The 288,358-nt window shown below is 37.1% G+C and overlaps 3 protein-coding genes across 3 annotated transcripts; 1 reads left to right on the top strand and 2 right to left on the bottom strand.

Moving 5' to 3' along the window:
* Positions 1 to 52,712: 52,712 nt before the first annotated feature.
* LOC149210546 (uncharacterized) lies at positions 52,713 to 53,468 on the bottom strand. The gene has a single exon (XM_089398993.1). It carries the CDS (start codon positions 53,466 to 53,468, stop codon positions 52,713 to 52,715), a length of 756 nt encoding a protein of 251 aa, XP_089255119.1.
* A 581-nt stretch (positions 53,469 to 54,049) lies between these two features.
* Positions 54,050 to 55,024, bottom strand: LOC149210545 (uncharacterized). The gene has a single exon (XM_089398992.1). The coding sequence runs from the start codon at positions 55,022 to 55,024 to the stop codon at positions 54,050 to 54,052; it is 975 nt and encodes a 324-aa protein (XP_089255118.1).
* A 192,897-nt stretch (positions 55,025 to 247,921) lies between these two features.
* On the top strand, positions 247,922 to 250,104 carry LOC149210544 (FCS-Like Zinc finger 10-like). Its single transcript, XM_089394444.1, has 2 exons — positions 247,922 to 249,330; positions 249,443 to 250,104. Exons 1-2 carry the CDS (start codon positions 248,768 to 248,770, stop codon positions 249,540 to 249,542), a joined length of 663 nt encoding a protein of 220 aa, XP_089250570.1. The 5' UTR covers positions 247,922 to 248,767; the 3' UTR covers positions 249,543 to 250,104.
* Positions 250,105 to 288,358: the final 38,254 nt, after the last annotated feature.

Below are 288,358 nucleotides of genomic sequence, written 5' to 3'. Positions count from 1 at the left end.
AATTAGCTTCTCTTTTTCATTGATAGCACTGCATTTTCCATTTGCTGCAACAAACTAGTTAGAAATGGGTAATATTTACTTGAAAATGAGATTAACTTACAATATCTACCTTGAATTACGTAAGAAAGCAAAATAAAAAAGGGTTTTACCTCTCATTTTACCATTTCATTTGCACTTTGCTTGTTGGAGCTTTGGAGGAGCCTCTTTCCCCTCGATTTTCACCAGCTGATTCCGGAGGATTCTGCGGACGATTTTCGGCGCCGTTCGGACCAGGTAGGAGCTAAACCTTAGCTCTTCATTTTCATGGTTTCATTTTCCTGTTTTATGCCTGTTTTGCTGCTTTGTTGAGCCTCTGGGGTTTTGCCAGGGCGCCCCCTGATCAACGCAGGTACCCCATTCGAAACCTGCGTTGGGATTCAAGCTGCTTGAAGGCAGCTTGTCCCCCAACGCAGGTAGTACACTGGGCACCTGCTTTGGGGCATAAAAGCAACAATTTTTCACAGTTTTTGATGAAATTTTCGCCAGTTTTTCATCAATTTCAGGAGCTGACTCATCCTCTTGTTTGTTTTGCAGGGATTCTTGAGCAAGATGGCCCTAACATGGCGAGAACGAGAACACGAAGAAGAAGATATGATTGCCCTTCATGATCCTGTTACGGTGGGCGCATTGCGAGACTGTGGTTTACTGAAGTTTTTCCGTATCTCTAGCATGAGAGCACAGATTTCACTACTGCAGTATTTACTTGATGCTTGGGATCCTGTTAACCAAGTATTCCAGATCATGAACAAACCCATTCCATTGACTGTGACAAATATTTACTTCTTGACTGGCCTGTCAAGGCGGGGCGCTCCCATTTCTTTATCAGGTACAGTTTGGGGGAATGATTCCGTGAGAGATTATGTTCGCCAGTATTGCAGGGAGGGGTCCCAGCCGAGCAGAGACGGCAAGGTGGTTATCCGTGATGTTACTAGCAGGCCTCTCAGGTCCATTCTGTATACTCTTGGTAGGATGGCCGGTAGCGCATCTTTACATGTTGCCAACAGGTCTCACATGCAGCATGCCTTGGAATGCCTCCAACCGAAAATCTTCAACTGGAGTGATGCAGTGCTTAGTCAGATGAAAAATCAATTGAACAAGGTGAAGGACGGGAAGCTGAAGAACTTTGGTTTTGGTTCAATTCTGACTGCCTTTGCCTTGGAGAAGATCCCTCTGATGCAGCCTCAGTACATTGATCTCGGAGTGCCTTCTCCTACCGAGCCACGTATGCAGCGATGGGTTGATCACATGTCCAGGCATGCCGGTCAATCCCAGATTTCTTTCAATGCTGCTTTCTTTAGGTGGTTCGATCGCCAGGAGATGGCTTTTTCCGAGTTCCCATATGTTGGTATGGATTTCCGGGGCGATCCGGATATGGTACTGCCAGACGGTGCTCAGTGGGATGCTACTGGTAAGAACTTCAACCATATTACCGTTCATTGTTTTCATTCATAATGTTCTTGTGCTTTATTCTTTCAAGACTTTAATTAAACTCATGTGCGCTTGCAGATGTCGGTCCTGTTCGTCCGGCATTTCGTCCGAGGCCACCTGTTACTGTTCCGGCAGAGGAACCTGCTCGGAGAGTTATTATCCGTGATCTTAGCGACACAGAGACCCTTACAGCTGTGCAGGGGCAGGTTGAGAACCTTACCCGTGGTCTTCCGGATGTACAGGTTGACGAGTTACCTTTACCGATGCAGCAGCATACTATCGGTGTACCTAGACGATGGACCCGTCTTCTGCGCATGATCGCACATACTGTGGCTTACTATCAGGAGCATCACTAGGCTAGGGTGCCCCCTAGCATTTTGAGTTTTTAGGTCATATGACCAATTTTGTCTTGGTTGCAGAACATCATGTGTGAACTTTATGAACAGTTTATATATATTTTGATTTTCGAGTCTTATTCTGGTTGTTTTGGATGATTCATATGTACACTTTTTATGATGTGTCCTTTATAAATGTTGCAAATGTCTGTCTAACACATAGTTCGCCAATGAGTCTGTTAATGTGTTTAGATTTCTTGAAATATGTTGATATTGAATTGAATCAAATCGTCTTTCCAAGATCTTTACTCTTAGGAACATGCGATAAATAGCTGGATTACGAACAGAATATATACCATTGAGTTGTAGTACTACGAGCTGTGAGTCTAGCCTGACAATTAGTCGGCGTATGCCTCGTGCGATGGCATCAGAGAGTAGTTCAATCAACGCGCTATATTCAGCGATGTTATTCGTTGATTGCCCAATACATATACCTCTGAAACTTACTAACTCGCCATTTGGATTAAAAATGGCCCACGCTGCGGAGGATAGGTTTCACGAACTACGACTTGCTCCGTCGGCATATCCAACACATGTCTCCATGAGGTTTGACATCTGCAACGAATGCAAAAAAGGGAATCACTCAACCAGAGTAAGAACTTTGGCGAAAAAAAAATATAACAAAAGCACGCAGGTTACTATTTAAGCATAGTAACGCTTGAGGTACAGCCCGTTCCGGGGCTGTGCCAGTGGAATTCCGTCGTAATCTATTAACTCGTAGGCTCCTTTTGCTAATACTCTTTTAACAATATAGGGGCCCATCCATAAGGAATTGAATTTACCTGCTCCTAATTTATCGGATTCTTGGTCATAAAGCAAGACCAAATCACCTTCTGAGAAGACACGGGGTTTGACATTTTTGTCGAACTGAGCCTTGACTCGTTTCTTATGGGCTTCGTTAGCCAAAGCGGCATCACAACGGGTTTCATCCAATTGGATTAATTCCATGAAATGAGCCTCTTCTTCCGAAGTTCCGGGGAGGAGATCAATTGCGAGTTTAAGCGACGAAATTTCACACTGGATCGGTAAGACTGCTTCTAGACCGTACACCAATTGAAAAGGTGTGAAACCGGTCGCGTTTCTTACCGAGGTTCGGTAGGCCCACAAGGCTGCATATAGGATTAGGTGCCATCTTCTTTTATGAACTCCGATCATCCTCTGCAACATACACTTCAGGACCTTGTTGATTGCTTCAACTTGTCCGTTGGCTTGTGGATAATACGGAGTAGAGCTGTCGTGAGATAGCCCTAGTTTGGCAGCTAATTCGACCATCATGTGATTGCGGAAGTGCGATCCATGATCTGTAACTATAGCCTGGGGTACACCGAACCTGGCGACTACATGATTGAAAAAGAAAAGGGCAGCTGTTTCACCAGTATTGTCCAATGTAGGCATCGCCTCGGCCCATTTGGTAAAATAGTCAACTGCGACTATAATATACCCATGCCCCCCGGTCGAGGTGGGGTTACATTGCATGAAATCGATGCCCCATTTGGCGAAAGGCCCAACCGCAACTATTGGTTGCAGCGGTGCGGGTGGTCTTCTAGTTTTGCTATCAAAGATTTGGCAGGAATGACAACTTCGGACTGCGATTATGCAATCTTTGAACATCGTTGGCCAAAAATATCCTGCTCTTAATATCTTTTGGGCTGTAGCGAAACCTGATTGATGCCCCCCACACGCGCCTGAATGACACTCATTCAAGGCTTTTTCTGCTTCTTCATGGGTGAGACACCTCCTCAGAACGGTATCGATACCCCGATGGTAAAGAGTATCACCGACGATCATGTAGTCTTTTGCTTGGTATCGTATACGTTTCTGTTCGGAGTGAGAGGTGTCAGGCCGAAACTTTTGGGTTTGGAGATAGATAATTATATCTCCATACAATTCATCGCTTGCAGATATCATAAATAAAGTCTCGTCCACTATAGACTCCTTGGAAGTTTCGTCATTGAACGATGACGGGAGATCGCATAATAATTCTGCGAATACTAGAGCTTTCTTTGACTTGGATTTCACAAATTCCAAATCAAACTCTTGAAGGATTGCTATCCATTTGGAATATTTTCCCCCCAACAATTGTCGCGACAGTATATAAGTCATGGGGTTGCAATCTGACAGAATGGTAGTTTTCCTAAAGAGGATATAATGCCGAAATCTCTGTACCGCTTGAACAGTAGCGAGCGCTAGCTTTTCAACGTAAGAATATTTACTTTCTGTATCATTTAAGTTTTTACTTAAATAATATACAGGATGTTCAACTCCATCGACTTCTTGTACTAAAACCATTGCAATGGTTGTATCTGCTGCAGCTAGATACAGGTTAAAATCCCTAAGATAATCTGGGGCGTACATTAATGATGCTTTTACTAGGGACTCTTTCAAAGCGTCAAAGGAAGCTTGCGCAACCTGGTCCCAATCGAAGGGTACATCTTTTTTCAAAAGACGTGTATAACCTTTAGCAAGTTCTGCGTAATTTGGAATGAACCTCCTCAGAAAGTTTGCTTTCCCTTGGAGTTTCTGAATCTGAAGCAAATTCGAAGGTGGAGGCAAATTAACGATTGCCTGAACCTTACAGGGGTCGAGACGAATCCCATCTTTAGAGACTACAAAGCCAATTAAACGACCAGAACCGACGCAAAACACACATTTGTGAGGATTGAGTCTTATCTTGTAGTGTCGGCAACGTAAAAATATTGCTTTTAAATGCTGCGGATGATCAGTCCGCTTTCGCGAATGGGCCAGAAGATCGTCGAGATATGGTTGAACAATGCTCTTGATGTCATGGAAGGCGTAATTCATAGCCCTCTGAAAAGTTGCCCCTGCGTTCTTCAAGCCAAAGGGTAATTTTCGGTAAGCGAACGTGCCCCACGGACATATAAATGCAGTCTTTGACTGGTCCTGTGGGCGGATATTTATTTGATTATACCCGGAAAATCCATCCATAAAGGAAAAGATTTCACATCCAGCGCATTCATCAATTATCTGGTCGATGAAGGGTGTAGGGTAGTTGTCCTTCGGACAAGCTTGGTTTACATCCCTATAATCGACGCACACTCTTATCGTCCCTTGTTTCTTCATAACAGGGACAATATTCGATACCCAATCGGTTAGAGGAACCGGGTAGATGAATCCAGCATGGAGAAGTTTCTCAACTTCTGCTTTAATGGCAGCGGCTTTCTTAGGGTGCACCTGTCGAAGCCGTTGTCTTACTGGTTTGACATCAGGATACATTTTAATTTCATGTTCAACGATACTCGAGTCGATGCCTGGCATTTCATCATATGACCAAGCAAAGACATCTCTAAATTCACGAAAGAGAGCGTTATATATTTTCAGTTCTGAAGGGGAACAACCTTTGCCAACATGAATATTCTCTACAACATCAGGTTTTGTGGAGATATTTATGGCTATAGTCTCTTCAATATTTGATAAGTTTCGCTCGGAATCCACCGTGTTTACAGTATTTGTTAGGAATTCAAAGACTGAAGGGTGGTAAAGATCTTTCTGAGTATCCTCCTCGTATTCTGGAAGAAGGGAACGATGGTGGTGATCATTCCATGGTGCCCCCTCAATCATCATTGATTGTAAGATTCCTTCGTCAGTCCCATGTACTTTCGACCAAGGATCTAACGGGGTACCATATTCCCTAGATCTATCTACCCAAACGCTCGAAGAGCGTTGATTTGGGTTTGCCTCCCATGCATGAAACATTGATTGCTACAATATTTCAATGGGGCTTGGTGGCAAAACCATTGCATGATCCATAGCGACTCTGCCATCTGTGACTTTCAAGGTGGATACCATATTGCATGTTGCTACAAATGGTACATTTCCTATGCATATAGGAGGTGGTAGCGCGAAAGTTCCCATCATAGTGGGGTCTTTCAACAGACCTACTCCGATGTCTTGAATCGACCGGTCGCTGCCATGGATCATGGGAACGCTTCCTGTAACTTGTGAACCATTAGGGAGGAAGTTTTGTTGATCGACGACCGTAATCCCTCCTTCAAAGGGGAATGCGATCTTCCTAAAATAAGTCGACACAACAGCTTGCATGGCATAAATCCATGGCCTTCCCAGTAGGATGTTATAGTCAAGATTGCCATCGATGACTTCAACGTCTATTTCTACTGTTTTGCCCCCTAGTTCAACCTTCAGGTTACTAAGGATACCGTAAGGGGTATATATCATCCCGTCGAATGCTTTTAATGTTGTCGATGATCGCGACAAGGTTGGAGATCCTAAAGTTTTCCAGCAACTCATCGACATAATACATGTCGATGCTCCCTCATCAATAATCGTTCTATGAACTGTTTTGTTGAGGGCTTTCACTTGGACGAGGAAAGCTAATTGAGCCGGCAACTGAGGATCATACCCTTTGTGATCAAAGGATACCAGATTGGAATCTTTCGGATCCACCCCACCAATTGCTGATAACAATGCCTGCCTTTGGGATGGGCAATGCTGTAATACCTCAAGAGTCGACATAGCAGATGGCGATTGCGCCAAATCTTCTACTATGTTGTAATGCTGTGCCGCTTTGGCACGAGGATTGAATGTCGACTTGTGTACTACTCCCTTTGGCGGTTTTATTGTTAATTCATGTGTGATGGGGGGTACAACTTCTGCCGAAGTTGTCGTCGAACTGCTAGGTTGATCTGTCCCTTTATCGCTCGACACCTGTGGATTTCCATAATCTTTGCTCCTTGTCGAAATCAAAGCATCATTTTGCTGTTTCGAAATCGACAACATAAGTACTTGGGACGGGGAAGCGTTTCCACTATCAACCAGATTTTGACCTGGGTTAGGAAATTGATCACTTGACACAGTTGAGGTATGAGGACTTTTAAAGAACCTCTTTAGCTCAGCTTTTAATGGGCAATCCTTAGTGTAGTGATCTTTGTCATCGCATATCTGACACGGAGACCGTTTCCTATTTCCAGGAGGGTTTGAAGAATTTTTCTTAGGGGATGACCCACCTTGTTTATTCTTCCTCCCTTTGTTTTGATTCTTCTTGCTTCCTGGTTGATTGGTTTCTTTGCCTTTATCTGTCGATACGGCATTTACTTCCGAAGCAAGAACTTCTTCATGCGCATTTTGATTCGAATCCTTACGGGCCTTCTTTTGATTGGTCCTTTTCGGATTCGTGTTTGCCGTGCCAATCACGCCATCGCCGGCATGAGAGTCACTGTTTGATTTAGGAGGAGGAGGGATTGAAAACTCTGGTCTAGGGGCGTCTGGTATTTTGTCATAGAGCGTGCCGGACTGAGTATATACTAAATCCAAGTATTGTGCACGAGCGATAACTTGCTCTTCTGTTACGACTCCTCCCTTTGCTACATCTTCCGTTATAGCCGGAAGTAATGACTTTATAAACCACTCAGCTAAAAGCTGATCAGGAACGTATGTTTTAACCATTCTTCGTCGACGTCGCCACTCATGTATATGATCTGATATATGAGCTGCGGTTGTCTGTTTGAAGTTAGTCAATATCTCTGTTCCTGTTTCATACCTTATTGGTAATTGAAAGTGGGTCAAAAATGTCGTGGCAAGGGAGCCAAAATTGTCGAACGAAGCTCTAGGCAATTCTATATACCATTTTGCCGCTGGACCTGTCAATGTCCTCTGAAAGAGGCAAAGCCTTATCGAATCGTCATTCAAAGTGTTCGACGAACACCATAGATGAAATGTCATTACATGATTCGACGGGTCTTCACCTGGATTTCCATTGAATTTAGGAATGTCGGATGGGAGTTTGTGTGGAATCACTGGCCACCAAGGGGCGTAAGCAATTGGATCGTTTGTTAACCGATGTAAATCAGGCAACTCTAAAGTCGCCACGAATGGTAACTGCTGGTTCAAGTTAGGTGAAGCGTAACCAGGATACGATGGAATCGCCTGAACAGTCGGTCTTTGCATACCAGCATAATGGAGTTGATGTTGGTATGATGAATACGGTTGATGGACTTGACCACTATAAAGTGGTTGATTTTGACCATTTTGAATATATGGTTGTCCAGTATTCGCAAATATTTGCTGTTCAGAACCTTGGTACACTTGTTGGAATTGCGGCTGTTGGTATTGCATTATCCACGGTTGCGACACCATGGGTTGTTGCGCTACACTAACCATTGGACCAAGATGTGGGGTAGTTGTACCCAACTGTACTTGTGTTGTCCCACCAGTAGGTGATTGTGGTTGGGTCGCAGGGTCAAGTGGCTGTTGCATGAGAACCTGAGCAATCTGAGGTTGACATACAACAGGCATTGTTTGAACTTGCGACACGGTCACAATAGCCGGTGTAGTTGGGATGTTTGTCACAGGTACACACTGTTGCATAGAATATACAACTCTCGGTGGCTGGGATAGCACAGGTACCCAACTACTCGTTGCAATTCCGCCATAACTTGAATAAGGTTGAGAGCTCCCGTATGGGTACTGCCCCCCATACGGTAGCAACCCAGAACTCAAGGCAACTGCTTGCCTTGGAGGACTGGATGGCCTAATTAGATTCCCAAAAGGGTCAATTTGATGAGCCTCACCATGAGAGTTACCAGACATTACTCCGGAACAAACAGGAACAGACCATACTGTCGAGATAGTCTCTTGCTGGACTCCTTCTAGCGACTGCGAGCTAGTTGGGACAGATGGTATGCCGGCGAACATTGTTGGATTTGCAGCAGGTAATTCTGCCGTTGCCGTGTCATTCGACACAGTCCTAGATGTCGACGGTTGTTCAGTCATTTTTAGTCTATCCAATTGATCACCTAGTGATTCTACAGGAACTTCCACTGGTGATGGACAAACTTCTGTTGTAGCCGGAAATAGAGCGACCCCTACTCCAAACTGACTTGGAGTGGATACTTGCGGTTATTCTATAATTTCCTCTATCGCAATCAGACCAGGTGGAAGAGGAAGACCGTCAGGTCCGTAAAAGATTTCTGGTGCCGAAGAAGGGGTTGTATCGACTGCGACGGATGTTTGAGGAACAAAACTCTCTGGACCGGTTACAGATGGAACTGGTTCAGTCATACAAGTATTTGCCCCCAGACTAGGATCAGTATTACTGTCCCTCTGTGGCGGTTGAACTTCTTCTATAGAGGCAGGGTTTCCGGAAATGTTTGGAGTGACCAGAATCTCAGATGTTGTCGGAACGCTTGTTCTAACTTTTAAAGGATATTTTGAACTGGTTCGACGAGCTCGCTTTGTCCGGATTGTTTTCGTTTCCGGAGACAAAGATTGTTGACTCGCAAGCCTCCGAGAACGACGGATATTCAATTGACTTTCTTCCACGATTGCGGATTACTCGATCAACTAAAATATAAAGGGGAAAATTGTGTTTCCGATTTGAATGAATTTTATTAGACGCTTTTAAACATAACTTTGCTTTTTCATGTTTTAAGAGTCGAGAAAAAGCTAAAGATGACTCTAGTCGCCTTCGATGTATTAACGAGCCCGAAGTGACAAATGCTCGGTTGGACCTTTTCAGTTATAGAGTTTGAAAAGGGCCAAAAGAAACTGCTCTGGAGATCTAGGCAGAGGGTGTGCCAAACCTTTCGCGAAACCACAGAATACGTTTTACGGTACGGGTGGTCGATCTTCGTGAATGCTGTGTTCACTGCATCGCGATCAGTAGGGCGGTCGACACGGCTTCCTATGGATAAAGGATAATTGCCTATAGGGGTCTCCCAATATATACGCGACGGTACGTGGGAGCACAAGTCCGTATTAGTGCCACCGACTCTCAGGAGGAATCACCCACCTTCGTAGAGATCGACAGTCACTATGTTTAACGACGCCGGAACACGTCTCTACCTAGACCTCTAGATGTTTGCGTTATGTTTCAAATGCGTTGTTAGGTTCATTCAGTATATTTTAAGTTGATCTTTTTAAAGTTTGCCTTTCAAGGTTCACCACGAGATGTATATGACAAATTCCTAAATGCAGCCTAAGATGAGAAGCAAGCTTTTTCAAATCTTTTTGACTGATGAAAATCTTAACTACTGAGGGAGAAGAAAAGCAAATTCTTTTCACACAGTTCATACAGCACAAACTAATGCACTTTCTCCTAAATCATCATGCAAACTTTTTCAAATGCAAAATGCACAATGCATGTATTTTCTTTTCCCTTTCTTAATGTGGATGGATTACAAAAAGAAAGTGGTTATATAACTTTGATTTCGATTTAAAGCGAAAGTAAACAAGTTTGTCCAAAATCAAAAGACACCTTAAGATTCACTTGCTTAATCACTGGAAATACATGAAATCAAACCAAACTAACGAAATTAAAATGACTAATCAGCTATGGACAGCAAACAAGCTAACTCTTTAGACCAGCAAAACGCCTAACACAGGTTCAGATCTAAGAGGCCAAAAGCATGACTAGTTTACTTTTCGTTATGGGAAATTGTAAATGAGCAAGAAATACAAAGAACAAGTACAATTTCGTTATATAACAGAGGCAGAATGATGGCAAGTAATATTGGTTTCAAAACAGGCACAAGACTGACACCTAGCAGCAAAACTAAGTGAAAACAGGCAAGAGAAAGGAGGAAACCCCAAATGCACTAAGCAAATTTGGGTCAACGCAGGCTCTGCACAGTCAAACTGGCTCTCAGCGCAGGTAGCTAGTTCGGGACCTGCGTTGCAAAGCAGGTAGCCTGTGTACTACCTGCTTTTGAAAACGAGAGTTGCGTTTTCACAATCTCCGGGTCATAATTTTCTCAAAAATGCACGGTTTTTGCTCAAATCAGAAGCATTCAGTCAAGCATACTCAAAGGGATGATTTAGAAGGTGTAAAGCTATCACTAAGAGCTTACAAGGATCTTTGTAGATCAGCTCTTCAAATCATGAATCTGCTCAGACAATGAGCAAGAGTAGCAGCCCCTCTACTTCGCTTTTGATATAGTCAAAAGCTTTTCGATTTGGTACTCTTTTGTTCAGGAAATGAATAGCAAAGATACTACAAACACAATCAAACGGATACGATCCCCAGTGGAGTCGCCAGTTTGTTGTAGGGAAAAGTATCCGACTCGGATGACCCTAACCCACTCTAAGGGTGACAGTTCCTTAGCAACAACTGTAAAACAAACTAATGAAAGTTTACTTCTTTATGAAAGCAAAAGAGAATGGAGGAAGCACTAACCATTGCCTTGCGCTTAATGTTGAATCCAAACTCTCCTCTTTGGCCGCTTGCTCCTAGCTCTTTGTCCTTCTGCTCGCCCAGCTACAATGAGATCTTGCACAATGACAAAGAAGGAAACTACAAGAGGCATGCAATCATAACTGGTTCATGGATTAGTGTAAACCAAACATGCAATCATCACAATATATAATTGAAAAAAAGCACATAGAAGAACCTCAATAGCTTTTATTAATGAAGAAATAAAGGTTCTGAGAGTATTACAACCATTGCAGGCTCCAACCCAGAAACACCTCCCAGCAGAAAGAATTGCTCTTCTTCACCTCTCTCAAACAATCACCCAATAACTCAATGATGAAACCAACAGCATATCATTACTTTGCACAAAATTCCAGCCTCCTTGAGCTCATAGGAGAGAGCTCAATATATAGATGAACTGAGAAAGGATGAGTCAGCTTGCAACTGATGTGGAGCTGCCTTGTGTCCTCTCTCTCTTCAGTTAATCTTTAGTTGATCTTCAGTTCTTGAATCCACTTGGTGAACCTTGCTTCCACTTGGAGAAACAAAGCCTCTGACTCATCACAAGGCGAAATACCTGATCCAAGTGTCATTTTTGGAAGATTCCAAAGCAATGACACACTGTGCCACATGTCCAAACTCGCCCAACGCAGGTGGGCTTTGTTCTACCTACTTTGCAACGCAGGTACACCATGGAGCAGTTGTGTTTCAGCGCAGAAACCCAGTGGAGCACCTGCTTTGATTTCATGATTGCTTGTTTTTGAGTGTTTTCAGGTGGAGAACTGATCTGAGAGCTGTTGGTTTGCTGACCTTGTTCCTCTAGGGGTAGGAACATCATGTTTAGGGAACTTTGGATCCCTTGGATTATTGACAATTCATGCTTATTGCTGTAAGGCACAAAATTGTCTATAACAAACACCTTTTATCGGATCTGAAATATTATCAATTCCACCCTATAATCCTTTCGGATCTGTCTTCGGGCGCTATCACAAGTGATCATTGATCCAACGGTTATTATTGATTTCGGGTGGCTTATGCGCACAGAGATTACCCGCCCGAAAAGGGTGGTTTTCTCTCTTCGGCGCCTGGCCACGTGGCAGCCAGTGTATGGGCTCAGGTGGAGCCCGCCCAATACCGCTTACCGCCTAAGGCCCGCCCGAAATCCCACTTGTTACGGAACTCAAAATATCTATCGTTGCATGTATAAACCTTTTCGGGTCTCTTTTTATTGCCCAATTCACATTTCCTTTGTTTTTCATTTATTTAATGAAAACGCGAATTTACATTGAAAAACTCCCTTTTACGGAACTCAAAATATATTAAATTCCATTCATAACCCCGTCGGGTTCGGCTATCGCAAGTCGCAAGTATATCAGCCCCACTCCTTTGTATTGCTCCGATGTGATAATGCGATGCGATATATCGCAATCGCATATCGCATAGTCCCCAGGCCATTGGTAAGCGCTCCTTTGTATTCTTCTAATGTGATATCGTGAGTTAACGTGGGCCATCGATCTGCGCTCTTGATTGACGGTCCTCGTTGACTTGCATTGATCGTTATCGCAACTATCATATGGTTGCCTCTGATAACCTCCACTTATCACTGCCAATTGCGATATGCCAATCAGATCTGGACTATTTATCGGCCAGATCCGATGGCTCCTGTGCATCATTGTTCAAGCCTCCGATACCCCTGTTTTTCACTGTTTCTTCATGTTTTTCAGGCCCGATAGTGTAATCTACCATTTTTAAAAGTTCATCCTTTGCAGTTGTTTTTTAATTTTTGAATACTTAGAGGGTATTTTGGATCCATTTTGGATCAAAAGCCTTCCTGCCTTAGTACTTGCCCAAGACAACAAAACCATCCAGCATACCCAATTCTCTATGAAACGTTATCCCTAAGAATTTCTATGGCTGGACTATTTATAGCTTTCCTTCATACAATACCATGGTCTGCAAACCATGGGAGAATCTAAAAACCAACCCAAACAAGGGGCTAAGACCCCTTTGACTCCTATCTACCTACGCGCTCCTCATCCACATTTCATGGAGACTTTACATCTTTTACAAAAACGTTTTCAAAAACTTTTACAAAATTGGGTTGAATTAACCGCAAAACTAACCCTAAGGACCCTAACCCCTACATAGTGACCTCTTTTCACTCCTCCATGGGCTTCAGATAATATACTAGTGTGTTCAAACTCTGGAACATACCTTTGCAATATCTCATCCGACCCCATCTTATATAAATGACCCTACCAAAAAATCTGCAGCGCGAACTACTAATTCCTTCTTTTGTTGAGTGGAGTAGCCTTCCAGAGCAGTTCCTGTTGTTAAAAACTAAATAATGTCAGTGAAATGATCGTCTGTGACGCACACCACAAAGATCTAAACATTTGGAAATCCTTCCTCCAAATTACTTGGCTCTTCCCTTGTTTCAATTCGTGACAGATGGTCAAATCTAGCATTCAACCTACCCGACTTCACGATCACTTCAAAATCGTACTCTTGGAATAGCAATAGCCATCGGCATATCTTCCCCCCCAACACAGGCTCATTGACTAGGTATTTCAGCACGGAGTGATCCGTATACATCTTGAAGTGTCCACCCAATAAATAATGTCTGCATTTCTGCAATGCGTAGACAATCATAAACCCTTCGCACTCCGTGGTGGAGTAATTATTTTCTACTTTGGATAACTTCCTGCTCGTGAAAGCTATCAGATGATCAATCTCTACCTCACTATCATGCGTTAAAACTGCTTCCAACACAATACATGAGGCATTAACATGCACATGAAACTCCTTTTTCTAGTCTGGAAACACAAAGATAAACGTTGTCACCATTTTCTCTTTCAAAACATCCAAGCTACGCTGACAATATTCATCCTAGAAAAACATTGCATATTTCTTTCACAATTTCTCCATCGGCGTGGTGATCTGGGCATATGCCTTGATAAACTTCCTGTAGTACCTAGTGTGTCCCAATGTCACATGCAACTATTTCACATTCCTAAGGGGTTCCAAATTCACAATAACAGCAATCTTCGTAGGGTCCACCATCAATTCTTATTTACATACAACGTGGCCGAGTAAAATCCAAAAAGGCACACAAAATATACACTTTTTGAGGTTCAACGCGACGTGATACCTTCGACAGGTATCTAGCATGAGGCGAAGACTTTCAAAATGTCATTTCACCAACCCGAGAACGATCCAATCATCAAAATATACTTCTAGGAACTTGTGAATAAATCCCTTGAACACTGTGATCACTACCCATGAAACAATTGCAGACGCATTCTTCAATCCGAATGGCATAACTCTATATTGGAAGCACCTCCACTCAACCGCGAAGGTTGTTTTTCTTTGATCCTCCAGTGCGATCTTATTTGATGATAACCTGAAAACCCATCATTGAACCAATATGCCTCGTCAATAAATGGTGTCGAAAACAAATCATGCACACAAGCATCATTCTACTTCTGCAGATCCACACATATGCGGATTTCACCCTTCTGTTTCTTTTCTTGGACTAGCATTGGGCTTACCCAATAAAATTATTCTACAGGCTCAATAATTCCAGCCTCTAGCATCTTATCCAGTTCGAGGTGCTCCTTGTCCTTATACTTTGGATTCAATCAATAAGGGCACTATTTAACAGCCTTCACATCTGGTTTTAATGCAATCTTCATAACACCTAAATCTCTGACAATACCTTTAAAATATGAGAACTTTGTTGGAAATAAGTCTTAGTACTCATGTAGCAACTCAACTACCTTATCCACCGTATCTTCATCCCAATAATCTCTTATCTTCACAAACTTAGGTTCTTCTTCAAATCCGTTGTTTACCTGCCGATTTTTCAGCGGTTCTGATATATCCGAGTTTTCCACCTTCGGTCCTTAGACCTCGCGCTATCCTTCGATTTCAGGAATGTTAATATTCCGCGAATCATCCTCTTCTTCAACAGTCAATGATCCGGATTTAAGCAAGAACGCAACAAATTACAGAGATAACCATAAATACAGAGATGCAATAACCATAAACACATAGATGCAGCGGAAATAATGATTCATTTCATTAATGGAAAATACTGAATACAACCAGAAATGGAAATAAACCAGCTAGGGCGATGGTAGCTATCTCTGAGAAGAGATGTGCGGCTACATGCCTCTGAACTGTTCCAAACTGTATTACAATGAGGCTCGAAGGCCTATTTATAATGGAAAACCCTTCACATACCGAAACCTAACCCTAGAAGATGAAACGCCAAATTGTGGGCCCCGTTTGGGTAAATTGGTACATCAATTTCCCGGGGTCGTAACTTTGGCATACGATCTCCGTTTGACGCGTACGATAGCTCGTTAGAAAGATCTATCCGAGTACTACCACTTTGGGAGGGGGAGGCAACATAGGGCTCGGTCGCCCCAGAATTCCAAAAAAACGTCGTTTAGGGCCTCAAAACGGCTCCGGAAGTTCAGGACCCGAAAAACTGCTAAAAATAGTAAACTGTGCTACAATTAAGGAAACTGAAAATGCTGAGAAAGACAATGGTGGGGGTCCAGGTGGACTTGGCAGGTGGCCACCAATATCCACCTGGATCATTCCTCCCCCCTTAGGAAGCAATGGTCCCCATTGCGTTGAGTTCCTCCATCTGCTGAACTTGTCCTGCAATCTTTGATGTGTCCAGTGATGGTGGGAAGCATGGTCGACGATGGTCCACATTGAACATTCGGTGCAAGCGAAGGAATGGAGGAAGGCTGTGCTTCAAAGCATTGTTGCCCGTAGCCTTGGTACTGGTGTAAGGACCATGTCGGAGTGGTCTGAGTTTCTGATGGGTTCTGGTAAGGCGTTCTTTCTGTCGATGCAACCAGACTTTGTTGCCCACCTGAAACTTGTGTGGTACCCATGTGGGTGAGGAGAAGTTGTTCCTGTGTTTTGTTATGACCGTATCCCTTTGCTGCTGCTGCTGCGTGGAGGAACCCTTTGCAGGAGTCATGGATGTAGCAACGATCTTCCCCTTACTTTGGGAGTGAACCATACAGATGAATTTCCTAGTCTGTGATATGAGCTTGCTGCCTTTCTTGGTAGTGATCAAGGATGTGGCAGTAGGTGGGGCTACCTCCGGTATCCTGTATAATCAATTATTCAAAGAAATAATGACAGCACGAGGCCTTGACTCATACACAGCATGTCGCCTCCACAAGTATGGCTAGCCTAATAATACATCGCAAACATCCAGAGGTGTAACATCACACAATACCTCGTCTGTGAAGGGTTTGATGCTGTAGGGAAGGCGGCACTGCTGGCGAACTTTGAGATCTCGTCCTTCATGAAGCCACCCGATACTGTACGGTTGTGGGTGTGGTGTAGTCGGTAGGCCCAACCGCTTCACGACCTCTGCTGAAACCAGGTTCTTTTGGCTACCACTGTCGACAATGAATCGCAGCGGTGAACCCTTCACCCACATCTGTGAGTGGAAAAGGCGCTCCCCCTCCTCTGGATCTTCGGGCTCATTTTTCTTGATCTTGGCAGTGGCAACAGTGGCACTAGGATCCGCATCAATGATCTGCTTCCCTTTGCCATTCCCCTTGTCGGGTTCTGGCTCAGGATCGGAACATGCATCTGATTCGGAAGCCTTCAACTCGGCCACCAGCGACTGCTTGGTCCGACACTCACTTGTGTTATGAGTGGGACTCTTGTGGAACTCACACTACTTTCCTGTGTCCTTCTTCGGCTTCGTGGTGTTGTTCTTTTCTTGTGGCTTCGACGGGTTGTCTTGGGTCACCCCGCCTTGGCTTTGTCCTTTGGGCTTCGGATTTGCAGATCCAAAGTCTCGCTTCTTCTGTTTGAACTTTTGCTCGATTTTGACAGCGTATCGGTATGCTGTGCCGAGTGAGGGGATGTTCAAGAACCCCATCTCTTCCTGGATGTATCTGTGTAGGCAGCCGCGGTATTTGAGTACCAGATGCAGCTCAGAATCTTTGATACCCAACTATGTGCGAAGGGTATGAAAAATGTTTGTGAACTCCGGCACATCTTGGTCTCGTCCCTGCCGCAATGTGGTCCATTTGATGTATTTGTCCTCATAGGTTCCGACAGGGTAGTACTGCTCCTTGATGGCATCCCGGAAGTCATTCCAAGTGGGTGCGACTGAAAATAGTGAGCCTGTACTTTCATCATTCTGCTCGCAGTAGGTTTCCCACCAGTCCTTGACGTGGGGGCCTGCTTTGAGAAGAGCAAAAACAATCTTTTCCCGACTTGAAAATTCATGAACAGAAAAATACCCATCTAGCAGATTTAACCATTTATCTACGGCATTTGCGTCTATTTGACCCTCGAAGATGGGGATTTCAAAATTAACTTGTACCTTAAACGGTGTGGCGTTTCCAGAGTCGCTGTTGGAAGCCGATGCGTCGCCTCTGGGTAGCCGTTGAAGGATCTGCGCAAAGCTATCCATCATCACGTTCCTTTGCCGCTCGAGCGCTTCTTCGAGCAAGATTTTGATAGGATCTCCTGCCCCCTCGTCTTTCTTCTCATCCGCCATGGGAGGCCGTCGGGATTTGCGAGGCTGGTCTTGCAAAGGTTCGACCAGTTCAAGCCCTAACTCCTTATATCCCGACCTCGTTGGGGAAATGCAAAGAAAAACAGAGAAAAAGCAGACCGCTCTGATACCACTGATCCGGATTTAAGCAGGAACGCACCAAATTACAGAGATAACCATAAATACAGAGATGCAATAACCATAAACACATAGATGCAGCGGAAATAATGATTCATTTCATTAATGGAAAATACTGAATACAACCAGAAATGGAAATAAACCAGCTAGGGCGATGGTAGCTATCTCTGAGAAGAGATGTGCGGCTACATGCCTCTGAACTGTTCCGAACTGTATTACAATGAGGCTCGAAGGCCTATTTATAATGGAAAACCCTTCACATACCGAAACCTAACCCTAGAAGATGAAACGCCAAATTGTGGGCCCCGTTTGGGTAAATTGGTACATCAATTTCCCGGGGTCGTAACTTTGGCATACGATCTCCGTTTGACGCTTACGATAGCTCGTTAGAAAGATCTATCCGAGTACTACCACTTTGGGAGGGGGAGGCAACATAGGGCTTGGTCGCCCCAGAATTCCAAAAAAACGTCGTTTAGGGCCTCAAAACGGCTCCGGAAGTTCAGGACCCGAAAAACTGCTAAAAATAGTAAACTGTGCTACAATTAAGGAAACTGAAAATGCTGAGAAAGACAATGGTGGGGGTCCAGGTGGACTTGGCAGGTGGCCACCAATATCCACCTGGATCAGTCAAATTATAGAATTCCAGTGTGTGGCATAGCTATGTACTCCAATCTAGCTGAGTCCATTCGACTAGTTCCTTCGGCATTCTAAATATAGATGTTTTAATTTCTTGTAGCACTTCATCAATGCTCTCAAACGCATCCTCGAAGCTGAACATTAATAAAAATATCTCCCTTAAAATGTCGCATTCAGTAGTTCCATGGCAAAGCTCCATCTTCAAATAACAGTTCTTTGGGATTGTATTTAGTGTATGGCAGAATATATGCACCCATTCTAGTTGAGGTTTTCTTCCCCGCGCCTTACTCCATCGTGCTAAATGATTACGTGGATCATCCTTTCAGTTGTATTTTTCTTTCATGTGAGTATTAACATTCCTGAACCTTAACTTCATCATTCTTCGGTATTCTCTCCATCCAGAAAAGCTCTCCTTGTGCGTACCCCACCAATGGGCATGCGTAGTGCACAGTTCCAATTCTAGTGCCTGGAAATGATGTTCTTCAGCGACTTGGTCATCATGTTGCAGCACAACATAGACACTTCATGAAGTTGATTATGCCAATTCTCAAGCTCTTCATTAGAATCTGAGGTGCAGGCATTATCCCTATCCCACGCAATTCGTCCATCCATGGTAGGATTGATCCAATCCTCGTCTCTCGTTGTTATCTTGTATATTTGATCCAGGTCATCATCACTTTCTACATAGGCATAGACAGGTTCAATATACCGCACTCCCTCTAGAGGGTCTATTGGTACTATAACCCTTAGTGACTTTTGTTCAAATGACAATGTCCGATTCTTCATGTTGATTACCTGTTTCATATCAATAGCCCAGTGAATCCCTAGTAGTGCAGGGTAGGAATTACTGCCATCCACTATTTCGATGACCTTAAAGTCAGCCAACACGCTCGCTCCTTCAATGTCCAGTGTAACACCATATAAGCACCCCATCAGAATAATGTTCTATTGATTTTCCATGTGCAACTGAATAGAAGACCATTGTAGTGCAGGTCACCCCATCCTTTCCCATGTCTTCTTAGGCAAAACGTTCGCATCAGACCCTAAATCCAAGATTACTTGGTCAATTTCGTATTCACTTATCTGCACGGTGAGCCTCATTTTGCGTCTCGTCTGTGCCTTCTGTTTACCAATCTTCCTCACTAGGTGCTACTCTATAGGGGTCTTGTCCTTATTGGCGCACCTGTCAATTAATTCTTGTAACCCTGTTACTACTTTTTGATCATGCAATAACTTCATACAAGTCTCCAGAAATGTAGCTAACACAAAAGGATCCACTTTTTGTGTCGCGCTAGTCTCGGGCGCTTTCTCCTAACTGCCTGAGGTAGAGGCCTCAGCGAAGTTCTTCTTAGCCTCCATAAAGGTCTCCTTAGCCCGATTGAGATAAAAAGTTGCCTCCTTCTCAGTAGCTTTGCGTACCCATCCGTCTTACTTAGGCTGCTTTCCTTTATCTGCACTAGTCGTTATGCCACTACTTAGCACAATGTTTACATTCTGATCCTCTTCACAGGGTTCAGTCCTCATCATCTGAATATTCTGTGTAGGTTGTTGAGGCTACGCCTTCTTTTCTTGCATCTTCACTAAAAGGATTGGACATTCCTCTATGACATGGTCAAACTGTCGACAGTACTGACATGAGGGATGCGTGGGATTTGTATAGTCTCACGAAAAGTGTCTTGCTTTGCCATAGTTATAGCAGATGACTTGCCCATGCCCTCGACCTGGTCCAGCACCTCTTCTTCATCCTCGGCCTTAGGATAACACATGCACTGCTCTTGTTCCTCGATCTAGAGTTTGAGTTTCTGCCTACATCCTATAGGTAAGGGTCCTGTCCATCATTAGCTCATAACTTCTACAATGTCATTCATCGTGCCCTACTGACTTATAGAAATTGTAAAATAAGTGCTGAGAGGTCTGTAAAAATTTCTGCAAGAGATGGTAGTTATCTGTAGCATGTTGTCCCATAACCTGACAAATAGCGCACTAGAGCACAACTCCTACACTTGTCCCAAAATTTCTCTCTGGTTTCAGGGGAACATGTTCTCCCCCTATGATATAGTTCCTAAATATCAGGAAATGATCCTTATCAAGTTCCTTCTATGTCAAAAACCATTTACCACACATCTCTTAAACAAATCGTGGTCCAGACAACAAAACCATTTGTTTGCTTTAGGGGGCCTGATCCAAGTTCAAAGTTATTTGCACCAATCAATAAAACCTTCAATTGCTGGCCCTTTCGGAAACAACCTGCGTAGCACAGGTTGTAGTCTCACCCGAAGCAGTATTGGGGGCTGCTAGAACCAAGTTTCTGCATCCAGGGATATGCGATAAGTAGTTTCTAGGTCTGCACAGCTTCATATCTTCCTTCTCGCAAATCAATATCTTCCTAAGGCCTGTCACTGTAACTAGGGCTAGAAAACTTCTAGACCTTCATGAAGGTCTACGATCAGTCTTTGCACACCTTAAATAAACAGTTCAGTTACTTACGCACATCAATACACAATTCCATATCTGATTTCACGTAGATATATCAACTTATAAGAAAACATAACAGAAATATCTTTTTAACTTCATGAAAGTAGATAACTATTCATATCAAGTATCATAGAGACATGTTAGGTGATTCCGCGCAACATTCATTCATTATTTCATAAAATGATATCATTAAGTGACAAAATATAACATAAACGCATAATAATTCTTCAAAATCGGTCTTTATTGATCTTCCACTTTCATATTACAGACTCTTCTACCCTACACACTCAACTGCAGGGGTCCACGCACTCAGCTGCAGACTTTACCTAGGCCTCCTACGCACTAAGTTACAGGAGCCTTCCCTTCTTCACCTAAGTATAGGACGCAAAGCCTTCCTACCTTAGCACATGCCCAAGGCAACAAAAACCATCTAGCGTACCCAATTCTCTATCAAAAGTTATCCCTAAGACCTGCTATGACGCGACTATTTATAGCTTTCCTTCATACAATACCATGGTCCGCGAACCATGGGAGAATCTAAAAACAAACACAAACAAGGGGCTAAGACCCCATTGACTCCTATCTACTTGCGCACTCCGCATCCACATTTCGCGGAGACTTTACATCTTTTACAAAAACGTTTTTCAAACTTTTTTACAAAATTGGGTTGAATTAACCCCAAAACAAACCCTAGGGACCCTAACCCAACACACGTTATAAGCATCAAACTTATTTATTCAATGCTGCAAAGCTCATTCCTTACATCGATCATGGATCTCTGACATCCCACATTGCATCTAGGAGTCTTCGGCACATTCAACTCACTCATTTCTGGGTAAGTCTGCTTTTCATTTCATTTGTTGTTTTCCTGTCGCTTTGCATATTTCACTTTGTACGAATGTTTTTTCCTTGGTTTTGTTGAATGCCTGCTGTCATTTTAATGTATATTAGCTTTTAGAAGCACAATTTCAGTTTTTATTTGCATCTCACTACTGTTGCATGCATGAAATTGTTTTTGCACTAACGGTCGTCGTTCCGGTGACTCGTTTCACACACATTCATGTGTTCTTGTTTTCTGAATCTTGCATTCACTGTTTGCATGCATGATCATTCACTATTTCTTACATTTAGTCTTGCCATGCATTCAAACCTCTTCGTGTTTTCAGTCGCCTGTTGGCAGGTCTGGGCTGCCTTAGCTTGGACCTTGCCTCACCCGGATAGAAATGCACACTTCTGGAAGTGAAGGCTTTGCCTTCCCTCCATAAATTGCGCAAACCTATCCAGCACTAATCTCCAGGCTTGCATTGCGCAATTATGAGAGGCAGTGCCCTGCTGACCTAGAAAATTGTGTAATGCAGTCTCTGGGCATGCATGACCTTGCTGACTAAAATTGCACATTCCGCAGTTTCAGCCCTTAGCAGGTAGACTGGACTATGCATTGCATAGTTCCAACATTCAGTCAGCGTCCTGATACACCGGACTGTGCCTTGCGCAGTTTTGACAGTTAGTCTCCCAGCCTCCTGGTGGAAATTTCACAATCTTTACTGCCAATCATCCAAGTATGTTGCATGTGAGTCCTCAAATTTGTTTTGGCTTTTAACTGATAGATTTCTTGCCATGAGTGTCTCTATGTATCCAGGTATAGTAGGAATTCATCCGTCTCTCAGTAGTACAGGTAAATGGCCTCCAAGAGAGCAGGGTCAAAGGATACCGTTGGAAGTGAAACTCGAGATGTAATTGAGCAAGTGTCTATGGGCTGGCCCGTTTACGAAGACACCTATTGTAATGTGGCAACACGAATATTCCAATTTAATTTGTCCTTGAATTAAATTGTGAATTAAAATCAAATTTAGTCTTAACAACTACATGGAAATAATTAATTAAGTTAATTTGACTTGATTAGTTGGAGAAATTCAAGTTAGAAGTCTTTCTGAAGTCATGCAAGAGTTATCCCTTAAATTAAGGAGATAAGAATGAGTTATATTTGAGTTATAATTAGTTAATTGAGTTTACTGAGTTAAGTCCAATTAAATTAGTTCCAACCTGTTTGAGGAACTAATAGTGAGTTGACAGTCAGTTAATGCATGCATGCACTCAACTAGTGTACTCCAGTTAACTGAAGATTCCCTCATCAGAAACTCATGCATGTCTATTCTGAGAAAGATCCAGTTGAGATTAAATTCAAGGACAGTGTACTATCAGTTGCATGTGTTTTCTCATAAAGAAAACTCATGCATGTAGAAGGAATTGATTCCTTGAGGATTGCACAGTTCATATAGTGTGTGAGATCAGGAGATCATCCACTTGGTAAATTGGTTTTCCACTTGGTTGAAGGAGATAATCCTAGAGGAATAGTGCAGGGAAATAAGAGCTTGGAGGGCAGAGGAGAAGGCTTGTGAGAAGCCAGGATTGCCTATGAGCATCTGTGAGGATTGTACTGAGAGCTAGCTAGCTGTGAGAGCTAAGGCTTTGTATAATTCCTATGTATTTCCACCTTGTATGATAATACGGATAGTGGGGTTTTTAGCTGAGGCTTTCCCCAAAGTATTCTAAAGTGTATTGTGCATTGATTCTTCTTCTTATGGTTATATGTATTCAACTCGATCTTTAAGCTTCCGCAAATTGATAATAGAAGTAGGTTATAGTATTATGCTTTGATTTATATTGCATTATCGGGTTAAACTACACACGGATTTTCTACATAGGTCTCAGAGCGAGATTTGTAGAGAATTAGAGAATTTTCTACATGGTATTAGAGCCAAGTTTAACAGAGCTGTGAACAGTATACTGAGAAGAGAATTCGAAGTTTGAAGTTTGAGGTTGTAGGTGCAAATCAAATTCTTATCATACTTCAAGGTTGGCCAATGGCGTTCTATGGCTTGAGACTCGAGTATGCCTTAGAAGGTAGCTCAAATTACATAGCATGGAAATATAGAATGGAGGATATATTAGAAGACAATGGCTTGAAAGAATTCATTGATCAAGAAATCCAAAAGCCAAATTCAACTAATGCACAAGAGTTGGCTGAGTGGAAGAAGTGTGTGGTGAAGGCGAGATGGATCATCCTTGAGGGAGTTAGAGACCATATTGTCTCAAGTCTCCATGGGAAGGATACTCCATTTTTAATATGGAAGACATTGAAGGACCTCTACCAGAACAGTAGCGGCCAAAGGAAATTGGCGCTCAAGGATAAGCTTCGAAGAATCAAGATGGAGAAGGGCAATATTATTTCCACATATCTGAACAAACTTACCACCTGTAGAGATGAGCTTAGCAGTGTGGGAATAACTACTGCTGATGATGATATGGTGAGCCTCGCTCTCCTTGGCCTTCCAAAGAGTTGGAATAGCTACCAGTACTTTGTAAATGGAAGGGAGAAACTATCAGATTGGGAACGACTATGGTCAGATATGATGCAGGAGGAGATTAGGAGGAGCACACGAGATGGTTCTTCATCCAAGGATGATGATGAAGAAAATATGTCCTTAGAAAGTAAGGCAAGGAAAGGGAAGGGAAAGCCTTCCCATTCCAAATCGAATTATTCTCATGGAGGGAAGTAGGGTGAGATGTCTAAAGTGAGATTTTAATTGTCACAATATGGGACATTATGCTACTAATTGCCCATCGAAGAAGTCCAAGAAGGGATCCTCGGTAGGATCAGAAGGTGAGGCATTAGCCTCTTAGTTCGAAATGGACTTTACCCTCATCACATGCATGGTGTCATCAATGATGGGTTTTGTTTGGTATCTTGACAGTGGAGCCTCTTTCCACATGACTGGTGATAAAATTTTATTCAATTCCTTGGAGGAGAAAGACCTCAAGATGCACATAGAGATGGATGACGATGGAAGGTATAGTGTTTCAGGAGTGGGCACAATTGCTTTTCAAAGGGAGCATGGAGCTCCTATCACCTTGACAGATGTGAAGTATGTGTCTGGACTAAAGAAGAACTTGGTATCGGTCATGATGTTGGAGGACAAAGGCTACGATGTTGTCTTCAGTAAAGGAAATGCATTCCTAAGACACATAGCCATGGGTCCGACAAAGAGGATAGGGATTCAGGTGAAGAATCTCTATAAGCTAGAGGTATATGATTGTGTAGCATTGAGTATAAAAGCAAAATTGGTGCAAAGCCAAGACATTGGCGAGTTGTGGCACAAGAGGTTGGGCCATTTGCATCATGGGGCTTTGAAGATATCTACAGGACTTCCCAAAGGTAAAATTGAGCAAGTTGACACATGCAAAGGTTGTACCTTGGGAAAGCACACCAAGTATTCCTTTCATGATCGAGATAGTCAAGCAAAGGCTATCTTAGAGCGAGTTCATACTGATGTGTGTGGACCATTCTCGATGGCATCCACAGCGAAGCAAAGGTATTATTTTCTTTTCATTGATGACTATTCTCGTAAATGTTGGATTTATTTCATGCAGAAGAAGGACCAACCCTTCACAAAGTTTTGTGAGTTCAAAGCTTTGGTCGAGAAATAGTCAGGGAAGAAGATCAAGTCCTTGAGAAGCGACAATAGTGGAGAATATGTCTCTCAAGAGTTTTAGGACTTCTGTGCAGTGAAAGGAATTAAACGAGAGTTGACGGTACCTCATAACCCATAGCAGAATGGGGTGGCTGAGAGGAAGAACATAACTATTTTAGGGGCAACACGGGCAATGCTGCATGACCAAGGCCTACCACTTCACTTGTGGGCTGAGGCATGCATCACAATGGTCTATTTGCAAAATAGAAGCCCGCATTGGATACTTGGGATGAAGACACCAGAGGAAGCTTTCTCTAGTAAGAGACCAGATGTGGGTCACTTCAGGATCTTTGGCTGATCGGTATATTTCCATGTGACAAAGGATGCATGGAAGAAGCTTGAACCGACAACAGAGTTGGGGATACTTGTGGGGTATACTGATACACCTCACAACTATTAGGTGTACTTGCCTACCAGTCAGATCACAGTGGTTCGCAGAGATCTCAAGTTTGATGAGCAGAAGGCCATGCGAGTTTCCCTTGAGAATGAGCTCCAACTACAAGTTGTGGAGGAACTGTTGGTTCCTAAGGAATAGGAGCCTCAGACTGATGTGGGGCAACCACATGCAGAGATTCTAAGAGTGGAGACATCCACTCAAGAAGAGTCTTCCAGAGATGGACGAAAGCGCAAAAGAGAAGCTGACAGATTGTTGGAGGATGCAAGAGAGAATGTGGGAGCACCATCTTCTCAACACAGACAGAGGAGGTCACCTGAGAGGCACAATGGATACATGGCCCTTGTTGGGATGTGTGTTGAGACCGAGTCATCTTCCTTTGAGGAAGTTTTCTAGTAGCTGATTTGGGTTGACACTATGGTGGAGGAGTATAACTCCACAGTTCGTAGCAGTGTTTGGGACGTGGTTCTAAGACCAGAGAACAAGTGAGTTGTGAGTTCATGTTGGCTTTACAAGGTAGAGCAAATTGTTTATGATGGGAGGATCATGTTGCTGCAGTATATTTCAATAGAGGAGCAAGATGCTGAAATTTTGAAAAAGGCATTGTCAAAGTGTAAATTCGAGTTCCATAGAGACAGGATCGGGGTGGCAGATAATCCCTTTCTTGTTAAGAGGGAGTGTTCAAATGTGGCAACAAGAATATTCCAATTTAATTTGTCCTTGAATTAAATTATGAATTAAAATCGAATTTAGTCTTAACATCTACTTGGAAATAATTAATTAAGTTATTTTGACTTAATTAGTTGGAGAAATTCAAGTTAGAAGTCTTTCTGAAGTCATGCAAGAGTTATCCCTTAAATTAAGGAGATAAGCCTTAACTTAAGGAGATAATATTGAGTTATATTTGAGTTGTAATTAGTTAACTCAATTCACTGAGTTAAGTCAAGTTAAATTAGTTCCAGTTGATGCATGCATGCACTCAATTAGCGTACTCCAGTTAACTGAAGATTCCCTCATCAGAAACTCATGCATGTCTATTCGGAGAAAGACCCAGTTGAGATTAAATTTAAGGACAATGTACTATGAGTTGCATGTGTTTTCTTATAAAGAAAACTCATGCATGCAGAATGAATCAATTCCTTGAGGATTGTGTAGTTCAGACAGTGTGTGAGATCACGAGATCATCCACTTGGTAAATTTGTTTTCCATTTGGTTGAAGGAGATCATCCCAGAGGAACAGCGCAAGGAAGAAGGAGCTTGGAGGGCAGAGGAGAAGGCTTGTGAGAAGCCAAGATTGCCTGTGAGCATCTGTGAGGATTGTACTGAGAGCTGGCTAGCTATGAGAGCTAACACTTTGTATAATTTCTATGTATTTCCACCTTGTATGATAATACATAGTGGGGTTTTTAGCTGAGGCTTTCCCCAAAGTATTCTCATGTGTATTTTACATTGATTCTTCTTCTTCTGGTTATATGTGTTCATCTCGATCTTTAAGTTTCTGCACATTGATAGTAGAAGTAGGTTATAGTATTTTTCTTTGATTTATATTGCATTATCAGGTTAACCTACAGGAAAATTTTCTACATAGGTCTTAGAGCGATATTTGTAGAGAATTAGAGAATTTTCTACAACACCAAGTTGGTCATAGATAGAGACATCAAGTTGAAATGGCAGGACATCAACGATACATTCTCAAGCATATTTGAGGAATGTATGGAATATCGCGGGGTCTACGTCAACATCCACAAGTCTTCCTTGTATAAGATATCATGCAGGTATCCCATGTTTCCATGCGCAGACATGATACATTGGATTGTCTTGCACACTTATCTTAAGATGATGATGTTGAGCAATGTCAATGGGACAGAGCTTGCTACTTTCAGGGTAAAGTACCATCAGGAGAAGTATCACTTTCTACATCCAATGATCACAATGGAGAAACACTACAACACACGCAACAACGCAAACTCTAGAGGTATCTTGAAGAGTTGGGTGAAAGATCCATCCAAGTTCAGGACAACACCCAGCCTGGTTTACAAGATGAAGATATTGTGGAAGGCATATCAGTATTTGGTCATCTTTTCATGCCACTTATTCTTCCAATAGATCACAGAGACCTTCTTGTAGAAATGGGTGATTGCGTTGGACTGACTAGCCAGCGAAGGAAGGCTATGCAACTGGTCCGACATATTGGCTCTCATGTTGAAGGAACAAGTGATAGGAGCCCAACATCTTCCCGAAGGTCATCAAGCACATATACACATGTCCGCATACATATTGGATGCAATACGTGCCCGTCAGTAGTTCCCAGGCTTGAAGTGGGCATGGACACCTTCAGAAACTGTTGTGCACACTTACTGTAGAATATTCTCCAAATGCAGCTTCCGCGGAGTCATCACACAGTTGTCAGACCACTTTTTCACCCTAGTGTACAAAACGATATTTGACCAGGATCCACCTTGCATGTCATAGGCAACATTGGAGGCATTAATCAACATAGAAGATTGGTATGTCTTGCCCCTTTGCACCTTCATACATATGTACAATGCAGAGAATCCTCTGCATGTTTTACTGAAGCTTGCCATGGAAAATATCGTCACGCAAGAAGTGTCCTATCACATCTCAACATGGTTGTTAGCTATACTGCACAGGAAAAAGAAGGTGCCTTGGCCCACTCTTCCTTTGTGGATCGGGTTGTACGAGATACAGAATCTCGAGCATGTTGATGTTGAGATGGAAGAGTTCAAAAGATTTACTTTTGGCACCAGAAGTTTCAATCAGTACGACACACATTTCTTTGTAAAGGACCACTATGCGAGAGTGCAATTTCCTTGGATCTACGGGGCATGTCATTGGGCTGAGGAAGACCCATGGAGATATTGCCACAGCTTCTCCAGGTTCACTGAACCGGTCAGGATAACTGTGGAATGGTTAGCGAAGCAGCATCTAGGAGATCACCATCATTAGCAGCAATAGAAGGTAACAGGCCTACGCATGAAAAAGGAAAGAGAAAGGATGATGACAATGCAAAGCTAAAACAAAGCCACAAGTTCAAAGTAGATCCACTAGTAATGCAAGCAGCTTTGGATATTGAGGCAAAGAGATGGCAACATGACAAGAGGAATGCGCAAAGGGAAAGAGATAAACGGAGGATGGAGGAAGCACAAAAGGAGTTGCATGAGTTGAAGCATCAACTCCGGGAAGAACAGGGGTTGTGCAGAAGAGAGAAGGAAGCACAACAGAGATAGACACAACAGGAGGCACATCATTCACAGATTGACGAAACTGCGCCCATATAGGTTATAGACTCATCCGAGTAGCTGACACAAAGCAGACAGGGTGAGAAGTTAATTGAACAGATGCTAGAGTAGATGGATATGGATGTGGTGCAGCCAGAGTTAGATCAGGATATAGACCCCATGCCTCATAACCAAGAGGTCACCCCATCTTCTTCACCAGATCTGGAAGTAGAGAAAGTCCCAAATGATCAAAGAGACACAGATATCGTTGAATACAATCCACAAATGGAAATGCACAACATATCTTTTGACGAGTCACAACACAGAGTTGTGCAATCACACAAAGTGCCTACTCTAGATGGCCACATACTTCCTATGCAGTTTGTAGAATGGGTGATTGTATATGATGTGCACAAGAACCTAACAACACTGGCCAATGCCAGAGCATATGCTGAAGCCACCAACTTGAGTGTCTTATTCTTGATAGCAGAGAATGAGCGAATGGCTAAGGAGTTAAAAGTGGTCAAGCAGGGAGGAGAACCGATCACATCATCCAACAAAGCAAAGTTGAAGAGAGTGATACTAGATGAAGTATCATCCCTTGAGACAGTCATGCGGATGTTGTATTCCAAATTCGGTACCATACATAAGGCAATTGTCCATCTCAATGGTTGGCAACGACGTTGTGTTAGGAGAGCACACATCTTGTCAAATCTGCATACTGTTGTCGACCGCATGCAGACATGGACAATGAGATGTAAAGAATCCCCATTGCATTTTCCAAAGATGATGAAGACTAAGGCAGTAGATTTTAAGGCATGCATCCAGAGTCAAAACCAGAACTATGAGGAACTCCCGCAACTCCTCACCAATTTGCAGGCTTCACATGCATGGGTGTTCATAAGCTTGGATGTCATTGTGTGCATGCATGTGATCCCATCTATTGGTACACACACCAAAGCAAAGTCAAAGAACCAAGTCCGAACGGAGTTGGACATGTACTTCAACGCGTTGATGCGTGTAGCCACCATCACAGACTTGAAAATCAGGGCAGACACTATGCATAGGTATGTTGCTGGTCCAGCTGCACTCAAGCCCATGATGCACATGTTAGTAGATGAGTTGGACAGCGGTGCTAGATCAGTGTACCCAGATGCAATAGAAGCAAGAGTTCGCTTTCAGCAAGATGTCACCATTGAGCACGCGGACACCATCACAGACTACCAAGCTTGGCATCAGTTCGCCACCGTCGATCATCACGAGGATGTCAAAGAGTTGGTCTTCCCATAGTCATCCGAGTCATAGTAGTGTCTTACTTGGCTTGATCAAGCCTATTTTTTCTCGCATGGGTGCATGCGCAGATTGTTATGTAACATCTTGTAAAAATGAAAGACCAATTGCCAATGATCGAATGTAACAATCATGTAGTAGTTGAAGAGTCATGAGGGTAGGTGAAGAGTCAAAAAGGGGAATGCCAAGGGTCACCCCACCCTTTGCTATTTATAGAACCTCATAACTCATTATGCAGGATTTTGGAGGCCAATATTTCAATAAGAGTATCTTAGAGAAAGCTTGGAGTGTACTATAACAAGCCTTGGCTTCTCCACAGTGCAGAGCTAGTACATCTCTTTGGAGGAGCGGGCGGCAGTGATTGTAGTGTTCCGGTGTTGGAACTAGTGGTTGGTCATGGTTGTATTGTATGATTGGATATTTCACTCTTAATATAACAGAGTCAGCATGTTTCATGCATATGTTGTTATTGTATTTCAGTTGTCTTGGTTACACTAACGATATATGTATATGTTTGCTTACGCATGTATGTATGGACTCTCTCTATATATGTATGTACAAATATTATTCAAATGTGTTGTTGGTTTAACTATCACTTTGGATTGTTGGCTCACCTCGCTTCTAGCTTGTGATGTATCTTTGCTTGTGTGTTCCCTTCCAAGCTATGTGTTTCCACAGGGTTCCAAGGGGCACACTCATTCCACCTTCCTTGTGTTATAACCCTTCATGCACCTTCCTTGGCTTACTTCATTGATCACACCCTTGCTACCAACAAGGACATCTTTCTTTCCTCTGCCTGCAACTGTGGTCAAGGCGATACTATACGACCAAGTACTGGGACTCCTACACCAAACGGTCTAAGGTCTAGTTGGGACTTCTTACCGGGGAGATACCTTGACATGTTGGCGGGTCGAGCACCATCAACATTTCTAGTGCTAGAAGGAGGTCCAGATGACAAGCTTAGCCCTTACATCTTGTTTTGAATCTTCTCATATCTATCATGGATATCATTAGACTCATCCCTCCACGATTTTTCTCTTATGCCAAACATCTCGACATCACGAGGGAGTTTGTTTATCTCTTGATGGAATTCACTTATGATGGTGAAGCCAAAGTGGCCTGGCCCGAGTACCTATAAGACTTCTATGAATTTAATGATAATGCAAATGACTTCTCTGATGAAGAGGCCAGTTTCTTATTGTCACGCACACTTCACGAATCCCCACAACGATGGTGCCACAACCTGCCTCTAGCAGCATGCACTCACTTGAACAGTTTTGTGATCTCATTGAATCTACTTTCCATCATTTTGATCCGAAACCTCTTGACCAAAAACTGTTAAAACAATGAAGGACTCCGCAAGAATCACCTATGTATTTTTGGCAACACTTCCGTGTATTGCAATTTGAAGCTCCGAAAACTCATATGAAATTCTAGTATCTCATGGACAGATTTGAATATTCCCTTACCAAATTTCTCAATCCTAAGATGAAGTTGAAGTTCAATCCCCGCTCAGAATACTTCGGTGATGGAGTTATGCAATCACAGATAGACACAGTCGCTGTCACAAGTGATTGTCCATCGTCCCCTCATCAAATAGCTTCACCACCGCAGAGTGACATGGGAGAACATGCACACACATATGTTCAACTTTCATATCCTCCCAACATCACTTCTCTCAATTTTGCGCAGATTTGGTTTTGAATCCCATGGATTGTCACGTGCCTTTGTTACCTGAGACTTCATCTTCATGTTCTATTGATCCTTCGGATTGTACTGTTTTGTGTTCTTCCATTCCGAACTCTACACCTGTTGTGAACATGGATCAAGCCATCAACGGAGTTGATGTTTCACAACCAACCTACGATGTCATTCATGATGAGTATGACTGGGAACTTGAAGATCAGCCTACGGTGAAGGATGACCTCCTTCTGTCCGTGCCTCCTCCACTTTTCCCTGACCTCTTCGGTGATTCCTCCATCACTGATTTTTCTTGTGTAAATCCACCAACATATGCACCTATTGTTGATCATTCATATAATACACCGTATGTCAATGCATCATTCAACAGCTGAGAGGACAAATGCTTCATTGAAAATAGACTTGATTTTTCATCTTCTTATTCTAGAAATGCAAAGGGTGAACATTATTGCTTCTCATCTACCCTTCTATTTGGTTTATCTAATCATGAGGATGTCGACAGAATCATTGATTTTTCTAATTGTAGATGTCGTGATCCATTTACTCCTATATTCGATCACGATGATGATTCTATCGTTGTTGATTTTTCAAAACCACTTGTTTATGATGATCTATTTTTCAACGAAGTTGAAACCCCGTAGACTGTCAAGGCACTTCAACTTGACATGACGGTTATGTCAGGCCCTCGCTATCCTAAGGTTGGTTTCACTTCTGGTCAGGGAATTGTTGAAACACCCAAGGCTCCTCATCACTCATCTGTATGCATTGAAGGGCAATCCCACACATAGATTTTGCTTCCCGCACTCAAACTACATGATCCCATCGCTCATGCATTAGAGGAATCTTACACAGCAAGCACATGTGCACAATGTAAGTTGTCTTTGTTTCTCTCATTTGCTTGCATGTCATAGTCAAGAGAATGTGTATGCTTAACATCTGCATGTAGTGTCACACAACACCATGGTAAGTCCACAAATTTCATGTCACGCGCATACACTCATCTATGTTATGTGGACACATTTAGACTCGAAGTGTGTTTGTCTTCATTGTCATATCTTTCATGTTTGCTAGTTCATGCAACTACGTTGTTCGGGAACCATTTGCCTTCACCAACATGGGTCGACCAATGCGTCGATGGCTACATTGGAAATATCACTTCACGTGATCAGGCCCATGCACCATTAGCTTAGGAGTAGGAGTAATGTTTGATTTACCTTGTTTGCTTGCATGCATGTTTGCTTTCTTACTTTGTGTGTTTGTCCACTTGCTTTCTTGTTTTCTTACTTGCATTGCTTTCACATTTTTTCTTCTGCACTTCGCTCTTTTATTTGTTTTTTTTACGTTTGTAGGTTAGTTTCGCATGAAACCATGTATGACTCTTGAAACAAGCAAGGGTAAAGTACAAGAGGACTTATGCAGCTATCAATACTGGGTTATCTATCGTCCTATCTCTACATGTAGAACTTGTTATCTTCAGTCCATGATACACCAATGGAAAACACATAATGTTCGAAGTGAACCTTGATGCAAACACAATGCTTGCACGCTAACTAGCATCACCTACTCTAGTCGGTTGTTTTGGGTTACCCTTGTCAGCCCAGTCAATTAGAGTAAGGAGAGTGGGAAAACCTTAACAAGTATGTAAGAGGTATATACAAAATACTTCTCTAAAGGAACAACCTCTTCTGCTCTCAATAAATTGGGATCCATCTTTCGCCTAGAAATGAATAAGTGCTTATGCACATTTATGAAAAAATGAAAATGTGAATTTTTTTTTAAAATGATAAATGAATAAGATGAAAGAACAGAAAGGCTTCATGTGCAGAGAGGTGATGCAAGTAACTCCACCAACGTATTGACCAAGCTCGCTGGTAGCAGAGTGATGCTTGTGTTCTTGCGTGACTCCGTCGGGGTATTGTCCAAGCCTGCTGGCAGTGGAGCAACACCAGAGATGAAAATCAAACTTTGGCTATCATATTGCTTCTGTACCAATATACCCATCATCCCAATTGAAACAACTATGTTGACTTGGCTTGGAATGTATGCCAACCGACCAAGAGCATGGCAGATGCTACATCTTTAAATCAAGCTAGTGTGGGAGTCAAGATGATAAAAGAACTAAACAATACTTCTGGAGGTGTTAGATTTGTGTTTCAAGAAACAAGGTCCATTCAGAGAACTGGAGTTCTACCAATGTATTGCCAAGTGTTGTAGCGGCTACAACCACCCTCCAAAATTTTTCCTTAGCTTCATTTTGGAGCCTCCCTACCAACCATCCTTAACAGCATGTATTGCACTGTCAAGTACATAGGCTTCAGTTGAGTTTCAAAGGCTTGCCGGCCTGTACATGTCTACTTGCTTGTTTCCCATCACAAATTGCCATTCCAGACTTAGGAAAATTTCTCACTGATATGTTCACTCAAAAAATTGTGCAATTCTGGAGGGGAACCAACCTTCCATCCAAAAATTGCACAATCGTGTTGTGTTGCCTATTGGGCTCCAGATTTGTGCAATCCATCCAGGCAGCCCTCCCTCAAAAAATGCGCAATCTAGCCAGTCACTGGGCTTCAACCCAAAAATTGTGCAATTCTCAGAGGAAGCGACCTGCTAACTGTCGAGCGATAAAAAGGTGCTTTTCAACTCCTAATTACCTTCACATTAATTATCAACCCAGGGACGACTTTTTATTTCAATAGTGTACTCAGTCTGAGGCGGCTATTTACTCAAGAGGAATGTTTTACAGTATAGTGCTTAAAATGCAAAAGTAAATGAAAGCTGGAAAAAAAATCTAATTGGAACAGCAAGAAACAGAAATGTTCTAAACTAAATCATTTACTCAAACAACCATCAATTGAGGATATAGTAGAAATAACTCATTCCTCTAGAGATTGATGCAATTGAAATCAAACCGGAACAAGACAATCAATCTGGGAACGAGGAAGCAATAACCAATCTTCTCTACAGTCGACAGTCCTGCTTTAAAGCAATTAAAAGGAAATAGAAATTGAACTAAAGCTGCCATTGAAAGTAAACTGGGAAAACTCTTTAAAAGAAAACTATTGCAATTAATCAATAGAAATGAACAACAAAGTAAATGGATAGCAAACTGTAATTAAAGGAATCTGAACAGCAAACTCTAATTAATGGAAATCAACAAGAAAATACCTTGAAGCCTAAATCATTCATTCGGAAAAATAAGCAATGTATCAGTCAAGGGTCCAGTAACAATAACTCATCCCTTTGGAAATTGATGTAACCAAAATTAATCAAGGAACAGATCATTAGCCTGGGGACTAGACAACAAATGCCAATGCCCACTACAGTTTCAGACCGTTCTTCACACCAAAGCAAAGATAATGCAAATAACAAGAAATGGAACAGCAGATTAAATATGAATGTACAACAATCCAAATCAAGAACGCAACACACTTATCATTAAAAGGGACAATAATCCGAGCTTCGAAACAATATGCATGAATCACAGCTATAAAGTAACATCAAGTGTAACGGAATAGCAATCCCGAATAAACAACAGTCACAATTTAAGAATACATCATACAGTTGTACCGATTTAGGAACATATAGCGCGGTTAATCTGTAATCGAATGACAATCTGTAACGAACAGCAATGTTATATCAATTATCAAAAGGAATAGCAATGCGATACAAAGTTAAAATGATAAGATAGCATTCCTGTTGTAGATAACGATAGTATCCAATCAAGTATATCTAATAGCGTTGATATGTAAAATAGTAAAGTGTGTGAGATTACTAAACAGAGTAAAAGAAAGAGATAAAACCACACATGCAGAATAAAGATATAATACAGCAGCAGCGTACTTCACCAGAGGCTGGACCCTTAGCTGCCAGCGGATGCTGCTGGGTTACTTCAGGATCAAAGATGGAATGGCAACTAGATTTATATTAAAATATCAAAGCAGAGTTACAGTGGATTACAACAGGAAGTCTCTCAATCTCTCAGCCATTATGCATTATCTCTTCCATTCTCAATTCTGAATCTCTAATTCATCCTCAATTCCATCATTCGAATCCCTCCGAAATCATCCCCATCTCTGATCTATGTTTTCATTTAAATAGAGAGAGATCAGAGAGAAGTTACAATAAAGATAAGTAAAACATGATTTACATTACAAAATTAGATTGTTTCCAACCAATTGATCAACAAGAAGATATATTTCCATCTTTCAACAAAAGCAAGGCGAATTTGGCTTTTGCAGCTGCGATTTGGAAAACGGCCACACAGCGAATCTAAGAAAATTGTTCTCAAAGAACCCTGCGTTTCTCTCAGTACAAGCCGAATTTGGGGAAACCATTGTCTTTTAAAGTTAATTGGGTCCGTTCTGGACAAAACCCATGTTCCGGATTTTCCATATTCTGCCTCATTTGCTCAGAATCTCAACCGCAAAACTGTCACTTCTTATTCTAGCGAATTGTTGAGTTGGCACTTTTAATGATCACATCTTCAATCTGGAAATTATCTTGGAGGCTAAAAATGGTGAATAATGTTACAACCAATTTATTAAAACTATCATTGATAAAATCATGCATAATCATCAATTTATTAGAAATAAAGGAGAATAAATAATATTTGTTCATAAGAGCATAAATTATCATAAAATGGATTTATATAATAAATTATGACAAATGACGTGATGAAGAATGGTAAAAATGGGTGGAATAAGTGTTCACAAGTGATAATAATAATGGCATATTAACGACCCAACATACCCCCACACTCAATATGTTGCATGTCCTCATGCAACGAAAACTGAATATATTGCATGTCCTCATGCAACCCAAAGACAAAAACCCATGTGTTAACCAAGCAATAAAAAATATGTTCATCTCAGCTCATGAAATGGATAGAACAAATGAATTCTTCCTTAATTAATGAATATTCACTTTTAGTAATCTTGATGAAGGCATAACAATTTTTACATTGACATTCAACTATATGTATATATGAAGTTGCAACAAAATATGATATAAGTAACAACAAACTTCATTAACCATTTTCTCAAAAACTACAAACCAGCTTTTGTTGAAATTTGGCAAGTAAATTTATAATATATGAATGCCTTTATGATCCAAAAATCGGACTGTTTTGATGCACGGATCATGAGATATAAACAAAATGGCTGTAGGTGAGAGTGCATGATTTCCGAAATTTTATGAACCAATTTATCTTGAAATTGTCTGGGTTTGTATTAATGATACGTCTGTGTTTTCCAAAAATCATAAGAATTGAGTTCATAGCTTTAAAAATATTATGGAAATCAATTTCTACACTGAAATTGTATTCCTTAAATGAGAAAGAAAATAGAAAACATCCATCATGCGTAGCAATTCCTCCCCCTCTTTGAAAAATTAGCATGCCCTCGTGAGATGCTAGAAAACAAATACAGGTGGTCGCTACTATCTGTTGAAGTCTATGTTTGGTGTAAAACAACATGGAATAAGGGAGGTGTTTAGAATGAATAAGAATAGCAATGGATGATAAAGAATATGAATGACATGGTCATAAGAAAGAAATGAATGAAAGCAACACTCCCCCAAACTGAAAGATGATATGCCGCTGAAAAAGGGGAAGTGGTAAAGATGTGGAATGAAGGATGATAAATAATGCTCAAAATGGATTTCATTAAATTCTCCTAAATTCGTAATAAATCAGAAAATTATGCTATTTTACCTCAAGTTTTACCTCCAAAAAGAAAAATGTGGAATGACATATATGTACTGGCATTTGTTGAAACTGATGTAGGCAGAGTTGGCACTGAAAGTGATGCAAAAGGTGGAATCCAGGTAAGCACATCATGTCTGAAGAATTGTTCACGTTCACGAGTTGCTCGAGCCTCTTCTGTTAGTTGCAATAGTGTGGTCATGCTGTGAATAGAATTCTGCCCATACTTATTGTTCTCCTGTAAACAAAGCACTATTTTGCATACAATGTTCTTGAATCCATAGTGTTAGCTTTGAATAGAAATAGATAAGATGCATGCAAAACTTTCAGTCAGAAAAACTTTTGTCAAATCAACAAGTTATGGCAGGGTGTAGTAATCATAGCGCATGCAATCCCATAATGCATACATTCCCCTGTCCAATTAAAAAAGGGATTTCATGACCATAAAGCCTATGAAAGGTGTTATGCTGATGGCAAGGCAAGGGAATGAACAATACAACAGTGGAGTACACATGTCGATGATAGGACGACGAGAGTTATGGTTATAATGAGAGTAGAGTGTGTAAAGATAGTTATGAATAAGAGATAGGACGCTTTGAATTGATGATAAGTGATGAAAAAGAGAAAAAGAACAACAATATGCCAAAAATATGCTTTACTGATAGTATGCTAGCTGAAAATGATGCGATTGATCATAAAACAATTTCTCATGCATAAAGGTTCAAAACAGGGAGAAAGTTAAGGAAATAACTTCTCTGATAAAAAGAAAAAATAAGAAAAGGGTATTATAATAATAATTGACGATAAGATATAACTTCAATACCATAAGCAGAGCCGTTGCTGCCAGTAGGCGTCCAAAGCCTCGGCAGGGTTGCTTTTTAACGCATATGAGCCAGGATCCTCAATTTATAAATGGAGAGTTATAGTGCTGTTCTACAGAAGAGATCAGTGTGCTGGAGTGGTAACTAGATAACCACACTGCCATTCACTGGGATGTAGCAAAAGTGATCAGGATAATTTGGCTATCCAGTTCCAAGGATAATTTGGCTATCCAATGGATCATAACCCTGGTGTGGTGGCCATAATGGGAATGTCACTTTCTTACAACCTTATGAACATGGTAGGCTGGCTCGTAATGAGACCCCCTAACCTCCATCTGCGAACAAAATTTTGTTGTTATTACACATTTTTATGATAAAAAAAGGGAGGCTCAGTACTCCTTAAGAGCAGGGATGGTGGAAGAAGTTGAACATGTCAATAGAAAAAAAAAATATACCCATAATCTCATTTATTACAGACAGAGAAGATTATAACCAGGGAGGATGGAACCAGCATGGTATTAAGATGATTAATTAGTATCAAGTACAGCAAAAAACAATGCAGTAAAGTAATATATAAATAATTGTGTCCCTTTTGAAAAGAATCTATCATCAAGGAGTTGTCTTGTTAAAGATCATAACGTGAATGATATTAACTCGCTTCAAAAGAATCCATAATTCTTGTCCTCATAAAAGTAGTGTACTTCATGCCATAAAATGGAATCAGTAAAATGTGGTTGAGATGAAGGAGGAATAATCCCACAAGAGGAAGGAAGGGTTGCTCTCGAAAATAATCCCAAAGTGTTTCTCTTTTGAATGAACAGCAAAAGCACTCAAAAAGTGGTGTTCCTTGTAGGGAACAACAAAGAAAATGCACACAAAAAAGCAAAAATACACACAAAAAAAGGTGTGAAAATGCAAATGTTCTTCCTTTGGAAAAATGAACAGCACAAACTAAAAGTGTCGTTTCTTTAGAAAATGGACAACAAAAATAAAAAGTGTCGTTCCTTTGGAAAAGGAACAACAAAAACGCAAGTGTCGTTCCTTTGGAAAAGGAACAGCAAAAATCAAAAGTGTCGTTCCTTTGGAAAAGGAACAACAAAAAACTCAAGTGGCGTTCCTTTGGAAAAGGAACAACAAAAATGAAAAGTGTCGTTACTTTGCAAAAAGAACAACAAAAATGCAAGTGTCGTTCCTTTGGAAAAGGAACAACAAAAATGAAAAGTGTCGTTCCTTTGGAAAAGGAATAGCAAAAACGCAAGTGTCGTTCCTTTGGAAAAGGAACAGCAAAAAGAAAAAGTGCCATTCCTTTGGAAAAGGAACAGCAAAAATGCAAGTGTTGTTCCTTTTCCAAAGGAACGACAACGACGTCAAAATGTCGAGCGATAAAAAGGTGTCTTTTTAACTCCTAATTACCTTCACATTAATTATCAACCCAGGGACGACTTTTTATTTCAAGAGTGTACTCAGTCTGAGGCGGCTATTTACTCAAGAGTAATGTTTTGCAGTATAGTGCTTAAAATGCAAAAGTAAATAAAAGTTGGAAACAAAATCTAATTGGAACAGCAAGAAACTGAAATGTTATAAACTAAATCATTTACTCAAACAACCATCAATTGAGGATACAGTAGCAATAACTCATTCCTCTAGAGATTAATGCAATTGAAATCAAACCGGAACAAGACAATCAATCTGGGAATGAGGAAGCAATAACCAATGTTCTCTACAGTCCACAGTCCTGCTTTAAAGCAATTAAAAGGAAATAGAAATTGAACTAAAGCTGCCATTGAAAGTAAACTAGGAAAACTCTTTAAAAGCAAACTATTGCAATTAATCAACAGAAATGAACAACAAAGTAAATGGGTAGCAAACTGTAATTAAAGGAATCTGAATAGAAAACTCTAATTAATGGAAATCAACAACAAAATACCTTGAATCCTAAATCATTCATTCGGAAAAATAAGCAATGTATCAGTCAAGGGTCCAGTAACAATAACTCATCCCTTTGGAAACTGATGTAACCAAAAGTAATCAAGGAACAGATCATCAGCCTGGGGACTAGACAACAAATGCCAATGCCCACTACAGTTTCGGACCGTTCTTCACACCAAAGCAAAGATAATGCGAATAACAAGAAATGGAACAGCAGATTAAATATGAATGTACAACAATCCAAATCAAGAACGCAACACACTTATCATTAAAAGGGACAATAATCCGAGCTTCGATACAATATGCATGAATCATAGCTATAAAGTAACAGCAAGTGTAACGGAACAACAATCCCGAATAAACAACAGTCACAATTTAAGAATACATCATACAGTTGTACCGATTTAGGAACATACAATGCAGTTAATCTGTAATCGAATGACAATCTGTAAGGAACAACAATGTTATATCAATTATCAAAAGGAACAACAATGTGATACAAAGTTAAAATGATAACATAGCATTCATGTTGTAGATAACGATAGTATCCAATCATGTATATCTAATAGCACTGATATGTAAAACAGTAAAGTGCGTCAGATTACTGAACAAAGTAAAATAAAGAGATCAAACCACACATGCAGCATAAATATATATTACAGCAGCAACGTACTCCACCAGAGGCTGGGCCCTTAGCAGCCAGTGGATGCTGCTGGGTTACTTCAGGATCAGGGATGGAATGGCAACTAGATTTATATTAAAATATCAAAGCAGAGTTACAGTGGATACAACATGAAGTCTCTCAATTTTTCAGCCATTATCCACTCTCACTGCCATCCTCAATTCTGAATCTCTAATTCATCCTCAATTCCATCATTTGAATCCCTCTGAAATCATCCCCATCTCTGATCTCTGTTTTCATTTAAATAGAGAGAGATCAGAGAGAAGTTAAAATAGAGATAAGTACAACATGATTTACATTACAAAATTAGATTGTTTCCAACCAATTGATCAACAAGAAGATATATTTCCATCTTTCAACAAAAGCAAGGCGAATTTGGCTTTTGCAGCTGAGATTTGGAAAACGGCCACACAGCGAATCTGAGAAAATGGTGCTCAAAGAACCCTGCATTTCTCTCCGTACAAGCCGAATTTGGGCAAACCATTCCTCATTAACGTTAATTGGGTCTGTTCTGGACAAAACCCATGTTTTGGATTTTTCATATTCTGCTTCATTTGCTCAGAATCTCAACCGCAAAACTGTCACTTCTTATTCCAGTGAATTGCTGAGTTGGCACTTTTAATGATCAAATCTTCAATCTGGAAATTATCTTGGAGGCTAAAAATGGTGAATAATGTTACAACAAACTTATTAAAACTATCAATTATAAAATCATGCATTATCATCAATTTATTAGAAATAAAGGAGAATAAATAATATTTGTTCATAAGAGCATAAATCATCATAAAATGGATTTATATAATAAATTATGGAAAATGACATGATGAAGAATGGTAAAAATGGGTGGAATAAGTGTTCACAAGTGATAATAATAATGGCATATTAACGACCCAACACTAACCCCTGAAATTACGTAATGTCTGAGGGATAGCAAACCCTGCTCAGCCTAGAAACTGGGCAAATCACTTTCTTGGGTTTGCAGATTGTTGCATGTGCTTGCAGGTTGACGGTTCCTCCAATACTGCGCAATCTTGATTTTCATGCATGGGCTTCTTTTTCCCGAAATAGAAAAATAAACATGAAAAAAGCATCCCTAAATTTTAGGGATCTATTTTAGCAGCTCGAGGTTACATGCAAAGATCATTTTAGAAACTTCCTCCAAGTGTCGTTTTTCCAAGTTTGTGGCATGTGTGTCATAAGCCTCAAACTTATTTATTCAATGCTACAGAGCTCATTGCTTAAATTGATCATGGAGCTATGACATCCCACATTGCATCTATGAGTCTTCGGCACATTTAGCTCAACCATTGCAGGGTAAGTCTAATTTTCATGTCATTTATTGATTTTCTGTCACTTTACATATTTCACTTTGTGTGAATGTTGTTTGCTTGGTTTTGTTGAATGCCTACTGTCATTTTAATGTATATTATCTTGTAGAAGCATCGTTTCAGTTTTTATTTGCATCTCACTATTGTCGCATGCATGACATGGTTTTTCCACTAACAGAAGTCGTTGCGGTGACTCGTTTCACACACATGCATGCGTTCTCGTTTTCTAAATCTTGCATTCACTATTTGCATGCATGGTCATTCACTCTTTCTTACATTCAGTCTCGCCATGCATTCAAACCTCTTCATGTTTTTACTCGCCTGTCGGTGGGTCTGGGCTGCCTTGGATCGGACCTTGCCTCACCTTGACATAAATGTGCATTTCTGGAAGTGAAGGCTCTGCCTTTCCTCTAGAAATTTCACAAACCTAGCCAATAATGGCCTCTAGGCTTTCATTGCACAATTCTAGGAGGCAGTGCCCTGCTGGCCTAGAAAATTGCGCAATGCAGTCTCTATGCATGCATGACCTCACTGGCTGAAATTCTACATTACACAATTTCAGCCCTCAACAAGCATACTAGAATGTGCATTGTGCAGTTCCAGCAATCATTCAGCCTCCTGACAGCCCGTACTATGCCTTGACCAGTTTTGATAGTTAGTCTCCCAAGCTCTCGATGAAAATTGTGAAATCTTTACTGCCAGACACCCAAGTATGTTGTGTGTCAGTCCTCAAATTTATTTTGGTTTTTAACTGACAAATTTCTTGCCATGAGTGTCACTATATCACCAGGTATAGAAGGTGTTTGTCTATTTCTCAGCAGTACAGGGAAATGGTCTCCAAGAGAGTAGGGTCAAAGGACACCGTTGGAAGTGAAACTGGAGATGCAGTTGAACGGGTGTCTATGGGCTGGCCTGTTTACAAAGACATCAGGCTAGTCATAGACAGAGACATCAAGTTGAAATGGCAGGGCATCAACGATACACTCTCAGGCACATCTGAGGAAGATCTAGAAGACTGTAGGGTATATGTCAACATCCATAAGTCTGACTTGTACCGGATTGCATACAGGTATCCCATGTTTCCATGTGCAGACATGATACATTGGACTGTCTCACACACTGATCCTGAGACGATGATGTTGATAAGTGTCAGTGAGATAGAGCTTGCTACCTTCAGGGTGAAGGACCATCAGGAGATGTATCACTTGCTGCAGACGATGATCGTAATGGAGAAACCCTTCAGCACACGTAGCAACGCAAACTCCAGAGATATCTTGAAGAGTTGGGTGAAAGAGCCAGCCAAGTTCAGGAAAATACCCAGCCTGGTTTATAAGATGAAGATACTCCAGAAGGCATATGAGTATTTGGTCATCTTTGCATGTTGCTTATATGGCTAAGAGAGCAGAGAGACCTTCCCGCATAGCTGGGTGATTGCATTGGACTAACTGATCAGTGAAGCAAGGCCATGCAACTGGTCCAACATGTTGGATCTTAGGTTGAAGGAACAAGTGACAGGAGCCCGACATCCACCCAAAGTTCAGCAAGCACAGCTATACTTGACCTCATACAATTCTGGATGGAATCTGTGCCCGTCGACGGTTCCCAAGCTAGAAGTGGGCATGGACACCTTCCGAAACTGCTTTTCACACTTACTATAGATGGTTCTCCGAATGTAGCTTCCATAGAGTCATCACAAAGTTGTCAAACCACCTTGTCACCCTTGTTTACAAAATGACATTTGAGCAGGATCGACCTTGCATGTCATAGGCAACGATGGAGGTATTAATCAACATAGAAAACTGGTATGCCTCACCCTTTGGCACCTTCATATAGATGTACAATGTGGAGAAGCCTTTGCATGTTTTACCGAAGTTTCCCATGGACAAGCTCGTCATGCAAGAAGTGGCATATCACATCTTGACAAGGTTTTTAGCTAGACTGCATAGGAAAAAGAAGGCACCTTTGCCCACTCTTCCTTTATGGATTCGGTTGTACGAGATATGGAATCTCAAGCATGCTGGTGCCGAGACAAAAGAGTTCAAAAGATTTACTTTAGGCACTAGAAGTTTCAATCGATAAGACCCGCATTGCTTTGTGAAGGACCATTGTGTGAGAGTGCAATTTGCTTGGATCCACGGGGCATGTCATTGGGCTGCAGAAGACCCATGGAGATATTGCAACAGCTTCTCCAGGGTCAATGAATGGTCGACATAGCTATGGAATGGTTAGCGAAGCAACATCTAGGAGACCACCATCATTAGCAGTAGAAAAAGGTAACATACCTGCACATGACAAAGGCAAGAGAAAGGTTGATGATAGTGTAGATGCAGAACAAAGCCACAAGTTCAAAGGAGATCCACTAGTAATATAAGCAACTTTAGAGATTGAGGCTAGGAGGTGACAGTGCGACAAGAGGAACACGCAAAGCAAAGAGATAAATGGAGGATGGAGGAAGTATAAAAGGAGTTGCAAGAGTTGAAGCATTAAATCCGAGAAGACCAAGAGTTGTGCAGAAGAGAGAAGGAAACGCAACATGGACAGACATAGGAGGCACAACATGCACACATTGAAAAATATGCACCCATACAGGTTATAGACTCATCCAAGTAGTTGGCACAAAGTAGACAGGGTGAGCAATCGCAAAAGCAGGACTTAGCTCAAGAGATTGACCAGATGCAAGAGTAGATGGATACAAATGTGGTTCATCCAGAGTTAGATCAAGATACAGACCTCATGCCTCATAACCAAGAGGTCCACTGACTTCACCAGATCCAGAAGTGGAGAAAGTCCCAAATGATTAAGGAGACACAGAAATCCTTGAAGACAATCCAAAAGTGGAGATGCACAACATATGTTTCGACGAGTCATAACACAAAGTTGTACAATCACGCAAAGTGCCTACTCCAGATGCCCACACATCTCCTGCATAGTTGGCAGAATGAGTGATCATATTTGATGTGCGCAAGAACCCAGTAGGATTGGCCGATGCTACCAAAGCATATGCCGAAGCCACCAGTTCGAGTGTCTGATTCTTGATAGCAAAGAACGAGCGAATGGCTAAGGAGTTACAAGCGGCCAAGCAGGGAGGAGAACAGGTCACATCATCCGCCAGAGCAAAGTTGAAGAGAGCGATACTGGATGAAGTATCGTCCCTTGAGACAGTCATGCAGATGTTGTATTCTAGATTTGGTACTATGCATAAGGCAGTTGTCCATCTCAACGGTTTCCAACAATGTTGTGCTAGGAGAACACGCATCTTGTCAAATATGCATACTATTGTCGACCGCATGCAGACATGGACAATGAGATAAAAAGGAGCCCCATTGAATTTGCCAAATATGATGAAGCCCAAGGTGGTAGAGTTGAAGGCATGAATCCAAAGTCAGATCCGAAACTATGAGGAACTCCCACAACTCATCACCAGTTTTCAGGCTTCACATGCACGGGTGTTCAGAAGCTTGGATGTCATTGTGTGCATGCACGTGATCCCATCTATTGGTATGCTCACCGAAGCAAAGTCAAAGAACCAAGTCCGAATGGAGCTGGACATGTACTTCGACGAGTTGATGCGTGTAGCCACCAACATAAACTTGGAAATCAATGCAGACACTATGCATATGTTGCTGGTCCAGCTACACTGAAGACCATGATGCGCATGTTAGAAGACGAGTTGGAAAGAGGTTCCATATCAGTGTACCTGGATGCAACGGAAGCAAAAGTTCGCTTTGAGCAAGATGTCACCACTGAGCACACGAACACCATCACATATTACCAAGCTTGGAATCATCTCGCCACCGTCAATCATCCTGAGGATGTCGAAGAGTTGGTCTTCCCACAATTGTCTAAGTCATAGTAGTGTCTTGGATGGCTTACTCAAGCATATTTTGTCTCGCATGGGTACATGCGTAGATTGTAATGTAACATCTTGTAAAAGTGAAAGACCAAGTGTCAATGGTCGAATCTAACAGTCATGTAGTAGTTGAAGAATCATGAGGGTAGGTGAAGAGTCACAAAGGGGAATGTCAAGGGTCACCCCACCCTTTGCTATTTATAGAACCTTATAACTCATTGTATAGGATTTTGGTGGCCATGCTTCCGATAGGAGTATCTTAGAGAAAGCTTGGAGTGTATTGTAACAAGCCTTGGCTTCTCCACAGTGCAGAGCTAGTACATCTCTTTGGAGGAGCGGGCGGTAGTGACTGTAACATTCCGCTGTTGGAACTAGTGCTTGGGCATGGTTTTATTGTGTTATTGAATCTTTCACTCTTAATATAACAGAGCCAATGCGTTTCATGCATATGTTGTTATTGTATTTCAGCTATCTTGGTTACACTAACAATATATGTATCGATTTTCTTATGCATGTATGTATGGACTCTTTCTATATATGTATGTATGAATCTTGTTGAGATTTGTTGTTGGTTTAACCATCACTTTGGATTGTTGGTTCACCTCCCTTCCAGTTTGTGATGTATCTTTGCTTGTGTGTTCCCTTACAAGCTATGTTTTTCCACAGGTTTCCAAGGGGCGCACTCATTCCACCTTCTGTGTGTTAGAACCCTTCATGCAACTTCCCTGGCTTGCTGTGTTGGTCACACCCTTGCTACCAACGAGGACATCCTGCTTGCCTTTATGCATAACCACGGTCAAGACGATACTGTACGACCCATTGCTCATACTCCTACACCAAATGGCCTGAGTTCTAGTTGAGACTTCTTACCAAGGAAATCCCTTGACATGTTGGCGTGCCCAGCACCATCAACACAATGTTAGTGGGTTTCAGTATAGAAGATGAGAAATTTAAAAGAATGGACCAAGAGAATCTACCCTAAAGTACTATCTTATAAGGAAGGATTGACATCAACCTCTATAAAATTATCAGGAACATACAACTTACAAATTTTTTATCTTGAGGATCCAATTTTTGTTCCACTTCACTCTAGGGTTGATTCTAGATTAAAGAAACCTTCTTCAGGATCATCTGCCACATCTTTGCTTCCTTTACCAACTTGGGAGGTCAACCCTCGACTCACTTTTACCTATTTTCGGCTACCTGTCTTGTAACACTTACTTTTTTTAATAATAAAACATAATATATTACAAAATTTCTTTCCAAGATAGAAAATTTAAGTAATGCGGAAAACCAAAAGTTAACTACTTAATAGTTATTACCTAAGTATAATGTTAAAGAATTAGGAATTTTATTTTTTCAATGTTATTTCATTTCAGGCCATATCGAGTGCTCACTTGAATACCAGAACTATTTATTTTGGTAAAACAATTACATTAATAATTTTATTTATATCTTTATATTCTTTGAGAAGCTAAAGTCCTGGTTATATGTTCTTATATGAAAATGGTAAAATTATTGTGTATAAAAATATAACCATATAAGACTCCTCAAATATGTGGTAGCATGTATGGGTATTTATAAATGTATACTATAGGAGTTGTCTATAATGCGACTTTTTGGAGATTCCAGTGACGGAATCCATCGGAAAAAATTCAGGTTAAATCTTGATTTGTATTATTTAAAATGGTTTTTTCACTGCATATTTGGATTCAGCACCCTCAAAAACCCTTGGGACGCTTTGATTGTGCAGAAACTAGCTATCAAACTTGTGATTCCAATAAATTGCTACCGGATTTTGACCGGAAAAACCCACCGGAAAAGATTCCAAAAAATCGCATTATAGGCAACTGCTATACTATAAATCCATTTCACAATTTGTTTTCTGTTATTTTAGATTAATGATTTTGTGGTTATTTGTACTCAACGAATTTGGGTATAAATCAATTATCTATCTATATATCTATATATATATATATATATATATATATATATATATAAAGAGAGTAATCAATGAAATGAATATATAAAAGAGTGAAATGTATATAAAGGAGTGGCCTGAGATATAATAATTTATAATTTTGTTTGTGTAGTGTGATAGTATGAGGAAGTTAAGATTATATTTCATTTAATAATAAACAAGTGCTATATAGTAGTTAGTACCTCCTGCTTAATTTAAATATGGTGAAATTAAAGTAAAAAACAATAAATAACTAAAATTGCATATATCCCATCTTGCAACAAGACAATTGCATTATGCAAAAGAATGTAATTGTCTTTATTGCATTTATTATTTATTTTCTGTGTTTTTCTATACTTACTTGATGTTACGCTTTGCCTTTCACTCCCTGTTGTAACTCCTCCTCTGCAAAGAACTTCCTAATATCAAATTCCTCTTCCGAATCATCCTGTATATCAAGATAAACCCTCTGCATGGCTTCTGCAACAATGCTCTTGCCTTTTTCCATTGGGGTCGCTGTTTTACTCCGCGTCAACCTGCCTACCCCCCGGTCATGGTGCTCCGCCATCTGACAGTCCTCCGGCTTCTGCAATTCCTCTCTGCGCTTCCTCACTCTCTTCAAATGCATATGGAGGTTTGGGCGATTACATGCATTACTTAAACAATCGTGAGGCTGCCACCTTGCCATCGTGAAACTTCGCTGCCTGGCACTATCATTAATGTCCATTCCAGTTACACCTCCATGATGGGAAGGTAGTAGGACGTCGCCGCCATAACCAGCACATCTCCTCAGTACCTTGGCCGACTTTCTTCTTGGTATGCTAAACCTTCCCATGGGTCGAATGCTGCCAACCTTCAGACCATTAATCCCATAATATCGATCTAGTGGATGGATTAATCTCACAATAAGTGCTCTGTCCTTTCCCCACTTTATTATAATCCCAGACCGTCCTCTCCTGAGCGGTCACATTGTCATAATCTTGGTATGAGATCGTGTTTAAATCATTCCAGCAAGTTCCTCTGCTGAGCGATCGCCTCGTCATGATCTTGGTGTAATATAGTGTTTAAATCATTCCAGCTTGGATCGTCTTGCAATGACATCCAGCTACAATCGACAGTCCTATTCAGCCCTCCACAACCCCAATTAGCCAGTAGATCGGCCGCCCGGTTGCCATTGCGTAGTACATGAGTTGTTGTTATGTATTCGATCCTACGCAACAGCTGCTCAATGTCCTGTAGGATCCCTGCTGTCCGCCAGCTCTTCGACACGTGTATCCAACTCTTCCCATCCCGTAAATTCTTCAGCATATCAATGGTAATTTGGGAATCACCCTCTATTTCTAAACTCATATAACCGTTTCTAACTGCGATCCTGAGTCCATGATAAACTGCCCATAATTTCGCTTCATTGTTTGTCATCTCTCCCCCATCTTCAACATAAATCCACCTCGTATGACCACTACTATCCCTAAAAAGACCCCCAAAACCTGCTTGTCCCGGGTTGCCCTTTGAGGGCCCATCGAAATTTAATTTAACTCGTCGCTCACCAGGCATCCTATAATGGTTGGGGCTCGGCACTTCTTTCTTAAGCTTCCGCTCTGGATTGGGATAAATCATTTGAAAATCCATGTTTAACTTAGAAATTATCCTCTGTTCCTCCAAATTCAATCTCCAATCCTCTTTGTCCCAGCCTTCTGATAAAACTGTTTCTTTCAAAGATCGACATATTTCCTCCCAAAGTTGCGGAACTTGCCAACAGTTATCCCTAAAGATTCGTTGGTTCCTCTCTTTCCAAATCGCCCAAATGACAAAACCAGGTGCTAGATTCCAAAGTCTCCTTACAACTTTACTTTGGAAATTTCCTCTGCCCCATTGAAACAAATTATTTCTGATGCTACCAGGATCCCTCCTCGTCATACCAAAGAACACTCTAATTTCCTCCCAAATGCTTAGAGTATGCATACAGTCATTCATCAAATTCTCATGGGTTTCGAAAGCCTTAGTACATAGATGACATCATGATGGACCAATCGTTCCTCGTTTCTGCATATTGTCCCAAGTTAGGATCCTTCCTCTACATACCAGCCAAGCAAAACATGTAACTTTAGGCCACCATTTACCTTCCCAGATATTTTTCCATCCTACTGGTTCCTCCGCTCTAACCTCCTTCGTGGCCCAATAATAGGCTTCTTTTACTGTAAACATTCCAATCATTGCCTTAACCCACCTCAAGATATCGTTACCTTCGCGAAGCTTAATTCTCCGTGTTTCTATTGTTCTGTCAAACGATTGCCTTGCCTCTTGTCCGAGGTTATCCACCCATTCCTCTGGTCTTCGCCATGCTCGCCATACATCATTGTATTCAGCTCTTTTCCAATAATATTTTACATAATTCAATCCTCTTCTTTGCGCTATTTCTTTGACTTTTTGCAGACTTTGTATTCTGTTCAAAATACCCCACTGGTTCCAACTATCCTCCCAAAAACGGGCAGAGTTTCCATCCCGGATTTCCCAAAAGGCATAGTCCTGAACTAGACCCTTATTTCTGCTTGCAAAATCCCAAATATGTGAACCTCTGGGGGTTTCCTCTATTCTCAATCGTTCCATAGTTGACCGAGGCATTCCATATTTGTGGCACCATATTCTTTTCCAGACATCATCTCCTCCCTGGACCCATCTCCACCATAGTTTTGCCCCTAAGATGTTATTTACAATTTCAGGATCTCGCACACCCAGTCCTCCTTCCTCTTTCCGCATAATTACATTCTTCCATGAAACCAAAGTCCATTTCTTCTGCTGCTTAGGGCCACCCCATAAACATTTGCCAAAGATTTCTCGCATTTTAACAAAAACTCCTTTTGGAGCAGCCATAATTGACAAGTGATATATTGGAATAGATAATAGGACAGATTTCAATAGGACAATTCTACTTGGTAAGTTCAGCAATCTGAATGCCCAACTATCTAATCTTTTCCGAACTCGTTCCAACAAACTTTGCCAGTTCTTAATCCTATTGGGGTTTGCATCCAATTGAATACCCAAATACTTCGTGGGTAACTCCCCCTTTTTAAAGCCTAGGACTCTGGTTAAATGGGATTTGATAGATTCATGCGAATTAAAGATAAAAGTACAAGATTTATCATTATTAATCTCCATACCTGATGCGTTCTTGAAGACTTCTAGGATCCTCTTGAAGTTCCTCACCTCCTTCAGCGATGCTTCACCAAATAACATCAAGTCATCTACGAACTGTTGATGTGTGATAGTCAAATTATTCCCCCACGGTCGTATACCCCTGAGTCTCCTTTCAATAACTTCCTTTTTGATTTTCCTGCTTAATCCTTCCATAGCTAAGATGAACAGAAACGGAGAAATTGGGTCCCCTTGCCGAATTCCCCTGCTAGCATTGAATTGAGCTGTAGGAATACCATTAACCAAGATTGAAAAACTTGGGGTAGAGATCATACTAAAAATCCATGCTATCCATCGTCTTTCAAAACCATAGGCTTCCAAAACCGCTCTGAGATAATCCCAATTTAATCTGTCATAGGCCTTGGATAGATCCAATTTCATGAGCATCCCTTTTTGTTTATTCATCTTCAGAGAATGTATAACCTCCTGAGATACCACTATTCCATCCAGGATCTGCTGACCCTCCACAAACCCCGTCTGTTCAGGCGCAATCAAGTTAGGTAAAAGAGGTTTTAGTCTTTTCACTATCAAGGTGGAAATTATCTTATAAATAACGTTACACAGGGCTATGGGTCTAAAACCCTGTGGTTCCTCCGAGCTATTACTTTTTGGAATTAGGGTCAGAAATGTCGAATTTATTCCAGGCCAGATTCTCTGTCTCATTCGGGATTCTTCTACAGCCTCTAGAATATCTTTTCCCATAAACTTCCAACTAGCCTGGAAGAATTCCACCGTATACCCGTCGGGGCTAGGAGCCTTATTCTTGCTCATACTCATAACAACTTCTCCTAATTCTTCCATTGTCACAGCTCGCATTAATGCCAAGTTTTGCTCCACAGTTACTAACCTCGGTATCTCTCTACAAATAGTATTGATAGCTTCTCCTCTATCCCGTTGAGTTTCTGTCAAAATTCCTTTAAAGTAGTCAATTAGAGTTTTTTCGATCTCTTTCTGTTCAATTACTCTGTTTCCCTCAGCATTTTTGATTGAATAGATTCTATTCCTCTGTCTATGTTGAATCATCGCTTGATGAAAAAATTTGGTGTTACTCTCTCCTTCCCTCAGCCATTTAATCCTTGACTTTTGTCGCCACAAGATCTCCTCTTGCTTCCTTCGCTCTTCCAACTGACTTATTATTCTACCTTCCTCCCTACTTGTGACTTCATCCCATCCTTCCAGAATAATCTTTTGTTGGATATCCTCCATATCTTTTTCTAACTTCTGCTTTGCTTCAATAATATTCCCAAATTCTGTCCTGTTCCAGTATTTTATTCACCTTTTAATTTCTTTTAATTTCAGTTGTAGAGTATGCATTTTCCCGGTCCCGTTGATAGTGGTCTGACTCCACCACTCCTCCATTTTCTGAATGAATTTCTGATCTCTCAGCCAAAACAACTCAAATCGGAAAGGCTTCTTCCCCTTAACCCTCTTAATATCAATATCTAAACGTATGGGCCAATGATCTGAACCTAGACTGGGAAGAATATTCGCTTCAATAAACACATCTCTATTCAAAATTTCCTCAGACAACAAAAATCTATCCAGTCTGGAAGCAATTTGGTGTTGTCCTCCTCTGCGATTGTTCCAGGTATGAACTCCATTATTTGTAGGAATATCAACTAACCTTAAGTCCCTAATCATGTCATTGAACGCCTCCATATTCTGGTCCTCTCTCCTTATACCCCCTCTCTTCTCTCGCAGATCTCTAATCATATTGTAGTCCCCTCCTATTATCCATGGGACATTCGGAATTAAGCTTCTCAAATTATAGATATTCTTTAAGAAATCAGGCCTTTCTCTATGATTATGAGGTCCATATACACCTGTGATAAGCACTCTATCACCCATTCCCACAAGTCGAAACAGTCCTGAAAGGATTCTAGGTAGACTATACCAGTGTTCAAAAATTACCTCTTCCGGGTTCCACAAAATAGCCAGACCTCCTGCTGTTGCAATCGCATCCAAAGCCATAACCTCATATCCAATTTTTAATTGTTGAATAATACCTGCCAACTGTTGGCTTTCCATTTTTGTTTCCTGAATGATCATTATACTTGGTTTATCTTTCTTCACTCTATCTTTCAAATATCTCTGTTTTCCTTTACTATTTAAACCCCTAATGTTCCAACTAGTAATAATCATTAAAACTTTTTAGGAGTTTGTTGAAATACCTCTGATAAAGGTATCACCCTTCCTGAATTGACTAAGGTCTCACCCACTGCTTGAATTGACTCATTTAAAGTCTTTCTCCCTTTTTTCCTACCTCCTTTTCCTTGACCTTCCCCTTCTAAAGATTGGGTCACCTGGTTTCCCACTTGATCACTGCTATTTCCTACCAGTGCTTCTTTCTTCTCCTTATATCGTTGAAAGGTTTCTTTATACAATTGTTTCTCTTTCTCCGGAATAAATCTTTCATCTAATTTTATCCATTCATTAAGTAATTTTTTCAATATCCTTTCCTCATCTGCGCCCACTTCCTTAACAGTCTCCGTAATTATCATTGTTTGTTCGTCTGTAATCTCCTTCCTTTCACTCATTTCTCCCTCCATTTCTCTGCTTGGACTCCTACTTTTCCATTTTCCATCCTTAATGATTTCCATTGGAATAATTTATGTACCCATCTTTTCCTGTTTTTCCCCCTCCAACTCTTCTCCTGTCTCTTGAAGGGTAATAAGCTTATTTCGATTCTCATTAGAGGAAGTAGTTGCCTTAAATTGGGGTTTTGAGGTGCCCGGAGCTGGTTTCCTTTTCCTCTGTACCTCTGTGAATTCATGTCCCATCCCTTCTGCTCCCTCTGCTTTTGTTGTTTCCTCCCTATTGGTCTGCTCTGCCACCACTGGTCGATTTTGTGCACATTCTTTGGCAAGGTGTCCGTATACATGACATTTCCTACATCTGAACGGTACATGTTCATAATCCAAGGGTTGTTGCCACAGTTCATCTTGATATTCTAGCTCAATTGATTCCGGCAAAGGGTCTGCAATATTCATATACACGCAAATCCGAGCATATGAATTATACTTACCTCTTTTCGTCGATTCCGCCACTTTGACAAAAGTACCAATAGAGTTTCCTATGCCTTCCAAAATTTCAAGATCCCAAAATTCATCTGGCAAGCCAAACAATCGAACCCATATCGGTGCAGCCATAATCTTCTCCTCATCTGGGTTGTATCTGTCTTCCCAGTATCTTGTGAATAAACCCGCATTGTTCATGAAGTACGGTCCCTCCTCAAAAACCCTATCCTTATCTGCAAGGTTGGCAAAGATGACTGTAAAGAAACCCTTCGCCCCCAATTTGAGGTCGATATTCCCTTTTGGACGCCAACACTGCTGAATCCACTTCGTAAGATCTTTTTCAGATAGCCAATATCCTATACATTTGCAAATTAAGGCATGATCGCGCATATAACACCGGTAATTCTCCAATTTGTTATTAGGTATGACATACATGGGCTTCTTCTGTGCCCTAGGAAGGCATCGGTTAACCAGTCTGGCTTGCCATTTATTGCCCAGTACTGGAGGTTCACTACTCAATTCCGCTTTTCCCCGTTGCCCTTCTGCAATTCCTCTATTTCCTAACATTGTGTTTCTGTAGGAGGAGATTTCTCCCCCCCCCCTGCCTAACTTCCATGGATTCTCTCAGGTCACTCGACACTATACTTATCCTTCAGATTACTGTTGAAATTTCGATTTTACCCAGCCGTGAGCTATAGCAACGCCCACTTGCTGAGACCCGCATGTTTAGTGCGCGTGTTTATTTGCACTGTTGAAACCCTCGACCCAGGTTCAAGTTCCGCTCAGCTCCATTCTCATCGATAGTAAATGAAATATTTTAATAAATATGTGCTCAAGTGATAATACATAATAGCTAGTCCCTACTGCTTAGTTTAAATATAGTTAAATTAAACTTAAAAACAATAAAGACAAAGATTTGGTCAATAGTTTATATTCCATTATTTTTAAAGTTCATAAACCTACTCAAGGTGTTATCCGCACTGGAAAAATATTTCAAACCTTAGTATTCAAGGAGGTTAAAACTTCTGGCCCGTATTGAAAAGCGATAAAATATTGAAAAAAATATTTTATCACGTCAATTCAGTAATTTGATTAAATGTTTTGGTAATAATAATAATAATAATAAACTACTAATGTTGTAAATATGTATTTGTTAATGTTAAATAGTTTGTGTTAGAAATAGGCTTGATATACATGTCTATTTTAATACATAGATAAATGTAATAGTTGTAATATGTTTAATATTTTTTTGTTAAAAATAGATTTTGCATATATATATATATATATATATATATATATATATATATATATATATATATATATATATATATATATATGGGGGTAAAATTATGATGTATACAAAATAATTTGAGTAGATTGAATAATTAAGAGTGTGTATTTTTTATAAAAATTTTAAATTCAAATTAAAAAATAAAATATTTATATTTATTATTAATTATTGATTTATTTTTTAAGGTTTTTTTATTATTTAAAATTTTGTATTTTTAGAATTAAAAAATAATTATTATTATTTATTAAAAAAACAATTTTTTAATTAAATAATAATTAATATTATTAATATATTTTTGTTTTAAATGTTAAATTTCAAACATATAATAACTTTGACATCAGGTAATATCAATAATATTATTTTTACATGTTATCTTTTCAACTCTATATTAAGTGGTGAAGGAATTATGTATCTTCATCATACTAAAAAAAAGAATTAATTTTTTTTAACTTTTAATCACTATCATTATAAAAATTGATGTAAATAGAAGAAATTAAAATATATCTACATTCTTTACTATGTTATTATTATATTTTATGTTAGATATCATTTTGGGATTCAACTGCGTTAAGTAAGTCATTCATGTATGACCATTTCCATGAGAGGTAGTCGTAACTGACTAATTTCTCATGATTTTTGAATAGTTCACTTAGCACTCATTGCATCGTGTTGTTAATATAAATGCATAAATTAATTTATATGCAAGTGTTTTATGAAATCAAATAGGATATAAATTCATATGATCTTTTTTAAATTAATAAAAAATTGTATTACAAATTTTTAATGATCTATTTTTAATAATTAATTTTTAATTTGATTTTTTTTTAATATTTAATTTATAATATTAAAATATTTATAATTTTTGTAATATCTCTATAAATTGTTTTTACGTTGGCATTTATGATGGAAAATATTATTTTTACCATGTTTAATAAAATGGTTGAAAACAAGAACCGTTATGATTTAGTTGGCAACTAATTTGAATCAAATAAAGAAAATGGTAACTCATTGACATAAAGAAAGTCTTATAGGTTCTTTAAATTAATTCATAAATTGGAGTTTATCATGTGAAGTGACCAAGTGAGGAGTGATCGATCAACAAAGACTTAATAACTAAGACGAGCAAACAATAGAATAAAGCTTTGGTGCATTCGAACTTACTTCTGCTTAAATTCGAAGTTTCCTAAACAACGGATCTGAGCTAGGTGATTTCTCCTCAACCAAACATGTGCGCGCACACACGACCTCTCTCCACAGGTCCTCAAACGGCTTCGCCTTACAGCTCAAGGTTCTTTTGGAGTACAGAAACTGTCCTCAGACAGGCGGCCAGTAGGCTTCAATATTAATAAAAACAAGAAGAATACATAAAGCTTATTACAATAAGAGATCTCAAAGTTCTCTGTCAAGCGATGATCTTGAACTTCTGCAGACCCTTTCTTATATAGACTTCCTAACTTCTACTATTCAAAAATAAAATGACAAAACATAAATAATTGAGGGTCCTATCGGCATATTTTCCGCCCATGGTGTCTACTCAACTTTTCTGGTACAAAGATTCTATCCTATCCTACCAGGGTCCCATTGGACTCCTATCTGAATCATAGTCATAATCATAATCAAAAGAATCATGTGTTGGCTCGTACTCATCGAGTATCTTCTTGTAGTGGCATTCCATCAGCCGGTTGTATTCTTCATCGATATCTGCTTCTGGGTCCTGAGCATCTGTCAGATTGTCTTGTAAAGTAGATGTTGTTACTTTTCCTTTGGCATCTTCATCTAAGATTATGTCTTCCTCGAGGCTACTTTTGAAGATTCTCCCTTTTCTGTATTTTTCTTTATCCTGTGGAGACCCGGTTGCTGAGATGTGTACATGGCTTCCTGTTTTTCCCACTTGTTAAGAAAAGGTAAAGCACTGATCTCGATGTCTAGAAAAGAATCTTTAAAGACATTTCTTACTGTGGGTGATCTTTGTACTGCCAATTTGACGTCGTTTAAGAGTTCCTACTTAAAAATTTGAAACATATTTGTGGAAATTTCTATAGCATGTTAGACCCATGATCTACAATTATCACTCATAAAATCTTTATGCTGCCAGCCTAACTCGAAAATCATGGATGTACAGATTCTTTTTGAAATCATCAAACTTATTATATGGATGACATTGCTATTCCAATTAGGTGAGAGAACACTGATAGTTACCAAAGCCTTTTGATTAACCACAAATTTTAGTACTTTGGGTTCTCCCTGTAAATCATCCATTTTTTGTAGAATCTGTATTTTTTCTCCCAACTTTAAATTTCCAAATTCATGGAACCAACCAGCATGCTGCTTAATCATTTCTTCATTGTTGTTGGTCTCGATTTCTCTGATCCTCTCATGACTGAACACTTGTGCAAACAGATTAGGATCAATACTTTCTCTTAATCTGAGACTGTGAAAATCCCAAGGGGATGAGAAAGTTCTGAGATATTGCATCGTCCGTTGAATGCACTGAGATATCCTGGTAGTTGGATTTTTTCTACAGAGGCCATCTTTGATCTCCCAATCAGCAAATCCTTCAAATATCTCGTATTGAGGAAAGGTGTCGTTTGCTGCATAATTCTCATCGACCCTTTGCAGGAAAGAGGCTTCTAATTCTTCAATAATGTCGGGGACTTTTAAAGATAAAATAAATTTTCCTAATTCATGTTTTATAGGAATTTCTTCAAGATCTAGTAGTTTTTCTCCTGTGAAAATGCTTAGGGCAAAATCAAGTCCTCCAATGAGCTGATAAAAATTTAAAACTTTGAGGGTCCAGATCATTTTTTCAGTGTATTCACTAGACCAAAGATCAGATAAACTTCTAAAAAAGAGCTTTATCTTCAAATTGGGAAAAGGATATACCTTTACTAGAGTATCGTCTAGGCCCAGAGAAGTACCTATATTCTTGGACTGCCATGCTTGGTATTTTCTTATCCAAGTATTTCTTCTCAGTCTCATTCCTACAACCTTTTTTATTTCTTCTGCAAGGTGGCTTGCATGTCCTTCAAAAATTCTGAATCTATCAACAAATGTAGAAAAGTTGTCATCCTGTGGACCTTTACCTGGAATGGTAAAGCACGAACCTGTACAAGTCATGAATGCTTTATTCATATCCCTGGTTAATGAATTTGTTAGACAATTTGAATTACCTGGGATCCACTCAACTTCAAAATCAAACTGTTGGAACCAAATATGCCAAGCAAGAATTCTTCCCTTTGCTATCTGTCTTGATATTTTGGCTGATAGAAGATATTTGAAATTCTTAGAGTCTGTTCTGATCAAGAATTTTACAGGAGTAAGATATAACTCAAATCGTTGTATCCTGTTGAATATAGGCAATGTTTCTTTTTCGGCTATGAAATAATTCTTGTGACTGGGTGTAAATTCACCCGAAGCATAAGCACAAAGTTTTTCTTCACCTTTCTCCCTTCGTTATAAAAGAACGACTACCCAAAAATCTAGAGAAGCATCAGTTTGGAGTATAAGCAAACCATCACCTGGTGGATGGAGCTTTGGCAGTTCTTGGCATTCTGCTTTCAATTGTTTGACTTCTACTCTTGCTTCTTGTGACCATCCCTGTTTGAGATGTTTCCTGATCGGTGTTGTTTTCTCTGTCAGATTCGGGATATAATTGTGAAGATAATTCAAAACTCCTAAGAATCTTTGAATTGACTTGGTATCCTTCAGTTCATCTGGAAACTGTGTCAATTTGGTTAATACATGGGGTTTCATTTGAATCGCACCATTGACAACATTAATTCCCAGAAAATCTATATTGTCTTGAAATAAAGACATCTTTCTTTCTGAAAAAACTATACCATGCTGTTGGACTTCTTTTAGAAAAATTTCTAAATGCTCTAAATGGGTTTTTACATCTGGACTATGAATGTGGATGTCATCTACATATGTAACAATGAAATCATATTTAGCAAAAATAAAATCCATTCTTCTCTGGAAGAATGCAGGGGCATTTTTCAAACCAAAGGGAACAACCTTCCATTGGTAAAATCTAGCTGGATAAATAAAAGCAGTTTTATGCCAGTCTTCTACCTGGATCTGAATCTGATAATACCCAGAATTCATGTCAAATTTACTGAATACCTTGTTGTGCTAAATTTTTTGCATTATAGTCTCTGGCCTTGGCAATGGATAGTTAAAGCTCTGAGTGATGGCATTGAGGGGTTTATAGTTTATCACCATTCTATATTTTCCCCTAACTATCTCAGAATGACTCCTTACCAGAAACACTTAGTAAGCATAATGGGACTCGCTTGGCTCAATGAGTTGCATCTGTAGCAATTTTTTTATCTGTTGCTTTATTTCCTGCTCATCTAGGGAGTGCAGGGAATTAGCTTTCCTTTGACTCCATTGTCATGCAAGGTTATAATTTCTTGCATTGGACTTTATGTTTCCCAAAACTGTTGTGGGTTTTCTGAGCAACTTTTTAGAAGTCTTTTTTGGATATCATCTTGTTCTGTAGACCAATTGGGATCTATGCATGCCAACTGCTTTGTTTTAGATTCTGCTCTTGCTTCATAGAACTGCAGGACTTCTTGCCAATCATCAGAATCTTTTAATGGCTTTCTGGCTCCTACTCTTTTTTGGCTATTTTCACGTCTTGCTTATGAGTTTGCAATTTATAACCTAGGGACAGAAATAGCTTTATTTTTCAAATTGATAATCAACTTATCTTGGCTGATTGTCACTAGAAGCACAGAATTTAAAAATGGAATTCCCAACATTAAACTAGCTAAGGGATCAAAATGTTGTATTGCAGAGATCTTAACAATACTCCCTCCAACTTTCAAAGAAATATTGTCTACATAATGAGTTAAACTGACAGATCCTCCAATGGTTTCTGAAACCAGTATATTTTTTAGTGGTTTCCATAGGGATTTAAATAAAGATGGTCTAGCCAAATTATTAGATCCACCGGTATCAATGAATGCATCTACAGATATCCACTCATTTCTTACTTGAACTTGAACCGGGATATAAATAAGGCTATTAGTCTTGACTATCTTTTTTAACAATGTATTTTCTTCTGTTCTCGTAATCTCTGGTTGAGGAAGACTGGTTGAGGCTGTTGTTCTTTTCTGAAATGGGCAAAAAACATTTATTTCAGGAAAAGGTACTAGAGGCTGCTTACCTTTTTGTATCAACTTCTCTGACAGCTCTGACTGTGAAGTTACAGATTCATCATCTGAATCATCTGATGTTTCACTAGTGATTTTAGTGTCACTTTCTTCTTCACTGTAATGGTTTTCTTCTGAAAACTCATCGTTAGAACATGATGGACAAATATTCATCTTTTGAACATTTTCTTCTTCTTCTGCATCTGATATTTCAGTTAGAATATATACATCTGAAATATCATCTTCTGACTCTACTACTCACCAATCATCTTGAAACTCTTCTATATCTATACATGCTTTAAGCTTACTGGATGAATTTTGTGGTACTTACGCACAAAATGTCCTTCTTTTTTACAAATGAAACAACAGTTGTTGTCTGGGTCTCGATCTTTTATTTAAAAATTTATATCTACGAAAAGGCTTTCTTGGATTTGAGACTCTCTTGGGTTTAAATCTACCATACGTTTTTGCTTTCTTCTTCTTTTTGAAAGGTGTCCATAGTAGCATTTTACAGACATCTGAACTGGGTGTGATGTCATGCGCCTTATTCTGCCAGCATAAGTATTTAACTTTCTCTGTAATGCTGAAAATAAGGTCAACCCAATAAACTTGATCTAGTCTTTTGTTCTGTACATCTAGATCTTTCATAATGAGGTCTCCTAGGTTGCCTGGTAACTTTGACAAAAATGAAATTTTTTGAGCCACATCATTTGAGAGATTAGCCTTAAAAACCTTAGCCATGAAATCTTTACTGAATTGATCAAGATATTTAAGATCTTTCAATTCCATTCGACTAAGATATGTTATTAATTGCTTCTTCTCATCAACTGGTTTTGGCACGAACTGTATTTTTAGCAACAATTCCAATGTGGACAGTCCAGCTTCCATAACGGCTCTGCGTTCTACTTCGGATGGTCCCATCCACCAATCATAGACTATACCAATCATGCATTTTTCTGCTAGGACCATGATGGATACATTATCCAATTTTGTAGTAACCTGCATTTGATACAAAGCTCCTATCCAAATCCGAATTGATTCTCCAGGGTTTGAAGAATTATCTAGATCTAAGATATAGCCACTAGTATTGGTTGCATACAGGTCTTATTCAACACGAGGGTATCTATTGACGTCTTTCAAGATGTGCGCCTTATTCTGATTTTTTATAGATGGCAAAATGAAAGAAGGGAATTTAGAGGCAGCTTGTTCAAGGGTCATGATTTCTTTCTTTGACTCAAAAGGTTTATCAGTTTTGTATGTCTCTCTTTCACTGGTTACCTTTCCAGTGTCCTTAGAAGTACCCTCTTCTGCACTAGTTGCAGTTACTGCTTCTTTTGCCTATTCTCCTTCCTCTATATCCCAATAATTGGGTGCACTCATATCTATATGGAACTTTGGAATTTCTTTGGCCTTCTTCTTATGTCACCTTCTTCTCCTTGCTTCTTTCTCTAGCTTCTCTGATTGTTGCTCATCGTAGAGCAGTTTCAGATTTACATTTATCATATCAGTTTGTTTGCCTAAGTCATCTAGAACATCCTCTGTGTGAGCACACCAAGTGGTTAGATAGTTACCTATCTGGTATACTTGGTCCATGTCATTTGGATTTTGTGAATTCTGTTCTAGTAATGGGGCACAGTCAGCTCTTGTGGGTGGTTGTCTGGTATTGGATGAAGAAATACAAGTTCGAATGCACCAAAGCTTTATTCTATTGTCTGCTCGTCTTAATTATTAAGTCTCTATTGATCGATCACTCCTCACTTGGTATCAGATCCATACCCCGTTCCTTGGACGTAATACATTCTATAGACAGAGCCTGAAGTTAGCTAGGTAGCCTTTGAAAAGCATCTTGTTTTACGAGTGCTGAGTAAATAAACGCTGCTTCAATCAATCTCTTGAATAGATTGTAAGAATTGAAGATGGACAATTTCTTGAGATCCTTTTCAACCATAGACAGAAGTTCTATATCTGAAGCAGATAATAGATCTCTTGAATTTGATCTAGTAGAACATGAGAAGGTAGAAGATCCAGAAAGCTGGAATCCTCCCGTGTTGAGTTCTAAAGAAATTTATCCAGTACCGATGTTGTTCAAACTGTCTAGAAAGGTCTATCTCAAAGAAATTGAACTGAAAATAAGGATAAAAGGTCCATCTATACAAATTATAGGTCTAAATTTGTTTTCTGAAGATGAAATCAAAAAATTTAGAAAATATGTTGCTGAAAAGAGATTCTTCTATTTGCACTTTGGGGGAATCAGAATTGGACTAGCTCCATTATTCCTTCATGGCCTTAATACTCCATGTATAGCCGAGGTATTCAATACCAAACACAATGTATATGAACATGCCCGAATTGGAACCATACTGGGAAACCTATCCTCGGGATGTCAACATGGCACTATCTATCCAGACTATGCCATTAGTTTGCCTGATATTCATCTCAAAGACTATTGGAAAGCCTTGATTGGAGTACAAGGTCAAGAAATGGTTGAAGACAGTGAATATTTGTCTGTGATAGTCAAAACCTCATTTCAGTTAACAAATATTGTACATCCTAAGTTAAGACAGCCAGTGTTAAAAGATTGTGTTGTTGTAGGAGTAAGCAATGCACAGGTAGAAGGTGTTCATTATGACAAAGAAGCTTTGCCTAGTGACTGGTACATTAAATATAAGTCTCTGGCAGCTACAGATAGCTCAAATAGTATGCTCAAAAGAATGTTTGTGTCAGATGGTTGTTTTAGAATTATTCCAAATAGACCAAGAATACCACGACCAATAGTTATGCCAGAAAAACATGTACTACCAGCAATCTCAGAAAATGAACCAACTCCTGTCAGTGGAAGAAGATATTTCTATCGCCATATCGGAGCCATACCCCATTCCTTGGATGTAATACATTCTATAGACAGAGCCTGAAGTTAGCCAGGTAGCCTTTGAAAAGCATCTTGTTTTACGAGTGCTGAGTAAATAAGCGCTGCTTGAGTCAATCTCTAGAATAGATTGTAAGAATTCAAGATGGCCAATTTCTTGAGATCCTTTTCAACCATAGACAGACGTTCTATATCTGAAGTAGATAATAGATCTCTTGAATCTGATCTAGTAGAACATGAGAAGGTAGAAGATCCAGAAAGCTGGAATCCTCCCGTGTTGAGTTCTAAAGAAATTTATCCAGTACCGATGTTGTTCAAACTGTCCAGAAAGGTATAGCTCAAAGAAGTTGAACTGAAAATAAGGATAAAAGGTCCATCTGTACAAATTGTAGGTCTAAATTTGTTTTCTGAAGATGAAATCAAAAAATTTAGAAAATATGTTGTTGAAATGAGATTCTTCTATTTGCACTTTGGGGGAATCAGAATTGGACTAGCTCCATTATTCCATCATGGCCTTAATACTCCCTGTATAGCCGAGCTATTCGATACCAGACACAATGTATATGAACATGCCCGAATTGGAACCATACTGGGAAACCTATCCTCGGGATGTCAACATGGCACTATCTATCCAGACTATGCCATTAGTTTGTCTGATATTCATCTCAAAGACTGTTGGAAAGCCTTGATTGGAGTACAAGGTCTAGAAATGGTTGAAGACAGTGAATATTTGTCTGTGATAGTCCAAACCTCATTTCAGTTAACAAATATTGTACATCCTAAGTTAATACAGCCAATGTTAAAAGATTGTGTTGTTGTAGGAGTAAGCAATTCACAGGTAGAAGGGGTTCATTATGACAAAGAAGCTTTCCCTAGTGACTAGTACATTCAATATAAGTCTCTGGCAACTACAGATAGCTCAAATAGTATGCTCAAAAGAATGTCTGTGTCAGATGGTTGTGTTAGAATTATTACAAACATACCAAGAATACCACGACCAATAGTTATGCCAGAAAAATATGTGCTACTAGCAATCTCAGAAAATGAACCAACTCCTCTCAGTGGAAGAAGATATTTCTATCGCCATATCGGAGCCATACCTTGTTCCTTGGACAAATACATTCTATAGAGAGAGCCTAAAGTTAGCCAAGTAGCCTTTGAAAAGCATCTTGTTTTATGAGTGCTGAGTAAATAAACGCCGCTTCAGTCAATCTCTGGAATAAATTGTAAGAATTCAAGATGGCCAATTTCTTGAGATCCTTTTCAAACATAGACAGATGTTCTATATCTGAAGTAGATAATAGGTCTCTTAGATCTGATCTAGTATAACATGATAAGGTAGAATATCCAGAAAGCTGGAATCCTCCCGTGTTGAGTTCTAAAGAAATTTATCCAGTACCGATGTTGCTCAAACTGTCCAGAAAGGTCTATCTCAAATAAGTTGAACTAAAAATAAGGATAAAAGGTCCATCTGTACAAATTGTAGGTCTAAATTTTTTTTCTGAAGATGAAATCAAAAAATTTAGAAAATATGTTGCTAAAAAGAGATTCTTCTATTTGCACTTTGGGGGAATCAGAATTGGACTAGCTCCATTATTCCTTCATGGCCTTAATACTCCCTGTATAGTCGAGCTATTCGATACCAGAGACAATGTATATGAACATGCCCAAATTGGAACCATACTGGGAACCTATCCTCGGGATGTCAACATGGTACTATCTATCCAGACTATGCCATTAGTTTGTCTGATATTCATCTCAAAGACTGTTGGAAAGCCTTGATTGGAGTAAAACGTCTAGAAATGGTTGAAGACAGTGAATATTTGTCTGTGATAGTCCAAACCTCATTTCAGTTAACAAATACTCTACATCTTAAGTTAAGACAGCCAATGTTAAAAGATTGTGTTGCTGCAGGAGTAAGCAATGCATAGGTAGAAGGTGTTCATTATGACAAAGAAGCTTTGCCTAGTGACTGGTACGTTCAATATAAGTCTTTGGCAGCTACAGATAGCTCAAATAGTATGCTCAAAAGAATGTCCGTGTCAGATGGTTGTGTTAGAATTATTCCAAACAGACCAAGAATACCACGACCAATAGTTATGCCAAAAAAACATATGCTACTAGCAATCTCAGAAAATGAACCAACTCCTGTCAGTGGAAGAAGATCTTTCTATCGCCATATTCCTACACCAGAAGAGCCTAGTTCTTCCACCAGTACACCGTTTTCTACAGACCAGTTGTATATACCAAAAGAAAATCGTTCTTTGCTGTAAATAAAATGTTTAGAACATATGTCAATACTACTCCACCTGTAGAGGAATTTCAGTTTGCAAATCGTAGATTTGTAAAAGGAGGAAAGTGGCCGCCTAAAACAAATTTTAGTACTTATTCATCCAATACCAGACAGCCACCCACAAGAGCTGACTATGCCCCATTACTAGAACAGAATTCACAGAATCCAAATGACATGCACCAAGTATGCCAGATAGGTAACAATCTAACCACTTGGTGTGCTCACGCAGAGGATGTTCTAGATGAGTTAGGCAAACAAGCTGATCTGATAAATGCAAATCTGAAACTACTCTACGATAAGCAACAATCAGAGAAGCTAGAGAAAGAAGAAAGGAGAAGAAGGAGACATAAGAAGAAGGCCAAAGAAATTCCAAAGTTCGAAATTATTGGGATCTAGAGGAAGGAGAAGAGGCAAAAGAAGTAGTAATTGCAACTAGTGTAGAAGAGGTTACTTCTAAGGACACTAGAAAGCTAACCAGTGAAAGAGAGAGATACAAAACTGATAAACCTTTTGAGTCAAAGAAAGAAGTCATGACCCTTGAACAAGCTGCCTCTAAATTCCCTTCTTTCATTTTGCCATCTATAAATAATCAGAATAAGGTGCACATCTTGAAAGAAGTCAATAAATACCCTCGTGTTGAAGAAGACCTGTATGCAGCCAATACTAGTGGCTATATCTTAGATCTAGATAATTCTTCAAACCCTGGAGAATCAATCCGGATTTGGATAGGAGCTTTGTATCAAATGCAGGTTACTACAAAATTGGATAATGTATCCATCATGGTCCTAGCAGAAAAACGCATGACTGGTATAGTCTATGATTGGTGGATGGGACCATCCGAAGCAGAAAGAAGAGTCGTTATGGAAGCCGAACTGTCCACATTGGAATTGTTGCTAAAAACACAGTTCGTGCCAGAACTAGTTGATGAGAAGAAGAAATTAATAACAGATCTTAGTCAAATGGAATTGAAAGATCTGAAATATCTTGATCAATTCAGTAAATATTTCATGGCTAAGGTTTTTAAAGCTAATCTCTCAAATGATGTGGCTAAAAAATTTTCATTTTTGTCAAAGTTCCCAGGAAACCTAGGAGACCTCATTATGAAAGATCTAGATGTATAGAACAAAAGACTAGATCAAGTTTATTGGGTTGACCTTCTTTTCAGGGTTACAGAGAAAGTTAAATACTTATGCTAGCAGAAGAAGGCGCATGACATCACACCCAGTTCAAATGTCTACAAAATAATGCTACCATGGACACCTTTCAGAAAGAAGAAGAAAGAAAAAAGGTATGGTAGATTTAAACCCAAGAGAGTCTCAAATCCAAGAAAGCCTTTTCGTAGATATAAATTTTTAAAGAAAAGATCGAGACCCAGAAACAACAATTGTTGTTTCATTTGTAAAAAAGAAAGACATTTTACACGTAAGTGCCCACAAAATTCATCCAGTAAGCTTAAAGCATGTATAGATATAGAAGAGTTTCAAGATGATTGGTCAGTGGTAGAGTCAGAAGATGATATTTCAGATGTATATATTCTAACTAAAATATCAGATGCAGAAGAAGAAGAAAATGTTCAAAAGATACATATTTGTCCATCATGTTCTGACGATGAGTTTTCAGAAGAAAACCATTACAGTGAAGAAGAAAGTGACACTGAAATCACTAGTGAAACATCAGATGATTCAGATGATGAATCTGTAACTTCACAGTCAGAGAAGTTGATACAAAATGGTAAGCAGCCTCTAGTACCTTTTCCTGATGTAAATGCTTTTTTCCCATTTGAGAAAAGAACAACAGCCTCAACCAGTCTTCCACAACCAGAGATTACGAGAACAGAAGAAAATACATTGTTAAAAAAGATAGTCAAGACTAATAGCCTTACTTATATCCCAGTTCAAGTTCAAGTATGAAATGAGGTTTGGACTATCACAGACAAATATTCACTGTCTTCAACCATTTCTAGACCTTGTACTCCAATCAAGGCTTTCCAACAGTCTTTGAGATGAATATCAGACAAACTAATGGCATAGTCTGGATAGATAGTGCCATGTTGACATCCCGAGAATAGGTTTCCCAGTATGGTTCCAATTCAGGCATGTTCATATACATTGTGTCTGGTATTGAATAGCTCGGCTATGCTGGGAGTATTAAGGCCATGATGAAATAATGGAGCTAGTCCAATTATGATTCCCCCAAAGTGCAAATAGAAGAATCTCTTTTCAGCAACATATTTTCTAAATTTTTTGATTTCATCTTCAGAAAACAAATTTAGACCTACAATTTGTACAGATGGACCTTTTATCCTTATTTTAAGTTCAACTTATTTGAGATAGACCTTTCTGGACAGTTTGAACAACATCGATACTGGATAAATTTCTTTAGAACTCAACACGGGAGGATTCCAGCTTTCTAGATCTTCTACCTTCTCATGTTCTACTAGATCAGATTCAAGAGATCTATTATCTACTTCAGATATAGAACGGCTGTCTACGGTTGAAAAGGATCTCAAGAAATTGGCCATCTTGAATTCTTACAATCTATTCCAGAGATTGACTGAAGCAGCGTTTATTTACTCAGCACTCGTAAAACAATATGCTTTTCTAAGGCTACCTGGCTAACTTCAAGCTCTGTTTATAGAATGCATTACATCCAAGGAATGGGGTATGGCTCTAATACCAAGTGAGGAGTGATCGATCAACAGAGACTTAATAATTAAGACGAGCAGAAAATAGAATAAAGCTTTGGTGCATTCAAACTTACTTCTGATTAAATTCGAAGTTTCCTAAACAGCAGATCTGAGCTAGGTGACTACTCCTCAACCGAACATGCGTGTGCACACACAACCTCTCTCCACGGGTATTCAAATGCCTTCGCCTTACAACTCAAGGTTATTTTGGAGTACAAAAACTGTCCTCAGACTGCCAGCCCAATAGGCTTCGATATTAATAAAAACAATAAGAATACATAAAGCTTATTACAATAAGAGATCTCAGAGTTCGCTGTCAAGCAATGATCTTGAACTTCTGAAGACCCTTTCTTATATGGACTTCCTAACTTCTACTATTCAAAAATAAAATGACAAAACAGAAATAATCGAGGGTCCTATCGGCATATTTTCCGCCGATGGTGTTTGCTCCACTTTTTTGGTAAAAAGATTCTATCCTATCCTACCAGGGTCCCATTGGACTCCTATCCGAATCATAGTCATAATCATAATCAGAAGAATCATGTGTTGGCTCGTACTCATCGAGTATCTTCTTGTAGTGGCGTTCCATCAGCTCATTGTATTCTTCATCGATATCTACTTCTGGGTCCTGTTGTGGTAAAAATACAACACCCCCCATTATTGATGTGTCCGCTTCGAATAATGGGGACCCTTTCTATAAAAATTTTGGCTAAGCACCTTTTTGATTTTTATTTTAATTGATTGCCCTACGGTTTCGTTAATTTTTAGTTTTCTTTGGATTCTTGTTTTGATTGCTTTGTTAGAATCGATTTTTTATAAGCTTCACATTGACGCTTGTTTCGCCTCATTTGGTCAACTGGTTTGAAAATGGCACTCATTTGAAAATCTGATTATTTAGCTAGCCTGGGTTAAAAATGTATAAAATGTACAATATTGCATTTTGTAAATAAATTAGTTTAATAAGGCATTCAGTTTAAATATTAACTCGTAGAAGGTTTTACTAACATTTTTCATTATGCAGCCAAATAATTAAGCATCGAGACTTAAGAAATTCACTCCAATTTTGTAATCAAATCTTAATCTCGAAAAACCAAACATTCAAGTGGCTGTAGTTTATTTTTATTATTTTTCATTTATTTTCTAAGTGGCTGTAGTTTTATTTTTAGCTATAGTTTAAAAACTTATGTTCTTAAAAAACAAAATAAAAAAAAATGAAAATTTAAGTTTAAAATTAAATTTTAAATTAATTAAATTAATTAATATATTATATAATTAATTTAATTAAATTAAAATTTAAAACAAACAAATTAAAAAATATATATATATAATAAATAAATAAAAATTCGTATCGGAATTTTTAATCGCATCGGAAGCTTTCAAATAACATGTTTTTAAGAACCCCGATGAACTCATACCCCCGATACCCGATGCCGATATCGCATCGGGACTTTTCATGTGCCAAAGTTTAAAAGGGCCGATATCCCTCGTTGCCCCGATCCGATATCCCAATTGCAAAAGTCAAAGGACATAGGGGTCATTACCTTAGTTTAGTTTTTAAAAAGCTTTGTTTTAAAAGTTTTATCACTCTTACGTATGAGTGGAAAGTAGTGGTGTAGGTTAGTTAATATATATTAATTAGTTAATATGTAATATATATTATATTGTTTAAATTAATATGTATTATTTAATTAATAAATTTTAAACTAATCATATTAATTAATTTATAACAGTTAATTAATTTGATTAATTTAAATTTAAAATATTAGTTAGATTAATATTAATTAGTAATTAGATTAAATTCGTTTATAAATAGTTTACTGATAATTAGTTTAGTTAATGATTAGCAATTAAATTAGAATTAATTAGGGACTAATTTAGGATTTAATTTTTAATTCAAATTCTCAGTCTTTTTAGCCCAGCAACAGAATTTCCAGATTTACATCAGATTTGACCCATCAACTTTGGAAGCTCATAAATTCAGTTCTGCTTGGCCAAATGAAGCCCAGGACGGCTCATTGGAAAGAGAAAATCAAGGAGAATATTTCTGAGGAGATTTCATTGACAGATTTGGTCATTTATTGGGTCAAAAATCAGGCAGAAGATCAAGCTCCGAATTTTGGAAACAAAATCAATTTTCTGAGTTATTGTTTTCAATTTCATTTATCCAAAGCCTCTTCTAATTGCAGATCCATTGGCCAATGATATCCTTTGCCAATCAAATCATTCCAAGCATCAATACGTAGCTTATATTTTGTTTTTAATTATTTATTTAAACAGAATTTGATTGGGTTTGATTTAATTGCCAGAAATGATATTTTGATTGCATTTTGATTTATTTAGATTTCTTTTGCAGGAAAATAGTGGAAGAAATATGGAAAAAGAATCTCAATCAATGAGAAGGCTCCAGCAATTGAAGATAAGAATTAGGAGCAAGTAAAATTGGATTTAGCAGAATTCTCTTGAACAAACTCTCCTCTCTAAACATTCTTTTACAAAGACTATAAATAACAGATTGCAGAATGTAAAAGGGGCTGCTCTCCTCTGCAATTTTAGAGCTTCTAAAAGCACTATTGTAATTGGAATTTAGAGTTGTAGGAGAGAGGAGTGAAAAATCTCAGATCTGGGGATTATTGAGGATTTTCCCTTTGTATATTGAATTATGCATGAAGAACAAAGCTTGCACTATTGTGGCTCTAGTTTTGAAGGCAGAAGTTCAAGCAATGTAAAGGGCTGTTGGAGACCAAGATCAGAGAAATGGATGCAATAAATTGGTATTTTTAATACTACTGTTTTGAATATCAGTTTCATTTTTATGGTAACAGTAATGTGTCATTTTATTCATGTTTGTGCACTATTGTCAATATGGGTGGTTTGTCTCAATATTGTTATCATGTATCTCTGTTCTTATGGATTAATTTCTGATTCTTGAGTAACTATTTACTCAGAAATCTGCCTTGTTAAAACTAATTTATTGAATGGTAATATGTTGTGAACTATTTCCACATATTATTGTTTAGTTATTAGATTTGCTGATTTGATAATCAATATCATTTATGTGAACTACTTCCTGAGTGTTGTTGGTTTATTATTTCAGTTAAAAGGTCTCAATAGGATGTGTTTTGATGACCATAATATCAGTTAATTGAACTACTTCATTAACTTGATATTCATTATAAACAAGACATATCTAAATCCCAATATTTTAATTATCTTGCTCTTAGTTGGGTTAGATCTATATCTGCCTAATTAAGATAGGATTTAGATTAGTTTCTTTTGCTTGCATCATAGAATAAGCTTGTATTTAGAGTAAATTTTACATTCTTTTAAGTCCTCTCCTCAAAGAGGCAAAACTTTAGTTGTGGCTTGGCTGAACCCAAATCAGCTTAAGGGTCATTCTCTTGCCTGATCAGCAAGGAGAAGTGATCTGATGTCCCTGTCTATTGGTAGTTAAAGATACATTATAAACCAATAGCAATAGGGAGAAGGTAACTGGACCTAGATGAACAGTCGGAGCCACCACACCAAACGGAAAAGGAGCTGCTTTTAAGGTCCGGACCGGGTGGTTATCCCCCAATGTTGTTGCAGCGATTTTCGAGGCATCAACATTTTTGGCGCTAGAAGGAGGGCCTGAGATTTTTTGTCTATTGGAGTCTTTTCAATTTTAACATTTTGTTTATGGCTCCTCTCAAACTTCCAATTTGGAGTTGTATTCATGGACGTGCATCCTCCAATACTCCACCCGAAGTGGTAAGACTCTTGTCTCAGGCAAAGTTTAATGGTAAGAGAAATTCTTCTGCTTTTAACCATGTCTTTCAATTTATTCAAAATGTTTCAAATTACAATTTTCAAGGAATTGATGAAGGCATTTTATGCAGAATTTTTACTCTCACATTTACGGCAAAAGCCAGAAATTGGTGCAAAACTCTTCCAGTTGCCTCAATCCATAGCTGGGATCAATTTGTTACAATTTTCATTTATAAATTTGACGGCTACGATTATGAACAGGTATGTCAAGAAATTGAATATCTACGAAGGTTTAAAAATGAATCTGTTAATGATTTTCATATTCGATTTCACTTGAATTGTTTAAGATTTAGCGACGAAGATAAACCTACGGAAGAAGAATCATTAGATTGGTTTGAATATGTATGTTCTCTGCCTCCCATTCCCAATCCATATGAAATTAGTTCAAGTTTTGTTTCATCCCCTTCCAACATAAATGAAAATCCCAACACGGATGTGCAAATAAATGCTGATGAAGCGGTTTCACAAAGCTTGGAAAATATTTCCATTCAAATGCAAGAAGACAACAATAGCAATTTTGGAGAAAAAGCCGCCTTGAAATCTGAAAGCTATTTTGAAGTAAATTCGGAAAATCAAATCGCAAATCAGCAAGTACAAGCAGCAATCAAAGTAAATAAAATGCAAACTGCTGTACAAATTTCTGAATTTCTCCATGATGAACAAATGCCGAAATCAGAGCAGCAAAGCAACGTTCTTCAAGAAAGCATATGCACGCAAAGAAATGATCTGCAATCTGAAATTTACAATAAGCATAATGTACAAAATCTCTCAAACAGAGACAGTTTTAAATGCATTGTTTCAGGTTCACATTTTTCCCTTTATCCTGATATTTTTAATGATGGTAATATTTTTCCTCTTGGTATTAATGATATTCCAGAAATTAAAGAGGCTGATCTAAATAAATTACCATTAAAGTTTTATCAAGATAAAGAAATAATAATTGATCATTCTTTTGCCATTAATGAACATGAAATGTCTGTTCCTCCTTGTTTGGATATATTGGATGAGATTGAAGGGAATTCTAGAGAGTCTTGTGAGGTCATTTATGATGATTACTCTGATATTGAGGATGTTGATTTCAATTTTTCTCAAAAGAATCCTCATGATAAAATTCAAATAACATCTGAGAATGATGAACGCTTCAATTTAGAAATTATCCCGACTAATCCTCATTTTAGAGCAACAAATTATCTTCATGATTTCACCATTCAAGAAAACATTCCAATTTATGATTCATATGAGGATCAAACTCCCATTCCCATTCATAATCATAATTCGTTTTCTAATTCACAAGTTGGAATTCAAAATTTTTTAAATTCCATAATTATGGCCATTCCTTGTGAAAATGAAATCATTTCAAATCGATCCCAAATGTGCTGTAACATTAGTTGTACAAATAGTGACTTCATTTTAGTTTTTCTTTCACAGCTATTTTGTTTAAACTTAGATTTATTTTCTGAATTTATTTTGCAAAATTTTCACATTTTTCGCTGGCATATTGAACACCTTACTATCAAACACTCAATTGATGCATTGTCCGATTGGGAAATCGAAGTTTCATATTATAATCATGAGCATCAAAAGATATTAATATTTCAATTTCAATCAATGCTAATGTTTTATCAAAAGCTTCTATTTTTTCAAAGGCAATGTCAACAAGAGAATGTATTTTTGCAATCTGGCCAGCAATTCAATTCAATTAATAAATTGCCATTTTATTTGAAAAGCTTCCATCCATTTTTCATTGACTCATTTGAAAATTGTTTGGAAATTTCTTCTTCAAATAAAATTGTCAATGATTTAACATTTGTACATAACACTAACAAATTTTTTCAAGTCAAAGAATCTAAAAGCTCATCTTCACATTCTGGCCTGTTATCTCTCCCTTCGAACATTGCTCAATCCTTAATAGAAATCCATCCAGATTTCTATGATCCAATTGGTATTGAATTGGAAAGCAAATTTCAAGAGAAGGAGATTTTAATCAACTTGCTAACAATAACTGTACATTCTTATTTCAGATTTATTTTCCTTAGTTTAGTTAGATTTGTATTCTTATTGCTAACATTTGAACTGTACATAAACGCGGGAATAAAAATGAGAGAATGGTTACACTGGAAATATGACTATACCTAGTCATTCTCATGCATATGGTTAGAATAGGAGTAGGATTAATTTAGTTATTTTGTTTTATGTAGTTAATTTATTTTCAGCAGTTCTGTAGATTAAAAAATAAAACAAAGCAATCAGCCTTCTCATACATGTTCAGTGGAAACATTTTTCCTTATCAAGAAATTTTAATTCTTGCTTTCCTTTTTGAAATTTCTTATAGCGATTTCTCTACTCTGCTTATTTCGAATAATGTCTTGATCAAAGTCAATTAAAATTGCACTTGGCATCGATTGCCTCAAAGCCACTTTTCTTCATTTCGGGATTTCCTTCTAAGATTTTTCTTTGAAATTTATATGGTAAAGATTTGAGGATAAAAAAGCTTCATGACCCCATTATCCTATGAGATGTCTGATTGACTATGATAAGCCTAATTATAATTCAATCATTATTAGTCAATCTAACTTGTCACGGTAATCATATGAAGTTCATATTATATTCCTCGGAATTTGACAAAAGCTGATCTTAAGGATGCCCATTTTGCCAAATGCACACATTCAAATCTGTTTTGATATTTTTCTACAATTAGTGGCTTAATCTCATCTTTAGTTTATTATCTGATGCTGTAAAATGCATCATCTTTATTTACTAAAGGCATTATTAAAAAGTCACTATAACAATACAGATTTTTTTTCTCAAGATTAATTCGGAATGAGCAGAGGTAATAAATTGTTACTTCACTTCGAAAGGGAAGCATAGTTTCATATTTATTTCTGGTAAATTTTATATTCCATGAACATGAATGATTGATTTCATTTAGGCTGATTTCGCACTTAGATTTAAAATAAATAATGAGATGATTTTAATCAAAGGAAGAATTTGAAGATTTATCAGGTAAAATTTACAGACAAATTCCTTTCAGGTACGCATTTACAACTTTATTTTCATCCATTATTAGTTCTGTTTTTCTTAGCTTATTTTTTATTTATGTTCTGTTTTATTTGCAGGTTTTTATTTCTTTTCAAAATCTGAAGTAAGCAGCAAACTCATTTTAAATTTGCAAACAGGTTCAGGGAAATTCAATTCTGATTCGTTAGAGTTTAAGCATTTTTTAGCTTTGCTTTCATTCATTAGAAAACCCAATTGAAATTTCAAGAAATATCATAAGACCATTCGCATCACAACATTTCATCGGAAGTAGCTTTTAGCATTCCTTTTGATCACAAATTGTTCATTAAAGACCTCCGATGTATTATCTTACTCATATGTCATATTGCATTTCGCTTATCGGAGCTTTCCAAGTGAAGTATACTTCCATGAACATGAATCGCCTATCTCCGATAATCGACTTTACCGATATTGCGATGACTAATTCCCGACCCGATATGAAATTCAAATCAAATTCATAAAATATCGCGTCTGTTCAATCGCAATAATGGTAGGAGTATAACTTTAAAGGAGGCTGATGTTTTGGATCCGATATGTTATTAAAATCTTCAACATAAAATTATCGGGTCCACTCTTCATCACATATCGGCGTATTGAGAATTGTTAAATCGTGCGCATAACATTGCCGATCGCGATCGCCGATTAGCCACGTCATTCATCGCATATCGGCATCGCAACAATCATATTGTGTTACATCGGGTGCTTAAGATTGCTGATCGCCGATTTACGTCATCCATCGCATCGCCGATATCGCAATCGCTTCCTTGCAGTTTTATTTATGGCCGATATCTCGGATCCGATATGTTATTAAAATCCCATCATAAAAAGTTATCGGGTCCGCTCTTCATCGCATATCGGCATCGCAAAAAAATATAATGTGTTACATCGGGTACCCAAAGTTTGCCGATTGCCGATTAAGCTACGACATCCATCGCATCGCCGATATTGCAATCATTTCATCACATTCTTACGCTCACATCACTTCTCTGAATCTACAATATGTATTTTGCAATATGGGAAGCACGATGCAATTGATTCTCTGATCCCCGATATAATATTTCTTTAATGATACGATCGCTCTATCTCATAGCACAACTTCTCATCGCATATTTTCATATCGGCGATTCGCCATTGCAACATTTGATGCGAGAACTTCCAATGCATGCCTCTAAGCCGTTAACACTTAATCAATATATGGCATAGCAACAAAAGGTGAAGTCTTGTAAATTAAAATTCAAGCATGGTGAAGAGACATTTGATGCGAATCATCCGATACAACGATGTGTTATTCTAAAAGCGAGCTTGGGTAACCACTATGGTAAGAAAGTAGTTAATGACCAATTTGCAGCATATTTAAACCATTTTGATTTCTCATACATTTCAGTTTAAATATATAATTCCATAATTAAAAATGGAATTCAAGACCTCTCTATCTTCATATTTAAATTTTATTATCGTAGATTTGGTCTTGATTCCGAACTATTTATAAAATCATGGAATTTATATGAAACTTGTGATATTTTGAGAAACAGTCATTGCTGCAAATTCTCATTCTCATTTTTGATGCATTTGCTTTAATTTCAACTCCCTTGAACACTAGGCATTTCATTTTTACGTTTTACTGCTTGCTTTAGTGTAAATAAAATAAATAATGATTTTGGGTTACAAGATTTTGGTTAGTGTGACTTCTTCATGTTTTTAATGATAATTAAAATAAGGAGTCAGCTAGTTTGGAGAAATTGATACCTTTCAGGTAAGATCAAAAGCAAGGATCCAATGGTAAGATTCATGTACCCACTTTCATTAATTTCCATTTCGTCACTCTAGTTTCATTTTTGTTTTTAAATTATGCTGATATAAAACTCTGTTTTGCAGCTCTTCACAAAATTTTTCAATCTTCTGCCGAATCATATTTTCAAAGTCCATACTCTTCTCCTGGCTTTATTTCAATAAGCAGCGATAATCTTCATTGAAACAGCTATACCAGGAAGTTTCTGAACCTTTAATCTGTTTCTTTAAGCATTCCTTTTCTTTTAGAAAATGATTAAGATGATGCTTGGGAACAAGAAGACTCATATCAAACAGAAATTATTCATTGTGGCTGAATTTTACGATCACTGTTATCTAAAAGCCTAAAGCATTCACAACTCTGCAAGGTAAGTTTTTCTAAATCTCAACATGAGAAGAAATGATTACATGCTTATTTTCTTTTTCTTCGTATTGTTTGAGACATTGGTATAAACATTCTTGTTTGAGTTTATCTTGCGAGACTTGGATTTTTCTTTCCATTTTTAGAGATTTCTTTGTTTTAATTTTTGCTTGCTGATTTCTTTTCTCACTTTAGCATAAGACTTCTTTTCTTTTAGTTTTCAGTTTTGATTTTAGTGACTTTGCCGTGATTTATATGGAAGGCCTATTGGTTACTTAACAATAGTCAAGATACGTGGAGAAAAATTGTTAATAGTCACCTATTAGCTTTTTCTTAAAATCTCTTAGTAAAGTTTGATTTTCTTATTATTAAAGTAGATATACTTAAGGAAGAGATTATCAATCAAGAGAAGTTGGCAAAGTATCGTAAAATCTGCAAAAAATCATTTTTCATCAAATTGTAATCATTTTGAGATTTCAAAATTTTATTAAGATCTTTCAGAGTTCTATTATCAGTCAAGAAAAGTTATTTATAACCAAGTAAAGACACTTTACAGCAAAGCACCTTTAACTCTGAAATTGTCATTCTTAACTCTTAAGGAGTCAATGATTCTCCCTGTCTCAAAGAGTCTTATTTTTCTAGAGAATAATCCAGAAATATATTTAAACTTAAAAGATAAGAGGTCTCATCGTGAGCCTGCTTACCATGATCATAGGGGAAAAATAGGCTGACATTACCACCACTGCTAAACAAACCAGGGTAATGGCTTATGATTGCAAACAATTATAAGACAAGGGGTTTCATCACGAGCCAGCTTGTTTAGTCCAATTTTAACCAGTGAATGGCATTGTCAACTATCTGGCTACCATACTAGGACAATGGCTTTTAAGATTTAATAAAAAAATAAAAAATAAAAAATAATATATATGTAAATGGATTTATCTCTAGATCAATAATTCTTAAACAGATGGGATTCTGAATCATTTATGATTAAAAGGTAACCCTGTCGGAACTATAGACGTTTGCTGGCAGCAGTGGCTCTACCTATGACAAACGAGTATATTTTAAAAGCTAAGCTGTAAAGCGACCCCTACTTTATCTCTACAACTAATTAAGGACTGATATAGAGTTTTGAAATATTTTAATTTATGAGAAATTTTAAGAAAAATTACAGTTAGATGATTCTTGTTTTTAGTCAGACTAATGAACTTAGTCAAGCATTTCAAGCATAATCTTCTCTTCTTTAATTATTTTTGCTTTAATTTTAGGAAAATCTCATTCATAACAGAGATAACTGGTTCTTCTCCCGTGTGTCGCCAATTGTTGTGGTAAAAATACAACACCCCCCATTATTGATGTGTCCGCTTCGAATAATGGGGACCCTTTCTATAAAAATTTTGGCTAAGCACCTTTTTTATTTTTATTTTAATTGATTGCCCTACGGTTTCGTTAATTTTTAGTTTTCTTTGGATTCTTGTTTTGATTGCTTTGTTAGAATCGATTTTTTATAAGCTTCACATTGACGCTTGTTTCGCCTCATTTGGTCAACTGGTTTGAAAATGGCACTCATTTGAAAATCTGATTATTTAGCTAGCCTGAGTTAAAAATGTATAAAATGTACAATATTGCATTTTGTAAATAAATTAGTTTAATAAGGCATTCAGTTTAAATATTAACTCGTAGAAGGTTTTACTAACATTTTTCATTATGCAGCCAAATAATTAAGCATCGAGACTTAAGAAATTCACTCCAATTTTGTAATCAAATCTTAATCTCGAAAAACCAAACATTCAAGTGGCTGTAGTTTATTTTTATTATTTTTCATTTATTTTCTAAGTGGCTGTAGTTTTATTTTTAGCTATAGTTTAAAAACTTATGTTCTTAAAAAACAAAATAAAAAAAATGAAAATTTAAGTTTAAAATTAAATTTTAAATTAATTAATATATTATATAATTAATTTAATTAAATTAAAATTTAAAACAAACAAATTAAAAAATATATATATATAATAAATAAATAAAAATTCGTATCGGAATTTTTAATCGCATCGGAAGCTTTCAAATAACATGTTTTTAAGAACCCCGATGAACTCATACCCCCGATACCCGATGCCGATATCGCATCGGGACTTTTCATGTGCCAAAGTTTAAAAGGGCCGATATCCCTCGTTGCCCCGATCCGATATCCCAATTGCAAAAGTCAAAGGACATAGGGGTCATTACCTTAGTTTAGTTTTTAAAAAGCTTTGTTTTAAAAGTTTTATCACTCTTACGTATGAGTGGAAAGTAGTGGTGTAGGTTAGTTAATATATATTAATTAGTTAATATGTAATATATATTATATTGTTTAAATTAATATGTATTATTTAATTAATAAATTTTAAACTAATCATATTAATTAATTTATAACAGTTAATTAATTTGATTAATTTAAATTTAAAATATTAGTTAGATTAATATTAATTAGTAATTAGATTAAATTCGTTTATAAATAGTTTACTGATAATTAGTTTAGTTAATGATTAGCAATTAAATTAGAATTAATTAGGGACTAATTTAGGATTTAATTTTTAATTCAAATTCTCAGTCTTTTTAGCCCAGCAACAGAATTTCCAGATTTACATCAGATTTGACCCATCAACTTTGGAAGCTCATAAATTCAGTTCTACTTGGCCAAATGAAGCCCAGGACGGCTCATTGGAAAGAGAATATCAAGGAGAATATTTCTGAGGAGATTTCATTGACAGATTTGGTCATTTATTGGGTCAAAAATCAGGCAGAAGATCAAGCTCCGAATTTTGGAAACAAAATCAATTTTCTGAGTTATTGTTTTCAATTTCATTTATCCAAAGCCTCTTCTAATTGCAGATCCATTGGCCAATGATATCCTTTGCCAATCAAATCATTCCAAGCATCAATACGTAGCTTATATTTTGTTTTTAATTATTTATTTAAACAGAATTTGATTGGGTTTGATTTAATTGCCAGAAATGATATTTTGATTGCATTTTGATTTATTTAGATTTCTTTTGCAGGAAAATAGTGGAAGAAATATGGAAAAAGAATCTCAATCAATGAGAAGGCTCCAGCAATTGAAGATAAGAATTAGGAGCAAGTAAAATTGGATTTAGCAGAATTCTCTTGAACAAACTCTCCTCTCTAAACATTCTTTTACAAAGACTATAAATAACAGATTGCAGAATGTAAAAGGGGCTGCTCTCCTCTGCAATTTTAGAGCTTCTAAAAGCACTATTGTAATTGGAATTTAGAGTTGTAGGAGAGAGGAGTGAAAAATCTCAGATCTGGGGATTATTGAGGATTTTCCCTTTGTATATTGAATTATGCATGAAGAACAAAGCTTGCACTATTGTGGCTCTAGTTTTGAAGGCAGAAGTTCAAGCAATGTAAAGGGCTGTTGGAGACCAAGATCAGAGAAATGGATGCAATAAATTGGTATTTTTAATACTACTGTTTTGAATATCAGTTTCATTTTTATGGTAACAGTAATGTGTCATTTTATTCATGTTTGTGCACTATTGTCAATATGGGTGGTTTGTCTCAATATTGTTATCATGTATCTCTGTTCTTATGGATTAATTTCTGATTCTTGAGTAACTATTTACTCAGAAATCTGCCTTGTTAAAACTAATTTATTGAATGGTAATATGTTGTGAACTATTTCCACATATTATTGTTTAGTTATTAGATTTGCTGATTTGATAATCAATATCATTTATGTGAACTACTTCCTGAGTGTTGTTGGTTTATTATTTCAGTTAAAAGGTCTCAATAGGATGTGTTTTGATGACCATAATATCAGTTAATTGAACTACTTCATTAACTTGATATTCATTATAAACAAGACATATCTAAATCCCAATATTTTAATTATCTTGCTCTTAGTTGGGTTAGATCTATATCTGCCTAATTAAGATAGGATTTAGATTAGTTTCTTTTGCTTGCATCATAGAATAAGCTTGTATTTAGAGTAAATTTTACATTCTTTTAAGTCCTCTCCTCAAAGAGGCAAAACTTTAGTTGTGGCTTGGCTGAACCCAAATCAGCTTAAGGGTCATTCTCTTGCCTGATCAGCAAGGAGAAGTGATCTGATGTCCCTGTCTATTGGTAGTTAAAGATACATTATAAACCAATAGCAATAGGGAGAAGGTAACTGGACCTAGATGAACAGTCGGAGCCACCACACCAAACGGAAAAGGAGCTGCTTTTAAGGTCCGGACCGGGTGGTTATCCCCCAATGTTGTTGCAGCGATTTTCGAGGCATCAACAGGTCCTGAGCATCTGTCAGATTGTCTTGTAAAGTAGATGATGTTCTTCCTGGAGGCTACTTTTGAATTCTCCCTTTTCTGTATCTGTCTTTATCCTGTGGAGGCCCGGTTGCTGAGGTTTGTACATGGCTTCCTGTTTTTCCCACTTGTTAAGAAAAAGTAAAGCACTGATCTTGATGTCTAGAAAAGAATCTTTAAAGACATTTCTTACTATGGGTGATCTTTGTACTGCCAATTCGATGTCGTTTAAGAGTTCCCACTTAAAAATTTGAAACATGTTTGTGGAACTTTCTACAGCATGTTGAACACATGATCTACAATTATCGCTCATAAAATCTTTATACTGCCAACCTAACTCGAAAATCATGGATGTACAGATTCTTTTAGAAATCATCAAACTTATTATATGGATGACATTGCTATTCCAATTAGGTGAGAGAACACTGATAGTTACCAAAGCCTTTTGATTAAACACAAATTTTATATTTTGGGTTCTCCCTGTAAATCATCCATTTTTTGTAGAATCTGTATTTTTTCTCCCAAGTTTAAATTTCCAAATTCATGGAACCAGCCAACATGCTGCTTAATCATTTCTTCATTGTTGTTGGTCTTGATTTCTCCGATCCTCTCATGACTGAACACTTGTGCAAACGGATTAGGATCAATTGTTGTAGATCTAATACCAATTGTTGTAGATCTAACCCAGAAATACTATAGATCTGATATAAAAATATGAGATAATGCAAATAACCCAGAAATAAGATGAAATGATACTTTATTGATCAAAACCCTTAAGGTAGGGAAACACCATACATTCACTCCTTAAGGAAGGAGAACACTCCACAAGCTATATGCCTGTTCATACAAGAATACTTCTCTTCATCTTCATATCTCTCCATGTGGAGTCTCTAGCCTTTATATAGGCCTCATACATACAATACCATGCATCATTACCATGGTTTCCTCATACCATCAACTAATACCATGAGCCCATTACATTATTATTAACTACTTGTGGTCCCTTACATGACATGGGTTAACCACCTTATTTAGTACTATGGCCCATCCCATTATTACATTATTACCTTGGGTACCCCCCTTGGTACCCCATATTATCCCCCCTAGGTACATAACATTCCACCCCCCTAAACATGTTTCGTCCCCGAAACATGGGAAGAACATAAATAATAAGATCTACTCAAAAGAGTAGTCCACTGATACCATGCACGTGCATCTAGCCATCCAAGAGAAAGGTGAACCCTCGATCTCGCTGGTGCCTCGCTCGCTTGAGATGGAAGTTGACCGTGGCAGCTCTTCTGTGTTGATGTGTAGTAGGTGGATCGTCTCTCCTTTCTATCCATCATGTGACTACTTGGTTTCCATGATGGTTGTCTTGCGGGGTGATGTGGGTGATGATATGTTGAAGTTTTAACCCACGATGGCTTTTGCTTGACTTCACCCTGCTGTGGTGCCTGTTGTGGTGTCTTCTTTTTCAATATGACTTCAACCACTAAGCCCTCCTCTGATGTATCATCACCTGTAACCTTTTCTTCTGCAGCCTCTGTTTGTGTTTGATTGTCGATCATCAAAGGCTCATCATCTGATATGTCAGTCCCTTGAACATCTTCTGCTTCAGCCTCCATGTGCTCTACCTGTTTATGGATGGAAATATCCTGTAATGTAATTTTCTTCTTTTTATACCATAGCTTGAGGAATTTCTTCTGCACATTAATATTGATAGTACCCATGGATTCCATCCAAGGATATCCCAAAACAACATCCATATTATCCATTTCTGAAGCATAAAAATCACCATGCAACACATATTTATCCATAGAAATCTTCAAATCCTTGTACACTTGAACATCCTCATTATCAACTTGTAAAGTTTCAATGTGTTTTGCTGGAACTTGCAATCTTTTTGCCAAATTAACATTGATAAAATTATGTTTGCAACTAGGATTTATAGAAACCTTGATCTTTTCCTTTTGAATCAATCCATGAACCTGTAATAAGGATATACCAGTAGGAAATAGCCCCACATGTTTCTCCTTATCTTGTTTTCTGGCATGAGACCATCTGTCTAAAAGTAATTTTTCAAATTCTTCATCGGGCAGGTTGGAACACTTCTTTTGGTTAAGTAATTCCCACCATGTGGCCGCCTCATCTCTAAATTGCTGCACTACCCACCATTTCCAACTGTTGGTCGATAACCACTTCTGTTTTTTTATGTATTCTTCAATAGTAGGACCATCATCTTTTCCTGTAAAATACTCCATGAAGAGGGTTTGAAAAAAAAAAATTCACTTACTTTGGCGAAAATTTGAAATTGTCACAGTTTCGTCAATATTGCTCAGAATCCCTATTATAACCTGTTTTTAGAAATGGAACAACCATTCTGCATCTGCCCATGTGATAGAAATCCTGATTCAGACACTGGAATTTCAGATCTGCGCTGCTACTCTCCCGACGTCACCCAAAATTTCTGCAAAAAGAGCTGATTTTAAATCAGCGATATCTCCCTCATCCGGACTCCGATTCGACTGATTTTTTTTTTGAAATTGGGTATTTTTTCCCAAAGAATCCAGATCTGCAATTAGATTTTGCAGATCTTGTACCAGGACGTCTAGATCTGCGCCGCAATGTCGCTGCCCTGAAAATTGTCTACAACCCCACTGATTTTTAGATCAGTGATATCTCCTTCATCCGGAATCCGATTCAACCGATTTTTTTTTTTGAAATCGGCTATTTTTGCACAAGGAATACAGATCTGCAATTAGTTTTTTCAGATCTTGCACAAAAACGTACAAATCTGACCTGCAAAGTCGCTGCCCCCGAAACCCTGCAAAAATAAAAAAAAATCTCCACTTTTGTGCCCAAGAAAGTGCTCCGATACCACTTGTTGTAGATCTAACCCAGAAATACTATATATCAGATACGAAAATATAAGATAATGCAAAGAAACCCAGAAATAATATGAAATGATACTTTATTGATCAAAACCCTTAAGGTAGGGAAACACCATACATTCACTCCTTAAGGAAGGAGAACACTCCACAAGCTATATGCCTGTTCATACAAGAATACTTCTCTTCATCTTCATATCTCTCCATGTGGAGTCTCTAGCCTTTATATAGGCCTCATACATACAATACCATGCATCATTACCATGGTTTCCTCATACCATCAACTAATACCATGAGCCCATTACATTATTATTAACTACTTGTGGTCCCTTACATGACATGGGTTAACCACCTTATTTATTACTATGGCCCATCCCATTATTACATTATTACCTTGGGTACCCCCCTTGGTACCCCATATTATCCCCCCTAGGTACATAACATCAATACTTTCTCTTAATCTGAGACTGTGAAAATCCCAAGGGGATGAGAAAGTTCTGAGATATTGCGTCGTCTGTTGAATGCACTGAGATATCCTGGTAGTTGGATTTTTTCTGCAGAGGCCATCTTTGATCTCCCAATCAGCAAATCCTTCAAATATCTTGTATTAAGGAAAGGTGACGTTTGCTGCATAATTCTCATCGACCGCTTCTAATTCTTCAAAAATGTCGAGGACTTTTAAAGATAAAATAAATTTTCCTTATTCAGGTTTTATAGGAATTTCTTCGAGATCTAGTAGTTTTTCTCTTGTGAAAATGCTTAGGGAAAAATCAAGTCCTCCAATGAGCTGATAAAATTTAAAACTTTGAGGGTCCAGATCATTTCGTCAGTGTATTTGCTAGACCAAAGATCAGATAAACTTCTAAAAAAGAGTTTTATCTTCAAATTAGGCAAAGGATATACCTTTACCAGAGTATCGTCTAGGCCCAGAGAAGTACCTATATTCTTGGACTGCCATGCTTGGAATTTTCTTATCCAAGTATTTCTTCTCAGTCTCATTCCTACAACCTTTTTTATTTCTTCTACAAGGTGGCTTACATGTCCTTAAAAAATTCGGAATCTATCAACAAATGTAGAAAATTTGTTATCCTGTGGACCTTTACCTAGAATGGTAAAGCACGAACCTGTACAAGTCATGAATGCTTTATTCATATCCCTGGTTAATGAATCTATTAGAAAATTTGAATTACCTGGGATCCACTCAACTTCAAAATCAAACTGTTGGAACCAAATCTGCCAAGCAAGAATTCTTCCCTTTGCAATTTGTCTTGATATTTTGGCTGATAGAAAATATTTGAAATTCTTAGAGTCTGTTCTGATCAAGAATTTTACGGGAGTAAGATATAAGTCAAATCTTTGTATCCCATTCAATATAGCCAATGTTTCTTTTTCGGTTATGAAATAATTCTTTTGACTAGGTGTAAATTCACCCGAAGCATAAGCACAAAGTTTTTCTTCACCTTTCTCCCTTCGTTATAAAAGAACGACTGCCCAAAAATCTAGAGAAGCATCAGTTTGGAGTATAAGAAAACCATCACCTGGTGGCTGGAGCTTTGGCAGTTGTTGGCATTCTGCTTTCAATTGTTTACCTGCTGTTGTTGCTTCTTGTGACCATCCATGTTTGAGATGTTTTCTGATCAGTGTTGTTTTCTATGTCAGATTTGGGATATACTTGTGAATATAATTCAAAACTCCTAAGAATCTTTGAATTGACTTGGTATCCTTCAGTTCATCTGGAAACTGTGTCAATTTGGTTAATACATGGGGTTGCATTTGAATCGCACCATTGACAAAATTAATTCCCAGAAAAAATCTATACTGTCTTGAAATAAAGACATATTTCTTTCTGACAAAACTATACCATGCTGCTGGACTTCTTTTAGAAAATTTTCCAAAGGCTCTAAATGGGTTTTTACATCTAGACTATGAATGAGGATGTTGTCTATATATGTAACAACGAAATCATATTTAGCAAAAATAAAATCCATTGTTCTCTGGAAGAATGCAGGGTCAGTTTTCAAACCAAAGGGGAAAACCTTCCATTGGTAAAATCCAGCTGGACAAGTAAAAGCAGTTTTATGTCGGTCTTCTGGCTGGATCTGAATCTGATAATACCCAGACTTCATGTCAAATTTACTAAATACCTTGTTGTGCTGAATTTTTTGCATTATAGTCTCTGGCCTTGGAAATAGATAGTTAAAGCTCTGAGTGGTGGCATTGAGGGGTTTATAGTTTATCACCATTCTAGGTTTTCCCCTTACTATCTCAGAATGATTCCTTACCAAAAACGTTGAGCAAGCATAATGGGACTCACTTGGCTCAATGAGCTGCATCTGTAGTAGTTCTTTTATCTGTTTCTTTATTTCCTGCTCATCTGAGTGAGTGCAGGGAATTAGCTTTCCTTTGATTCCATTGTCATGCAAGGTTATAATTTCTTGCATCAGACTTTCCGTTTCCCAAAACTGTTGTGGGTTTTCCGAGCAACTTTTTAGAAGTCTTTTTTGGATATCATATTGTTCTGTAGACCAATTGGGATCTATGCATGCTTTAAGCTTACTGGGTGAATTCTGTGGGGACTTACATGCAAAATGTCCTTCTTTTTTAAAAATGAAACAACAGTTGTTGTTTCTGGGTCTTGATTTTTTTTTTTAATTTATATCTACGAAAATGCTTTCTTGGATTTCAGACTCTCTTGGGTTTAAATCTACCATACCTTTTTCCTTTCTTCTTCTTTTTGAAAGATGTCCATGGTAGCATTATTTTGCAGACATCTGAACTAGGTGTGATGTCATGCACCTTCTTCTGCCAGCATAAGTATTTAACTTTCTTTGTAACCCTGAAAAGAAGGTCAACGCAATAAACTTGATATAGTCTTTTGTTCTGTACATCTAGATCTTTCATAATGAGGTCTCCTAGGTTGCCTGGTAACTTTGACAAAAATGAAATTTTTTGAGCCACACCATTTGAGAGATTAGCTTTAAAAACCTTAGCCATGAAATATTTACTGAATTGATCAATATATTTCAGATCTTTCAATTCCATTCAACTAAGATCTATTATTAATTGCTTCTTCTCATCAACTGGTTCTGGCACGAACTGTGTCTTTACCAACAATTCCAATGTGGACAGTCTGGCTTCCATAACGGCTCTTCTTTCTCCTTCGGATGGTCCCATCCACGAATCATAGACTATACCAGTCATGTGTTTTTCTGCTAGGAACATGATGGATACATTATCCAATTTTGTAGTAAGCTGCATTTGATACAAAGTCCCTATCCAAATCCGGATTGATTCTCCAGGGTTTGAAGAATTATCTAGATCTAAGATATAGCCACTAGTATTGGCTGCATACAGGTCTTCTTCAACACGAGGGTATTTATTGACTTCTTTCAAGATGTGCGCCTTATTCTGATTATTTATAGATGGCAAAATGAAAGAAGTGAATTTAGAGGCAGCTTGTTCAAGGATCATGACTTCTTTCTTTAACTCAAAAGGTTTATCAGTTTTGTATGTCTCTCTTTCACTGGTTAGATTTCCAGTGTCCTTAGAAGTACCCTCTTCTGCACTAGTTGCAGTTACTGCTTCTTTTGCCTCTTCTCCTTCCTCTAGATCCCAATAATTGGGTGCACTCATATCTATATGGAACTTTGGAAATTCTTTGGCCTTCTTCTTATGTCTCCTTCTTCTCCTTTTTTCTTTCTCTAGCTTCTCTGATTGTTGCTCATCGTAAAGCAGTTTCAGATTTGCATTTATCAGATCAACTTGTTTGCCTAAGTCATCTAGAACATCCTCTGCGTGAGCACACCAAGTGGTTAGATAGTTACCTATCTAGTACACTTGGTCCATGTCATTTGGATTCTGTGAATTCTGTTCTAGTAATGGGGAATAATTAGCTCTTGTGGGTGGCTGTCTAGTATTGGATGAAGAAGTACTAAACTTTGGTTTAGGCGGCCACTTTCCTCCTTTTACAAATCTACGATTTGCAAACTGAAATTCCTCTACAGGTGGAGTAGTATTGACATATGTTCTAAACATTTTATTTACAACAAAGAACAGTTTTTCTTTTGGTATATACAACTAGTTTGTAGACAGCGGTGTACTGGTGGAAGAACTAGGCTCTTCTGGTGTAGGAATATGGCGATAGAAAGATCTTCTTCCACTGACAGGAGTTTGTTCATTTTCTGAGATTACTGGTAACACATGTTTTTCTGGCATAACTATTGGTCGTGGTATTCTTGGTCTGTTTGGAATAATTCTAACACAACCATCTGACACAGACATTCTTTTGAGCATACTATTTGAGCTATCTGTAGCTGCCAGAGACTTATATTGAATGTACCAGTCACTAGGCAAAGCTTCTTTTTCATAATGAACACCTTCTACCTCTGCATTGCTTACTCCTACAGCAACACAATCTTTTAACATTTGTTATCTTAACTTAAGATGTACAGTATTTGTTAACTGAAATGAGATTTGGACTATCACAGAAAAATATTCACTGTCTTCAACCATTTCTAGACCTTGTACTCCAATCAAGGCTTTCCAACAGTCTTTGAGATGAATATCAGACAAACTAATAGCATAGTCTGGATAGATAGTGCCATGTTGACATCCCGAGGATAGGTTTCCCAGTATGGTTCCAATTCGGGCATGTTCATATACATTGTGTCTGGTATCGAATAGATCGGCTATACAGGGAGTATTAAGGCCATGACGGAATAATGGAGCTAGTCCAATTCTAATTCCAAACAGGGATGGTCACAAGAAGCAACATCAGCAGTTAAACAATTGAAAGTAGAATGCCAACAACTGCTAAAGCTCCAGCCACCAGGTGATGGTTTGCTTATACTCCAAACTGGTGCTTCTCTAGATTTTTGGGCAGTTGTTCTTTTAGAATGAAGGGAGAAAGGTGAAGAAAACTTTGTGCTTGTGGCATTGATCAACACAAATTTGGTGAGGAATGTTGTGGCTCATGATAGGTTATTTTATTAATTTGAAATATTGATCTAGACTCTTGAAAGTTATCATGCACACAAAAATTTTTAAGAAGTCATACTACTTTTCATAAAGAATACATGTGAACTTTTCATGGTAAAAGATAAATAAATCATATTACTTTTTTGAAAGAAAATTGCATAGTAAAATATAAAGAAATTATATTACTTTACTGAAAGGAAAATTGCATGGTAAAAGATAAATTACAAATGTTGTTCTCTTGGGAAGAAAACACAAAAAGATTTAATGACTCATACTACTTTTCATAAAGAATACATGTGAACTTTCCATGGTAAAAGATAAATAAATCATATTACTTTTTTGAAAGAAAATTGCATAGTAAAATATAGAGAAATCATATTACTTTACTGAAAGAAACATTGCATGCTAAAAGATAAGTTACAGATGTTGTTCTCTTGGGAAGAAAACATGTGAAATGTGCACACAAAAATACAAAAATATTAAATAAATCATGATATTTTTCATGAAAATAACGTATGTAAACTTTTCTTATTAAAAGAGAGAAAATAATTTATTTTATTCAAGAAAAGATTGCGAGGAAATTATGAAAGAAAAATAGATTATTAATTTCTTTGGAGATATTAGCATGATTCTTATATACTCTTAATAGGAATATGTGCACAATAATAATATCCATTATATTGGAATTCTTGAAATAAATTTCTATGTTAGTTCTTGAAAATAAAATATTAATTACATGCATCATTGTACTAGATTTCGAAGTGAAAAGAAATGTTTTTGCATAGATTATCAGATTCTTGGAAAAGAGAAAATTTAATTAGATTGTAAGGTTTTTGATGAATCTATATGCATAAATTACTCATGTTGTTTATTTAAAGACTGCAAGGAATTGAGTGCAGAAAGACTTGCATAAGAGTTGAGTTTTGTGCATGAATGGATGAAAAATAAATATTGTTTTCTTAAAACATGCATATGAATCTTGTTCATACACGAACAAGAAGGCATGCTTGTTTCTTGAAATGATTATGTGCATTGAAGTAAGGGGAATTTCCTTAGAAAATGTTGCATGTACAAAAGGGTAGTCATTGCCATATAGAAAATATGTTTTTGCAAGTAGATAGAGAAAGTTATTTGTTTCTTGAAATGATTATGTGCATTGAAGTAAGGGGCATTGCTTTAGAAAATGTTTCATGTACAAAAAGGTGTATATAGAGAAAGTTATTTGTTTCCTGAAATCATTATATGCATTGAAGGGGCATTGCTTTAGAAAATGTTGCATGTACAAAAGGGTAGTCATTGCAATATAGAAAATATGTTTTTGCATGTAGATGTAGAAAGTTATTATGTTAATTTTCTTGAAAAGAAAATTCTCATGAAAAGATTGCCTAGCTAGATGAATTGTGTTAATTTCTTGATTTAGGTGCAAAAGAGGTTAAGTTAACCTTGTTATTGGTGCCTAGATTTTATGTTTAAAATATGGTAATTTCTTGAAAAGGGAAGCATGAGAAACTTGCATGTAGATATAGGTTTTATGCATAAAAGATGGTTATCTATGGTAATTTCTTGAAGAGGGAAGCATGAGAAACTTGCATGTAGATAGAGAAAATATATGTTAATTTTATTGGTGCCTAGGTTTTATGCATAAAAGATGGTTATCTATGGTAATTTCTTGAAAAGGGAAGCATGAGAAACTTGCATGTAGATATAGAAAATATGTTTCTATGTGTAGATAGAGAAAGTTATTATGTTAATTTTCCTGAAAAGATTGTCTCGCTAGATGAAATGTGTAAATTTCTTGATTTATGTGCAAAAAGGGTTAAGTTAACCTTGTTATTGGTGCCTAGGTTTTATGCATAAAAGATGGTTATCTATGTCAATTTCTTATAAAGGGAAGCATGAGAAAGTTGCATGTAGAAAGATAGAGAAACAAGGTTATAAGTCTTCCTTTTGAAAAAGAAGTATGTATTCACTTACATGAAAATAATAGTTAATGGTGGTAGAATTCTAGAGAATACAATATGTGTTGGGTACATTAAATAAGGGATATTATGATAAAATCTTGCACGCACAAAGAATAGTCAATGTATGATAGAGATATGTTCTTCACATGGATAGAAGAACTATTGAGCTATATTTCTTTTGAAAATAATTTATATGTGATTACTTTTATGTTATCACAACTATTATAACTATTATGTTAGTTTCTTTTGGAATAAGATCATGTATATGCATGCAAGATTTGTATTAGATTTTGTTTGAAAATAATATACATTTGTATGTGGGAAATGATCGCTGTTGTATTATCCTACATTGGAAGAGATTATTTGGGAAAAAATATGAATTTACATGCACAAAAACCATAGTAATGTGTTGGTTTCTTTGGAATATATATGGATAATGTTGGTATGATTTATTGCATTAGTTTTATGGAAAGGAAAACATATTTTTCATGCCCTATTGTGACATATTTCCTCGAAAAGGAAAGATATGTTTGCATGCTCTATTGTCTTAAGCATTCTTTTGCGAAGTATATGCATTTTTATGCATAGCAACAACATTCGTTGTGTTAGTTTTTGTTACATATTTGCATGCACCAAAAGTAATAGCTAAAGGGCTACTTATTTTTTAAAAAATTATGTAATTTGCATGTAGTAACATCATAATTGATGTGTTAGTTTCTTTAAAGGAATGTTTGGACAATTGTAGTATTTTGTCTTGCAAGAATGTGTGCTTATGCGAGGGGAATATTAGTTAATGTGGTATTTGTTTATAGAAATGCATTGATAGTTATATGCTTATAACTAATGCATATGTAGTGTTATTTTGTTTGAATTTCATGATATTACATGAATAGATGGTGAAGCACCACTAGTATATATTATGAATTGGTTTAATTAATACTTGATTAATCATGATATCAAAGGATGTTGACAATAGTAGTCGCACAAAAAGGCTATGACATATAAATATGGATTACGTTACCATTATGGTAGAAAATAAGTTAGTGGTCTATGTAGATTGAAAGAATGTCGATAATCCAATGATGGAAAGAACCAGGCCCTAAAGACACAATGCTTGAGGGTTTGTGGGTAAATGATGCCATGATGATTGTAATAACTTATAAAAAGTTATGTTATTTTTTAGATTATATTCTTTGTAATATTTTATGATGATGGTCAAGGGATAGACTCCCTTATAACCATTGAGTGAGGGGTGAACACTCTTACGAGCTTTTAATAATAAAACATTTGTTGGTTTTCACCATAGGGGTTTCGACGGTATATCGGTGTCTACTGACGTGGTTTCTTATTGTTCCATTTTTATGATGTTGATTCCTTGCATAATGTGACATTTATATTATTAAGAATATGATTAACTAATTGAGTTAAAAGAATCATGGAATTGATGCAAGGTTACATAAGAAATTTTATGTTAATATGCTACAACAGTGGATGTTAATGGTTATGTAATTTACTATTCCCTTACTAAAGTTACTCTATGTAATGATAAAGATTCTATCTAATGGTTAATGAGGAATATGGAATAGTAAATTGGATAGTTACTGTGGGTAAATTGCGTAAAAAAATTTCTAACTCCATACATTTTCATGTGAGGTAAATGGGAGATGTTACAATTTTATTATGTTCAACCTTTTTAAATATATATATATATATATATATACCATTATTTTCTCCATTTATCATTATTAATAAAATGGACAGGAAAATTTATCAAAAAGCAACAAAAAGTACATTGCAATGATGTTGATTTTATTGCGCTTATGGAAATCGGCATAATACATTGATTGCAAACAACTAGGATTTAAAATTATGAATTTGGATGGCCGAGATGTCGAGCTTGACAACCGGTGTTACAAATTGCATTCATAGGTATGTATTATGTGGTGGATAACAGGAAAAAGAAAAAGAATGGTACAAATTTCACTATGTATGGATGCATCTTTTATCTTGTTAACATTAATTAACTTGCAAGATCATCAATTTTATTGTAGTATGGAGTAAATAATGGCGTCAAAGTAACAATTTACACATTATTGAAACTTGATGTGAAATAGGACGATGGCCACATGCCATCATCATTTATAAATAAGATGTGAATGAACGAATCAAATGTGAGAAAAATATATTTAAATAATAATAATAAATTATTAAAGTTAAACTATTACAGAAGTATACGTTTTTTTTCAAAGTTAAATTAATATGCAGTCAATGAAAAAAATGGTGTGTTATACCTGTTGCGGTAGGTATAATAATATAACTAATGTTCCATCACATATAAGTAATTATTTGAAGTTGTATGGATTGAAAAATTAATAAGTAAATAAAATATAATTATAATGAATGTTTCTTTTGTATAATGATGATAATAATAATTATGGTTTATTAACTCTTAAGGTAAGAGATTAATCAAAATTCTTTAAAACATTTTATTTCAATGTTCAAAATAAATTGAGAGAAACATTATTGTATTTTACAGTTGATAAACACAGGTGATAGAATCTTTCATCCTATGGTGTTTTGGGAATTAAGTAATGCCCAATTTTACTTTGAAGCTCATGATAATTAGTCCTTATCTTTGCAATGTTCATTTTATTCTTAACCCAAATTAAGATAGAGATATAATTTTGGTTTTCGATATTGGGGTTAATTGCCTCCTTATAATATCATAGTTTCCTCTTTACCTCTAAATTTTTATTTCCCACAATTTCTCCTTAAATTTGGAATTTATGGATTCTGCAAGATGATCTCCTCTTTCATTCCCCAATGGTCCGCCCAATATTGGGCATCCTTATGCCACCCTTGCTTGAGATGAAGGCAAAGGTTTTGACTAGAGTTATAAGAGATTTTAGCAAAACCTCTTGGCATCCATATCATATAACTTCTTCTTGTACATAAGATACCTAGTCATAAGCATGATTTCAATGGGGAAAAGGTTTGTTTCAATCATGAGTATAAGTTAGGGATTATTTCCTTTAATATTGAGGTTATAAGATATAAACTACTATTGGATCTATGCAATCTTCCTCCATAACTCTTTAAATATCATTCACACATATATAAATTAATATATTAAAAAATTAATAAATCATTGATCTGGGTTCCTTCAACTATCGGAATCATCCAAGATCTTTTACTTTTGTGATGTTTTTAGAATTTTATTTAAAAGAGAATAAAAGAACACATATGCATGCTTACACAAGAGGAAACATGATAACAATCAACAAGTCAAAACACGAGACATTTGATAACGGAGTTTGTCCAGTGTGGACTATGTCTTCTGGCCTGGTGTCAAGATGGTGGAGACCACTTCATATAATGTTGGAAATGATGATGATGTACATGGAAGACTCTTTTTCATATCAAGGTCATACGCCCTCAAAAAAGAGTGGTTTTTCTCTCCCCGAGACATTCCGCTTACAGGAATTCTCACTCAAGAAGGCTTCCTCTCAGCATGACAACTTAACATGATCTCACACAATGTGGCAATGAGTATCCCTTCAACATAGTTACATAGGGATCTCAACAACAATAAATAGCATGAAAAGCTAAATAAATCTCACATAATAGGTAAATTCCCTATTTTCTTGCACAAATCCAAGGGGAATTCATCACCTACTCAATGTAAAATCACTGTGCACTCAACAATATACAATTATAAATAATAAGTAAATTCCCTATTTCCTTACGCAAATCCAAGGGGAATTGATCACCTACTCAGCGCAAAAGCACTATACACTCAACAGTATACAATTATAGATACAAATATGCCTTTTACATACACTCAACTAGGGAATTCAAATTACATTCATCCTTGGGTCTATTTTTAGTTAATTGAGAGATCAGTGGGTTAACAATAATCATAGCTACTCAACTGACCTTCCACTGACTCAAATAATGACTAGATCTCACTTAACTAAGTTCAACTAACAATAAATCAACTAGATTAATAGGTCTTAGCAACCAACTCATGCACAACTCTACTTCTAGCCTACAAACTCAAATTTACTAACTTAACTAGTAGACAAGGCCATGTCATTATAGCTAACTACAATCCAAGTCATCTTGCTTATGCGGAAAATCGAATTTCTCCATTTGACTAAGGCACAAGTCAAATGAAGCCTTTTCTTTCTACAATTCTAACATGTTTACTCAAATCTCATGTGTATACACCCATTGGATGCATAATTAAATTCCAAATCCAACAAGTACCCACTCTGCATACTTCTGAATAGACTCACAAAAAAAAAAAAAAATACATGAAAAAATGTGTAGAAATTTGGCAACAACTGTCTACACCTGACAGATGAGTAAAAATATAAGGATATAAGCCAAAAATAAATAAAAGAGTAATTTCCTTTAATTTTCATTAAAAATATATGACTCTAGTATTTTCCTTAAGCGGCCCATTTTAGACCTCGAAATTCCCCTAATGATAATGTTGGCATGAGTTTCCTTATAACACTCCCTCGCATGTGATTGGATTGTTTTAGGCTGATGGGAGGTGTTATTTTTAATTAACCCAACCTCCATGGTCTCATAATGGAAATGGGGTTACAAAATTTCTGTCTTTCCTGAAGTTAGCATAATCAATATTGGATAACACCATCACATCCAACTCATCAAGAGCTTTCTAACAATATAAAATTTACTTCAATCCAATTAATGCATTGAAAGTCATGCTCTCTTGAAGATATACCAATTAGATAGTTTCGTGTGGCACCCATGTGGCCAATCCCTAAACTCCTTGTAGCTTAAGCCCATGACATGACCGTTTGGATTAGATCAAAGGCCTGTATTCATAGCGGCCCCCCTATCATTCTGAGAATGAAAATTAACAAGGGGTGGGGGAGTGGTGGTGATATTGTCCCATATGTGACTAAACCTATTGTGGTTTCCCCTACTCTAATTTGTTCCACGTGGCCTTCGTAAGATCTAATAACCAATGGGTTATCACGGGCCTCCTCTGCATACCCAACGGTTAATGAAGGCGGGGGGGTTGTTGTCCGTAAATTGCTACCACATTAGTTAATAGACAAGTTTTTGTTGTGTTCTATGTAAATCACACTCAAGTTTAGAAAAGATGCAATTGAGCAAGGTGCTAAATGGAAGGAGCGAATGCGTTAGTTAATAGACAAGTTCTTGTTGCACCTCCTCTTAATCGTGTCAATATATGACAGGAGGATCTTATAAATATTCTAATAGGTGCAGTCCAAGATGATGTGTTGTGTCACATGGCTCTGCTTTGGCATCCACATGGTTGCATAACATCCACATCACCCTGCCTCAACAACATGCTTTTTATCACACCGACATTAGGGTGATGTTATCTCATCATGTAGCATCCTCAAGTGTTGCCATGTGTCATTCAAAAACCATTGACTTAGCCATCCACAAAGGTCATTCTTTTCTGCCATGTATAACAGTTATATTGTGCCATGTTAGTGGTCTTACCACATCATCCAATCCATGTCCTTTGAGGACCCCACATAGAATCCACATAACCTTACCATGCTTCCATGGCACTTGCCATATCATCCTACTTTTCGTGTCCCATAGGGTATGACCCCTTCGTGCAAATCATCAATTTCACAATGTATCTAGTTCTATGAAAAATATGAGCGCACTAGATTTTGCACTTTGGCACACATCCCAAACCCCTAGATCCTCAAACTCCCTTTTGTGCATTCAAAAGTATCTGGCTCTGACCCACATGTAGGGTTCATCTAATTTGCACCATGCATCCACCCCCGGATGTCTAAGATGTTGAATACATCCTCTACCTATGTTGATAACGTATTTACGCAAAGATCCAATCACATCAGTTCCACCCTCGATACACTACACTCTTTAACAAAATCTTAAATCAATTCCATTAAGCATAAAGTCTCATTATTAAACACCCTTCCCAATGTGAGATAACTCATGCCATGGCTACTGCCAACCACACCAACTCACCAAATATTTGTGAAGTGCTCATCATCAATCATCCATTGTGAGAGGGGAAAGTTTGTGTTAGTTGGTAGGTATATTCCCATATAATGCATTCCATTAACTACACCTCCACGTGAAAATGGAATCATCTAAAACTTGGCTCGATGGAGAGACATGAATTTTCTATTCTGTAAATGTTAATATTTTTTGTGAATAATGACTTCTGTCAATTGCACTTTTTGTCAAAACTAATAGGGAACTGAGTTTTTAACATGTTATCTTTTCCATTTAAATCCACATCAACATCACATGACACTCCCAAGTCCATGTGGCACCACAAATTCACTGTTAGGTCCCTATACTACTAGTGTAACCCCTTATTTTTATTAGTACAACCCCCTTATTATATTGTTGTGCCCCTATAGTCCCCATGTTGTTATTATTGTGCCCCCATAAAAGCCCACTATTGTTATTATTATGCCCTTACATTATTATTGTTATGTCGGCTCTGATTATATTATGACCCCTTAGACTCCTATATATAGAAAGGAGGTCTTTTCATTTTTATGATCCAAGAATTGTTCATTTGTGTAATGTAAAGGAGGTTTCCCCCTCGAAGAGGCTTATTTCTAAGGCATTTATCTCTCTTTTCTATCATTTTGTGAGTTGGTTTCATAACATTTGGTATCAGAGCTTTGGATTCTAGGGTTTCGCTGCTCCAAACAGGCCATCATGGAATGTTCACAATAACTTTTTCGCTACGAAGTTTCAGAAACTAAAAAAAAAAAAACCATTTGAGAAGAGCTGGGTTTGAACCTTGGGTCCGAATTTAAGATCTTGTCTTGCTATATTTTCAAAGATATGATCTGAGGAGGTTAGCGTTTTTGCAAGCTCCATAATTTCATCTCAAATAGGTCATCGTGGCATTTGCACTATAACTTTTTTCTGCGAAATTTCAAAAGCTAAAACAAAAACCCATTTGAACCGAAACCATTTTGAAATTCGGGTCTGAATCTCAGAGAATTTATCGCTATATGTTCGGAGATATGATCTAAGGAAGTTAGGATTTTTGCAGACTCCCGAATTACATTCCAAACAAGTGACCTGGGGAAAAACGTCATAAATTTTGTTCTGAGCATCAGATTGAAATTTCGTAAGAGATTTTAGAAAGAGGACAGACTATAGTTTTCTGTGTGTATTTTTCAGATCCGAATGTCGAAATAGTGACACGTGGAATGTCGTACAAGTTCGCTCAACTGAAACATTATATAATCAGGTCATCTTAGGAGATTGGACATAACGATTTCTTGGCGAATCAAATTCTGATCAAACTTGTGGGGTTAGAAAGAGGACTCAGAGGGCTACTGTAGGATGCAATTTCACGACTTGAAGTTCTGAAATTACCGAGTTACAATCGTTTAAAGATGAAGTTCCTAAAATCAAGAAAAGGCGATATGAGGAAGTTTGATGGAAAGGATCCAGTAAATTGGATACTACAAATGGAGCAATATTTTGATCTACATGAGGTTCAACTGTTACAAAAGGTACATATTGCATCTTTATATTTAGAACCAAATCAATTTTTATGGTATAAACGACTTTGTTCTCATAAAGCACTTGTCATTTGGTCAATTTTCACGGAAGAAATGATAGCACATTATGAGGATACAAAGAGTAACACCTTCTTTAGCCAATTGATAAATCTCGAACAAAAGGGTTCAATGGTAGAGCACATTGAGGAATTCCAAAAATTGAATGATAGACTTAAAATAGAATTCAAATTGAATGACAGACTTAAAATAGAGTTCAAATTTCATTCAATTCATAGAGAACAATGATAAATAAAAATGAGTATTAATTTTATTACTCTATTGAAAATGTTCATACAAAATTTTTGAGACCAGTCCCCAGATCCACACATCACTACTTCATAAAAAATATTAATCTATTAACTACTAGTAGAGCCTTTGTTCTTATTCCTTTGAAAAACATTGTTTACTAAGGAAATCACAATTCAAAAGAGATGTTGATCCTTCTCTCCTTTCAAGAGACCCCCCACTCTATTTTATAATAACAAAGCTATCATGTCCAAAAATTGGCTACAAAAATGATAACCAAAAACAAACAATTATCTTCCCAAAAAATATGACAACATCCAAATTTTACCAACTTAACTTCTCATTTTACATAAGGACTTCAAATAATATATAATTCTAACTGATATGGGTACATACCTAGCTCCAATGAAAGCATCACTAATTCGAGGATAATCAAATGGCTTATAAGTATGTTACATTTTTCTTTAAGTTTGGTTCCATATGTCATCAATAGTGAGAAGATCATATATTGATTGATTATATTTACATCGTAAGGTGTTCCCTCTGAGAAAGAAGTCCCTCCCATGCCACCTGTGCAATCATGTGATGTTGATTTTTGTGTTAGATGATTCGAATAACTTCTACCATTAGATCATATTAAAACCATGTTGTCAGTTACAATTAGTTACAATTCGGTAGGGATAAGCCACTGCCCAGAAGATGATATCTCCATTGCACGGAGACTCTTGCTAAGATGTTTTTCCTTGCATTTTTAGTTTTTGTAGTATTTTTGTATGTTGTTTTTCTTTCTCTAGATAAGACTATGATACTCTTGTTCCAGTTATTTTATATAGATTAGAATTATATTATTTCATTGGCCGTTGCAATGTTATTTATATTTAATTTTACATAATGCTTTTTTATTTGTCACAGACCAGGATAAGATTTCAGATTTTGAAATGAAGTTGATGGATATTGACACTGAGAATTTGGGTATTCCTGAGTCTGAGTACCAAGCCATTGTAAGGATGCCATCACCAGAGTTTTCTCGTATTTGCAAATATCTTAGCACTATTGGTGACACAGTTATGAGAAAAAATATGAACAGTTTTATGAGGAATGTGTGTGTATTGCAAAACAAGTTTTGAATTGTTTCTCACATGATACAAACACTATCATCAAAGAAGGATGAGGATCTTGCCAAAGTTATCAGAGAAGGGTTGGCCAAGGCTTTGGTCTTCTATTGTCCCTTTGTCGGAAGACTCAGAGACACACCCGGGGATGTGGATTTCAGATGGGGTAGAGCGGCGTACAGAGGGCCCGCAAAGGGGGGAGTGGGAGCAATGTTAGGCATGTCCAACTTCTTCAATCCACTCCGAAATACAATTGGGGTGCAAGGTATATTGGTTCCCGTTTGCTTGCCCTTTGGCGCTATGAAAAGATTTCATGCAGAAGTCAATGAAGCCATGGAGAAGTACGCTCCTCCTTTTCTACATTCCTCTCTGTGAAAATGAAATAGCCTAGTTTAAATGCTCTACATTTTATTTTTCTCCTTTCCCAAATTTGTTGCAATCTTAGATTTATAAATTTGTATAGTTTTCAATGTTTATAGGGTTTACAGAAGCTGGTTCATTTATGTATTGAAAGATATGATTTAAATAATAAAAATTATCATATTCTCCGACATTAAAAAAACCCCATAAGCTTTGGAATAAAACAAATTGGTTTCCATTGTTAAAAGCAAGTTCTCGTAAATTGTATATAAGCTTTCTTGTTCTTCAGCATTTCTAATTCGAGGTTGGGTTGAAGAATATGTAAGATGCATAGAAACGTACTTAACATAGTTCTCTTTACATGGTCCTAATGTTATGGAATACAATAGAACAGTACAAACTAATCTAACCATTTCATGCTGAAGGTAGGACAATATATCAAATGCATAGAAACTTACTAACTGTGTTCTCTTTATATGGTCCTAATGTTATGGAATACAATAGAACAATACAAACTAATATGCTTAGGGTGGACCACACAAAAACAATCAAGAATGAAGGAATTTGTACAAAAAAAAAAAAAACATTTACCTTTCTTTCCTCTAAAACAAATTATAAAATTGAATTGTTTTCTTTTTAACATTTAGTTTCCTTCATTTAAAACAAAATTATAAAATCAATTTAAAATTTTATTATTTGTACAAATTATAAAATTCTTTTTAACATTTACTTTTCCTTCATCTAAAAAAAATTATAAAATTGATTTGTTTTCTTTTTAACATTTAGTTTTCCTTCATTTAAAACAAATTATAAAATTTCATTACAATTTAAAATTTTATTATTTGTACAAATTATAAAAATTTTAACATTTACTTTTCCTTCATTTAAAATAATAAAAATCTATATTATCGTTACAATTTAAACTTTTATAAAACTAAGCCCACGGGGCTTTGGATTGATGGTGAATGGGTGCATTGTTAAGGCACTCCTTGTTATAGGTCACTGGTTCAAATCCCCCATGGGTGGTTACATACCAGAAAAAAAAAAATTATAAAACTAATATAAATCTATTTTTTGTCAAGAAAATTTACAGTTTAAAATTTTATAAAATAATAAAAATCTAAGAAAATATTTGTCCGCCAAAACTATTGTTTTCTTTTTAACATTTACTTTTCCTTCATCTAAAGCAAACTATAAAATTGAATTGTCTTCTTTTTAACATTTAGTTTTCCTTCATTTAAAAAAAGTTATAAAATTGAATTTCCATCAATTTAAAATTTTATTATTTGTACAAATTAAATTTAAAAAAAAAAAATTAAAATTTTATTATTTGTACAAAATAAATTAAAAAATAAATAAATAAATTACATTTACTTCAGCTAAAACAAATTATAAAATTGAATTGTTTTCTTTTTAACATTTAGTTTTCCTTCATTTAAAACAAATTATAAAATCGATTTAAAATCTTATTATTTGTACAAATTATAAAAACCTTTTTAACATTTACTTTTCCTTCATCTAAAACAAATTTTAAATTTGAATTGTTTTCTTTTTAACATTTAGTTTTCCTTCATTTAAAACAAATTATAAAATTGAATTACAATTTAAAATTTTATTATTTGTACAAATTATAAAATTATTTTTAACATTTACTTTTCCTTCATTTAAAACAAATTATAAAATTGAATGGTTTTCTTTTTAATATTTAGTTTTCCTTCATTTAAGACAAATTATAAAATCAATTTAAAATTTACAATAGTTCTCTTTATATGGTCCTAATGTGATGGAATACAATAGAATAGTACAAACTTATCTAACCATTACAAATTATAAAAATGAATTGTTTTCTTTTTAACATTTAGTTTTCCTTCATTTAAAACAAATTATAAAATCGAATTTGATTTTCATGTTGAAGGCAGGAAAATATAATATGTCATATGCATAGAAAAGTACAATATGTCACATGTATAAAAACATACTTAACATAGTTCTCTTTATATGGTCCTAATGTTATGGAATACAATAGAACAATACAAACTAATCTAACCATTTACAATATGGCATATGCATAGAAACATACTTAACATAGTTCTCTTTATATGGTCCTAATGTTATGGAATACAATAGAACAATACAAACTAATCTAACCATTTACAATATGTCAGATGCATAGAAACGTACTTAACATAGTTCTCTTTATATGGTCCTAATGTTATGGAATACAATAGAATAGTTCAAACTACATACTTAAAAAAGTTCTCTTTATATGGTCATAATGTTATGGAATACAATAGAACAGTATAAACTAATCTAACCATTTGGTCCTAATGTTATGGAATACAATAGAACAGTACAAACTAATCTAACCATTTCATGCTGAAGGTAAGACAATATGTCAGATGCATAGAAAAGTATGCATATAAACGTACTTAACATAGTTCTCTTTATATGGTCCTAATGTTATGGAATACAATATAACAGTACAACTAATCTAACCATTTCATGTTGAAGGAAGGACAATATGTCAAATGCATAGAAATGTACTAACCATATTCTCTTTATATGGTCCTAATGTTATGGAATACAATATAACAATCCAAACTACTATGTCTTGGGTGGAGCACACAAAAACAATCAAGATTGAAGGAAAAAATGTATATTGTAACCATTTCATGTTGAAGGTAGGACAATATGTCAGATGCATAGAAACGTACTTAACAGAGTTCTATTTATATGGTCGTAATGTTATGGAATACAATAGAACAGTACATAACTAATCTAACCATTTCATGCTCAAGGCAGGACAATATGTCAGGTGCATAGAAATGTACTAACTGTGTTCTCTTTATATGGTCTTAATGTTACAAAATACAATAGAACAATACAAACTAATATGTCTCAGGTGGACCACGCAAAAGCAATCAAGATTGAAGGAATTTGTACAAATTATAAAATTCTCTTTAACATTTACTTTTCCTTCTAAAACAAATTATAAAATTGAATTGTTTTCTTTTTAACATTTAATTTTCCTTCGTTTAAAACAAATTATAAAATCAATTTAAAATTTTATTATTTGTACAAATTATAAAATTCTTTTTAACATTTACTTTTCCTTCATCTAAAACAAATTATAAAATTGAATTGTTTTCTTTTTAACATTTATTTTTCCTTCATTTAAAACAAATTATAAAATTGAATTGTTTTCTTTTTAACATTTAGTTTTCCTTCATTTAAAACAAATTATAAAATCAATTTAAAGTTTACAATATGTGAGATGCATAGAAAAGTACTTAACAGAGTTCTCTTTATATGGTCCTAATTTTATGGAATACAATAAAACAGTACAAATTAATCTAACCATTACAAATTATAAAATTGAATAGTTTTCTTTTTAGCATTTAGTTTTCCTTCATTTAAAACAAATTATAAAATTGAATTTCCTTTTCATGCTAAAGGCGAGACAATATGTCAGATGCATAGAAACGTACTATATGTCAGATGCATAGAAGCTTACTTCACAAAGTTCTCTTTATATGGTCCTAATGTTATGGAATACAATAGAACAGTACAAACTAATCTAACCATTTACAATATGTCATATGCATAGAAACATACTTAACAGAGTTATCTTTATATGGTCCTAATGTTATGGTATACAATAGAACAATACAAACTAATCTAACCATTTCATACAGTAGAACAGTACAAACTAATCTAACCATTTCATGCTGAAGGCAGGACAATATGTCAGATGCATAGAAACGTACTTAACTGAGTTCTCTTTATATGGTCCTAATGTTATGGAATACAATAGAACACTACAAACTAATCTAACCATTTCATGTTGAACCGTGTTCTCTTTATATGGTCCTAATGTTATGGAATACAATAGAACACTACAAACTAATCTAACCATTTCATGCTCAAGGCAGGACAATATGTCAAATGCATAGAAATATACTAATCGTGTTCTCTTTATATATTCCTAATGTTATGGAATACAATAGAACAATACAAACTAATATGTCTCGAGTGGACCACCCAAAAACAATCAAGATTGAAGGAAAAAAGTATAGGGATGGCCATAAAACATGCAAAAATAGGACAAAATAGAACAAGCCAGTATCAATAACTGTAAGATCTAGGTCAGTCGAGCAAACAAGCTAAATGTGCAGCCCAATCAGAAAAGAAATAGAGTCAAACTTCATTTAAAACAAATTATAAAATTGAATTTCCATTTTCGTATTATCATTACAATTTAAAATTTTATAAAAATAATAAAATTCTATTTTTTTGTCTAAGGGAAATTATTTGTCCATCAAATATATTGTTTTATTTTTAACATTTAGTTTTCCTTCATTTAAAACAAATTATAAAATTGAATTTCCATTTGCATATTATCATTACAATTTAAAATTTTATAAAAATAATAAAAATCTATTTTTGTCAAGAAAAATATATTTTTATTATTTTTATAAAATTTTAAATTTTAATGATCATGTTTTAATTTGCTTGTAATTATATAATTTAGATGTTCCCTAAATAGGTGGTAATGGGTAAAAGCACTTGTAATTATATAATTTAGATGTTCCCTAAATGGGTGGTAATGGGCAAAAGCATATCTAAGAGAGTAATATCCATCCTCCCTTTTAGGGTGTTCTTTTAAGCGTTTAAGATGGTATGTTTTGTTCTTTTAAGATGGTATATCACGTGCTTTTAAGATGGTATGTCATGTTCTTATGTTGTGTTCTTGAGGAGGAACTATAAGCAAAAAGTGGGATGTATGAGGAGGGGAATGATAGCTATTGAAGAATACAAGATTAAAAACATGATTAAAAAGAAGAAAATATGGTGACAACTAGGCCTGGAATAAGGATTGTTGCGTTCTTTTAAGATGGTATATCATGTTGTGTTCTTTTAAGATGGTATATCATGTGCTTTTAAGATGGTATGTCGTGTTCTTATGTTATGTTCTTGAGGAGGAACTATAAGAAAAGAGTGGGATGTATGAGGAGGGGAACAATAGCTATTGAAGAATACAAGATTAAAAACATGATTAAAAAGAAGAAAATATGGTGACAACTAGGCTCGGAATAGGGATTTTCAATAGATATATGAGATATAGGGTTTAAAAAATGATTAAAAAGAAGAAAATATGGTGACAACTAGGCTACAGGATTAAAAACATGATTAAAAAGAAGAAAGACATTAAAATTAAAGGAATTAGAAAGACATTTAATTGTAATTTAGGTTTATTATTGACAATTTATGCATCTCAAATAAAAATAATAATATTTATATATAAATGATTATTTTTTTAGTTTTGTTGACTTATTGTGTTGTACAATATATTTTTTGGAATTGATTGGATAAATAAAATTAAAGGAATTAGAAAGACATTTAATTGTAATTTAGGTTTATTATTGACAATTTTACTTAGATTAACTAGATCATGAATAAATTTTAGTTAAGGATAGTAATCATTATTGTTTCTTTTGATTGTTTTTTATATATTTGTAAATGTGTTTGCTTTTTGTGTAGGATGTTATGAACTCTAAATTAAAGGAATTAGAAAGACATTTAATTGTAATTTAGGTTTTTTGGAATTGATTGGATAAATAAAATCAAATGAATTAGAAAGACATTTAATTGTAATTTAGGTTTATTATTGACAATTTTCCTTGATCAAAAATTAGATTAACTAGATCATGAATACATTGTAGTTAAGGGTAGTAATCATTATTGTTTATTTTGATTGTTTTTTATATATTTGTAAATGTTCTTGCTTTTTGTGTAGGATGTTATGAACTCTTTTCATAGTAACTAGCAGATCCATCTTACCTCGAGACCTACCACCTCAAGATCTACCAAACATATAGAGGGATCAAATCTCTTTTCACTCATTAAGATGGATCTAGGTCTATATATAAAAGTATTATCACTTTTCATTTTATTAAAACCTGATCTACCAAGCATCAAGAGGGATCAAATCTCTTTTCACTCATTAAGATGTATCTAGGTCTATATATAAAAGTATTATCACTTTTCATTTTATTAAAAACTTAAGATATCTCTCATATGAACTCATTGTACTTTGTCTTCACCCTCCTACCCTTTCACTTTGGTTTTGGTGAAGTCGTGTTTAAGTAGCTCTCAGGATTGCGAGTCTCTATGCTATGCTTTCTATAGAAAGGTACCCAGATTTTGGAAAATCTTGCTCTTTTGCAAGAGCTTCAAATGTGATAAGAGACCCACCATCATCAGATAAGTAGCAAGGGAGCTTCTCTATAAGATAGTTAGCTATAGGAATAGAAATAATAGTATTGGAGTAATAAGAGGAGTTTCATTGTCTAGCAAGGGAGCTTATCTACAAAATAGTTAGGTACAGGAATAGAAAGAATAGTATTGGAAGTAACAAGAGGAGTTTCCTTGTCTGGATCAATAGTAGAGACAAACACATCAATCCCTAGAAGATCATATCTCCCCCTTGGGTTCGAAGGTATCTCCTTGAGAACATTCAAATTAGTCATTCTATTTATAGGATAGAGCTTAGGGAGTTGATCCAGAACCCATGATAAAGAAAACCAAATATCACAAAATTCTATGCTTTCTATAGAAAGGTACCCAGATTTTGGAAAATCTTGCTCTTTTGCAAGAGCTTCAAATCTGATAAGAGACCCACCATCATCAGATAAGTAGCAAGGAATCTTCTCTATAAGATAGTTAGCTATAGGAATAGAATAGTATTGGAAGTAACAATAGGAATTTCCTTGTCTAGCAAGGGAGATTATCTATAGGATAGTTAGGTACAGGAATAGAAAGAATAGTATTGGAAGTAACAAGAGGAGTTTCCTTGTCTGGATCAATAGAGAGACAAACACATCAAACCCTAGAAGATCATATCTCCCACTTGGGTTTGAAGGTATCTCCTTGAGAACATCCAAATTAGTCATTCTATTTATAGGATAGAGCTTGGGGAGTTGATCTAGAACCCATGATAAAGAAAACCAAATCTCACGAACAACTAACAATCCCCATAGCCACATTGCATCATTATTGGGATGGTGAATCCAACATATGAGGAAGAAACAAAGTGCTACAAGACAGATTAACATCAATAATCCACAAACAAAAGAAGGAAAATCATGGAGTTGTAGAATATTGACAAAATAATGTTGGACTATAAATGGAAATGCCTCTCGAGAATACTCATAGATAAATTTGATCTAGAACCATTACCATATGATGGTCAATGGTTTTGTTTGGTTGAGGCGATGAAAGACAAAGGTCCGACTTGTGATGCAATTGTCAATGAAAATAAGCTCTTCGATTGAGCACTTGGGAAGGAAGTTGCACATGTCTATGTTTTGAGTAGATTGTTTGATTGTATTACATTTAACATTAACATTTTTTTCACTCAAATTGGGCTATAGTTATATCACATAACATATCACATCTTTTTTCATCTATGCTCTTCTTCCATATGTGCTACTGACTTACGACATTTTCTTTGCAACATCTGGTGCAAATGCTAGTTAGATATCCAAATGTAAACCACATATCATGGTCAAATCCCACATCACAAATTGGATATATACAAATCACAAAATGGAGAGTGTATCAATAACTTAAATATTTAAAGAATGGCTACAAAATCATAGATTTTGTAGCTATCCTAAATAAAGAAAATTTAGAACTAATTAGAAAATTACATCAAATTAAATCAACTAAAGCCTCATATTCTTGACAACAAATTCATTCCAAATCAAATGCTAAAAATTACAAATATAAACAAATACAAGAAAAACAGTTGATGAATCACTAGACATTTCAATTTGGGACTCATAACGAAATCGGTGGTATTGTTCAGGTTGAACTCGAACTTTTACAAATTTGGGGAACAAGCAGAAGGGTTAGACTTTTATTGATAAAATCAACTTGGCCTCATGCTTGTCAATCATATTTTAAGTGGTTCAAGACTTCACTTTGAACGTTATGTTTACAGCTATTGATTTTTTTGGGTGTATTCATCATTCAAGGTTTCATTAACTCATTTCATTAACAGGTAGAAGTGCATCTTTGCAATCCCATTCACAAAATCGTCATTATAATTACCAAAAATAACTCTCAAGTTATCACTAAGGTAATGAGTATTCTCATTCTTAACATGAATATAACTTTGATTCGCAAAAATTACTTCTTCAGGACACGTTTAATTAAGGCATCCTGAACTCAAATAACATTAAATTAGACCTTAATGAAACAAAGCTTGTAGGAATTTACAGGGTAAGTTCCTTAGAAAGAACACCAAAAGGACACCGCTCACAACCAGATCACAGATCAATACACCAGTATTTTTGACGTGGTTAAAACCCTCAAAGAGGGAAACAGTCCACAGCCTGCGCCAACGTGGCTACTACAGGCAATTTATTAATCAAAGAATGAAAATTTACATAAGCTTCTCTCATGCACGGATTACCCGTACAATGACCCTCCATGCGCTTTAAATAGAACTCATGGACCAATCGGGTGTCAAGCCACGGATCAAGTGTCGGTAATATCGAGGAGAGAGTGAACCGTCGGATCACTACATATCGTGACCGTCAAATTGTAAGTTACAAAATGTACAACGGTAAAGAAACACACTTTACCTAACTCTATACTAGACCAAGTTGAACTTAACTATTTCCTATGTGTCGGAATATCCTAACATCCCCCCTTAAGAACAACTTGGGATAGGATTGAAGGATTTACAAATATGACACAATAGGAGAAGGAAGGAGGAACTAGAGCCTATCCCCCCTTAGTGACAACTTCCTGAACTCCAAGCATATATCGAAGTTTAGTGAACTTCGCCTCTTTGAGAGCCTTTGTGAAGATGTCTGAAACCTGATCATCTGTTGAACAATATTGCACTTCAAGAACATGGTCATGAATGAGCTTTCTGATGAAGTGCATGTGTAGTTCAATGTGTTTGCTGCGCTGATGCTGGACTGGATCTTTGCATAGCTAAATGGCACTTTGATTATCACACCAAAGTGTGGTTGGATGCTGCTGCTCAAAGCCAAACTCTGATAGGATCTGACGAAGCCACAAGGCTTCCTTACTAGCTTCCACAGCACCACGATACTCTGCTTCTGCTGACGAAAGAGAAATGGCAGCCTGTTTCTTACAAGCCCATGTAATAGGTCCTGAACCAAGAGTGAAGACATAACCGGCAGTAGACTTCCGATCATCAGGGTCACCAGCCCAATCAGAATCAGTGAAACCAACTAATAGAGGAGTTGCTTTGGCACTGTAATGAATCCCAACCTGTACTGTACCTCGAACATAACGAAGTATTCTTTTGGTTGATTTCCAATGACTTTCACGGGGGGTTTTGCATAAAACGAGCAACAAGGCCAACAGCAAAGGAAAGGTCAGGACGCGTATGGGTTAAATACAAGAGTTTTCCTACAAGTTGACGGTATAAGGTAGCATCAACTTCAGGAGAAGTACAAGAGACTGAAAGTTTGACTCCAGACTGAAAGGGAGAAGGGGCTAGCTTACAGTCTTCCATGTGAAAATGACGAAGAATATCACAAGCATACTTGGACTGGGAAAGGGAAATACCCTCCTTGGATTGCAAGACTTGAAGACCGAGAAAATAGTGTAAGTGTCCTAAGTCTATCATTTCAAATTTCTTTTTAAGGTTGGACTTCACATGGTTTATAAGGTTGGGATCACTACCAGTAAGAATAAGATCATCAACATAAAGAACAAGGATGATAAGAGAGTTGCCCACTTTCTTGGTGTAGATAGTATTGTCAGAATAACACCTAGAAAAACTAGATTCTAAAAGAAAGCTATCCATTTTGGCATACCAAGCCCGAGGAGCTTGCTTGAGACCATAAAGAGATTTCTTAAGTCGACATACAAGGTTGGAGTCTGTTTGGATGAAGCCAATGGGTTGTTCCATATAGATTTCTTCATGCAAGTCCCCATGCAAAAAGGCAGATTTAACATCCATCTGATGGACTTCCCATTTTAAAGAGGCAGCAAGGGAAAGAACAAGGCGGATAGAGTTCATTTTGGCAACAGGGGAGAAGGTTTCAGTGTAGTCAATGCCTTCAACCTATGAAAAGCCCTTAGCAACAAGACGAGCTTTATGTTTATCAACTTTCCCATCTGGTCCATACTTGGTTCTGTAAACCCATTTACATCTAACAAGTTTGCGTCCCTTTGGTAGAGGAACAAGATCCCATGTATCATTTGCCAACAATGAATGATATTCTTCATTCATAGCTACTTCCCAATGTGGATGGCCTGAAGCTTCTGTAAAAGTGCCAGTATCATGATTTACTGGAGCTTGAGCCAGTAAAGAAGAGGCTCTTTCAAACTGAGAACGTGTACGTCGCTGATCTGTAGGATCACCGGCAAGATCACCTGCTGCATCCCGAGTAGCACAGACCCATCTTGGAAGTTGAGGATCCTGAGAAGGTGGGGGAGGATTGTCATCCTCACTTTCATCATCTGAAGAAGAAATGTTTTCAAAAGTAGAAGAGATAGGAAGAGGTGGCACATCCGCCGGACTAGGCTCGCAGGCCGATTTATTTTCATCAAATTTTACATCTCTTCTAATGATAACATTTTTGGACTTAAATGGAATAAGTCTATAACCTTTTACATCTTCAGAATATCCAACAAAAGTACATTTCTCACTCTTAGGTTCTAAAGCTTTATGCTTTTCATCTGGAATATGGGCCCATGCTTCACTTCCAAAAACACGAAAGTGACTTACATCTGGTTTAATGGAACTCCAAGCTTCTTCTGGAGTGATATTCTTTAGAACCTTAGTAGGAGTGCGATTGATTATATAATTTGCACAATTAATTGATTCGGCCCAAAAACTAAGACTTAGTCTTTTAGATTGCAGCATACAATTAGCCATTTCCTTTAAGGTGCGATTTTTCCTTTCAGCTACACCATTTTGTTGTGGAGTGTATGGAACAGTATGTTGCATTTGAATTCCATTTTCGGTGCAAAAGTTGATGAATGTGTTTTTAACATATTCTCCACCATTATCAGTTCTTAGCTTAAGAATTTGATGTCCAAATTGTTTTTCAACAAAGGCTTTGAAGGCCAAAAATGTGTTAAATACTTCGCTCTTGAGTTTTAAGAAGTATACCCAAGTGCGTCTGGAGAAATCATCAATGAAAGTTAAGAAATACTTGCAGCCATAGAATGAAGCAACAGGAAGTGGACCACATAAATCACTGTGCACAAGCTGTAAAGGGGCTGAGGCATGCCAAGAGGCACGTTTTTCAAAACTGTCCCGATGATGTTTTCCGAGTACACATCCGGAACAAACACCATCTCTGCAAGATACCATAGGAAGACCTGTCACCATATTTTCTTTACATAGATGCTGAAGGGAGCGATAGTTTAAGTGACCAAATCGCTCATGCCAAAGTTTGCTCACTTCATCATTATGAGCAACAAATACTGAGGGAAGATTTGATGACCCAAAGTTGTGAAACTTATACAACCTTGTGGAATCATCAGCAATACCAGTAGCTAGAATCTGTTTAGGATCTCTCAGATCCTTGATTACAACATCATGAGGTGAAAATTCAACAATTTTACCTTCACCTGAATGAGTTATCTGATATACAGATAGAAGGTTGCAGGATAAGGTTGGAACACATAATACATCATTAAACTGACCATTGTCTAGATGAACAGTTCCAAACCCTACAACATTAAGAGATCTATCATCACCAACATATATATTTTTGGTGTTACAATCATTTAAAGAAGAAAACATGGCTTGGTTTTTGGCCATGTGATAAGAGGCTCCAGAATCAATGAGCCACTCATGAGAATGAGAAGAAGAAGATACATTTAATGCATAACCAGACTGAGATGATTGACAGCGACATGCAGAAAGTGCCATTCCTGAAGATGAAGTTGAAGTTGAAGTTGAAAAATGCTCCACATGGATGTTATGTTTCTTCATTGCGGCTTCCAAGGCTTCCATCTTCTTAAAGAATTTAGATTCTAAGTGGCCATCTCGATTACAAAAGTTACAATGTCTATCAGTCTTTTTCCACTTGTTTTTATTGGTCTTATCATTTTGCTGAAATGATCTTTCATTTTGAGGCTGAGTTTGCTTAGGACCCTTGTTTGGTTTAGGACCATTCTTTTTAGGATATGATTTCTTAGGATTCTTTGAATTTGGTTGCTGCTGGGCGGCTAATGCTTTCTTGGAAGAGTTTCCAAGATTAAGAAGACCAAGGTGTAAGAGTTTTTCTTGTTCTCTTATTAAAGAATCACAAAAAGAGTCAAAGGAAGGGGCCTTGTAGTCTTTTCCTTGACAAATGAAAGCTTCCCTTGTAGAATGGAAGGTGGAAACAAATACAGAGTAGGTTGGTCCCAACTTAGTAAGGATGGAATAAATAAGGTTACTATCTTCTTTCTTAACCTTAACACCTTCCAAGAGATATCTAAGGGTCTTGAATTTGGACAAGAAATCTTCAATGCAAGAAAAATTATTAGGATCCAATGTAAGCAACTCATTTTCAATTTGATGGGCTCTAATTTCATTTTTAATCCAAAAAACTTTAGTGATTTGTTCCAATGCTTCATGAGGAGTTTCAAGTTCTGCAATATGGAATCTAAGATCAGGAGAAATAGACATCCCTATCAAACCACATGCTTGATCTTGTCTATTTTCCCATTTTGCAGCCTTGTCTTCATCTTTTGGTTTCTTCTCTTGGCCTATGGCTATTCTGTAGAGACCTTTACTTCTAAGTAAATCTTCCATGTAGGATATCCATTGGAAGTAGTTAGTGCTATCAAGAATGACTTGGCATGGACTTTCCATTTTTTTAAAAACCTGAAGCTGAAGATGCTGAAAGTAAGTGTTCCAATGGATAGATCTCGAAAAATTAGGGTGTTTTAAAAAAAAACGGCTCTGAAAAAGGCTTCCGGATGAAGAAGTTATGGCTTTTTGAAAAAAATTTGTTGAAGTTGCCGGCAAAGTGCGCGAATGTGCGGGAATGAAATAATCCGCCCCCACAAAATGGAGACTTGAACCCAAGACCTCTACTCTCTTAAAATAGCTTTGAACCAATTGATCTATACAAAAAATTTGAGAGAGAGAGAGGGGGGGGGCCTTGGTTTGCGTGCTTGCCTTGAGAAAGCTCTTTTTCCCTACAAAACACAAAACACAAAACCCAACACGGACATGCAAAGAAAACGAACCTTATGGCTCGAAGTTAGCTTTAGCCAAAAAACTAGATATTTTCAAAAATGAACCTTGCGGCTCAAAGTTAGCTTTAGCCGAAAAACTAAATATTTTTCTCAATGTTTCTGATTTTCCGAGATCACACTAAGGTGCAGGGAAAAGAGCATATGCATGAGAAAAATCCTTCCTTTCTGTTTCTGATTTGCCCGGATCGCACAGAGTCGCAGGGCAAAGAGCATACACAGAAATGAAAGGTATAGATCCGGTTAAAAAAAAGCTAAATAAACCGAAACCGAAATAAGCAGAGAGAAAATAACGGTAAACTGCAAATAAACACTGTATACCTCCAGATCTTAAAAATGACGCAGCTAGGGCTACCGGAAACCTTTTCGCGTGAAACGAAAGGGGTTCCTCACTGGAACAGATGTCCGAACACAATAGAGCAGTCCTCTCGGCCTGAAAGCAGTCAGAAACAGCAGATGTAGGAAACGGCAGTCGGATGCAGTTCTACCGGCTTCAGATTTGGATCACCAACGGACGCGGCCCTCAAATAGCTCTGATACCATGTAGGAATTTACAGGGCAAGTTCCTCAGAAAGAACACCAAAAGGACACCGCTCACAACCAGATCACAGATCAATACACTAGTATTTTTGACGTGGTTAAAACCCTCAAAGAGGGAAACAATCCACGGCCTGCGCCAATGTGGCTACTACAGGCAATTTATTAATCAAAGAATGAAAATTTACATAAGCTTCTCTCATGCACAAATTACCCGTACAATGACCCTCCATGCGCTTTAAATAGAACTCATGGACCAATCGGGTTTCAAGCCACGGATAAAATGTCGGTAATACCGAGGAGAGAGTGAACCGTCGGATCACTACATATCGTGACCATCAGATTGTAAGTTACAAAATGTACAACGGTAAAGAAACACACTTTACCTAACTCTATACTAGACCAAGTTGAACTTAACTATTTCCTATGTGTCGGAATATCCTAACAAAGCTCACTGTAAACATTTCTAAGGTAGAAAATCATATTTGATTCATACCCCAAATATACCATAAGAAGAGGAATGTGGCAGCAAAAGACTAAACCACAACAACCCGTATAAGTGAATTTATGGGCATACCTTGATGACGAGTTAAGTGCTCGAGCTTGAATAACATGCACCAAGGGATTATTTTTTCATTGAGGAAGTTTCAAACCATGTTTCTTAATTTAGAGATAGGATGGAAACAATAAAAATAAAAAACCTCATTTATATGGATTTGAAGACCTAGAAACACCATTAGTAGCTAAACATGCTAGTGAATACATCACCTAACAGTGAAAACTAGATTAGCCATTTTCCTTTTAATAAGGTAACGACCATACCTTCCCATTGTAAAACAGATTCTATTCATATCATAGGAGCCATAAAATGTTGCAAAACTCAATAGATAAGGCAAAATGCATTCAGAAGCCAGGAAATCAAGTAAGTGAAAACGACACAATGGAATATAAAAAACCCTTATCTTAAACAAATGACACAAGAAACACTAAGATTCAGAATGATTTTGGAAAAGTCTTGAATTCTAAACAAATGTATTGTGTACATTTCTTGTAGAGCTCAAAACTCTTCACAAATAGGTTAGATTAATTGTATGGTAACATGGCATGGTATAGGATGCCTACAAGATGATCCATATTTGACACAATGACATGTGCATTTGAGTGTTGAAAAAACACAACATTAATACCAACTCATAATGACACACAGGTTATAATAACCAAAGGAACCATAAGTTTGATAACATTTAAAAGTTTAAAATCTCATACAAATCATGAGTTAGTGCTATGACAGGTTATGCATTTAATTTTTATAGCGGTAGGACCATACTGGTATGAGCACAAAACCTCAACTATACTTTGACAACAATCTACTCAGTGAAGAGGTGAAAGTATGTTGTGTTGGTTCATCGAATATAGTGATGTGCAGGGCAATTTGCACTAGTCTTCATGCTATAGGTATAAACGTATAATAAAACATTCATCTCAGCTTTTAAATCACTGTGACAGTACGAACAATGTCTTGTCAAATTGAAATGCATGGGTTGGAACATTTGATCACCTTAGCATGATATTTAAGCATCAAGAGGTTTCATGAAGCATTCATATATCTAGAAGGAATGGTAACTCTAGTGCTCAGTGTGGGAAGTATGGTGTAGATACACAAGGATGATATTGACCAATTGTCATAATCCTCGTAATCGAGTGTTAACTTAAAACAATAATTCGAGTTAATCCATAGTCATGATAGACTTGGGTTGATATAATTTAGAGTTTAAAGATTGATATGACTTATGTGAACGCATAGCCCAATCATTAGCCACAGTGAATTTAGCCATTTAATCCACAGAACTTAGGATAAAGAATGATCGAATGGTTTAGGGTCAATGCATGAGCTTGTGCGCAAATATAAAGTTTGGCTAGGAGTAACAACTTGACTTTTTGTAATAAATAAAAACAAACATACCTCCCATGCCTACGTTCAATTATGCAATTGAAATCAAAACCACAACTCTGCATGTCAATCCAATTCCAAATATATGTCATGATTATTAAACCAAGGTATTCATATTTTAAAGCAAGTGAACATTTAATTTATAAATAAAAGAACCATTACAACTTTTGAAACACAATAATTTGTCAATTTACAAAACAAACCTCAATCATAACTATAAATTACATTTAAAAGAAAATTTAGATTTCATGTTCCCTGAGATCATAAAGAAATTGGCCCAGAAAGATCAACTGTATTAAAAAACATAAATATTTCAATGAAAAACATATTTCTAATTTCTCTCTCGCAGTCATGAAATTCAAAATATTTAACGAAACAAATAACGCATTCATGATGAATTTGAGGGTGAGAAACCTTTCAATATTCATGTGATTTGAAAATAACTATATTTCACAAGACTAAACTAACCAAATTTATAGAAACATAAACAAAATAAGAGAAAACTTCTTAGTAAAATCAAAAGGGACCCAAATTTTTCAAAGAAAATATGGGAATTGTTTTTTGCCACAACAAATGGCAACATATTAGGAAAAAGCAGTTATCTCTGGCTAAGAGATCTAAAAGTTTACAAAAGCAAGGAATTGTAAGATAAAGATCTTCTAGCACTGCTTAATTCTCAATACCATGATTTGGATTTATTAATTCATCTTTTAAAAGTTATCAAAATTAGTAGAAATATCTCCAATACTATCCAAAGAACTTTGAAGAATAAGAAACAAATTTACTGATAACAAGGTACACTTTACAAGGAATCAATCCTAAAAATTACTAGGTCATCAAATGAATAATTAGTATATAAGGATGACCCTAATACCACAGGTATGGCTGTTTCTACCAGCAAGAATTCATAGCCTCGATAGGGATACCTTTTAACTCAGATTAGACGCTCGAATCCCACTATATCGGTTATAGATTCATAGCTAAGCATCCTATCTATTTTCTATTGTTGAAGCAGACTCAGAAGCCCCCTAAAGTCAGAGGATGACATATAGATTCTGACATATTTACATGTAAATTTATAAATAAAAAAAATAGTGATTTGGAATCCCTTATCATAGGTGGAGCCACTACATCTTGCAAGCTTTTATAGCCTTAGCAACGACATCTCTTAAACCCGCTTTACTGGAGTGATTTTATCCCAGGAATACATAATAAAGAGGAGCTATTACCATGAGTAATTATTGCTAATATCAATTGAGATTGTCTAGTAAATGGAGGAGCGGGTCTAAAATCTCCTTAAGGGAGAGGATGATGTAAAAGGTCAAATGATTACTAGAATAATTGATTTCCCTTAGTTTCTTAAAATAGATTCCTTTAAAAGTGAACTTATTTTTGAATTATTTCTAAAAAGATATTGTCTTCGAATAATAATTGAAAATTTTTACTTGATTCTTTAATTGATAAAAACCAAATAAATATTTTATCATGGTAACATCTTTCAACAAAACAAGAATTTCCTTAAAAAGAGTTTCCTTAACATCAAACTTCATATCGCTTTGAAAGAGATGTAGAAATCGACCCAGTAGTTAAACCAAATGTCATTTTTATTTCCAAAAACCTTTCAAACTTCAAGAAACATAATACAAAGCAAAATCAAATTAAGCCTTGAACAAACTAACATCTCAATATGAATCAAAATAATAAATCAAAAGCAATAACTAAATTTTAATAATGAATCTAAATTTAAAACATTTGTATATAGGTAATTCCTTCCCTTAAGATAGAAAAATCCTATTCATGAGATATCAATCTAATCAGGATTTAAAAAAACAAACAAAAAACCAAAATAAATTAAAATGAAAAAGAAAACCGTAAATTAAAAGATGTGCAGTTATGTGTAGTGGTAAGCCAAATTCATGAAATTTTATATTAAGACAAAATCAATGTGAATTTTAAAGATAGATGTCCTTATGTCTTTACTTTCTGCGAAAATATTCTTGCTTCATAATGTTTGAAAATAATTGCTTTGAGTATTTCATAATTAAGTTATGATAACGATTTTTGAGAAGAAATGCTTAACAATTAGACACAAGCATATGAACAACAAAGAGATAAAGAATTTTTAAATGAACTTCTCTTATTGTATTCTAGTAAGGGCTTTTCCTGGGCATTTTCTATCAGCATGTCTTCACAACTACATTATTCAAAAAGAAAAAGTGAAAAACAAACAAAAACTAATTTGCTTCTAAACCTACCCTTAATTACTCCAAAATAAAAATTAAAATTAAGTGAAATGGAATTTCCAACGTAACCATCAAAGTAACTTCAATCCTGCAAAGACAATAAAATTTGTGATTAGTAAGGTTGATAGAGTGTTTCAAAATTAACAATAAACAAGTCATGCTTACCTTAAAAATATTCATTCAAAAACAAAGCAAGTATGACCTTACCATTTTCATGAAATTTTTCAAAATATGAATTCTCAAGTTTTTCCACAATCTTGTCATAGAGATGCAAATTATTGCTTGGATGAGTTAAATTTGCAAATGACAAATGTATCATTTGAGGATTCATTAGAGAATTGAAAACACTATTTTTAGCCTTCCCATTGATTAAATAAATTGGTTCAAGATGTGAAATGGAAGCATGAAGGTTTAATTCAATTGATAGATGAATAAGAAATGTGAGATCTTCAAATTCAACAAGGAAGAGGTTGTGGTCAGAAATAAATGAAATAAATTCATCTTGCAACATACATATTTTCTTTATGAATGGTTGAAGAGAAGGTGTATCATGTTCTACTTCATAAACATCATGTTCAATGGTTTCATCACCTATACTTATCATATCTAAAGAATCATATTGTGATGGCACCATGTCAGATAAAGTAGATAAAGTTCAATGCACATCAATATCTGGAAAAAGATCAGGATATAAAAAGTAAAAAGAATTAGAGAGAAGGAAACGAAAAGATTTTATTGAACTATCATAATTATGATCAATGATCATTTCAATATATCCCTCTTTCTGTACCTCATTGTTTTCATTAAGTTTGGGTAATGAAGAATCGAACATTATATGATCATCAAGATTTGCCTCTTGTATGATAAAAATTTCATTAAATGTATCAAACCATTCTTCTAAATGAGGTAGATTTTGTTGATCATGATTAAAAGTTTCTTCTTCAAGTTGGGAATCAATGTCCTAATCTACCCTATTGAAACATTAGAACACTCAAGATTGATTTCATCATCTATGTGTTCTCTAAGAATTGAATCTGAGAGTTGAATAGAGTAAGAATTAGAAGAAGAAAAAGGTACTTATTGATCTACAATCAAACCTTATTCTGCTATAGTAGTAGAAGATTATTCGAAGGAAAACTAGTTTGCTTGTCAATAAAGTTAACTTAAAATGATTCTACCCCCTTGCACTTTTTTTATGGAACTTGCAGAATGTATCAATAAAGGATCCATTCACTATGAAAACAAGATTCATCTTGCAATTTGATGTTATGATATTTATATAATCTACCAAATTAAATTGAATCTCGATGAATGAAAGGGGAAAAAGCATCAAAAATAATATCTAACATACAAGACAAATCATTAAGACGAAATTTAAAAAGGACATGATTGACATTTCCTAAAACTATTTGCAAAGACGAATCATCCTTGATTAGAAAATCCCTTAATTATTCACATATTTACCATGATCATAAGTTTCAAAGGCAACTAAAAATTCTTCCACATAATGAAACTAATTAAAAATAGAATTAAACGAGAAAGTTTCAAACCAGTCTTTAATTCAACCCCTAAAAGTGAAAGCAAATAACCTGCATAAAACATTTAAATGGGTAATTTTATACTTGATACATTTACACCAAAACTTATCAATATGTTTCATTGCAGATATACTCCCTTCACCATCAAAATGGATTTTTGACAAGAGATCAGTTGTCTCATGTGGCTTGTCTGGTAATGAGAAACCAAAACATTCTCATATACAATGATATGGGAAGAATCCATTGTTCAAATGTGACAATAAAATTCGACTCCAAGTAGGTTAACGTATCATTTAACTTTCCCTGCAATGTGTGGTGAGATGACCAAATAAGGATTAAATCTGGAAATATAAGAGGCAAAGGGATTAAGGATTTGATAATTTACTTCACCTCATGCCCTCCTTCTAGCACCATTTGTTGATGGGGCCTATTGGACCATATGTCAATAAGGGGATGTGGCCTAGACCAAAGTTATTCACACAACCTAAGTCTTTTAAATAGCCACTCCTAATGGGTTTAAGGGCTTCGTTAGCCACAAAAAATGTTTTTCTCCCAAGAGGTGACTTTGTTTAAGCTCAGCAAAGTTCCTAAAAGAAATAGCCTAAACATAAAGATAATATAAATTAAAACTAATCCAAATGTGATCTAGTAACCATATACATACAATTACTAAGTCACAAATAGAAAATAAATGAAAATGAAATATTACTTGCAGGATAAAATCAAATGATCTAAAATCAATTCAGTTTATGTGCATAAATAAATTATAGAAATACAGAATTAGTTCTACATTAATATCATTAACATTTTTGCATATGGATCAAATAACAATCATGAACAACACAAAATAATTTTAATCATGCATGTTCTAGGCCATTTTGTCACATTAACTCAAAATGTCTTCAAACCAGATCAATCGACATCCTTGTACACTTTGTCACAATCCATCCACAAATCCTTAAGCATCTCCTCTCCAAAAAGTATGAGTTTCTGGGACAAATTGCTCAAAAACACTATTTTTAGCCCCAGTTCTCCTTTCACTCTTGGCCACTTTTTTTCAGTGCATGTTTCACCCTTAGACACCACCGTTAATCAGCGCTTGTTTCTCCTTTCTACAGGTGCACTGATTCTAGAAATTCAGAAAAATTAAAAAATATTTCTGAAGCTTCCTCTTCGAGAAGATTCCAATGTAGTTTTAACTATTTAACATGGATAACAGCTCAAATCCCATTCGATCCTATCTTGGAGACTTCACCTCTTATCCCTTGAGCTCATCTTCCCTTCTTAAGTGGATCTCAAGCCTAGATTGGTAAATGGATAAGAATTCCTAAACTACCATACTTCTCCTATAAATGTACTACCTCCCATAAGGTCTGGGTTGGATTTTGGAGATTCATAGTACCCTCATGCTACTGGTTTCAACCTAAGGATTCATCACTTTCATGAATTAGGGTTGGTATTGGAGTTTTCTTTGTGACAAGGAAGGACAAGTCAACTTGAGGAGACATCTACAAAGTCATACTTCTATTTATGGTTGTACTCTATCCTATTTTTGTTAATACAAAGAGCATATTCTTTTCCTATATTTGTTTTGTTTTATTTGCACTCATATATTTCAATGTTTGTCAGACTCATTGAATAAAGGTTTCAGATTATACTACATAGAGCGTCGTTTCTTTTCTTGTTTTAGTCGTGTGTTCAGGTTATAATTACAGCATTTGGAACTACAATTGGAGCCTACAAGCAAGGAAGAAATGAACGCTTTCTAAAAATATGAGGTAGGCCTCTTTCCAATAATCTAATTTCTATAAGGAAAACTTTGAAGTTCTTTGTCTTCTGTTTTTCTATACTAGGCCACTAGGTCTAGGGAATTCACCTTTGTCTACAATAGTGAAATTTCGTATAACAAATTGGATCCCATGTGTTATAGACATTTTTGTGCCTTACAGCTCTAAGCATGAAATGTCCATAAACTAAGGGATCCTAAGTCCCTAAAAGTGTTGTTTCGGCCCCTAAAGGAACAAGGTCAACAAATTACAGCTTCTCCCAGAAGTTCTCCACCAGAAACTGCTCAGAATCAGTCAAATCAGGATCATTTCAGTTGCTCCACTAGCTAGCTACGTTGCATAGCACCCAAGTACACTAGCTAGGTGCATTGCAATGCACCTAAATGCACTACCAGGGTGCGTTGAGCGGAAAATGAAAAATGGCAGTGTCATTCAGCGAGGTGGACAGACAATGGAAGCTTCCAGAGTCTTCCCCAATGACACTTGCCTCACTGCGTTCGACCAAGGATGAATAAGAGGCTCTCAGTCTCCAAGTGGAAGAAAGAACTGATAGAGAGAAGACACTAGTCAGATCATAAGCTGACTCATCCTCTTTGCATACATCTATATATGGATCCCTCATCCCAGAGATCCGGAGGCTGGAATTTTGTACATTGCAGAGAATTGTTGTTGGTTTTGAGATAGATATCAGAGTATTGGGTGATTTATGCTTTGTTGGAGGTGAAGAGGGGATTCCTTTGCTGGGAGGTTGATGCTGGATCAGGAATCATCTGTTGTAACTCCTCCTGGATCTTCTTGTTATATCAATAAAACTATTTGAGTTTCTTCTACATGCTTGTGTATCATTGATGTTTGTTACATTTGTATGTTTAGCTTAAATCTGATCCTAAGCTATTTATGAATATAAATCCATGTCTTTGTGTAGTTTTCTTCTTCTGTGATCTTACAGGAACTTGGTGAAGCTGGGCAAGTAATGGAGCAGGTAGCTGGAAGCTGTCAAAGAGAAGAGAGATTGGATCAAAGGACTAGCGCAAGACACAGGTTGGTTCATCATATTCCTCTTCGTTTATAGTTCATAAAGAAGAATATGAAAGTAGTTTTCCCTGTTTGTTTCTAAGGTCACTGTCACACCTTAGTGGGATAGGATCGTTCTGAGTAAACACTTTTCCCGTTAACAAAATGGCGACTCCACTGGGGAGCGTGTCTAATTAGTTTGTTTGTGTTTCTCTTGTTGTTTGTTTCATAAACATAGAAGTAGCAATCGAACTACATTTTCCATTTACAAATGAAAAGTAGACATCTGCTACTTCAATCCATTCACTGGATTTGTTTATGATTTGAACAGCTGATTCACAAATAATCCGATTACCCTTTGTGATAGCTCTTAGACCTCTTTTAAATCTACCCTCTGATTGTGCATTACTGATTGCTTTTACTCGGCCAAAAACCATAGATTAAACTACAAACCGTGACCCAGAACCCAGATAGAATTCTCGTTTCTGCCCCAGCGCAAGCTCTGTGAAGAGATTCTACATTTCAACGCAGTTCCCGAGAGGACTACCTGCACTGCAATCCAGTTTCTCTGTGTAGCAGGTGCGCTGATCAGCCTAGCCTTGTGCAGCTGAGGTTCTTTGCTTCATTTTTTCAGTTTTGTCTCTGATTTTTGCAGCCTGTGATCAGTGTATGTGTCTGTTTAAAAAACCCCTTTTCTTTGCCTTAATTCCACCTCCTTTGTACAAAAAGACTGTAGATGTTCTTTGTGTGTTTGTTACATCATTTACAGTTTTCCATTGAAAAAGTAGAATAGTCATACTGTCGTCCTTTGATTTAGATCTGTCGTAAGTGTCGATTTTGATCTTAGGAGAAAGTTTATTTGTTGTTGATAGTTGATTATGCTTTTACTTTTTCCTTTGGTTTGAATTTGTGACTTTCTAGTGTCGAAACGAGTAATTATTTCAAAATCATAAAGTGTCGTAATCATCTCTACCTTTGATTTCGAAAAGAAGTTTGTTTGTGTTTGTCACTTGAAAGCAAATTCAGATTTGTACATCAACTTTCTTTTTAGGCATCAATATTAAGAAAGTGAAAAACAAATACATGCACATGTGCATTTTCATATTGACATTCTGTTTGGCTTGATTTAGGAAAAGTGAATTTACAGTGTGCTCTTTGCTCTTTGAGAAAAGATTGTGTCTTTCTTTTCCCCTTGTAGCTAGGATTTTCATTGCTGAAACGAGATAAAAGTTTGCTTATCATCTTTAGATTGCATTTTAGGAATTACATCTACATCTCGTGGTGAACCCAAAAGGCAAACTTCATAAGAAAGATCAACTTAAAATAAATTGAATGAATCTAACAACGCTTTGGAACTTAACGCACAACATTTAGAGGTCTAGGCTAGAGACGTATTCCGGCGTCATAAAGCCTCGTAACTGTTGTCCTCACTGATGGTTGGGTGATTCCTCCACTTTGAGACGATAAGTGCTAGTACGGACTTGTGCTCCCACGTACCATCAAGTATATATTGGGAGACCCCTATAGGCTTAAAACCTTTTATCCATAGGAAGCCGTGTCGACCGCCCTACTGATCGCAATGCACCGAACACAGCATTCGGGAAGATTGACTGCCGTACCGTAAAAAGTATTCTGCAGTTTTGCGATTGGTTTGGTACTCCCTCTACCTAGATCTCCAGAGCAGTCCCTTTCGTTCCTTTTCAGACTCCTTAACGGAAAAGGCCCATCTGAGCACTTGTCACTTCAGGCTCATTAAAAATCGAAGGAGACTAGAGTCATCTTTTGTTTTTTCTCGACTCTTAAAAACTGAAAAAACAAGTTGTGTCAAAGTGTCTAAAAATTTATTTTAAACGGAATATTCATACCCTTTTCCTACGTTGATCTTAGGTTGAGGAAATGGAGTCTACCAACCAAGGAATTCCCCTTGGTGGAAATCCTAGTCCCTTCTCCTCTTGGGGAGATGTTGGTGCACCCCATATGGCCACATTGTCGCTTCCAGGACTGACAATTGGCTTGCCAGTATGGCTCTTCTCAACCAATGTCGTTCAGAACACCACCATTCCTGAACAATCGAAGTAGCAATTAGACGAGTCCAGAGTTGCCCACCAACCTTCTACTTCCTCTAATTCTTCCTCTCCTCCTTCCTCTTCGCTTGATGGGGCTGGAAAAGCCAAAAGTCAAGTTCCTAAGGAGAAGAAGGAGAAGAAGAAGAAAGAGAAGAAGAAGAAGGAGCCAAAGGCGAATGGGGGAAAACGAGTGTCGTCTAACGAAAATCCACACACTGCACCGACCAGGCCTAAATCGCCATGTCTCATTTGCAAAGGAGACCACTTTCACAGAGATTGTCCTTGCATCCCTCGGATACTAAGGGATTGGTCTCCTCGTTTGCACAATCCGGTGTCATCAACCTCTGATGATCATGTTGAAAGCACACCGTCAACTAGCGAAAGTGAAGCCCCATGACAAAAAGGGAAAGCTAGATTTCCTTGTAAACTGTGCGAAGGCAATCATGCCGTCCACCATTGTCCCTTCTTAGATGAAGCGAAAAGAGTTTTGGATGATCGTCTGGTTTCACCGTTACGACTTCCTCCTGGATATAAAAAACTCTTGCCGAGTCCGTCGCTAGTTGAGAATCCAGCTGGCCCACTCAAGTGGTCGGCTGAAGCGCCTATCATCGAAGATAAACCATCTGAATCCATACCGGACGAAAGTCAAAGGGTCGAAGCGGTAGTTGACCCGGTCTTGCCTTCAGAGGTTCTATCTTCGGATGATACAGTCACTGAAGAGAACAAGGATGACATCGTCCAAATTCTCTTCATCAACACAGACTCCGACGAACATGGGGGCAATCTACCCATTCCCTTACCGCAGGAGGGAAGTTCGTCAGAGCCATACCCGGCCGTCTACTCGGTCCCACCTCCAAGAAACCTAGTTGTCTCCTTCGATTGGAATCAACTAGGCAGACCCCGTTTACCAGCAAGCATACCATTCTGAATTATCGTTCAAATATATAGAATGGTCATGGCTGGTACCATCATAGATGAGGGGGCTTCTGTGAGTATCCTTTCCTCTACTGCTTGGAAAGCGCTTGGTTCGCCATCTCTTTTTCCTGAGATGAGAAATCTGACAGCCTTTGATAAAGGAACCAGTCGACCTTTAGGGATCCTTCCCGATGTGCCCATAACATTGAGAAGGAAGATGGTTCAAATGAACGTAATGGTTGTTCAAGGACCCTTGGATTATAACCTACTCCTTGGACGAGACTATATTTATTGCATGGGAGCCACCGTCTCCTCACTCTTTATAGTAATGTGTTTTCCGCACGAAGGAAGAGTGGTCAAGCTCGTGGACCAGCTTTCATTTCCTGGATCACGCATAGCAAATAGTCATACACCATCCCTAAATGGTCTCTTCGCGCAAGAAATGTCTCAATATCCAGTCCATCCTCCCGATGAGCGCGAGTAATTCGGAGGGATATGACTGAAACCCAGGGGGCATGCATCCTGGTCTGCTTCGGCAGGAAAACTTCGGGTATAGGGTAGGTTTCCGCGGGAGAATATGACTAGTCTGTACCCCATCCGTCGGTGGAAGAGGGGTTATTCTAGAATAAGATTCTCTTGTCAAAGTTATGTGAGTTGGCGGGCATCGTCACTCACCTTTGTTTATTTCAAGCAACATCGCCAAAGAAGTGTTTTGTTTGCACCGCGAATAGAACAATCTTTGGGTAACTTGTAAGAGGTAGGCCTTTCCTGATAGAACAAATGTTTTGTCTGCAAATTGAGGGATAACCTTGAAATCATATTTTATACCTGGGGGCATGCAAACCTTTTGGAGTGCAAGAAAAGAGCGATTATTTATCTGTTTTTTGGATTGGTCGTTTCCTAACTTGCATAAAGAAAGGATGTGGGGCAACACTCGAAATATTGTTGAGTTTTTATATGAGACTTTCTTATCATATGACTGGATTAATCGAGCAGTTTTAGCACATAGTTCAAGCTCGTTAAAAAAAAATAAACATAAGACATGAGCAAATGTTTCCACCCGCGTTTAAGCTCGTTAAAAAATGAACTATTCCCTGTTAAATAATCACCGTGAAAGAAGCATTTCAGCCATTAAAGCCTTGGTCGTGTTTGCACTGTCACCTCCACTTTTCCATTGGCCGATCATTCACCTCCATTTGATTATTTACCCATTTTGAGGAACAGCTGTGAAGAGTGATTTCACTAGCCATCCTTGTGACACTGCCGTGATTGGAAAATTCCAAGCCTTACCTGGAATCAGCTGCCACCCATTTTATCACTCGTTCCTCAAAAGACGAGTCTTTTTTAAGCTCTTTTCAACTGACTCGTAAAATATGAAAAGATTGTCGAGTTTTGGCCTTCCAGCTCGTTAAAGCGACCGGAAGTGCTATCCCTCCTCTAGATTTTAATCTTTTTGGACCTGAGGGATTATTGCACAAAAAGATCAAGCGCTTGTTTTGTTCGGCTCGTTAAAACTATCGAAAATTCATCCCTTCTGTATTGTTTTATACTTTTTCGGACTTAAGGGATTAGATGACGAAAAAGGAATTTTGGAGTTACCTTTAAGTACCTTTTCAGACTCTCTAAAAATGAAAAGGACCAAGTTATCTTTTTCGTTAAACTCGTTAAAAAGATTAATAGCGACAAACTTGTCTTTAAACGAGAACGAGTTTCACTATCGCTAGGCTCGTTAAAACATAGCGATGGGTTTGCCCGAAGGGAAAATTATAGAACAAGCATATGTTATCCTCCTCAAGCTTGACAAAAATAAAGAGTTACTGGTCAGCAATGACTCGGGAAAAATTGGGAAGAAAACTCAAAGAACCTTTATTGGTAGCAAGTCGCTCTTGAACATGACACTTCCACTCCGTTCCTGAGTCGGGTTGGGTTGTTTCATTCACCGGTCACATCACCATGGTCATTCCATACCATCCACATTTGGGGTAAATGCTACCAATCCATCACATAAGTGTCGCCGACATGTTCAAGAGACGTCATCCAAAGAAGTCACCCGTGTCCCATCCACTACCATACATTATACTTCATTCTTTCATGACCGCCATCCTGAACCATATATCATCATATCGTTTTCACCTCCATCAAAATCATTTGCTCCATTCCGTGTCATTGATGTGGGATTCATTAAGGCCCTCCTTTGACAGATCGCTTCTTGTCGACATCAGCTCATTATCCAAGAAGTTGATCTAGGAACACCCCCTTCAGTACTTTGAAGCTTGCATGCCTCAATGGCAAGTTTCTCACTTTCGGCGACAGGTATACATCAATGACCTTCGACCGAAAGATTTTGCGTGGTGTTCGACGCCAAGTCCTTTATTCACACCACGTGAATTGTACTGTAGTACCTTGAGGGTCATCATCATTATCGGTGATTCCTCTCGCGCTTGTTAACAGTTTACATCATTGACTGGTAATCAAGCGATGTCTTTCCATGTTCGACTTCAAAACATTTCTCACATGGATCGACTTGTACTTCGAGTGAAGATCGGACGAGATTGAAGACCCCGGATCTAGTTTCATCCATCCGGTCTGCGATATATATTCAGGAAAAATAAAGACATTGAAATGTACAGCATTGCAGCAGAGATAATCATCCTACCAAAAGGATGGTGGCTCTATCAGAATCATCAGTCTACCATCAGACGATTGTCTGTCCTATGTACATGAAAATGAATTTATAAAGCTGAGCATGGGAATGCCCGCATCAGCTAGATCATGAAAAATAGTATGAAGATAATGTATTGTATTGTATCTTATTACAGGTCTCCTCCCAGCATTGAAAGAACTTCGAATCCTCCTAATAAAGCATTTCACCCGATAAACGGCCTCATACTTTAGGGGGCAACTGTTATAGACATTTTTGTGCCTTACAGCTCTAAGCATGAAATTTCCATAAACCAAGGGATCCTAAGTCGCTAAAAGTGTTGTTCCGGCCCCTAAAGGAACAAGGTCAACAAATTACAGCTTCTCTCAGAAGTTCTCCACCAGAAACTGCTCAGAATCAGTCAAATCAGGATCATTTCAGCTGCTCCACTAGCTAGTTGCATTGCATAGCACCCAAGTACACTAGCTAGGTGCGTTGCAACGCACCTAAATGCACTACCAGGGTGCGTTGAGCAGGAAATGACAAATGGCAGTGTCATTCCGCGAGGTGGACAGACAATGGAAGCTTCCAGAGTCTTCCCCAATGACACTTGCCTCACTGAGTTCGACCAAGGATGAGTAAGAGGCTCTCAGTCTCCAAGTGGAAGCAAGAACTAACAGAGAGAAGACACTAGTCAGATCATAAGCTGACTCATCCTCTTTGCATACATCTATATATGGATCCCTCATCCCAGAGATCCGGAGGCTGGAATTTTGTACATTGCAGAGAATTGTTGTTGGTTTTGAGATAGATATCAGAGTATTGGGTGATTTATGCTTTGTTGGAGGTGAAGAGCGGATTCCTTTGCTGGGAGGTTGATGCTGGATCAGGAATCATCGGTTGTAACTCCTCCTGGATCTTCTTGTTATATCAATAAAACTATTTGAGTTTCTTCTACATGCTTGTGTATCATTGATGTTTGTTACATTTGTATGTTTAGCTTAAATCTGATCCTAAGCTATTTATGAATATAAATCCATGTCTTTGTGTAGTTTTCTTCTTCTGTGATCTTACAGGAACTTGGTGAAGCTGGGCAAGTAAGGGAGCAGGTAGCTAGAAGCTGTCAAAGAGAAGAGAGATTGGATCAAAGGACTAACGCAAGACACAGGTTGGTTCATCCTATTCCTCTTCGTTTATAGTTCATAAAGAAGAATACGAAAGTAGTTTTCCCTGTTTGTTTCTAAGGTCACTGTCACACCTTAGTGGGATAGGGTCGTTTTGAGTAGACACTTCTCCCGTTAACACCATGGTTTGACAGATGAGACGATGGATTGATCTCATGTCTCAACATGCGGGTCCATATTTTATGAATTTCACCCCTATTTTCTTCCAATGGTTGTGGATCTAGTTCATCATGATTGATGAGAACCCATATGCCGGAATCGATTTTCGTGGAGACCCAGATCTCGTGCTTCCTAAAGGCGCGAAATGGGGTGAGATAGGTAAAACAAGATCATTTTGAATATTTTTTATTTTTTGGTTTTACAATTTTTTTTATGTTTTTCATGTATCAGAGACTAACTATTGATTTCACATGTAAATGTTGGATTTTTTTGACCAGTAGGCTCTTCGTATCTTCAGCAACCAGGAGAGCATGTACCTTCATAGGTTGAGGAACATGTGGTTGTAGGAGAATACGTTTATCGCCTTTTTGGGCTTTGTAAACTCACGAAAAAGGAACATACTACAGTCCTTTTTCAACTCTTTTCAGACTCATTAAGGTAAATGAAAATACATCTACCCAGTATAAGTTTAACCCTTCTACGAACTGGGATAGACTACTTACAAAAAAGGAATACCTTAGTCGAATATGGCTAAGAGGTTCTCCTGAGTGTTATTTTATGCCTTTTACAAGTCAAGAGACAATTTTACGAAAAGGAATCTTTGGAGTTTTCTATTTCCCTTCTTTTTTAAACTCTCCAAACATGAAAAACATGTCGAGTTTCACCTTTTTTGGGCTCATAAAAACATTATACAACAATGGACTTGTCGAACATGACAGGACCGAACCACTCCTTATGGTTCGTTAAAAATACTCAGAGGATTCATCTGAAGGATGAACTTACATATGAAGCATATTTTATACTCCTCATGCTTGTTAAAAAATAAATAGGTACTAGTAAAAAATGACTCGAAAATTGGGAAAATATGGTACTTTCACCTATTAATGGAAATGAATTACTCTTGGACATGACACTCTTTCACTTCATCTCTGTGACTGTTGGATTTGGTAAACTACTTGCATTTTTGGTTAATCACACACCATAGCCAATAGGCCCTAATTTTGTAGTAAATTTTTTGACACAGTATTTTGATACAAACCTATGATGTATATATCTTTACAGCACTGATTACAGTCCACCCTATAAGGATTTTTTGTACATAACTTATTTCACGGCCACGAGCCCAACATTTTCATATGCCACTCAGGCATCTACAACATGTAATTTTCTTTACTAATAGAAAATTATGATTTTCCCTGGGGAAAAAAGTCACACACCATATCAAAAGCATCCATAATCCATTTTGGGTCAATGTTGCCAACTCCATCCAGTGTCACTGATATGTTCAAGAGACTTAATTTGATATTTTCTACAATACTCCTAAGCCTTCATTCATGTATGTTGTTCCTGGACCAGTTCCACACCAACATCACTCTGTCTCCAAAATCTTGATACCTGTTTTGTGTCATTGATGAGGGATACATCAAGGCCCTCCTGTGATGGGTCACTTCGTGTCAGCATCATCTCATTATCCAAGGAGTTGACTTAGAAACTCCCTTTAGTGCCTTGGAACTTGAATACATCAATGGAAAGTTTCCTCGCTTTTAACAACAAGCTTTCATCATTGCCCCTTAACTAGAAAATTTTGTGTGGTGTTTGACTTTAGGTCATCTATTCACACCACGTAGATTGTACTGTAGTACCTTGAGATCCATTATCATCGTCAATCGTTTCTCTCACATATGTTAACGATTTACATTATTTGTTGATAATGAGATTGTGTCTACCACATTTTCGACTTCAGCTCATTTATTCACATGGTTAGACTCATACTATTCAGTGAATGAGATATAATACCTCTAATCTAGTTTCATCCATCCAGGATTCTTTTTCAAGATTCATACAGAGTCATAAAGTATGATGTCTATAATCATACAGAAGATTATCCAAGCATAGGTCCACACTATATTATTAGTGGACGAGACTTCTTGATCATTGTACATGTAATATGGATTATAAGTTGAGTATGGGTATGCCTCCCTCAGCAATAATATCATGATGAAAATATTTATTGTAATAGATGATGATCTCAACCAGTTGTTCTTGATCTGAACTTGTCACATGGTAAAACACTTCAATCCTCAGCCATTGCTTCTAACTTTGTGTTTTAGGGGGAAATCTATTATAGGTCATTTTGTCACATCAACTCAAAAGGCCTATAAATCAGATCAATCGACATACTTATACACTGCCATAATCCCTTCACAAATCCCTAAGCATCTCATCTCCAAAAAGTCTGATTTTTTGGGACAAATTGCTCAAAAACACTACTTTTAGCCCCAGAGCTCCTTGAACTCTTGTCCCCTTGAATTCAGCGCAGGTTGCACCCTTAGACACTAACGTTGATAAACACTTGTTGTTCCTTTCTCTAGGTGTGTTGATTCTAGAAATTAGGGAAATATAAAAAAGCTTTCTGAAGATTCCTCTTCCTAAATCTTCCAAGGTAGTTTTAACTATTTTCCATGGATAAGACTTCGAATCCCATCTGATCATATATCGGATAATTCACCTCTTATCCCTTAAGCTCATATTCCCCTCTTAAGTGCATCTCAAGCCTAAATTGGTAAATGGATAAGAATTACTAAACTACCATACTTCTCCTATTTACTTACTGCCTCTCATAAGGTATGGGTTGGCTTTTGGAGATTCATAGTACCCTCATATTGTTGGTTTGAACCTAAAGAGTCACCATTTCATGCATTAGGGTTGGTTTTGAAGTGTGCTTTCTGACAAGGAAGGACAATTCAACTTGAGGAGACATCTACAAAGTTAGACTTCTATTTATTGTTGTACTTTCTCCTAATTTTTCTAATACAAAGAGAAGCTTGTTTTCCTTTATTTGTTGTGTTACGTTTGTACTTATATATTTAATTACTTGTATGACTCAACGAATATAGTTTTTAGATTATACTACATAGCTCGTGGTTTCTTTTCTTGTTTTAGTAGCATGTGTAGGTTCTAATTATAGCATTTGGAGCTACAATTGGAGCCTACAAGCAAGGAGGAAAGGAAGGCTTGTTATAGATCCAAGGTAGGCTTCTTTCCAATAATTTAATTTCTCTAAGGAAAACTTTGAAGTTCTTTATATTTTGTTGTTCTAGACCATGCCACTAGGTCTAGGGAATTCACTTTTGTCTGCAATAGTGAAATTCCATATAACAATGCATAATCTGGATCAATTTACAGTTAACTAGATCAATTTGAAATATAACAATAATCTTCTTAAAAATGTTTGAAAAGAGTACTATTATAAGAGATTAAATAGTGGAATGAAAAAAAAAATCATATTTCATTCAACTCATAGAAAGAAATGATAAATAAAAATAAGTATGACTTTTAAAACATTTATACAAAGATTTTGAGACCAATCCCCATATTCACACATCATTGCTTCATAAAAATATTGATATATCAACTGCTAGTAAAGCCTTTATTCTTATTCCTCTTGAAAACATAATTTACTAAGGAAATCAGAATACAGAAAGGATGACAATCATTTTCAGCTTTTAGGAGACACCCACCGCACTCTAAGACTCATCCCACTCTATTTTATAATAGCAAAGTTATGATGCTCAAAAATTAGCTACAAAACTAATAACCAAAAACAAACAATTATTTTCCCAAAAACTTTGGCAACATCTAGATTTTACCAACAATTTAACTTTTCATTTTACATAAGGATTTGTAAGAATAGAGAAGTTTAACTGATATGGGTATGTAACCAGCTGCAATAAAAACATCATTGGTTCGAACATAACTAAATGGCTTATAAATCTATTACATTTTTCTTTAAGTCTAGTTCCATATGCTATCAATAGTTAGAGGATCATATATTGATTGATTATCTTTAGATATCCAGATGTAAACCTCATAACATGGTCAAACCCCACATCACAAATTGGGTATCTGCAAATCATAAAATCAAAACCATATCAATAACTTAAATATTTTAAGAATGGTTACATAATCATAGATTCTATAGCTATTCTAAACAAAGAAAATTTAAAACTAATTAGAAAACTACATCAAATTAAATGCATCGAAGCTTCTTATTCTCGACAATGACTTTAAACCAAATCAAATGCTAAAAATTAGAAATATAAACAGATGCAAGCAGAAAAATTGATGAATCAATGGCCATTTAGATTTTGGACTCTTAACGAAATTGGTGGTCTTGTTCATATTCAACTCAAAATTTTACGAATTTGGGGAACAAGCATATGGGTTTGAATTTTATTGATGAAATGGGCTTGGGCTCGTGTTTCTTAATCATATTTTAAGTGGTTTGAGACTTCACTTTGAACATTATATTTACAACCATTGATTTTGTTGGACTTATTCATCATTCATGGTTTCATTGACTCGTTTCATTAATAGGTAGAAGCGCATCTTTGGTCAATCCCATTCACAAACTCATTATTATAATTCCCAAAAATAACTCTCACGTTATCACCCAAGTAATTATTATTTTCATTCGTAACAAGAGTATAACTTGGATTCACAAAAATTATTTCTTCGGAAAATGTTTAATTGAAGCATCGTTAACTCAACTTACATTCAAATTAGACAATAATGAAATGAATCTTGTTGGAAGAGTTTAAAAGGGAGAAGAGAAGATTTGATTCATAAACCAAAGAGACAGTAAGAAGAGGAATTTGACATCAAAATAATAAGTTATAGCAACCCTTATAAGTGAATTTATGGGCAAACCTTGACGATGAGCTAAGTGGTCGGGCTTGAATAACACACACCAAGGGATTTTTTTTTCATTGAGTAGGTTTTGAACCGTGTTTCTTAATTTAAATATAGGCTAGAAGCAATAGCAAGAAAATCCATCATTTATATGGAGCTTAAGACCTATAAATACCATTAGTAGTCGAATATAGTAGTGATTACATCACTTGATAGTGAAAACTAGATTTCCATTTGCATTTTAATAGGGTAATGACCATACCTTCCCATGGTAAGAGGGCTTCTTGGACTCCGGAAAATTTTAAATGAAATATCCTTAACCGAGCAGTTCTTAAACCATATTTAAATCCTATAAGTGACAAAAGAATAGCTTGAACTATTAGGGCTTCATTTACAAGAATTTTGAGATTACCTATGTGAGTAAATTTTCCACACCAAACGACTGTGTAAAAACTATAATAATCTTGGAACACCTTAAGGAAATATCATCCTCCAACCCATGCAACAAAGGTAATTATTCCTCATAGGCCTCAACGATTATAGATCCAGGAGGTTCTATTCATACCATAGGAGCCATTACATGTTCCAAAACTCAGTAGGTAAAGCAAAAATGTGTTTAGAAGCTAGGAAAACAAGTGAGTGAAAATGTGACTAAACGAAATGTAGAAAACCCTTATCTTGAAGAAATGACACATAAGACACGAACAATCATAATGATATTGGAAAGTCTCGAATTCTAAACAAAATGAATGTATATGTTCATAGTGATATTGGAAATTCTCGAATTCTAAACAAAATGAATGTATATGTTTCTTGTAGAGCTCAAAACTCTTCACATGTAGGTTAGATTAATTGTATGGTAACGTGGTGTGGTATAGGGTGCCTACAAGACGATCCAGATCTGATGCAATGATTTGTGTATTTGAGTGTTCACAAAAAAACATTAAGACCAACCCATAATGACACACAGGTTATAATAACCAAAGGAACCATAATTTTGATAACATTTAAAATTCTTAAAACATCATACATCTCATGCATTCATGCTATGACTAATTATGCGTTAGATTTTTCTAGTTATAGGACCATACTTGTATGAGCACAAAAACTAAACTATACTATAACGATGATCTACTTAGCAAAGAGGTGAAAGTATGGCATGTTGGTTCATCGAATATAGTGGTGTGCAAGACAATTCACACTAGTCCTCAAGCTCTAGGTATAAAAATATAATAAAACATTCATCTCACCTTTTAAATCATTACCACAATACCAACAATGTCTTGTCAAATTGAAATGTAGCAGTTAGAATGTTTGGTCACCTTAGCATGATATTTAAGCATCAATAGGCTCGATAAAGCATTCATATATCCACAACTAATGATAACTCTAGTGCTCAATGTGGGAAGTATGGTGGACACACACATGATGATATTTATCAATGGCCATAATTCTCGTAATGGAGTGTTGATTCGACACAATGTTCAAGCTAATTCATAGTCATGATATCCTTGGGTTGATAGCATTCTGTTGGGTCCCTATAATACTAGTGATTACCCCATTACTATTGTAGTTATACCCCTTATTGATATTGATGTACCCATGTAGTGCCCATATTGTTACTATTGTGCCACATAGAAGCCCACTATTGTTATTTTTGTGCCTTACAATATTATTGTTATGTAGGTTTTGATTGTATTGGGACCACTTAGACTCCTATATATAGAAAGGAGGTATTTTCATTTGTATCATCCAAGAATTGTTCATTTATGTAATGTAAAGGAGGTTGCCCCCTCGAAGAGGCTGAATTCTAAGGCGTGGATCTCTCTTTTCTATCTTTTTGTGAGCTGGTTTCATAACATTTGGTATCAGAGCTTTGGATTCTAGGGTTTCGCTGCTCCAAACAGGTCATCGTGGCATTTTCGCTATAACTTTTTTTCTGTGACGTTTCAGAAGTCGCAAAAAAAACCCATTTGAGAAGAATTGGCGCTGAACCTTGGGTTTGAATTTCAGAGCTTTTACGCGATATTTTCGGAGATATGATCTGAGGAAGTTGGTCTTTTTGCAGACTCCTGAATTACATTCAAAACAGGTGACCTGGGGAAAATCGTCATAACTCTCTCTCTGAGGATCGGATTGAAATTTCGTAATAAGGTACAGAAAGAGGACGGACTTTAGTTTCTTTTTTGTGTGTTTCAGATTCAAAGGTTGAAACAGTGACTCGTGGCACGTCGTACAAGTTTGCTCTACTGAACCAGTCTAAAAGCAAGTCACTGTGGGAGATTTCACATAACTCTTCCTTGGAGAATCCAATTTGGCTCAGACTTGTGGCATTGGAAAGAGGATGCAGAAGGCTACTACAGGTAGCAATTTCAGAATTGGATGATCCGAAATTACAGAGATACATCAGATTCAATATCAGGCTTCTATAAAGTGAAAAAAGGTGTGTAGTTTTTTTTTAATTTTTGTGTAAGCTTGGTTTAACGGAATTCAAAGGGCATAGTAAAACATTATTATCGGTAACTGATGCCCCGAGGAAAGAAAATGCAAACACCTAGTAAGGAACCTGAAAGCTCTAGCATGACTCATGAAGAAGAGGAAGAAATGCTACATGATATATCAAAATTACAAGAACAAGTGCAACAAATGTCACGCTCACAAAAGCTAACAGAAGCTAAGATAAGTGGCGTGGAATCTAAGGTAAATGGCGTGGAATCTAAGATAAAGGGAATGGAAGCTAAGATGGATGGCATGGAAGCTAAGATTGACGCTAAAATTGATGGCATGGACGCTAAAATTGATGGCATGGATGATAAGATGGATGAATTGAAGAAGTTGCTACAAGAAAGGGTCACTAATGGTGAAAAGGTAGTAAAGGAAACTCATGATGAGAACAAAAGAAATGTTAATCATGATTCCATAGACTCTAATGTTGGATCGAAGACTCACCATGTTCCAAAAATCGATATGAGGAAGTTTGATGGCAAGGATCCCGCCACATGGATATTACAGATGGAGCAATTCTTCGATCTCAATAATGTGCAAAACACACAAAAGGTACGTATGGCAACTTTATATTTGGAACCAAATCAGTTTGTATGGTATCAATGGCTTTGTTCTCGTAAACAATTTATCACTTGGGCAATTTTTACGGAAGAATTGATAGCACATTATGAGGATACAAAAAGCAACACTTTTTTTAGCCAATTGATAAGTCTCAAACAAAAGGGTTCAATAATGGAGCACATTGAGGAGTTCCAAAAATTGAACATAAGGGTAAAAGATATTCCAGAGGAGCATAGGATTGATGTGTTCATAGGGTCTTTAAAGGATAATATCCAACATGATGTGCGCCTTTGGGAACCTGATTCATTAGAGAAGGCATTCAGGTTAGCAAGAAAAATGGAAAGCAAAATTATGGCAACTAGGAAGCATACCATTCACAACTATAAAGACGGAAGTGTTGTTGCCCATAGTCTTCCACAACCTACAAGGTTGACACCACAACAATTGGAAGAAAAAAGAGCAAAAGGGCTTTGTTACAATTGTGATAGCAAATACACAAAAGGTCATAAGTGTGCTGAGAAGAAATTATTCTACATAGATTGTGAAGAGGAAGAAGAAAAGGAGCAAGAAAGGTCAAAAGAAGAGGATATATTCCAGGAACAAAGCCTAGATGAAGAACAAATAAATCCGACCATATCTTGTAATGCATTGGCGGGAATTACCACTCCTCAAACCATCAAGATAGAAGGACAAATCAAGAAGAAAAAGGTAATAGTGTTGATTGATTCAGGAAGCACCCACAATTTTATTCATTGTAGGGTAGCAAAAGAATTGAATTGCTTCCTATATCCAGCACCAGAGTGTCAAGTGATGATTGCAAATGGAGGAACAATAAATTGCTCTGGAAAGTGCCATAATATCAAGCTATCCATGGGAGAATATGTATTGACTAGCCCAATGCTTTCCATTCCAATGGGAGGTGCTGATGTTGTACTAGGAGTCCAATGGCTACAATCCTTGGGTACAATAGCTTTTAATTTTCAAGAACTTTTCATGAAATTTTCTGTGGAAGGAAAGGAAGTTGAATTAAGGGGTATTGCAGGGAAACCAGGAAAGATAATCAGCTCTAATGGTATGACAAAGCTTCTAAAAAAGGAGCAAAGAGGTGTAATTGCACAATTATGTTCGCTAGATGTTTCCACATTGGAATCATCTATTTCTCCAGATCTCCAAAAAGTCCTGGACAATCATTCCAAGGTATTTGAGACTCCCAAAGGTCTCCCACCTATGCGTGATCATGATCATGCTATTCATCTGATTCCAGGAAGTGTTCCTCCAAACATCAGGCCGTACAGATATCCCTATGTCCAAAAAAGTGAAATTGAACGTATGGTTGCAGAAATGCTAGAGGCTGGTATAATTCAACCGAGTCAAAGTTCTTTCTCTGCTCCAGTAGTATTGGTGCACAAGAAGGATGGATCATGGCGCATGTGTCCGGATTATAGGGAGCTCAACAAGCTCACTATTAAAGATAAGTTCCCCATTCCTGTCATTGATGAATTACTGGATGAATTGCATGGATCAATTTACTTCACCAAGTTGGATCTTCGTTCAGGATATCATCAAATCAGAATGAAGATTGAAGACATTCCGAAAACGGCATTTAGAACTCATGAGGGTCATTATGAATTTTTGGTCATGCCTTTTGGCCTTACCAATGCACCTTCAACATTTCAAGGTTTGATGAATTCAATTTTCAAACCATTCCTTAGAAAATTTGTGTTAGTATTTTTTGATGATATACTAATCTACAGCAAGTCTTGGAAGGATCATGTTGAACATGTTGACAGGGTGCTACAACTATTGGAGGAGAAACAATTATATGCAAAAAGATCCAAATGTTTCTTTGGAGTCCAGGAGGTGGAATATTTGGGTCATATTGTATCTCATGAAGGAGTTAAGGTAGACCCTAGCAAAATTAAAGCCATTAAGGAATGGAAAATCCCCACATCCATAAAGCATCTGCGAGGATTTCTTGGGTTGACAGGGTATTATCGCAAGTTTGTTAAGAATTATGGGAGAATAGCAGCACCTCTAACAACATTATTGAAGAAAGATGCATTTTCATGGACTCCGGAAGCAACAAAGGCCTTTGAACATCTTAAAGAGGCAATGTGCCAAGCACCGGTCTTAGCTACACCGGACTTCACAAAAACCTTTATTGTGGAATGTGATGCTTCAGGAAATGGAATTGGTGCTGTTCTAATGCAAGATGAAAGACCCATTGCTTTTGAAAGTCGTCCAATCAAGGGAAAGTTTTTAAGCAAAGCTATTTATGAGAAGGAAATGTTGGCAATACTCCATGCACTTAAGAAATGGCGACCCTACCTAATGGGAAGACACTTCAAGGTAAAAACGGATCATGATAGCCTTAAATACTTTTTAGAACAAAGATTATCCTCTGAAGAGCAACAAAAGTGGGTCACAAAGATGTTGGGTTATGACTTTGAAATCATCTACAAAAAAGGGAAGCAAAATGTGGTGGCAGATGCACTCTCAAGAAAGGATGAGGATGTGGAAGCATTGTTGTGCGCCATTTCTATTATCCAACCAGATTGGATAAACGAAGCAAGGGAGGAATGGAAGAATGACGAAGAAGTGTGGGCACTTATTCGAAAGCTACAACAAGATTCCAGTACGTCTGATACATTTAGCTGGAAAAATGATTCGTTATGGTACAAAGATCGCTTATACCTCTGTAAGAATTCCCAGCTAAAACAAAAGATTCTTATGGAATTGCACACTTCTCCCTTAGGAGGGCACTCAGGATTTTTAAAAACTTACCACAGGGTTAAGAAGGAATTTTTTTGGGATGGCCTTAAATCAGATATTCAAAAGTTTGTGGCAGAATGTTTGGTTTGCCAGCAAAATAAAGTTGAAACAATTAAGACACCGGGTCTATTACAACCTTTATCCATTCCAAGCCAACGTTGGGAGGAGGTTTCAATGGATTTTATCACAGGTTTACCCAAGTCTGAGGGAAAGAGTGTCATCATGGTGGTAGTTGACAGACTTACCAAGTATGCACACTTTTGTGCATTATCACATCCATTTAAAGCCAGTACAGTTTCTACTGCATTTATGGAAACAATTCAAAAGCTACATGGAAACCCAAAGATTATTGTAAGTGACAGAGATCCCATTTTCACTGGAAATTTTTGGACAGAATTATTTTCTTGTCTTGGTACTCAGTTAGCTCATAGCTCATCTTATCATCCTCAATCTGATGGGCAAACTGAGATAGTAAACAAATGTTTGGAAGGATATCTTCGTTGCTTTGTATCTGATAAACAGACACAATGGGTCAAATGGTTGCCTCTGGCTGAATGGTGGTATAACACTTCCTTCCATACAGCAACAAAAATGACCCCATTTATGGCACTTTATGGGTATCAACCACCATCCATCACATCATATTTAAGAGAAAATTCTAAGGTTCAGGCAGTGGAACATCACATCGAACATCAACAACAAGTCCTCCAACTCTTAAAGGATAACCTCGTGTTGGCACAGAATAGAATGAAACAACAGGCAGATCAACATCGCAGTGAAAGAAGTTTTGATGTAGGTGATTGGGTATTCCTACGGCTACAACCATATAAGCAAATGTCCCTCAAGCAAGCTAAGAAGGATAATAAATTATCACCAAAGTATTATGGTCCGTACAAGGTGTTGCAAAAGATTGGTACTATGGCATACAAATTGGAGCTTCCTGCAGCTTCTCGATTGCACCCAGTTTTCCATGTTTCATGTTTAAAGAAGGTTATAGGCGACAAGCTCCCAGTTCAAACAATATTGCCAGAACTTGACGAGGAAGGAAAAATTATATTGGAACCGGAAGCAGTTACAGAAACAAGAACTCGACAGCTACGAAATCGATCAATTTCAGAGTACTTTATCAAGTGGAAGAACTTATCCGCTGAAGATTCCACATGGGAGGATGAGAATTTTATGCAGAAGTATCCAGAACTACTCAAGCGTTGAGGACAACACTTTTTTGAAGGAGAGGGGCATGTTGGGTCCCTATAATACTAGTGATTACCCCATTACTATTGTAGTTATACCCCTTATTTATATTGATGTACCCATGTAGTGCCCATATTGTTACTATTGTGCCACATAGAAGCCCTCTATTGTTATTGTTGTGCCCTACAATATTATTTTTATGTAGGTTTTGATTGTATTGGGACCACTTAGACTCCTATATATAGAAAGGAGGTTTTTCATTTGTATCATCCAAGAATTGTTCATTTATGTAATGTAAAGGAGGTTGCCCCCTCGAAGAGGCTGAATTCTAAGGCGTGGATCTCTCTTTTCTATCTTTTTGTGAGCTGGTTTCATAACACATTCAAAGTTTAAATATTGATAAGAATTATGTGAATGCATATCCTGATCATTGGCCATAGAAAAGTTAACCATTTAATATAAAAAAACTTAGGATAAGCATGATTGAATGGTTTAGGGTCGATGTATGAGCTTGTTCACAAATGTAAAGCTTGGCTAGGAGTAACAACATAACATTCTTAATAAATAAAACAAATATACCTCCCATGACTATGTTTGATTATGCAGTTGAAATCAAAACCATGATTCTATAGGTCAATCCAATTCCAAAGATAATTCATGATTATAAAACAAAGGTATTAGTATTTTAAAGCAAGAAAGAGCATTTAATTTATAAAATAAAAGAATCGTTGTAGCTTTTGAAACACAATAATTTATCTAATTTAAAAAACAAACCTCGATCATAACCATAACTTGCATATAAAATTAGAATTAGATATCATGTTCTTTGAGATCATAAATAAATTGGCCTAAAACCATCAATGGTATTGAAAAACGTAAAGATTTCCCTCAAAATCATTTTTTGAATTTCACGCTCACAATCATGAAATTTGAAATATTTAATGAAATAAATAATGCAATCACAATAAATTTGAGGACGAGAATCCTTTCAATACTCATGTGATTTGAAAATAATACTGTCAAGTAAGACTAAACCAACCAAACTTATAGAAACACAAAAAAAATAAGAGAATAATTCTTATTAAAATCAAAAGGGACCCAAATTTTTTATTTCAAAGAAAATATGGGGGATTGTTGTTTGCCACAACAGCATCTCATTGCAAATTACGAGTAATAATGCATTCTCCCATTAACATTATATAGAAAATTAGCATCATGGTTTTGGAAGTGCGTTACTCTTAATTAGTCTTGAGTGATATCGAATCACGAGTCAGGTACATATCAAACAACCTACAAATGATTAAGAAGGTTGCATCCACATAACTCAAACAACTCATAATCACCATATATACATAAGTTAATTGGGCAAACATGTTTAGCATCCAAAACCAACCCATAGTCTTGAGTGATATCAAATCACGAGTCAGGTACGTATCAAACAACCTACAAATGATTAACAAGGTTGCATCCACATAACTCAAACAACTCATAATCACCATATATACATAAGTTAATTGGTCAACCATGTTTATATAGCTAATCATGCATTCTTACACAAGACTAATCATTCATTATAAGCATAGTAATTCATACTATGGCGTGTAGTCTAACATGCATAACCAACAGTACTTATCTATGTATATTGTTTTAGCTAGCAATTGAAGGAGGTACTTCTACATTCCACCCAACCATAGGCTAGCTACAATGCAACCTTTCTTGTAGTTGACCACCCTCGAGCTGGATCTAAGATCTGAGGAAATGCTTGCACAGGAGAAGGGTTCACACAAATGGGTTGAATGAAATTTTAGGAGACGGAGTCCACTGTTCCAATGCTTCACCATATCAACAACCAACATTTAGTGGTCCACTCACATGCTAATATTCACACATGCCACATAGGCTTAGACATAACTCAAAGGTTATAGACACAAGTACACGAATTATCACCCACGATCATAGAGAGAAGGATATTAGTTCAATGGAAAAGTATTGGGAAATAGGAAAACATGACCAATCCAAGGTTGACCTGATCTGGAATTGATCTAAGACAATTAATAAGGTATTACAGACTCATGTGCATGGATGTGCCTATGTTATTTTATGTAATAGACTGATAAGATTGCAAAATACATAGGCAATGAAGCATTTAAAGAAAGCATAACATACAAATGTATAAACACAACAAGTTTAATAAGGAGTTCACCCAATACTCCTGGGCTACGTCTCGCGGTCTAGCCTTCAGTGGTGGCCTCTCCATTATGTTTTAAAGCAGATTTTTTACAACGGTGAGCTCATTTTGAGTCTCAAACAACAGATATAAATTAGCAGGACTGTACTTGGATCCCCCAAGTCTCTAGAGTACATAGACTCTCCTCACTAAATTCTCGACCTCTGTTGGTCACAGTAGTATGAGCCCAATCTGAGACTCATACATGACAGGCATTACAGAGGAGTACGCTTGAACCTCTCAAACCTTCTCTAGAGCACACAGACTCTCTGACTCTCTCTGTCTCTATCTTGACTCTGGCTCGATGCTGCCTTTGCTTCTACAGGTCAGCTCGGCTTCTTGTCTCTGCTTCTCACTTGCTTCCCGCTTTCTCTGTCAGCTTGTGGCTTTTAAGCCAATCTGCTTCCTGACTGTTCGTTTCCACTTCCTCTGTCCATTTGAATCCCTCTATCCAGCGTAATCAATCACTGTATAACACATCACAAGGAGGTGGCCACCTATTTCATAACGGATGAGTGTCAATTCTCTTGGACATATTCGAAATGACAGTTTATTTCGTTAACTCCAAGAATACCCGCAAAACACAACCTTCTTCCAATACATCGTCCATATCGGACTTCAAATCCTATACAACTCTGCCTATTAACCTCATCAAATCTGGTCATCCATCAGAACGCATCTCCACCATTGATCTGGAGCCTCCAAATCCTACGGTCATCATCCATATCAGGCGGATAAGTAACATGATGTTTATCCGTCCAATGTGAGCGATTTTCTCTCTCTTCTGTTGGACGCGTGGAAACCATTGTATGGCATTAGGCGGGACTCGGTTGAAACTTCTTACCACTCGAAGCCCTTCCGATATCCTACCGGTTTTTGTGGGACCCCACTTCTGACAGAATCAGAACGATATCCATTGCATTTTATGATTTTTCGGGTTTGGGGGCTTGTGGCCCTTCCTTCTTTGAGGGGTTTTCCCTGCGATATGCGATTAGCGACTTGAAATGACCCTCGTTTCAAATGACCCCCCTTTTGTTAATCTCATATCAGAAACAACCCCCGTTTCTTGAAATGACCTCTGGTTTTGCTAATTTGCGACAGCACGTGTTACCATGGGCCAATGGTCTGCGTGCTTGACCAACGATCCTCGTTGCTCTACACTGATCACCAATTGAAACTGTTACGAGGATACCTCTGATAGCTTGATTTTTATAAGACTTGTAGCCTTTGGCATAATTTTGAAGAGTTCATGAAAACTTAGAGAGTGTTCTAGGATCCAATTTGGTCATGGCCTTCCCACTGAAAAAGCTTTTGGACAACCAAAAGTTGGTTGTTAAACATCAATCAAGTGAGGATATAGATTCCTTGCTTGCCCAATTTCTATCCATCTTGCACTGCTGGGTTTTGAACCTTTGAGCCCAATCCTGAGGTACTCAACATCCCCTCTATGTGTAGTTCTCACCTTCCTATCCAGAACTGTGTCTTCCTGCAATTCATTGAGATATTCAGGCAACAGATCATCAATAGAAGGCAATTGACTCTTCTCTTCGGGATCTTCAATTAATGAAGGTTCAAACAATCTCAAGCTTTCCGCATTAACTACTGAATAGATGTGCATGTAAGCTGGCAAATCAAGGTGAAAAGGATTCTCACCTATTTTCTCAAGTATATTGAAAGGTCCATACCTTATCACCTTTAGCTTCTTAACTTCACCTTGCATTCTGTCTTTGTTGATATACAGCTAGACTTGATCACCAACTTGGAAACTATGCTCAGTCCGATGCTTATCATGCCTTGCCTTGTACTTAGCTTGGCTCTGTTCCAGCTGTCCCTGTACTACCTGGTGAATCTCTTGGTTTTGTTCAATGAACCTGGTTTCCTTTTCCACGTCACTGTTTCCATCAACCGCTATTTCTTTACGAAAGACAAAATCCAATGGAGGCCTTGGTATGAAACCAAAACAGGTCTCAAAAGGATATCTCTGTGTAGAAGAATGTTTAGCCCAGTTGTAAGCATGTTGCACATAACACAAATGCTCATCCCAAAGCTTGGGATCCTTGCTGCAATAGCCTTTGAGCAACTGGATCACTGTCTGGTTGACCACCTCTGTTTGGCCATCTGTTTGTGGATGAAAGGTTGTGCTCTTCTTCAGTCTAGTGTTCATCAATTCCCATAGACTAGACCAAAACTTCCCAACAAATCGGGAATCTCGATCAGATACAATATAAGTCGGTAATCCAAAATGAACCCATACATGCTGAAAGAACAACTTTGTTGTTTATTCAGTTGTAATCTGTTTGTTATAGGGTATCAAAATACACATTTTGTTGAACCTATCCACAATAACATATAAATAGTCATGACATTTTCTAGATTTAGGCAGCCCCCCAACAAAGTCCATGGAAATACTTTCCCAAGGATGAGAAGGAACTGGTAGTGGAGTGTACAAGCCTAGTTTTCTATTGCTAGGATTACTTTTAGCACACATGGTACACCCTCTTATATATCTAGAAATTGTCTCATTCATTTTTGGCCAATAACAAAATCTTTGCAGCTGTGCAACTATTTTACTTACACCAAAGTGACCTGATATTAGAGAAGTGTGTGCTTCTCGAATTATCTTTACTCTTTCGGTTTGAGGAATGCATAACTTTCCCAAATGATACAAGATTTGGTCCTTAACATGATAATCCAATTCTTCTACTTGTTTTCCATGACTTAAAGTTGCATATACATCTTTGAAATCTATATCTTGAGCATATTGTTCAATGTAGCTTTCATGCAATACTGAATTATGCTTAAGTATAGTAAATGCATTTATGATTGGTCTGGACAACATATCTACAACTTTATTGTGTATTCCCTTTTTATATCTAATGACAAGATGAGACTGGTGTAGAAAACCCATCCACCTATAGTGTCTTGATTGTTGCAACTTAGTTTGTGAGTGTAAATATTGAAGTGGTTGATGATCAATATGTATAACTGTCTCTTTGTCCATTGTTGAAGATAATGGAGAATATCCTAGAATAGGTAGAGTTGGTTCACGTAGCCTTAGGATAGGAATTAGTTTCTATTTCTTAGGATGTTGTTGTAACTTCCCTAAAACCATGTATTCTATTTAATGTGTAATGTTGATGAACAATGTAGAGTGTTCTGCAGAGCCAGACTCCCCTAGTTCAAACTCTCTTTCTTAGAGCTGACCAGTGGGTTTTATTTTAATACAAACATTGCCATTTTTATCATGATATCAGAGCATCAGGGTTGAGGAACCTGTACGCTGGCTGGTGGATGGTTCTTTGAACCGAAATCTTCGCAGGTTTTAAGTTTATAGCCACGACGATCGTAGCAGTTTTTCAGTGTACAGTTGTGATGGTCTCAGAAAATTGATGTAAAACTACGATAGTCTCGGATATTGGGCGTATATCTGTGATGAAATCTCAAAAAATTGATGAATATCTGCGACCATCTCGGATATTGGGTGTATATCTGCGACGATCGTGTAAATCAAAGACACTCCATGAGGGAGCCAAGAACAAGGTTGTAGCTGTCAGAGAAGCTGAGTGGGAAGCCAAGAACAAGGTTGTAGCTGACAACAGGAGGTTGTCTGGAGGATGAGAAGAAAGCCACGGTGATCTGCGTGTGTGTTGCGAGATCAAACAAAAGTGATCTGTCTCTATCACAGATCTGGGGTAAATTTAATATCTTTTACCTGTCGAACTTTTTTTCTTTCTAAATCGCCAAGATGAATAACAACATATTTGAAGCATGCAAGAATGAACATAACAAGCTCGATGGTTCCAATTATGCAAATTGAAAGTTTAAGATGCAGACTCTGCTAGAAGCACAGAGTGCTTGGACAATTGTGAATGGGGATGAGTTGAGTCCCGTGGCTAAATCAGCATCAGTACAAGATTGGGAGAAACGAGAAAGCAAAGCAAGGACAATGTTAAAGATGTCAGTGAAAGACTGCATTATACCACACATCAGAGAAGGTAAGTAAGCTAACAAGATCTGGGGAATTCTGAAGGAATTGTACAAGATCAGAAATTCAAATCTTCTTTTGTTCCTTAAGAGTAAGATTTTTTCCATGAAAATGGAGGAGAATGAAACCATTGCTTCATTCGTAGCAAGGATAAAGGATCTGAAAACCAAATTATCAGATATTGGTCATACAATGGACGATATATATCTTGTGACCATTACAATGAATGGTGTCACTGATGATTATCATATGTTCATCATTGGGATCAATGCCAGAGAAAAGATCCCACATTTTGAAGAGCTGACAGGTATACTGATGCAGGAAGAAGAGAGGAGATTGACTTTGAAGCCCTAGAGTGTCGATCTTACATTGGTGGCAAGGAAAAACTTCTACAAAGGGAAAGGAGGTCCACAACAGCAAAATAGAGCAAGTTCACATAAACGGCCAAATCTGACCCAAGGTATGCACCCGAATAAAAACTACTCTGAAACTAAATGTTTTTATTGCGGAAAATTGGGTCATATTGCCAAGGAGTGTAGGAAAAAGAAGTATCATGAAGAACAGCAGAAGCCAAAGAGACATGCAGGTCATCTCGCAAATGGTGATCGGGTGCAGAATTTGAGGTTGTTCATGGAAGATCATGATGAAAATGTTGATGCATACATCTGGTATGTAGATTCAGGAGGGCCAAACGCACATGACAAGGAACAAGCACTAGTTGGAGGATTTTCAAGAGATCAATGAAGGCGCACAAATTTACCTAGGAGATGACAGAAGTCATCAAATCAAAGGATGTGGAAAAGTTTCTGTCATTCTACCTGATGGTAATATTAAACAAATTTACAATGTAATGTATGTGCCTGGCATAACAAAGAACTTGATTTTTGTATCAATGATTACAGATCAAGATTTGAAAGTTGAATTTTTAAAAGCTAACTATTACATCAAGGATCTGCTAGATGGAATGAGGACAATTGCTACAGGAATCTGAATAGGAGGACTGTACAAGTTGGATGTGAGACCTGCACTAGTTCAAGCATTGACAGCAGTGAGCCTGACTACAGAAGAGCTTTAGCACCAGAGATTCAGCCACATCAATTACAATGATTTGTTGTTACTACAGAGGAAAGAAATGGTAAGAGATCTTTCTATGCTAAAGCAAGTACATAATGATTACGATGCTTGTACTTTAGGAAAAATGCATAGAGAAGAATTCCCTATTAGAATAGAAAAGAAACAAAGGGAAATACTGGAGTTAGTGCACACTGACCTTTGTGGTCCCATGCAGACAAAATCATTAGGACGTGCAGTGTATTTCCTACTGTTTATAGATGACTGTATGAAGTTTTCTTGGGTGTATTTCTTAAGTAAGAAGAGTCATACATTCAAATACTTTAAGAAGTTTAAAAATATGATTGAAAGAAAAACAGGGAAACAAATAAAAATTCTCCGCTCTGATCAAGGGGGAGAATACAGGTAAGATGAACTCATCAGATATTGTGAAGATCATGGAATTTTGTAGCAGTTTACAGTACCCCATACTCCACAATAGAATGGAGTAATAGAAAGGAAGAATAAAACTCTGGTGTAATGTGCTAGAAGTATGCTTAAAGGTAAGAATCTTTCAAATGGTTTTTGGGTTGAAGCAGTGAATACTGTGGTTTATTTAAAAAATAGGAGTCCTACAAGAAGTCTTGAGTTTAAAACTCCTTTTGAAGCTTTATATGGATATAAGCCTGCAGTAAAACACTTAAGAATATTTCGATGTAAAGAATTTTCCCACATACCAAAGGAAGATAGAAAGAAATTAGACTCAAAATCCATCAGATGTACTTTTATAGGGTATTGTTCGTCATATAAAGCATACAGATTATTTAATCCCTCTAATCACAAGATCTTTGTTAGTAGAGATGTTAAATTCCATGAGCAGGATAATGAAGAAACTGATGAGCACTATGACGGATGGGACATTCCGTACTTTGAGGAAGAAGAAGCAAAGAACAATTAGGGTCAGCAGCAAACAAAGGCAGAGGATGAACAGTAACAACAACAACAGCAACAACAACAACAACAGCAACAGCAGCAGTAGCAGGAAGAAATAAGGTTTGAAACCACACCCCACCGCTCAGGAGATCAAGTAGGAAAGCTCAAATGCATGCAAGATATACGGAAAATGCTTTTATAACTAGTATGATGAATGTGGTTGAATTGTCTAGTTATAAAGAAGCAAATGAAAATAATGAATGGAAAATAGGCATGGAACAGGAATATGATTCAATAATCAGAAACAACACTAGGGAATTGTTAGAACTCCCTAGAGGAAAACAGGTCATAGGTTGCAAATGGTTATATAAACCAAAAATTAATGCAGATGGAACTATAGAAAAACTGAAAGCTAGGTTGGTTGCAAAGGGGTACACACAAAAAGAAGGGATAGATTATGAAGAAACCTTCGCCCCTGTAGCTAAATTGAATACCATCAAAATGTTAATTGCTTTAGCTACCAAGAAACATTGGATGATGCACCAACTAGATGTAAAGTCTACATTTCTGAATGGAGAACTGAAAGAAGAGGTTTATTTAGAGCAACCGGAAGGGTTTGTCTAGAAGGGAAAAGAACATTTAGTCTGTAGGTTGAAGAAAGCACTCTATGGACTAAAACAAGCTCCCAGGTCGTGGTATGAGAAAATTGATTCATTTTTTCTACAAGCTGGCTATAATAGAAGTAAGAATGACCCTAATCTTTACACCATGAAAGATGAACAAGGGTGCGTAGTGCTGATTTCATTATATGTAGATGATTTGATAATTACAGGTGATGCTATATATCTAATTGATGAAATCAAGCAGCAGATGTCACAGATGTTTGAGATGAAGCATCTCAGTGAACTCAGATACTGTTTAGGTCTCGAGATCTGGAGAGATTCAAGTCAAACATTTCTGTCTCAAGAAAAGTATGTCAAAGGCCTGTTAGAAAAGTTTAGAATGGATCAGTGTAAGCCGGCACCGGTACCATTGCAACAGAACATCAAATTGCAGTGTGAGGATGGCTCAAAAGCGGCGGATGCAACACTTTATAGACAGCTGGTTGGGAGTCTGATCTACCTAACCACCACTAGACCTGATTTGGCTTATGCAATCAGCGTGTTAAGCCAATTTATGTCTAAGCCACTTGAAAGCCATTGGAATGCAGCGAAGAATGTTTTGAGGTATCTACAAGGTACTATAGATTATGGAATTATTTACATTGACTCTTCTGATGTTAGATTGGCAGGATTTGCAGATTCAGATTGGGAAGGAAATGTAGATGATCACAGATCTATAACAGGTTATGCATTCAGTCTTGGATCCGGGGTGATCACTTGGAGCAGCAAGAAGTAGAACACAGTCTCCTTGTCCTCGGCAGAACCAGAGTATCAAGCCATGTGTGTAGCAATGTGCGAGGCAGTTTGGTTGCGAAGACTTCTCGAGGATGTTTGGGAAGAACAGACAGTCGCAACAAAAATTAGATGTGACAATCAAAGTTCAATCAAGCTGGCCAACAATCTGGTGTTTCACAAAAACACTAAACATATCGATACTCAATTCCATTTTGTTAGGGAGAAAGTGCAATCTAAAGAAATTCATCTGGAATATTATAATACATGTGATAATGTTGCGGACATTTTCACTAAGCCCCTTTGAAAAGTAAAATTTCAAATGTTTAGGGAGATGTTAGGCATATATGTGGACCCATTCTCCATTAAGGGGGAGTGTTGAAGATAATGGAGAATATTCTAGAATAGGTAGAGTTGGTTCACGTAGCCTCAGGGTAGGAATTAGTTTCTATTTCTTAGGATGTTGTTCTAACTTCCCTAAAACCATGTATTCTATTTAATATGTAATGTTGATGAACAATCTAGAGCGTTCTGTAGAGCTAGACTCTCTTGGTTCAGACTGTCTTTCGTAGAGCTGACCAGTGGGTTTTATTTTAATACAAACATTGCCATTTTTATCACCCATTAGATAATGTTTCCACATTTTCACACTTTGTACTAATGCATACAATTATTTATCATATGTGGGATAATTAACTACTGTAGAATTAAATGTCTCGGAATGATAACATATGGGTTTACCGTGCTGCATCAACACTGCTCCCATGGCATAGTCACTGGCATCCATTTCAATCTCAAAGGGTCTTTGAAGATCGGGCAGTGCTAGTACTAGTGCTGTACTAATCTTTTCTTTTAAGGTGTCAAAGGCTTTCTGCTATTTTCCTCCCCACTAAAACACCTTGTTCAATCCTGTTAAAGCATGTAAGGGAGCTGCAATCAAGGAAAAGATAGAAATAAACTTTCTCCAATACTGTGTTGCTCCTAGGAAGCTTCTAACTTCTGTAGCAAATTTGGGTTTAGGCCAATTTACAATGACTGCAACCTTAGAGGGATCTATCTTCAATTCACTGCCCCCTACAATATGACCCAAATAATTCAAAGATTTTTGCCAAATTCACATTTTGATAGCTTAACATAAATATTTTCTCTTTTCAAAACATCTAGAGTCTGCTTTACATGCTTCAAATGTTCTTCCCATGTTTTACTAAATATAAGAATGTCATCTAGATATACAATGAAAAAATTATCAATAAAAGGCCTGAGTACATCATTCATTACTCTCATGAAAGTAGCAGGAGCATTAGTTAAGCCAAAAGGCATAACCAACCACTCATACAATCCCTGCTTTGTTTTGAAAGTAGTCTTCCATGCATCTCGCTCTGCAACTCTGACCTGATGGTAGCCACTATGCAAGTCCAACTTGGAAAATTAAACAACCTCTTTCAACTGATCTAATAGATCATCTATGCGAGGAAGGGGATAACGGTTTTTTATCGTTATCTTATTCAGTGCTCGATAATCAATGCACATTCTCCATGAGCCATCTTTCTTTCTCACCAAGACAATTAGAGGCCCACATGGCGATGTGCTAGGTCTTATGAACCCTTTATCGAGCAGATCCTGTACCTGCTTCTTGATTTCTACATTCTCTAAAGCAAACAACCTGTACACTCCGATGTTAGCCAATGGAGCATCTTGTTGCAAATTAATATCATGTACTATTTCCTTTTTGGGTGGCAAACCTTTAGGTTCTTGAAATATTGTATTATACTCCGAAACAACTTTTTCTAAATTAGCTTGTTGTTTAGCATTACAGCCTTCAAATACATTGGTTTTATCAGGTTTCTTTTCCTTTACAACCATCAGTAAAAATTCTTTGCATGAATTTACAATTCTTTTCATTTGCCCTAAGTTTATGAGAGTATAATTATTCTTGATTTTATGAGCTTTTACAATATATTCAATTCCATCTTTAACGAGTTGATACTTGTTTTCAGCTCTATAGAAAATGGATTTTCTATCATACAAGTAAGGACTTCCTAAAAAAATTCCACATATATCCAAGGGAACAATATCGAACTCAACCTCATCTACAAATGTTGACCCAAAAGAAAACCTAAGTTTACATTATCTAGTCACTTGTAGCTTTGCTTTATCACATAACCAACCCAATGGATATGGCTTCTTGTGAGGTGTGGTTAGTAATCCCAGTTTCTTTACAGTTGCTTCAGAAATTAAGTTTACTTGTGAGCCACTATCAAACAAAGTATCAATCTTTTGATGCTTGGAAATAACTCTAATATGAAAAAGCTCATGCCTTTTCCTCTCATTTTCTTCATTATCAGTAGATTGTGCAGAATTACTAGTAGATGCTTCAGAATTTTTACCTTTTATACCTATGGTTGTGATTGTTGTTTCATCCCCTGAGTCTGACCCCAAATCCTTCTGAATAGCTACAGCAGTCTTCTTCTTTTTGCCATCGTACTTCTTGGGTTTCAGCTCTGGATGCAGAATCTAGCAGTGTTCATCATCATGCCCATCCTTCTTGTAGTGAGTGCATGAAGGTTTTGTCTTTTGTACAGCATTTGTCTTCCTCTCTTTCCATTTCTACTTTCTCTTTTCCTTGTTCTTGCTTGCAGTGGGTTTTGATGATCCCCCAACTTTTGGGTTCACATTCTTGCCTCTAGCCTCTAGATGTGTAGCCTGAACAGATACCTCATCTATGCTAGTGGGATTAAACATGAGAATGGTATGTCTCAAATAACTATGTAGACCACCTATATACTTCAGCAAAGTTTTAGGTGAGTCTAAAGAAATGCCTAGAATCAAAGCCCTTTTTCTAAATTCTTGGGTGTAGCTTTGTACACTTTTCCCTTTCAATTGGCGAAGAGTTTGCCAACTCATCATAGCTTGCTACATATAAGCTAGTGGATAGAATTGTTTTTTAATTGAAAAAACAAATTCATTCCAAGTAGAAACCATTTTACCATGCTTCTTCAAATCAGCTTCTGTCCTACCTTCCCACCATACCAGGGCGGTGCCTCCAAGGCGGCTAGCCAGCTAAATCTTTCTCCTTTCTGAATCGATGTTCTGCACTCTGCAATGTACATCAATCTATCTAATCCAGTTATCTAGCTTTTATGCATTCAATTCTCCATTATAAACTGGAAAATCAAACTTCACATCTAATTTAATCAAAGAAGGTTTCTTCTTTTTCTTTTTAGGGCTTTCTTTGTGTGAAGAAGATGATGATGAAGGTGATGATGGGGGAGATGGTGGAGAGGGCTTATGTTCTTTTCCTTTGCCTTCTAGGTGGGCAACTAGAAGAGGTTCTTCTACTCCTTTATCTTGTTTGGAGATTGATGACTCTTCACCTCTACCTTTCTTAAATTCTCTATACATTTCTTCTACCATGGCTCTCATGGTCATGAAACTGTGCATGAACTGGGAGTCTGATTCCAAGGGACTTTCTTCTAACATTTTCCTCTTAGGATAGACTCTTCCAGTTTCTGGGTTAGTGTTGAGCCTCAAACCTGCACTTCTTTACACATCCTCTCAGCCTCCTTTTCCTATTCATTTCCTTCTTTTGCCACTCATTCCCTCCATCAAATTGCTCAAATCATTTTATTTTAGGACTTTTTACATGGTTTGCTAATTATGCTAATGACTGTTGTTGGTTTAGAATTTTGGTTCAAAGTGTTGCGTTTCCGCAGCTCACACAGTATTTCCACAGCTGATCCCAGTTTCCGCAGCCAACCCCGGATTCCGCAGCTGTTTTATTAAATGATATGTTCCATGTGTCCTCCGGGAAGAAGAGCCACATGGGAAAGTTCGTGGAACCGAGGACATGGTGTGTGTCCTTCCAACTCACCCAAACCAGTCATAAAAACCCGTGGTCAACGAGGAGGCAAATACGGTCAACAGAAGTCATTGGCGGTGGCACGGCTCTGCGTGTTCTGTTTTGGAGCACGTAAAGAACAGGTGGCATCTTCCTCAACCACGAAGATAGTGGGAAACATGAATCCAACAGCAGATTGAATGCCCACAACGACCGTTGCCTAAATCCGAGGACGCAGCAAGATTACATGTTTTTACACAGCTGCTTGAATAGCTTAGTTTTCGTTAAGTTACTTTGCTTTCCTCTGTTATAAATAAAGCGTCTTTGAACGCTGGATAGTTAGTCGTTGCTGTAATCGTTTTGTAAGTTTGAGCTCCCCACTGTACTTGGCATTTTGATGTTTAATACATGAGAAGACTGTTCTGTTTCTAAGCGTGTAACTGCCCTTTGGATTGGCTGAAGTAGGCAGAGGGCCCCTGTTTGCGGCAGCCACTGGACAGTAGTTTTACTTCTAATTTCCAGCATTTCTTTTTCTCATTTCATGTATAATAGTTGTACAGATGTCTTTTAATTGTTGCGTTTTCAACATGTATAATAGATGTACATAAACTTTGATTTCTACTGATTTACGTTTCTGCACTTTTGTTCATGACTGATCAGTGTGTTATGCAGGTTTCTTAGGCGAGCCCGGGACAGTTTTCTTTCTTTTCTTTGTACAACTAGTGGCATGTGTGATCATCTTGTCTAGGCTGCTGACCTTTATTTTTCTGCAGTTTGATTTTCATTAGTATCTTTAACTTGCACTTTACTTTCTGCTCAGTAGTTATCAAGTTGTTCATTTATTGATGGTTCTTTTTCTATAATCAACTAACTTTATTGGAGCCAAAATATCACTTAGTGCAGCTTGGTTTATTTTGCTTTAAGACTCACATTACTGACCTGTTCATAATTGTTCTCACATGATTAAGAAAAGGCTAAATAGTGTGATTTGTCTCACTTAAATTTTACATTGATTAGATTTGAATGAAGAGTTAAAATAATGTAAATTAGTGAAAAGTAGTTGTTCTTCCTTTTAATTGAGTTAATATAGATTTCATTTCCATTTTCATCAGCAGCAGAGATACGGGGCCGATGCCATTAGTCCTTTATTTGATTTTAAGCTTTGATTTTATTTCAGTTATTGTTCAAGTTTTCTTTTAGAATACTCTTTAAGTTTCAAGAAATCACTTAGAAATCATCACAATCACCCACATTCACTCGCTTTATTACATCTCCATCACATCACATTAGGAAAGATACAATCAAAAACAAACTAAAAAGATAAAAACGACAAAAGATTAAGAAAACAGTTACCTAAGTACATATAGTACACCTCACTTCATCAGCTTACGAGCCCCGGGTTGACATTTAAAAGTTGCAATTTAGACATCACTAAATTGACCAAACATTTTGGCGCCGTTGCCGGGGAAGTGAAATTAGGTAGCCAATTCTTAAAAAAAAAACAAGAAAATTTCAAGGAAGGAAAATTGATAACCTCTCAAAGTATGCTCTCCTCTTGCACTTAATGTGATCTGGAGGATCAGAAAAGAGAAAGTTATTGGTTTAATAGTTTCTTGAGTATGCTCTCTTCTTGCACCTAGAGTGACCTGGAAGATCAGAAAAAGAATTATTACCCCGACTTGAAGGAAAATAAAAAAAATGACATGCATAGAGCAAGAGATTCTAGGGGAAGGTTTTTGGCTAGAGCCAAGAGTTCGATTTTTACAAGTCCATCTACTTCAAGGAATAGACAAGAGACGCATCCATCATCTCCAACTTACACTCCTAGCCCTAGGATTCCTGGAATTCAAGAGGCAATAGTTGACTCTCCCACACCATCTATGGAATCTGAATCAGAAAGGGACCCTTTTCTTCCTTCCATAGGAGGAAAAATTGTAATTGAAGAAGTAGAATCATCTGAAGAAGAGGGAGAAATTCCTTCTCGTTCACCCTTAGTAGAGGAACCGGAAAACTCTGAAGTCTCCAGGGAGACTACCATGATAGAGGAAGGAGCACAACCTGGATTTGGTAGAGGTAGAGGTAGAGGAGGAGGAGGGGGAGGAAACAATGGAGGAGGTCAAGGTAACATTGGGGGAAATAGTGATGGAGATAACTCATTCGGATTTCCTATAGTCGATGAGGACTCCCGAGCCACCATGAAAAACATCTCACCATCTGTCCTCCCAAACTTCCATGGGATGAGGAATGAGGACCCTGAAACATTTCTATTTGAGTTTGAGGTAGTGTGTTGAACTTATGATTATCTGGAAGACTCTCAAAAACTGAAACTGTTCCCTTCAACATTGAAAGGAGCAGCCTTGAAGTGGTTCATGGGATTACTCACTCAATCCATTAGGTCTTGGAATGATATGAAACAAACATTTTTGGATAGGTACCTGGACTATTGTATGCCCACCAATCACAAGGATGAGGTATTCAAAATGATGCAAAAAGAAGATGAAAATTTGGAGGATTTGCTTGAAAGATTTCAATACAACTTGAAAAGAGAAAAAATGAACAACTTAGATGAGGAGACCTTAAAAGCCATTCGATTGAAAGCCATTAGAGATGAATGGATAGATATTTTGAACATGATGGGGAAAGGAGATATATCTCAACTTTCACTCAATGATATAGCAGAACTATGTGTCCATCTCTCAAGGGGGAAGTCTAAAACTCAAACAGGGCCTAGAGATCCTTCTCTCATCAGAGCAAACAAATCTGCAACTGGATCAGTGAGTAGGGCTGAGATTGGAAATATGCTTGATGAATTTAAAACTGACATCTTAGGAAGTCTTAGTGAACAACTAGACACTCTTAAGATTCACAATAAGCAGAAAGCAGAAGCTGAGGCTTTGGCCATCTTTTGCCCAAAGTGTAGAAAGAAACATGCTCTAAGGGAATGTCCCTTGGATGCAAAAGTTGTAGAGACATGTGTAATTTGTTCAGAGAATCATGAGACCAAGCATTGTCCTTCAATCCCTGGGCTCAAATCCATCTTTCAAGAAGATCCAAATACACTCGAATCTCTCTGTTTTGTTGCAAGGAGACCTTGGCAGGGGTAGCAAAATCAAGGGTTTAACAACTCTATGAATTTTCAACCCCCACCAAATTGGAATCCTTGGCAACAACCTTGGTCCCAACCTCAAAATCCTTTTCAAGCATGGGTACAAGGTATGCAAAATCCTTATGGGAGATTTGCTCAATTTTACCAGTATCCTCCATCTTTTCAAAACCAACAAGCTCCACAACTTCCAAATCAAAATCCACAATTATCATTGCCATTTCCACAACAACAACAACCTTCTCAACAGAATCCAAATTCTCAACTCTTGCTTCCATTCCAACAGAAGTCAAATCAACTTCCTTCTCAGCCATTGCCAAACCCCAATAATAAAAACCCTCAAAATGCTTACATGTTGGAAGGTCAACAATTTCCTACCTATATGATTATTCCTCTCAATGAAGTACAACTCAGATCAGGTAGAGTCTTAGATAAGCCTTCTATAAATGCTCAAAAGCAAAGCATTTTTGAGGAAGAATCTCTTGAAGCCAATAAGGGTTCTGAAGCATCTCTTCAAAACCCAAACACTCAAAAAGAAAAATAAAAAGAATTAACCCCCACAACTCCCATAGTTGAGAAACCTGCATCTTTATCCACACCTCCTTTTCTTGAAAGATTACAAATTGACAAAGGAGTGGAAAAACAAATTTGGTTGCCTAACTATAATTTTCTAGATGAATTGAAGAATGTCTGTATCAAGATTCCCTTGTTACAAGCCATTAAGGAAATTCATGTTCTAGAAAAAACAATAAAGGAGTTGAGCCTTAAAAGACCAGGAAGGAAACCAAGAGATACCAGAAGGATCCACCTGGTAGGAAAAATTGCAGATATCATGATGGGAAAAATTACTATGCAGAAATATGTAGATCCCGGTAGTCCAATTGTCAAAACACATATCAATGGGGTAGAAATACCAAATACTTTGATTGATTTAGGGGCTGCTATCAACATCATGAGTAGACAGACTATGGAACACCTAAAACTTCCTAATCTTCTTTTTACACCTACTTTATTGCAACTTGTAGATCGATCAATTATTAAACCAGATGGTGTATTAGAAGACATTCCAGTCTCCCTAGACTCTTGGGAATATCCAGTGGATTTTATGATTTTAACTCCCAAGAGTAATCTAGGAGTACATCCTCTTATTTTAGGAAGACCTTGGCTAGCCAGAGCTGATGCTTTCATAAGTTGTAGGTCTGGGGATATGTATATTTCTGATGGTAATTCGACAAAGAAATTCAAAATGTATCCTCCAGCAAAAGCAATTACAGAAATAGGGGATAATGAGTGGATTGATGATGAAGATACTATACAACCTGTCTTTACCATTTCTGAGGTTAGTGAAGATAGTCAAATTCTGAACACATTAGAAAACTTTGAACCATCTTCAGAATATGACTCCACATAATTTCAGTTGGATTCTGACATTGAGTGTCTATCATCTAGACAAATGTCTCTTTTCTCTATGGAAGAGTTTGGTAGTTCTGCCATTGAGATCTTTCCAGGAAAAACATTGAATATCAACAAAAACTTGGAAAAATCACAACAGGAGGAGCTAACCAAAATCTTGCAAAAATGTTCTACTGCATTTGCATGGGAGTATACCGATATGAAAGGTATTGATCCTAAGACTTGCATTCATCACATCTACATTGAGGAAAACAGTAGACCAATCAAACAACCTCAAAGAAGGATGAATCCAAACCTTAGGGAGATAGTGAAAGAAGAGCTCCAAAATTTACTTAATGTAAACTTCATTTACCCCATTTCAGATAGCCGGTGGGTTTCCCCTTTGGTTATAGTACCTAAAAAGAATGGTAAATGGAGGGTTTGCATTGATTATAGGTAATTGAACAAAGCAACTTTGAAGGATCACTTTCCTTTACCCTTTATTGATCAAGTATTAGATACTTTAGCAGGAAAAAAGTATTTCTCATTTTTGGATGGTTTTAGTGGTTACAATCAAATTCAGGTAGCACCTGAAGACCAGGACAAGACCACATTTACCTGTCCATGGGGAACTTTTGCTTACCGAGTACTTCCTTTTGGATTATGTAATGCACCTGCAACATTTCAAAGGGCAGTATTAGGAATCTTTTCTGATCTAATTCATGATTGTGTAGAGGTCTATATGGATGATTTTACAGTTTATGGTAATTCATTTGAAGAGGCATTAGAAAATTTGGAAAAAGTCCTTATAAGATGTAAAGAAACAAATCTTTCATTAAGTCATGAAAAATGTTTTATGATGTTTACTGAAGGGATTGTTTTAGGACATCATATTTCAGGAGATGGAATTAAAGTTGATAGATCAAAAGTTGAAGTCATCTCCAAGTTACCTATTCCAAATTGTCAAAAAGATGTTAGAAGTTTTCTTGGATTTATTGGATATTATAGAAGATTTATTGAAAACTTCACCAAGATAGCATCTCCGCTCTTCAAATTACTTACAAAAGACTGTGAATTCAATTGGGATCCTAACTGTCAATCTGCATTTGAAACTCTAAAAACAAGAATATCTGAAGCACCATTTTGAAAGGGCCAAATTGGAAACTTCCTTTCCATATTTCTACAGATGCTTCAGATACAGCTCTAGGAGCTATGTTGGGTCAAAAGGATTTAGTTCCTTATGCCATTTATTACACCAGTAAAAATTTGACTCCCACTGAGTTAAATTATACTGTGACTGAAAAAGAGTTCTTAGCCGTTGTTCATGCAATTAACAAGTTTAGACACTACATAACTGGCTATGAAACTTTTGTCCATACTGATCATTCTGCAATTAGATATCTCATGAACAAACCTATTACTAATGGCAGAGTCACAAGATGGATTTTACTTTTACAAGAATTTAATATTACTGTGTTAGATAGACCAGGAAAACAAAATACAGTAGCTGATTTCTTGTCTAGAATCCAAAATACTAACGAAGATTCCCCCGTAGAGGATAAGTTTCCAGATGAATATCTGTTTGCAGTAACTACTAAAACTCCTTGGTATGCAGACATTGCTAACTATTTGGTTACAGGGAAGCTACCTCCACACTTATTTCCTAATGAGAAAAGTAAAATCATTCAGGAGAGTTCAAAGTATTCATGGATTTCTAATGAATTGTTCAAAACAGGGCTAGATTGTATGATCAGAAGATGTGTTTGGGAAGATGAAATGCCTGAAATCCTTAAGGAATGTAATGATTAACCGTGCGGTGGACACTTTGCTGACAAGAGGACTGCCTATAAAATCCTTTCTTTGGGATATTATTGGCCTTCTCTCTTCAAAGATGCAACAATATGTTAGAAGGTGTGACAGCTGCCAAAGAGTTGGGAGACCAACTCTTTCAAATAAAATGCCATTACAGCCACAGGTACTCATCGAACCCTTTGAGAAATGGGCTTTAGATTTTGTTGGACCTATTAATCCACCATCTAAACAAAAGAAGTATATATTGGTTTGCACTGATTATGTTACTAAATGGGTAGAAGCAAAGGCATTGCCTTCTGCCACTGAAAATTCAGTTGTTCAACTTCTTTTTGAGGATATTTTTACTCGTTTTGGTGTCCCAAGAGAAATTGTAACAGATCAGGGAAGTCAATTTACATCTAAGTTGATGGAGAAGCTGATGGAATAATACAAAATCAAGCATAGAAAATCTACTCCATACCATCCGCAAGCAAATGGTCAAGTGGAATCCACAAACAAAGTTCTTGAGAGCATCATCACCAAGACTGTTCATCTTCACAGAAGAGACTGGGCAGAAAGGCTTCCTGAAGCCTTATGGGCCTATATAACTACATGGAGGAACACAACAGGACATTCTCCCTATGAACTTGTTTATGAGAAAGAAGTCTTGCTCCCCATTGAGTTCCAAGTCAAGACCTTCAAGATGGCAGTTCAGTTGGGGATGAGTCTATCAGAAGTCCAAAAGCACAGAATGGAGCAGCTGAATGAGCTAGATGAAATAAGACAAGATGCAATTTTAAGGACCGATCTAGTTCAGCACCAAAGAACTAAGTGGCATGACAGATATATCAAAGAGAAGAAGTTTCAAAAGGGAGATTGGGCGTTACTGTTTGATTCAAAGTTTAAAGACTTCAAAGGAAAATTTCAAACTCATTGGCTTGGGCCATATGAGATTGATGAAGTCTTTAGCAATGGAGCAGTTCGAGTCAAGACTATTGATGAGTTTCAAACTCCTCTCATTGTGAATGGCCACCGATTGAAAATTTATCATAAGCCACTCTCAAAAGAGGACTTTGTCAAAATGTTTCAAGAGAATTCTGCAATGAGGCTGGTGGAGAAGAATTCTTCTCCTCCATCAGCCTAGTCTTTGTTTCTTTCTGAAAAAAATAAAAATAAATAAAAATAATAATAAAAAATAAAAAATAAAAATGTGTATAAGCCTGAAAACCAATCTCAGATTGGCGGTCTTATACATAAAATATGAAGTGAAAATCAGGGACACCTGACACTCTATATTTTCCAAAAAAAAAAAAAAATCTCTTCCTCTCCATCTTCACTCCACTTGTCATTTCCATCTTCACCTCCATCTCATCTTCATCTCCATTCCACTTCATTTTCATCTCCATTCCATTTCATCATCACTTCATTCCATTCACTCCATCTCATATCATCAATAAAAGTCCCTCTCAGGACTATTTCATTCAGTTAGTTCTTTTTCTAACTATTTTGTGCAGTTAAAGGGGTGTTGTCTCAGTTTCCGCAGCTGGGAACCGTTTCCGCAGCTCGCACCAGTTTCCGCAGCCAGAAACGATTTCCGCAGCCAGCATCACTCTGTCTCTACAGCAGCACTCTGTTTTCAAAGAAAAAATCTCAGTTCAAAGGTTAACATCATCATCACCAAAGGCAGCAAAGGATATGAGGCATCTGCAAGATCAGAAAGAAATAGTGGGTCAGCAACCTTAATCAGCAAATGGCAAACTTATGAAGGTATGATCAAAATCTTTTCCAAACAAAAATTTAATGTCATTTTGTGCATAATTATTAAATCGTGGAAAGAGCCACTAAATGCAATGATTCGGCAAGATCATCCCACTCCTCCACGATAATGCTTCATCCACCTCATACCTTTCTAACGGTTCCATAATCACTCTTAATTCAAACTCGAAATGGGGTTGCGCTTTCATTTATGGGCCGTACCTCTGTGACGTAACCCAATGTACCACGGCTCTCCTTACCATCATTTCCGCAGCCAACGCTGAGACGTGTGCGTAAGCCACCCGACTCTAAAGGATTCGGTCGTTATTCCGTCTACTTATCACTTCATTTCCGCATGCATTAAACTCATCTCTCGTGTTTGTCTTCTACTCCCTCGTACTCACACCATTTCCACTCTCATTTCCGCTGCAAACTCCACAGCTCTGTTTCAAACCCCGATTACAATTCTGCAATATGCCTTGCATTACGTTACAGCTACTCCACTTACAGCCGTAATCCACTTGTTTTTCCCCGTAAGCATCCTCCTTGAGCATCCACACACAGTCAAAGCTTCAGCCGAATTTGAGAGCCGAAGATGGGGAAGCTGCTTAGAGCTGAACCTGAGGGTCCGAAGTATTTAGAAGGGTATCCACAGATGAAGGAAGCATTAAAGAAAGCAAAGTGGTTGAACTTTATTCAAAAATTCAGAGGGTATAATAAGGAGGTAACGAAAGCATTTGCTCGATCCTTCAATGGACACACCGTGGAAGTAGGGGACCTGAAATTCACAATAACAGAGAACACCATAGCAGCAGCAACCAGTTTACCACAAGAGGGAGACAGATGGTTTAAGAACAGAGGGCTGGAAGATCAAGGATGGAAAGACATGCTTAAGAACCCAGGTATGGACACTTCAATATTCACTAAAGGGATTCCTGTGCATGTAATTAAGGAAGAATGGACTGCATTGTTATTACTTGTTCAAAAGTTTATCACATGTGAGGGCCGCTTTGGCATTATGTATATGTACCATGCAAATATTATGATGAATTTCATGGAAGGCCATGCCCTCAATTTACCCTACTTTCTGTTAGCAAGCCTGAAGAAAATGAGCTCCACTGTCCAGAAAAATGTAGGCCATATTGAACCCCACTTGTATCATCACGGGTTCATTAGAATTCTCATAGAAGAGCAATTGAAGAATAACAAGGATACATGGGAAAAGTTTCTAATCAGAAACCATTTCCAATAGGTGACCGAAGCCTCCAGCAATTCCCCTAGAATCCCAAAAAGAAGTAGGAAAAGAGAAAGAGATGTTGCAGCCCAAGATCCTCCTACAGTAGAAACTCAGGAAACTGCTGAAGAAGAAGAGAAAGAGGGAGATAAAACCAAGAAATAGAAAAAGGATAAAGGGAAAACAATTGTTCAAGAATCATATCCATCACCTGAACCTTCAGTAGAAGAAGACTCTCAAACCTTAGCTGATAGACTAGCACAACTTCAAGCTGCTGCCCTCTCAAAGAAGAAACAGAAGGAAAAACAGAGTGCCCAGCAAAAGAGCACTAGTGCACAAGTGAGAAGAAGCAGTAGACTTAAAGAAAAAATGAATGTGACTAAAGAAAAACAAACACATTTCATTGATTTGGGAGAAGGTACACCTGAAAAGGCTCCAACTCAGCTTGACCTTGAGTCGAGTCCTCCACGTGTTGAGTCCACTTCTCCACGTGAAGAGAGTCCCTTTCAGCCAGAACCTCAAACAGAATTTGATTTTGAACATAGCCTAAGAAGAACACCTGAAATTGACCCTGACCAGTAGGAGGTATACAATTATTTGGAGACCTTGGAGCAATCAGTTGCAGGTCCAAGCACTATATTGCCTCTTGATGAACAGGCCCAATCTTTAAAACAGGAAGTGTTTGAGCTAGAAGTCCTGAACCGACAATTAAACAAGAAAACGAAGCATTGAAAGAACAAAGCAAGGTGGACAAAATTGTCCATGACAATACCATGCTTCACTTAGGACTCTGGCAAAAGAAGAACAGAAAATTGAAGAGAAAATGTAAGAAGCTGAGCAGGGCATTGATCAATTTGAAATTCAGGTGTTTAGTCAAGAAACCAAGGAAAATTTTGGCAGCAAGGAGAAAGAGAAGAAGGCTAGATGTTTTGGCAGAAGCATCTGAGCACATGGATTGAAAAACAATGACAAAGTTTTGGTTGCATGAGGACATGCAACACCTTCACAGTGGGGGTATGTTGAGCCTCAAACCTGCACTTCTTTACAAATCCTCTCAGCCCCCTTTTCCTATTCATTTCCTTCTTTTGCCACTCATTCCCTCCATCAAATTGCTCAAATCATTGTATTTTAGGACTTTTTACATGGTTTGCTAATTATGCTAATGACTGTTGTTGGTTTAGAATTTTGGTTCAAAGTGCTGCGTTTCCGCAGCTGATCCCGGTTTCCGCAGCCAACCCCGGATTCCGCAGCTGTTTTATTAAATGATATGTTCCAGGTGTCCTCTGGGAAGAAGAGCCACATGGGCAAGTTCGTGGAACCGAGGACATGGTGTGTGTCCTTCCAGCTCACCCAAACCGGTCATAAAAACCCGTGGTCAACGAGGAGGCAAATACGGTCAACAGAAGTCATTGGCGGTGGCACGGCTCTGCGTGTTCTGTTTTGGAGCACGTGAAGAACAGGTGGCATCTTCCTCAGCCACGAAGATAGTGGGAAACATGAATCCAATAGCAGATTAAATGCCCGCAATGACCGTTTCCTAAATCCGAGGACGCAGCAAGATTACGTGTTTTTACACAGCTGCTTGAATAGCTTAGTTTTCGTTAAGTTAGTTTGCTTTCCTCTGTTATAAATAAAGCGTCTTTGAACGCTGGATAGTTAGTCATTGTTGTAATCGTTTTGTAATTTTGAGCTCCCCACTGTACTTGACATTTTGATGTTTAATACATGAGAAGACTGTTCTGTTTCTAAGCGTGTAACTGCTCTTTGGATTGGCTGAAGTAGGCAGAGGGCCCCTGTTTGCGGCAGCCACTGTACAGTAGTTTTACTTTTAATTTCCAGCATTTCTTTTTCTCATTTCATGTATAATAGTTGTACAGATGTCTTTTAATTGTTGTGTTTTCAACATGTATAATAGCTGTACATAAACTTTGATTTCTGCTGATTTACGTTTCTGCACTTTTGTTCATGACTGATCAGTGTGTTATGCAGGTTTCTTAGGCGAGCCCGGGACAGTTTTCTTTCTTTTCTTTGTACAACTAGTGGCATGTGTGATCATCTTGTCTAGGCTGCTGACCTTTATTTTTCTGCAGTTTGATTTTCATTAGTATCTTTAACTTGCACTTTACTTTCTGCTCAGTAGTTATCAAGTTGTTCATTTATTGATGGTTCTTTTTCTATAATCAACTAACTTTATTGGAGCCAAAATATCACTTAGTGCAGCTTGGTTTATTTTGCTTTAAGACTCACATTACTGACCTGTTCATAATTGTTCTCACATGATTAATAAAAGGTTAAATAGTGTGATTTGTCTCACTTAAATTTTACATTGATTAGATTTGAATGAAGAGTTAAAATAGTGTAAAGTAGTGAAAAGTAGTTGTTCTTTCTTTTAATTGAGTTGATATAGATTTCATTTCCATTTTCATCAGCAGTAGAGATACTGGGCCGATGCCATTAGTCCTTTATTTGATTTTAAGCTTTGATTTTATTTCAGTTATTGTTCAAGTTTTCTTTTAGAATACTCTTTAAGTTTCAAGAAATCACTTAGAAATCATCACAATCACCCACATTCACTCGCTTTATTACATCTCCATCACATCACATTAGGAAAGATACAATCAAAAACAAACTAAAAAGATAAAAACGACAAAAGATTAAGAAAACAGTTACCTAAGTACATATAGTACACCTCACTTCATCAGCTTACGAGCCCCGGGTTGACGTTTAAAAGTTGCAATTTAGACATCACTAAATTGACCAAACAGTTAGCTTCAACCAACTCTCCTTCTCCTAATTTAATCTTTGATCTAGTTATCATTCAACAAAAAGAATCCAGCACAAGCTTTTCTAACCTTAGCAACCTAGAGCTCTGATACCACATGATCTGGAATTGAACTAAGACAATTAATAAGATATTACAGACTCATGTGCATGGATGTGCCTATGTTATTTTATGAAACGGATCGATAAGATTGCGAAATACATAGCCAATGAAGCAGTTAAAGAAAACATAACAGGCAAATGTATAAACACAACAAGTTTAATAAGGAATTCACCCAATACTCTTGGGCTATGTCTCCCGGTCCAGCCTTCAGTGGTGGCCTCTCTATTATGTTTTTAAGTAGATTTTTTACAATGATGAGCTCATTTTGAGTCTCACACAACAAATATAAATCAGCAGTACTGTACTTGGATCCCCCAAGTCTCTAGAGTACACAGACTCTCCTCACTAAATTCTCGACCTCTATTGGTCACAGTAGTATGAGCCCAATCTGAGACTCATACATGACAGGTATTACAGAGGAGTACGCTTGAACCTCTCAAGCCTCCTCTGGAGCACACAGACTCTCTAACTCTCTTTGTCTCTGTCTTGACTCTGGCTCAATGCTTCCTTTGCTTCTGCAGGTCAGCTCAACTTCTCGTCTCTGCTTCTCACTTGCTTCCCGCTTTCTCTGTCAGCTTGTGGTTTTTAAGCCATTCTGCTTCCTGACTGTTCGTTTCTGCTTCCTCTGTCCATTTGAATCCCTCTATCCTGCGTAATCAGTCACCATATAACGCATCACAGGGAGGTGGCCACCTAGTTCATAACGGATGAGTGTTAGTTCTCTTGGACATATTCAAAATGACTGTTTATTCCATTAACTCAAAGAATACCCGTGAAACACAACTTTCTGCCAATGCATTGTCCATATCGGACTTCAAATTCTATACAACTCTGCTTGTTAACCTCATCAAATCCGGTCATCCATCGGAACGCGTCTCCGTCGTTGATCTGGAGCCTCCAAATCCTACGGTCATCGTCAATATCGGGCGAATAAGTAACATGATGTTTATCCGTCCGATGTGAGCGGCTTTCTCTCTCTTCTACCGGACGCATGGCAACCATTGTATGGCATCGGGCGGGACTCAGTTGAAACTGCTTATCGCTCGAAGCCCTTCCGATATCCTGTCGATTTTTTTGGGACCCCGCTTCTGACAGAATCGGAACGATATCCATTGCATTTTATGATTTTTCCAGTCGGGGGGCTTGCGGCCCTTCCTTCTTTGAGGGGTTTGCCCTGCGATATGTGATTAGCAACTTCCTACTAATCGCATATCGGAAACGACCCCCGTTTCTTGAAATGACCTTTGGTTTTTCTAATTTGCGACAGCGCGTGTTACCATGGGTCGATGGTCTGCACGCTTGACCGACGGTCCTCGTTGCTTCGTGTTGATTGCCAATTGCAACTGCTACGAGGATACCTCCGATAGCTTGATCTTTACAAGACTTGTAGCCTTTGGCATAATTTTGAAGAGTTCATGAAAACTTAGAGAGTGTTCTAGGATCTAATTTGGATCATGACCACTCCCAAAATCTAAGCATCTAGTGCATCTTTCTACTCTCTTCTTGTTATCTCCCTAGCTTCTGAAATCAACTTGGCTCTTCAGTTCCCCCCTTTTTTGATCTACGAATGAGAGCCGAGGAATGGGAATCACTTACCCCTTTGTACCTCGACCATTATGATCACATGTGTTCACCTCCTCCCTCTTCCAGTGATGGTGTTGTTCCACTCCTTCACCTTGTAATTCTTGTTAATGAGCTCTTCTGGCTTTAGTTCAAGCTTGATCATGTCCCATAACACCTATTGAAACATTGGCTTCCCTGAGTGTACAAGTAATATCAAAATTTATTCAAATGGTATGGGTCATGGATTTTAAAGTAAGACAAGTGGGCAAGTAGGCTCGAGGCATTAAATTGGCTTTAGGTAAAGTAGGTGAGCAAGGAAGTTTCCCCTCGAGCCAATGATCTGTAAGGTTGTCCAACCTTCAGTTCTATTAATTAATAATAATTATGATATGTTTAATCAAAGGTCTAGCCAATCATGGTCCTTCCACACCAGCATTACAATCACAAACATCATTATAAGAAGTAAGGGTAGAATAGGGGTATGTTACAAGCCCCACCCCTTTAAAGGAGCATTGTCCTTGGTGTTCTTAAAAAAAGGTCGTCAAAAAAAAAGGCTCTATATTTTTAGCTCTTTGTCTTAAAAAAAAATCCCATATCTTGAATCGTCATGTCCAACAATGGCATTTACTGTGCTCATGCTACTTCAGGGAACAAATTCATATCATTACTTCTTAGGACACACCCAATGTATGCTTGATCCCACTGAGTATGCACATGACATTTTTTAAACCAATTTTCTTCATTTTCCACTTCCTTGCAATCACACACCTTCCAAGTTCAAGCATCCCCTTCTCTACTTCCCCAATCCCTTGAGTAATCCATCCCTTGCAGACAAGGTTTCCTCATATAGGAAGAGTCTACACAGCCAATCCATCCTCTGGATTTCTTTATTAACACTACATATTGTTCATGGCATAGTCTCATGGTGATCAATGCATATCATAGGTTTCCAATATCATTGCAATGTCCTAATTCGTGAGTTCTTCAATTTTGCTTATGATGTTGTTGTGCACTCTAATATTATCATGCTAATATTGTTTGGTCGTAATCAACCTCATAGACTTATGCTAGACAATTCAATGGTTCATCTACATCAAAATAACATGAGTCTTATGAGATTAATCATAAAAAATTTAAAGCAAATTAAACCACACTTCCATCGACGGATTATTTATGAGGATAACCATAAACTTTTAAATCATTTTTGATCCCAACTTCAACAGAGAAATTCTTTAAACTAGTAATTGATATGTATCTCTATAGTTTCTTTTTTCTTCCTTTTGCTCACAAGAACTAAGTGATTTTATATTCAAATCAAATACTCAATGTTTCATAGCTCCACATAGCCTTCTGCCATTTCCATCTTTATATCCAACTCACTAAGTAGCTTCACTACCAAGGGAAGCACTCAGTTGTGGATATACTACTCCACATCGTCATTTTTGTTCAATTAAATCCTCAATTTCATATCACTAAGTAGTCTCACCACAAAGTGAAGTACTCAGTGGCAGATTTACAGCTCCACAAATTATTTTTTCATAGGTTCCAATAACCCCCCCCCCCCCCAAACCACGTTAACCTCCTAGTGAGTGTGGGAAATCTACCATCATGGTATTAAATTTTTTATAGGAATATTAATATTTACCACCACTTTATCATCGCACTTCCAATATCATCACACATTCATTGTCATCATAGTTTTCATATCACCTTCCATCAAGGCCAGGTGTTATTGTTCAATAGGTATTTAAGTGGCAAGATTTTACTTAATGGTTGTAACAGCTAAATTATAAGCACTGAGTGGCTTCTGAGTGCAAGCTAACACTGGATGGCATATGGTATTCATGATTTCACCAATAAATCTAGTTAGATGTTAGTATAAGTACTGCCACAATGTTCAACATTTCCTTGTCATAATCATAGTATAAACATGAGCACAAAAATGCCGTAAGCACATGAGAATAATGATAATTAACAACAAGAGTTCATTCTAGGACACTTGATCGATGGATCCCTTACATGATAGGTAGTCTTATTATATAACCTCATTATGTTATCCCAAACATACCATTCATGTAGTCATCAGATTTTTAAGAACATTAATTAGTGATCCTACAACTATGATGATTCTCCACAAATGGCTTTTCAAATGAAATGGTATCGTATACATTCATTTCATCCTTAACATATTAATGAAATGTAGAACATACATATGCCAAATAGTATTAAGGTTAGGAACACCTCCTCAATATGTTATTTTCATAGTTGTGCTTATCACTATCCATTTTGTTTATGTGGACCCAACCAGGTCCACCTAGTTGTTATGTTATCTTCTTCTTCCCTCTACTGCCATGTATCTTATGCATAAGGTTTAGCCAAAGTATTTCACTTTAAGTTGGGTTTTATTTATATCTTCTCTATGAGCTTATTTAGCTCACACCCAACAATTAAATCAAGACCAAACGAGGAAGGGAAAAGAAATGAAGAAAATGAAAAGACCACAACAACAATATAAGGCTACAACACAAAGTAGCATAGCCATGCTCAAAGTCAACAAACAAAACAATAAGAAAACATGAAGCCAATGATAACAAGCAAGACATGCAAGACATCCCCTGTAGGCATCATCCATTAACTCTCAACAAAACCAATCCCTTGAGTTATGTTGTTCAGAGTTTCCATCACCAACATATGCACATTTGTTTTGTTAGAGTCCTTCCCGCAGTTTATAGCAACCTCAAAATTCCAACATCCCTCTAAATAGTTCAAGAAGGGACTTTTCAACATTTCAAAGACCTTGAGGCGATGCTCCCTCATCTCTTTCTGCATAAATGTTTGTTGGGTGAGGTGGCTAGAGATTGCATGACCTTTTCTTCCTTTGATGCGTGTTTGGGCACTCCCTTATCAACTTTTACTCTCTATAGTTCAGGCATGTCAATGGTTTTCTTTTCTCTCCAACCTTATGAGGTTTCTTTCTAGTGCTATTAGTATGGTGCTCATCTATATCTCTAGAGGTTCATGCATGTTTCAGCAACCCTTGCATGTATGTTAGGCTTTGTAACAAAGTGTTCAGTCTTGCCTACTTTTCTTGTCTTCTAATGAGCCTTTTATTTTGTTACTTACATCTCTTCAACTCATCTTTCAAACTCCTGAATATTTCTATTCTATTAAGGTAATTTTTTCCTTCTTGATCATGGTGGACTTGGTCCATGTTGTGTTGCACTACACTACTGTCCATCCTTTTATCTCTTGTAGTAAATGTGTCTTCTTATGTGTTGTCACACACACATAGTTGTTAGTTATATAAAGCATAAACATATTGAATTATTACCTTATCATTCCAATACTATGCATGATGGTCTGAAGCACGTTGTTAGCTTATATTCACATGTATAACACCCATGTCAGTCACATATATCAAGAAATGGAAGGAACATATCAAAATTTTATTAACCATATCATCACTTGTTTTGAAATAAAAATTTTACCAAGGTTAGCAACCATGACATATGCAAGCTCACACACACACACACAAAGAGGAAACATCTTATTAGAATAAATTTTAATCATCTATGTGTGAGAATCTCCAGGTCCAGTGTTGATGATCAAGTGCTCAAAAATTAGCTCAAAATTCAAAGTTTTCAGATCAGTGTCAAACCTGGAAGACCGTGTACTGTTAGTCATCCTGAATCTAGTGCAACTTATTTCACACGAAACCGACACTGTATGCACCCAGAATCATGTTCTGTTCACTTTCCCAAATAGGCAATTTTTTGTAAAAAAATTGTCAACCCAGTCAACAGTCAGTACTGCTGACATGGCACTAACTGGGAAGATCTATGTGGCGTTTTGACTCGTCAATGAGCTCATAAAATGGTATTGTGCCAAGTGGCACATTCTTATTGGATGCATTTCGGTGTTTTTGATTGGTTGGATTGGTGGCCAACCACAGACTGACATGTGGCCCAGCCAAAGACCACACGTGGCAACCCGAGGGCCAGCCAAATTTTGGGTCTAGTACAGGCAGCAGTAGCAGGGGCCAAACCCACGACCACCAAGGCACAAGTTAAGAGCCATACCAATACCCCATACACATAAGTCTTAACCTTATAAGTTCACAACATATATTTGAATATTATAAATGTACCATTCGGGGGTAGGGTCAGCCCTTGGTCATACCACCAACATATGAACACTACCAGAGGGGAGTGTGGGCCTGGCCATCATGGTTAGGTTATTGGCCTTAACCCTGAGCACGTGACCCCCCACGTGCCAAAACATTTTGGATATAAGGTCACGTTAGAGGACATTTAAAACGCCCGACAATTTCTCCCAAAATTCAACGAAATTGTCACTCCGTTAGCGCATTTTGGGGAAAATTGGTAGGATGGTTCTAGATTTTGGGGAATTTGTGGTGCGGTTAGCAGAAGATTGCGAAAGGCCATAAATTCTTCATTTTTGACCAAATCATGAGAAGAAATAGGCTACACAGACATTTTTGGGCATTATGGAGCCATTGGAACAGTTTTCAAAGCTTTCTGAGCATTGTAAACTAATGTATTCACATTTTTTAGCATAATGGAGAAGGTCAAGCCATTGGTAGCTGGACCTAGGAGATGTAGCCTAGGAGGGGTGAACTCCTTCATCATGTGTTGTTGTGATATTATTTATGGTGATGTTTATGTTTGTTATATGTTGTTGTTCAATCATTGTTTTATGTTACTTTTCACTTAAAAACACTCAAAACTCATGTTTTAAACTTGCAAATAATCTCATGAATCCTTAAGCACATTTAACATATTATGAAAAGGAATTTTTCTCAGCATAACTAATTTTCCCAATCATATCAAGTTTGGTATCGGAGCTCTTGGTTTTCTTTATGCAAGCAGGATTTAATTGTTTGTAAGTGATTGTCATGCTTACACGGTTGAAGCTCAAGAGAGGATAAGGGAAGCTGGCTGAAAGCCCTGATGTTGGGTTAAGGAGAAGGAGTGCAAGGTTGCCACAACCTCCACAACCAGTTCTTCCTCAAGTTGCAGTTGAGACTTCAGTGCACATGTCTCATGAAGGAGAGCCTACAAACATGAAAGAGGATGGGAAGGTCTTTATGAAGGCTTTCTTTGATATGATAGAGATGGTGGAGGTCCTCTATGAAGAGAGGAATAGCAGACTGCAGGGTGAAAGCTCCAAGCCTCCCAAAGGATAAGGTTCTTCAGGAGGAGGAGGTAATGGAAATGGAGGTAAACCTCCACCCTCTCCACCATCTTCTTCATCTTATTCTTCATAGGCATCTTCACCCTCTTCCACTAATACAACCCTTACTCATACTCATCAACATACCTCAAAAGGAACTGGTAAATCACCCTTGTTAAAACTTGATGTTAAATTTGAACTGCCCATGTATAATGGTGAAGTGAATGTAGAGAAGCTTGACAATTAGGTTTGTCAGTTGGAGGTCTATTCTAGAATTCAAAATCTTCAAGAGGATGACATAAAGATTCAGCTAGCTTCCTTGAGGCTGGAGGGTGCAACACTAGTATGGTGGGAATCAAAGACACAAGAAGAGATAAAAAAAAACACAGTAAGATCTCAATTTCTTGGTCTGATTTCATTGCTGAAATTAAAAGAAAATTATACCCTCTAGCATATATGAAAAAAGACATCGTGAATTGGAAGAACTTTAAACAACTTAAAGGTCAAAATGTGCAAGATTACACCCAAGAATTCAGGAAAAGGTCTCTAATGTTAGGTGTAGATTTGCAATCACAAGACATGTTGTTGAAGTACATAGGGGGTTTACACAGTTACCTTAGGCATACTATCCTTATGTTTAATCCCAATAATCTAGATGAGGTGTGTGTGCAAGCCACTCATCTTGAGGCAAGAGGAAAAAATATTCTAGAAGAGTGTAGTAAAAAGCCATTTAAGGGTAAAGAAAAAGAAAAGGGCTTCAAAGGAAAGAAAAATGCATCCATTAAAAAGGAAGGAGAAAAAGAAATATGTAAACATTATTCCAAAGAGGGTCACAATGAAGCTCATTATTGGAAGCTTCATCCCGCGATGAAACCAAAGAAATTCAACAACAAAGGAAATGAAAAGATAACTGCAATCATTCAAGAGTATTTGGGATCCGATTCGGGTGATGAAACTAAAATTACAACCATGGGTATAAAAGGAAAAGAATCCATTGCTATCACTAGTATATCAAATTTTCACACTAGCACTCCAAATGAAGAAACAAGGATTGAATTATTTCATGTGAGGGTAATCTCAAAACATACAAAAATCGACACACTATTTGATAGTGGGTCTCAAGCCAACTTGATATCTGATGACTTAGGCAAGAAATTTAATCTTGAAACCATTTTACATCCCAAGCCATATACATTGGGTTGGATATGCAACAAAAGAAACTTAGAGGTTACAACAAAATGTATTCTTCAGTTTTCAATCACAGCAAACATCACTAACGAAGATGAATTAGATGTTGTACCGCTTGATATTTCAGGGATTGTTTTGGGTAGTCCTTACCTCTATGATAGAAAATAAATCTTCTATCGTCATGAAAGCAAGTACCACTTGTTCAAATATGGAGTCGAATATATTGTGAGAGCTCATTGCAAGAAACTAAATATTTCATTAGTTAATGAAGGGCAAATGAAAATACTAGTGAATTAAAGAAAGAACTTAGTGCTTATTATGATCAAACCCATATTGATGTTGATTATGAAGCATTTGATGGTTGTAATTCAAAATTGAAAACCAATTTGGTTGATGTAGTTAACCATGATGATGAGGTGTTTCAGAAAGTAAATGGATTTCCTCCCAAGAGGAGAATCCAACATGAAATACCATTGCAGCAAAAGTGTCTTCTTCCTAACATTGATATGCACCGGATGTCAAGAACAGAAAGTGAATAAATAACAAATCAAATCAAAGGTTTGTTGAACAAAAGGATCATCCTACCATCTCCTTCACTATGTGGTACATCTATTTTTTGGTGCCCAAGAACAATGGAAATAATTTAATTAAATGGGACTCAAGGAGTGGCTTTCATCAAAGTAGATTTGTTGAAGGAGACATATGGAAGATGACATTCAAAACCAAGAAAGGTTTTTTTGAATGGCTTGTTATGATTTTGGGTATTTTCCATGCTCCTTCTACTTTTATGCATATGAAGAAAGATGTATTGAAGCCAATTCTAGACATGATAGTCTACTTGGATGATATTTTCATTTTCAGAATATTTCATTATGAATATCTCATGTGTGAGGAAAAAATACTTGATGTCGTATGTCTAGAACATTTTTTATTGAAGATGTCAAAATATAAGTTGGGTAAAACTTCTTTGATGTACTTGGGCCATAATATTGGATAAGGTGAGATGAAGTTAGACCTCTCCAAGATTGATGCCATTATGGATAGGTCAATGCTCAAGATAGTCATCCGGATAAGAGATTATTTGGGAGTAGCCCAATGTTGGAGGAAAAACTTTGTTATTTTTTCTTCTATTGTAGGTCATTTGCATTCATTGGCAGTTGTGCCAAAGGTCTTCTAGTGGAGAGGAAAACAACAAGAGGCATTTGATGCTTTAAGAAAAAAGATCAGTTCATCTCTTATACTTGCTTTTCTAGGATTGAAAAAGTCATTTGAGTTTCAGGTTGATGTATGTGATTATGCCATGGGGGCAGTCTTTATGAAATATGGTAAGCCCATTTCATTTCTTTCAAAAAAATTCAATGGTGCAGGGTTTAAGTTGTAGCGACAAAGGCACTTTCATTGGATGGGTTTTCTTCTACTATTCCACTTGTTCAAAAGGAATAAGAAAGATATAATCGACAAGTCTGTTGACATGCTTTCTAGGCCTATTGTTTGTATAACTACTTTCCTCAAGCATCATTTTGTTTTACATGAAAGTTATGAGCAGGAAAATACATATTTTCAAGATATACATTCAAGCATGAGTCAAGGGAATCAAGTATTGGAATTTATTTAACATTTGCATCATAATGTGTTGTATCATATTGGTAAGAAGGATGTTTCTATTGATGGTAACATTGACAAAGCCAAGGAGTTCATTGAACAACTCCAAATGGTACATCAAAGAGTACAAGATCAACATGAAAATAGCAAAGGCAAGTACAAAGCAAGGCACGACAAGAATTGTGTCGATCACAAGTTCCAAGTCAGTGATAAATAGATCAAGATTGGAAAGGTGAGGGAACTGTACCCTCACTTGTTGGACAACTAAAAGTGATATTTTGGGGACCAAAAGGCTTCCAGTGGGGAGGAATGATCAAGTGCTCAAAATTCAAAGTTGTTGGATTGGTGTGGAACCTAGACGACCACGTAGTTCTTGTCATCCTAAATTCGACGCAACTCGTTTTGCGCAAAACAAACATAGTATGCTCCCATAATCATGTTCTGTTCACCTTCCCAAATAGGCAAAGTTTTGTAAAAATTTGATAGCCTAGTTAGCAATCCATACTACTAATGTGGCACTTACTGGGCAAGTCTATGTGGTGCTTTGACTGGTCAACTGGCTCAGCGAATGGTATTGTGCCATTTGGCACATTCTTATTGGATGCAATTCAGCATTTTTGATTGGTTGGATTGGTGGCCAACCATGAGCCAACACGTGGCCCAGCAAGAGGTCACCACGTGGAAGCCCGGGGCCACCAAAATTTTGGGTCAAGTCCGAGCAACAGCAGCGGGGGTCGAACCCACAACCACCAAGGCACAAGTCAAGATCCATACCAATACGCCATACACATAAGTCAAAACCTTATAAGTTCATGACGTATATTTGAATATTATAAACGCGCCATTCAGGGGTAAGGCCAGCTCGTGGAGGCCGGCCCTTAGTTGTGCCACCAACACATGACAACTACCGGAGGGGAGTGGTGACCCAGATGGCGGGGGCAGGCCATTGGCCTTAGTCTCGAGCACGTGGCCCCCCACATGCCCAAATTTCTTAGATATAAGGCGTTAGAGGACGTTTAAAATGTCTGACAAATTCTCCCGAAATTCAGCGAAATTGTCGCTCCATTAGCGTATTTTGGGAAAATTTGTAGGATGGTGCCAGATTTTGGAGAATTTGCGATGCGATTAGCAGAAGATTGGGAAAGGCCATAAATTCTTCAGTTTTTGACCAAATCAGGAGCAGAAAGAGGCTACACAAGCATTTTTGGGCATTCTAGAGCCATTGGAATAGTTTTCAGAGCTTTCTAAGCATTTTAAAGTGATGTATTCACATTTTTTAGAATAATAGAGAGGGCCAAGCCATTGGAAGCTGGACTAAGGAGACGTAGCCCAGGAGGGGTGAACTCCTTCATCATGTGTTGTTGTGATATTGTTTATGGTGATGTTTATGTCTGTTATATGTTGTTGTTTAGTCATTTGTTTATGTTAATTTGCATATAAAAATTACATAAAAACACTCAAAACTCATATTTTAAACTTGAAAATAATCTCATGAATCCTTAAGCGCATTTAACATATTCTGAAAAGGAATTTGGCACAGAAAAACTAATTTTCCCAATCAGATCAGTTGAACCTTAACTTTATAATTGTGTTTGTTCTTGAGCCCATCTAGTCCAAGTGTTGAACTTGGGGCTTTGATGCTAGTTTGTAACACCTCCCTCCCACCCCCTTCAATTTTTCCAAGTTGATGTGAGGTGTTACTTATAATTAACCCAAACTCCATGGTCTCCTTATAGAAATGGGCTTATAAAATTTCCTTCATTCCCAAAGTTAGCAAAATTAACTTTGGATAACACCATCAAATCCAACTCATCGAGAAATTTACAACAATATAAACTTTTCCTCAATCTGATTGCTAGATTAAAAGTCATGCTCTCTTGAATATCAACCAATTAGACAATGCCACATGGATAATCGTTAATCACCTTGTAGCTTAAGGCCACAACCTGATCATTTGGATTAGATCAACGACCTATATTCATAGTGGGGCCCCCATGTCCTTTAGACAATTAATAGGGTGGGGAGTTCCACTATTTGTTGCATATGTGACTAAACCTTTGGCAGCTCGCCCTACTCTGATCTATTTCATGTGGCCTCCGTAAGATCTGACAGTCGATGGGTTATCGCAGGTCCCTTTTGTATATATAATAGTTAATGAGGGGGAAGGGGGCTCTTTATCCAATAATTTCTACCACATTAGTTAACAAACAAGTTTAAGTTGCACCTTTTTTCAATCGCACCCAAGTCGAGCAAAGGCGTAGCCAAGCCTGGTTCTTAATGGAAGGAACAAATGTGTTAGTTAATGGACAATTTTTCATTGTGCCTTCTATCTATCACACCAAGATACAACACATCTTATAAATATTTCGATAGGATGGGTTCGAGATGATGTAGTGTGTCACGTGTTGCTACCTGGGCATACACATTGTTGCATAGAGTCCATGTCACCCAACTCCATGTCACTATCCCTCCACAATGTCTTGCTTACATCACACTAATCTTTAGGGTGATGGCATACTACCATGTGGCATCCTCTCATAGTGTCATGTGTCATTCAAAAGACAATCACTTGGCGATCCACAAAGGTCATTCTTGCCTGCCATGTGTCACACTGACAGTGTGTCATGTCAAGGGTCTTGCCACAACATCCAATCCATGTCCATTGAGGGCCCACATGGAATCCATATAGCCTTAGTAAGCCTCCATGATGCTTACCATGACATTCTAATTTGTGAGTTCCACGGGATCTGGCCCCTTCATGCAATTCATTGATTTCACATTATATCTAGTTTTGGGGAAAATCTAGGTGCACTGGATTTTTCACCTTGGCACACCTCTGACACCCCCATATCCTCAGACTTCCTTCTGCGCATTAAAAATTATTTGGCCTTGGCCCACTGTAGAAATTATGGTGTAAATTTTCAACTTCTCATGAAGTTTTAATCAAAATCACAAGACACAAACCTATTATACCTGCTCTATGGACTTCAATTCACAATTTAGAACATCAATCATAAGCATGCAATGAGAAATAGCACACATGCACACAATAATTTTTCCAAGGGAAATAAATATACTAAAAACCCCTTGCCTTTTTGCATTAATCTGATGATAGAGATGTATTACAATTTCTTTTCTCAACTAAGCACAATCTACAAACGAATAACCTATCTCTCTACTCACTAAGAATCTATGACCGAGACTTAGTCAATTTCTACCTCTTCTTGAGCCCTTGTTTCCTTATGCAATTCCTTGAGAAGTTAGGCCCCTATTATTTCTCCAAAATGGATTGCGCAATTCCCAAGGTTGATCATCGAACTGCATGCAACACCTATACACTCAAGACTAGTCTACAACTCATGTTACACTACCTTGGAAACTCCACCACAGCTAGGGAACTCGAATTATCTACATGCACTAACTATTTTGGGTTGATTGATCAGTTAACTGGATGATCACTAAGTTTGACTAAAGTCCCACTGCACAACTAACCTTCCACTAATTCCTCCAACAGTTGGAAATATTTTAACTGAAAAAAACTTGAAATAATTGACCTTGATTGCTACAAATTAGAAATCACACATGCTTAACTAAACTCTAACTCCTCCAACTCGAATTTACTTAGTAAATTGGGTGACACAAGCCATGTCACACAATTTAACTACATCCAAGTTGTCTCTTGATGTGTAAATTCAAATTTTCTCAATTTTATCAAGGCAAAATCAAATTGATAATTTCTTGTTGTGTTTTTCAACACTCCCTCTAAGAAAGAAATGGATTATCAATCACCCCTATCCGACACCAGTGGAACTTGAACTTCCCTCTTAAAAAGGCCTTTGTCAAAATGTCATCATCTTCTTCCTCTGTCGGAATGTATTGGAGCAACATTATCTGCCTCTACACATAGTCCCATAGATGGTGATACCAGATATCTATATGCCTGCATCTGTCATGAAATATAGGATTCTCAAAGAGCTTAATGAAACTCTGATTATCACAGTAGATCATAGTTGGATCCATCATCTAATCAAACAGTCCAACAAGTATCTTTCTCATCCAGATCGCCTCACATGTTTCTTGACTTGCAACGATGTATTTTTCTTTTTTTGAGTTGAGCACCACAGATCTTTGCTTCCTATTGTAGTAGGAAACAACTATGGACCCAAAAATGAAAATTCCACCTGGTGTACTCTTTCAGTCTAATGGACTCCCTCCCCACTCTGCATTTATGAAGCCACACATCTTCACTCCATTTGTTTGTTTGTACCATATTCCAAATTAGTTAGTGCCCCTTGGGTACTGTAAGACATGCTTTGTTACCTTCCAAAATAATTTGGTTAGCCTAACCATAGCTTGGCTCGGTTAGTTTACTTCATAGCACATATCTAGTCATGTTTTCACAAGATACATCAGTAAACCCACTAGATGCTGATAAATGGTAGCATCAACTTCCTCACCAGAAGTGGCATCCTCCTTCCTCTAGTTGGTCACTAGAGGTGTCTCCATGGGTTTGCATCTCTCCGTGTAGAATCTTTGTAGTATCTAATTTTCATACTTTCCTTGAGACACAAATGGATCCCCATCGCCTTGCCATACTTCCAACCCAAGGAAGTAGTGCATGAGACCCATGTGATTCATTTCAAATTCCCTTGAAAGATCTGATTAGTTGCTCATCACCAGTTAAAATCAAATCATCAACATATAAGACAATAATAAGAAATTTACCTTCTACCAAGATGTGATAAAGGTTTGCTTCCACTTCACTTTTGGTGAAGCCCAAACTAGTGAGATAGTTATCAATCCTGGTGTTCCAAGCACAAGGTGCTTTTTTGAGATAATACAATGCTTGCTTGAGTCTACACACATGAGACTCCTGATAAAATTTCTCAAAACTTTATGGTTTCTCAATGTACACTTCCTCCTCAATAACACATTGAGGAATATTTTTTTTACATCCATTTGGTGGATCTTCCGCCCCATCTACGTAGTCAGAGAAATATTTTATCTAATGGATGAGTACCTTGCTACAGGAGAAAAGGTCTACTCATAGTCAATTCCCTCAACTTGAGAGTACCCCTTGGCCACAAGTTTGGCCTTATAATTATCTATGCTTATGTTTTTTGCATGCTTAACCTTGAAGATCCATCTCGAACCCACTACTGATATATCTGCTAATCTGGGACCACTTCCCAAACATTCTTCTTTACAATGGATTTGTATTCCTCCACCATTCCATCAACCCATATAGGTTCTATATTTCTTCCTGGAAAGAGGATGGCTCAGTCTCTACAAGCTTAGTCATTAGAACCATGTAGCTAGTGTACCAATCAAGTGACCTTCTCTGCCTACAAAAATTTAAAGGAGCTCCCACATTCTCGCTTGCATCCTACACAAGTGATCTGAAAATGGGGCTTAAAGGCTTATTGTGAGCTTACAAGAACCTCTCCCACTTCCAAAGTTTAATTATTCCTAAGACAACTATGATTAACCAATGCGGAATTAATAAGTGCTTGAAAATAAGGTGTATCTTGGTGTTTCTTTTTGATTGTTTATGTGCTTTAAAATTATGTTGTTTATGCTGATATAACATGCATATAACAATAAAACAGTGAAATAAATAACAAACACATAAGACAACAATTTAATTAGGATTTCACCCAAAACTCTTGGGCTACATCTCCATGAGCTCTAGTCAACTCGACTAGGCTCTCTGGGATTATGGCAACAGTCCTTTTACAAGCTCCTCACTCAACTCCATTGGTTTACACATAACACAATGGGTTTAGACACCATCTTATCCCTGGCTCTGAAGCTCTCGGCTTTCTGGCTATGCGCTCTCACTCTGGCTCTTGGCTCTGGCTCCTTGGCTCTGCGTGCATCAATGGTTTGCTTGACCTCCAAGTGACTCCCTCAGCTGCTCTGCGCATTAGCTTTCACCCTCTCTGCTCTCGTTTTTTCTCAATTGATCTCTCTGCCTCCTTTGAGGTACATTTTCGTCTTTTCAGCTACCCCAGCCATTTCTCTATGTATCATCACCTCTCTGCGCCTCTGTGGCTTCCCTGCTCCTTATCAGTTCGACTAGCCATCTAGCTCTGTGGCTCTGTGGCTTCAAAATGCATCATTGCTGGTAAAAACACCTGCTTGCAACGTGGCATGATGATCTGGAGCGGTTACAGAGGTTTCGGAGCTTTTCCTTACGTAAAACTTGAAATTAGATAAAATCCATTACACATAGGTTTTCCTGAAAAATACACTATCAGGCATGAATTTCGGATGTGAAATACCATTAAATTTCCCCTAAAAACCCTATCGGGTTCACCATTAGGTAGCATATTGCATCGTGTAGGCATATTGGGCAAAATCCCAAATACAAAGGAAATAAATTGAAAAACCCATTAAAATGCCTTCTATCAGACTTCAAATATTATCGCATCCACCCTAATATCACATCAGGTCCGCCTTTGGCCGCTATCGCAATCCCCACCATTGATCTGCGGGATCTCCGATCCAACGGTCGATATCCATTTTCGGGCAGCTTAGGAGTGCAGAGGTTACCCACCCGAAAAGGTGGCTTTCCTCTCTCCTCCACCAACCACATGTTGACTAGTGTGTGGGACTGGGCAGAGCCAGCCCAATGCCGCTTTTCGCCTAAGGCCCGCCCAAAATCCCGCCTTTACGGAACTCAAATTTTATGAATTGCGCCTATAATTCCCCTTCGGGTCCGGCTTTATTGCTTCGGGTGTTTTTCCTTTGTATTTCAGTTTTTATCCTGAAATGCATCAATACACAGAAAACCCGACATATATCGGAACTCAAAATTTATCGAACCGCGCTTATAAAATCCATCGGGTCCGGCATGTTATCACCCCTTTATATCGCTGTGATGCGACATTGTGATGTGATATATCACAATTGCATGTCGCATAGCCCCGGGGGTCCTTCCCTTGCCTCGTGGCATCTCCGACGCCGATTCGCCGATTACTGATATCGGTGATCGCAATCTCGCATCGGCCCGGGTCCTGTCCTTATGTTATTTGCACATGCCTGCCTCCGACCCGATATGTCGGGGATTGGAAATCAGGGGTCTCTTCCCTTTTCCAGTTAAGTCTGCCTCTTGGACCATCTCCAATGCGATTTCCCTTTATAAGGTTTTCTTTTTGCCATTTTTAGAAGATTTTGCCTCTTTTTCAAAAGATAAAGGGAAACTTCTTTCTGTGATAACTTCTGCCTCCAAAGTCCATTTTAGCCCATTCAAGTTGCAGTAGATTCAGAAGGAAAATATATCTGGAATGGGGCTATTTCCAGGAACATCCTTGGACTTCCATTTTCTTCTGTGAGGAACACTTAGACTTAGGAGTCTATCCAAAATCCATTTTGGATCAACAAGTCTGTCAACTTCCCTGGTTCTTTTCTTTCCTTCTCTGTATGTTTCGTCTTGAGTTGATGTCTCCACTCTCTCCTCCTATACTTGTGGCTACTCAACAACCTCTTGAGGCTCCTCCTTTGGAACCAAAATCTCCTCTTATGGTGGGATGTGAAGCTCCCTCGCAAGAGAGAACTGCATCACTTTATCCTAATCAAATTTTACATCCCTTCACATAACTATCATTCTGAGGGATGACAGGTACACACGGTAGTTGTGGGGAGTTTCTGTGTAACCCAAAAATACCCCAAATTTTGTTGTCAGCTCAATCTTCTTCCTTGATTATTTGGAGACATGGCAGTAAACAGAGGCTCCAAAAATCCTGAAGTGCGACACATCTAGCTTTCTCCCAGAGAAATCCGCCTCCAGTGTAATCATGCCTGAAATTCGATGAGGACTCTGATTCTGCAAATAGACTATAGTGTTGCATTCTTCAACCCACAAATGTAGAGGTAAACCTTGGTCATGCAACATCGCCCTCACTGCTCCCACAATGCTATGGTTCTTTCTCTCAGCCACCCCATTCTACTATGTGTTGTGGGGTGTTGTCAACTCTCGTCGAGTGCCTTCTTTTACACAAAAAAAATTAAATTCATTCGACACGTACTCACCTCCATTATGGCTTCTGATATACTTCACCTTCTTGTCAGTTTCTTTCTCAACTAGTGCCTTTAATTCTATGAACTTGGAGAATGTCTCATCTCTCTTTTGCATGAAGAAGATCCAACACTTTTAATAAAAACGACAAAATATTTATGTCTAGCAGCGGAGGCTATCGAGAAATTTCCATAGACATCAGAGTGGATCGTTTCTAGGACTGCATGTCATTTGTTATCACGATCATGGAATGTGAATTTTTTTTACGTGCCCAAAGTATATCCTTTGCATACATCCTACAAATCAAGTGCTCCTTTGGGGAGACTAGTGGTTATTTTCCACATAGTCTTCAAGGCGCCATTATGTAAATGGCTAAGTCTTTTATGCCAAAGTTCACTGACATCACGGCCCTACACTTTCTCGCCTTAGTTCTTAATGCAATGCAATCTTCCACATCTATATTATACAGGTTCTTCACATGAACTCCTATTTGCTTCACCTGCCCCATGGCTATGTGTCTCGGGAATTATTTTTCTTTGCAAAATATCACATCATAACCACATTCTTCCAAAACTGTAACACCAAGATGAGATTTTTATTTAGGCATGGAACAAACATGACATCCTTGAGTCTGAAGGGGGAGCCTGACTCCCTCTAAAAGGTGATTGTACCAACCCCGGTCGCGTTGCACCTTCCATCATCCCCCAGCTTGATGTGCACCTGCAAATTTTTCTCCTCTAGGTCACTGAAAAACTCTCTAAACCCTGTCATGTGGTACGATGCACCTGAGCCCAAGTACCACACGTTCCCCATCACTGTGTTGGTCATGTATGCAATAAGGGTAAATTCAAGCTCGAACTGTGAATCCAAGGCTTCACCTACTAATTCTCCTAAGGTCTTGTTTCTTGCTTTTTGTGTGGACACTTCGTGGCATAGTGCCTGAATTCATGACAATGGAAGCATTTAATTTTTGACAAATCTTTCTTCTTACCCCCTTGGCTAGATTCTGGTTTGGTTTGAAATTTCTTCCCTTTTCCCTACTTTCCCTTTCCAACCAATGCAAATTTTTCTTCATCCTCACCCTCGGATGAAGTCCCATCTCTAGTATTCTGCCTTAATTCCTCTTGTACCAAATCATATCATAAGTGTTCCCAATTCGGTAATTTCTCCCTCTCGTTCACCAAACCATGGTAGCTATGCTAGCTCTTGGGAAGGCCTAGAAGGGCTAGGCTTACCAAATCATCATTTGAAACAATAACACCAACACTTGCAAGCTCATCAAGAACTTGTGTGATCTTGTTCAAATATTGTGGGATAGTGTCATTCTTTTGCATCTTGATATTTTGAAGTTTTTCCTTGAGCGCCAGATCACAACTATTCTGGAACATATCTGTCAGTTCCTGGCACATTACATAATAAGTTTCTTTCCCATGTAGATTGGTGACAATGTGGTCTCATACTCCCTCCAATATTATTATCCACGTCCTGGATACATCTTTCTTCCACTGAGCAAGGTTTTGGACATCAAATTTTTTTGGTTTTGCAACATCTCTCTTGATGTATTCTAGCAATCCATTGTCATGCAATACCGCCTCGATGTGACCCTTCCATGTGATGAAATTAGAGATTCCTTCCAAGGCATACTCTAGCCTAAGCCCGTTGAAGGTCATCTTCTCATCTCTGAAGAGATCCTACTATACCGAATTGCAAATTCAAACCACTTGAGAAACAACTTTGATATTCCTACTCTAATGTGTATCCAGCTCTAATTCCATGTAGAAATTATGGTGTATATTTGCAAATACTCATGAAGTTTTAATAAAAATCACAAGACATAAACCTATTGTACTTCTCTGTGGAATTAGATTCACAATTTATAACATCAATCACAAACATATAATGAGAAATAACACACAAGCACACAATATTTTTTCCAGGGGAAAGGAATTTTCTAAAAACCCCTTGCCTTCTTGCATTAATTTGATGAATAAATATGTATTACAATTTCTTTTCTCAACTGATCACAACCTGCAAGTGAATAACCTATCTCTCTGCTCATTGAGAAGCTCTGACCCAGACTTAGTCAATTTTTTCCTTTTCTTGAGCCCCTATTTCCATGCACAATTCCTTGAGAAATTAGGCCCCTATTATTTATGAATTTCTCCAAAATGGATTGTGCAATTCCCAAGGTTCATCATCTGACTACATGCAACACATGTACACTCAAGACTAGTCTACAATTGATATTACATTGCCTTGGAATATCCACCACAACTGGGGAAATTGAATTCTCTACATGCACTAGATATTTTGGGCTAATTGATCAGTTAACTGGATGATCATTGAGTTTGACTGAAGTCCCACTGCACAACTAACCTTCCACTAGTTCATCCAATAATTGGAACTAGTTTAACCAAAAAGAACTTGAAATAACTGACCTTAATTACTACAAATTAGAAGTCACACATGATTAACTGAACTCTAACTCATCCAACTTGAATTTACTGAGTAAATTGGGTGACACAAGCTATGTAACACAAGTTAATTGCATCCAAGTTGTCTGTTGATGTGAAAATTCAAATTTTCTCAATTTAATCAAGGCAAAATCAAATTGAGAATTTATTGTTGCATTTTTCAACACCCGCATCTAAGGTTCCTTGAATTTGTATGCCTCCACCCCTGGATGCCGAATACATCATCCACCTAATTCAATCTTCCATTTTCATAGATATCCAATCATGTCGGACCCACCCCAAATACACTATGCTCTTTACCAAAATCTGGATTCATTTGCATTAAGTGTAAAGTCCTATTGTTAAACACTCTTCCTTTTGATGGATATATTTCATATAGCACCTATTGTCAACTAGATCATCACATCAAATATTTTTGAAGTACTCATCCTCAATCCTCTGCAGCGTGACGAAAAGTTTGTGTCAGTTTGTGGGTATACTCTTGTCTAGCACCTTTAATCAACTATGCCTTCACATGAAAATGGCTTTATCTAAAACTTGGTGCGATGGTGGATTATGAATTTTTTCATTCATAAACGTTAAGGTTTTTCTTCAATAGTTCCTTTTTTGTCAATTGCACTTTTTCAATACAACGGAGAATCGAGCTCTATGATTATGTGTTGTTTTTTCCACATAACTCCACATCAACACCATGCAACACTCCCAAGGCCATGTGGCACCAAAACTTCAATACCATGTGTCATGCAGTTTTGGATGAATCAGCATCCTAAAATTCCCCTTTCAGCTACCATGTGTCACTGCCACCTAGGCACCACGTCAACATAATCCTCCACCTTTTTGTTCTTTGGAATAGACATATCTTAGTGTTCATCCTTGGGTACATATATATCTCAGTCTCCACAAAACAGACATATTTCGGTCGTTCCTAAGGACACACACACACACACACACATATATATATATATATCCATCTTTGTGAGACAAACATATATCTATCTATGTTCCATGGGACATATATATCTTCATCTTTGTCTTCATTGGTCAGCTTGCCAAATCTCACAGGTTAAATAAAGTCCTCAGCCCTTTCATAATTGCCAACTCTATTACAATTCTAAGGCTTATTCGCCCTGAATACAAGCTTATTACTTTGTGACAACCAGGCCTAGAAGTATTAAGGACTTTGATGGATTTGTGAAGCCTTTCTTAGTATTGAGCAATGTTCAACACCCTTATCACGAAAAAAATCAAAACCTTCATTCCAACACAATTCCAGACATTAAACAAAGCCGTGATAAAATAGATAGATCAATTAACATGCCTACTAACAATAAAATAAACAAGCCAAGTCATGGCTAACACTACACTTTGAACTCAAATGCAACAACATCATATTAAACCACATCATAGATCCCACACAATTCTATCATATCCATTGATGAAACATACATTGCAACATAAACACAATTAACAGTCTTAATCAGCCAAATATTCATAACCGTGCCAAACAATGGAAATCACACACAATAATAGTTTATCTAAGCACATCAAGCATTCATATAAGACCATGTAACTAGTTTTGTAACTAAGGAACATATTAGAAACCACAAGGATCTATAAGTCCATCAAAACTATGAGAACATCCATGCCATGGCTAACACTACCCTATGAACTCAAATGGAACAACATCATATTAAACCACATCATAGATCCCACAAAATTCTATCATATCCATTGATGAAACATACATTGAAACATAAAGACAATTAACAGTCTTAATCATCCAAATATCCATAACCATGCCAAACAATGGAAATCACACACAATAATAGTTTATGTGAGCACATCAAGCATTCATATAAGACCATGTAACTAGTTTTGTAACTAAGGAACATATTAGCAACCACAGGGATCTATGGGTCCATCAAAACTATGAGAACATCCACATAAACATCTCATTGCAAATAACCAGGAATAATACATCCCTCCATTAATAGTGTATAACAAGTTAGCATCATGGTTATAGTAGTGATATGTTCATGCTTATAAATATATATAGATAACGGAAACTTATGAAATCATAGTTAGCCCTAAGTAATATCAAATTACCACTCAGGGATATATCAGATAACCGGCAAATTATTAAGAATGTTGCATCCACATAACTCAAACAACTCATAATCACCATAGATACATAAGTTAATTGGGTAACCATGCTTAGCTAGTGAATTAGACATTCTTACAAAGAATCAATCATTGATCATAAGCATAATAAGGCATACTATAGCCTGTAATCTAACATGCATAACCAAAAGTACTTATATGTGTATATTGATTTAGTTGGAAACGAAAGGAGAGACTTCCACTCTCCACCCAACTATAGGTCAACTACACTAGGGAAATTTTTAGGGGATAATATTCGCAAGTGGGCTAATTTTCCATACTCTTTTCCAAAAAAAAGATTCACCAATTTCCATTTTTTCTAAATATGGTTTGCCAAAATTTTATAATATAAAATTATTTTACTTTAAGAATTGCCAAAATTTTAAAAAAACCATATAAAATCATTAGAAATTTGAATATTTTTATAAAACTATCACGAAATATTTTACAATATTCATATTAGAAACTAGTAAGATTTTTTCTATCGAGAAAAAAAAAATGTAATTTTTATTTCATTTGTAAAAATGATTTAAAATTGCATTTTGTATATACACACCCTGTGTGTATTTTTCAACATGTGTCTTTCGTGTGCTTTGATAGCTACATATTTTCCAGCATTTTCTTAGTAAGATCCATATACATAGATCCATAAAGATTACATCAAACAATTGTTGAAAAAAATAGTTGTTTTCAACCTGTACTGTTATACCGTCTAGTAGACTAGTATCCTAGAAAGAAAACTGTTAAACAAAATTGTTCGGTTGAAAATTAATGATATGGTTCTTGGACATTTTGATCTATATAGGGCTTGTGATAAAAAACATAAGTGTTTGCTTCCCTCTCTGCCTTTATCCGCCATAAGCCTTGGGCCATCTCCAAATTAGCTTTTGACAGTCAATTGGTGAGTCAAGTCCTCTCTCTTTACTCTTTCTACCAAATTCATGACTATGTCTCCTTCCACATCCTTCTCGTGGAACCTTGAGGGAGCTATTTGTGAAAGTTTGCCCAGTTCTTTCAATGTGTAAGCACTTGAATCCTCCTTTTCTTGAGCTTGATCTTTGGAGTTGGGACTTGTTGATTTTGGGTCTTTTCATTTGGGAGGAGTTGTATGTGTCCTCTTACTCATTGGAAGCTTATAATATTTGATCAAGTGCCCATATTTGTGATATCTTCTACATCTGGAAGGGACCCCTCATAATCTAGATCTTAAATGATTTCGTCTCCTACTACAATATCGATGTCTTCTGCTAAACCATTCCTTAGATTAATATTTACCAAGATGTGGGTGAGTGACATATCTCTAGTTTGCAAATATGAGGAATCGTGATCCAAGTATGTGCCCAAAGAATTCCCCAATCTTTGAAGACTGAAACATCCCAATAGTTTGGGGGGAGTATGGGGAGTCTCACCCATATTGGGACTACATCCAATCTTTCTCTCTTGATGTCAAAAGAGGTGTCCATAAATTGAAAAGGAGTAGGGTGAAATCAACCTTCCATACCTTCTGCGAAACCCATTTTGCTTCTAAAGCTCACTTGAATTTTAAGTTCATATAAAATTATCTTATTTCATATGGACATAGAAATATCTTATTTATAACTGAGAATGAAAGTAAATATTTTTGCCACATTGTAATATCAACAACCAATAAAGAAAACACAATTAGAGTATGAATACTTTTAAGTAAAACTAGCCAAATATGTATATTTGATTTTTTTTGTAAGCTTGGTAGCACTACATTTTCATTGTATCCAATATATCACCCTGATCGGGGCGAGGAATTGAATCAGTGACTTCACATCAAGGAGTGCCTTAACAGAGCACCCAATTGTTGTCTATCCAAAACCCATGGACATATTTGATTTTTATTTTGATTATAGCTAACATTATTTTTTTAATTTAAAGAATTTTTTATTTTTATTTTAAAGGGGAAATGTGTGAACTCTATGTTGAGCACAAAGGGAATTACACACCGCACTCATACTAGGTTGTAGAATGAGTTTTTTGGCTCAATAAACAATGAATATATATCCATCTTAACCTAGGATATATCAAGCACCTAAAAGGATAAAATCTCTTGAAATGTGAACCTTTCTTTTGCACTTTAAAAGAGGTTTACACCAGAGATTTTATCTCTCTCAATATAGATAGATGTCAAATTAAAATGGATCTATATTGATTAATAAAATATCAATTATAATAATAAAAAAATAGAAACCATTTTAAATTAATATATATGTATTAAGAAAACATTAATATTTTTAAATAATGGTAAAATGGTATTATAATTTAGTTTTAAACTAAGAAATAATAGGAATATTCATCATTTGTTTTAATTCATAAATCTGATTTAATATATTATTCTTATTAAATATATATATATATATATATATATATATATATATATATATCATTAAGAAAAAACTTTCGGTAGAAATCACATAGAAGAATTTTTGCCTAAGCGTTCGAACCATCCTATCATTGTGTGTTCATCGTTGGGACAAGATGCAAAGGCAAATCATGGCACTAGCTTAAATAGAGAGCAATGTAGAGACCCTTAGTTCAGTTAATGGCTATAATAGTTTATGAATAATATTTTTTAATTTATAACATCGGAAATATAGTTGAATAAATAGAATAAAAAGAATCAAACTTTTAAAGTCAAACCTCAAATCAGGGGCGAAGTCAAAAAATAATAAAAGGAGTAAAGGCCCTATTAATAAATAACAATATAATAAATGGAGTCACGACCCTATTCATAATAATTTATTGAAAAACAATGACATAACCAAAAAAATATACACACAATGTAAATAAATAAAATCCAAACTAAAAATAATCAAAATAAGAAAGACTAATGAAATAAGGTCAACCATAAAATAAGGGGTTAAGGCCCTACAAATAATTCAAGGAGCCAAGAAAAACCAATAAAATAAACAAAGTCTAACATAAAATAAATAGTTAAAGTAGCTAAGAATAATCAAGATGATAAAAACTTATTTGATGAAAAACAAATCAAAAAATTATTACCTGAAACTTTGAAAAACAAGTAAAAACAAAAAATATAAAGAAGATACAAATACCTACACAAATAAATAAAATTGCAATACAAATCTCAAAAGAAACTTAAAAAATTAGGAAGACAAGATAGGGAACCAACATCTGCTAATATTCCAACCATCATATCTATTCAAATTATTGGGTCTTTTTTCGATTTTAGGGCCTCTGGAATTTTCGATGATGGAAATTGACTTCGGCCTCCTCAATCAATGCAGATGTGATACTACTAAATTTTTTTTGCATGTTATACCAAAGCATAGTAACGGTCCTGCCATACTTAGATGTGTCAACCACGTGTTCATCGATCTTGCCATACTTAAATGTGTTAGCCATGTTCACGAATCTTTTGATTAACCAAACAACATTTGACCTATATTTTTAAGTTTTAATTATTATCATATTTCCTTATTAAAACTTAATTTTAATTAAATAAAAATAAATTTAATGTATATATCATATATATAATTGATTTGAATAGATTAATTATTACTATTACAAAAAAATACAACTCATAAATAATATAGGCAATGTCTTTTAATATTTAAATCCACACAACTGAAAAATAAACTATTTACCAAAATCTTGAAAAAAAAACATTTATCAAAACCTATTAATATATAACCTAAATTATGTTTAATGATTAATAATAATAAAATTATTTTCAAATACATGATACTTAAGCTATATTTAATAATTAATATTAATAATAAAATTATTTTCAAATACCTGGTAAGATAGTGTGCGGAAAGACGTAAATTGCAGACTACTTCGTTCAAATACAGTTTATGGAGACTTGTGACTATTCAAAATTATATTAACTTCATTAACTCTAAGCATATATACCAAATTGTATATTTACTTTGATTTTTTATATAAATTAAAGTTAACGTTTTAACTATATTAATATTCATTTATGAATTGAAAAGAACAATGTCTGTGTGCTTTTAATATGGTAAGTAAATTTGTAGAACATATTAATATAAGTGTTTGTTTAATTAATATAAGTGTTTGTTTAATTATCTTATGTTTGTTTTTTTTAAGGAATTTGATGAATATTAAACAATATTTTTTATTGTATAAATGATTTTGTATCTCAAATTTTTGATTCGACTAAAATATATATTTAAAAAAAATTAGAAAATATAAAATAATTAAATTACAACTAATATATATATTATATTATATTAAATATATTTTTAATAATAATTTATTATATATTCTTATTTATTTATAAATACATAAATAAAAGATAATAAAAACAACATTTGAAATAATAAAATATAATAATCATGACTTAAAAAATGGGCCAAATTATTCAAAGCAAACAACTAAATGCTTTTTTTTGGGTTATGTTACTTTATATTATAATGTATATTTTTAGTCTAATATATTATAATGTATATTTTTTTGTCTATGAATGTTTGTCAAGATTATTTAGTTACATGGTACATAAGATTATTAAGCTACATGGTATGTGGTCTTTCTTTTTTACTCAGATAACTTAAGAATGATGGTGATTGAAGTATAAATTCCAATCAATTTTAAATCATAAAATCCATTTAAATTGCATACATTTTTAATTGCGTGAAAGATTATATAAATGGAAGTACACAGTTTATGTGTTAAAAAAAAAAAAACGGGTAATGACTTGCTTCAAATAATGACTTGCTCCAACCATGTGCCAGGTGGCCCAGAAATGATCCCAAGGTAATTTTACCTGACACTGTTTATGATTTTGCAGACTACAAGAAGTTATGGTGGGACTTCCTATATGTTGATGATAAAGAGGAGACCCATTATACAAAGCTGAAATTTAGTACACTGGCAGCATCCCAGCGAAATCAACAATGTCAGTGGTTTCAGAATTGGTGGACAGATTATGGAGTAAGCAGGACCGCTATGGACCCAATATATCATGAAAATTTCGAAAGAAAATACTGTGATAAATGTTTTGAAAATAATATTGGGGAATGTTTTCATAGCATCTATAAGATGGGCAAAGAAATGACAGTCAAGGAGTGGGATCCATTTCATAGAATAAATTATTCACTCCAAGAGTATATGAGAGAGAATTTAGAATGGTATATCCTAACCAAAGTTCACCATCAAATTATCCTTGGGAAACCAATGATAGTTCGTCGGATCTACACCAAAGCATGTGATGATATACTTTACAAAAGAGGCAGATTCCTTGATCTGACTGTATTTTGTTTCGTACCAGTCACAAGGGCTTAATTGTGACCAGTTTCTCGTGAGCTTTGTTGTTCCAAAGCATTCATAAGGACATGACTTGCCTCGCAACATTTATCACGTGGTACACTGATTTGATTGCGGATGAAACTTAGGGATATTATATAACTTTAAAAGAATCTTACATCGAAATCTGGAATGTTATAACTTGGCATGGGTGATGTTTGCAAACATTATTTACTCACTCATGGTCCCTATAATTGGGAGCGTGGGAGACAATTCATTTTCTCAATGTAAAATAAAATACATTAAATCACTTTCAAATTACAAAGCAATTATTCTGCTCTCTCGTGCTGGCACCGTCTCTACACACTAAACTTGACACATTTGATGCCTGACCCCACAATACCGACGGGTCCCGCACAGGCGGTAATTGCATCAATCACCAGCAGTTGAATTTGATGGTGGGCAATTTTCTCGTCATATATCATACAAAAATTTCACTGTCAGTGAACAGTTGTTGGTAATATTAGAGTTATAGATAACGTTAAATTTGACGGGTGTTTCAAAGAAAAAGATCTTTTGGTAAAATGGTGGCCCAAACACTCCATTGTATGATATACCTAAGATAGTATTTAGAATGGAATAATTTGAATTATGTTTCAGGTGAACCACTTCAAGTAGCATGTTATATAACATTCTCGTCGATCTCCCAATGGTTTAACCAGGCGCTGGTGTCTTTATACCAACCTCATTTGATCCTCAGGTGGTTTTGGTTGGAATTTAAAGCTAGCTTAGGAAGTCTATGGTCTCCTATGTTATTGAGTTTGTGCTTGTACAACAGAAGCTTAGTCATAGCTAGGCTCTCGATAGGGGAAAGACCCACTTCTATAAGGAGAATAGGATAGGGTGTGTTGCTTTTAATTTTGAGAATATACGTTATAAAACACTTCTGGATTTGCTCAATCTTTCTTTAGGATTATTTAGAGATGCTGCAACCCCAAACCTCACAACCATATAAGATAACAAGAGTGACTAAAGTTTCAAAGAGGAACTTCTTTCTATCCCACATTACGAGGTTTTCCATTTTACAATTATTTTCAAGACCAAAATAAGATTTCCACCCCCCATTAATCATTCTCTCAATGATAGAGTTCCAGTTGAGCTTGTGATGAATATCAATTCCTAGGTACTTGTAAGAAGACACTTCCTCCAAGTTACTATTGTCATACATAAAATTAGCAAAAGTGTCCTTCTTGGATTTGATAATCATAACTTTTGTTTTGTCAGTGTTAACAATCACACCCATGGTAGAGCAGAAATCCTTAAGAAGTCTAAGTTGCTTATCAAGATCAGATGGACACCTTGCGAGAAGAATAATATCGTCAGCATAGAGAAGAAGGATGATGACTATCCCAGCTAATATCGTGCCAGCACAGCCTGCTTCCTCTAAACAACCTTCTAGCTTGTCGATGTAAATTCCAAATAGGGTAGGGGAGAAGGGGCAATCTTGTTTAACTCCGATATTACACTTAATATCTTTCGACCACCCCTCATTGTTCTTTAACTTGGCAATTACATTCTCTTCTAACCTTATAGCGGTATCTCTCAACTCGAATGGAACTTTTAGCTCTTCTGATCTATTCCATAGGTTGTTCCTAGGGACTGTATCAAAAGCCTTTCTAAAGTCCACAAAGCAACAAAAGAAATTGGATTTATCATTGCGACATTCCTCCAAAATGATCCTAAGCATAACGAGGTGGTCCATTGTTGAGTGTTTCCTTCTAAAACCTGTTTGGCCTTTAGCCCGCTTACCTTCACTTTCAAGACATATGCTCAACTTCTTTTCCAAAATAATACCATATAACTTGGCTAAGAGAGGGCTGATCATAATTGTCCGATAATTAGAGGGGTTATTTGTATCCCCATGATCTGAAATTGACTGCTAGTTAATGCTATGCTAGTATCATTTCCAGATATAAAATTTTCTTTTCTTTGGTTTGCTTATCCATAGAGAGTTTATCCATGAGCATGTGATTGTCAATTCATCTAACTTGGTGAAATTTAGTGTTTTGCATGAACTTAAAAGCATGAATTTAAATGGCAGAAGCACAAATAACAGAGCTCAATACACAAATTTTTGTTGAAGGAGTTCACCCCTCCTAGGCTACATCTCCTTGGTCCAGCTTCATAGTGTGGACCTTTGTATTAGCTTCAATAGTGCTCAAATTATTGTTACATGCATCCAATTCTCTTGGTACCTATTCCAATGAGTTTAAAACATTCAAATCTATCAGAAATGACTATTTTTTTACTCAATTTGGTTACCAACTGCTCTAGGAATGGTCTCTAATGCTTGGTGGCCTTGGGCTTCAAAAATCTTGAAGTGAACAAAAAAACTTGTAGATGACCTCTTTTTCCTATGAAACCCACTCCAATGAGTTTAAAACATTCAAATCTATCAGAAATGACTATTTGGTTACCAGCAGCTCTGGTAATGGCCTCCAACACCTAGTGGCCCTAGGCTTCAAAAATATTCAAGTGAACAAAAACACCTGTAGATGACCTCTTCTACCTCTGAAACCTACTCCAATGAATTCCTAGCATGCCAATTAGCCAAAAATGACTATTCATTTTCGAAATTTGGTTGAGAATTGAGTAAGTTATGGCTCAAATAGTTTTTCCTAGAAAACCTCCTCTAAATCTGGAGAACTGCCAGTTAAGTCCGCCAAGTTTGGTGGCGGTTCCGAATTTAGTGGCTCCTCCAACTTAATTAAAGATTAATTAAATGATAAATTGATTAGTGGCACACTAATCTCGCTTAACAGTTGGCCCCTAGCTCCTGGTTCAAGCGCTTGGTCACATGGGGTGGGGGCTAGCCCTGAGGGCTTATTTTTTTACCAAACTTGCAGAAGCTCTAATGTTTGCATACAATGTCAGTTTTTCGAACTGTTTGTGACATTGGAAATCTAGAGACGAACTATATCCATTAATTTATGTCTAAAACAATTCTAAGAACTTTCATTTTTTAGCTAAAATACTAATCCCTGATCATTCCTCCACACTAGAAGCCTTTTGGACCCCAAAAGCTCTCTTGAGCACTGATTATGTTGATTAGGGGACTGTTCCCTCATCCTTCCAGTGTTTATCCATTGAAATTTTCCTAATTTCATCATTTGGAGCTTTTCATAAAAAGTCAAATTTTTCCTTGATTCTGGCAACCATCTATTGTTGTCTTTGACACCATCATGTTGCAATATTTCTGAATTTGCAAAACAACAATCTAATTTTGCAGAAAACATACTGTTCCTACCTTGGTCAAAATTCAAAGGAAACTTGGAATCTTTCTCACCTTGCACTTTGTCTCCATGGCAATTTTTAGCTTATTTTTCCTTGTACTTGAGTCGACTCTTACCCAAGTTTCTTCGCCATTGTAATATGCCTTTTAGAAACCAGAAATGAACATTTGTGAAACTCATACCTTATTTGCTAAACTGCTTTGTCCTCTTCTCTTTGACCTTTGCAACTTCTTGCATCGACACCCTGTTTTCAACACCAATGTTGACTGCTGCAAATATTTTTCACCTTCTTTGAAAGGCAACATGTTATCATTCTGAAACAACTCATTACAAATATAAGTATCTTTATGAAAAGTATGTTTCAAAACATCTCTTTTTTTATCATGAACAATGTCAAGTTATGACTTGCATTCACTAGCCTCTTCATTTGTGCTGCATTAACTAAAGAAATGTTCAGTTTCTTGCGATTAGCTCTCACAATATACTTCACCCCATCTTTAAGCAAATGATATTTGTGCTCATAGAGATGAAACACCGCTTTCCTGTCATACAAATATGGACTTCCCAAAATAATTCCATAAATGTCAAGTGGAACCACGTCTAACTCGACTTCATCAACAAAGTTTAAAGTAATAGCAAATCTAAAAATGCATTTCCTTGAAACCTATAAATTGGCATCCTTAACTATCCAACCCAAAGGGTATGGTTTATGATGTGGTATAGTTTCAAGTTTAAGCTCTTTAACTAAGTTTTCTGAAATCAGGTTTGCTTGTGATCAACTATCAAAGAGTGCATCAATCTTGGTATGATTTGAGATTACTCTGACAGTGAACAGCTCTTCCCTTTTGTCTTCATTTGGAGTGTTGTTGTGACTATTTGAGGAACTAGTATTTTCTGTTGTAGCATTTTTTGGTTTTCATAAGGTAGAATAAAATAGTAAAAAAATAAAAAATATTTTGAAAAAATGTTAAGTTAGGATATGGATATAACAATAGTGAATAAAATGTTTTTGAAAAAATCTTGATGATGATTTCCATATCAAAGAAAATGTTAGGTTATATGTCCTAAAAAATAAAGACAAAAAGAAAATGTTAGGTTAGAAATAAAAGGAAACAAATAAACTCTGAAAGTGAGCAAGTCTAAATGCCACTATCATTTTTTCTGTAAAATAATGGTTGTGTGCAACTTGTCATAAATGCCACAACCCATGACAGTCAAATAGTTTAATCTTGACTGCTTCATGCTTTAAATTTGATGTTATAGGTAGAGAATAAAGATCTGGCCAAACTGTTTAATCTTGGCAGATCAGTATTTAGGTAGAGAATAATAAGGTGCTCATCAGTTTAATCTAAGCACTTGGATGTTATAAGGTTAGAATTAAATAGTTTTATTTTTAAATAAACAGAAAGAAAAAGGGTTTGCTAGCTTAAATGCACCCATTAAGTGAATAAAAAATGATAGGATAAGCACAGGGTAAGTAGAAGAAAGGTTGCAGAAGTATGATAATTTATTGGACAAAATGTACATTTATCATGTTTTACCATATGTTTCTATGTCCATGATGCAATTACACAAGGCAAATGAAAGTCTACAAGATCAATTAATTAACTTCCCATTCATCCCCATTCATCCCTATATTTACTAATTTCCCCTTCCCACCTTCATACAGTTCATATTCATTCATTTTCCATAAAAACCCCTTTTCCTAAGGTTAAAATACTTTTTGCCTAGGAAAAGTAAAAAAACCCATGCTAAATCCCCTTTTACCAAAAACCCACAAAAAAGTTGTTTAGCCCAAGTATTGATATATAAATGTGAAGGAAAATAACTGATTAAAAAGCAAAAAGTATGATAGGATAAGCAAAGGGTAAGTAGGAGAAAGGTTGCAAAAGTATGATAATTCATTGGACAAAATGTACATTTATCATGTTTTACCATATGTTTCTATGTCCATGATGCAATTAACTTTCCATTCATCCCTATATTTACTAATTTCCCCTTCCCACCTTTATACAGTTCATATTCATTCATTTTCCATAAAACCCCTTTTCCTAAGGTTAAAATACTTTTTGCCTAGGAAAAGTAAGAAAACCCATGCTAAATCACCTTTTACCCAAAAACCCACAAAAAAGTTGTTTAGCCTAAGTATTGATATATATAAGTGAAGGCAAATAATTTATTAAAAAGCATCATACTTAGTCTATTTCCCCTTTCCGCTCATATTTCATATTAACTCTAATTTATAGTATTAACCCCTAAAAGTTCCCTTTCCCGTATATATTATCTCCCTTTATAAAATACCCCGAAACCATAAGCTTTATAATAAAACTATGTATTCCATGAAATATCGTGTCGCAAACCTTTCAACGTGCATACACTTTCCCCGATTGCGATATGCGATGCGCAATGGACCCAAACCTGACACAACATATATTATAGTTCATTGCCATATCGCATCCGCCTTCATCACAAGTCCCGGTCGAAATATAACCCTCTGCCATTGCGATCTCCGATTGCAATGGGAACCTCGACCCAATTACATTATTATCCATGATTTATTTCCATATTACGTCTGGCCCTTATCGCATTCCTTTGCAATGGGCCTTCCTCTGCTAAACCTCGATTGCGATATGCGATGAACCCAGACCCGATATCATTTATCCACCCGAATTCATAATTTTTCAAATCCGCCATATCGTGTTTTGCAAAGAATTTCTTTATTAAAAGGTTTTTACGATTTTAGCAAAGAAATAGCCTAAACCTCCATTTAACCGCTAATCTCAGTTTTAACCCATAATAAATCCATTGCCGCCATAATTAATCATTAGGACCATCCACGCTGCTCTTTCGCTCCACCACCGTTTGATCTAATGCATTCAAATCCAACGGCCCTCAGCAATTTCGAGTTGCCTTTCTGTACGAGCATTACCCCCCCGAAAAGCAGTATTCCACCATCCTTCCCTTGATACATGTCAGGCTCAGATTGTTTCGGGTGACCCCTCCCAAAACTGCCCGCGCATCATAAAGCAGTGCGAAGAAAACCAAAACCACCTCCCGCATAACGACAAAATTATCACTATTCACTTTGCCCCATATTTCAAAAAGAAAGTCATTTTTCAGTTTAAACGCAAAAATCACAATTTTTCCTTTGTTTTGCCTGTTTTCATAGTAAACCCTCCATAAGCTTCTGCGACCAATAAAGCCATCATTTTACCTTCCGATACGCTCTGGACTCCTTCCAATATCCTTCTGAGCTCATCAAAGCCATTGATGTCCTCCTCTGTCGCCATTTTTCTTAACAATTTCTGTGTTTTGCAAGTAAAAACTTATGTTCCAAGCTTATGAAGAAAAACCCTGCATACAGTTAGAAGACACATATGAATATCATATCAAATTACTTTACCATGTGACATAAAATCTAAAATGATTTACTGTTTAAAAACACAGTGAAAACCTGAAATGCACAGTAAAGGTAAAAGGAACAAAGTAAAGGTTACTCAGCAGGGTCAAAGGATATTCACAGAGTTTAAATAATATCAGATGAAAGATCAAATCAACCAGCGCAAAGGATACAAACAATCAAGCAACTTAAGGGGCAAAATATCAAACAACAAAGCTAGCACAACCTGAATAAAAGGGACAGCGAGAAGCAGTTCAATAGCTTCCCCTATCTTCTTACATGAAGATCTTTCCTTTCCTAGAATAAATCTTAAACAATTTTAGGATATTTTCCTAGTTTCATTATTGTATAAATAACTCCCTTCTCGAGATGTTATGGGTTCGAAGTTCAAGGTTCATAGTTCATTTCTTGTTAAGTTGTGACTGTTCATTCTATTTTGAACCTGGAAGCCACCTTTGAAGGAAGCTTTTGTAGAAACTTGATGTACTCAATATTTCTGGAACCTTAATACAAAGCAGAGGATTCTGAATTTGGTTTTACACAGTTTTTGTTATCTTGTAATTTTTTCCAATTATCAATCATTATGTTTTTATTCATATGCTTATGACTTATAGAGATATCTAGGTAGGAATAATTGTGTCTCAATTTATTCCTATAAGCTCCTGAACTGATCATCTATTAAGAGAATGGATTAATGAACTGTCTGTTTAGCTAATCCCCTCTAATCAATATATCATCAGCATCTTATGTAAGCTTAAATATACTGCCTTGAACCTTTGCAACGTAGTTTAAAAAGTTTTCCTACTTATGATTGTTCTGTTTTACAGTCTGGAAATTGTGATAATCATATTATTTTTTGTCTTCTTCTCACCACTATTTTTTATCTATGTCAGTGTGTAAAGCTTTATAGCAGCCTTTTACTGAGATATTAAAATAACCCAAAGGATTAAGTATTTCAATTCTACATCTTTCTTCATTTATTGGTCTTCCAAAACTAAAACCAAAAACCCCAAAACAAGTATTTTAGATGCTCTAGCATTGGTAGCTGACCTACTACTATCTCAGAGGTTCAACATCAGACTTGCGTCGTTGCTGGGGATTCGAATTTCTTTTAATTTTTCCTTGGGACAACGATATTCTTTCATTCTTTCCTTTAAAGGTGATTAAAGGTTTAGAAAGGTTAAAATCATTCACCTAGGCGACTCCACACTCCCAAGCTGGCACCTTTTAAACATACCAGATCTCATTTAGAAGCTGACATAGTTAGTCATCTGTCAGATCCTGAAAGGTTTCTGAGAAAAGCGAGTTCTAAAAGGGGACACCAACCATCTTCTTCTTCCTCTTCAATCCTGCAGTCTGAAGAATTAGAATCATTTGACCCCTATAGTAATATCCCATCTGATCTTGATTACTCCCATTTATCACCTAGGGTTGCTGAACTTCTAGATAAAGGAGTTGATTTTAAGTCAACATACCCTATTCAATCATTAGAATCTCATCTAATACCCACACTACCATCAGGATCACCTAAAATTGAATCTGATTTGGGTGTTAATCTACCAGAATATAAACCCACAAATTTCATATCCCCTACCACCTATCATTTTCCTTCCATTTTTGACTGACCTGAAGCTTCTTCTTCTGAACAACCTGAGGAGACCTCTATATATTCCAATCCTCTCTTTGAAACAAAAGAAGGTATTCCTTTACAGGTCCCAAAGTTAGTTCTTAAGACTCCTTTGAAGTCTTTCAGGAGATCTCCTCCTCCTTCACCTCCAACTAGTTCATCAACCTCTGAATCACCATCTTCTTCCTCTACTTCTTCTTCATCCACACAAACACCTCATACTCCACCTGCTGTCATGGCTTTCCGACCTATGGTACAGCCTAGATATGATTCCTTAGTCTTACCTAATAACCTTGATGCATTCCCAGCTGGATACTTAAAATACCTTCCCAAGTATAATGGAGAAACTGGTCCCTCAGCTGAGGACCATCTTCAAGCTTTCCTGGACTTTGCAGACAACATGAATATTGAAAAAGAAAACATTTATATGAGATAGTTTGTATAATCACTTGAAGGAAATGTGAGGATTTGGTTTAGGCAGTTACTAGTAGCTTCCATTAGAAACTGGGAAGAGCTTACAACCATATTTAAAAATCAATGGGATGTGAAAAAGGATCCTCTTTACTTCCTCACAAAATTTGAAGAGCTTAAAAGGAACTTCAATGAACTAGTATCAGATTTTATCAAAAGATTCAATAAACTCTATCACAAAATGCCTGCTGATTGTAAGCCCCCTGTAGCAGTAGCTAAGTTTAGATTTTCTAAAGCTTTTGATGACGACTTCGCTGTTATGCTACGAGAGTGAACTTGAAGAACTCTTGAAGATATGCAAACAAACGCTATAGAAGTAGAAGCAAATAGGGCAGCCTCAACTTCTTTAAAACTTAAGGAATAAAAGGCCCAAAGGAAACTCAAATCTATTCAAGAAGCCTCTAGTTCCTATAAGACTAAATTAGAAGACTCAAAAATAGATGAAATAACATCTCTTCTTAGAAACCTATCAAATAGGATTTCAAAGATTGAGACCCAACCTAGAACAATACAACAAACAGTTACTAGACCTCAAAACCAAAATCAAGGTCAGTATAAAAGAAATCCACCACTATAAATTCTTCAGAGACCTAGCAATGATCAACAGGTTCCTACTCCTCTATTGATAGATGACCAACAACCTGATGATAATACTATGACAATTCCTAAGGATATTAATAGTATGGATTCTTCTTCCAATCAAACAGCTATCATTCCTCTCTCACAACAAAATCGGGTTCAAGAAGATCAGGAAGCTTCACAAGTCTCTAAATATCATGGTTTCTTTGAATTTTTAATTGCAGAGTTAAACAAGAGATATGATCTTAGGCCTAGGCCTGGTCCTGGGAGACCTCCAAAGGAAACTCCAATAACTAAACCACGTACCAAAACTGCTAAAGCTCAAACAACTCTTATACAGCCCTTAGATCAGTCAATTGATTCTACCCAAACTGGTAAAAACATTTTGACTACATTTGATGTTGAAAAAGAATTAGAGAGGATTAAGATCCCAATTCCATTGTCAGAACTTTCTAAAAAACCTGGTTACAAAAGCCAATTCACAAAATGGATACAAAATACCTCGGTTGATACTGAAGGAGATGTCATAAGTCTACAAGATGAAAACCCAGCAGTAGTTTTTTGCCCTAGTTCAGACATGATAGATGAGATAGTGCCTGATTTCTATGTAACTCTTAAAACAAATGATTCCATGTTGTATAATTGTATGCTTGATTCAAGAGCATCACACAACCTTATGCCAAAATCTATCATGGATCATTTGAAACTCGACATAACTAAATCCTACCATGATCTGTACACCTTTGATTCTAAAAGAGTGCCCTGTTTGGGATTAATCAAGGATCTAGTGGTTATCCTTGCCCAAACTCCAGTGAAAAGTGTAGTACTTGATATTGTTGTCACAGATATCCCTCCCAAGTTTTGAATGCTCCTTTCTAGATCTTGTTGTGCCAAATTAGAGGGAACTCTACATATGGATATGTCATGTGCTACTATTCCTGTTAATGGAGGAGAGCAATTAAGATTATATAGAGAGGTAAGATTTTCACATACTGTTTGTAAGACTAACCAGCCAAGGAACCATCCAATTTATACAATAGATCAAGACTTTGGTTGTTTTCAACTCACTTCAAACCAACATAAAACTCAAGTCAAAATTGAAGAGGTAGTTGAAAGTCCTGAACCAAACCAAACTGATATTTGGAAACTATTCTTTGATGGCTCTTGCACGAAAGATGGGGAAGGAGTTGGAGTAGTTTTAATTTCACCTGAAAAAGAAAATATAACCCAATCATGTAAATTAGACTTCGAAGTTACAAATAATCTGGCTGAATATGAAGCTTTCCTTTTAGGATTGCAATTAGCCAAAAGCTTAAAATTTCAAAACCTAAGTGTTTTTACTGATTCAGAACTTATTGTTAGCCAAGTAAGAAATGGTTGCCAGACCAAGCACCCTAGACTTAGGTCCTACTGAAATGAAGTATGGGATTCAGTTGAAAATTTCTTTGGTGCTTTTAATTTGACTCATATTCCCAGATATCAGAGTATTCATGCAGATGCCTTAGCTGTCTTTGCTAGCTCTTTTAAAATTCTTGATCATACTAATGTACTCTATCGAATACAAGTCAAATATAGGCCATCTATCCCATATAATCTAAAACATTGGAAAATATTTGAAGATGGTGAACATTTGAAATCATTTCTGCAGTAATAGATGATTTTTCATTTCTATAAATTGATGAAGATAGAATTGAAATAAATGAAAATATAGATGGAAATGATACTTCAAATTTTAAAACCCAAATTGCTAATCATGACATTATTCAATTATCTAATAATATTATTCCAAAAGGACTCATTCCTTTAGAAAAATTGTTTGATCAAAATGATGTCCTCTGAAACCCTCATTCCATTTCTTAAGAAGATGATCTAGAAGAGATTAACATTGGAATTGATGAAGATATCAAAAACATCAAAATATGTGCATCTATAGACCCAGAGATGAAAGATCAATATCTTAAGTTACTGCAAAATTATAAATATGTTTTTGCTTGGACTTATGCTGATCTAAAGACCTGTGATACTTCATTAATACATCATAAGATTCCTTTGAAGCCAGAAGCAAAACCTTATCAACAAAAACTTAGAAGGATAAATCCAACCCTTCTACCAACTGTAGAAAGGGAGATTAAGAAAATGCTAGATGCTCAGATCATCCTCCCTCTTAGATATTCTAATTGGGTTGCAAATCTAGTTCCTATTAGAAAGAAAAATGGAGAAATAAGACTCTGTGTGGATTTTAGAAATTTAAATAAAGCATCATTAAAAGATAATTATCCTTTGCCCAAAATGGATCAGTTACTTCAAATGGTTTCAGGAGCACAAAGACTTTCTATGCTTGATGGTTTTTCAGATTATAATCAGGTGAATGTTGATACAGTAGACAGAGAGAAGACAACTTTTACTACACCCTAGGGTACATTCATGTACGCTAGGATGCCATTTGGCTTAACTAATGCTAGAGAAACATTTCAGAGAGCTATGGACATAGCGTTTATGGGTCAGGTAAATAAATTTGTGGTTATTTATCTAGATGACATAGCTGTTTTTTATAAATCTGATCAGAAACATCTAAAGCACTTGATAAAGTTTTTTGACAGGAGTAGAAAATTTGGAATATCATTAAACCCTAAGAAGTCCTTATTTGCTGTCAAAGAAGGAAAACTGTTGGTCCATATAATTTCAAAGGAGGGAGTAGTAATTGACCCCAAACGAGTATCTACGATTGAAACATTGACCTTACCTAGAAACAAGAAGGAGATTCAAGTTTTTCTAGGTAAGATTAATTTTCTAAGGAGGTTTATTCCAAATTATGTAGAGATTGTAAAAGATATAACTGACATGATCCGAAAGGACCATGAAGTCAAATGGACTACCTCTTCTAGGCATGCATTTGAACAAATAAAAAGGGCTATCTCTAAAGCTCCCACCTTAGTCAGCCCTGATGATACTAAGCCATTTAGTATTTTCTCTTTTGCCTCTGAAACAACCCTTGCTGATGTTCTATTACAAAAAAATGAAGATTCCCATGACCAACCCATAACCTTTTTCAGCAAGGTTATGAGAGATGTTGAGCTTAAGTATGACATCATTGAGAAGCAAGCCTATGCCCTCATTCAAGCCCTGAAATCATTCGGAATTTATGTCTTACATTCACCTATTACTACTTATGTCCCTAATAGTGCTGCGAAAATTGTCTTAACCCAACCAAACACTGATGGGAAAAGAGGTAGATGGATCACTCAAATTATAGAGTTTGATCTAACTATCAAGACTACCAAGCTAGTAAAAGGTCAAGGATTAGCCAAGCTTCTAGCTGAATCCAATTTCAAAGTTCTTGGAATCGATTATGTTTTAGAAATACAAGGGAATAATACACAAGAACCTTCTGTCCTTGCAGAAGGGGAGAATCCACAAGAACCTTCCCTTCATCCTAAAGGGGAGAATCCATAAGAACCTCTACCTTCAGAGCAGATCAGTCCTATACGCATTGATGAAAAATTCTTGTTGTCAAACTGGTATCAAGATATTGTAAATTTCTTGATCCATTTTGAGTGTCCAGCATCATTCTCAAAAACCTAGTGTAAAACCCTTCAGTTAAAATCAATCAAGTGCTGCATTGTAAATGCAAATTTATACTGGAAAGATCCACTAAATATTTTGTTATTATGTTTAACAGAATCAGAAACTAAAGGAATCATTGATCAGTTTCATACAGGATTTTGTGGGGGACACTATGCTTGGAGAGCAACAGCGTAAAAGATTCTGAGGGGAGGATTTTATTGGCCCACATTGTTTTTACAAGTAGGGGCAAAGGTCAGAGGTTGTGTTCTTTGTCAAATGTTTGCAGGTAAAAAAAAATTAGCAGCTCTTCCACTTGTTCCATCAATAGTTTCAACACCTTTTTCTCAATGGGGATTAGATTTTGTTGGAGAGATTCACCCCACTTTAAGTAATCAGCATAGATGGATCCTCACTGCAACAGACTACTTTAATAAATGGGTTGAAGCAATTCTAGTCAGAAATGCTACTGATTTAGTAGTAATTAAGTTTATTGAGGAGAATATCTTATCTAGATTTCGTTGCCCAACCCAAATTGTCACTGATAATGCAGCAGTTTTTTCTAGTATTAAAATGATTGACTTTTTCCAGAAATATCAAATTTTGTTACATCATTCAACTCCATACTACCCATAAGAAGAGCTGGGATTCACATTTGATTTATGCAGTATGGGCAAACAAAATTACTCCAAAGAGATCAACTAGCAAATCTCCATTTCAGTTACTCTATGGGAAAGATGCAATTTTCCCTACCAATTTGGCCTTCCCTGTTTTAAAATTCCTGCAAGATTCAACAGATGAACCTGAAGATTTTTCAAGAAGAATAAATCAGATTATTGAACTTAATGAAAACAGAGATGAAGTTCAATACAAATTGAATAAATATCAGAATAATATGAAGGCCCTGTTTGACAGAAGAGCCAAGGAAAGGGACTTTAAGGAAGGTGATCTAGTTCTAAGAAGGGATGCCAGGAGAGAAGAGAAAGGAAAGCATGGAAAATTTAACAATCTATGGTTTGGACCTTTAGCAATTACTGAAGTCAAGGGTAACAACACTTTTGTGCTGCAGAATCCTGAGGGGCTATATTCCACTTATCCTGTAAATGGAAGGTTTCTCAAATATTACATTCAGTACTAAGAAGTTGAAATAGTTTTCATTGTAAATACTCTAGTTTTCTTTTACCTTTCAAGATGTCAGTGTGATTTTCTTTACAGCAAGGACTCCATAGCCTAAGGAGAAGGCACAAGGATCTGCAGGTTCTCTGCATTCTACAGGAGAAAGAAATCCCTAGTTGGAGCCAATGTTGTAGCATTTTTTGGTTTTGACAAGGTAGAATAAAATAGTCAAAAAATAAAAAAATAAAAAAAATTGAAAAAATGTTAAGTTAGGATATGGACATAACAATAGTGAATAAAATGTTTTTGAAAAAATCTTGATGATAATGTCCATATCAAAGAAAATGTTAGGTTAGATGTCCTAAAAAATAAAGACAAAAAGAAAATGTTAGGTTAGAAAGAAAAGGAAACAAATAAACTCTGAAAGTGAGCAAGTATAAATGCCACTACTATTTTTTCTGCAAAATAATGGTTGTGTGCAGCCTGTCATAAATGTCACAACCCATGACAGTCAAATAGTTTAACCTGGACTACTTCATGCTTTAAATTTGATGTTACAGTTAGAGAATAAAGATCTGGCCAAACTGTTTAATCTTGGCATATCAGTAGTTAGGTAGAGAATAATAAGGTGCTCATCAGTTTAATTTGAGCCCTTGGATGTTATAAGGTTAGAATTAGATAGTTTGCTTTTTTAAATAAATAGAAAGGAAAAGGGTTTGCTAGCTTAAATGCACCCATTAAGTGAAGAAAAAATGATAGGATAAGCAAAGGGTAAGTAGAAGAAAGGTTGCAGAAGTATGATAATTTATTGGACAAAATGTACATTTATCATGTTTTACCATATGTTTCTATGTCCATGATGCAATTACACAAGGCAAATGAAGGTCTACAAGATCAATTAATTAACTTCCCATTCATCCCCATTCATCCCCATTCATCCCTATATTTACTAATTTCCCCTTCCCACCTTCATACAGTTCATATTCATTCATTTTCCATAAAAACCCCTTTTCCTAAGGTTAAAATACTTTTTGCCTAGGAAAAGTAAAAAAAGCCATGCTAAATCCCCTTTTACCAAAAAACCCACAAAAAAGTTGTTTAGTCTAAGTATTGATATATAAATGTGAAGGAAAATAACTTATTAAAAAGCATCATACTTAGTCTTTTTCCCCTTCCCGCTCATATTTCATATTAACTCTAATTTATAGTATTAAACACCTAAAAGTTCCCTTTCTCGTATATATATTAACTCTCTTTATAAAATACCCTGAAACCATAAGCTTTATAATAAAACTATGTATTCCATGAAATATCGCATCGCAAACATTTCAACGTGCATACTCATTCCCCGATTGCAATATGCGATGCACAATGGACCCGGACCTGACACGACATATATTATAGTTCATTGCCATATCGCATCCGCCTTCATCACAAGTCCCGGCCGAAATATAACCCTCAGCCGTTGCAATCTCCGATTGCGATGGGAACTTAGACCCGATTACATTATTATCCATGATTTATTTCCATATCGCGTTCGGCCCTTATGGCATTCCTTTGCGATGGGCTTTCCTCCACTAAACCCCGATTGTGATATGCAATGAACTCGGACCCGATATCATTTATCTGCCCGAATTCATAATTTTTCAAATCCGTCATACCGTGTTTTGCGAAGAACTTCTTTATTAAAAGTTTTTTACGATTTTAACAAAGAAATAGCATAAACCTCCATTTAACCGCTAATATCAGTTTTAACCCATACGAAAGCCATTGCCGCCACAATTAATTGTTGGGACCATCCACGCTGCTCCTTCGCTCCACCACCGTCTGATCTAATGCATTCAAATCCAACGGCCCTCAGTAATTTCAGGTTGTCTCTCTGGACGAGCATTACCCGCCCGAAAAGCGGTATTCCACCGGCCTTCTCTTGCTACGTGTCAGGCTTAGATTATTTTAGGTGACCCCTCTCAAAACCACTCGCGCCTCATAAAGCGGTGCGAAGAAAACCAAAACCACCTCCCGCATAACGACAAAATGACCACTATTCACTTTGCCCCATATTTAAGAAAGAAAAAAAGTTTTTTTTCAATTTAAACACAAAGATCACAATTTTTCCTTTGTTTTACCTGTTTTCATAGTAAACCCTCCATAAGCTTCTGCGACCAATAAAGCCATCATTTTACCTTCCGATACGCTCTGGACTCCTTCCAATATCCTTCTGAGCTCAATAAAGCCATTGAAGTCCTCCTCTGTCGCCAGTTTTCTTAACAATTTCTATTTTTTGCAGGTAAAAACCTCTGTTCCAGGCTTACAAAGAAAAATCCTGCATACAGTTAGAAGAAAAATATGAATATCATATCAAATTACTTTACCATGTGACATAAAATCTAAAAAGATTTACTGTTGAAAAACACAGTAAAAACTTGAAATGCACAGTAAAGGTAAAAGAAACACAGTAAAGGTTACTCAACAGGGTCAAAGGATATTCACATAGTTTAAAGAATATCATATGAAAGATCAAATCAACCAGCACAAAGGATACAAACAATCAAGCAGCTTAAGGGGAAAAATATCAAACAACAAAGCCAGCACAACTTGAATAAAAGGGACAGCAAGATGCAATTCAATAGCTTCCCCTATCTTCTTGCATGAAGATCTTTCTTTTCCTAGAATAAATTTTAAACAGTTTTAGGATATTTTCTTAGTTTCATTATTGTATAAATAACTCTCTTCTCGAGATGTTATGGGTTCGAAGTTCAAGGTTCATAGTTCATTACTTGTTAAGTTGTGACTGTTCATTCTACTTTGAACCTGGAAGCCACCTTTGAAGGAAGCTTTTGTAGATACTTGATGTACTCAGTCTTTCTGGAACCTTAATACAAAGCAGAGGATTCTAAATTTGGTTTTACACAGTTTGTGTTATCCTGTAAGTTTTTCCAGTTATCAATCATTATGTTTTCTTCATATGCTTATGACTTATAGAGATATCTAGGTAGGAATACTTGTGTCTCAATTTACTCCTATAAGCCCCTGAAGTGATCAGTTTTTAATAGAATGGATTAATGAACTGTCTGTTTTGTTAATCCCCTCTAATCAATAAATCATCAGCATCTTATGTAAGCTTAAGTATATTGCCTTGAACCATTGGAACATAGTTTAGAAGGTTTTCCTACTTATGATTGTTCTGTTTTACAGTCTGGAAACGGTGATAATCATATTATTTTATGTCTTCTTCTCATCACTATTTTTGATCTATATCACTGTGTAAAGCTTTATAGCAGCCCTTTCCTGAGATATTAATATAACCCAAAGGATTAGGTATTTCAATTCTACATCTGTCTTCATTCATTGGTATTCCAAAACTAAAACCAAAAACCCCAAACCAATTATTTTAGATGCTTTGGCATTGGTAACTGACCTACTGCTATCTCAGAGGTACAACATTTTCAACATGTGGACCTTTCAAACCCATAGTTGTAATATTTATCTCATTTCTTGAATATGACCCTAAGTCTTTTTCAGCTATAGCAACAGTTTTTCCCTTCTCTTTGGCTTTCAATCTTTCTAGTTTTAATTCTGGATGAAGTTGCCAACAATGGTCTTCATCATGGCCAGGCTTTGAACATTTTTTGCATGTGAGTTTTTCCTTCTCTTTTTTGATACTTGCATTCTTCTTTCCCTTCCATTTTCCTCCCTTCTCTTTTCCTTACCTCGCTTTCACCTTTCTCCTCTATGTTTTGTTTTCCCCTTGCCTCAAAATGCGTGGCTTGCACACATACTTCATCTAAGTTGCTTGGGTTAAACATAAGGATAGTGTGTTGCAAATAGGAATGTAAACCTCCAATATATTTCAAGAGTGTGTCTTGTGAATTCAATTTTACTCCTAATAACAAAGCCTTTTTCCTAAACTCCTATGTATAATCTTGGAATGTTTAGCCTTTAATCTGCCTAAAATTTTGCCAACTCATGATGGCTTTTTTCATATAGGCTAAAGGATAAAACTATCTTTTAATTGCAGAAACAAATTCAACCCAAGAAATGGATATCTTACCATGGATTCACATTTCCTCTTGAGTCTTTGCTTCCCACCAAACTAGTGCAGCTCCTTCTAGCCTTAGTGAAGCCAACCGGATCTTTATGTCATCTTCTCGAAGGTTCTAAATTCTACAGTATACCTCCAACTATCGAATCCAACTGTCCAACTTTTATGCATTCACTTCTCCATTGTACATGGGAAGTTCAAATTTTATGTCCAATTGCAGTAATGGATTTTTTCCTTTTGGGGTTTTGAAATGAGTATGGGCAGTGGTGGTTTTGGAAGATGATGTTGTGTGAGATGATGAAGATGATGAGGATGGTGGAGATGGAGGTGGCTTTCCACCATGCCCTTTGGAATCCTTCTTTTCATCTTTTTTGTCCTCTGAGCTTCCTTCTCCATGTGGAGGTTTAGAACTCTCTCCAACCATTCTAGTGTTCCTCTCTTCACATAGCACTTTAACCATCTCAGTCACAGTATAGAAAGATTTCTTGAATTGTTCCTCTTCTGAAGAGGGACCTTCATGCTCTCTTTATCCAGACATAATGGCTATGGACTCAGGCTCAGAAATTTTTATTGATTGTACCTCTTCAATCACTTAAGCCTCTTGTGCAATTTGTGCCTCTTCTATCTCAACTAATGGAGATAGAAATTGAGGTGATTCAGGGGTTTCCTTGAGTGGTCCTTTGGGTGAGGATGGTGCTTTCTCAACCTTCTTCCTTCTTGTCCTAATCTCAGGACTAGCTATCAGTAGCTTCCCTTCTCCTCTCTGCAACTTCAACCTTGTAAGCATCACAATTTTGCAACAATTAAACCCTTCAAGCAACTCAAGCAAGCAACCTTTTGCTCTAATACCAACTTGCTCTGAAATTGATTGCTAGTTAATTCTATGCTAGTATCATTTCTAGATATAAAATTTTCTTTTCTTTGGTTTTCTTATCCATAGAGAGTTTATCCATGAGCATGTGATTGTCAATTCATCTAACTTGGTGAAATTTAGTGTTTTGCATGCACTTAAAAACATGAATTTAAATGGTTGAACAACAGAACATAAAAACACCGCAATCACAAATAACAGAGCTCAATACACAATTTTTTTGTTGAAGGAGTTCACCCCTCCTGGGCTACATCTCCTTGGTCCAGCTTCATAGTGTGGGTCTTTTTATTAGCTTCAATAGTACTCAAATTACTGCTACATGCATCTAATGGTCTTGGTACATATTTCAGTGAGTTTAAAACATTAAAATCTATCAAAAATGACTATTTGTTTACTCAATTTGGTTACCAGCTGCTCTAGGAATGGTATCCAACACCTGGTGGCATTGGGCTTCAAAAATATTCAAGTGAACAGAAACACCTTTATATGACCTCTTCTACATCTAACACCTACTCCAATGAGTTTACAACATTCAAATCTATCATAAATTACTATTTTTTTACTCAATTTGGTTACCAACTGCTCTGGTAATGGCCTCCAACCCCTGGTGGCCCTAGGCTTCAAAAACCTTCAAGTGAACAAAAACACATGTTGATGACCTTTTCTGCCTCTGAAACCTACTTCAATGAATTCCCAGCATGCCAATTAGCAAAAAATGAAAATTCATTTTTGAAATTTGGTTGAGAATTGAGTAAGTTATGGCTCAAACAGTTTTTCCTAGAAAACCTCCTCTAAATCTGGAGCACTGCCAGTTAAGTCTGCTAAGTTTGGTGGTAGTTCTGGATTTAGTGGCTCTATCATAAATTCCACCAAAATAATTACAGATTAAGTAAATGATAAACTGATTAGTGGCACACTAATCCCGCTTAACAGTTGGCCCCTAGCTCCTAGTTCAGGCGCTTGGTCACATGGGGTGAGGGTTGGCCTCGGGGGCTTAAATTTTTACCAAACTTGCAGAAGCTCTAATTTTTGCATACAATGTCGGTTTTTCGAACCATTTGCGGAGTTGGAAAGATGGATACAAACTCTATCCATTAATTTAGGTCTAAAGCAATTCTAAGCACTTTCATTTTTTAGTTAAAATATTGATCCCTAATCACCCCACTTTTAAAAATAAGGATAATGAGGCTTTGAGTCCATGGTTTAGGGAACCCTTGCTTGATAGCTTGATTGAAAAGCTTGTGGAAGTGGGGGGTGAGGAGAGGACCTCAAATTTTTAATATTTCTGCTTGGTAACCTTCAATGTCCTTAGCTTTCCCATTTTCCAAGCGTTTAACCCCAAAATCAATGTCTTCTAATGAGAAAACTTCTTTCACTATGAGCCGGGTTTCAAAGTTATCCACGACATTTGGAGATTCATAAAGCTTTTTAAGATAGGAATTCCAGTCATGTAAAGAAATTTTATAATTATCTTTAGTTTTCCTAGTTAGAATCTACCTCCAGAATTTCTTAGGAGCTACCTTAGAGAGGTGTAAGAGATTCTCTTGTCTTTTACGAATATACTGCATTTTTTTATTTTAGTTAGGGCTTTGTATATTTTATCTTGCCAATTTTAACAGATTCATCAACAGCTTCCTTAATTTCTCTCCTCGGACTTTTACAATCTTTGTCATACCATGGGTTAATTTTGTTATTTCTTTTATTACTTGAAACTTCAATTGAGAACTTGTTAATAGAGTATGAGAGGGTTGTAGTAAAATTATGATAGAGGTATTCTATGTTGTTTGTACTAGATAATGGAAGCAAATTAGTTTTTAATTCTGTTATCACTTAGTAATTTCTCAAGGTTAAAGAAAGAAATCACCGAGGTAACCACAAACCAACTTTTGGGCATAGGCTCTAGCCAACCTAGGCTCAGAGAGGGCTCTCTCTATGTGATTTAGCTTTGTTTGATGGCATTTTAGGCTAGTTATGAATGTTCAAGGGGGTTTTCAATTTGTATTTGAGATTGGGTGGTGGGATTCTTTAAACAGATGGATATAATGATGTCTCTAGACCATTGGGCTATGAAGTCAATAGAAGGGCAGCAAAACTGGATCAACTCACTAAAGGGAATGTTCAAAGAGCAAGCTAGCAGAGTAAAGTGCAAGTCTTTGGAACAAGGGGGTGAAATGGTTTGAATCAAGGTGAGAGAGAAATTAAGGGTTCTTAGACCGGGACTTAAACGAGGAATAGGGGGTAATCAAAAGCAAAGGGCAATTAAGAATCTTTTAATCTCAATTAGCAATAAACAACCTAAACTAAGGAGCAATTAAGAATTCCTTAACTTAGATATTAGTTGAAAACATTTATAAGCATAACTATTAAAACAGAGTGTAATTAAACAAATTCTGAGATATTGTTCCAGTTATAGCATTCAGATTCAGAAATACATTAAAGATTGTGGAAAAACTTTAAGAAAAATAACAACAACATGAGAAAATACTTGTCTTCACTTCGCTCAACACATGAATCCTGTGAGATATCTTGTCTTTATTCATTATTCTAGCTTGTTGTCTCAGTCAGTGATACAATAGCTTTACAGTCTTTTGATCAAGAAGTCTATAGAAATGTCTAAGAATCCACACTACATACTTCGAATTGTGAAGTATTTATACAAAAGTTTTATTACAAAATATCTCAAACTAACTTGAGATTTAATCTAGGAAATAAAATATCTTCTTACAAGAAGATAGAGACAACTATTGAACTCTTTCATGTCGTCCCATTTATTGTGGTACTGCTGGCCTTTATGGTTTGATTTTTAGCCCTTTTTTCTCTTTTCTATTTGAGCTTTCACGCTAGAGGCTTTGGTCATTTTAGGCTTTCATCTAATACTCTTTGACACTGTTACACTTATACTTTGATGACCTGTCAATACCCTTTACAATGTTTTTACTTTTATTAGTACATTTTAACTTTTTACTGTGTATTTAAACAGTAAATTATTTAGTGTTTTATATGTATCAACATATGGTAATGGATATTGATCAAATTTATGTATGTTTGATTTGTTTGTATTTTCACTGTATGCTCTGTCTGGTTCCTTTGTTTTAACGGTCAATGTCTCTGTCTGAATGATTTCTTTCTCTGTTTTGTATATAACTGTTTTCTTCTTTTGAATGAAGGTTTTTTAAATAGATTTCCTTTTGAGTCTTGGAGTAAACAAGTTTTGTGACTAGTATCAAAATTGTTTATCCAAGCTCTGGTCTTCTGCTGATTACCTGCAAAATACAACAATCATTAAAAAAACATAGGTTGGCAGGAAAGGCAATTGATGGCTTTATTCCACAATAATGTCTGAGGAAGGAGTCATGGCAATGTTTTGAAAGTAATCGGAGGTCGAATTGTGTTGTAGAGGTTTAGGTGGCGCTGCAAGGGTTTGATAGGTTTTACTGTGAAATGGGGCAAAAGGAATGAAAACGAGAGTTTTCAAGGTTCTAATGGGCAACTTTTTAAATTTGGCGCGGGATTAGTTAAGTGAACAGTGATGCTTTCTCAGGTTGAGAGGGGAGGCGGTTTCCCAGGCCATCGTACCAATTTTTTGGTGAAGTTGGTATTGAGGAGGGGTCACCCGATTTACCTCCGCACCTAACACGTAGCATTTGGGGTTTGGGGGAAATCGCTTTATCAGGCGGGTAACGATCGGCCATCGGGCGCAACCGATCTGGCTGTGAACCTTTGGATGAGGGGGATGGTGATCGGACGATAGTCAGGTGAGGGAGGTGTGCGGGTGATAAAAGAATGGGCTTCGAGAGAGCCCAGAGCTTTAATCCTCAGCGGATTAGGATTATTTAAGACTTTAATCATGGGTTTAATTGATCGGGCAGGGTTTAACTTCGGGTAAAGGTTGGGCGTTGGGTGAGCCCGATATGGGTGTGAATCGTCAGATTTGGGCGATGACAATCGGATGGTAGTCAGGTGGTGAAATAGCATAGACACAATGGGGAAAAAGTTTAGGGGGGTTGAGGCTTTAATCACAAGTGGTTTTTGATTAATTATAGGTTAAATATGGGATTAAATTGATCGGAAGGGTTTTTAATGAAGTGGGACCATGGGTTTAAATAGAGGGATTTTCTTAACTTTACCGAGGGTTGGTGAGTTAAGAGGGGTTCGTCGAGGAAGTATGAAATAGAAGGTCAACTATAGTTTATATTTAAACTAAGGGTTGAGGGTTTTTATTTATGGGATTTAATTAATATACGGGAAAAATGTATATCAGGGAGGTAATACATTAGGTTAGCATGTTAATATGAAATGAATGTGCAGGAATGTAAAATACACTAGGCATAGTGTAAAATATGGTTTTTAGACGTGAATTGTTCATTGTGATGCCCCACATAATCATTTAACACTTCTACTTAGGATAAAGCCTTTTTGTGGGTTTTTGAGTGAAAATGAGACTTAACATGGGATTTTTACTTTTCATAGGCAAATGGTGTTTAACCTTAGGAAAATGGGTCTTATTAGGGTAATGAAGGGAAATGACTTTTATGAAGGGAATTCTAGCACTTAATGTCCATAAGTCATTAAGCCGAGGGTCTAGTCCCACCAAAAGTTAGAGAAATGCTCTTAGCCTCTTTGACTTGAAGGATTTAAAGTACTTGAACATGCTTGTGGATAGAAAATTAGTAAGTATAGGGGAAAAGATGACTGAGGGGGAGTTAATTAAATTAACTTGTAAACCTTTGCTTTTTCCTTAATAATCGATCATACATATTAACACATATGTCTAAGCATGATGAATGTGTTTTGATCCAATCAACTTTATACTTCAACAACCTTTCTTCTACTTACCCATTGCTTACCCTACCATTTTTTCTTCATTTTATGTGGGTGCATTTAGACTAGCAAACCCTTATCATCCATTTTTCTTTTGAAAAGTAATCTATATAATTCTAACCTTATATCATCCAAGGGCTCAGATTAAACTGATGAGCTCCTTTTATTTTCTCTATCTATCTAATGATCTGCCAAGATTAAGCTGTTTGGTCAGATTTTATTCTCTCACTACAAACATAAAATTCAAAGCATGGCATAGTCAGGATTAAGCAGTTTGACTACCATGTGTTGTGGCATGTGTGACAAGCTGCACACAACCATTATTTGCAGAAGAAGTAACATAGTAATGGCATTTAGACTTGCACACTTTCATGATCTGTTTTTGTATTTGCGGTTCATATATTTTCATTTTTTGATCTTTTCTTATTCTTTTTGTCTTTTTGTTTCTTTTTTTCTATCCTTTGATTATTGTTTTAGGACATACCCTCTTTACATTTTTTAATTCTAATATAGAAAACATTTGCAGAAAGCAAAGGTATTTATAATATTATAATACTGACCATAGTCAATTCAAAATTATGAATCCTATTATTATAGGACACTAACAGTGGCTTCACATGGGGATGGAATCTCCTTGTGAGATGTCAAGAACATCGTCGACTAGTATCTTGATCCATTGGGCCAATCCCAAACATGTATATGTTTTGTTGTATAATCTTTGTGACTGAAACTCTTGAAATGAAAATACACCCTTTTCTGCAAACTAAAATATGATCTGAAAAAAACTTGCTGCTGAAAAACTGAATTTATTCAAACTAAAATGCTACCTACTTACTCTAATTAGTTGTTCAACTACTGGTTAGATAAAATGAAACAACTAGTGCAACCATTCAAGCATCATATACATGGGTGGATTTTGTTGTTTGTGCTTGTTTGTAATTAAAATTGAAGTTCTTGTTAGAAATTATATATTACAGAGCAATGGAACACATAAAATATTGCAGAAATATAAACACAGAAAACGCACAAAACAAGAGAGACACAGATATACGTGGTTCACCCAGTTTGGGCTACGTCCACCCCGAACAGTCAGCCCTTCCTTTCTATTATCCAGCAAAATGAAGAGACACAACCTACATCAAATCCGTTGTAATATCCTCTGTTTTCTCTCACAATCTCACCTCTTTGTTTCTCACTCACAGAATACACATCTATATCTCAGTCTCCAATACAATACCCTCATATAAAGAGAGGGGTTGCCTTCTAGGGAAAAAAACCCTAAACTAAACATAAGTTCTACCATCAGATCATCTGCCTAATGAACGGCCCAGATTGACTAGAAATTACTATACTTTTACAAGGCAATTTTACATTTGTTTTTAGCTTCGAGGGCGCTGCCCCCGAGCTCCGCCGGGGGACCACTGGCCCCCGGACCCCCCAGCCGGGGGGGATGGGCCACCCGCACCCCCTCGCGTGGAGGGGTGTACAAACTTCCTGGGGTATACATCCGGCTGAAACAAAGACCTCTGAACAATCATGCTCCACACACAACAATCTCCCACTTGGAGAATGATTGTAGAAACTCCACCGCTGCTTCATTTGCTGGAAAATGACTCCTCTTTGGACCTGGTTGTTCCTTATCTTCATCGTCATCCTTGAAGACCAATTGAAACATAGCATATTCCCAATTTTTCCCTGGTTACAACTTTTGTTAGCATATCTGCAGGATTCTGGCTAGTGTGTATCTTTTCTAGCTTCAACTCTCCATCTTCCAACACCGATCGTATGAAATGGTACTTGAGCTGTATGTGTTTAGTCCTAGAATGAAATGCTGAGTTCTTTGCAAGATGAATGCACTTTGGCTATCACTGTATAACGTTCCCTTATCATGCTCCTTACCCAATTCACCCATAAACCTTTGTAACCAAATCATTTCTTTACTAGCCTCCGTAGCAGCAACATACTCTGCTTCTGTTGTTGAAAGTGCAGCAACACTTTGGATTTTTGAAACCCAACTGACAGTTGTTCCTCCAACAGTAAATACATATCCTGTAGTGCTCCTCCTGTTATCTCTGTCACCTGCCATATTTGCATCAACATATCCCTGTAGAGAAATGTTTGAACCACCAAAGCATAATGCTTGATTTGTGGTACCTTTCAAATATCTGAGAATCCATTTCACTGTCATCCAATGTTCCTTTCCTGGATTGTTCATGTACTTGCTTACAACTCCCACTGCATGTGCAATATCAGGCCTTGTGCAGACCATTGCATACATTAAGCTTCCAACTGCTGATGCATATGGAACTTTAGACATATAATCCATGTCTTCTTGGGTCTTTGGGCACATTTCCTGGCTAAGTTTGAAATGGCTAGCAAAAGGTGTACTAACTGGTTTTGCATTTTGCATATTAAATCTTTTCAACACCTTTTGTATGTACTCATTCTGAGACAATGTTAATTTGTGATTTTTCCTGTCTCTAGTTATTCTCATACCAAGGATTTGTTTTGCAGCTCCCAAATCCTTCATTGCAAATGAATTTGCCAATTTTCTTTTGAGTACATTTATTTCCTGCATGTTCGATCCTGCAACAAGCATGTCATCCACATACAATAACAATATAATATAGCTGCCATCATTTTGCTTTTTCAGATAAACACAATGATCAGAGTGACATCTAGTATAAACTTGTTCAGATATAAACTTGTCAAATTTTAGATACCACTGCCTTGGAGCCTGTTTGAAGCCATACAAGCTCTTATTCAACCTGCACACTAGTTTCTCCTTCCCTTTCACCTCATATCCCTGTGGCTGCTGCATATATATCTCTTCCTCCAAATCCCCATGGAGAAAGGTTTTCTTTACATCTAACTGCTCAAGATGCAAATCTTCAGCTGCTACAAGACTTAAAATAGTTCTTATTGAAGTCATTTTAACAACAGGAGAAAATATTTCATCAAAATCAATACCTTTCTTCTGTGCAAATCCCTTTACCACAAGTCTAGCTTTTTACCTCTGTTTTCCTCCATCTTCTTCCTTCAGCCTGTAAACCCATTTATTCTTCAATGTAGTTTTTCCTGCAGGAAACCTGACTAAATCCCAAGTCTGGTTATGCATTAAGGAGTCCATCTCTTCTTCCATGGCTACCTCCCACTTCTTCCTGCTTTCAACCTGCATTGCTTCTTCATAACATTCGGGTTCACCAGAATCAGTCAACAATAAATAATATAATGAAGGAGAGTATCGTTCAGGGGGTCTACTTATCCTGGTAGATCTTCTAACACCACTTTCAGGTGTTTGGGGTGCCTGTTGTTGTTGTGGTGGTTGTTGTTGTTGATTATTATTATTTTCAGGCACCTTTACCTTTTCAATGATCTCATCAAGAACTGTGTATTCCTTGTTTTCATTTTCTTTCTTCTTTTCCTGCAACTGATTCTTATACAAGACCTTTTCATTGAATATTACATCTCTGCTCCTAATGATTTTGTGATTTTCATAATCATATAAGCGATAACCAAAATCATTAACACCATATCCAATAAAGGTACATTTCTTTGACTTTGCCTCAAGCTTTGTTCTATTTTCTTTATCAATATGGACAAAGGCCTCACAACCAAAAGGCTTTAAAAAAGAGTAGTTTACCTTTTTACCTGTCCATGCTTCCTCCGAAACACCACCATCCAAGGAACTTGAAGGCCCTCTGTTTATTAGATAAACAACAGTATCTATAGCATCTGCCCAAAACTATAAAGGCAATCCTGCATGCAATCTCATGCACCTCGCACACTCCATGATTGTTCTGTTCATCCTTTCTGACACACCATTTTCTTGTGGTGTTCTTGGAACTATCTTCTCTATGCGAATTCCATGTTCTGAACAGTACCTATCAAACTCTTTGATGCAATATTCACCTCCATTTTCTGATCTAAGACACTTCAATTTCTTTCCTGTCTCAATCTCAACCAAAGCTTTCCATTTCTTGAAAGTATCAAATACATCAGATTTATTCTTAATACAATAAATCCAAGTTTTTCTAGTTGCATCATCAATAAAGGTAACATAATAACGAGAGCCACCAAGAGATGATACCTGAGTAGGTCCCCATACGTCTGTATGCACAAGCTCTAATTTTTCGTTCTTCTTGTCTTTCCCAACTCTGAGAAATCTGACTCTCTTATGTTTTCCATAAATGCAGTTCTCACAGAAGTCCAAATCAACATTCTTCAAACCGGGCAACTGTTAGGATATTCCGACACATAGGAAATAGTTAAGTTCAACTTGGTCTAGTATAAAGTTAGGTATAGAGTTAGGTAAAGTGTGTTTCTTTACCGTTGTACATTTTGTAACTTACAATCCGACGGTCACGATATGTAGTGATCCGACGGTTCACTCTCTCCTCGGTATTACCGACACTTGATTCGTGGCTTGACACCCGATTGTTCCATGAGTTCTATTTAAAGCGCATGGAGGGTCATTGTTCGGGTAATCCGTGCATGAGAGAAGCTTATGTAAATTTTCATTCTTTGATTAATAAATTGCCTGTAGTAGCCACGTTGGCGCAGGCCGTGGACTGTTTCCCTCTTTGAGGGTTTTAACCACGTCAAAAATACTGGTGTATTGATCTGTGATCTGGTTGTGAGCGGTGTCCTTTTGGTGTTCTTTCTGAGGAACTTACCCTGTAAATTCCTACATGGTATCAGAGCTATTCGAGGGTCGCGTCCGTTGGTGATCCAAATATGAAGCCGGTAGAACTGCATGCGGCTGTCGTTTCCTAGATCTACTATTTCTGACTGCTTTCGGGCCGAGAGGACTGCTCTATTGTGTTCGTAGCATCTGTTCCAGTGAGGAACCCCTTTCGTTTCACGCGAAAAGGTTTCCGGTAGCCCTAGCTGCATCATTTTTAAGATCTGGAGGTATACAGTCTTTATTTGCAGTTTACTGTTATTTTCTCTCTGCTTATCTCGGTTTAGGTTTATTTACCTTTTTTTTAACCGGATATATACCTTTCATTTCTACGTATGCTCTTTGCCTTACGACTCTGTGCGATCTGGGCAAATCAGAAACAGAAAGGAAGGATTTTTCTCATGCGTATGCTCTTTTCCCTGCACCTTAGTGTGATCTCGGAAAATCAGAAACATTGAGAAAAATACTTAGTTTTTCGGCTAAAGCTAACTTTGAGCCGCAAGGTTCATTTTTTAAAATATCTAGTTTTTTGGCTAAAGCTAACTTCGATCCATAAGGTTCGTTTTCTTTGCATGTCCGTGTTGGGTTTTGTGTTTTGTGTTTTGTAGGGAAAAAGAGCTTTCTCAAGGCAAGCACGCAATCCAAGGCCCCCCCCCTCTCTCTCTCTCTCTCTCTCTCTCAAATTTTTTGTATAGATCAATTGGTTCAAAGCTATTTTAAGAGAGTAGAGGTCTTGGGTTCAAGTCTCCATTTTGTGGGGGCGGATTTTTTCATTTCTGCACATTCGCGCACTTTGCCGGCAACTTCAACAATTTTTTTTTCAAAAAGCCATAACTTCTTCATCCGAAAGCCTTTTTCAGAGCCGTTTTTTTTAAAACAACCTAATTTTTCGAGATCTATCCATTGGACCACTTACTTTCAGCATCTTCAGCCTCAGTCTTTTTTAAAAAATGGAAAGTCCATGCCAAGTCATTCTTGACAGCACTAACTACTTCCAATGGATAGCCTACATGGAAGATTTACTTAGAAGTAAAGGTCTCTACAGAATAGCCACAGGCCAAGAGAAGAAACCAAAAGATGAAGACAAGGCTGAAAAATGGGAAAATAGACAAGATCAAGCACGTGGTTTGATAGGGATGTCTATTTTGTTAGAAAATTATATATTACGGAGCAATGGAACACATAAAATATTGCAGAAATATAAACACAGAAAACGCACAAAACAAGAGAGACACAGAGATACGTGGTTCACCCAGTTTGGGCTACGTCCACCCCGAACAGCCAGTCCTTCCTTTCTATTATCCAGCAAAATGAAGAGATACAACCTACAGCAAAACCGCTGTAATATCCTCTGTTTTCTCTCACAGTCTCACCTCTATCTTTCTCGCTCACCGAATACACATCTATATGACAGCCTCAAATACAATGCCCTCATATAAAGAGAGGGGTTGCCTTCTAGGGCAAAAAACCCTAAACTAAACATAAGCTCTACCGTCAGATCATCCGCCTAATGAACGGCCCAGATTGACTAGAGATTACTATACTTTTACAAGGCAATTTTACATTTATTTTTGGCTTCGGGGGCGTTGCCCCCGAGCCCCCGCCGGGGGACCGCTGGCCCCCGGACCCCCTAGCCGGGGGGTGTGGTCCCCCCTGCACCCCCCCGCGTGGAGGGGTGTACAAACTTCCTCGGGTATACATCCAGCTGAAACAAAGACCTCTGAACAATCATGCTCCACACACAACATATTTCTCCTGATCTTAGATTCCATATTGCAGAACTTGAGACTCCTCATGAAGCATTGGAACAAATCACTAAAGTTTTTGGGATTAAAAATGAAATTAGAGCCCATCAACTTGAAAATGAGTTGCTTACATTGGATCCTAATAATTTTTCTTGCATTGAAGATTTCTTGTCCAAATTCAAAACCCTTAGATATCTCTTGGAAGGTGTTAAGGTTAAGAAAGAAGATAGTAACCTTATTTATTCCATCCTTACTAAGTTGGGACCAGCCTACTCTGTATTTGTTTCCACCTTCCATTCTACAAGGGAAGCTTTCATTTTTCAGGGAAAAGACTACAAGGCCCCTTCCTTTGACTCTTTTTGTGATTCTTTAATAAGAGAACAAGAAAAACTCTTACACCTTGGTCTTCTTAATCTTGGAAACTCTTCCAAGAAAGCGTTAGCCGCCCAGCAGCAACCAAATTCAAAGAATCCTAAGAAGTCATATCCTAAAAAGAATGGTCCTAAACCAAAAAAGGGTCCTAAGCAAACTCAGCCTCAAAATGAAAGATCATTTCAGCAAAATGATAGGACCAATAAAAACAAATGGAAGAAGACTAATAGACATTGTAACTTTTGTAATCGAGATGGCCACTTAGAATCTAAATGCTTTAAGAAGATGGAAGCCTTGGAAGCCGCAATGAAGAAACATAACATCCATGTGGAGCATTCTTCAACTTCAACTTCAACTTCATCTTCAGGAATGGCACTTTCTGCATGTCGTTGTCAATCATCTCAGTCTGGTTATGCATTAAATGTATCTTCTTCTTCTCATTCTCATGAGTGGCTCATTGATTCTGGAGCCTCTTATCACATGGCCAAAAACAAAGCCATGTTTTCTTCTTTAAATGATTGTAACACCAAAAATATATATGTTGGTGATGATAGATCTCTTAATGTTGTAGGGACTGGAACTGTTCATCTAGACAATGGTCAGTTTAATGATGTATTATGTGTTCCAACCTTATCCTGCAACCTTCTATCTTTATATCAGATAACTCATTCAGGTGAAGGTAAAATTGTTGAATTTTCACCTCATGATGTTGTAATCAAGGATCTAAGAGATCCTAAACAGATTCTAGCTACTGGTATTGCTGATGATTCCACAAGGTTGTATAAGTTTCACAACTTTGGGTCATCAAATCTTCCCTCAGTATTTGTTGCTCATAATGATGAAGTGAGCAAACTTTGGCATGAGCGATTTGGTCACTTAAACTATCGCTCCCTTCAGCATCTATGTAAAGAAAATATGGTGACAGGTCTTCCTATGGTATCTTGCAGAGATGGTGTTTGTTCCGGATGTGTACTCGGAAAACATCATCGGGACAGTTTTGAAAAACGTGCCTCTTGGCACGCCTCAGCCCCTTTACAGCTTGTGCACAGTGATTTATGTGGTCCACTTCATGTTGCTTCATTCTCTGGATGCAAGTATTTCTTAACTTTCATTGATGATTTCTCCAGACGCACTTGGGTATACTTCTTAAAACTCAAGAGCGAAGTATTTAACACATTTTTGGCCTTCAAAGCCTTTGTTGAAAAACAATCTGGACATCAAATTCTTAAGCTAAGAACTGATAATGGTGGAGAATATGTTAAAAACACATTCATCAACTTTTGCACCGAAAATGGAATTCAAATGCAACATACTGTTCCATACACTCCACAACAAAATGGTGTAGCTGAAAGGAAAAATCGCACCTTAAAGGAAATGGCTAATTGTATGCTGCAATCTAAAGGACTCAGTCTTAGTTTTTGGGCCGAAGCAATTAATTGTGCAAATTATATAATAAATCGCACTCCTACTAAGGTTCTAAAGAATATCACTCCAGAAGAAGCTTGGAGTTCCATTAAACCAGATGTAAGTCACTTTCGTGTTTTTGGAAGTGAAGCATGGGCCCATATTCCAGATGAAAAGCATAAAGCTTTAGAACCTAAGAGTGAGAAATGTACTTTTGTTGGATATTCTGAAGATGTAAAAGGTTATAGACTTATTCCATTTAAGTCCAAAAATGTTATCATTAGAAGAGATGTAAAATTTGATGAAAATAAATCGGCCTGCGAGCCTAGTCCGGCGGATGTGCCACCTCTTCCTATCTCTTCTACTTTTGAAAACATTTCTTCTTCAGATGATGAAAGTGAGGATGGCAATCCTCCCCCACCTTCTCAGGATCCTCAACTTCCAAGATGGGTCCGTGCTACTCGGGATGCAGCAGGTGATCTTGCCGGTGATCCTACAGATCAGCGACATACACGTTCTCAGTTTGAAAGAGCCTCTTCTTTACTGGCTCAAGCTCCAGTAAATCATGATCCTGACACTTTTGCAGAAGCTTCAGGCCATCCACATTGGGAAGCAGCTATGAATGAAGAATATCATTCATTGTTGACAAATGATACATGGGATCTTGTTCCTCTACCAAAGGGACGCAAACTTGTTAGATGTAAATGGGTTTACAGAACCAAGTATGGACCAGATGGGAAAGTTGATAAACATAAAGCTCGTCTTGTTGCTAAGGGCTTTTCACAGGTTGAAGGCATTGACTACACTGAAACCTTCTCCCCTGTTGCCAAAATGAACTCTATCCGCCTTGTTCTTTCCCTTGCTGCCTCTTTAAAATGGGAAGTCCATCAAATGGATGTTAAATCTGCCTTCTTGCATGGGGACTTGCATGAAGAAATCTATATGGAACAACCCATTGGCTTCATCCAAACAGACTCCAGCCTTGTATGTCGACTTAAGAAATCTCTTTATGGTCTCAAGCAAGCTCCTCGGGCTTGGTATGCCAAAATGGATAGCTTTCTTTTAGAATCTGGCTTTTCTAGGTGTTATTCTGACAATACTGTCTACACCAAGAAAGTGGGCAACTCTCTTATCATCCTTGTTCTTTATGTTGATGATCTTATTCTTACTGGTAGTGATCCCAACCTTATAAACCATGTGAAGTCCAGCCTTAAAAAGAAATTTGAAATGACAGACTTAGGACACTTACACTATTTTCTCGGTCTTCAAGTCTTGCAATCCAAGGAGGGTATTTTCCTTTCCCAGTCCAAGTATGCTTGTGATATTCTTCGTCATTTTCACATGGAAGACTGTAAGCCAGCCCCTTCTCCCTTTCAGTCTGGAGTCAAACTTTCAGTCTCTTGTACTTCTCCTGAAGTTGATGCTACCTTATACCGTCAACTTGTAGGAAAACTCTTGTATTTAACCCATACTCGTCCTGACCTTTCCTTTGTTGTTGGCCTTGTTGCTCGTTTTATGCAAAAACCCCGTGAAAGTCATTGGAAAGCAGCTAAAAGAATACTTCGTTATGTTCGAGGTACAGTACAGTTTGGGATTCATTACAGTGCCAAAGCAGCTCCTCTGTTAGTTGGTTTCACTGATTCTGATTGGGCTGGTGACCCTGATGATCGGAAGTCTACTGTCGGTTATGTCTTCACTCTTGGTTCAGGACCTATTACATGGGCTTGTAAGAAACAGGCTGCCATTTCTCTTTCGTCAGCAGAAGCAGAGTATCGTGGTGCCGTGGAAGCCAGTAAGGAAGCCTTGTGGCTTCGTCAGATCCTATCAGAGTTTGGCTTTGAGCAGCAGCATCCAACCACACTTTGGTATGATAATCAAAGTGCCATTCAGCTATGAAAAGATCCAGTCCAGCATCAGCGCAGCAAACACATTGAACTACACATGCACTTCATCAGAAAGCTCATTCATGACCATGTTCTTGAAGTGCTATATTGTTCAACAGATGATCAGGTTGCAGTAATCTTCACAAAGGCTCTCACAGAGGCAAAGTTCACTAAACTTCGATATATGCTTGGAGTTCAGGAAGTTGTCACTAAGGGGGGATAGGCTCTAGTGCCTCCTTCCTTCTCCTATTGTGTCATATTTGTAAATCCTTCAATCCTATCCCAAGTTGTTCTTAAGGGGGGATGTTAGGATATTCCGACACATAGGAAATAGTTAAGTTCAACTTGGTCTAGTATAGAGTTAGGTAAAGTGTGTTTCTTTACCGTTGTACATTTTGTAACTTACAATCCGACGGTCACGATATGTAGTGATCCGACGGTTCACTCTCTCCTCGGTATTACCGACACTTGATCCGTGGCTTGACACCCGATTGGTCCATGAGTTCTATTTAAAGCGCATGGAGGGTCATTGTTCGGGTAATCCATGCATGAGAGAAGCTTATGTAAATTTTCATTCTTTGATTAATAAATTGCCTATATTAGCCACGTTGGCGCAGGCCGTGGACTGTTTCCCTCTTTGAGGGTTTTAACCACGTCAAAAATACTGGTGTATTGATCTGTGATCTGGTTGTGAGCGGTGTCCTTTTGGTGTTCTTTCTGAGGAACTTACCCTGTAAATTCCTACAGCAACAAATTCCTTGAGTGAAGAATCTTCATCCCCTTTTCACTCATGTGTCCGAGCCTATGATGCCATAATGTTGCATCTGCTCCTTTGGAAGTTAAAGCATTAACATAGTTAGAAATACCATTGCATAAATACAATGTACCAACCTTTTTGCCTTTTGATATTACCAAGGCTCCTTTGGTGACCTTCCAAGATTTATCTGTGAAAGTTGTCACACAACCTTCACCGCCTAACTGCCCTGTTGAAATCAGATTTTTCTTTAGAACTTGAACATGCCTTATCTCCTTTAATAGCCATTGGTTTCCATTCTGCTGTTTTACAAGAACCTTACCCATTCCAACGATTTTACAGGGTTTATCATCACCCAGACGAACTTGTCCAAAATCTCCTTGAACATAGTCATGAAAGTATTTCTTATCAGGTGTGGCATGGAATGAAGCCCCTGAATCTACCACCCAGGAATCAGTAATATTTTCGAAAGAAAGAATCAAAGCATCTTGTAACACCTCACCTCTCACATTTGCTTCATGATTGTTTTCTTGTTGTGCATCTCCTTCTTTTCCCTTCCGAGATCTACAGTCTTTCTTTCGGTGTCCTTTCTTTCCACATTTCCAGCACACTATCCCCGATCTAGACTTGGATCTGCCTTTCCTTGATTTACTGCGATATCCTGAGCTCTTTCCTCTTTCCATTTTTCTTCCTCTAGACTCTGCACTCAAAGCATTTCCCGATGCCTCACCAAAGCTTTTCCATCGCATTTCCTCACTAAGGATAACACCGACAACATCATCAAACTTTAAAGTACTAGATCCAGAAACGGAGTTACTAATGGCCATTACCAAACCATTCCAACTTTCTAGTAATGAGCACAAGAATAACAGAGCTCTAACTTCATCATCAAATTTTACCCCTACAAAACTTAACTGACTTGTAACTGTATTAAAATCATTTAAATGGTTTGCAACAAATCCACCTTCTGACATATTCATATTAAATAACTGTTTCATAAGAAATACCTTGTTTGAGGCCGAGGGTTTTTCATATAGTTTCAACAAAGTCTGCATCAAACCCTCTGTCGTGGTTTCCTTCGAAATGTTGAAGGCGACTGACGCAGCAAGGCACAACCGTATTGTTCTGAGTGCCTTTCTATCGAGAAGGTTCCATTCTTCGTCTTTCATACCCGTCGGCATCTTTGTTTTTCCGCCCAATGGTAGGTATAGATCTTTTTGATACAGATAATCTCCCATCTGCATCTTCCACAGCGAGAAATTTTGGCCGTTAAATTTTTCGACCCTAAACTTACCATCTTCCACCATTGCTCCCACTCGAACCAGGAACCCTTCTTTCCTGCGCGTTTATCAGCCAAATAGACCTTCGGCTCTGATACCAGTTGTTAGAAATTATATATTACGGAGTAATGGAACACATAAAATATTGCAGAAATATAAACACAGAAAACGCACGAAACAAGAGAGACACAGATAAACGTGGTTCACCCAGTTTGGGCTACGTCCACCCCGAACAGCCAGTCCTTCCTTTCTATTATCCAGCAAAATGAAGAGACACAACCTACAGCAAATCCGCTGTAATATCCTCTGTTTTCTCTCACAGTCTCACCTCTCTGTTTCTCACTCACAGAATACACATCTATATCTCAGCCTCCAATACAATACCCTCATACAAAGAGAGGGGTTGCCTTCTAGGGCAAAAAACCCTAAACTAAACATAAGTTCTACCATCAGATAATTTGTCTAATCAACGGCCCAGATTGACTAGAAATTACTATACTTTTACAAGGCAATTTTACATTTGTTTTTAGCTTCGGGGGCGCTGCCCCCGAGCCCCTGCCGGGAGACCGCTGGCCCCCGGACCCCCGCGGGGGGGCAAGTCCCCACCGCACCCCCCCGCGTGGAGGGGTGTACAAACTTCCTGGGGTATACATCCGGCTGAAACAAAGACCTATGAACAATCATGCTCCACACACAACAGTTCTACATCCCAATATAACCTTGTCAACCAATGAGAAGATAAGGAAATAATTGATTTCCTTTGTGGACTCTAAAAATTGTACAAAAGGATCTTCCAAAATATATACACTATTGTTCAACTGATTTAAGTTACTGTACAATTGTTCTGGATGGCCTCTACGCCATGAAAGTGAAATGTCATTTTCATCTTTATCACCCTGCATATTTTCAGATAAGCTTTATGATGATATTTCTATTGATTGAAATGTCTGTCTGGTGAAACCTTTATCATCTTGATTTTGACTCTCATAGTCGGTTAATGGAGAAAAATTCTGATTGCATTCATTATCCAACATATCAGCTATTGGATCATAAAAAACTTGAAAGGATTGTTGCAACTCATTGCATATAGGTTTGAATGGAACTTCATAGATTTCTACAAGCTTCTCATCCTTTTTTTTAGAGATTTTATACCACATTTCCTTTAAAAACTGAAATGATTCAAAACATAGTGGTATAGAACTTTCCTTTGTGATCCAATCAAATGTCTCTATAGAATTTGATAACTTCACTTGTGAAACTAAATAATCCCGATTAAGATTTTCATTGTCTTCTTTGTTGTCAATATTAATACATAAAGACTGCTGATTTTTTATTGCTTTATAGTTTTCTCTGATGAACTGAAATGAAGAAAAACAAAAAGGGAAAGAAGCTTCACTTATTTCCAAATTTTCTGCACTTTCTTCCTCACTTCCATAGCTGATATGGATAAGATGATCACTGCATTCAAGCTGTTGAAACTGAATTCCTTTATTTCCCAAACTGATTTCTGATTGCTCTGTAAAGTTAGTTTGGATTTGAAGAACATAATTATCATCATACTGATCATATTTAGACAAATCATTAAAAGAAGTAATGTCATCAAACATACACATTAGATCAGCAGATTGCTTCTCCACATATTGCTCCATAAATATATCTTCTAATCTATGGTAGTTGGAATTAGCAGGAATTTTTTCATGGCTATCAACCTCTTCTTTTTGTGAAATAAATGTGTCATGGTGATTTTGAGCAAAAAAATATCTTTCATGGTGATCTTTTGTATCCTTTCCTCTATTTTTCTTACCAAAATGTCGAGTTTTACCTCTGCAATGTTGTTCTTCTCCGCTCCTGCTTTCAACTTTTCTCTTCTAATTTGCAGATTAACTTCTACATCTACTGCAATGTTTTGCATCTGTTCCAGTGTTGAGGGGTTTCTTTCTCTTAGCTGAAATTCTATCTCTGGATCAAATGCTTTTGGATAATGCAAGAGAGCTGAATCAAGAGGAGGTCTTATATTTGATGGAATTGAATAATAGACTTGATTAAATCTGTCAGAAAATTGTTGTATTGTTTCATTTGGTTGTCTTTTTAACTGATTATATTCTTCTATGATCACAAAAAGATTAACCTTGATTGTCCATCTATCAAGGAAAAATTTGACAAACTGTTGGAAATTTGAGATGCTTGCAATAGGTAGATTCTTGAACCAACTCTTTACTCTACTTTGCAAAGAGAGCAAAAAGTTTGATTCTAACATCATCTTCATCAATCTCAAATAAGTCCAGATAATTCTCAAAACCTTGAATAATTTTTTGGGCAGTGATTTTACCATCTTCTCCATCAAACCTGAGGAGATACTTGTAATAATTATCAGGGAAATCATGGAGTGTAGGAGGTAAGATGAGCGGCTTATACCTATCAGGAACTTTACAAGGTACAGGAATATGTACAGGGATTGTAAGATCATTCTTGATTATTTGAGATTTCTTGATTGGAAAATGATCATCATAAGATTTAGAAGAATGTTGCTCAAATGGATAAGGAGGATATATATTTACAATTTTCAAAGGAAAATAATCAAAAATTAATCTAAGATCTTCTCTAAAATACAATATACATTGAAAAACTTTCTTGATGAGAAAGAACATAATGTCTTGGATAACAATCCAAGTTAAAATCCTGATCTTTTCATATTGTTCTTTGAGGTTCATTCCTCCAGTGGAGTCTCGATTGTGAAATTGATTTGGAGTCACCAGGTGGATGATTTTAACCTTTGTGTGTCTGATCACTGTCCACCATCATAGATCAGATCTGAACCTGTAAAATATTTCTGAAGAAAATGTTAGTCGTCCCCAGTATGGTCGCCACTATGTTATCACTTAGTAATTTCTCAAGGTTAAAGAAAGAAATCACCAAGGTAACCACAAACCAACTTTTGGGCATAGACTCTAGCCAACCTAGGCTCAGAGAGGGCTCTCTCTATGTGATTTAACTTTGTTTGTTGGGATTTCAGGCTAATTATGAATGTTTAAGGGGGGTTTTTGATTTGTATTTGAGATTGGGTGGTGGGATTCTTTAAACAGATGGATAGAATGATGTCTCTAGACCATTGGGCTATGGAGTCAATAGAAGGGCAGCAGAACTGGATCAACTCGGTAAAGGGAATGTTCAAAGGGAAAGCTAGAAGAGTAAAGTCCAAGTCTTTGGAACAGGGTGTGAAATGGTTTGAATCATGGTGAGAGAGCAATTAAGGGTTCTCAGACTGGGACTTAAACGAGGAATAGGGGGTAATCAAAAACAAAGGGCAATTAAGAATTCCTTAACTTAGATATCAGTTGAAAATATTTATAAGCATAACTATTAAAACAGAGTGTAATTAAACCAATTCTAAGATATTGTTCCAGTTATAGCATTCGGATTCGGAAATACATTAAAGATTGCAGAAAAAATTTAAGAAAGATAACAACAACATGAGAAAATACTTGTCTACATTTCGCTCAATACATGAATCTTGTGAAATATCTTGTCTTTATTCATTAATCAAGCTTGCTAGCTCAGTTATTGATACAATAGCTTTACAGTATTTTGATCAAGAAGTCTATAGAAATGTCTAAAAATCCACACTACATACTTCGAATTTTGAATTATTTATACAAAAGTTTTATTACAAAATATCTCAAACTAGCTTGAGATTTAATCTAGGAAATAAAAATATCTTCTTGCAAGAAGATTGAGACAGCTATTGAACTGCTTTCATGCTGTCCCATTTATTGTGGTACTGTTGACCTTTACGGTTTGACTTTTAGCCCTCTATGCTCTTTGCTATTTGAACTTTCACGCTAGAGGCTTTAGTCACTTTAGGCTTTCATCTGATACTCGTTGACACTGATACACTTTTACTTTGATGATCTTTCAATATCCTTTACTATGTTTTTACTTTTACTGTACATTTTCACTTTTTACTGTTTATTTCAACAGTAAATTATTTATTTTTTATATGTATCAGCATATGGTAATGGATATTGATCAACTTTCTTTATGTTTGATTTGTTTGTCTTTTCACTGTATGCTATATCTAGTTCCTTTGTTTTAACAGTAAATGTCTCTGTGTGAATTATTTATTTCTTTGTTCTGTGTATAATTATTTTCTTCTTCTGAATGAAGGCTTTTTAAATAGATTCCATTTCGAGTCTTGGAGTAAACAAGTTTTGTGACTAGTATCAAAACTATTTATCCAAGATCTGGTCTTCTGTTGATTACCTGCAAAATACAACAATCATTAAGAAAACATAGGTTGGAAGGAAAGACAATTAATGGTTTTATTGCACACGGATGTCTGGGGAAGGAGTCATGGCAATGCTTTGAAAGTAATCAGAGGTCGAATTGTTTGCAGAGGTTCAGGGTGGCACCAGAAGGGTTTGATAGGTTAACGAGGCAAAATGAATGAAAAAGAGGGTTTTCAAGGTTTTAACGGGCAACTTTTTAAATTTGGCGTTGGACTAGTTAAGTTAACAGTGATGGTTTCTTGGGTTGAGCAGGGAGGCGGTTTCCCGGGCCATCGCACCGATTTTGTGGTGAAGGTGATATTGAGGAGGGGCCACCCGATCTACCTCCACGCCTAACACGTAGCATTTGGGGTTCAGGGGGAAACCACTTTATCGGGCGGGTAACGATCGACCATTGGGTGCGGCCGATATGGTTGTGGACCGTTGGATGAGGGGAATGGTGATCAGACGATAATCAGGCCAGGGAGGTATGTGGGTGATAAAAGCATGGGCTTCGGGGGGGGCCAGAGCTTTAATCCTCGGTGGATTGGGATTATTTAAGACATTAATCACGAGTTTAATCAATCGGGCGGGGTTTAATGATGGGGTTTAACTTCGGGTAAAGTTCGGGCGTTGGGTGAGCCCGATATGGCTATGAATCATCGGATTTGGGCACTGATAATCGGACGACAATCGAGTGGTGAAATAGCACGGATGGGATGGGGAAAAAGTTTAGGGGGCCCGAGGCTTTAATCACAAGTGGTTTGTGATTAATTATAGGTTAAATATGGGATTAAATTGATCGAAAGAGTTTTTAATGAAGTGGGACCATGGGTTTAAACGGAGGGATTTTCTTAACTTTACCGAGGGTTGGTGAGTTAAGAGGGGTTCGTCGGGGAAGTATGAAATAGAAGGTCAACTATAGTTTATATTTAAACTAAGGGTTGAGGGTTTTTATTTATGGGATTTAATTAATATACAGGAAAAAAGTATATCAGGGAGGTAATACATTAGGTTAGCATGTTAATATGAAATGAATGTGCGGGAATGTAAAATACACTAGGCATAGTTTAAAATATGATTTTTAGGCGTGATTTGTTCATTGTGATGCCCCACATAATCATTTAACACTTCTACTTAGGATAAATCCCTTTTGTGTGTTTTTGAGTGAAAATGAGACTTAACATGGGATTTTTACTTTTCATAGGCAAATGGGTCTTGTTAGGGTAATGAAAGGAAATTACTTTTATGAAGGGAATTCTAGCACTTAATGTTCATAAGTCATTAAGCTGAGGGTCCAGTCCCACCAAAAGTTAGAGAAAAGCTCTTAGCCTCTTTGACTTGAAGGATTTAAAGTACTTGAACATGCTTGTGGATAGAAAATTAGTAAGTAGAAGGGAAAAGATGACTGAGGGGGAGTTAATTAAATTAACTTGTAAACCTTTGCTTTTGCCTTCATAATTGATCATACATATTAACACATGTCTAAGCATGATAAATGTGTTTTGATCCAATCAACTTTATACTTCAACAACCTTTCTTCTACTTACCCATTACTTACCCTACCATTTTTTCTTCATTTTATGTGGGTTCATTTAGACTAGCAAACCCTTATCATCCATTTTTCTTTTGAAAAATAATCTATATAATTCTAACCTTATATCATCCAAGGGCTCAGATTAAACTGACGAGTTCCTTTTATTTTCTCTACTTATCTAATGATCTGCCAAGATTAAGCTGTTTGGTCAGATTTTATTCTCTAACTACAAACATAAAATCCAAAGCATGACATAGTCAGGATTAAGCAGTTTGACTACCATGGATTGTGGCATGTGTGACAAGCTGCACACAACCATTATTTGCAGAATAAGTAACATAGTAATGGCATTTAGATTTTCACACTTTCATGATCTGTTTTTGTGTTTAGGGTTCATATATTTTCATTTTTTGATCTTTTTTTATTATTTTGTCCTTTGATTATTCTTTTAGGATATACCCTCTTTACATTTTTTAATTATAATATAAAAAACATTTGCAGAAAGCAAAGGTATGTGTAATATTACAATACTGAAACTCTTGAACTGAAAATACATCCTTTTTTGCAAACTAAAATCTGACACATGTTGCACTGAAATCTGATCTGAAATAAACTTGTTGCTGAAAAATTGAATTTATTCAAACTGAAATCCTACCTACTTGTAACTCTAATTAGTTGTTCAATTGCTGGTTAGGTAAAATGAAACAGCCAGTGCAACCATTCAAGAATCATATACATTGGTGGATTTCGTTGTTTGTGCTTGTTTGTGATTAAAACTGAAGTTCTACAACCCAATATAACCTTGTCAACCAATGAGAAGATAAGGAAATACTTGATTTCCTTTGTGGACTCTAAAAACTGTGCAAAAGGATCTTCCAAAATATATACACTATTGTTCAAGTGATTTAAGCAACAGTACAATTGTTCTGGATGGCCTCCGTGCCATGAAAGTGAAATGTCATTTTCATCTTTATCACCCTGCATGTTTTCAGATAAGCTTTGTGATGATATTTCTACTGATTGAAATATTTGTCTGGTGAAAACTTTATCATCTTGATTTTGACTCTCATAGTAAGTTAATGGAGAAAAATTATGATTGCATTCATTATCCAACATATCAACTATTGGATCTTAAAAAACTTGGAAGGATTGTTGCAACTCATTGCATATAGGTTTAAATGAAACTTCATATATTTATACAAGCTGCTCATCCTTTTATTTAGAGATTTTATACCACATTTCCTTTAAAAGCTGAAATGATTCAAAACATAGTGGTATAGAACTTTCCTGTGTCATTTGATCAAACGTCTCAATAGAATTTGATAATTGCACTTGTGAAACTGAATAATTCTGATTAAGATTTTCACTGTCTTCTTTGTTGTCAATATTAATACATAAAAACTGTTGATTTTTTATTGCTTTAAACTTTTCTCTTATGAACTGAAATGAAGCAAAACAAAGAGGCAAAGAAGCTTCACTTATTTCCAAATTTTTTGCACTTTCTTCCTCACTTTCATAGCTGATATGGATAAGATGATCACTGTTTTCAAGCTGCTGAAACTGAATTCCTTTATTTCCCAAACTAGTTTCTGATTGTTCTATAAATTTATTTTGAATTTAAAGAACATAATTATCATCATACTGATCATATTTATACAAATCATTAAAAGAAGTAATGTCATCAAACATACACATTAGTTCATCAGATTGTTTCTCCACATATTGCTATATAAATCTATCTTCTGACCTATGGTAGTTGGAATTAGCAGGAACTTTTTCATGGTTATCAACCTCTTCTTTTTGTGAAATAAATGTGTCATGGTGATTTTGAGAAAAAAATTTATCTTTGATGGTGATCTTTTGTATCCATTCCTCTATTTTTCTTACCAGAATGTCGAGTTTTACCTCTGCAATGTTGTTCTTCTCTGCTCCTGCTTTCAAATTTTCTCTTCTAATTTACAGATTAACTTCTACATTTGCTGCAATGTTCTGCATCTGTTCGAGTGTTGAGGGGTTTTTTCTCTTAGCTTAAATTCTATCTCTAGATCAAATGCTTTTGGATAATGCAAGAGAGCTGAATCAGGAGGAGGTCTTATATTTGATGGAATTGAATAATAGACTTGGTTAAATCTGTCAGAAAATTGTTTTTTGACTATCTTTTTAACTGATTATGTTATTCTATGATCACAAAAAGATTAACCTTGATTGTCCATCTATCTAGGAAAAATTTGACAAACTGTTGGAAATTTGAGATGCTTGCAATAGGTAGATTATTGAACCAACTCTTTACTCTACTTTGCAAAGAGAGAGCAAAAAGTTTGATTCTAACATCATCTTCATCAATCTCAAATAAGTCCAGATAATTCTCAAAACCTTGAATATTTTTTTGGGCAATGATTTTTCCATCTTCTCCATTAAACCTAGGGAGCACGTGTAATAATTGTCAGGGAAATCATAGAGTGTAGGAGGTAAGATGAGTGGATTATACCTATCAGGAACTTTACAAGGTACAGGGATATGTATAGGGATTAAAAGATCATTCTTGATTATTTGAGATTTCTTGATTGGAAAATGATCATCATAAGATTCAGAGGAATGCTGCTCAAGTGGATAAGGAGGATATATATTTACAATTTTCAAAGGAAAATAATAAAAAATTAATCTAAGATCTCTAAAATACAATATACATTGAAAAACTTACTTAATGAGAAAGAACATAATATCTTGGATAACGATCCAGGTTAAAAGCTTGATCTTTTCATACTGTTCTTTGAGGTTCATTCCTCCTGTGGAGTCTCGATTGTGAAATTGATTTGGAGTCGCCAGGTGGATGATTTTAACCTTTGTGTGTTTGATCATTGTCTACCATCATAGATCATATTTGAACCTGTAAAATATTTTTGAAGAAAATGTTAGTCGTCCCCAGTATGGTCGCCACTATGTTATCACTCAATAAAATCTCAAGGTTAAAGAAAGAAATCACCAAGGTAACCAAAAACCATCTTTTGGGCATAGGCTCTAGACAACCTAGGCTCGGAGAGGGTCCTCTCTACGTGATTTAGCTTTGTTTGTTGGGATTTCAAGTTAGTTATGAATATTCAAGGGGGGTTTTTTATTTGTATTTGAGATTGGGTGGAGGGATTCTTTAAACAGATGGATAAAATGATGTCTCTAGACCATTGAGCTATGGAGTCAACAGAAGGGCAACAAAACTGGATCAAATCACTAAAGGGAATGTTCAAAGGGCACGCTGGCAGAGTAAAGTGTAGGTATTTGGAACAGGGGGGTGAAATGGTTTGAATCAGGGTGAGAGAGCAATTAAGGGTTCTCAAATTGGGACTGAAACGAGGAATAGGGGGTAATCAAAAGCAAAGGAAAATTAAGAATCCTTTGATCTGGATTAGCAGGAAACAACCTAAACTAAGGAGCAATTATGAATTCCTTAACTTAGGTATCAGTTGAAAACACTTATAAGCATCACTGTTAAAATAGAGTGTAATTAACCAAATTTTGAGATATTGTTCCATTTATAGCATTCAGATTCAGAAATACATTAAAGATTGTGGAAAAACTTTAAGAAAAATAACAACATGAGAAAATACTTGCCTACACTTCGCTCAACACATGAATCGTGTGAAATACCTTGTCTTCATTCATCAATCCAGTGTGCTAGCTTAGTCAGTGATACAATAACTTTATAGTCTTTTGATCAAGAAGTCTATAGAAATGTCTAAGAATCCACACTACATACTTCGAATTGTGAAGTATTTATACAAAAGTTTTATTACAAAATATCTCAAACTAACTTGAGATTTAATCTAGGAAATAAAAATATCTTCTTGCAAGAAGATAGAGACAACTATTGAACTGCTTTCATGTTGTCCCATTTATTGTGGTACTGCTGGCCTTTATGGTTTGATTTTTAGCCCTTTATGCTCTTTGTTGTTTGAACTTTCACGTTGGAGGCTTTAGTCACTTTAGGCTTTCATCTGATACTCTTTGACACTGATACACTTTTACTTTGATGACCTGTCAATATCCTTTACTGTGTTTTTACTTTTACTGTACATTTTAACTTTTTACTATGTATTTCAACAGTAAGTTATTTAGTTTTTTATATGTATGAGCATATGGTAATGGATATTGATCAACTTTCTGTATGTTTGAATTGTTTGTCTTTTGACTGTATGCTATGTCTGGTTCCTTTGTTTTAACAGTTAATGTCTTTGTGTGAATGATTTTTTTCTTTGTTTTGTATATAATTGTTTTCTTCTTCTGAATGAAGGTTTTTTAAATAGATTTCCTTTCGAGTCTTGGAGTAAACAAGTTTTGTGACTAGTATCGAAATTGTTTATCCAAGCTCTGGTCTTCTGTTGATTACCTGCAAAATACAATAATCATTAAGAAAACATACGTTGGCAGGAAAGGCAATTGATGACTTTATTGCATAGGGATGTCTGAAGAAGGAGTCGTGGCAATTTTTTGAAAGTAATCGGAGGTCGAATTGTGTTGTAGAGGTTCAGGGTGGCGCTGCAAGGGTTTGATAGGTTTTACTGTGAAACGGGGCAAAAGGAATGAAAACGAGAGTTTTCAGGGTTTTAACGGGAAACTTTTTAAATTTGGTGTGGGATTAGTTAAGTGAACAATGATGGTTTCTCGGGTTGAGCGGGGAGGCGGTTTCCCAGGCCATCGCACCACTTTTGTGGCGAAGGTGGTATTGAGGAGGGGTCACTCGATCTACCTCCGCGCCTGACACGTAACATTTGGGGTTAGGGGGAAAACCGCTTTATCGTGCAGGTAATGATCGGCCATTGGGCATGGCCAATATGGCTGTGGACCGTCGGATGAGGGGGATGGTGATCGGACGACAGTCGAGCGAGGGAGGTGCGCGGGTGATAAAAGCATGGGCTTCGGGGGGGGCCAGAGCTTTAATCCTCGGCGGATTGGGATTATTTAAGACTTTAATCACGGGTTTAATCGATCGGGCGGGGTTTAATGACGGGGTTTAACTTCGGGTAAAGGTCGGGCATCGGGTGAGCCCGATATGGCTGTGAATCATCGGATTTGGGCGCTGACAATTGGACAATAGTCGGGTGGTGAAATAGCACGGACGGGATGGGGAAAATGTTTAGGGGGGCCGAGGCTTTAATCACAAGTGGTTTGTGATTAATTATAGGTTAAATACGGGATTAAATTGATCGAAGGGGTTTTTAATGAAGTGGGACCATGGGTTTAAACAGAGGGATTTTCTTAACTTTACCGAGGGTTGGTGAGTTAAGAGGGGTTTGTTGGGGAAGTATGAAATAGAGGGTCAACTATAGTTTATATTTAAACTAAGGGTTGGGGGTATTTATTTATGGGATTTAATTAATATATGGAAAAAAAGTATATTGGGGAGGTAATACATTAGGTTAGCATGTTAATATGAAATGAATGTGTGGGAATGTAAAATACACTAGGCATAGTGTAAAATATGATTTTTAGGCGCGATTTGTTCATTGTGATGCCCCACATAATCATTTAACACTTCTACTTAGGATAAAGCCTTTTTGTGGGTTTTTGAGTGAAAATGGGACTTAACATGGGATTTTTAATTTTCATAGGCAAATGGTGTTTAACCTTAGGAAAAGGGGTTTTATTAGGGTAATGAAGGGAAATGACTTTTATGAAGGGAATTCTAGCACTTAATGTCCATAAGTCATTAAGTCGAGGGTCCGGTCCCACCAAAAGTCAGAGAAATGCTCTGAGCCTCTTTGACTTGAAGGATTTAAAGTACTTGAACATGCTTGTGGATAAGAAATTAGTAAGTATAGGGGAAAAGATTGTTGGATTGTGTTATATTCTTTCCACGACTAACCTACATAGTGAACTGGGGGTTAGAGGGGGGGCAGAGCCCCCCCTTCGTTGTGCCGATTGCGTAGCGGGGGCATGGTAGTCCACCTGTTCGGGGGGTTTGAGGGGGGCGAGTAGTCCCCCTCTACGGGGTCTAGGGCAGTGCCCTGGGAAATTTCTTTTTGGACTGTATATTAGGTTGGGCGAACCTACCTATGGTTTTCGGTCCATGGTTTTGGACGCGATGGTTTTTGGTCCATGGCATTGGATGCTTTGGAATGTATAAATATGTATTGTAACATTGAAAGAAATATAATGAAAAATCAAGCTGGTAGTCCCAGTTTTGGGATCCAATGGGAAAATCTCTGTGTCTATGTGTTTTATGTGTTATGCTCTCGCATTGTTTATTTTTCTGTGTTTTAGAATTCGTATGTAGGTAATTTCTGTACGAGGTTAAAACCTACAAAGATGACTCAGGGGGAGTTAACTAAATTAACTTGTAAACCTTTGCTTTTGCCTTCATAATTGATCATACATATTAGCACATATGTCTAAGCATGATGAATGTGTTTTGATCCAATCAACTTTATACTTCAACAACCTTTCTTCTACTTACCCATCACTTACCCTGCCGTTTTTTCTTCATTTTATGTGGGTGCATTTAGACTAGCAAACCCTTATCATCCATTTTTATTTTGAAAAGTAATCTATCTAATTCTAACATTATATCATCCAAGGGTTCAGATTAAACTGATGAGCTCCTTTTATTTTCTCTACCTATCTAATGATCTGCCAAGATTAAGTTGTTTGGTCAGATTTTATTCTCTAACTATAAACATAAAATTTAAAGCATGACATAGTCAGGATTAAGCAGTTTGAGTACCATAGATTGTGGCATGTGTGACAAACTGCACACAACCATTATTTGCAGAAGAAGTAACATAATAGTGGCATTTAGACTTGTACACTTTCATGATCTGTTTTTGTATTTGGGGTTCATATATTTTAATTTTTTGATATTTTCTTATTCTTTTTGTCCTTTTGTTTCTTTTTTCTGCCCTTTGATTATTCGTATAGGACATACCCTCTTTACATTTTTTAATTCTAATATAGAAAATATTTGCATAAAGCAAAGGTATGTATAATATTACAATACTGACCATAGTCAATTCAAAATTATGAATCCTATTATTATAGGACCCAAACAAATTCATTTAGAAAGAAATCGTTTTTATTTCTATCAAAGATTAAATTCTTTTGGCTATAAAGATTATCTTCTATGGGATCTCTATGGATGACAAAATTGAGAGTTATAAGTAAAGGCCTATGATCAGGGTCACGCTCGTGGTCGTTTAAGATGTCAAAATTTATTATTTCGTTGTATAAAGGGAGATCGGAAATAATATAGTCTACTACGTTGCTACCAAGCCCATGGATGTAGGTCATCTGGCTAGAATTGGGCCACTTCTTTAGACCGTTGCAAATTATTTTATGTTTGATTTTTTTTTTAGAATTTCATAAATATGAAATTATTTTTTTATTGTATAAATGATTTTGTATCTCCATTTTTTATTCTATTAAAAATATATATTTAAAAAAATTCGAAAATATAAAATAATTAAATGGAATTAATGGGAACGAGTTTCTTGAGGGTTTTAGGGTTTTTTGTTTCGTGGTCTTCTGTGCAGTGTATTTCCACATAGCATTTTGTAACACTTTAACTAGCATCTGCAAGATATATGTTTCACATGTGATCAAGGACAGACTTTCTGTGGAATTTAAGAACCGGCGACATTGCTTTGGATCAAACGTCTGCGATTATGAAAGCAATGTGCCCAGCGGCATGCTTTTTCCTCTCTTATCAAAGCTAGGATTAAAAGGCTTATTGAGACTCTACGGCTGGGTTCTAGATCTAATCTTCTGCGATTAGATCTAGATCTAGATCTAATCTTCTCTCTGCCACTGGGTTCTAGATCTAATCTTTTGCGACTAGATCTAGATCTAATCTTCTACTTTATTTCTCTATGTCTGGGTCTCGGCTTCCGCTGTCTCACGTTGTGGGGTTATCAAAGGCAACAACCAATTTCATAGACAAACCACCTGTTCAATCTTCTGTGGCTAGATCTAGATCTAATCTTCTGCCTTATTTCTTTGCGGCTGGGTTCTACGGGCAAGTAAAATATGGCTCCCAGCTTCGCGAAAATAGTTGTTGGCTCAGTTCCATCCGCTTCTGGAGGGAAAGCTCCTGCCCATATCGTCAGTGAAGCCCCAGCTCCCACTGTCCAGGTGGTCCAGGCCTCACTCGATGAGGCTTTGAAGTTTTCCGAAAGTGCCCTAATCTGTCGGTTCAATGGTTTTTGGCCACGACTAACAGCTCTCCACAATTGGATCTCGGAGGTATGGAAGCCTGTCATTTCTGATGAAATTAATATCTACCCCTGTGCTAGGGGTTTTTTTATAGTAGATTTTGAAAATCCTGAAAGCAAACAATGTATTCTAGATTCCGGCCCTTGGTTTTGGGAAAACTCAGGCCTATTCATGAAGCCATGGAACCCATCATTCGATCCCTCAACAACAGTGATAACCTCAGCACCAGTTTGGGTGAGATTTCCAAGCCTACCCTTGCATCTCTGGAATCTCTCCTCGCTAAAAGCCACTGGAAATGCAATTGAGAAATTTTACTGTAGGTGCCCAGAAACAGAGGAATATACCAAAACCACCTATGCACGCATCTATGTGGAAATGGACTTCAGCACCTGATTCCCAGCTGAAATAAACCTAACAAGTAAAGACTATGTATGGAACCAGAAACTCAATTATGAAAGTGTCCTCTTCAGATGTCGATCCTGCTTTGAGATAGGGCATCTAACCAAAAATTGCCCAAAAGCCTCCTAGAAAAATTCTGCTAGAAAAAACCACCACAGATCTACCTCGTGGGAAGGAGCACAAAAAGAATACTACACTATCATTAAAGAAGAATACTCTAGAGCAAACTCTGAATCACAAGAAATCGAGCAAGAAAGAAACAGCTCTCAAGACAAGCAGGTAGAAAGCCCCGCCCAACAACAAAAAAGAGAACTCGACGACCCCTCAAGCATCAATGGTTATGAGGATTCAATTATTGCACAAAATAAATCTTCATTTAACAGCAAAGCAGATCTCCTAGACCAAACTTCTTCTCCGACTATCTTCAAAAGGACGAACACAATAGACCGCGAAGCTAAGACACCAATGTCCCAAGAACCAGAAGAGATAAAGGAGATGCAAGATAAAGGAAGTTGGAAGACCTTAGAGAAAAAAAAAGAAAGCTACAACACCAATCTTGCCAAGAAAGACGAGGAGCCAGACAACTAAAAACTAAAGAAATTATAAGTCTGATAGACCAATTTGGTCTCAGTGGACGTTAACCACTATCATCATCATCATCATCAATATAATAATATTTTTTTTTAAAATTTCATAAATATTAAATTATTTTTTTTATTATATAAATAATTTTGTATCTAAAATTTTGTATTCTACTAAAAATATTTATTTAAAAAAAATCGAAAATATAAAATAATTACAACCCCCCACACACATATATATATATATATATATATATATATATATATTCCTATTTATTTATAAATATATATTTTATATTATATTTTTATTAATATATATATATATATAATTAATATATTTTTAATATAATAATAATTTATTATATATTTCTATTTATTTATAAATAAATAAATAAAAATAACAAAAACAACGTTAAATAATAAATATAATAATCAAACAACACGTAAAAACTGGGCCAAATTATTCAAAGCAGACACCTAAATGTTTTTTTGTTAGGTTCTTTTACAATATATTATAATGTATATTTTTAGTCTATGAATGTTTGTTAAGATTATTTAGTTACATGGTACATAAGATTAGTAAGTTACATGGTATATAGACTAAAAATGATCGTGTATAAAATTACAATCAATTTTAAATCATAAAGTCCCGTGAAGTTGCGTACATTTTTAATTGTGTGAAAAATTATATAAATTGGAGTACATTTCTCACGTGGTACGCTGATTTGATTGCCTCGCAACATTTATCACGTGGTACACTGATTTGATTGCGCATGAAAATTAAAAATATTATATAACTTTAAAAAGAATCCTAAATCGAAATCTGGAATGTTATAACTTGGAATGGGTGATGTTTTTTAACATTATTTACTCACTCATGGTCCCTATCATCATATCATTTTTATCCCTTCTCGATTGATTATTGTTAACTGGTCCTGAAACTTCACCTTAATATTTACTTTTTTCATTTTTTTAATGTAAAATAAAATACATTAAACTCTTATATTAAAAATCTAATCACTTTAAAATTACAAAGTAATTATTCTGCTCTCTCGTGCTGGTCCCGCCTGTGCGCACTGAACTTGACTCATATGATGACTGACCCCACAGTACCGGCGGGTCCCGCACAGGCGGTAAGCTGCATCAATCACCAGCAGTTGAATTTGATGGTGGGCAATTTGCCCGTCATATATAATACAAAAATTTCACTGTCAGTAAACAGTAGTTGGTAAAATTAGAGTTCTAGATACCGTTAAATTTGACGGGTGTTTAAGAGAAAAAGATCTTTTGGTAAATTGGTGGCCCAAAACCTGCATTGTATGAAATACCTGAGACAGTATTTAGAATGGAATAATTTGAATTATGCTTTAGGTGAACCACCTCAAGTAGCGTGTTATATAACATTCGATTTTATTTTTATTTGGGAGTATGATTTAATATTATTGAGAAATCGTCTTTACCAAGATAATGGAAATTTAGACCTTTCCTGATTATAGTAATAATTTATTTTAATTGACTAAGTTTATTTATACACAGTAATATAATGAGATACATAAATTTCAAGACTTTATAAAAACTTGGCCAAATAACTTTAGTACTATAATACTTTGAAACGGAGAAGTTTCTTTAATTGTACATATTGAAGCAAATAACAAAAGACAAAACTATATTGCAGGAATATAGTATATTATTGTTCTTGTTAGCTTTCTGTTTTGTGCCATTGAATTTGTCTGTGTGACATCAGAGCCCAGTGGCATTTAAATGACTTTTAAGGAAATGCAGATATAAACGTGGAAATTTGGGCGTGGGCTTGTTCCCGGTTTACTGCCTTTGGGTGCCCCTAGATTCATTTGGGTAATGTGGGCGTTGTTCATACCTGGTTTCTTGTATCTGGGTACGGCCAGATTCGGCGAGATTCTTGCTGTATGGGAGCGCGTATATGTACCCTGCCACAGAGGCGTATTCAAGCATTGTTGTAACGTTCTAGGAAGGGGTTTCTGCTTCTGTAGCATTGATTGAAGAAGGGGTTCATACCATTGATGAAAAGGGGGTTTTCGCCAGGGGAGGATGTTGTAGTGGTTTTGGGGGATTGTTTTGATTTAGGGAGAAAAGATTGGTGCATGTGAGCTGGTTTCGGCGGGCGAAGTAAGGATGCTTTGTATTCTTGTTGGTGTACTGGTATTGGAGTAGATTGATATTGGGGAAGGTTTCCTGTCATTTTTCTGATTGTCAGTGTTGCTGTTCAGACACAAGCTTGTGAAGTTGTGACCCTTGTTCACAAGAAGTTTTGACAATAGTCGTTTGAAGTGAGAGAGTAGTGAGGAGCTTGGAGGAAGTTTGATCCTGGTTTTGCAGCAATTTTGTATTTATAAAAAACCCATTTCAGGTACCTAGAACCAATGTATGCATTGCTAGGTGCAGGGAGGCTTAGTCCAGGGGTGTAGTGTAAGGTCCTCTTCATTGTGTCACAAGTTCCAAGAAGTCCTATTCTTTTTGTGGAAGAGTGGACCCAAAGTCAAAGGGGATCGGCGTACAAGGAGTTTCTGGGTGTGAACGCCATTGATTGAAGAGACTGTGTTGGGCAAGGTAAGGACAAGGGTTGAAGGGTCAGTCCTCATTACCCTTCAACAGGAGAGAAAAGATGTGTTACGTGACGCCTGATTACCCAGCCGATTCATCACGCACCAGTGATTGCCCCGAAGACAAGCACAGGTTCTGCAATGCCTCTGGAATCTTCATAGGTTTCAATGCAAAGGGGTCCTCGGATTCAGAGGGGACAAAAAGCCCAACTTCTCCACTGGACATCGAGACATTTTCTGGAATTGGGATCACTGATTTGCATGAAAACGGTTTCGATTTCCCCTCGAGTTCTCCCAAGCAGCACAGCGAGACAATACCGATTGGTTCTCCTCATGGATTTACAAAAGACACCCATCAAACTGGAATGGATTATTCAAAGGGCGACACTTGTGTTATCTCCCATGGTTCAAAATCGAGCACAAATAACATGTATAACCATTGCGGTATGGAGCCTGAAATTGTGCAATACCCTGTTCGGAAACAGCATGAACATGGACTATGGTATGTCGCATCGCCGCCTCGGAGCTCTTCAAATGTTCCAGTGTTCCATGTTGGCCATTTTCTCAGAGCATGCTATCTTTGCAAACGGCAATTGAATCAAGGGAAGGACATCTACATGTACAGGTCTGTTATAATTATCATTCCATTGCTATAAATCTTTGAGAATCACATTGAATTGATTATAATTTCCTTTTCTTCGGAGCTAGCCTCATTCTGTGTTTGCTGATTATTACAGAGGTGACAAAGCATTCTGCAGCGTGGAATGCCGGTACCAACAGATTTTGATGGATGATGGAATGCCGTTAACGACAGATTTTGATGATCTTTATGGATGAAAGCATTTGCTGCTTCTCCTCCATCTTCATCGAGTGCTGCCTCATAAGACCAAAGGCAGATCTGTAAATAAATACACGGCTGCATATCATATAAAAAATATACCTCTTTTATTAAGAGATGGCGGGGTGGGCGTTTGTGAGGCATATTAATAGGAGTGCGCATGTGATAACATCTAAAATTACTTTTATGCGGGTCCAATTCCCATTTCCATTTCCACTCTTTCCACTGACTCGCTTACAAGGGCATCTCGATTCTGTTTCAATAGATGTTTAGAGATTGCTATTTCCATTAAATCCTTGGTCTATTTAACTGCATCTTCAGCAAGAGGGAAAAAGAGTGGTTTCTATGGCAGTGGCACTTGGGATTTCTATGAGGTTTTCAGTTTTTATATACATATTATGTCCAGATTAAATTACATTGAAATTCCTTTCTTTCTGGTCACTAATTTTAAACAGGTCCTCATGGATAGCTACTTTATTTAACAAGTGCCTAAATAAAGCACTGCTGGCAGTGATAGTCCCTGTTGAGTAAATTTTAGTGCGATGGAATTGGGTATGGGTGAAGGAGAATGCCAATTCTGCAGGGAATAAAACTGTGCCCAAACATATACTAGATCAATTATGCTTTAGATATAACATCTTAGAAAAAATTCGGCGCAACGGAAAACTTTAAGTTCAAACCTCCAAATTCAACATTGCTAAAACAGTCTACTGATTCAATCTTCAAGAACAATTGGATTAGACCTTACATGAATCATTGCAATGGAAAAATTGGATTAGACTTTAGATTGATCATTGCACGGGAAAATGCTATAATAAACCAGGTCTAAATCCTTTAAGATTACTACCAAAGACCAAAACATTACTCTCTAAATCCTCGAGATTATTACCCAGGCTAAAATGTTAGCAGATTTAACAACTTCATTATTTATCTCATTCGTTCATAAATTGTTCCATAAGACAATGCTTATTCATAAATCTGCTATAGCACATGTAATGCTAGGATAGCTTGCCCCTCAACTTAAACATGACAAATTGTTAGTGGATTCAATTGAAGGATTTCAACATCAATAATTGACATTTGCATTCATAACATTTTTCTTTTTATTTTCCTTTTTTAATTTAATTGAGTAGGGAGTACACAATTTAATCACTACCTCCCATTCACAAGGTTTTCCTTGAATTCCAAATATTCAAATACATAAAGTTTTTCAACAACAAGTTCATCAACATTGACACAAACATAATCCAATACACTAGCCCTTGGCCATACAACAAGAACCACCTTTCACACAAACATAATCCCACACACTAGGCCTTCTACAACATCATATTGTTTTACATAAAAAAAAAAAAAAAAAAATTACAAGTATATCCTCATAGGCCACATATTCTTAAATTGAACTCAAAGGTTACATATATAGCTACATAGATTATCATCCAAGGTCACATAGAGTAGGCTATCAATTCAATGGAAAAGTATTGGAAAACAGGGAAATATGACCTAGCCAAGGCAAACCAGTCTCAATCTCCAAGCATCTAGTGCATCGTTCCACTACCTTCTTTTTATCTCCCTTGCTATTAGAACCTGACTTGGCTCCTCAGTGCCCCACTTTTTCAATCTGAGCGAGAGTCGAGGAATGGGAATTGCCTACCCCTTTGTACCTCGTGCAATCTAAAAATATCCCTTCACCTATCAGGAGGTGGTTCGGTCTATTACACCACATCCTCCCTCTTCCAGTGATGGTGTTGTTCCACTCCACTCTGTAATGCTTGTTAATGAGCTCTTATTGCTTCAATTCAAGCTCGATCACATCGCATAGCACTTATCAAAATCCTCGAGTGTACAAGAAATCTTGGCATTTATTCAGCTAGTATGGGTCGTTGCTTTTCAAGGAAGACAAGCGGGAAAGTAGGCTTCAAGACATTAAATTGGATTTAGGTAATGTAGTTGAGAAAACAAGTTTCCCCTCATGCCAAGGATCCATCATGTTGTCCAACCTTCAATTGTGTTAATTATTAATAATTAATATTATATGTTTAATCAGAGGTGTAGCCAGTCGTGGTTCATCCACACTGGCATTACAATCACAAACATCATTGCAAGAAGTAGGGGTAGAACAGGGGGATGGTACAAACCCACATCCTTAAAGGAACATTGTCCTTAGTGTTATTAAAAACAGAGGTCATCAACAAAGTAGAGATCTATATTTTCAGTGCTTTATCTAAGCAAAATTTCCCATGTCTTGAATCGTCATGTCCAACAATGTCATTCATTATGTTCAGAGCTCCTTCAAAGAACAAATTTAGCTCATTGCTTCATGGTTCACATCCAAGTATGCTTGATCCCACTAAGTATGCACATGACTTTTTGAAACCAATTTGCTTCGGTTTCCACTTCCTTGCAATCACACACCTTCCAAGTTTAGGCATCTCCTTCTCTACTTCCACAATCCTTTGAGCGATCCATCCATTCATAAGGCTTCCTCGCATAGAAAGAGTCTTTACAACAAAGTCATCCCTCTGCCTTGCTTTATTAACACTACATATTAGCCATGGCATATCTCATGGCGATCGATGCATATCATAGGTTTCCAATATCATTACAATGGCCTAGTTCTTGAGGACTTCACATCCATTATGCTAGTGTTGTGCACTCTGATATTATCATGATGATATTGTTTGCTTGTAGTCCACCCTCATATACTTATGCTAGGCAGTTCAATAGTTCACCTACATCAAAAGTACATGAGTCTTATGAGATTAATCATAAAAAAATTTAAAGCAAATTAGACCACACTTTCATCAATAGATTCTTTGCGGGGCTAACCATAAAAATTTAAATCAATTCAAACCCCAACTTCAATAGAGAAATTCTTCAAACTGGTAATTGATACTTATTTCTCTAGTTACTCTTTGCTTCCTCTAACTCACGAGCACTGATTGTTTTCATAGTCAAATCAAATACTCAGTGTTTCATAGCCCCACACAATTTTCAACTAGCTCTTTGTTTAAATCTAGTCCACTCAGTGGTTTCACCACCAAGAGAACCACTCAGTGGTCGATATACTACTCCATGCAGCCTTTTTGTACAACTACATCCTCGATGCTAGCTCACTAAGTAGTTTCACCATCAAGGAAAGTACTGAGTAGTGGATATACTGCTCCACGGAACCTTTTCGTACAAGTCCCAATACGCCTCCCCCTCTCGCTCACCTCCTATTGAGCATGGGCAATCTACCATTAAGGTAGTCATCTGTCAACAATAATATTATTTACCACCACATTATCATCACACCTCCAATATCATCACGTCTTCATTATCATCATAGTTTTCATATTACCTGCCACCAAGGCCAGGGATTATTGTTCGACCGGGTATTTAGCTCACAAGCTTGCACTTAGAGGTCGTAATAGGCAAATTGTAAGCACTGAGTGGTTTCTTAGCCCAAGTTAACATTGACTAGTGTATGTACGTCATGATTTCACCAAGAAATCCAGTTAGAATCATTAGAGAATTTTTGAGTTCTAAAATGGGCCTCCTAAGCAATATTATAAAATAATATTTGAAAAATAAAATAAGATTAAATTACATCATCAAATTTTAGAGGGAAAAAGGAAAAATTATTTTTTCATCTCGTATTTTCGACTTATCTACCTACATGAGAACTCGTTGGATGTAGAATTTAATTCTTCATCCAAGGATTACCCATGTTGCATACTTTCGATGGACTCTGCTACATGAAAAATGAGAAATACATGAAAAATGTGATTGCAATCATGTTTTTTCATGTAGTTAGGTCCATCAAAATTATGCAACATGGATACTCCTTTGATGAAAAATTAAACTTTACATCCAACGAGTGCTCCTACTCGAAATTTGTGTAAAACCGCAGAAAGATAAGTTGAAAATACGAGTTGAAAAAATAGTTTTTTATTTTATTTTATTTATATTTTTTACTCCAAAAATGTGAATCATCCCTCATGGTTGATATCATCATCTTGAATCCTATTGGTTCTTATGAAATTTATTTTGGTTGTACATTTTTTGTTTTGAGGCTCATTTTAGACCTCAAAATTTCTCTAATTTAATATACTCATTGATACAATGTTCAACAATTCCTTGTCATAAGCATTGTATAAGCATGAGCACAAAAATGTCATAAACACATGAGCATAACGATAGTTAATAGCATGATTTCATTCTTGGACACTTGCTCAATGGATCTCGTATATGAAAGGGAATTTTATTGGATAATCTTATCATGTTATCCCAAACATACCATTCACATAGTCGTCAGATTTTTAATAACATTAATTAGTCATCCCACCAATGTGATGATTCCCAACAAAGAACTTGTCAAATGAAATGACATCATATACATTTGTTTCATTACTAACATATTCATCAAATTTAGAACATATATATGCCAAACAATATTAAGGTTACGAAAACTTGCTTCTTATGTTATTTTCCTAGTTGTCCTTGTCACTATCTATTTCTTTCATGTGGACTCAGCCAGGTTAACCTAGTTTTAATGTTATCTTAATTTTCCCTCTACTGCCATTTATCTTATACACATGGTTTAACCAAGGTCTTGCACTTATTTTTGGGTTTTATTTAGCTCTTCTCCATGAGCTCCTATACTTCCCTTTTCTCACACCCAACAATCAAATAAAGGCCAAATGAGGAAGGCAAGAGAAATAATGAAAACAATGAAAAGGCCACAACAACAATATAAGACTCTAACACAAAGTCAACAAACAAAAACAAGAAGAAAATATGAAGCCAATGATAACAACCAAAGCATGTAAAACATCCCCTCTATAGATAATCCATTAGTTCTTAATAAACCTAATCCCTTGAGTTTTGGTGTTCAAGTTGTCCATCACCGACACATGCACAAGTTTTGTGTTAGAGTCCTTCCCAAGGTTTGTGGCAACCTCAAAACTCCAACATCCCTCTAAATAATTCAAGAAGATACTTTTGATAATTACAGATCGCTTGAGGGGATGCTCTCTCATCTCTTTTTGCATTACAGGTTGCTAAGTCAGGTGCCTGCTTTTTGCATGAGCTTTTCTTTCTTTGTTGCTTGTTTGGGTAGTCTCTTCTCAACTTTTCCTCTCCGTAGTTCAAGTTTATCAATGGTTTTATTTTTTCTCCAACCTTATAAGGTTTATTTCTAGTCTTGTTAGTATGGCACCCTTCTTTATCTCTAGAGGTTGATGCAAGTTGCAACACCCACTGTATGTATTCTAAGCTCTATAGAAGCATTGTGTTCAGTCTTTCTTGCTCTTCTTATCTTCTAATGAGCCTTTTATTTTCTTCCTTGCAACTCTTCAACTCATATTTAACCTCTTGTATATTTATGTTCTATCAAAAGAATTTTTCCCTTCTCATTCATGATGGACTTGGTGCATGCTATGCTGCACCATATTGTTGTCCATCCCTTTATAACTTCTTGTAATTGTGTCTTCTTATGTGTTGTCACACACTCACACACATAGTTGTTAGTTATATCAAGCATAAACATATTTACTTATTATCTTGTCATATCAATACTATGCATGATGGTATGAAGCATGTTGTCTATTGTTATTCACATGTCTAAAACCCCTGTCAGTCACATATGTAAACAAATGGAAGAGACATGTCATCAAATTTATAACCATATCATTATTAGTTTTTAAATTAACATTTTACCAAGATTAACATCCATGACATTTACAAACACATGTACACACACTCATATTAGAAAACATCTCATTAGAATAAAATTTAATCATCTATGTGTGAGGATCTCCAGGTCTAGTGTTGAACCTTAATTTTTTAATTTCATTTGTTCTTGAATCCATCCAATCTAAATGTTGAACCTAGGCATTATGATACCACTTTGTAACACTTCCCCCACCTCCTTCGATTTTTCCACGCTGATGGGAGGTGTTACATTAGAGTAATTTTGAGGTCTAAAATGGCCTTCCTAAGGAATATTATAAAATAATAGTGGAAATAATAAAATAAGATTATATTACATCATCAAATTTTAGAGGGGAAAAAAACAAACAAACAAAAACAAAAAACTATATTTTGAACTCGTTTTTTCAACTTATCTCCCTACGGTTTTATCCAAATTTTGAGTGGGAGCACTCATTGGATGCAAATTTTAATTCCTCATCCAAGGAGTACTCATGTTGCATTCTTTTAATGTAATCATGTTTTTTCATGTATTCCTAATTTTTCATGTATCAAGGTCCATTGAAAGTATGCAACATGGGTACTCCTTGGATGCTAAATTAAATTATGCATCCAACGAATGCTCCCACTCGAAATTTGAGTAAAACTATAGGGAGAGTAGTTGAAAATACGAGTTGAAAAAGTAGTTTTTTTATTTATTTTTTATTTTTTAATCATTTTATGTTTTTACTCCAAAAATGGTGAATCATCCCTCATGGTTGACATCATCATCTTGAATCTTATTAGGTCTTATAAAGATGATTTTGGTTGTACTTTTTTGCGTTGAGACCCATTTTAGACCTAAAAAATTCTCTAATGTTTTTAAGTAACCCAAACCTCCATGGCCTTATTATGGAAATGGGGTTACAAAATTTCCTTCTTTCCATCACATTCATCCTGCTAAGAGCTTTACGATGATATAAACTTTACCTCAATCTGATACCTGGATTGAAAGTCATTCTCTTTAAAGATCAACCAATTAGACAGTACCACATGGCACCCACATGGCCAATCACTAAACACCTTGTAAATCAAGGCCACAACATGATTGTTTGGATTATATCGACAACCTATATTCATAGTAGGGCCCACCTATCCTTCAAATAGTTAACAAAGGGATGGTGGGGAGGTGTCACTATTTATCGCATATGTGACTAAACCTCTAGTAGTCCCCCCTACTATGATCTCTTTCACATGGCCTATGTAAGATCTAATTATTGGTGGGTTATCACAAGCCCCCTCCACATATCCGACAGTTAATGTGGGGGAGGGGGTTGTTATCTTTCAATTGTTGCCTACTTAACAGATGAGTTTTTGTTGCACTTTCTATCAATCACAATTAAGTCGTGAAAAAATGCAACCAATCCCAGTGCTAGACGAAAGGTGCGAACGTGTTAGTTAGAGTAAAGCACCTTTATGACAATAGAGTTAATCGCACCTTTATGTTAGTTAGAGTATGATAAGTGTGTGAACTATTAAATGTTTATGTGTAATTTATTTAATTCTTAATATGGAATTGATATGTGACATTAATAATAAAACTTATATGTATGATTCCTTTAATGCTTAATATGGAGTTTACGTGTAATAACTTGTGTGTGTGTGTGTGTGTGTATGTCAATTTTCAATATAAGGTATAAATGCATTTAAAAATATATTAATGACGAAAATAATTTAATCTAGGTAATGTGGCCAGATAATATAATTCAATGTTGATGTTGAGTAAAATATTTCAAAGTCAAATATGTACATAATATATAAAGCAATTGGGAAAAAATAATTCTTAAAGTTAAACATTTTATTTGTGTCTTGCTCGAAATGAAGGAGATTTGTAGTGTTTTTCATGTTGAACATGTAGTTGAGACATGGTGTGTATATGTACTAGTATAGATCTGTCTTAACCACGGATCTAACAAGAGCCAAGAGGGATCAAATATGTTGAGGTGCAAACCCCTTTATAGTGAAAAACTTTAAAAAATTCCCCCTCCAAAGATTGCATCACTCAAGGGACTTGATAGGTGATGGTTAATCTCTCTCTCTCTCTCTCTCTCTCTCTCTCTCTATATATATATATATATATATATATATATATATATATATTCATTTTTAAATTGCATTTTTGAATGTATAAACGGATTTAACCCCTTGAAAAACCCTTGAATACATGGAATAAAATAAACCAAACATGCAATTCCAACAAATATTTCCTCCATTCAAAAGGAACCCTTAATAAAATGGTAAAAATGTAAAATAATAGTATTTGAAATGATATAACAGTAAGAATTTAATTTTTCTCTCGAGATCTAGGTTCTCAACAAGAGATTGACACAACCCCTCAAACAAAACAACGACGCTCCCCACCTGGCACAGGCCTCCCTCCAAATGGCATAAATTAGTCTTAAATTCATCATCAAGTGAATTATGGCCTCGTACCCCCATCCGACTTTTCTTCATGTCAAGCCTGGGGGTATAATTCTCCGTGTTATGGTCTCATGGCAGTTTATTCCTCTAGTTAGCTTGCTTAGGTCATCCTCTACTTCCTCTTACTCTTCATATGCATATGCTTACTTTTGTTACCTTGCTATGAATCGCGAAGAGGTCGTGATTGTCGTCCCAATAGGGGGAGAGGTCATGGACGTCCCTCCACCACCTTCGACGATTCCTTCATTACATCTCTATTTGATAATGGAATTCTAGCCCACATTAGGCATCAGGTGTTGGATTTAGAGGAGGAAGAAACGAGTTGAGGTCAACCAACACTTTGAGCTCTCCACAACCTTCTTGCTTGCCATCTCAAGGAGAGAGAGCAGGAGAAATCTAGAGCTACAGGGTGGATTGCTAAACTCTCTTCCTTTCGCAGCCACTACTCCTCCTCCCTCAAGTTCTTGGCCAAATATTTGAAAATATATTTTCCTCCAAATATGTCATCTCCCTCCTCTCCTATATGCTCGCCTTCGCACTTCCCTCCTATGGGCTCGTCTTCGCTTTTGATTTCCTGAGGTCTGATAGCTCACCCCCCTTGTCCCATGTTCTGTCACCCCCTGTTGTTGATGTTCCCCCCTCTTCACCCCCCTCGTCCCAACCCTTATGGGTGTTATATTATCGAAGAAGCTCAAGGTGACTAAGGTAGCACACAAGCTCAAGGCAGTGCTAAGGTGCATGATGGCTCCAACATGCCCTTAATGCAACTCCAATATGGTCCCTCCACAGGTAAGCATTAGATTTGTAGGTTTTAACCCCGTACAGAAATTACCTGCATACGAATTCTAAAACACTGAAAATAAACAATGCGAGAGCATAACACATAAAACACATATACACAGAGATTTTCTCCTGGATCCCAAAACCGGGACTACCAGCTTGATTTTTCATTACATTCCTTTCAATGTTACAATACATATTTATACATGCCGAAGCATCCAATACCATGGACCGAAAAACCATCGCGTCCAAAACCATGGACCAAAAACCATCACTTCGAAAACCATGTGCGAAAATCATGCACAAAATCATAGGTGGGTCCACCCAACCTAACATAGGGTCCAAAACCAAAATTTTCCGGGGTGCTGCCCCGGACCCCATAGAGTGGGGTTACGGGTACCCCTCAAACCCCCTATGATCCTCCCTCTAACCCCCTGGTTAACTACGTGGGCTAGTCGTGGAAAAAATATAACACAACCCAACATTCTCCCAATTGTTTTCTTTCTACCGGGGGCTACAAGAGAGCTTAGTCATTTATCCAGCCCTCCAATGCCCATTATTTCTCTACACCAAGAGAACTTCTCAAAGCTCACAAATTTTGTCAATGCATTTGCAGTATTCTTCAAAGTGTCCACCTTTACCAACAACACCTTTTTGTCTTCCATCATATCCCTCACAAAGTCATACTGAAGATCAATGTGCTTTGTCTTTTAATGATATGCAGGGTTCTTTGCCAAGAAAATTGCACTTTGGTTGTCAAAATGTATCCTTATAGCTTCCTGTACTAACCCCACACTTGAACATAATCTCTACAACCAAACTGCTTCCTTGCTTGCATGAATGGCTGCCATGTATTCTACCTTTGTAGTTGATAGTGCCACTACAAATTGTTTCTTACTCATCCAACTGACTACACCTCCAAATAGAATAAACACATACCCACTTGTAGATCTTCTCTAATCCAGATCTCCTGCCCAGTCTGCATCAACAAAGCCATGAATATCCAACATTATGTCCAATCTTGGTCTTCCTTGGTAGCACAAACCATAATCACTAGTGCCACGCAAATACCTGAAAACCCGCTTCACTGTTGTCTAGTGCTCCTTCCCTGGTTTTGACATAAACCTGCTCAATACTCCCACTGCATGTGCAATGTCTGGTCTAGTACAAACCATTGCATACATCAGTGTATTGATTTCACTTGCATATGGAACACGGAACATGTCCTCTTCCTCTTCTTGTGTCTTGCGACATTGTTCAGCAGATAACCCACACCTACAGGAATAGGAACTTTCATCGGTTTACTATCCTGCATATTAAACCTCTGTCGTATTGTCTCGACATACTTCCTCTGGTTTAACCAGAGCTTCCTCTTTTCCCGATCTCTTTTAATTTCCATGGCCAAAATATAGTTTGCAGCACCAATATCTTTCATGTCGAATTTGGAGGACAATTGGGTCTTCAAATCCTTGATAATTTCTTTGTCATTTCCAACCAGCGACATATCATTCACATACAAGACCAGATAAATAACATGGTCACCAATTAATTTAAAATACACACAGTGATCTGCTTTACTTCTGGTGAAGCCAAGTCCCCGTATAAATGTATCAAATTTCTTATACCACATCCTTGGTGACTGTTCTAACCCATATAGAGACTTCTTTAACTTACATACCAGTTCTTTCTTACCCTTCACCGCAAAGCCTTTAGGTTGCTTCATGTAGATCTCCTCTTCCAGATCCCCGTGAAGAAATGTTGTCTTCACATCCCTTTGTTCTACCTCAAAATCAAAAGCAACAGAAATAGATAAAAGTACCCTAATAGAAGTTACCTTGGCAACAGGAAAAAAAATATCACCAAAATCAATTCCTGACACCTGGGAATAACCTTTTGCTACTAACCAAGCTTTGTATTTCTCCACTTTTCCTTCTGCATTGGTCTTCTTTTTGAACACCCATTTTCTGCCAATGGGTTTCCTTCCAGCCAGCAACTCCACCAGATCCCAAGCCTCATTTTTGTGCAAAGATGTCATTTCATCAACCATGGCCTGTTTCCAAAGTTTTCCATCCTCTGAATCCACTGCTTCATTCACAGTTCTAGGATCATCATTAGTAACAAACAAAGCAAAATTTGAACAGAAAGCAGATGGACTATACCTTTCTGGCTACCTTCATTCTCGAACTGATCTTCTCACAGCCGAAGTTTGTGGCTCTTCATCTTCTGATTCCTCTTCTGCTGTAGAGTCTGATTCTTATTCCTTTAGTTCAAACTCTGTCTTCTCAGGTTTCTTTGGTTGGACTTCATGTTTAATAACATCTCTCACATCTTTGAACACCACATCTTAGCTGTACACAACCTTCCTTGTTACTGGGTTCCAAAGCTTATAACCCTTTAAACCATCCTTATACCCAATAAAGATGCACTTTTCAGATTTACTTTCCAACTTGGTTCGTTTCTCCTTTGGAACATGTACATATGCATCACATCCAAATACGCTTAGATGTGAAAGAGAGGGTTTCTTACCAGTCCATATCTCTTATGGAGTCATATCCTCCAACGTTGATGAAGGTGACCTGTTGACCAGGTAACATGCAGTATCCCCTGCCTCTACCCAGAATTCCTGTCCTAACCTAGCACCACCGAGCATGCTTCTTGCCCTTTCCATCAACGCCTTGTTCATTCTTTCTGCAACTCCATTTTGTTGAGGTGTATATGGAGTAGTCTTCTGCCATGATATACCACACTTTTTACAGAATTATTCAAATTCCTTGCTGCAAAACTCTCCACCATTATCTGTCCTCAGCACCTTTATTTTCTTCTCTGTCTGATTTTCCACGAGAGCCTTAAATTTTTTAAACTTGTCAAAGACTTCAGATTTATTCTTAAGGAAATATATCCATGTATTCCTTGAGAAGTCATCTATAAATGATACATAGTACACAGACTTACCCAGTGATGGAACCTTCACAGGTCCAAACACATCACTGTTCACAAGCTCTAATATCTATTTCGCCCTCTTACTACCAGAGGGGAAACTCACCCGATTCTACATCTCATATATACAATTTTCATAGAAATCAAAATCCAAAGAGCTATTACTCATACTTTCTACCATACCTTTACCATGAAGTATTCGAAGTCCCTTCTCTCCAATATGTCCAAGCCTTTGATGCCACACCATGGTCTTTTCTCCATAGACCACTAGATTTTCTGCTCCACTTTCAGGAACCACAGAATTGTTCCACCCATCAATAACAGTGTTGCCTTGCAGCTTATACAGAGTTCCAATCCGAACTCCCCGCATCAATACTAGTGCTCCCTAAACCATTTTGTAGGTATCCTTCTCGAACACTATTTTTACACCTGCATCATCCAGCTTGCTTACAGAAATCAGATTTCTGGCTAATGTAGGAATATGCAAAACACCCGGAAGTGTTCTAACCCTTCCACCTTGCAACTTCAACTTTACTTTTCCACGACCAACAAATCTAGCCTTCCTGTCATCCCCCAAGAAGACATCACCACCATCATATTTCTCATACTCACAGAACCGCTCTCTATGGGGAGTGAAGTGAAAGGATGCACCTAAGTCAATCAACCATGCCTCATGATCTACATGTGTACTTGAAGAAGCCAAGTACACATCCCCACCTTCATCTGAGGTGGTTTTCACCTGTGCAGAAGGAGTATCATCGGATCCCTTTCCATTATCAGGAGCTTTAGATTTACAGTCCCTTTTGTAGTGCCCTTCCTTTCTGCATTTCTAGCACACCACCTTTACAGGTTTTCCTAGAGATTTAGATCTCCCTCTAGATTTAGATCTACCACTCGATGACTTATTTTTATTTCTGTTCTGGGACCTTCCTCGTACAGACAAGGAATCACCATTCTGGCTCTCCATATTTTTCTGTCTCATCTCCTCCGTCAACAAGGATGAGACTATTTCATCAAACTGCAAGGTAGTTGCATTTCTACCTATTGCAATAACTAGACTATCCCACGAATCTAGTAGAGAACACAACAAACTAATGCAGTTATCTTCATCTGAACTTTTCATATCAACAGATGCTAACTGGCTTACCACAGTATTAAACGCATTCAGATGCTTTGTCACCGAGTCTCCATCTTTCATCTTCAGGTTATATAGCTTTTTCCGTAGGAATAGTTTATTCACTTGAGACTTAGATTGGTACAAAGTCCCTAACTTGTCCCACAAAGCCTTCACCGTAGCATCCGCTAATACATTCAACAATACTGAATCTGAGACACACAATTGTATTTTGCTCTTTGCCTTCTGATCCAACTTCTTCCATTATTCATCAGACACTCCCGTTGGTTTAGTACCTGGATCTACCGCTATCCACTGATCTTTATCCACCAACAGATCCTCCATCTTGAGTTTCCACAACTCAAAACTCTGGCCATTAAATTTCTCGATCTCTATCTTTCCACTGCTCGCCATCTTCTTTTACCAACAGAGTCGATCTCACATATCTCCCACTGAACAGGGTCTACCACAAGTCCGAACAAAAAACCTCAGCAACAAAGGCATTCCCTTGAAGCCAAAACGACTCTGATACCAAATGTAGGTTTTAACCCCGTACAGAAATTACCTGCATACTAATTCTAAAACACCGAAAATAAACAATGCGAGATCATAACACATAAAACACATATACACTGAGATTTTCCCCTGGATCCAAAAACTGGGACTACCAGCTTGATTTTTCATTATATTCCTTTCAATGTTACAATACATATTTATACATGTCGAAGCATCCAATACCATGGACCGAAAAACCATCGCAGCCAAAACCATGGACTGAAAACCATTGCGTCCAAAACCATGTGCGAAAATCATGCACAAAACCATAGGTGGGTCAGCCCAACCTAACATAGGGTCCAAAACCAAAAATTTTCGGGGTGCTGCCACAGATCCCATAGAGTGGGGTTACGGGTACCCATCAAGCCCCCTGTGACTCCCCCTCTAACCCCTCAGTTAACTATGTGGGCTAGTCATGGAAAGAATATAACACAACCCAACAAGATTTTCGAATTCCATGGTGCACTTCATGTATGTTACTCTTAGTGTTTTGGTTTGGTTAGCAAGCAATTGGCACAAAGCAGCTAGGATCATTGTTTAAAATTTTGATTTTTCTCAACTCCCTTCTATATGTAAATTGTTTCAAATATTTTGGCTCTGGTTTCCCCGTCTAGGGGAAGATAATTTTTGGGATTTCTCTCTAGTTTCCTTGCTTGAAGGTATAGGTTCCCAATGGGTGAGAGGCTTTGTCCCCCAATGCTCTCATACTTGTTGTAGTGACTAAAACCACCCTCCAAAATTTTTCCTTTGCTTTGTTTTGGAGCCTCCTTCCTCAAAATCTTAGCATATTGTCTTGCATTGCTCAGGTACTTGTGTTTCCTTCAAGTTTATCTTTCACTTTGAAGCTTATGTTCACTTGATTTTTTGACTAACCACAAGCTAACCATGTGACTTGGTTTACATCTAGTTCTTGCGCTGTCTTAGAAAACTGCACAGTCCTAGAGGGAAACCTGCGTTGCTCTTAGAAATTGTGCAGAAAAGCCCGATAGTTAGCCTTGCTCTCTAGCAGTGAGCTTAGGCTCCAAACCTGCGCAGTCCCAACATACATCTTGTCTTCAACCAGAAAACTGTGCAGATCTTGAGAGGCAGCCAGAGCCATTCAACCCACGAATTGCGCAGAAGCATTCCTTCAACCATTGTCCGATGCATGTGTTGAAAAGTTGCCTGGTTCCCTCCAGAACTACGCAATTTCTCCATGCATGCATGCCAGCCTTTCACTAAAAAGCAAAAAGCATCCCCAAAAAATAGAGATCTATTTTTAACACTGGGAGTTACACTCAAGTCAATTTTAGAAACTTACCGCCACTTGTCGCTTTTTCCTAGATTTTTGACATGCACGTCATAAACCCTAAATCTACCAAATCTATTTAATGGATGCCCCATATCTCATTCTACACATTCAATCTTGGATCTATGGAATTCTCGAGACATCTAGGAACCTTTGGCATAGTCGGCGCAACTTTTCTGGGTAAGTTTTTAGTTTCAAGTATTTTGCTGCTTTTTCTGTCTCTTCTGTTTCCTTGGCTTGTGTGAGTGTTATTTTTCATGTTTTACTGAACGAATGTTGGTGATTTAGTGTATTTTAACTTGTATAAGTGTTGTTTCAATTTTTTTATTGTCATTCTTGAGCATCACATGCATAACACTGCTTTTTCCACTAACCATTGTTGTTGCAACGACTCTCCCCACCAGCTTCGTTGTTCATACATTTGGCTGATTCCTGCATTGGTTTTGATTTCATGCATGATCATTCACTTCTATCTGCACCATCCTTCGCTCATGCATTCTGATCTACTCGTTTTCAACTCACCCTTGGGCAGATCTGGCTTGCCTTGGCTCAGTTCTAGCTTTCCCTGACATGCACTGCACATTCTTAGATCTCAAGGCTCTGTCTTGGCTCCAAGAATTGTGTAGAAGTTGGCTATCACTAGCCTCTAGCTTTTCTCTATGCAGTTATGGGTGACATTGGCCAATCTTACCCACTAGGATTGCGCAATATGCAGTCCCAGCCAATAATCAAGCTAGATGGAACTGTGCATTACACAATTCTAGTCCACAGCCAGCCTCACTAGACTATGCACTATGCAGTTCCAGTTAGCAGCACATCTCACTTGCAACTAGGACTATGCAATGCGTAGCTCCAGCTAATAGTCCCTCAACTCTAAGAGTCACAACTGTGCAATCTTGCCAACAGTCACCTAGTTTGTTGCATGATTGATCCTTGAAGTGATTTGTGTTTTAAAGCTGACATTTTCTTGTCGTGAGTGTTTGCTTTGTCTCCAAGTACATCAGTTGTTGAGCAGTCTCTTAACAATAAAGACATCATGGATTCCAAGAGAGTTGGATCAAAGGACAATGTAAAGAGCAGCACTAGAGATGTGGTTGAAAAGGTGCCAATGAAATTTCCCATCTATGCAGACATGTAGTTGTTCGTAGAGAAGGACATGATGATCACATGGCAAGGAATAAAGGACATATTTGTAGGAAGTTTCAAGGAAGATCTGAAAGATCAACAAGTCTATGTCAACATTCACAAGTTAGGCTTATATAGGTTTCCATGCATGTACCTCATCTTCCCATGCGCGGATATCATTCACTGGGTTGTCTCACATACCAAGCCAAGACAATGACATTGAGAAATACTGGTGGGACACATATTGCCACCTTCAGGTCATAAAAATACCATCATATGTATCACTTTCCATAGTCGGTGAACCACATGGATGCACTGTTATTCACTCCCAACAACAATATAAACACTAGAGATATCATGAAGCATTGGGTAAAAGAGCCATTTAAGTTCAGTATGACACCCAACCAGGTCTACTAGATGAAGTCACTCAGGAAGGCTTACCAATTCCTAGTCATCTTCACATGTTCCTTGTATGGTCAAGAGAGCATGGAGACCTTCCCGCAAAGTTGGGTTGTTATGTTAGCTCAATTGGAAAATGAAGGAAGGCCTTTCAACTGGTCGGACATGTTTTCTCTTCAGGTGAAAGTGCATGTGTCTAATGCCCCGAGTCTGCCTAAGGATGGACAGGCAAGATTGTTTATGTATGTGTACCTACTTGATGTAATATGTGCATAATAATAGTTCCCTGGCATAGGTTGGATATGGACACCAACAGATGATTTTGTGAACATCTATTGCAATTTTTTCTCTAAGTGCAGCTACCGAGAAGTCATGACAAGGTTGTTTGACCACTTCATCACCTTGTTGTAAATGATGATATTTGAACAGGATCCAACTTGTGTGTCCCAAGAAGCGATGCAAACATTTCTTAGCATTATAGATTGGTATGCCTCACCCGGTGGCACCTCCATCAGGATGTTTTAGTGCGGAGAAGCGTCTGCATGAGCTACCGAGGTTTTCCACAGACAAGTTGGTCATGCAAGAAGTTGCATACCACATCTCCACGGGGTTATTAGTAGAACTACAAAGGAGGAAGAAGGAACCATGGCCCACTCTTCCTTTGTGGATTGGGTTGTACGAGATTCGTACCTTGAAATATGCGGATGTCGAGGTCGAGGACTTGAAGAAGTTTGGGTTCAGTACCAAGAGCTTCAATTCGTATGATCCCCACTGCATATGAAAGAACCACTGTGCGAAGGTGTACTACCCATGGATCCACAGGGCATGTCATTGGACAGAGGAATATCCTTGGAGGTATTGCTACAACTCCTCTAGGCTCAGTGAACTTGTTAGTATAGTGGTAGAATGGAAAACAGCTCTATAGGCAGCACCACCATAGGAAGCAAAAACAACAGCAGGAGTGAGCAGCAAACCAGCACAAGAAAAAGGCAAGAGGAATATTTTCAAGGGCGCAAAGGTTGAGCAAAGCTAAAATTTCAAAGAAGATCCACTTGTTGAGAGAGTAGCTTTGGAGATGAAGCGAAGAGCTGATAACGCAAAAGGAGAGTAGAGCAGATGAAAAGAGAGAAGCAAAGGTTGGATGATACAGAGAGGATATTGCAGAAGATGGAGAAGAATGTTGGGTTGTGTTATATTCTTTCCATGACTAGCCCACGTAGTTAACCGGGGGGTCAAAGGGGGGGGGGGGGTCACAGGGGGTTTGAGGCATACCCTAACCCCACTTTATGGGGTCTGGGGCAACACCCCAAAAATTTTGGTTTTGGACCCTATGTTAGGATGGGCGGACCCATCTATGATTTTGTGCATGATTTTCGCACATGTTTTTGAATGCGATGTTTTTCGGTCCATGGTATTGGATGCTTCGACATGTATAAATATGTATTATAACATTGAAAGGAATATAATGAAAAATCAAGCTGGTACTCCTGGTTTTGGGATCCAGGGAAAATCTCTGTGTATATGTGTTTTATGTGTTATGCTCTCGCATCGTTTATTTTCTGTGTTTTAGAATTCGTATGTAGGTAATATTTGTACGGGGTTGAAACCTACATTTGGTATCGGAGCTATTTTGGCTTCAATGGGACGCCTTTGTTGCTGAGGGGTTTCGCTCGGGCTTGTGGTAGACCTTGTTCAGTGGGAGATCTACGAGATCAATTCTGTTGGTGAAAGAAGATGGCGAGCAGTGGAAATATAGAGATCAAGAAATTTAATGGTCAGAGTTTTGAGTTGTGGAAACTCGAGATGGAGGATCTGTTGGTGGATAAAGATCAGTGGATCGCAGTAGATCCGGGTACTAAACCAATGAGAGTGTCCGATGAAGAATGGAAGAAGTTGGATCGGAAGGCAAAGAGCACAATACGATTGTGTGTCTCAAATTCAGTATTGCTGAATGTATCAGGGGAAGCTACGGCGAAGGTTTTGTGGGACAAGTTAGGGACTTTGTACCAATCTAAGTTTTTGTTGAATAAACTGTTCCTGCAGAAAAAGCTGTATAACCTGAGGATGAAAGATGGAGACTCGGTGACAGAGCATCTGAATGCATTTAATACGGTGGTAAGTCAATTAACAAAAATTTCAGATGAAGATAAGTGCATCAGTTTGTTGTGTTCTCTACCAGATTCGTGGGATAGTCTGGTTATTGCAATAGGTAGCAATGCAACTGCCTTGCAGTTTGATAAAATAGTCTCATCCTTGCTAACGGAGGAGATGAGACGGAAAAATATGGAGAGCCAGAATGGTGATGCCTTGTCTGTACGAGGATGGTCCCAGAACAGAAACAAAAATAAGTCATCAAGGGGAGATCTAAATCTAGAGGGAGATCTAAATCTCTAGGAAAACCTGTAAAGGTGGTGTGCTAGAAATGCAGAAAGGAAGGGCACTACAAAAGGGATTGTAAATATAAAGCTCTTGACAAAGGAAAGGGATTTGATGATGCTCCTTCTGCAGAGGCAAAAACTACCTCAGATGAAGGTGGGGATGTGTACTTGGATTCTTCAAGTACACATGTAGATCATGAGGCATGGTTGATTGACTCAAGTGCATCCCTTCACTTTACTCCCCATAGAGAGTGGTTCTGCGAGTATGAAAAATACGATAGTGGTGATGTCTTCTTGGGGAATGACAGGAAGGCTAGAATCGCTGGTCGCAGAAAAGTGAAATTGAAGTTGCAAGGTGGAAGGGTTAGAACACTTCCGGGTGTTTTTCATATTCTTGCATTGGCCAAAAATCTGATTTCTATAAGCAAGTTGGATGATGTAGGTGTAAAAACAGTGTTTGAGACGGATACCTGCAAAATGGTTCGAGAAGCACTGGTATTGATGCGGGGAGTTCAGATTGGAACTCTGTATAAGCTGCAAGGCAGCACTGTTATTGATGGGTGCAACAATTTTGTGGTTCCTAAAAGTGGAGCAAAAAATCTAGTGGTCTCTGGAGAAAAGACCATGGTGTGGCATCAAAGGCTTGGACATATTGGAGAGAAGGGCCTTCGAATACTTCATGGTAAAGGTATGGTAGAAGGTATGAGTAATAGCTCTCTGGATTTTGATTTCTATGAAAATTGTGTATATGGGAAGCATAATCGGGTGAGTTTCCCCTCTGGTAGTAAGAGGGCGAAACAAATATTAGAGCTTGTGCACAGTGATGTGTTTGGACCTATGAAGGTTCCATCACTGGGTAAGTCTGTGTACTATGTATCATTTATAGATGATTTCTGAAGGAATACATGGATATATTTCCTTAAGAATAAATCTGAAGTATTTGATAGGTTTAAAGAATTTAAGGCTCTCGTGGAAAATCAGACAGAGAAGAAGATAAAGGTGCTGAGGACAAATAATGGTGGAGAGTTTTGCAGCAAGGAATTTAAAGAATTCTGTAAAAAGTGTGGTATATCACGGCAGAAGACTACTCCATATACACCTTAGCAAAATGGAGTTGCAAAAAGAATGAACAAGACATTGATGGAAAGGGAAAGAAGCATGCTCAGTGGTGCCGGGTTAGGACAAGAATTTTGGGCAGAGGCGAGGGATACTGCATGTTACCTAGTCAACAGGTCACCTTCATCAGCGTTGGAGGATAAGACTCCACAAGAGGTATGGACTGGTAAGAAACCCTCTGGGTATTTGGATGTGATGCATATGTACATGTTCCAAAGGAGAAACGAACCAAGTTGGATAGTAAATCTAAAAAATGCATCTTTATTGGGTATAAGGATGGTTTAAAGGGTTATAAGCTTTGGAACCCAGTCACACGGAAGGTTGTGTACAGCGGAGATGTGGTGTTCAGAGAGGTAAAAGATGTTATTAAACATGAAGTCCAACCAAAGGAACCTGAGAAGATAGAGTTTGAGCTTAAAGAGGAAGAATCAGACTCTACAGCAGAGGAGGAATCAGAAGATGAAGAGCCACAAAATCCGGGTGTGAGAAGATTAGTTCGAGAAAGAAGGCAGCCAGAAAGATATAGTTCATCTGCTTTTTGTTCAAAATTTGCGTTATCTATTACTGAAGATGATCCTAGAATTGTGATGGAAGCAGTAGATTCAGAGGATGGCAAACTCTAGAAAGAGGCCATGGTTGATGAAATGGCATCTTTGCACAAAAATGAGGCTTGGGATCTGGTGGAGTTGCTGGCTGGAAGGAAACCCATTGGCAGCAAATGGTTGTTCAAGAAAAAGACAAATGCAGAAGGAAAGGTGGATAAATACAAAGCTGGGTTGGTAGCAAGAGGTTATTCCTAGGTGCCGAGAATTGATTTTGGTGATATTTTTTCTCCTGTTGCCAAGGTAACTTCTAGTAGATTACTTTTATCTGTTGCTTTTGCTTTTGATTTTGAGGTAGAACAGATGGATGTGAAGACATCATTTCTTCACGGGGATCTAGAAGAGGAAATATACATGAAGCAACCTGAAGGCTTTGCGGTGAAGGGTAAGAAAGAACTGGTATGCAAGTTAAAGAAGTCTCTGTATGGGTGAAAACAATCACCAAGGATGTTGTATCAGAAATTTGATACATTTATATCGGGACTTGGCCTCACCAGAAGAAAAGCAGATCACTGTGTGTATTTTAAATTAATTGGTGACCGTGTTATTTATCTGGTCTTGTATGTGGATGATATGTTGTTGGTTGGCAATGAAAAATAAATTATCCAGGATTTGAAGACCCAATTGTCCTCCAAATTCGACATGAAAGATCTTGGTGCTGCAAATTATCTTTTGGGCATGGAAATTAAAAGAGATCGGGCAAAGAGGAAGCTCTGGTTAAACTAGAGGAAGTATGTCGAGATAATACTGCAGATGTTTAATATGCAGGATAGTAAACCGGTGAAGGTTCCTATTCCTGTAGGTGTGAGGTTATCTGCTGAAAAGTGTCCCAAGATATAAGAGGAGGAAGAGGACATGTCCCGTGTTCCATATGAAAGTGCAGTCGGTAGCCTGATGTATGCAGTGGTTTGTACTACACCAGACATTGCACATGCAGTGGGAGTATTGAGCAGGTTTATGTCAAAACCAGGGAAGGAGCATTAGACAAAGAGAGCGAAGCAAAGGTTGGATGTTACAGAGAGGAGATTGTAGAAGACGGAGAAGAAGTTGAAGGAAGGAAAAGAGTTCAAGAGAAGAGAAAGGGAAGAAAAGCAGAAAGAGGTATAGGAAGAAGGACTAAGCGCACTGAGAGAGAAAACTGCGCAAATACAGGTTGAAGAGGCAGAGTAATCAGCATATGAAGAAGAGGTTGAGTAGGTGGAGGTTCAGGAACTTGCTCAACAGGTTGAGTAGTTTGGTTGATTCAATAGACATGGAGACGAAACAGGAGCTATAGGCCCAAGACATCGATCTCATGCCGACGACATCTAAGGTCGCACCATAGTATTCATCACCTCCAGAATCACAACCAGTATCGAGTGAGCAAGGAGAAGTTGTTCTCCTTGATGATGATCCAGAGACGGATATGTATAATCTGGCTTTTGACAAATCATAGAAGAGAATTGTATATGCATGAATAAAGAAGCTCCCGATGATCATACATCACCTACGCACATAGAAGAAAGGGTAATTGTATCATATGTTAGAAGAAATCCAATTTCCATAGTAGAGTCTTCTCAAGCTTATGCAGAAGCCATGAGTTCGATTATCAAGTTCTTGATAGCAGAGAATGATCAGATGGCAAAGGAATTTAAAGAGGCCAGGAAGAGAACAAAGTAGTCAGCGGGATCCGCTATGGCAGAAATGAAGAAAGGAATACTAGAGGAGATATCAACTTTGGAGACCACCATGCAGACAATGTATAGCAGATTTGTCACTATGCACAAAGCAGTTTTCCATCTATACAACTTTCAACAGTAGTGCGAGCAGACAACACAATCTATCAAAGACATTAACACTGCTATTGCACACATGCAAGAATGGAAAATGAGGTAGAAGGGGTACCTGATTTACTTGCACAAGAGGATGAAGCCACACGTTGAGCTAGAAAAAGCATGGATTCAGATGTTGATCCATAACTATGAGCATATCCCTTCACTCATCACTAACATTGAGGCTTCCTATGCACTGTTGTTCAAGACTCTAGATGTCATAGTGCAAATGCACAAGATCCATTCCATCAGAACCCTCACCCAAGCCATGAGGAAGAACCAAGTCATGTTGGATGTCAACATGTACATAGCGCAGTTGATGCATGAAGCCACCAGTGATGACTTGCAACTCAACGCAAAGAACATGAAGAAGTACATCGATGGTCTGGACACACTCAGGATAGTGCTACGCATGCTTCATGATGAGATGGACAAAGGATATAGAACCATATACCTGGAAGCCATGGAGGCAAGATTTCGCTTCGCCAAAGACGTCACCAAATAGTACGAGGTCACAATAGCATAGCACCAAGCTTGGTATTAGTTTGTAACCAAGGACCATCACGAGGAGGTTACCTAATTGGTCTTTCCCCAAAACACTGAGTGATGTTATTTATCTTTTCAGGCTGACTCAAGCCTATTTTTGTCCCAAATGGGTATATGTGAAAATTGTGTTATTGTAAATATGTTGAAAGTGAAATTCCAAGTGTCACTAGTGGAATGTGAACATTCGCTATGTAATGTGAAGAGTCATTGTTGTGAAGGCAAATCTCCTCTACAGACAGAGGTGATCTCTCTAGGCTAATGAGTGGGTCTAGTAACAAACCTAACAAACTAGCATACACTTTTCTAGTTGATGTTTAACAAATGTAGAGAGAGAGTGACAAACCTCACTCTGATGCTAATTGCTCAATCCTTTTGAGATGACTTTGATTCCTTTGCTTCTAATCTCGCTTCTTACTTGTTCTTCACATCTGAGTACCTACAAGAAATATCAAAGATAAATACAAGGTACGAGAGCATATATGGCATACATCAAACATAAACTACTTAATAGACCAAGGAGTATTATTCTAAAAGCATAAACATTTACACAATTGTGGAAAGTGAACATCAGATGTATATATTAATGAGCTAAAAAAGGGAAGCATACAACCTATTCCTTGATGTTAGAGACCTCCTTTTGGTGGATGTCCAATTCCAAGCAAAGACTCTTCAAGCACTCCTTCTCCAAGTTAGAATGGGCAACATTTGGGCATAATCTCAGTATAGGAATGTAGGAAATCAATGACCAACCATTTGGGGATGGAAGGGAGTTGATTTATAAGAAGGGAGAGGGAGTTAGAGATCCAAAAAAGAGGGAGGAAGGTCCACATATCAAGGGGAAGGCCCATAATGATAACATCAAGGGCTCCAAATGGGAGAGTTCAACCATATTTACAACAACCAGTATCCAACTCGTTGTTCTCGAAGTTTCTAGCACATGAAGCTTCTTCCCCATTTTGGGAAAACCTGCAAGAAGAGGTTCAACACGGGTTTTCATATCAAAACTTGCGCTGACAGCGCTAGGGTAAAGTAGTGCAACCGTCCATCAGCACGGGCAGGCATTGGAGCAAAGCGCGTTGGCCCTAAAAATTAGGGTTCTAGCTAACCTTCTTTAGAATTGACTTAGGGTAGTTTTCCTTTGGCTTTTTAGGGACGATTTTGTCTGTGTATCATGATGGATATACTTCACAGTTGTCAACATTTTGGCACTTCGGGATATGGAACAAGAAGTGAATATGAGGTGTGACAAAATACTGTGTAACAGTCATGAGGGTAGTCCAAGATTCAAAGGGGAATGTTAAGGGTCACCCCACCCTTTGCTATATATATAACCTCATAACTCATGGTAAAGGCTTTTGGGAGCAAAAATTTTGGCTAGGAATTGCTTAAATAAGGCTTGGAGAGTATTGTAACGAGCCTTGGCTTCTCCACAGCGTAGAGCGAGTACATCTCTTTGGAGGAGCAGGCGGTGATGACTGTAATGTTCCACTATTGGGGCTAGTGGTTGTCATGGTGTATGTATGAATTGAACTTTCACTTAATAATATAACAAAGCTAGCACGTTTTCATGCATATGTTGTTATTGTATTGGACTATTTTGGTTTCTCTAGAAATGTATGTTAATTAACTTACCAATTTGTGTATGAACTATTTTGTATGCAATTGTATGAATCTTGCTGGAGACGTGTTGTTGTATTAACCGACACTTTGGACAGTGGACTATTTCGCTTCCATCTTGTGATGTCGTTCCGCTCGTGTGTTCCTTTAAGGCCGCTTACTATTACAAGCTTCTAAGGGACAAACTTCCTTTTCCCCTATGTCTGTTAGAACCCCCATGTATCTTAGTTGACTCATTTCAAGGTCACACACTTGATTTCAACAAAGTTATCATACTTACCTCTGCATGCTACCACAGTCAAGGCACTATTGTACTACCCACTGTTGGAACTCCTACAAATGGTTTGAGGTCTAGTTGGGACTTCTTACCGAGGAGATCCCCTGACATGTTGGCGGGTCCAGCACTGTCAACAAGACCGTAAATTATGTATTTTTTCCATGCTAATATAATGTAAATATGCTTTCTTACAAAAGAAAAAAAGAATTTAATTATTCAATTACTTTATATAATATATAAACATTTCATTATTGTTGTTATTATTATTATTTTAAAACACATATAATATGTAAATTGTTGACATTGAAATAATTTCATTAACATGAGCATTGAAATATTTTATTTATGGATTGCATTTTTCACATTATCTTTTTTTTCCTATTAATATATTTTTAAGTACAATTCAATATTATTTATAATGCACAATAAATTTTTTAATTAATGTTAATCTTTTCTAGATGTCACATATTAATTTTATATTAAGAATTTAATTAGTTACACATCTCCCTCTTATCACTATTATAAGAAATGAATTGAATATTTTTACTTTCAATTACTTGTTCTCTTTGGATATTGAAATATTTTATTGCAGTAAGTGTGTGTGTGTGTGTGTGTGTTTTCTAAAGTTGACATTAAAATAAATTAGCTAACATTGATATTAAAATGGTTTATTTATTTATTCCATTAACATATGAAAATATAAATAATATCAACTTTATTTGTTTTCTATTTTAATCACTTTAAAATAACTTTTAAAAAGTTGTTATAAAATTATCTTATTTCATATGAACATGGAAATTTTTTATATATAACTAAGAGTGAGAGTAAATATTTTTACCATATCTACTTTGTATTGGGTTGTAATATCAACAACCAATAAAGAGCGCGATTGCATTTTAGAATACTTTTAAGTAGAACTAACCAAATATTTATATTTGTTTTTTTTATATTGATTATAGTTGACATTATTTTATAATTTAAAGAATATTTTGTTTTTTATTTTAAAATGGATACATGTGAAGTCCATGTTGAGCACAAATGGAATTACACATCGCCCTCATACTCGACAGTAAAATGAGTCTGTCAACTCAATAAAGAATGAATATAGAACCATCTTAACCTGGGATCCATCAAACACCAAAAATGATCATCTCTCAAAGTGTGAACTTTTATTTTGCACTTTAAAAGAGGTTTGCATCTCAAGATATTTGATCCCTCTCAACATTTCATAGATGCAGAATTAAAATGTATCTATATTGAGTAATAACATATCAATTATAACCTTTTGGACCTCAGTTTATCTTGGATTCGACATATGTATACAGGGATATTGTAGACAATCAATACTTGTGTGTTTTCATTTTACTGCTTTTTTAATCAGTAGAAAACATTATTAACTGAATGGTAGTTGGTTCCTCTTCATGTTTGGGTTGTTTTCCTCATATGAGGAGGCCCGGGAATTCGAACCAGTGCTCATTTTTGCATACATTGGGATGGGAAAGTATTTTTGTTGCTTACCAGCTCAGCTTTATACTCTATGTTTAGTTGATGAACATACAGTTTACAGAATGCTTCAGTGCATATACTATGTAACTTTTTATTGCCTTAATAGAAAGTTTGATTTTTTCTCTAGGAAAAAAACATATCAATTATAATAAAGAAAAAATAGGAACCATTTTAAATTAATACATTTGTGTGTGTATATATATATATATATATATTGTGTAAATTTCAAGACTTTGTATTAATCAAAGAAGTTGAAATACATAGATAGATTGATGTAGACAAAGAGAGTTCCAATTGAAGATCTCAAACCCTGCTACATATACCAACTCGAAACTAACTACATGCATACTGAAATTTACAAAAAACTGCCTATTTGGACTTATATATTTTCAGACCAAACATCACGAATAACTAGAGAGAGGATACATTCGTAAGACCAATAGACATGCGGCCTATGCATTAATATTTAGTTTCCCATCTACAAAAACATAAGAAAACAAACTCTAGGGTGAAACTATTAGGCTTCTTGTTTTGCAAAGAGCACTCTAGTGTTAGCTTGCAGTAATCAAACATCAACCCCATTTGCCTATGTTGTGAAAGACTAGGGGAAGCACAAAACCCATCAAAATGATAACCACTGTGAACTAGAACAAACCATGACCAAAACAAGACCAAACATCTTGATAACCAGAGAGGGGCTACATTCATAAGACCAACAGACATACGACCTCTACATTCGCCTTTAGTTTCCCATTTACAGAAACACATGAAAACAAACTCCAAGGAAAAACTATTAGGCTTCCTATTCTACAAAGAGCACTCCAATGTCAACTTGCAGGAATCAAACATCAACCCCAAATGCCTACATTGTGAAAGAATTAGGAAAACACAAAACCCATCAAAAGGATAATTGCCTTGAACTAGAAGAAACCATGACCACAATAAGACTCCATATGTCATCATAATCCCAAGAGGTAACTTCCTACATAGGGCCAGACAGGAACATGATATCAGAAAATGAGAGAGTAGGCCAAATTGTCGCCCCCTCCACTCTCCATCACTGGTCTTCATTTGACGAAGATACAATTTTCTAGTGCACATGCACTTGAGCCAGGTGGATCACCTAGTTCACCTCTTCAAATTCACAAGGGACATGCCTCTCTACATGCCTTAGGAAAGCATCAACCCCATTGAAACAAAAGCCTAGATTCCTCAACATCCTCTTGACATCTTCTAGAGATGCAAATATATTCTACTTTTTAACTTGTTTGCCTTTAAGAACTAAGCCCAACAATGTCTTCATTTTCCAATGAAGATCCACTGAGTGCATTTATTGCTTCTTTCTTCCTCTTGACTGTCCAAGGTCTAGAACCCACCCATCCAAATCTTCAAGCAATTTTGAATCAGACAATGACTTCCTCTCTTCCCCTACTTTTTTCTCTAACTCTCTTATCTCTAAGCGCACTTTTGGCGCGCCTATGTTAAAGTAAGATGCCACTTATTCATGGAAAAAAAACCTCGCTCCCCTATGACCAAGCTGAGAAGTGCCCCCTCCACGTATTCTACTTCTTTGTCTCTACCTCGGAGGCATCACAGGAGCCTGACTCCACAGGAAGAGAGCACAACCCATGAAAAAACTTGCCTGCTCACAACACTACAAATACCCATGATGTAACACAAAGAGCACAAAACAAAAAAAGCTAAGATCCAAGATAGAACAAGAGGTAGATTCGCATTCCAAAGACACTTGAAAAGCCGAGGCTTAAAAAACACACACCTTGAAGAAAATTCCCAGAAAATTCTAGACAAACAACTAACCTAGCATGATAGAAAGACAATAGAAAGGGAGAAAACTTACTGTAACAACCTCCGGGATAAATTTGCATATAAAAAAAAGCATAATAGGAACAGAAATACATTAAACATATCAACCATCAAAATCCATATATACGTCAGTACATTTTCACATGAAAATCAAGGGAACATTTTTTTTTTTCATTAATAAATGCAATGAACCAACTGGAGATGGGACTACCGCATTCCACCTGACCATAGATTGGTTAAACCAAGTCTCTCTTCAGCCAATCAACCTCGTGCCGTATTCCAAGCATGAATGTTGGATCTCATAGAACACATCAATCGAAACTCATCTAGGGCTTCTAGAGGTCACCCACCTCAACCCATCAAACATTGATTCCACCTCACGGTCAAACATCACCAAAAACCATCATCAGATTGGTCTCCATCCAAGCCTTCCAGGGTTTCCAGAGCGTTTTTCCAACCAAGGCTTCCAGAACTAGTAACTCAACCCGCAGCTTATACAGGGCTTCCAGAGCGTTTGTTCAACCAGGGCTTCTAGGACTAGTAACTCAACCTACCAAGGGCTTCCAGAGCATTTGTCCAACCAGGGCTTCTAGGACCAGTAACTCAACCCACATTGTTACAAGGCTTCTAGAGCGTTTTTTCAACCAAGGCTTCCAGGATTAGTAACTCAACCCAAGATATGGAAAAATGAGAACCAACCAAAAAAAAGCAATGAAAGTAAACCCACAATCACCATGGATATCCAGGAAATGGCAAGGCTATGCAATCCACTGTCAATCCAGGCAATCCTCCATGCCAATGATAGATCACAACCAAGAAATGACATGCATGTGCCATGCATGTCAAAAGTAGTGAATAAATCATACATGCAACTTGATACCTGCCAGCAAATCTGATGTAATTGTTGATGCTAATGCCTTCTTGCACTTTCATGTTCTTCATTTTCCTTCTTTCTCTAAGAATCCAAGTATGCCACACCCTCCAAGAGTGTTCGAAGAAAACTCTAAGTCTGCAAGAGTATGAGAGAGAGAGAGAATAATGAGAGAGCTCCAAAGCTAAACTGAGCAAGTCTTGCCCAGTGATCCTCATAAGCCTTTTTATTAATGAGGCCTCTATTTTCTTCATTTTCCATTATTTTCCTTCAATTTCATCTTCACATGCAAAATGTGACCTTTCACCTTCCTGTTCTCCTAATTTCCATTATTTCATAAATAAATGTGCCAAAATATTGTTTTTCCTCTTTAATGCCTTTGCCATTTCCTTTGCCAATTTCCTTAACCATAAACAACCAAATGGACATCCACTAAGATCTCCTGCCCACCATTCAGCTTGGAATATGTGTCCCATCATCCGTGGTATTTATATATTTTTACATGGAATTTTCACAAGGGTTGTTACACTTACAAACCTAATTCTCCATCCACACAGATGAGAAAGCCTCTTCGTAAACCAGTGTAAAACACAAACCTAGAACACCACCTTCATGAACCAACAGGAGGCTAGTATCAAATCTCCACTCCTCCTTAAGCAAATTGATGGAAAACTCCATGCTAGGAAATCTCCCTTACTCCTTTTCTTAGACAAAATGCTCCAGAGGCTGAGGAATAAACCTCGACACTTTCATTTACCTCATAAGTTGAATCGCCAACTCTACACGCCATGGCCCAAGCCTTGCTCCAATGTTTTAACTGCATGCTTGTGCATGTGAGTCTAATGCCACGTACCTCCTGCATTAAATAGTGGATTGATTTCCTGAGGGTGGTGGGAACGACAACCCAGATCCCGTCATTTCTAAATTAACACCCCCGTCGGGGGACAACACATCTCTTTAAATCAAGGCCCTTAGATCCCTTGTCCATTCTGACATTGACAATGGGGGCCAACTCATATCAATATTTACCTCCCTACCATTACACCCTAGATTTGCAAGGAAATCTGCCACCTTGTTTGTTGATCTAAAGGAGTGGTGGGATATAACGTATTCCAACAAAACTATCAATCTTGAAATGGTCCTGATAACACTCTCTAGTCTCCAGCAATTTGTAAGCTTTTCTAGGGGCTGGCCCCATATCAACTTCTACTGACAACTAATAACAATTAGGGAATCTCTATCAACTTGTAATGATATATAACCTTCCCTGACCGCAATCATTAGATCTCTCTCCAATGTCTCTAACTCTACCACGTTCTTTGTGGTATACCTAGAGTTTTGCACTTACACCGTCAGCGCCTTGGAGTCAGAGTCCCTGAAAATCCCTCCCAGACCAATAAGACTTGGATTCCCTTTTGATGCCCCATCAAAGTTTAATTTTTTTGAAACCGACCAGCGGTGGGGAAATATACATTTGACATTGATCATCAAAGGTCCATCGAGCTCTTCTTCCACTAAAAAGTCATACATATGACCGACTAAAGTCTCTTAAGGATAATCGACTCTCTTTCTCTCGCCTTCCAACCTTCCTCCAACCATGAGGTCGCTAGGATTATTTCCTTAATATTTTGTGTAATACCATTAAAAATAACTTCTAATCTTCTACCCTTATTTTTAAAAATCCTAGCATTCCTCTCTTTCCATAAGGTCCATACAACAAATCCAAACTTGAGCTCCTATGCATGGCATACTATGGGATTCAAAAACTTTGTGTTCCTCCACTGTGTGAGAAGAAACACTACATCATTTGGATAATTGATAAAAGAGTGCTAGAACTGGCCTCCAAACTTCTCCAACAAAGATGCAAGAATTCAACAAATGCTCCAATGTTTCCTCTTGGGCTTTGCAAAAGAAATAAAAAGAAGGGCCCTAAAATCCTTTTTGTCTAATATGCTACCAAGTTAAAATCTTTCTATTAACCATCAACCATAAAAAATGTTTAACCTTAGGCCATAGACAACTAGTCCACATTGTTAGCTAGATATGGTCTTTCTCCAATGAATTGTGCCTAGCTAACACCTTATATTCCTCTTCGATGGAGAACATCCATATGGGCCTATATCCCCATCTCAACTTGTCATTCCCTTGATATTTTCCGATCTTCCTCTCCATCAGTTCCTCATTGAGCTTTTCCCATGGTAGCTCCCTATTGCTTGCCCCCCAATCCTCCTTAGAATTCCAAGATCTCCACACCGGATAGAATTGGCTCTCGATCCAAAATTCTGCCACCTTTAACCCTCCTCTTTCTATGGTGAATTTTTCAATTCCTCCAACTCATGTCTTACTTCCAACTTTGGTGTCTACTACCACGACTCTTGCCATAAGAGAACTAACTTCACATCCCTAATTTCCTAGAAGGTGTGGTCTTTGATTAAATTTCTACTTGCTTATGCCCACATCCATAGAGGCAATCCTATTTTGTTATCCCTAGCCCGAAGGCAATTTTCTTGTGAATCTTGGAAATTATGCTTTTTAGCCCAGATTTTCTTCTATAAATCATTTCCTCCCAGTACCCACCTCTACCACAACTTAGTACCTAAGGTCTCACTTAGAATGCTCGAGTCTTTCAAACCAAATGCACTTACATTTTGAGGCAAACATAACTTCTCCCAAGCCATCAAAGCCCACTTTTTTGCTTTATTTTCTCCCTGCCATAAGAAGCTCCTCCAACTCGCGATAATATCTCTAGGACCCCTTTCAGCAAGGGCATCATCATAATTTGATATAAGTGGATCACCTACATGACTGATTTCACCAGAACCACTCTCCCCACTAAGTTCAAAGCTTGAAAAACCAAAATGTTAATCTTTTGGGACAATTTATATCTAAAATCCCTTGCCAACAAGAGGTTACTTTCAACTTCAAAGCTACGACACCCACAAATATTTCGAAGGGAGAGAAGCGATTCATAACTCCAAAGTCTTAGTTAGTTGGCGTTGAACTTGATCTTTACAATTGAAAAAGAAAATAATTGATTTATCTTTGTTTTGTAAATTACCAAAGGCTTCCATGAAGGTTTCTAGCAGAGCATGAATCTACTTTGCTTCCTTGGGAGTTGGTTGGCCAAAAAGATATACATCGTCCACAAATTGTCAGTGTATTATAGGAAGGTCTTCACCATAGTGCCTCTGACATTTAGTCCTACCATCCACACATGCTTTCTTAAAAAATCTCCCCAAACCTTCTACAACTACGATAAACAAAAAAGGTTATAGTGGATCCCCTTGGCAGAGACCCCTTAACGAGTTAAAAGTAAATCATAGGGATCCATTAATCAATATTGAAAAAAATGGGGAGGATACAAGCAATCTAACCCAAGAAATTACCACGAAAAGACAGATGCATTGAGAACTTAAAATATATATTCTCACTTAATCCTACCATAAACTTTCAAAATATGTAACTTGATTAGCATACCTAGTATTTTACTAACCTTGAGCGAATGCCAGATCTTCAACTCATTAATATTTTAAATAATAGAAAAAACATATTATAATTTAATTATAGACTAAGAAATAAAAGAAATAATTATCATTCATTTTAATCTATAAATATGATTTAATTTATTTTTCTTATTAAAAATATATATCATTTAGAATAGTTTTTTATACTTGCTCTATATTTTTAGATTTTTAATTATTAAACAAAAACAATTTTAAATCCTATTCTACATCAATATCCCCACATACATATGTTAATCTGCAACCCTATTTTTTGACACATACTATCTTACCATCAGATAGGTATTTGGAAAAAAAAGGTTCTTCCACTAATTTATTTTATAATATCTTACGATCAGATAGGTATGTGGAAAGAGAAGGTTCGACCACTACTTTATTTTATAATATCTTACGATTAGATAGGTATATATAACATGTGTTTTAATAATTAATTCCATGTAACTGAAAAATTTATTAGATGTCGAACCTTTTCTTTCCAAATACCTATATGATGGTAAATACCTATATGATGGTAAGATAGTATGTGTAAAAAAAATAGGGTTGCAGATTACTTCGATCAAATGGATGGTAAGATAGTGTGTAAAAAAGTAAAATTGCAAATTATTTCCATCAAATACACGTGTATGGAGACTTGTTACATGCATAATTATATTACTTAAATTAAATTAAAGCTATGCATATATACCAAATTTTATATTGAATTTAATTGGTTAAAATCAATTGAAGTTAATGATTTAAAGTTGAGTCTTAGTAGTATAATTAGTTGAGTAAAAGTTTTGTTAGCAAAGTGATATGCGTTCAAATTTCATTGATCTGGGTATTTGACTTTGGTGAATAAATTTTGGTTAAATAGTAACTTTTTTGTTATTTAAAATATTTTTTGATTATACAAATAAATTTTAATGTTTAAATTATATAAATTTTACATATGAAATTTATAATTTTAATAATTATTTAATTTTAAATAAATTTAATTAAAAAATAAATTTTTAAAAATCCAAAATATAAAATAAAAGAATTATCGTTAATATATATATAATTTTTTATAATTAAATTTATTAAAATATAATTTTAATATAATAGTTAATTATATATTTATATTTATTTATGGATAAGTAAAAGATAATGAAAACAACCTTTAAAATAATAAGATATAATAATCAAACATGATGACATAGAAGTCTACTGTTAAAAGGGCCAAATCACTCAAACCAAACAACTAAATGTTTTTCGTCGTAAGATTATTGCAGTGTTGATAAGATTATTAAGTTATATAGCATAAGTTATTTTTAGATAATTTAACAACAATGTTGTTCGAAATATAAAATTCCGATTAAGTTTAAATAATAAAATCCTTTTAAGTTGCATATATTTGTAATTATGTGGAAAATATATTTTTCATTATGTAGAAAATATTTATACATATAAATGAGAGTATATAGGTACAATGATTTGATTACTCATGGAAATTAAATATTATATATAGCTTTAAAAATTAAAAACATGCATAGAAATAGACACGGTGATAACTTAGCCTCGGTGATACATGGTACATGCGCCTGTAAAGTATACATTATTCTAGAAGCTAGACAAGCTTTCCATATTCATTGGAATGGAGGTGCCAGATCCAACAATAAAGCAGAAGCTATGGTCTTTGCTGGTCTTCTATCTCTTTGTGACTTTTTTGACATACAAAAGATTCAAATTTTTGGAGATTCGAAAGTCATCATTGATCATGTTCAGTGAAAACATATCATAAAAAACATCAAACTTTCTGGATAGCTGAACAGGATAGAGACTATGTGGAGCTGCAGGAAGGACTACACAATTACCCACATTGTCAGGGACAAAAACTGGAGGGCAGATGCTTTATTAAAAAGGGCCTATCAATTCCACAAGGCACCTGGAGGATGCAGATAACGGTGGACAACATCTCTCATCAGATCCAGGACTATTGCATGCCAGGTACATAAATTTCAATTTATTGATGTCTATCTGGTATGTTTCCGTTTCCCAATATTTTGACTTCTTTTTTGAAAAATATCCATATATTTTGTTTCATTGGACCGATTTAGATAAAATGTGGACAAAATTGAAAATAAGGAGATGTAGCTCACAGGTGTGGCCTGCACCTGGAGACTACACTCACAAAACAAAGAGATCACTCTCGTACACTCTATTACCATCAATGAAAAGATTACATCATTAAGTACAACTCTGGAAATCAGGAAGTTGCAACCACACTCCTAAACTCTAGGAACAAATCCTAAACTAAGGAGATATGTTACAACTATGTAACCATTTCTCCATTAATACAAAATAATATTAATTGTTTTCAACTCACCCCCTTAATGGAGAAAGGGTTCTCCTGAACTCCTAACATCCCTCTAAACAATTCAAATTTCACTCGTGCAAGAGGCTTTGTAAAAATATTAGCCACATTGTCACAAGTTTTACAATATTCAACAACATTTTCTTTTGACTGTATTTTCTCTCTAACAAAATGGAACTGAGTGTCTATATGTTTGGTGTTTTTGTGAAACACTGGATTGTATGCCAAATTAATGGTGCTCTGGTTGTCTCTTTTGATGGAAGTGGGATTCTTCTGTTCTTTTCCAGCATCTTTGAGAAGCCTTCTCAACCAGATCACTTCACATGTCACTGCACACAATGCTTGATACTCAGCTTCACACGAAGACAAAGCTACAGTACTCTGTTTCTTGCTGCTCCATGCTATGACCCTGGATCCTATGTTGAATGTGTAACCTGTGATGGACCTCTAATCATCCAAGTTACCTGCCCAGTCTGAGTCTAAAAAACTTGCTAGAGTAACATCAGATGCGTCAGTGTATAAAATACCATAATTAACAGTACCACAAAGATACCTCAACACGCTTTTTGCTACTACCCAGTGACTTTCAAGCGGTTTCGACATGAATTGGCTCAACACACTAACAGAGTATGCCAAGTCAAGTCTGGTTGTTGTAAGATATATCAAGCTGCCAACCAGCTGTCTGTACATTGTAGCATCAACCTCTTTAGTGCCATCATCACTGCTCAACTTCAGATTCTACTGCAAAGGTGTCGCTCTTGATCTACACTGATCCATACCAAACTTTTCCAACGGATTTCTGGCATACTTCCCTTGGGTAAGAAAACTTTCCCCAGTATCTCTGCATAATTCTAATCCCAAACAGTAATGAAGGCTTCCGAGATCTTTCATCTCAAAAACTTGTGCCATAAGCCTTTTGATTCCTCTGATTAAATCATCTGCATCTCCTGTTATAATCATGTCATCCACATACAAAGAAATCAAAACAATCTGCCCCTGATTATTGTACTTGGTATACAAATTTGGGTCATTTAAACTTCTATGAAAGCCATGCTCTAAAAAGAAAGAATCAACCTTTTCGTACCAAGACCTGGGTGCTTGCTTTAAACCATATAAAGCATTTTTCAATCTGCAAACAAGATGTTCCTCCCCTGCTTTACAAATTCTTCTGGCTATACTAAGTAAATTTCCTCTTTTAAATCACCATTTAAAAATGCAGATTTAACATCAAGCTGGTGTAATTCCCAATTACATTTAGTAGCTAAAGCAATAAGCATTTTGATTGTATTTAACTTTGCTACAGGTGCAAAAGTATCATCAAAATCTATACCTTCCTGCTGTGAATATCCTTTTGCAACCAACCTAGCTTTTAATTTCTCTATGCTTCCGTCTGCATTCATTTTTGGTTTAAACAACCATTTACATCCTATGGGTGTTTTATTCTTAGGCAACTCAACTAAATCCCAAGTATCATTTCTAAGAATTGATTCCATTTCTTCATTCATTGCAGCTCTCCACTCCTTAAATTGACTAGTTTATTTGTAATTAGTGGGTTCTACAATGTTCAAAACCTTTGACATCAAAACATAGTCTCTCAATTTTAATGGTAATTGAGTCTTCCTACCTCATCTCCTTGGTAGGGGACTTCCCTCAAATTTGTTTTCTTCTGCTACAACTGGACTTGCATTATCACCTTCTTGTTGTTCTTCTTTTTTCTCTTCTTTTTGCTCCTGCTCTCTTTCATCCTCGCTGCTTTCCTCCAACAACAATGGAATGTGCCAATCATCACCAACGTCATCTTTCCCTTCCTGTACCTGTTCATGAAACACTACATCCCTGCTTGCAAATATCTTACGAGACTCACGATTGAATAATTTATATGCTTTAAATTTTGTGCCATAACCAACAAAGATACATCTAACTGTTTTAGGGTCTAATTTATTCCTATCAACTTGGGTATATGGGCAAATGATTTTGACCCATATACTCTTAAATGGTTTACTGCTGGTTTAAATCCATATAGAGCTTCAAAATGGGTTTTGAAGCCAAGATACCTGGTAGGACTTCTGTTCTTCAAATATACAACAGGGTTAATAGCCTCTGCCCAAAAACTATTAGACATACCCTTACCTTGTAACATGCTCTTTGCGCACTCCACCAAGGTTTTGTTTTTGTGCTCTGCAACTCCATTCTACTGTGGTGTGTGTGGCACTGTATACTACTGAACAATCCCGTGAGATTTGCAGAATTTCATGAATTACCTTAGCTTGTATTCTCCCCCTTGATCAGATCGAAGAATTTTTATACTCTTACCAAACTGTTTTTCCACCAAGGTTTTAAATTCTATAAAGAACTGGAAAGTCTGACTTTTCTTATTCAAAAAATAAACCCATGAATATCTAGTGTAGTCATCAGTAAATAACAAAAAATAATATGCTCCTCCTAGAGACCTTGTCAGCATAGGTCTGCATACATCAGTGTGCACTAGTTCTAAAATATCTGTTTCCTTCCTCCTATCATGCACAGGAAATTTCTCTCTATGCATTTTTCCTAAGGCACAACCATCACAATTTAACTGAATATTACAAAAGATAGGGAACCCCTCAACCATACCTTTCTTCTGCAATAACATGAGGTCTTGCAAATTCAAGTGACCGAACCTCTGATGCCAGAGTTGTTCGGTTATCGATCCTCCTGCAACCATGGCTTGCTTTGGTATACTTTTTGCATCCAGTCTGTATAGGCTTCTAACTCGCATGCCTATTGCAACTATTTCATTCCTCCAATCCTTTATCACACAATGAGTCTTGAAGAACTCGACTTGCATATCTTGATCAGCCATCATGGATACAGATATCAAATTTTTCTTAATTCTAGGTACATATAAAACATTTTTAAGGTGACTAATTTTTCCATTTGGTAACTTAAGTGAAATCACCCCATAACCTTTAATCTCGTATCCACTATCATCTCCTAGGTATATTTTTGATCCATTTATACTTTATTCAAGACTATCAAAAAATTCATTTTTACCTGTCATGTGAGAGGATGCTCCGGAATCGACATACCAAATATCGTCCTCATTAGATGTTGAAAGGGCACAGTCGACTGTGAACAGTCGAAATTCATGACTGAAGTCTTTATCTTTTTCTTCGATAAAGTATCCTCTGTGCTTTGCATTTGCCTGCTTCCTCTTTGCATCATCAGCCTGGTTCTTATAACATTCACTCTGTATATGACCCTTCTTTCCACAATAATAACATTTCTTTTCAGAATGATTTGCAAGCATACCTTTATGAGAATATGAATTCTTATGTGATGTTCCTCCTTTCTGCTTTGATTGCTGTTGTGACTGCTTTCCTCTGAATGATTGTCGTTTCGCCATCAGCGCAAGATCATCACTCTGGGGGTTCAAGTTCTGCCGCCGCTCCTCCTCTTGCTGCAAGATCCCTGTCAGATCATCAAATGTGGGCGCTTTCTCCCTTGCCGCCAATCCAGTGATGAACGTTTGAAATTCATCTCGCATCTCGTTCAGTCTGATTGCGACAAGATTAGAGTCAGACACCGTCACTCCGATGTTCCCAATCTGTCTTTCACATCTTTGATTTGTGCAACAAATGCAGCAGTAGTCTCATTTTCGTTCATCCTCATCGAAAATAGCTTGCTTTTAAGTGCCAAGACTCGGCTTGTGTTCTGGGTCTGATACAGATTTTTGATGGTCATCCAGATCTCCGCGGACGTTTTACAGTCTCTGATGTGCGCAATAACGTTGTCCTTCACAGACATTTTCAACAAAACTTTCGCCTTGTTCTCTCGTTTATCCCAGTCTTGCTCCTGTGGCCCTGCGTTCGGCTTCTGCTCATCACCTGTAACTATGGACCAAGCATTCGCACCCTCAAGCAAGGTCTGGATCTTAAACTTCCAGTTCATGAAGTTAGATCCATCGAGTTTACCAGACTCGTGAAGGTAAGATTCCATCGTATTACTCATTCTGATCAGATCTACAAAATGAATCTACCCAACAACAAAAAACGATACCTGTCAGATCGATCTGTCACCTCT

The sequence above is a fragment of the Pinus tabuliformis genome, chromosome 1_2 (genome assembly GCF_031772625.1).
Source record: "Pinus tabuliformis cultivar Carrire ecotype Pingquan chromosome 1_2, CPIR1, whole genome shotgun sequence".
NCBI lineage: Eukaryota > Viridiplantae > Streptophyta > Pinopsida > Pinales > Pinaceae > Pinus > Pinus tabuliformis.
Note: the sequence above shows the minus strand (reverse complement) of the source record. Positions and strands in the feature narration are given on the sequence as shown.

Bases quoted from the DNA above. Each gene is read 5' to 3' on its own strand.
- LOC149210544 (XM_089394444.1), top strand. From the start codon at position 248,768: ATGTGTTACGTGACGCCTGATTACCCAGCCGATTCATCACGCACCAGT. The intron at 249,331-249,442 runs GTCTGTTATAAT...TGATTATTACAG, and splicing joins AAGGACATCTACATGTACAG to AGGTGACAAAGCATTCTGCA.
- LOC149210545 (XM_089398992.1), bottom strand. From the start codon at position 55,024: ATGTTAGGAAATAGAGGAATTGCAGAAGGGCAACGGGGAAAAGCGGAA.
- LOC149210546 (XM_089398993.1), bottom strand. From the start codon at position 53,468: ATGGAAAGCCAACAGTTGGCAGGTATTATTCAACAATTAAAAATTGGA.